General features: G+C 39.4%; 2 protein-coding genes and 2 non-coding genes across 6 annotated transcripts; 2 read left to right on the forward strand and 2 right to left on the reverse strand.

Annotated features, from left to right (window-relative positions):
- The first annotated feature begins 1,881 nt into the window (after nt 1-1,881).
- On the forward strand, nt 1,882-1,988 carry LOC137225646 (U6 spliceosomal RNA). Its single transcript, XR_010943952.1, has one exon. It is a non-coding gene; the product is annotated as a U6 spliceosomal RNA (small nuclear RNA).
- A 45,419-nt stretch (nt 1,989-47,407) lies between these two features.
- LOC137225621 (small nucleolar RNA U3) lies at nt 47,408-47,618 on the reverse strand. Its single transcript, XR_010943931.1, has one exon. It is a non-coding gene; the product is annotated as a small nucleolar RNA U3 (small nucleolar RNA).
- An 8,212-nt stretch (nt 47,619-55,830) lies between these two features.
- COL6A6 (collagen type VI alpha 6 chain) lies at nt 55,831-165,648 on the forward strand. The gene is made up of 36 exons (XM_067737430.1): nt 55,831-55,891; nt 58,203-58,790; nt 60,045-60,665; nt 61,741-62,301; nt 63,468-64,025; nt 67,012-67,587; nt 69,426-69,995; nt 77,265-77,608; nt 77,692-77,770; nt 82,534-82,688; nt 85,396-85,488; nt 86,925-86,978; nt 88,724-88,795; nt 88,882-88,908; nt 89,238-89,282; nt 89,373-89,426; nt 90,505-90,567; nt 96,527-96,592; nt 98,181-98,234; nt 106,169-106,204; nt 108,086-108,148; nt 110,172-110,234; nt 117,858-117,920; nt 122,015-122,077; nt 122,857-122,907; nt 124,563-124,598; nt 125,309-125,371; nt 130,145-130,207; nt 131,269-131,304; nt 131,414-131,450; nt 133,719-133,730; nt 137,209-137,702; nt 144,617-144,713; nt 147,457-148,128; nt 150,767-150,860; nt 165,156-165,648. The coding sequence occupies exons 1-36, from the start codon at nt 55,831-55,833 to the stop codon at nt 165,370-165,372; spliced, it is 6,801 nt and encodes a 2,266-aa protein (XP_067593531.1). The 3' UTR covers nt 165,373-165,648.
- Nucleotides 165,649-168,668: 3,020 nt separating this feature from the next.
- On the reverse strand, nt 168,669-242,616 carry PIK3R4 (phosphoinositide-3-kinase regulatory subunit 4). Of its 3 annotated transcripts, XM_067737431.1 has the most exons (21): nt 242,482-242,616; nt 242,093-242,219; nt 240,603-241,373; nt 233,060-233,193; nt 231,351-231,933; nt 226,544-226,678; nt 224,736-224,957; nt 219,666-219,839; nt 211,198-211,343; nt 209,045-209,248; nt 202,146-202,347; nt 200,212-200,399; nt 199,224-199,434; nt 196,752-196,917; nt 178,911-179,075; nt 175,954-176,165; nt 174,184-174,315; nt 171,220-171,320; nt 170,509-170,597; nt 170,095-170,203; nt 168,669-169,241 (listed from the first exon to the last, which is right to left on the reverse strand). In XM_067737431.1, exons 3-21 carry the CDS (start codon nt 241,333-241,335, stop codon nt 169,071-169,073), a joined length of 4,077 nt encoding a protein of 1,358 aa, XP_067593532.1. In that variant the 5' UTR covers nt 241,336-241,373; nt 242,093-242,219; nt 242,482-242,616; the 3' UTR covers nt 168,669-169,070. The 3 variants fall into 3 exon arrangements, with proteins under 3 accessions (XP_067593532.1, XP_067593533.1, XP_067593534.1); XM_067737432.1 differs by lacking the exon at nt 242,093-242,219; XM_067737433.1 differs by lacking the exons at nt 200,212-200,399; nt 202,146-202,347.
- Between the last annotated feature and the right edge of the window lie 6,969 nt (nt 242,617-249,585).

Below are 249,585 nucleotides of genomic sequence, written 5' to 3' on the forward strand. Positions count from 1 at the left end.
GCAGTTCCCACCACCGAGGACTCTCGGGGTCCCTTGCACGAAGATTCTAGAACACAGACAAAGCCACCAAGAGACTGCAGTTCCAACAGTCGGAGCACAGCTTGATCTTCGCTATGCCTCAGAGCGCGCACAACGCTGCCCGTCTGTTGGGCGCAGAGAAGGCGCGCACCTCGAACGCCCCAATTTCCCCGCCCTCAGTTTTACTCCCTAGTCCGCAGCCGTAGGCACGGGTTCCATGTAGGGAAGAAGCTGGCAGGGCAGTGACAGCCCCAAGAACCCCACATACCGCTTCCCGGGGGACGTGCGCAGAGAGGGGGGGTCGCCGGGGCGGGGAAGGGTCGGCGCGGGGCGGGAAGAAACGTTTATATAGCGGCGAGGAGGGTTGGGAGTTGCCGCCCGCCTGCAGGACACCAGGAAGCCAGAGGCTGCCCTCGCTGCCTCACGTCCCTCCCACGGTCCCCTTTGGCCCCACGGTCTCCCCGGTCGGCGGCACTCGGCGCTGCGCTCCCAGCGGTGCGCTGCGCTCTGATCCGTGCTTTGCGAGGAGACCCGCCGGGGGCTTCGGAAGTGCGGGCCCGGGAGCCGCATGGACTTTTCCCCGAGGTAAGTGCAAGAACCGCTGTTGGCTGGGCCGGCCAGAGCCAGAACGAGGTTTGCAAGTGGTGAGTGACTGCCCGGGAAGGACGCGCCGGATGGACGGGGCTGCTTGAGGATCCCGGTAAAGGGAAGAAGGGATGTCAGAATCTCAAAACAGCCTCGTTCTGTTTTTCAACTCCTCCAGGCAGGGTTAGCCGACCTCACTGCGTCTTTCTGTGAGTTCCCCGCATTCTCCTCTTGGAGAGCCCAGAGTACACTCTGGTCACTCTCTGCTCCGGGCTCCGTGTCCCCCACCGCACTCCTGAGAGCTTCGAAGGCTGAGAGGTGCCTCACTCAACACCGTGTCCCCATGCCCAGCACAGGGCCTGGAGTGTGGCAGGAACCCAGGATGGCATTGGGAGTGGATGAATGAGGTTAACCAGCCGGGGTCAGGAAAAGTCCCTGCCAGGCTGGTCCAGACCCAGCCTGTACTTTTGCAACTGCAATCACCCAAATTTATTAAAGATGGTTGGAATTTTATTGTTAGCTGAAGGGAGAGGAGAAGGCAGAAAAAATCCACTCTTTTATGAATGCCCAGTAACATTCTGCAATGAGTAGAACCCCAGCTACCTGGCTCAGTGTCAACTGTGCAAATAATTTCGATGAGCCGGGGAGGCCGGTGGGAAGAGGAAAAAAAACGGGCACTAGGAAGTGATTTCTTCTCTTCTGTGTCCTTTAGTGATAAAGATTTCTCATTTCTCTTTTTAGAAGTCTACTCTATGGAGATTTTAAAGATGATCTTTGCGAGTTGGGGGGAAATTCTCCATAGGGGAAAAGAGTGGTGATGTTGATTGGGAATAACTGAGATGTCTAAGAAAATCATAAGACTTAAGATAGGAAGGATATTAGAAGTCTTTTGTTAAGAATTTCTACAGTTACAGAATCTGCAATCACGCTGCTTTTTAAAAGAAGGATCTATTTGATGAGTACTATTTTTAATATAAAACTTTGCAGTATGGCCTTATCTAAATAAAGTGTTTTAAAATACATGGATGGCCTTAAAGGTTTTTCCTTTATAAAAGAAGTTATCAGCTTTCTTCCTCCACCCTCCCTCATTTTATTCCAAAATATTAGAAGTGCAGAGGGAAACCTGAAAAGAAAGCTTACCTTCCACTCAAAAGTCCATGTGTTTTGGACATTGTGCCATATGAAATCAAATTTTATGATGTACATAAAAGACTTTATGGGAACCACTCCTTGGAGAATCATCTTTAGCCTTTTTTTAGTAATAAAAACCATCTACCTGTGCTCGCTTCGGCAGCACATATACTAAAATTGGAACGATACAGAGAAGATTAGCATGGCCCCTGTGCAAGGATGACACACAAATTCGTGAAGCGTTCCGTATTTTTTATGTATAGCTGATTCACTTTGTTATACAGCAGAAACTAACACACCATTGTAAAGCAATTATAGTCCAGTAAAGATGTTAAAAAAATCTACCTTTACTAAATCTTTTTGTGAAACAATTCTCAAAAAACACTGTTGTTAAATATAATATACTTGCAACTTCCACTTTTCACATCCCCTTCAGATAGTCCAAAATTCAGGAAAGTTTGAGTACTTGGAATGTTTATCAAGAAAGAATTTCTTTATTTACCTATTTGCATGGACAGTGCCAAGAGCAGCTAATTAAGTCACCAAACGAAGGTCAGATTATAGCATTGTGAATAAAAGTTGGTGCATTATTTATTCATCTATATACACAGTATACTATGTAGTCCTGCTAATATAATGGTATTAAAAATGATTGAAAGTATCTTCCCTGTCAGTAAATACCTACTGTCTCTGGAATTTCTCAAAAATATCTGATTGCCAGATATACCACCTGCAAATAAAGAAAAGTGGTCACGACTAATGATGGTGTATTTGTAACCAAAAATCACTCACTCTTACAGTCCCAAGAAATAAGTACGAAGATTAGATTTTCTACACTTCTACTTTTATAAGTGTCATGAATATGACTTCTCCAGAGTGATCAAAAGTTGGCCAAAATCTCCTGTCCTGATCTTTTTGTAGTTGTTTGTTGTCACTGTTATTTAAAGTAGGCAGTCCGGTAGCTTTGCTCTGAAATGGGTCTAGGTTCAGATTACACAGGAGCTTGGACTTTTGCTTAACCTGTCTTGAGTCTTTTCTCACCTGTCACAGGGAGCAGTGGTACCTACCTACCTCACAGGGATGTGGGAGAAAAAATAAGATCCTTATAAAATGGCAGGTATACGTGCTCAATAAGCGAGGGTGATAGTCATGGTGGTGGTAATTCTTAAGGGTCAAGGCACATAGAAGTGTTCCCTAAAATTCATTTAGCGTAGAGTCCAATTTTTTTTTTAAACATCTTTATTGGAGTATAATTGCTTTACAATGGCGTGGTAGTTTCTGCTCTATAACAAAGTGAATATACATATACATATATCCCCATATCTCCTCCCTCTTGCATCTGCCTCCCACGTGCCCCATTCCACCCCTTTAGCTGATCACAAAGCACCCAGCTGATCTCCCTGTGCTATGCGGCTGCTTCCCAATAGCTATCTATTTTATATTTGGTAGTATATATTAGTCTATGCCACTTTCTCACTTCGTCCCAGCTTACCCTTCCCCCTCCCCGTGTCCTCAAGCCCATTCTCTACATCTGTGACTTTATTCCTGTCCTGCCCGTAGGTTCTTCATAAACTTTTTTTTTAAATTCCGTATATATGTGTTAGCATACGATATTTGTTTATCTCGTTCTGACTTACTTCACTCTGTGTGACAGTATCTAGGTCCATCCACCTCACTACAAATAACTCAGTTTCGTTTCTTTTTATGGCTGAGTAATATTCCATTGTATATATCTGCCACATATTCTTTATCCATTCATCTATCGATGGACACTTAGGTTGCTTCCATGTCCTGGCTATTGTAAATAGAGCTGCAATGAACATTGTGGTACATGACTCTTTTTGAATTATGGTTTTCTCAGGGTATATGCCAGTAGTGGGATTGCTGGGTCGTATGGTAGTTCTATTTTTAATTTTTTGAGGAACCTCCATAGTGTTCTCCATAGTGGCTGTATCAATTTACATTCCCACGAGCAATGCAAGAGGGTTCACTTATCTCCACACCCTCTCCAGCATTTATTGTTTGTAGATTTTTTGATGATGGCCATTCTGTCTGGTGTGAGATGATGCCTCATTGTAGTTGTGATGCGCATTTCTCTAAAGATTAGTGATGTTGAGCATCCTTTCATGTGTTTGTTGTCAATCTGTATATCTTCTTTGGAGAAATGTCTATTTAGGTCTTCTGCCCATTTTGGGTTTGGGTTGTTTGTTTCTTTGATATTGAGCTGCATGAGCTGCTTGTAAATTTTGGAGATTAATCCTTTGTCAGTTGCTTCATTGGCAAATATTCTCTCCCATTCTGAGGGTTGTATTTTCATCTTGTTTATGGTTTCCTTTGCTGTGAAAAAGCTTTTAACTTACATTAGGTCCCATTTGTTTATTTTTGTTTTTATTTCCATTTCTCTAGGAGGTGGGTCAAAAAAGCTCTTGCTGTGATTTATGTCATAGAGTGTTCTGCCTATGTTTTCCTCTAAGAGTTTGATAGTGTCTGGCCTTACATTTAGGTCTTTAATCAATTTTGAGTTTATTTTTATGAATGGTGTTAGGGAGGTTCTAATTTCTTTCTTTTCCATGTAGCTGTCCAGTTTTCCCAGCACCACTTATTGAAGAGGCTATCTTTTCTCCATTGTATATTCTTGCCTCCTTTATCAAAGATAAGGTGACCATATGTGCATGGGTTTATCTCTGGAATTTCTATCCTGTTTCATTGACCTATATTTCTGTTTTTATGCCAATCCCATACTGTCTTGATTACTGTAGCTTTGTAGTGTAATCTGAAGTCAGGGAGCCTGATTCCTCCAGCTCTGTTTTTCTTTCTCAAGATTGCTTTGGCTATTTGTGGTCTTTTGTGTTTCCATACAAATTGTGAAATTTTTTACTCTAGTTCTGTGAAAAATGCCAGTGGTAGTTTGATAGGGATTGCATTGAATCTGTAGATTGCTTTGGGTAGTAGAGTCATTTTCACAATGTTGATTCTTCCAATCCAAGAACATGGTATATCTCTCCATCTATTTGTATCATCTTTAATTTCTTTCATCAGTGTCTTATAATTTTCTGCATACAGGTCTTTTGTCTCCTTAGGTAGGTTTATTCCTAGATATTTTATTCTTTTTGTTGCAATGGTAAATGGGAGTATTTCCTTAATTTCTCTTTCAGATTTTTCATCATTAATGTATAGGAATGCAAGAGATTTCTGTGCATTAATTTTATATCCTGCTACTTTACCAGATTCATTGACTAGCTCTAGTAGTTTTCTGGTAGTGTCTTTATGATTCTCTATGTACAGTATCATGTCATCTGCAAACAGTGACAGCTTTACTTCTTCTTTTCCAATTCAGCTTCCTTTATTTCTTTTTCTTCTCTGATTGCTGTGGCTAAAACTTCCAAAACTATGTTGAATGATTGTGGTGAGAGTGGGCAACCTTGTCCTGTTCCTGATCTTAATGGAAATGGTTTCAGTTTTTCACCATTGAGAAGTATGTTGGCTGTAGGTTTGTCATATATGGTGTTTATTATGTTGAGGTAAGTTCCCTCTATGCCTACTTTCTGGAGGGTTTTTATCATAAATGGGTGTTGAATTTTGTCAAAAGCTTTCTCTGCATCTATTGAGATGATCATATGGTATTTATCCTTCAGTTTGTTAATATGGTATATCACATTGATTGATTTGCATACATTGAAGAATCCTTACCTTCCTGGGATAAATCCCACTTGATCATGATGTATGATCCTTTTAATATGCTGTTGGATTCTGTTTGCTAGTACTTTGTTGAGGATTTTTGCATCTATGTTCATCAGTGATATTGGCCTATAGTATTCTTTCTTGGTGACATTTTTGTCTCATTTTGGTATCATGGTGATGGTAGCCTCGTAGAATGAGTTTGGGAGTGTTCCTTCCTCTGCTCTATTTTGGAAGAGTTTGAGAAGGGTAGGTGTTAGCTCTTATCTAAAGTTTGATAGAATTTGCCTGTGAAGCCATCTGGTCCTGGGCTTTTGTTTGTTGGAAGATTTTTAATAACAGTCTCAATTTCAGTGCTTGTGATTGGTCTGTTTATATTTTCTATTTCTTCCTGGTTCAGTCTTGGAAGGTTGTATTTTTCTAAGAATGTGTCCATTTCTTCCAGGTTTTCCATTTTATTGGCATATAGTTGCTTGTAGTAATGTCTCATGATCCTTTGTATTTCTGCAGTGTTAGTTGTTACTTCTCCTTTTTGATTTCTAATTCTATTGATTTGAGTCTTCTCCCTTTTTTCTTGATGAGTTTGGCTAATGGTTTATCAATTTTGTTTATCTTCTCAAAGAGCCAGATTTTAGCTTTGTTTATCTTTGCTATTGTTTCCTTCATTTCTTTTTCTCATTTATTTCTGATCTGATCTTTATGATTTCTTTCCTTCTGCTAACTTTGGGGGTTTTTTTGTTCTTTTTTCCCTAATTGATTTAGGTATAAGGTGTGGTTGTTTATTTGAGATGTTTCTTGTTTCTTGAGGTAGGATTTTTTTGCTATAAACTTCCCTTTAGAACTGCTTTTGCTGCTTCCCATAGGTTTTGGGTCATTGTGTTTTCACTCTCATTTGTTTTGAGGTATTTTTTGATTTCCTCTCTGATTTCTTCAGTGATCACCTGGTTATTTAGTAGCATATTGTTTAGTCACCAAGTGTTTGTATTTTTTACAGATTTTTTTCCTGTAATTGATATCTAGTCTCATAGTGTTGTGGTTGGAAAAGATACTTGATGTGATTTCAATTTTCTTAAATTTACCAAGGCGTGATTTTTGACCCAAGATATATCTATCCTGGAGAATGTTCCATGAGCACTTGAGAAGAAAGTGTATTTTGTTGTTTTGGGATGGAATGTCCTATAAATATCAATTAAGTCCATCTTGTGTAATGTATCATTTAAAGCTTGTGTTTCCTTATTTATTTTCATTTTGGATGATCTGTCCATTGGTGAAAGTGGGGTGTTAAAGTCTCCTGCTATGATTGTGTTACTGTTGATTTCCCTTTTATGGCTGTTAGCATTTGCCTTATGTATTGAGGTGCTCCTATGTTGGGTGCAAGAGTATTTACAATTGTTAGTTATTCTTCTTGGATTGATCCCTTGATCATTATATACTGTCCTTCTTTGTCTTGTAATAGTCTTTATTTTAAAGCCTATTTTGTATGATATGAGAATTGCTACTCCAGGTTTCTTTTGATTTCCATTGCATTGCATATCTTTTTCCATCCCCTCATTTTCAGTCTGTACGTGTCCCTAGGTCTGAAGTGGGTCTCTTGTAGACATATACGGGTCTTGTTTTTGTATCCATTCAGCCAGTCTGTGTCTTTTAGTGGGAGCATTTAATCCATTTACATTTAAGGTAATTATCAATATGTATGTTCCTATAGCCATTTTCTTAATTGTTTGGGGCTTGTTATTGTAGGTCTTTTCCTTCTCTTGTGTTTCTTGCCTAGAGAAGATCCTTTAGCATTTGTTGTAAAGCTGATTTGTTGGTGTGAACTCTCTCAGCTTTTGCTTGTCTGTAAAGTTTTTAATTTCTCCATCAAATCTGAATGAGATCCTTGCTGGGTAGAGTAATCTTGGTTGTAGGTTTTTCTCCTTCATCACTTTAAATATGTCCTTCCAGTCCCTTCTGGCTTGTAGAGTTTCTGCTGAAAGATCAGCTGTTAACTTTATGGGGATTCCCTTGTGTGTTATTTGTTGTTTTTCCTTTGCTGCTTTTAATATGCTTCCTTTGTATTTAATTTTTGATAGTTTGATTAATATGTGTGTTGGCATGTTTCTCCTTGGATTTATCCTGTATGGGACTCCCTGTACTTCCTGCACTTGATTAACTATTTCCTTTCCCATATTAGGGACGTTTTCAACTATAGTCTCTTCAAATATTTTCTCAGTCCCTTTCTTTTTCTCTTCTTCTTCTGGAACCCCTATAATTCGAATGTTTGTGCATTTAGTGTTGTCCCAGAGGTCTCTGAGACTGTCCTCAGTTCTTTTCATTCTTTTTTCTTTATTCTGCTCTGCAGTAGTTATTTCCACTATTTTATCTTCCAGGTCACTTATCCGTTCTTCTGCCTCAGTTATTCTGCTATTGATCCCATCTAGAGTATTTTTAATTTCATTTATTGTGTTGTTCTTCATTGCTTGTTTCATCTTTAGTTCTTCTACGTCCTTGTTAAATGTTTCTTTCATTTTCTCTATTCTATTTCCAAGATTTTGGATCATCTTTACTATCATTATTCTAAATTCTTTTTCAGGTTGACTGCCTATTTCCTCTTCATTTGTTAGGTCTGGTGGGTTTTTATCTTGCTCCTTCATCTGCTGTGTGTTTTTCTGTCTTCTCATTTTGCTTATCTTACTGTGTTTGGGGTCTCCTTTTTGCAGGCTGCAGGTTCGTAGTTCCCGTTGTTTTTGGTGTCTGTCCCCAGTGGCTAAAGTTGGTTCAGTGGGTTGTGTAGGCTTCCTGGTAGAGGGGACTAGTGCCTGTGTTCTGGTGGATGAGGCTGGATCTTGTCTTTCTGTTGGGCAGTTCCACGTCTGGTGGTGTTTTTTGGGGTGTCTGTGGCCTTTTTATGATTTTAGGCAGCCTCTCTGCTAATGGGTGGTGTTGTTTTCCTGTCTTGCTAGTTGTTTGGCCTAGGGTGTCCAGCACTGTAGCTTGCTGGTTGTTGAATGGAGCTGGGTCCTAGTGTTGAGATGGAGATCTCTGGGAGAGCTTTTGCCATTTGATATTACATGGAGCTGGGAGGTCTCTGGTGGACCAATGTCCTGAACTTGGCTCTCCCACCTCAGAGGGACAGTCCTGGCACCTGGCCAGAGCACCAAGATCCTGTCAGCCACACAGCTCAGAAGAAAGGGAGACAAAAGAAAGAAAGAAAACAATAAAATAAAGTTATTAAAATAATAAATAATTATTAAAATAAAACAATTAAAAAGTAATTTACAAAAGGAAGAAAGAAGAGAGCAACCACACCAAAAAACAAATCCACCAATCATAACAAACACTAAAAACTATACAAAAAAGAAAGAAAGAAAGAAAAATAGACAGAACCGTAGGACAAATGGTAAAAGCAAAGCTATACAGACAAATCACACAAAGAAGCATACACATACACACTCACAAAAAGAGAAAAAGGAAAAATATATATATATCGTTGCTCCCGAAGTCCACCGCATCCATTTTGGGATGATTCATTGTCTGTTCAGGTATTCCACAGATGCAAGGTACATCAAGTTGATTGTGGAGATTTAATCTGCTGCTGCTGAGGCTGCTGAGAGAGATTTCCCTTTCTCTTCTTTGTTCGCACAGCTCCCGGGGTTCAGCTTTGGATATGGCCCCTCCTCTGTGTGTAGGGCGCCTGAGGGCGTCTGTTCTTCGCTCAGACAGGACGGGGTTAAAGGAGAAGCTGATTAGGGGGCTCTGGCTCACTCAGGCCAGGAGGAGGGAGGGGTCTGGTTGCTGGGCGAGCCTGCGGCAGCAGAGGCCAGCATGACGTTGCACCAGCCTGAGGCATGCCGTGTGTTCTCCCGGGGAAGTTGTCCCTGGATCCCGGGACCCTGGCAGCGGTGGGCTCCACAGGCTCCCGGAAGGGGAGGTGTGGATAGTGACCTGTGCTTGCACACAAGCTTCTTGGTGGCTGCAGCAGCAGCCTTAGCATTTCATGCCTGTCTCTGGTGTCCGTGCTGATAGCTGCAGCTCGCGCCCATCTCTAGAGCTCGTTTAGGCGGTGCTCTGAATCCCCTCTCCTTGCGCACCCCGAAACAATGGTCTCTTGCCTCTTAGGCAGGTCCAGACTTTTTCCTGGACTCCCTCCCAGCTAGCCGTGGTGCACTAGCCCCCTTCAGGCTGTGTTCACGCAGCCAACCCCAGTCCTCTCCCTGGGGTCTGACCACCGAAGCCCGAGCCTCAGCTCCCAGACCCCACCTGCCCTGGCGGTGAGCAGACAAGCCTCTCAGGCTGGTGAGTGACGGTTGGCACCGATCCTCTGTGCGGGAATCTCTCTGCTTTGCCCTCCCCACCCCTGTTGCTGTGCTCTCCTCTGTGGCTCCGAAGCTTCCCCCCTCCGCCACCCTCAGTCTCTGCCCGTGAAGGGCCTTCCTAGTGTGTGGAAACCTTTCCTCCTTCACGGCTCCCTCCCACTGGTGCAGGTCCCATCCCTATTCTTTTGTCTCTGTTTTTTCTTTTTTCTTTTGCCCTACCCAGGTATGTGGGGAGTTTCTTGTCTTTTGGGAGGTCTGAGGTCTTCTGCCAGCATTCAGTAGGTGTTCTGTAGGAGTTGTTCCACGTGTAGATTATTTATGATGTATTTTGGGGGAGGACGGCTATCTCCAGGTCTCACTCCTTTGCCATCTTGAAGGTCTCCATCATAGAGTCCAATTTTAGTCCATGTTTTGACCTCACTGAAATACCTTGTCTCCATGGAGTAGAACATGATTCCAAGAAATGTATAACTCGCCCAACGTTGTAATCTCCCTTTTCCCCTGGAAGTGTTCCAGTTCCTGGAGGGCATTTAAGGAAAGACCCATCACTCAGGCATGCTGCCATCCTGGAAGAGATGTTTGAGAGTTATGGCTATTCTGATTTCACTCTGTGTCTCTTCATATATTTTGTTTTACAGTTTGGGGAGAATATTTTGTACATGTGCTGTCCATTATGATCACGATGATCACAATACGTACCTACTGAGTTTTTGTACTGGTGCTAATGTGCTTCTCATTCTAGAGAAGTCAAATGGTTACTTCAGGTCAAAAGCTTTGAAAAGTGCACTCAGGGTTTTAGTGTCTTTGTATAATGGTTTTGTGGTAACAATAATATCTTTCTGCCTTCAGCAGAAAGGTAATAGATTTATATTTTCAGAATTTTAAAATAAAGGCCCGCAAAGCAAACTTCAGTTCTTCAAGGGAATGGAGAATTTAGAAGGCATAGAGAATACTTTACAGAACAGTAAAGGCCAAACTTTTTAAATGAAGAAATAGTAGTAGTTAGAGACTTGGTGTCACTTGCTCTCCAGATTCCTCACCCTCCTTCCAAACTTGTCTTTTCTTGGGGTGACCCCAAGGCAATGAGAGGAAAATTTGGACAAGGTTACCATGAATAAAAATGGATACTGTTTGGCTAACATAAACCATGTGCAGAAGAAAAGACCTCCTGTGGCTCTTGCATCCCTAGTGTTTCCCATAGTACCTGGCACTTAGTAGGTACTCAATAAATATTTGATAAATGAATGACTTAAAATTGCAAAATTCTGGCTGAAGTATGCTTTTCATGTAAATCTGGAGCAGTTGTACTCAGAAAATCCAGACAAGATAAAAGAGGTGATATCACCTCTTGCTTGCTTTTGCTAAAGGAAGAAATAGACTCTAAATCTTACCATTATGATTCATCTTGATTGACTGAGATAACCCTAAAAACTAGCACTTTTTATGATTCTAAATAACAAGCCCCAGGAAATTTGCTGATTTAATTTTGCCAGGAAGAGAAAGTTTTCCCCCAAATGTTCAAAAGGTGGAGTGAAGGGAAGAAAAATAAAGCATACAACTCCATCTTAAGCCTCAGCATTCCCCTCAAGGTACAAAGAGATAATAAATATACATTTAACCATTCCTTAACCATTTATAATTAAGGATGGGGTATCGATTTGACTTGAACATGTTTTTGTAATGCTTTAAGTACTGTATCCTAAACTTTAGAGGATAAAGATTTTGCCAGAGTTAGTTGGCAAAGGCATTTGTGTTGGCTTGAAAACCCATAAATTAATCACGTATCGAGTCCTTTAAAAACAACATGATTAACATCTGGCAAGACATTGTGACTGAAATTCTCCATTGCATGAGTCCAAATACAATAGAACTCTGAAGATCATGAGCGAGTCAGAGTCACATTTGGCTATTTTTGTTTGGTGGAAAAAATTTCTGCAATGTATCAAATGGCCCATATACCATCTTTTGGTACCCTTAACTCACCATAAGCCAGCAGGTGTGGATAATGCTATAATCAATCACATTTACTTACATATTTCTCTGGGACTATAATACAGGGCAGATGGTGTTATATGTTGTAACAGATTTCCCTAATGCCCAGGCTTTTCTCTTCTCTGCTGGCTACCAGAGGATATCAGAGCCCTGTCTGCGTCCCTTCTGCATTCAGTTCCAGTTCTCACTGCAGGCTTCTTACTTCAAGCACCAGTGGAGGCCTGAGGGCTTTCTCTGGCCTTGGGAGCATGGCAGACTCAAGTGGAGTAGGCCAGAGGGCCCTGGGAGTTAACACCACTGTGAGCAACCCCTCGTCCAATAACAGATGAAAGCTGGTGAATAAGTATCCTCAGACTTCTCACACCTTGGGGAAGGCCACTCTTGAGGTCTGATCTTTACATTCTTCCAGAGGTGCCCAAGGGGATGAGCTCCAGCTGCCCAGAATGCTAACCCACTTGCTCATTAACAATTCTACCTGGTTCCCTGTCTCACTTCCCTGACGCTCTACTAGTGCTTCCAGGGATCCTCTCCTCAGTAATCTGATTGCACAAATTCTTGTCTAGAGTCTGCTTTGGGGGAACCCAATCTACCGTAAGCTTGTTAACTATTTTAGTTAAGGCAGTGTTTTAGCTCTAAGTATCCTGTAGATTCCATTCTGGCCAAAAAGTGAATCAAGAATGGAATTCTTGCTTTCCACACTGGAGAACAGAATTTTGTCCCCAGCCAGTGCTGTTTCACTTGTGTCTGGGTCAGTTGGCTTGTTGGTTGTGACCTGATCCTGAATTCCCATCAGCTCTCTGACAATGTATCAAGAGCACGGGGAGGGAGGTATCGGGGAGGGCTCAGTTATGACTCCATCGTTAGAGAAATAGCACCTTCCGCAGGTTATGAGAAGTGGCTCAAACACATGCTCCGTAAGGATGGAACCAGTCTCACAATATTTCTGGTGGGTGTTCCTATCCCCCCACTGCTTTGGTCACAATTTCTTTTACTGTAGTAGTGTTCTCCAATAGGCTATAGAGAGATATGTATAAGAGGATATTATTATAGGAACTGGCTTACATGATTATGGGGGCTGAGATGTCCTCTGATCTGCCGCTTGCAAAGCCAGGGGACCAGGAAAGCCAGTGGTGTCATCAATCTGAGTCTGAAGGCCTGACAATCAAGAACCCCAGTGTCAAAGGGCAGAAGTAAACGGACTTTCCAGCTTAAGCAGAGAAAGCAGATTCACCTTTCCTTTGCCTTTGTGCTCTAATCAGGCCATCAATGGATTGGATGATGCCTACTTGCCTTGGTGAAGTCATCTTCTTTATTCATTCTGTCAATTCAAACAGGCACCCTCACAGGCACACCCAGAAATAATGTTTTACCACCCCTTAGCTCAGTCAATTTGACACATAAAATTTACCATCACATTTACCAATTACTTCCTAATCCACCCCTCACCCCAAACCAGACCTCTCCTCGGAACTCAGACCCAGACATCTAACTGCCCACAAGGCACCGGAACATCTTCCACCAACGTAGCCTTGAAGCCCTGTCCTCCCCAGCCCTTATCAAGAATGCTATCTAATTGGTCTCCACATCCTATGATTATATTTCCTACTGATTTCTACAAACTCCTCTCCATCATCTCTGCTCCTGGTCCCCAAACACCATTCTCTTTTTCACCCAGACGACAGCTGCAACCTAGACCACCTCTCTGCTCTAGTCTTGCTCCTCTTCTAGCATTTTCCATAGTTCAGCTTTGAGTGAGTTCCCTAAAACTGTCTGCTCATACTTTCCTCTGCTTAAAATTCTCCAATGCTGGGACTTCCCAGGTGGCATAGTGGTTAAGAATCTGCCTGCCAATGCAGGGGACACGGGTTCGAGCCCTGGTCTGGGAAGATCCCACATGCCACTGAGCAACGAAGCCCATGCGCCGCAACTACTGAGCCTGCACTCTAGAGCCTGTGAGCCACAACTACTGAGCCCGTGTGCCACAAATACTGAAGCCCGCATGCCTAGAGCTCTGCAACAAGAGAAGCCACCACAATGAGAAGCCCATGCACTGCAATGAAGAGTAGCCCCCACTCACCGCAACTAGAGAAAGCCTGAGCACAGCAACAAAGACCCAACACAGCCATAAGTTAATTAATTAATTAATTAATTAATTAATTAATAAAATATTCTCCAATGCCTTTGGGTAAAATCCAAAATCCTTATCATGGTTGAAAATCCTCCCACCATCCAATCTTTATCCACCTCTCCTGCTTTTCTATTTCTTTGCCACCACTGCCAATCCTTTGGGTCTTTAAGCAGACTTTGCTCTCTCCCTCCTGCCATTTGCATTTGGAATTTCCTCTACCTAGAACAGTATTCTCTGGACTCTCAATCTGGCTGACTCTTTCTCTCCCTTTAGGGCTCAGCTAACATGTCCATTCCTTGGGAAATTATTACTGAGCCCTGTCTACTAGGTAAGGTACTTTGCCCTGAGTCCCCACTGTACTCTGGGCTCCCACAGTTCCCACTGAAGCGTGGTTGCTTTGTCTTTCATGTTCACCAGGCATCTTCAGTGCTAACCACTTAGTAGATGATCAATAAATATCTGCTGTAGAATAAATGAACTGAAATCAGCTTCCTTACTAACTGATGACCAAGGGCAAGTCACATAAGCTCTCTGAACTTTCATTTTCACATCTGAAGTAGAAATCATATCCAAACACAGAGATTGAGAGGTTTTGGTTAGTTGGTGCTGAATAAATGATTTTTCTTTTAGAGTCATCAAGATGAGTATTATGCTTGACTTGACCCTGTGATATTATGAGATAGTAAAGCCCACATTCCAGGGTGTCTAAGTTTAAAGGGCACTCTAATAGAGGGACTTTGGGCGGAACCAAGAGGGAGGAAAGTGCCATGTAGCTAGAAGTATCCTGCTTTCAAACCTTGCATGGAGTGTGTGTTTGGAAATGTAAGTGATATAATAACATATAATTGTGTCTAATTCTCTCACACAGTTTCTTCCAAATAATCCTCCAGCTTCAACATCTGCATTTCCTGGGTTAATGCCATGAATCCAGTTTCTAAACTGAGGAGCTTTTTCCAAGAGTTTTGCCTTAAATTATTCTCAACTGTAATTCCTCCTCAGTTTCCCGCCTTCTCCAGGATTGCTGTCATCTTTCTGAAACACACCATTAAGCACCTCATTCTTGGGCTTCCAGGAACTTGTCGTGAAAATGCTGACAGACCCAGGGGCACATTTGCAGGTGATTTAACTGGGTGGAGGCAAGCACTAAACAAATTAACAGACCTGTACTGGTCAATGATTAAGGCAAAAAACTTTTTAGATTTTAGTAATGGGGAGAATGTTAAGCACATAATTTGGGTGGAAATTAGGATAATAGCACCTCCAAGAACTGTCTGCACATGTTCAAGATTTTTATTATTTTTAATTTTTTAAATTTTCATTGAAATATAGTTGATTTACAATGTTGTGTTAGTTTCAGGTGTACAGCAAAATGATTCAGTCATACATGCCTCTATATAGATATTTTTAGATTCTTTTCCATTATAGGTTACTACAGGATATGGAGTATAGTTCCCTGTGCTATACAGTAGGTCCTTGTTGTTTATCTATTTAAAAATATAGTTTGTATATTTTAATCCCAAACTCCTAATTTATCCCTCCCCCACCAACTTTTCCCTTTGGTAACCATACATTTGTTTTCTATGTCTATTTCTGTTTTGTAAATAAGTTCATTTGTATCATTGTTTTAGATTCCACATATAAGCAATATCATACGATATTTGTCTTTGGCTGGCTTACTTCACTTAGTATGATAATCTCTAGGTCCATCCATGTAGCTGCAAATGGCATTATTTCATTCTTTTTATGGCTGCATAGTATTCCATTGTATATATGTACCACATCTTCTTTATCCATTCATCTATCGATTAACATTTATGTTGCTTCCATGTCTTGGCTATTGTAAATAGTGCGCTATGAACATAGGGGTACATGTATCTTTTCAAATTATAGTTTTCTCCAAATATATGCCCAGGAGTGGGATCCTATAGTCCCACTCCTGGGCATATATTTGGAGAAAACTATAATTGGAACTATATATATATATATTATGGTACCTATATTTTTAGTTTTTTAGGAAAGACGTTTAGGTATTATTTGGTAACTTACTGCTTTGGCACACCTACCTAAGTCTATGGCAATCCAGTTTTCAAGTTCACTGGGCCAGGGATGCCCACCCCACTCTGATACACAAAGTTTGTTGCCCTTTGTTTCTACATATCCCCCAAATTTGGGCACACTTAGTCATTTGTAATTAGCAATCATTTTACTAATATAAATAGGTAAATTGGTAGTTGACAGCATTGTCTATGTTTGAGACCCACCTCATAAATCCATAGTTATGTAGCCCTAGATGCAAAATACTTTAGATAGCTGACTTTTTTCTCCCCAAAGCTTGAGGGTTTTCATTTATCTCTTCATTTATTTTATTTGTTTATTGCTCCATCAGTTCTTTCAATTTCTTCATGGAGAAAGTTGCAATTAGGAATAGATATTCCATTGTCATCTCAATCAGCAGCTATCAAAGGGATTGAGTAGGGTAGCACAGTGGACACCAAAGGAGAGGTTGTGATTCCATATTTGCAGATCTGTAACTCCCCACTGAGAAAGGAGATTGTGCCCTGTGTGCAGAGCGGTAGCCATGCCACCAGCTTCAGCCAGGAGCAATAGGTGACTGAGCTAGAACCACCCAGGTAGAAAGAGATGGTTGACTCCAGATGTTTTTCAAACAGTGGATCTTTGAATACTCCAATACTCTATGTCAATTACCTCATCACTTATTAAGCACTTTATATATATCATCACATTTAATCCACAACAACCCAGTGAGGAAAGTGGTACTATCATTATCCCCTTTTCACAGATGAGGGTCTGAGGTTTCAATATGCATCAAGTGCTCAAAATCACCGCTGGCCCGTGGGGGATTTGAATTCATGATGTGGTAAAACCCAGGCCTTGACACTGCTACCTCTCTATTCTGCTTGGGTCAGCTAGAAAGTATGTGCTTCTAAAGCCTAGAAGCTTCTAATGCTGACGCTCAACTTAGATCCCTGCATGGTCAGAATAATTGTACAGAAGTCAGGTTTCTCAGAGTACAAGGAAATTTTGACTCACTATTATTTGGGGGAGGGAAGAAAGAGAGAGTGCTAAACTCAACATGAACATAAAGTCTCAAAGTAGTGATGTGGAGTCGCTACAAAGCTCAAGGGACTGAATCTCTGTCACTGAAATTGATTTTGATTAATATTTTCAAAATTTCATTCTCATTTTGCTGTTTGACTTTTTGTAGGGTTCAAGAATTTCAGAGCAAAAATGGGTCTTACGAATCATTTCAAGTATGTTTTATAAACAAAAGTGATTGATTCTTTCCCCCATCTTTCTCCACAATTAAAATCTTTTAATGACTTCCCACTAGTCTTGGAATAAAGACAGAAATCATTAATAGATCCTGCAAAGCCATGCATGGCCTGGCTACTTCTTTTCCAGCCTAAACAAGTGCCATGCTCCCCTTCGCTCTGTGTTCTAGTCATACTGGGCTTCCTTTGCTTCCAGGACCACTCTGCTCTCCTTCCTGCCACAGGACCTTGACAAGAGCTCTCCTCCCTCCTACTCCACACTCCTTTTGGCCTGGTTAACTCTCACCATTCCTCCAAATATCACCTTAAATAACAGTCCCATAAGGGAACCTTTCCTGACCTCTGAGTTAATCAATTCTCTGTATTACATGTCATCCCAATATATAATAATTCAACAAATAGTTATTGAGTATCTTTTTATGTGTAAGCCTTATTTTAGGTGCTGGGAAACAAGATGGGAAAAGTTCCCACCTCCAGGGAGGACATAAATAATAAAGTCAACAAATGTGTTTTAAATGCTAGGGAAAAATACAGAGGTATTTAATGGGGTAGTGGCTGACAGTAAGGAAGTGGGAAGTTATTTTGGATGGAGTGGTCAGGAAGGCATCTCTGAGGAGCTGACATTTGAGCAGAAACCTGAGTGAACTTGGGAGCAAAACGAGGCTGCTTGGGGGAAAAGGACATTTCCAGGCAGGAGCAATGTTGGCATGAGAAAAGCAAGGAGGCCAGTATGGCTGGAGTTGGGGAGTGAGAGGGAGTGTAAAGAAGATGAGATCAGATCATGGGGCACAGCTGGTGGCCTAGAGAGGCTTGTGGGCCATGCACACGATATTGGAATTTAATCTAAGCCTGATGGAAAGTCACTGGAGGTTTTGAACGTGGTGATATTGATCTAATGTATGGTCTTCAAAGATCAGTCTGACTAATGCCTGAAGAATATATTAAGGGCAAGAGTCAAAACGTGGAGATCTGTTAGCGGCATAAACCAGGCAAGAGGCAGTGGTGGCATGGACGGGGGTGGGAAGTGGTGAGAAGAGGTTAGATTAGCAGGTACTGTTGCCCAGACTCACTGATGGATGTCCTGGGGAGCCTTAGAGAAACCTCTTCTTTACAGCCTGTGACACTGCTTATTGTCACACTTATTGATGTCATTCTTTCGAAAATATGTTGCTCCCTCAGTGGATTGGAAGATCCATAAGGACAAAGACCACATCTGGTTTTACTCTTCATCACCCACCTGCTGCCTACACAGGGCCTCAGATAAATATATGAGTGGATAAATACGTATTTTAAAACCACCTAGTTTACGGGTGAGGAAAATGAGTCTCTGAGAGTTTAAGTTAAAAGATTGACCTAAGGCCTCTCAGTCTGGACTAGAACCCTTGTCTCCACACTCTTCATACAAGCTACTTTCCCTTTTGCAGTGGAGCCTCGTCTATTTGAGAGAGGAGGGGGTTACCAAAATGTACGTCAAATACTCCTAATGGGAGACTCAACACAAACAGCAGCCAGCATTGTTCTAATTCCCTTGGTGTGGCTCTGTTGAGGTAATCTGAGTCTGTGACATTTCTTCTTTCTTTCTTTGAGCTTGTTTTCTTCTCCAGAAAAAAACATTGATCTTATCTCACTATTTTTAGTTTTTATTTATTTTATTTTCATTGAAGTATAGTTGATTTACAATGTTGTGTTAGTTTCAGGTGTACTGCAAAGTGATTCAGATATATGTATGCATATTCATTTTCAGATTCTTTTCCCTTATAGGTTATTACAAAATATTGAGTATAATTCCCTGGGCTATACAGTAGGTCCTTGTTGATTATCTATTTTATATGTAGTGGTGTGTGTATGTTCATCCCAACTTCCTAATTTACCCCTCCCCCTTCCCCTTTGGTAACCACAAATCTGTTTTCTATGTCTGCGAGTCTATTTCTGTTCTGTAAATAAGTTCATTTGTATCTTTTTATCTCACTGTTGTGAGTGTTATGCCTAGGACCCGAAGGAGGTCAGCCTAAGCCATCTGATTTATGCTCTGTTTTAAAAGACGCTACAGCTTCAGACAAGAGCAGCTGGTGTGCTTAATCTTCATACAAGAAGTTTGCCATTCAAAAATGTTCACTCCCCAAGGGCATTTTGGAAAAAAAAATCAGTTGAGGCAAGCTGTGATTAAGAGGGAAAAAAAGAATAAAATGCAATTAAGCGTTTCCTTGGTTCACTTGGAAGGGAGAAGCTGCCTGAAATGTGACTTTCTCAAGCAATGATGACATGCTTGGACCTCTGCCTTTCTAATTAAATTCCTGAGATTATATATATATATATATATATATATATATATATATATATATATATATATGTGTGTGTGTGATTTAATGAACAGCTGGTAAAATTGGATCCTTACTCTGCAGAGCTTTACCAAAGCACTTCAGTGTTTCTGTGTGATTGAATACTAATATTTAACCCTGGAATACAAAAAGAGGAAATTAGATCCTACCTAACTGCTCATCAACTGAGAGCTTCTACACTGCACCCTTCCTGATCTGCATAGTGATTGGTTCTGTTTCCATGCTGACTGGAAAAAACACACATACACACAACACACAAACACATACACACACACACAGTAAGAACTGAGAGTTGGGTTTTATTCAGTGTCTTACTGAGGACTGTAGCCTGGGAGGTAGCCTCTCAGTAGCTCTGAGGAACTGCTTTGAAGAGGTGAGTGTTGAGGTGGAGGCCAGTATATGTGTGATATTGGCTAAAGAATATGTACGATCCAGCGTGCACTTTGGTAGAAGGTCACTGCTAGTCACAAGGAACAGATATTTCAGTTAATGATCTTAGTGCTTTTCGAAGCATGGGAAGATGCAAGGATCTGGGTTCATAAAAATTCCTCCTGAAATATACCTAATATCTAAGGGCCTGTTTGGCCTGTTTTCCCAAAGCACAGAGTGCCTCATTCTATTCTTTGTTCTTGAACTCCTTTCAGAGTGTACTGTAGGTAAGCGACTGCAGTGGCTAACGGCTTAACCCTTATAGAACCAGATGGTGAGCGACGTTCCTCTGGTTTACACCCACCAGGTCACTTCCAACGTTGTCTGCATTCCTCTTTCCACTGCCACCACCCAGAGTGATTTGTACCTTTCTGAGCTCTTTCTCATGCCCTGAGACCCAGCCTCCACCCTTGGGAAGCTTCTAGTCTAGCAGTGGGATAGACATTAATGAGATAAACACTCAAACGAAGGTTTAATCACAGACTTGTGACATGCTATGAAGAAAAATAATAAGGTGCCATGGGAGAAAAATCAAATTTATGAGGACAGGAGAGGACCTCCCTGAGAAAAGAGCATTGCAGTAAAGACCTGGAGGATGAGGACTGAGCAGCAGGAAGGGTAGAGGGCAAAAAAGTGGCCAGAGAGGGCTTCCCTGGTGGCGCAGTGGTTGAGAGTCCGCCTGCCGATGCAGGGGACGCAGGTTTGTGCCCCGGTCTGGGAGGATCCCACAGGCCGTGGAGCGGCTGGGCCCGTGAGCCATGGCCGCTGAGCCTGCGCGTCCGGAGCCTGTGCTCCGCAACAGGAGAGGCCACAACAGTGAGAGGCCCGCGTACCGCAAAAAAAAAAAAAAAAAAAAGAAAGTGGCCAGAGAGAATAGCAGTGGTCAGAGGGCACCGGGCAGGGCTTCTCAAACTTTGATGTGCACACACACCGCCTAGAAATCTTGTCACAGGCTGATTCACTAAGGCTGAGGATTCTGCATTTCCAGCAGGCTTTGATGGTGCTCTGCTGGTGCTGCAGGTGCTGAGCTGAGAACCACACTGAGTAGCAACAGTAACTGACAAAGTTTGGCATGGTTTTTCTGTAGAGTCAGACGATGAAATTGTTAGACTTTGTGGGTCCTACTGTCTCTGCTGCAACTACTCCACTGTACCATTGTGATGAAAGAGCAGCCATAGATAGTCTGTAGAGGTATGGGTGTGGCTGTGTTTCAGTAAAACCTTATCTAGCAAAATAGCGTCAGATTTGGCTCACAGGTGGTAGAGTTCTGCCCCCTGCTGCAGGATCAGGTGGTATCAGTTGTCAACCTTGGCTGTGCAGTAGAATCACCTGGGTTTCCAAAAAAATCCCACCAGGTTCCTCCTCCAGATCAATGACATCAGAATCTCTGGGGACGGAGCCAAGGAACTGATAGAGTTGAAAAGCTGCCAAGGTGATGCTGAGAGCCAGTATGGGCCTTAATCTTATTTGATAGTTCCATATTCTTGTGACCCTAGGAGAAAGGTAAGGCAAAAATGATTTCAATGTCCTTAATTCTGGAACGCCATCAGTTGCCCAATAGCTTTCAAGGAAGAGAAAAAAAAGCAGCAGAAAAAGTAAAAATCTATAGTAACACCCATCCTGATTATACGAATGTTAAAATGGGGGGAGGGGGTAAGTGCAGTTTGAATCCAGGAAATACGGTATTTTCATTCCTGTTATTCAGACAAGGAAGATGAGGCCCCTGAAGATGTATTGTGCAGATGGTGTGATGATGTGCCAAGGAGCTACAGGCAAAATACTGTGACAGCTTCTGAACTGCCTTCAGTTCCCCAAATGTGAAGCTTCTCCTTCCCCTCTGGGCCCTTGCAGGTACCTGGTAGTCTCCCTGCCCTGGACATGCTTCCTCTCCTCCTTAGAATCCTCTGTCTAATTCCTGCTTCTCCCTCAGGTCCCAGTTTAGCCCTCTGCCTCTTCTGGGGTGTCTTCCCTGGCCCATGCCCAGGGGAGGGGCCCCTGCTGGGAGCATCTACCATCCCTAGTGGTTCCCCATCACAGAATGGTCTCTTTCTTTTTAACAGACTTATTCTCCATGCCCTGGAGAATTCATGAGGACAGGACCATGACTGCCTGGTCATCATTTTATCTCTATCACCTGGTGCGATACTATGATTTATAATGGATATATATTTTGGTCCATGGTTCCTGGCTCACAGCTACCAAAACTCTGGGAATTTCCTGAGAAATAAGATCAATGGGAGAATCTTTTTTTACAATATTTGGTATCTGGTCCTCAGTTCCTGAAATGACTTCGGAGCCATCAATGTGAGATGGGTGTCTTGTTATTCATAATAAGCCCCTTTTCATCACAAATGGGTTTACATTAATGAGGTGACTTTTGGAAAACACCTAAAGATGAGGGCTGGTTGCCAGGGGAACCAACTGCAAATAGAGAGCTGGAAATTTCAGTCCCACTCCCTGATTTCCTGGGAGGGGAAAGGGGGTTGGAGGTTGAATCAATCAGCCCTGGCTAATGACTTAATCCATCATGCCTGTATAATGAAGCCTCCATAAAAACCCCCAGGGTTTGGAGAGCTTCCGGGTTGGTGACCAGGTGGAGATGCTGGGAGAGTGGTGTGCACATGCTTGGGGAAGACGTGGAAGCTCCACACCCTTTCTCTACACCTTGCCCTGTGCATCTCTTCCATCTGGCTGTTCCTGAGTTATATACTTTTATAATAGGCCAGTCATCTAATAAGTAAAATGTTTCTCTGAACTCTGCCACTCTAGAAAATTCATCAAGCCTGAGGAGAGAGTAGTGAGAACCTCTGATTTGTAGCTGTTCGGTCACAAGCACAGGTGACAACCTGGAATTGTGATTGGGCTTTGAAGTAGGAGTGGGGGGTTGAGGGACTGAGCCCTTAACCTGTGGGACCTGACACGTCTACAGTGAGATGCTGGTAAAACTGAGTTGGATTGTAGGCCACCCAGTGGTGTTAGATCATTGTTTAGAGATGTAGAACCCCTGACACACCAGAATCGGTGACTAGAACCACTACACCTGATTTATTGAAGGGGCTCAGGAATATCTGCACTTGGCATGTATGCACTTTGGGCCAGTCCTGCTCATGGATACTTGAAGCAGAGAGCAGCACAGTGGTTTAGAGCATGGATTCTCAAAATGTGGCCCCCAGGCCTGTCACATTAGCATCACCTGGGAGATTGTTAGAAATGCAAATCCTTGGACCCATCCCCAGCTTACCAGATGGGGCCCAGCAATTGGTTTCAGTTAGCCCTCCTGATGATTCTGTGTGAGGACCACAGGTTAGCGTATGGGCTCTGAGGCAGCCTGCCTGGCTTCAAATTCTGGCTCTGTTGCTTAAAAATTGTTTGGCTCTGGGATATTTACAATACCTTTCTGTGTCTCAGTGCTCTCATCTATAAAATGGAGATAATAAAAATAATGTTAGCTGCCTCAATTGGATTAACAACATAGAGCTGTTAACACAGCATCTGCTCACAGTAAGTGCTCCAAATAAGTTAACTGTTAGTAGTGTTAACTGTGCAACCATGGGAAAATTCATTAACTTCTCTGAATTTTACTTCCATTATCTTTGAAGTAAGAATAAAATCTTTGCCTCTCATGGTTTTGAAAGTTAAATGTCTGTCATGATGAATTGTATGTGTCAACTTGGCTGATCTATGGTGTCCTTTATTTGGACAACCAACAAATCAAGATGTTGCTGGGAAGGGATTTTTAAATAAGTGACTAGAATTTAAATCAGTAGACGTTGAGTAAAGCAGATCACCCTCCATGATGTGCGGGGCCTCATCCAGCCACTTAAAGACTATAATGTAACAGGGAAGAACAAAATATGACTCTGTGTTCGATCTGTTTCTTTTACTTTAACCTTTGCTTTCCATTGCTTTTGTTCTGTCTATAGCTATAGGCATACATAATGGTCTGCCTTGGGTAACTCTGCCCCTCTGCCTGAATGTTAATCTAAAGTGCCTTTGCTCAGCTCACAGGGAAACACCTTGCCCCTGCCCACAGGTGAATGGCTACAGAAAAGAAATTAACACATCCCTCCCTGAGGCTGGCCAAAACGAGGAGATATTTTGAAAAACTTATGGGCTTTTTGCTTTACTTCCTCACCTCCTCCCCCTCTCTGTTCTGTAAAAGAAACTGGCATCCAGACCCCGATAAGATGGGACTCTACCATGCTAGTCCACCATCTTCTCGGGTGCCCCGCGTCCTGAATAAAATCACTATTCCTTGCCTCAACACCTATCTCCCAATTATTGGCCTGTCATGCGGCGAGCAGACAGAGCTTGGATTTGGTAAATATAAGACAGGACTGAGGTCTCCCAAGTCTCCAGAGAAGACTGCCTTCAGTCTCAAAACTGCAACCAGAATCTCCAGCCTGTCTCACAATCAAAAGAGCCTGTTCTTTACATCTCTCAATCTCTCCTTCTCCTTCTCTCTCTCTCTCTCTCTCTCTCTCGATATACAGATACACACACACACACCCTATTTGTTGTATTTCTTTTGAAAGTTCTAATACAATGTGTTATATATGTGTAGGTCAGGAATTCTCAACCTATATCGTTTCTCAACTATTGACATTTGAGCCAGATGATTCTTCGTTGTGGAGGACCATCCTGTGTATTGTAGGATGTTTAGCAGTATCCCCAGCCTCTACCCACTAGATGCCAGAAGCACTGCCCCCTCTCCTATCAGTAAAAAGAAAAAATCTCTCTAGACATGGCTAAATGTCCCCTGGGAACAAAATCTCCTTCAGCTGAGAACCACTGCTATAAATAACTGTGAAATGCAGGCACCATTGCTCCAACTAAACCAGGGCTGCACTGTTGCCCATGTAGCCGCCATCAAAACAAGTTAATCACTTTCCACAAAATCAGGCTCAAAACCCACTGCACCAAAGGTGGCCCTAATGTCCTCCCTCCTCCTGCAGATCCCACTTCTGTGCCTGTCTTTCCCTTGTGCACATTTCACTTGATCACACTTTTTTCCAGTGGTCTTTCCGTAGCCTCATATATGTGTACTTTGCCCACTTCCACCAAACCTCCTCGAAGGAAGGTGCAGCCCTGGTAAGAGGAGTAAATAATTGTATCCAAGTCCAAATCCTGCTGTTTCTTACCTTATGACCTTGGGATAGCTACTCATTCTTCCTGAGTTTCAGTATTAGTATCTATAAAACTGGAAGAGTTGAGTGTCTTCATAGAGTAGTTATAAAGTACAAGCACTTTTGAACTATAAAAATATAGGCTTTTCCATCAAAAAAGCAAAACCATGGCTTTTATATTTTTTTGTAAGAAAACAGCCAGTTCAGGGGGGTTTAGGATGAAATATGACCTTGAAAAATGCTAAATGAACAAATAAATACATGAATTTGCATGTCATATTTTGCTTTTGTTTTACTTTCTTCTTCTGATAGCTTTTAAAGTAATGTAGGCAGGGTCCTTTCTGTGTCCTTCTGAGATTAATACATAAATTACCTAATTGGACAGTTGCCAAGGCAATGCAATTTGCCTAGTTATTGACCTCAAGTCCCTGGAAATGATGGCGTTCATCCATAATTCTACCTACCCCCATTGTCTATGTCTTTATTTCCTTAGGGAGCACCCATACTTGAGACCAAATATTTGTCCGTCAGAATGACTGAAGCAGTCCTCTTCCAGAAAAATCATCTCTGCACCCTTCAGCCTTCTCCCCTGCCAAGGCATCCAGATGACGCTTTTCTGACTTCCCACAGCCTTCGGGGCTTGCCCACCTGCATCATAGCACAGATCTGCCTCCCTGCTTCCCCTATCAGGCTATGAGCTCACAAGGTGGAAGGCTGCGCTTACTGGATTATGCATTCCCAGGGGCTGGTGCACTGTGTGCCAAAGCAGGTGACCACACTCATGTGTATGACGATGACTCATTAGGCTCCAATACCATGTGCCCACTGCCTGCAGGATGTCTCCACGTCCACGATTTGTGGACAACGGCAGCTCAGCTTCTCAAAAAAGCTAAGCCTAGATCTTCCTTCCTAAACCAGTTATTTAATTTTGCAAAACAAACCATTCCAAAACACTGTGGCCTAAAAACAACAATTTATCTTTCATGGTTCTGTGGGTTGACTGGGCTCTCCTGGGCAGTTCTTGCTCAGGGTCTCAGTCAGGTGGTTGTTGGGGCTAGAGCCATCAGAAAGCTTTTTCAATCACACATCTGACACCTGGGCTGGGGTAGCTGGATCATCTGAGGGCTGGCCAGGTGTCTCTTCCCCCCCCCCCCCCACTTAACACCTCCATGGGGCAAGCTTTGGCTTCCTCATAACATGGTGGTCCCAGATTAGCAGAACTTTTTTTTTTTTTTTTGCGGTACACGGGCCTCTTACTGTTGTGGCCTCTCCCGTTGCGGAGCACAGGCTCCGGACGCGCAGGCTCAGCGGCCATGGCTCACGGGCCCAGCCGCTCCGCTGCATGTGGGATCTTCCCGGACCGGGGCGTGAACCCGTGTTCCCTGCATTGGCAGGCGGACTCTCAACCACTGCACCACCAGGGAAGCCCAGCAGAACTTCTTACATGGTGATTGGTGGCTGCTTCTCCAAGAGCTCCATGAGCCTGGATGGAAGCTGCAGCCTTCGTAGACACGATACTGAAAGTCTCAAGACATCACTTCTGCCACATTCTACTGATCAAATAAGTCATAAGGCCAACCCAGGTTCAAGGGGAGGGAAATTAGAACCCTCTGTCAGTGGGAGCAGTAGCAAAGAATTCTACCATGTTTCTAACAAGTGCAGTTTCTTGTCCCTGGCAATGATTTCTTTTGTAGTGGAATGAAAATAGAAATTCATTTATTCGCTATTTTGGGATACTAAATTTTCTTACCAGATTGGTTTTCATAAGACATGAGCAGTCCCTTTTCAAGAGCCTGCTGGTTCCTTCTTAATTCCTGCATTCCATTGTTAAGCATTCTTTTTTCCTTTCTTATTGGTGATTTCTTTGAAATATACAGAAAAGAATAATGTAATAAATATTCCTGACCCAGATTTAATACTAACACCATGCAATGTTTGTTTCAGCTGGATTGGTGTGGGGAGAGGGGGTAAGAAGGAGTTGGGGTCAAAGGATTTATAGGACTCAGACACTGTAGGACCTTGATGGACATGGTAAGGATTTTGAGTAGATGTACGATGTGATCTCATTTTTTAGTTTAAAATAAATCACTCTAGAAGAATCTGTAGTTGGGCAAAAGTGGAAGCAGGGAATCCAATTAGGAGGCTTTTGCTATAATCCAGGTGAGACAATGGGACCTTAGATTAGGGTAGAAGTAAAAACGGTGTTGAAACATGGCTGGATCTGAGATCTACTTTTTAAAATAAAAACACTCTTGCTTATGGGTGTGAAAGAGAGGAATCAATGATAACTCCCATGGTTCTAGCCTGGGCAACTTTGTGGAAGTCGTGCCCTTTACAGAGATGGCAGCTATAGTCAATGTGCATCATTTAACAGTTAATTGTTCTTTAATTATTGTACTTGTTAGAGCTCAGCAATCAGATTGTAGGCCTGTGTCCCTCAACATAGGCAAATACTGTATTCACATTTGATAGATTAGTTGATAGCAGTGTGACTTTTGGCAAGCTTCGTAATCCTCTGACTCAATCTCATCTGTAAAATGAGTGTAGTATTTATTGATGCTCATTGGGTTATTGAGAGAGTTAAGTGTAGCCCTTAGAACAATGCCTGGCACATAGTAAGTGCTCAGTAAATACTAGCTCTTCTTATTCATTTTGGGAATCCTCTCACCAACTACAGTCAGTCAAACCAGGATCTTAGGAGTTACTCTTTACTGTATTTGCTCAATGCAAGATCAGAATATTTTTCAAAGGTACCTAATATTTTGCAGAGCTGATAGAGAAAATCCATGCCAACTTTAGAATGTTACTGTGTCTGAATCTCTTTGGTTACCTCTTGATTTTCAAAACCTCAAACTTAGGAGGCCAAAAATGTATAGATATTTAACTGCTAGGATATATATATATTTTATTCATTTATTTTTGGCTGCGTTGGGTCTTTGTTGCTGCGTGTGGGCTTTTTCTAGTTGTGGCGGGCGGGGACTACTCTTTGTTGCGGTGCACAGGCTTCTCATTGCGGTGGCTTCTCTTGTGGAGCACAGGCTCTAGGCGCGCGGGCTTCAGTAGTTGCGGCATGCAAGCTCAGTAGTTGTGGCTCATGGGCTCTAGAGCACAGGCTCAGTAGTTGTGGCACACGGGCTTAGTTGCTCCACGGCATGTGGGATCTTCCCGGACCAGGGCTTAAACCTGTGTCCCCTGCATTGACAGGCGGTTTCTTAACCACTGTGCCACCAGGGAAGTCCAAACTGCTAGGATATTAAGAGGAGCAGTTAGGCCTAATTCCTACTTCCTGCCATCCTAAGCCATGTATGCTTTTGATTTAGCTGCAATGAATAAAAATATTTTATCAGTGACCCAATATATTTCATTGCCTCTCTGGTCCTTCTGGGTATTGCTGGACAGATCTCCGACTAGCTGATGTCATTGTTGGCTTTTGTGAATTGTGTCAGTGTGGCTGCCCTTTTGCAGCTTTAGCCAAAGAGAAAAACAGCAACTTGGAGATGAAGAGCCCTTATTCAGAGTTAATGGGATCAGCTGTAAACAGCAGAAATTCACAGCAGTTGATATTCATTGAGAAAGAAGATAATTTAAAGAAATTTGTAAAAAAATAATTACAAACAGATGATCTGGTACATTCTAACACACGAGATAAAATTCCTCCATCCTTAGAGAACTGGATAGCATGCAAGGCTTTGCCTCAAGGAAAGCACTGTGAGGTAGTGGAAATAGTCCTGGACTGAGAACACAGGGACTGGCTGGCACCTGGTGATGTTTCCTTTGTAAAGTGGGAATATAATTCCTATCAACCTCATGGGGTTGTTATCAAGATTCATGGAGATAATGGCTATGACAGGACTTGAAAAGGTGCAGAATATTATTCCTCAGCAATTGTTACACCTATACAAGCCTATACAAGTGTTAAGATTTGAAAATACGTGGGGGAGAAGGGAGAGGAAGTAAATACATTTCCCTTCCAGGGTATTCCTTAGCCAGTGTCTTTTCTAGATTGCTCTACTTACAAGCCATTGTAAAGATGGCAATAACAAGAGTAAAAATAATGACAACAGCTAACATTTATTTAATATCAACAGCAAAGCAGTGCTACGCCAACTCCTTTGCACGTTATCAGTTCATTTAAGGGCAACAACAGTTCCTTGAAGTGGGTGTGGCTACAAACACCGTTTTATGGATGAGAAACGGGTTCACAGGGATTTATTACCTGCCTGTCGTGCAGTTAGTGGGTCACACGAGCAGGATTTTAATCGAGCAGCCTGTGCAGTTAGTGGGTCACACGAGCAGGATTTTAATCAAGCAGGCTGTTGCCAGAACCTGCAAGTGTAACTACTAGGCTACACATTCTATAGCTGAGTCGTGGTGTAACTGGACTGTGACCTCAGTGTTGGGGGTGCTGAGTCATCTTTAGTGGCATGAGTCCCTCTGTGCCTCAGGAATTTGTTCTCGTCCTCCTATGCCCTGGTCACAGCCTCTCCTGTCCCTGCTTTTTCCTGCACACAGGAAATAGGTGTTGGGGGCTGCATTGGTTTGGGTGATACTACCTGCTGTAGCAAATACACCCCAAAAATGTATACTGGAAAACACAATGATAAGTTACACTATTACTGATGTAACAAAAGCAAGTGAATACACACAATCATGGGGCAGCCCCTCTGCACACAGTCATTCCGTCCCCGGGCTGAGCATAGCTCTGCCATCTTCAACATTTGGCTTTGAGGTCGACTCCATTCCTGGAGGGGGAATGGAAGGGGAAAAGGGGCGGAGGGCCACCCTGTGGGAGGCATAAGGCCAGCTGGAAGTTGGTGACGTCACTTCTGCTCGCATTCCACCGGCCAGGACTCCGTCGCTCGCTACTGCAAATGGGTCTGGGACACACAGATCCCAGCAGGCAGCCATAGCTCGGTGACATCTCTGCAATGCAGAGCGGGCAGCACAGATTCTTGGTGAACAGCTAGAGGTGTCTGCTACCAGAATCATGATGATGCTAGATGGTTTATCATGGGTGAAAGTTTATTGATTTCAGTTCCTTTAATTGGGTCCTGCAGGATGCCAGGGGGAGTTACGAATTTGGGGAAAGTTTTTTGGTCAAAACATGTTCTTGTTTCCCTGTTTCTCATACCACTTATCACAGATGACAGTCTCAGGGGGAGAAGTTTCTTCCTGCAACTGTTCCATATCTGCCCTCAACATGTCACTGGGCTCTTGGCTTAATTGCCTGAATTTTTTCTTTCCTCTAACTGTGTTTATTTTTTAAAATTGGCTATTCTTTTTCTATACATTTATTGGACCTCAGATACACAGAATTAGATTAATTCTAAACTGTAGTTCATTACACACATTTATGCATGGTTCCTTGTAAGACTTTCTCTTTATTTTCTTGCTTACTGATAATACAACAAACCCATGAAACTCTACGCATATGAACACTGGAATATTAACAATAACTTATATCTATAATAAGTTCCCTGTCAATCCCATTACTCTTCCTCCCATATCCTATGTAACCACTATCCTGGATCTTATGTTTATTATTCCTTTGCTTTTTCTTTTAATAGACTATTTTTTTAGAGCAGTTTTAGATTCATAGCAAAATTGAGCAGAAGGTACAGAGATTTCTCATATGCTCCCTGCTGCCCCTGCCACACACGCATACAGAGGCTCTCCCATTATCAACATCCCCTACCAGAGTGGTACATTGGTTACAACTGATGAATCTACATTGACACCTTATTACCACCCAAAGTCTATAGTTTACGTTATGGTTCACTCTGATGTTGAACATTCTATGGATTTGGATAAATTTATAATGACAGGTATCCCCCATTATCGTATCATAGAGAGTATTTTCACTGCCCTAAAAATCATCTGTACTCTGCCAATTCATCCCTTCTTCCCCCCTACCCCTTGGCAACCACTGATCTTTTTACTGTCTTCATAGTTTTGCCTTTTCCAGAATGTTATATAGTTGGAATCATAAAGTATGTAGCCATTTCAGATTGGCTTCATTCACTTAATAATATGTATCTAAGTTTTCTCCATGGCTTTTCGTGGCTTGATAGCTCATTCTTTTTAGTGCTGAATATTCCATTGTCTGGATGTCCCACAGTTTACTTATTCATTCACCTGCTGATGGACATCTTGGTTGCTTCCAGGTTATAGTAATTATAAATAAAGCTGCTATAAACATCCATTTGCAGGTTTTTGTATGGACATAACTTTTCAATTCCTTTGGGTAAACACCAAGGAACAGGAGTGCTGGATTATTTGGTAAGGGTATGTTTAGTTTTGTCAGAAACCACCAAACCGTCTTCCGAAGAGACTGTGCCATTTTGCACTCCCACTACAGTTTGTGAGATTTCCTGCTGCTCCACATCCTTATCAGCATTTGGTGTTGTCACTGTTTTGGATTTTGGCTATTTTAATAAACAGCTAGTAGTATCTAGCTATTTTCATTTGCAATTCCCTAATGATAGGTGATGGGGAACATCTTTTCATATGCTTATTTGTCATCTGTAAATCTTCTTTGAGGTGTCTGTTAAGGTCTTTGTACTACTTTTTAATCAAGTTGTTTGTTTCCTTACTGTTGAGTTTTAAGAGTTCTTTGTATACTTTGGATGACAGTCCTTTATCAAATATTTTCTATCAGTCTTCAGCTTGTCTTATTCTCTTGATATTGTCTTTCACAGATCAGTTTTTATTCTAAGAATGTCCAGCCTCTCCATTATTTCTTTCATGGGTCATACTTTTGGTGTTGTATCTAATAAGTCATTGCCAAATCCAAGGTCATCTCAGTTTTATTCTATGTTGTCTTCTAGTGTTTTATAGTTTTGCATTTACATTTAAATTTGTGATTCACAAAACTACAATGCCGTATCACCTCACACCAGTCAGAATGGCCATCATCAAAAAATCCACAAAGAATAAATGCTCTAGAGGGCATGGAGAAAAGGGAACCCTCTTGCACTGCTGGTGGGAATGTAAATTGATACAGCAACTATGGAGAACACTATGGAGGTTCCTTAAAAAACTAAAACTAGAACTACCATACAACCCAGCAATCCTACTACTGGGCATATACCCTGAGAAAACCATAATTCAAAAAGAGTCATGTACCACGATATTCATTGAAGCTCTATTTGCCAGGACATGGAAGCAACCTAAGTGTCCATCAACAGATGAATGGATAAAGATGTGGCACTTATATACAATGGAATATTACTCAGCCATAAAAGGAAACGAAATTGAGTTATTTGTAGTGAGGTGGATAGACCTAGAGTCTGTCACAGAGAGTGAAGTAAGTCAGAAAGAGAAAAACAAATACTGTATGCTAACACATACATATGGAATCTAAAAGGAAAAAAAATGGTTCTGATGAACCTAGGGGCAGAACAGGAATAAAGACGCAGACATAGAGAATGGACTTGAGGACACAGGGAAGGGGAAGGGTAAGATGGGATGAAATGAGAGAGTAACATTGACATATATACACTACCAAATGTATAATAGATAGCTAGTGGGAAGCAGCTGCATAGCATAGGGAGATCAGCTAGGTGCTTTGCAACCACCTAGAGGGGTGGGATAAGGAGGGTGGGAGGGATATGCAAGAGGGTGGGGTTATGAGGATATATGTATGCATATAGCTGATTCACTTTGTTATATAGCAGAAACTAACACAACATTGTAAAGCAATTATTCTCCAATAAAGATGTTAAAAAATGAATAAGTAAATTTGTGATTCATTTTGAGTTACTTTTTAGTGAAGGGTAAAAAGTCTATGTCTAGATTTTTTTTAACTTTTTTTTTGTGTGTGAATGTCCAGTTGTTCCAGCACCATTTGTTAAAAAGATTATCTTTTCTCCATTGTATTGCTTTTGATCCTTTGCTAAAGATCAGTTGACAATATTTATGTGGGTCTATTTCTGAGCTCTGTACTCTGTGCCATAGATCTGTTTATCTTTTCACCAGTATAGGCAAACCTCATTTTGTTGCACTTCACTTTATTTCACGTCACAGATACTAAGTTTTTCACAAATTTTGAAAGTCTGTGGCAACCCTGCATCAAGCAAGCCCATCAGCTATTTTTCTAGGAGCATTTGCTCACGTCATTTCTCTGTGTCACATTGTGATAATTCTCACAATATTTCAAGTCCTCCAGCAGCAAAAAGATTATGACTCCCTGAAGGTTCAGATGATGGTTAGCATTTTTCAGCAATAAAATGGTTTTTATTAAGGTACTTACATTGTTTTTTTAGACATATTGCACACTTTACAGACTACAGTACAGTGTAAATACAACATTTATATGCACTGGGAAACCAGAAAATTTACGTGACTTTCTTTATTGTGGTATTCGCTTTATTGTGGTGGTCTGGAATTGAACACACAATATCTCTGAGGTATACCTGTACCATGTTTTCTGATTATTGTAGTTTATAGTAAGTCTTGAAGTCAGATGGTGTCAGTCATGTAACTCTGTTCTTCTCCTTCAGTATTGTATTGGCTGTTCTGGATCTTTTGCCTTTCCATATAAACTTTAGAATCAGTTTGTCAATATCCACAAAATAACTTGCTGGGGTTTTGATTGTGGCTGTGTTGAATTTATGAATCAAGTTAGGAAGAACTGATGTCTTGACAATATTGAATCTTCCTATCCCTGAACATGAAACATCTCTCCATTTATTTAGTTCTTCTGAGATTTCTTTCATCAGAATTTTGACATTTTCCTCATATAGATCTTGTACATATTTTGTTAGACTTATTACTAAGTATTTAATTTTTAGGATGTGCTAATGTAAATGGTATCATGTTTTTAATTTCAAAGTTCACTTATTCATTGCTGGTTATGTAGGAAAGTGACTTTTGTATATTAACCTTGTATCCTGCAACCTTGCTATAATTGCTTATTAGTTTCAGAAGTGTTTTGTTGATTCTTTTAGATTTCCTACATAGATGATTATGTCATGTATGAACAAAGACCGTTGATTTCTTCCTTCACAATATTTATATTTTAAATTTTCTTTTCTTATCTTTGATTAGCTTTTAAAATTCTTAAAAGATAATACCCATTTCTCTAAACCCCCACCCCCAAACTCTGGCAACCACCAATCTTTCTCTGTATGAGGTTGGTTATTTTTTGTTTGGGTTTTTTTTGTTTGTTTGGCTGGTTGTTTTTTGTTTGTTTTTTTAGATACCTCATATAGGAGAGATCATACAGTATTTGTCTGTCTGTATATGACTTCTTTCACTTAGTATAATGCCCTCAAGTTTCATCCATATTATTGCTGCAAATGACAAGGTTTTACTCTTTTTTATGACTGAATAATATTCCATTGTGTGTGTGTGTGTGTGTACTCCAAAATTTATCATTCATTCATCCATCAGTGGACACTTAGGTTGTTTCCATATCTTGGCTATTGTGAATAGTGCTGCAATGAACATGGGAGTGCGTATATCTTTTCAAGTTAGTGTTTTCATTGTCTTCAGTTAAATACCCAAAAGTGGAATTGCTGGATTGTATGGTAGTTCTATGTTTAATGTTTTGAGGAACCTCCATACTGTTTTCCATAGTGGCTACACCAATTTATATTCCCACCAACAGTGCACAAGAGTTCCCTTTTCCCCACATCAACAATTTGTCATTGCTTGTCTTTTTGATAATAGCCGTTCTGACAGGAGTGAGGTGATCTCATTGTGGTTTTGATTTTCATTTCCCTGATAATTAATAATATTGAACACCTTTTCACATGCCTGTTGGCTATCTGTATGTCTTCTTTGGAAAAATGTCCATTCAGCTCTTCTGACCATTTTTAATCTGAATTGTTTGGATTTTGGGTGTTGCATGAGTTCTTTATATATTTTGGATATTAACCCCTTATTAGATACATGATTCACAGATATTTTCTCCCATTGGGTAAGTTGCCTTTTCATTTTGTTGATGGTTTCTAAATACATCACCTCACACATATGTGCAAGAGCTTCCCCAAGAGTAGAATTGCAAGGTTACAGGGCTTGAGAATGTTCAGTTTTATAAGATAATGCCAAACTGTTTTCCAAAGTGGTAGTACCAATTTGCACTTCCACCAACAGTGTAAACTGAGGACCTGCTCATCCACATCCTCTTTGGTACTAGATTTTGTCAGACTTTTTCATTTTTGCTGATTGTAAAATTATATCTCAATGTGATCCTGATTTGTATTTCCCTGAGCACAAATGAATTTTAATATTTCTTCATATGGTTAGTGCCCATATGTTTTTGAGTTCTATGTTTTTCATTCATGTTTTTTGCCCATTTTCTTTTTGATTATTTATTCCTAGAAATTCTAGGAATATTATATATTTTTGATGCCAATTCTCTGTCAGTATTGTGAAAATCTTTTTCCAATATGTAAACTATCTTTCCCTTTTCTTTCAGATATCTTTGATCAGAAGTTCTCATAATAATGTAATAAAATTTATTCTTTTTTTTTTTTTGGTACTTTCTGTGTCTTGTTTAAGAAATGCTTCCCTAACCCTATCTGAGGTTGGAAATATATCCACCTATGGTTTTTACTTAATATTTTAAAGTTTTGCTTTTAACATTTAAGAACTTTAGCCCTCTGTAGTTGACTTTTGTGTACAGTGTTAAAGAGAGATCCAATTTTACCTATTTCCACGTGAATAACCATTCCCCTCCCACCCACTTGTCTACCATAACAACTATGCATGGGCATTTCTGGGCTGTCTGTTCCATTCCCTTGACGTATTGTGCTTCAGTAAAGTTTTATAAACTTTGGTATCAGTCTTTTACATATTTTAATGTTTATTTTTTGGTATTTGACATGTTGATGCTATGTTAATGTGACTCTTCTAAGAAGATGGTCAAGTTTTCTAGTTGTTTATTGTGTATGTATGGAAATGCAACTGACTTTTTTGCCATACGTGGGCCTCTCACCGCTGTGGCCTCTCCCGCTGCGGAGCACAGGCTCTGGATGCACAGGCCCAGAGGCCTCGGCCCACGGGCCAGCCGCCCCGTGGCACGCAGGATCCCCCCGGACCGGGGCATGAAACCGCACCCCCCTACACCGGCAGGCGGACCCCCAACCACTGCGCCACCAGGGAAGCCCGCAACTGACTTTTTTTAAACATCTTTATTGGACTATAATTGCTTTACAATGGTGTGTTAGTTTCTGCTTTATAACAAAGTGAATCAGTTATACATATACATATATCCCCATATCTCTTCCCTCTTGCGTCTCCCTCCCTCCCACCCTCCCTATCTCACCCCTCTAGGTGGTCAAAAAGCACCAAGTGGATCTACCTGTGCTATGTGGCTGCTTCCCACTAGCTATCTATTTTACATTTGGTAGTGTACATATGTCCATGCCACTCTCTTACTTTGTCCCAGCTTACTCTTCCCCCTCCCCGTATCCTCAAGCCCATTCTCTACATCTGTGACTTTATTACTGTCCTGCTGCTAGGTTCTTCATAACCTTTTTTTTTTTTTTTGATTCCATATATATGTGTTAGCATACGGTATTTGTTTTTCTCTTTCTCACTTACTTCACTCTGTATGACATATTCTAGGCCCATCCACCTCACTACAAATAACTCAATTTCGTTTCTTTTTATGGCTGAGTAATAATATGTGCCACATCTTCTTTATCCATTGATCTGTTGATGGATACTTAGATTTCTTCCATAACCTGGCTATGGTAAATAGAGCTGTAATGAACATTGTGCTACATGACTCTTTTTGGATTATGGTTTTCTCAGAGTATATGCCCAGTAGTGGGATTGCTGGGTCATCTGGTAGTTCTAATTTTAGTTTTTTAAGACATCTCCATAGTGTTCTCCATAGTGGCTGTATCTATTTACATGCCCACCAACAGTGCAAGAGGATTCCCTTTTCTCCACACCCTCTCCAGCATTTATTGTTTGTAGATTTTTGGATGATGGCCATTTTGACCAGTGTGAAGTGATACCTCATTGTAGTTGTGCTTTGCATTTCTCTAAAGATCAGTGATGTTGAGCATCCTTTCATGTGTTTGTTGGCAGTCTGTATATCTTCTTTGGAGAAATGTCTATTTAGGTCTTCTGCCCATTTTTGGATTGGGTTGCTTGTGTTTTTGATATTGAGCTAAATGGAACTGCTTGTAAATTTTGGAGATTAATCCTTTGTCAGTTGCTTCATTTGCAAATATTTTCTCCCATTTTGAGGATTGTCTTTTTGTCTTGTTTATGGTTTCCTTTGCTGTGCAAAACGTTTTAAGTTTCATTAGGTCCCATTTGTTTATTTTTGTTTTTATTTCCATTTCTCTAGGAGGTGGGTCAAAAAGGCTCTTTCTGTGATTTATGTGATGGAGTGTTCTGCCTATGTTTTCCTCTAAGAGTTTGATAGTGTCTGGCCTTACATTTAGGTCTTTAATCCATTTTGAGTTTATTTTTCTGTATGGTGTTAGGGAGTGTTCTAATTTCATTCTTTTACATGTAGCTGTCCAGTTTTCCCAGCACCACTTATTGAAGAGGCTGTCTTTTCTCCATTGTATATTCTTGCCTCCTTTATCGAAGATAAGGTGACCATATGTGTGTGGGTTTATCTCTGGGCTTTCTATCCTGTTCCATTGATCTATATTTCTGTTTTTGTGCCAGTACTATACAGTCTTGATTACTTATAGTCTGAAGTCAGGGAACCTGATTCCTCCAGCTCCGTTTTTCGTTCTCAAGATTGCTTTGGCTTTTTGGGGTCTTTTGTGTTTCCATACAAATTGTGAAATTATTTGTTCTAGTTCAGTGAAAAATGCCATTGGTAGTTTGATAGGGATTGCACTGAATCTGTAGATTGCTTTGGATAGTATAGTCATTTTCATAATGTTGATTCTTCGAATCCAAGAACATGGTATATCTCTCCATCTATTTGTATCATCTTTAATTTCTTTCATCAGTGTCTTATAATTTTCTGCATACAGTTCTTTTTTTCTCCTTAGGTAGGTTTATTCCTAGATATTTTTTTTTAACATCTTTATTGGGGTATAATTGCTTTACAATGGTGTGTTAGTTTCTGCTTTATAACAAAGTGAATCAGTTATACATATACATATGTTCCCATATCTCTTCCCTCTTGCGTCTCCCTCCCTCCCACCCTCCCTATCCCACCCCTCCAGGCTGTTACAAAGCACCGAGCCAATATCCCTGTGCCATGCGGCTGCTTCTAACTAGCTATCTACCTTACTACGTTTGTTAGTGTGTATATGTCCATGACTCTCTCTCGCCCCGTCACAGCTCACCCCTCCCCCTCCCCATAACCTCAAGTCCGTTCTCTAGGAGGTCTGCGTCTTTATTCCTGCCTTACCCCTAGGTTCTTCATGACATTTTTTTTTCTTAAATTCCATATATATGTGTTAGCATACGGTATTTGTCTTTTTCTTTCTGACTTACTTCACTGTGTATGACAGACTCTAGGTCTATCCACCTCATTACAAATAGCTCAATTTCATTTCTTTTTATGGCTGAGTAATATTCCATTGTATATATGTGCCACATCGTCTTTATCCATTCATCCGATGATGGGCACTTAGGTTGTTTCCATCTCCGGGCTATTGTAAATAGAGCTGCAATGAACATTTTGGTACATGACTCTTTTTGAATTTCGGTTTTCTCAGGGTATATGCCCAGTAGTGGGATTGCTGGGTTATATGGTAGTTCTATTTGTAGTTTTTTAAGGAACCTCCATACTGTTCTCCATAGTGGCTGAACCAATTCACATTCCCACCAGCAGTGCAAGAGGGTTCCCTTTTCTCCACACCCTCTCCAGCATTTATTGTTTCTAGATTTTTTGATGATGGCCATTCTGACTGGTGTGAGATGATATCTCATTGTAGTTTTGATTTGCATTTCTCTAATGATTAATGATGTTGAGCATTCTTTCATGTGTTTGTTGGCAGTCTGTATATCTTCTTTGGAGAAATGTCTATTTAGGTCTTCTGCCCACTTTTGGATTGGGTTGTTTGTTTTTTTGTTATTGAGCTGCATGAGCTGCTTGTAAATTTTGGAGATTAATCCTTTGTCGGTTGCTTCATTTGCAAATATTTTCTCCCATTCTGAGGGTTGTCTTTTGTGCTTGTTTATGGTTTCCTTTGCTGTGCAAAAGCTTTGAAGTTTCATTGGTCCCATTTGTTTATTTTTGTTTTTATTTCCATTACTCTAGGAGGTGGGTCAGAAAGAATCTTGCTGTGATTTATGTCATAGAGTGTTCTGCCTATGTTTTCCTCTAAGAGTTTGATAGTTTCTGGCCTTATATTTAGGTCTTTAATCCATTTTGAGCTTATTTTTGTGTATGGTGTTAGGAAGTGATCTAATCTCATACTTTTACATGTACCTGTCCAGTTTTCCCAGCACCACTTATTGAAGAGGCTGTCCTTTCTCCACTGTACATTCCTGCCACCTTTATCAAAGATAAGGTGTCCATATGTGCATGGGTTTATCTCTGGGCTTTCTATCCTGTTCCATTGATCTATCTTTCTGTTTTTGTGCCAGTACCATACCGTCTTGATAACTGTAGCTTTGTAGTATAGTCTGAAGTCAGGGAGCCTGATTCCTCCAGTTCCTTTTTTTGTTCTCAAGATTGCTTTGGCTATTCGGGGTCTTTTGTGTTTCCATACAAATTGTGAAATTTTTTTGTTCTAGTTCTGTGAAAAATGCCAGTGGTAGTTTGATAGGGACTGCATTGAATCTATAGATTGCTTTGGGTAGTAGAGTCATTTTCACAATGTTGATTCTTCCAATCCAAGAACATGGTATATGTCTCCATCTGTTTGTATCATCTTTAATTTCTTTCATCAGTGTCTTATAATTTTCTGCATACAGGTCTTTTGTCTCCTTAGGTAGGTTTATTCCTAGGTATTTTATTCTTTTTTTTTTGCAATGGTAAATGGGAGTGTTTTCTTAATTCCACTTTCAGATTTTTCATCATTAGTGTATAGGAATGCAAGAGACTTCTGTGCATAAATTTTGTAGGCTGCTACTTTACCAAATTCATTGATTAGCTCTAGTAGTTTTCTGGTAGCATCTTTAGGATTCTCTATGTATAGTATCATGTCATCTGCAAACAGTGACAGCTTTACTTCTTCTTTTCGGATTTGGTTTCTTTTTATTTCTTTTTCTTCTCTAATTGCTGTGGATAAAACTTCCAAAACTATGTTGAATAATAGTGGTGAGAGTGGGCAACCTTGTCCTGTTCCTGATCTTAATGGAAATGGTTTCAGTTTTTCACCATTAAGGATGATGTTGGCTGTGGGTTTGTCATATATGGCCTTTACTATGTTGAGGTAGGTTCCCTCTATACCTGCTTTCTGGAGGGTTTTTATCATAAATAGGTGTTGAATTTTGTCAAAAGCTTTCTCTGCATCTATTGAGATGATCATATGGTTTTTCTCCCTCAATTTGTTAATATGGTGTATCACATTGATTGATTTGCCTATATTGAAGAATCCTTGCATTCCTGGAATAAACTCCACTTGATCATGGTGTATGATCCTTTGAAGGTGCTGTTGGATTCTGTTTGCTAGTATTTTGTTGAGGATTTTTGCATCTATGTTCATCAGTGATATTGGCCTGTAGTTTTCTTTCTTCATGACATCTTTGGTTTTGGTATCAGGGTGATGGTGGCCTTGTAGAAAGAGTTTGGGAGTGTTCCTCCCTCTGCTATATTTTGGAAAAGTTTGAGAAGGATAGGTGTTAGCTCTTTTCTAAATGTTTGATAGAATTCACCTGTGAAGTCATCTGGTCCTGGGCTTTGGTTTGTTGGAATATTTTTAATCACGATTTTAATTTCACTGCTTGTGATTGGTCTGTTCATATTTTCTATTTCCTCCTGGTTCAGTTTCCGAAGGTTGTACGTTGTACATTTCTAAGAATTTTTCCATTTCTTCCAGGTTGTCCATTTTATTGGCATAGAATTGCTTGTAGTAATCTCTCATGATCCTTTGTATTTCTGCAGTGTCAGTTGTTACTTCTCCTTTTTCATTTCTAATTCTATTGATTTGAGTATTCCCCTTTTTTTCTTGATGTGCCTGACTAATGGTTTATCAATTTTGTTTATCTTCTCAAAGAACCAGCTTTTAGTTTTATTTATCTTTGCTATTGTTTCCTTCGTTTCTTTTCCATTTATTTCTGATCTGATCTTTATTATTTCTTTCTTTCTGCTAACTTTTGGGTTTTCTGTTCTTTCTCTAATTGCTTTAGGTGTAAGGTTAGGTTGTTTATTTGACATGTTTCTTGTTTCTTAAGGTAGGATGGTATTGCTATAAACTTCCCTGTTAGAACTGCTTTTGCTCCATCCCATAGGTTTTGGGTCATCGTATTTTCATTGTCATTTGTTTCTAGGTATTTTTTGATTTCCTCTTTGATTTATTCACTGATCTCTTGGTTATTAAGTAGTGTATTGTTTAGGCTCCATGTGTTTGTATTTTTTACAGATTTTTTTCCTGTAATTGATATCTAGTCTCATAGCGTTGTAGTTCGAAAAGATACTTGATATGATTTCAATTTTCTTAAATTTACCAAGGCTTGATTTGTGACCCAAGATATGATCTATCCTGGAGAATGTTCCATGAGCAGTTGAGAAGAAAGTGTATTCTGTTGTTTTTGGTTGGAATGTCCTATAAATATCAATTAAGACCATCTTCTTTAATGTATCAATTAAAGCTTGTGTTTCCTTATTTGTTTTCATTTTGGATGATCTGTCCATTGGTGAAAGTGGGGTGTTAAAGTCCCCTACTATGACTGTGTTACTGTTGATTTCCCCTTTTATGGCTGTTAGTGTTTGCCTTATGTATTGAGGTGCTCCTATGTTGGGTGCATAGATATTTACAATTGTTAGATCTTCTTTTTGGATTGATCCCTTGACCATTAGGTAATGTCCTTCTTTGTCTCTTGTAATAGTCTTTGTTTTAAAGTCTATTTTGTCTGATATGAGAATTGCTACTCCAGCTTTCTTTTGATTTCCATTTGCATGGAAGGCCTTTTTCCATCCCCGCACTTTGTGTCTGTATGTGTTGCTAGGTCTGAAGTGGTCTCCTATAGACAGCATATATACGGGTCTTGTTTTTGTATCCATTCAGCCAGTCTATGTCTTTTGGTTGGATCATTTAATTCATTTATATTTGAAGTAATTATTGATATGTATGTCCCTATTCCCATTTTCTTAATTGTTTTGGGTTTGTTATTGTAGGTCTTTTCCTTCTCTTGTATTTCCTGCCTAGAGAAGTTCCTTTAGCATTTGTTGTAAAGCTGGTTTGGTGGTGCTGAATTCTTTTAGCATTTCCTTGCCTGTAAAGCTTTTAATTTCTCCAAGATCCTTGCTGGGTACAGTAATTTTGGTTGTAGGTTTTTCCCCTTCATCATTTTAAATATATCCTGCCACTCCCTTCTGGTTTGAAGAGTTTCTGCTGAAAAATCAGCTGTTACCCTTATGGGGATTCCCTTGTATGTTATTTGTTGTTTTTCCCTCGCTGCTTTTAATATTTTTTCTTTGTATTTAACTTTTGATAGTTCGATTAATATGTATCTTGGCATGTTTCTCCTTGGATTTATCCTGCATGGGACTCTCTGTGCTTCCTGGACTTGATTAACTACTTCCTTTCCCATATTAGGGAAGTTTTCAACTATAATCTCTTCAAATACTTTCTCAGTCCCTTTCTTTTTCCCTTCTTCTTCTGGGACCCCTATAATTAGAATGTTGGTGTGTTCAATGTTGTCCCAGAGGTCTCTGAGACTGTCCTCAGTTCTTTTTTCTTTATTCTGCTCTGCAGTAGTTTTTTCCACTGTCTTTTCTTCCAGGTCACTTACCCGTTCTTCTGCCTCAGTTATTCTGCTATTGATCCCTTCTAGAGAATTTTTATTTTCATTTACTGTGTTGTTCATCACTGTTTGTTTGCTCTTATTTCTTCTAGATCTTTTTTAAATGTTTCTTGTATTTTCTCCATTCTATTTCCAAGATTTTGGATCATCCTTACTATCATTATTTTGAATTTTTTTTCAGGTAGACTGCCTATATCCTTTTCATTTGTTAGGTCTGGTGCGTTTTTACCTTGCTCCTTCATCTTCTGTGTGTCTTTCTGTCTTCTCATTTTGCTTATCTTACTGTGTTTGGGGTCTCCTTTTTGCAGGCTGCAGGTTCATAGTTCCCGTTGTTTTGGTGTCTGTCCCCAGAGGCTAAGGTTCGTTCAGTGGGTTGTGTAGGCTTCCTGGTGGAGGGGACTAGTGCCTGTGTTCTGGTGGATGAGGCTGGATCTTGTCTTTCTTGTGGGAAGGTCCACATCTGGTGGTGTGTTTTGGGCTGTTTTTGGACTTATTATGATTTTAGGCAGCCTCTCTGCTAATGGGTGGGGTTGTGTTCCTGTCTTGCTAGTTGTTTGGCATAGGATGTCCAGCACTGTAGCTTGCTGGTCGTTGAGTGAAGCTGGGTGCTGGTGTTGAGATGGAGATCTCTGGGAGATTTTTGCCATTTGATATTATGTGGAGCTTGGAGGTCTCTTGTGCACCAGTGTCCTGAAGTTGGCTCTCCCACCTCAGAGGCACAGCACTGACTCCTGACTGCAGCACCAAGAGCCTTTCATCCACATGGCTCAGAATAAAAGGGAGAAAAAAATAGAAAGAAAGAATTAGTAGCAGTCGTAAGAAAGAAAGAAAGGAGGAAGAGAGGGAAGGAGGGAGGGAGGGAGGAAGGAAGGAAGGAAGGAGGGAAGGAAGGGAAAAAGTAAGAAAGAAGATAAAGTAAAATAAAGTAAGATAAAATATAATAAAATTATTAAAATAAAAAAATCATTAAGAAAAAAAAAACACAAAAAATGGACGGATAGACCCCTAGGAGAAATGGTGGAAGCAAAGCTGTACAGACATAATCTCACACAGAAGCATACACATACACACTCACAAAAAGAGGAAAAGGGGAAAAAAATCATAAATGTTGCTCTCAAAGTCCACCTCCTCAATTTGGGATGATTCATTGTCTAAAGGAGGGAAGGAAGGAAGGAAGGGAGGGAGGGAGGGAGGGAGGGAGGGAGGGAGGGAGGAAAGAAAGAAAGAAAGAAAGAAAGAAAGAAAGAAAGAAAGAAAGAAAGAAAGAAAGAAAGAAAGAAAGAAGATAAAGTAAAATAAAGTTATTAAAATAAAAAATAATTATTAAGGAAAAAATATTAAAAAAAAAAAAAAAGGAAGGAAGGATAGAACCCTAGGACAAATGGTGGACACAAAGGTATACAGACAAAATCCCACACAGAAGCATACACATACACACTCACAAAAAGAGGATAAGGGGAAAAAATCATAAATCTTGCTCTCAAAGTCCACCCCCTCAATTTGGGATGATTCGTTGTCTATTCATGTATTCCACAGATGCAGGGTACTTCAAGTTGATTGTGGAGCTTTCATCTGCTGCTTCTGAGGCTGCTGGGAGAGATTTCCCTTTCTCTTCTTTGGTCTCACAGCTCCCAGGGGCTCAGCTTTGGATTTGGCCCTGCCTCTGCATGTAGGTCGCCGGAAGGCGTCTGTTCTTCGCTCGACAGGACGGGGTTAAAGGAGCCGCTGTTTCGGGGGCTCTGGCTCACTCAGGCCGGGGGAAGGGAGGGGCACGGAGTGCGTGGTGAGCTGCGGCGGGAGAGGTCAGCGTGACGTTGCAGCAGCCTGAGGCGCGCCGTGCGTTCTCCCGGGGGAGTTGTACCTGGATCCCGGGATCCTGGCCGTGGCAGGCTGCACAGGCTCCCCAGAAAGGGGGTGTGGTTAGTAACCTGTCTCGCACACAGGCTTCTCGTGCCCGTCTCTGGGGTCCGCGCTGTTAGCCGCTGCTCGCGCCTGTCTCTGGAGCTCCTTTAAGCAGCGCTCTTAATCCTCTCTCCTCGCGCACCAGGAAACAAAGAGGGAAGAAAAAGTCTCTTGCCTCTTCGGCAGCTCCAGACCTTTTCCCGGACTCCCTCCCAGCTAGCCGTGGTGCACTAACCCCCTGCAGGCTGTGTTCACGTCACCAACCCCAGTCCTCTCCCTGCGCTCTGACCCAAGTCCAAGCCTCAGCTCCCACCCCCGCTCGCCCCGGCGGGTGAGGAGACAAGCCTCTCGGGCTGGTGAGTGCTGGTCGGCCCTGATCCTCTGTGCGGGAATCTCTCTGCTTTGCCCTCCGCACCCCTGTTGCTGTGCTCTCTGCCGCGGCTCCGAAGCTTTCCCCCTGCGCCACCCACAGTCTCCGCCCACAAAGGGGCTTCCTAGTGTGTGGAAACCTTTCCTCCTTCACAGCTTCCTCCCACTGGTGCAGGTCCCGTCCCTATCCTTTTGTCTCTGCTTATTCTTGCCTTTTGGGAGGTCTGAGGTCTTCTGCCAGCGTTCAGTAGGTGTTCTGTAGGAGTTGTTCCATGTGTAGATGTATTTCTGGTGTATCTGTGGGGAGGAAGGTGATCTCCGCGTCTTACTCTTCCGCCATCTTGTTATTCTTTTTTTTATCCTTGTGGCTTTAATTTTTCAAGAACCTTGGAGTGAAAGAGGACCACCTTTCTGATTCTTCATTTTAAAGAACACTTCTAATATTTTCCTATTAGGATGGTATATATTTCAGATTTAAAAAATATATCCTTTATCAAGTTAAGTTTCCTTCTACTCCTAGTTTGCTAATTCTTTTTTTTTAATTATGGATTAATGGAATGGTTTTCCTTTCATATTTATAGTATATCTCTTTTAGTGTGTTGATGTGGTAATATTTATGTATTTTCTAATTTTTCTGACCATATTTATTTTTTAAAATCTTTAAATTTATTTTCCTTCAATACTGTATTTTTTATACAATTTTAAAAGTTACTTTCATTTACAGTCATTACAAAATATTGACTCTATTCCCGTGTTGTATAACACATCCTTGAGCCTGTCTTACACCCAATAGCTTGTGCCTCCCACTCCCCCATCCATATATTGCCCCCCCCACCACTGGTAACCACTAGTTTATTCTGTGAGTCTGCAACTTTTTTTGTTATATTCACTAGTTTGTTGTATTTTTTAGATTCCACATACAAGTGATATCATACAGTACTTATCTTTCTCTGTCTGACTTATTTCACTTATCATAATGCCCTCCAAGTCCATCCATGTTGCTACAAATGGCAAAATTTCATTCTTTCTTATGGCTGAGTAGTATTCCATTGTACATATACACCACATCTTCCTTATCCATTCATCTGTTGATGGACACTTAGGTTGCTTCCATGTCTTGGCAATTGTAAATAATTCTGCCATGAACATTGGGGTGTATCTTTTTGAATTAGTGTTTTTTGGGGGTTTTTGTTTTTGCTTTTTGGATATATATCCAGGACTGGAATTGCTGAGTCATATGGTAGCTCTATTTATAGTGCTTTGAGAATCCTCCATACTGTTTTCCATAGTGGCTGAACCAATTTACCTTCCTACTAACAGTGTACAAGGGTTCCCTTTTCTCCACATCCTCACCAATGTTTGTTATTTGTGTTCTCTTTGATGATAGCTGTTCTAAACAAGTGTGAGTTGATATATCATTGTAATTTTGATTTGCATTTCCTTAATGATTAGCAATGTTGAGCATCCTTTCATATGCCTGGTGGCCATCTGCATTTCTTCTTTGGAAAAATATATTTTCTAATTTTAAAACATCCTTGCATATCTGAGATAAACCCAACTTGATAATGGTGTATTATCTTTTTTATACACTAAAGGAGTTGAGTTGCTAATGTTTTATTTAGGATTTTTTTGTATTTATATTCATGAGTAAAATGGGCCTTTAATTTCCCTTTCTCATACAGTCCTTAACTGGTTTGCCTATCAAGATTTTACTGGCTCCATATAAATGAAAAGGCTAATATTCATCTTTTTCTAGTCTCTGAAATAATTTGTAAAAGATTCAGAGGATCTGTTCCTTAAAAGTTTGGTGGAACTTGCCAATAAATCCATTTTGTCCTGGGGTTTTCTTCCTGTGAATATTTTAAACTAATGCTTCAATTTTTTAAAAAGTCTTTGCCTTATGTATAGTTATGTCTTCTTTTATACAGTTACAAACTTATGTCTTCTCTCTTTTTTTTTTGATCAGTCTATTGTGAGGTTGATGTTTTCAATACTTAATTTTCTTTATCTTTCTTTTTTTAATTGAAGTATAGTTGATTTACAATGTTGTATTTTTTTCAGGTGTACAGCAAAGTGATTCAGATATGTATATATTTCTTTTTCAGATTCTTTCCCATTATACGTTATTTCAAGATATTGAGTAGAGTTCCCTGTGCTATACAGTTGGTGCTTGTTGTTTATTTTATATATAGTAGTGTGTTTATGTTAATCCCAAACTCGTAATTTATCCCTCCCTCTTTATCTTTGTTTTTTTTTGATTGTTTTCTCATACAAAACCACTCAGACAGCATTCTCTCCCTCTTACTCTCCCAAAGGAAGAGAAGAAGGATTATCACTGGCTAATGGCAGTTGCAGAAGCAACACCTAGAGCTGGCTTCACGCTCAGGAGAGAATGCTGTACCTCTTCCTTGTGGTTTTGGGTGCTCTACACATTCAGAGAAACTTGTCTAATAACGAAATATACAAATGATCCCAAAATTATTTTACCTTTGTTTTTTAATTTGCTGATTTCTGCTCAAAGTTTTAGTACTTCAGTATCCCTAAAGTACTTTTAGATTTATTCTGTATTTTTTCTAATTTCTAAGTTGGGCACTTCATTCCTAGTGGATTTGCCTTGTTGGAATTTTAGTTCTCTTAAGTTTATGTCATGGGGTCTGGGAGGATTCCAGCAGTTTGAGACATGGAAAGGATCAATAGTCAAGACAGGCTCCTGCTGTGGCTGGTGTGGGACCCTCCCACAAAGGACCGGCAGGGACTCTATCTGGGGGTTGTTTCAAAATGTGAGTTCAGTATTTCAGTGTGCTCTTGGCTTAATTATTCTTTTTTTTTTTCTTCTAGTACTATTTGTTAGATCACAGAACTGTTAACTGTGTGGAGCTGCTAGAATTTAGAGAGAATGTAGCCCTTGTGCTTCAGATGAGAATCATACAGAAGTGAAGTGGTGTTACCTAAAGTCACACAACAGTTTAGGAACCACGTGTAGGCCAGGTCATGAGACTGTATAGCCTGTGCTCTTCCTGCTGAGCCAAGCACCCCTCAACACAGAAGAGTGTGCATTTTACAGTGTCAAGGTCACCTGCATGACCTTGTTCAAATATGATCCCCATACAGCCTCTTTTTGTGGTTCCAGAAAATGCATTTGGGGGAAAGTGTGACATGAACAGTAAAATTATGAAACTGGCTTGGCTGGCGAGTGCTTGCTCATTTGTTTTGTTTTGCTCACCATCATTGACCCAATCTTTATTTGTTACCATTGTGTGCCAAGGATTTATCCTGCAGCATTTCAATATGAAATGAAGTCTCACTTTGAACATTTTTCTTTTTACCTTTTGACTTCCGAGAAGGGAGGAAGGGAAACAGTAAAGAGATGAGGGATTTACTAAGCAAACAACCATTTATCTTGAACTTTGTGGCACAGATCCCGTGTTGTTTCTTACAATACAAAAGCTGACAATATTCATGTTTCTGAAGCAACGTAAAATCGGTGCTTAGAAATGATGTTTCCTACATGCTCATTTTAAAGGAAAGAAATAGTGTTTATCTTAATTCTGCTGAGGTCTTTTTTGTATCCCTTCTGGGCTTTTAATATTTTTTCAAAGACATGTCCTAGATTATGAATTGGCTCACAGGGGCAGAGGTCTCCCCGAAGCCCCTGGTTGTTAATAGCCTTAAGAGAGGTGTTGCACAAGTTCTAAACATTCTGGGTTTGAAGCCAAGTATTGGGTGGCTGTATTGCTTTTGCAGCTGTAGCTTAAATTAGAAACATTCTTCCTTCTTGACAGAAAGTTTACAGAGATCCAGATATTTTTCACTTTCCTTTTTTAATTGAATTATTATTAACATACAATATTATGTTAGCTTCAGGTGTACAACATAGTGATTTGATATTTTTATACATTATGAAATGATCATCACTGTACCAAAGTTGTTACACTATTATTGACTATATATCCTATGTGTGTGTACATTATACCCCTGGAAGTTTGTATCACTTAATCTACTTCACCTGTGTCATCCATTCCCCATCCCCCAGATCCCCTCTGGCGATAACCAGTTTGCTCTCTGTACCTATGAGTCTGTTTCAATTTTGTTTTGTTTGTTCATTAGATTCCACATATAAGTGAAATCAGACAGTATTTGTTTTTCTCTGTCTTATTGCATCCATAGAAGATTGGATAAACAAGATGTATATACACAATGAAATATTACTAAGCCATAAAAATATAATGAAATCTTGACATTTGCAACAACATGGATGGACCTTGAGGGTATTATGCTAAGAGATGCAAATATTTTTAAAGGCTTTTTATAGCGTATAACTTCTGGGAAAAGTGTATTAGCCTCAGATTGCTTGAATCAGAATGAATGGAGTACTAAAAATTCTGATTAAAGAGATCTGTACCATTGAGAGTGAGAGTGTTTCTATAAAAAGAAGCAATCAATCTGACTGTTGCTATATTAAGCTGGGGTGTACCATGAATTTAAGTTTTATGTTGTTACTTTATATATCTCCTTCATTCTCCCCTAATGTCTCTGAGTATTTACAATTTTTATTTCAAATATTTAGATATTTTAAAATTTGGGGTATGTAAATCCATAGGCAATCCATCCATGTTTTGATGTGGTAAAAATGAACCAAAGCCTCCCTAGCATTAACTAAGAGATTTAGTGCCCCCTTTTTCCATACTAGTCCTTTGTGTGGTTTGGCACACACACAAAGCAAGGCACATAAGCACTTCAAGAGCCCCTTCCACTGGGCTTCCACATTGTATAGCCATACAGCACACCAGATTTTGCATTCCATTTAAAGGCTTCAATAAAATTGTTTTACAAAGTTAGCAGAAGGAAAGAAATTATAAAGATCAGATCAGAAATAAGTAAATGAAAAAGAAATGAAGGAAATAATAGCTAGGACCAATAAAACTAAAATCTTGTTCTTTGAGAAGATAAACAAAATTGATAAACCATTAGCCAGACTCATCCAGAATAAAAGGGAGAACACTCAAATCAATAGAATTAGAAATGAAAAAGAAGTAACAGCTGAAACTGCATATTACTATATGCCAATAAAATGGACAACCTGGAAAAAATGGACAAATTCTTAGAAAAGCACAGCCTTCTAAGACTGAACCAGGAAGAAACAGAAAATATAAACAGACCAATCACAAGCACTGAAATTGAAACTGTGATTTAAAATCTTCCAACAAACAAAAGCCCAGGACCAGATGGCTTCACAGGTGAAGACTATCAAACATTTAGAGAAAAGCTAACACCTATCCTTCTCAAACTCTTCCAAAATATAGCAGAGGGAGGAACACTCCCAAACTCATTCTATGAGGCCACCATCACCCTAATACCAAAACCAGACAAAGATGCCACAAAAAAAGAAAACTACAGGCCGATATCACTGCTGAACATAGATGCAAAAATCATCAACAAAATACTAGGAAACAGAATCCAACAGCACATTAAAAGATTCATACAAAATGATCAAGTGGGATTTATCCCAGGAATGCAAGGATTCTTCAATATATGCAAATAAATCAATGTGATATACCATATTAACAAACTGAAGGAGAAAAACCATATGGTCATCTCAATAGATGCAGAAAAAGCTTTTAACAAAATTCAATGCCCATTTATGATAAAAACCCTCCAGAAAGTAGGCATAACGGGAACTTACCTCAACATAATAAAGACCATATATGACAAATCCACAGCCAACATCGTTCTCAGTGGTGAGAAACTGAAACCATTTCCATTAAGATCAGGAACAAGACAAGGTTGCCCACTCTTACCACTGTTACTCAACATATTTTTGGAAGTTTTAGCCACAGCAATCAGAGAAGAAATAAAAGAAATCCAAATTTGAATAGAAGAAGTAAAGCTGTCACTGTTTGCAGATGACATGATACTATACATAGAGAATCCTAAAGATGCTACCAGAAAACTACTAGAGCTAATCAATGAATTTGGTAAAGTAGCAGGATACAAAATTAATGCACAGAAATCTCTTGCATGCCTATACACTAATGATGAAAAACCTGAAAGAGAAACTAAGGAAACACTTCCACTAACCATTACAACAAAAAGAATAAAATGCCTAGGAATAAACCTACCTAAGGAGTCAAAAGACCTTTATGTAGAAAACTATAAGACACTGATGAAAGAAATTAAAGATGATACAAACAGATGGAGAGATATACCATGTTCTTGGATTATCAACATTGTGAAAATGACTGTACTACCCAAAGCAATCTACAGATTCAATGCAATCCCTATCAAACTACCACTGGCATTTTTCACAGAACTAGAGTAAAAAATTTCACAATTTGTATGGAAGCACAAGGGACCCTGAATAGCCAAAGCAATCCTGAGAAAGAAAAACGGAGCTGGAGGAATCAAGCTCCTGGACTTCAGACTATACTACAAAGCTACAGTAATCAAGGCAGTATGTTACTGGCACAAAAACAGAAAAATAGATCAATGGAAGAGGATAGAAAGCCCAGAGATAAACCCACGCACATATGGTCACCTTATCTTTGATAAAGGAGGCAGGAATGTACAGTGGAGAAAAGACAACCTCTTCAATAAGTGGTGCTGGGAAAACTGGACAGCTACATGTAAAAGAATGAAATTAGAACACTCCCTAACACCATACAGAAAAATAAACTCAAAATGGATTAAAGACCTAAATGTAAGGCCAGACACTATCAAACTCTTAGAGGAAAACATAGGCAGAACACTCCATCACATAAATCACAGAAAGAGCCTTTTTGACCCACCCCCTAGAGAAATGGAAATATAAACAAATGGGACGTAATAAAACTTAAAACGTTTTATACAGCAAAGGAAACCATAAAGAAGACGAAAAGGCAACCCTCAGAATGGGAAAAAAATATTAGCAAATGAAGCAACTAACAAAGGATTAATCTCCAAAATTTACAAGCAGCTCAATATCAAAACCACAAACAACCCAATCCAAAAATGGGCAGAAGACCTAAATAGACATTTCTCCAAAGAAGATGTACAGACTGCCAACAAACACATGAAAGGATGCTGAACATCACTAATCTTTAGAGAAATGCACATCACAACTACAATGAGGTATCACCTCACACTGGTCAAAATGGCCATTATCCAAAAATCTACAAACAATAAATGCTGGAGAGGGTGTGGAGAAAAGGGAACCCTCTTGCACTGTTGGTGAAAATGTAAATTGATACAGGCACTATGGAGAACACTATGGAGGTGTCTCAAAAAACTAAAAATATAACTACCATATGACCCAGCAATCCCACTACTGGGCATATACCCTAAGAAAACCATAATTCAAAAAAAGTCATGTACCACATTTTTCATTGTAGCTCTATTTACAGTAGCCAGGACATGGAAGCAACCTAAGTGTCCATCAACAGATGAATGGATAAGGAAGATGTGGCACATATATACAATGGAATACTACTCAGCCATAATAAAAAACGAAATTGAGTTATTTGTAGTGAGGTGGATGGACCTAGAATCTGTCATACAGAGTGAAGTAAGTCAGAAAGAGAAAAACAAATACCGTATGCTAACACAAATATGTGGAATCTAAAAAAAAAAAATGGTTCTGAAGAACATAGGGGCAGGACAGGAATAAAGACGCAGACGTAGAGAATGGACTTGAGGACACGGGGAGGGGGAAGAGTAAGCTGGGACGAATTGAGAGAGTGGCATGGACATATATACACTACCAAATATAAAATAGATAGCTAGTGGGAAGCAGCCGCATAGCACAGGGAGATCAGCTCGGTGCTTTGTGACCACCTAGAGGGGTGGGTTAGGGAAGGTGGGAGGGAGACGCAAGAGGGAGGAGATATGGGTATATATGTATATGTATAGCTGATTCACTTTGTTATAAGGCAGAAACTAACACACTATTTTAAAGCAATTATACTCCAATAAAGATGTTAAAAAAAAGAACTACATAGGATTTGATAAGTAATTAAATACAGAAAGTATTATTAAAAAGAAAAAGAAGATGTGGCACATATATACAATGGAATATTACTCAGCCATAAAAAGAAATGAAATTGAGTTTTTTGTAGTGGGTGGACCTAGAGACTGTCATACAGAGTGAAGTAAGTCAGAAAGCGCAAAACAAATGCCGTACGCTAACACGTATATACGGAATCTAAAAAAAAAAGTTCTGAAGAACCTAGAGGTAGGACAGGAATTAAGACGCAGACATAGAGGATGGACTTGAGGCACGGGGAGGGGGAAGAGGGAGCTGGGACGAAGTGAGAGAGTAGCATGGACATATATACACTACCATATATAAAATAGATAGCTAGTGGGAAGCAGCCGCATAGCACAGGGAGATCAGCTCGGTGCGTTTTGACCAACTAGAGGGGTGGGATAGGGAGGGTGGGAGGGAGACGCAAGAGGGAGGGGATATGAGGATGTATGTATATGTATAGCTGATTCACTTTGTTATAGAGCAGAAACTAACGCCCCATTGTATAGCAATTATACTCCAGTAAAGATGTTAAAAAAAGAAAATTGTTTTTTTCAAAATGCTATCCCAAGGAACTCAACTCTTAATGTATCAGTAGTATTGACCACCTGCATGGCGAAATTTCCGGATGCTGCATACTGTTTGAGACTATTGTGGCCTTAGGTAACCCTCACTTTTCTCTCCAGGTTTTAACTTCCATTCAGTACTATTTTCTTCCAGTCTTTGGCATTTATCCTATGGAGTAACCTAAAGTCTCTTATCTCTCATAACTCCTAAAGATAGCACTCATTTATAAAGTTCATAATATAGACAGAAAAGAAGTGAAGAGGGTAAAGCCCTGGTTTGAAAAGCAAAAATAAAAAGGCATGAAAACAAGTACCAATAACCCCTAATACTTTGAAAAAGAGACATAGAACCAAAAAACTTGGAGACACTTTTTGTGTTCATAATGTTGAGTTTGGTATTGTGTATAGAATGGATAAACAACAAGGTCCTACTGTATAGCACAGGGAAATATATTCAATATCCTGTAGTAACCTATAATGGAAAAGAATAAGAAAAAGAATATATATGTATAACTGAATCACTTTGCTATATAGCAGAAATTAACACAACATTGTAAATCAGCTCTACTTCAATAAAATAAATTTTAAAAATAATACTGAGTTTGGGATGCAGAGGAACTAAGTTTGAGAGTCCAGATTTTAAAATTGGATAGATGTGGGCTGTAGTCTGAACTGTGGCCCATTTTATCTGTGTGGCCTTGAATCACATTCCCCTTTATGAATCTGTTTCCTTATCTGCAAAATAGGAACAATAATATGACCTGCTTCTAGGTTTCCTATCGATATGAAACAGGAGAACAAGTATAAAGCTGCTAGCACAGGACACGGAACATGGTCAAGGCTGACCAAATGTTAGACTTTGTTATTATTGTTATACACATTAGTAGAAAATTTGTACACATAGTATGACTTGGTTTTCACTTTGGACAATCCACTTTGGGACCAAAGTTCCTCTAAAATGAAAGGTTGGACTAAAAACAACCTCTTAAAGGCCCCTTCCAGCTTACTGATTTCCTCTGAAATACCATGGATAAATTGACTCACAGCCTGAAAAGTTTAAATCATCTAGTCTTCCTATGAAGGAACAGAACAGAGTCCCAAATTCCAGAATGTCAGAGGGACGATGGAGTAGATGAGGAAGTGGGGATGGAATTTTTCATGGCAAAGGTCCCTTTTCTGAAAGGGTGAAATATTAAACAATAGGAGCCTGCCTGACAAGGAATGAGACAGCCATTTGTATCAAATACACATTTGGGTACGAATTAAGCAAGAAACAGAAATACTAGTTTATTAACACGGATCAATTCATTTTTTATTCAGTGGATGAATGAGTGAATGAATGAGCCCAATCTGTTTAATTGAAATATTTATTGTCAATATCTTCAATATCCTATTTTATCCCATGAAACGAATAATTCAAGGTGGCTGAAAATGCTTTAGGCCAAACAAGTATTGGAAAACTTTGCTTCATGTGGTTCTAGGTTGTTGGAAAAAAATGGTACCAATTGCATCATTCTGAGGACCAAGACATCGTATGCAATATGGAGGGTCACTACTTATTTCTTTACGTCTTCTCTCAAATTTAAGAATAAAGGGACATAGTTACCTTTCTAATCATGTAGGAAAAGGAGAAAAGAGAATTTTGACCACATCTAGAAATACTTCTCAAGTATGAAACACACCTACATGTTCATGATGGAAAAATTGCAAATCAGCTCTTAGACTGTGTCCCAACTGTGAACTCTGAATTGTCTTGGCAATGAGTGGACAGAGGGTGACATGAGGCTATAGGAAAATTGATTAGTAGGGACACATAATATTGGTGGAACTAGAATGCATCTGGCTGCCTCCATTGACAATCTAAAATCTCATGTTTCTACAGGGTCTGGGGACCAGGAGAAGCTTTTGTGATTCTGTAAATGCTGACGGTTCATTTTTCTCCAAGGCACTTCACAGAGCCAAAGGTCAGGGAACCTCAGAAATTCCTTGTCTTCACCCAATTTATTATATAATTTTGTGTGCTCATATGTGTTTGAGTCTTGATTTCCAAATAATATACACAACAATTTTAGATGTTTATATTTTTGCCTTTTCAGATTTCAAGTTGGTGATTTTTCAGGTTATAATATGAAAATGCTGCTCACTTTGCTCCTTATGATAATTTGTTCCCATGTTTCTGTCAACCAACATTCTGGTAAGGAAAAAAATGAAAAGAATTCTTTTCCTTAATTTTCATTATGGAAAATAATATATGAGTTTGACTTGCTTAAAAGTTAAGTGTTTTGTTTTCCTTTGTTTTGATTTTGATGATAGTAAGGGTGGGAGTGGCAGCTCAGTTTCTTTTGATGTCACCCTGTGTTCCTTTGAAGATCATTTGTTTCTGGATCTTATTCCTTGTTCACAATAGGAAGATATGAGAACTATTTTCTTGTCCTCAGTTTCAACTACTTCTAGGTCTTCTGGGAGGTTGCATGAAAATTCTCTTTTAACATTAAGTTCAGGCCTGGAAAATTTGAAATGTCTCTTCCTAATTCGTTTGTGCCAAAACATTTGTCTTGGTTAAGCATCCAGATTTTGCTCCAATTTAAACTGAGTGTCTGATTATTGTAAAGAAAGTGCTTTTACCCTGAAGAGAGAGCTCCAGAGCCATCCACTGTCAGCAATCTATGTCCAGTGGACTTGAAGTCAAAATACTGGCCAAGCCTTCACAGCCTCTACCACCTCCTAAATAATCCGTTCTTATACTGGTCGCTTCATGTCCAGGGCCACCTAGATTGGCTTTTACAGTTTTCTCAAGGACTCTGACCTTGGAAGCAAGTTTTCTGGAGAGACAGATTAGACTTTGCCCTGCAAACATCTTCCTTTGATGTCTCACTAGGCCTATTATTAAGCTTTTTAAAGAAAGACAGTGTTTTTTCCCCAGTTGTTCTGTGGTTCACATACAGTGATGGGCCTGGTTAGAACCTAAATATGCCTCCTGTGCCAGTGGCTACATTTCTTTTCTCCATACAAAATATGGGGATTTGTCCATGAATAGAAAGGTCACTTTTGGTCACAAGTCAAGCCATCCTACGCAGTACTCACCTGACAGTCCTCAGAGGGGTTCCAGACTTCTCTTGGAGGAAGATGTTGATCCCCTCAATTAGTTTTTCCCCTGAGATTCTGCTGGCTATATGATCATCAAAGCAATCTCAAACTGGTTGAAATCATGTTGCTTAGAAGAAAAGAAAGAATGATTTTATCCACTATGCCTTGATCAGACTGCTCTAAAGAGAATGAAGTAACATGCTGGGGTGCCAAAGCTGATTTCCTCACAGTTGTAGACAAGAAAAGATTGAAGTTCTTTTAATTTGATTAGAATTTATCTTGTGACTATTTCAGATAATCAGAAACTCAGAGTGAGGAGAGACCTTAGATATTTTCTAGTTGAATCTACTCATTTAAAATATGAAGAAACTGAGGCCCAAGTATATTGAATGGCTTGACAGAGCTGGAAGAATTAGCTGATAGCAAAGTCAGGACTCACATTGCTTGTTCAATTACACTGTATTTTCTTAAACATACACCATCCAGACACACACAAATATTTCCCTCCCTTCCCTGGACCAGAAATGGAGCTTATAGAACAGTTGTAAGAGCTCTGAATTCAAACCAGCAGACAGACCATGAGCAAATGATATTTTGTGCTTGAACCAAATAACTCTCTATCACATAAAAATATAATTTTACATACCTAGCATTGAATCTGGCATCAAATGAAGCCTTAAAAGCTCAGCAAAGTATTGTATTCCTCTATAAAAATTATATTCTTAATAGAAATTAAAAGTATAATCCTATTCCTAGCTTAAGGTAGGAATGCTAATGTTTCTATCACATTTTACATTTGTGAGAATAAATTTACCAATTATAATGCCCACTCATCAAAAAATATTGTAAATAACTTTAAGATAGATTAATGCAATCTCATATTTATGGTTTTTAGGATTCTTTTTAAACTTCACCAATTTGACACTTTGAATACAAAACTAATATGTTTATAAGTTAATCAGATCACTTGTTGCTTTGCTTAAGTGGAAATCACAATGAAAGGCTATTTTTTAGATTTCTCCATTCAAATTTGATTTGATTAGATTCTCAATGAAAATGTTTATCGTGTTGATATAAAGTGAGGTCAAATTCTGAAAGAAAAAAAAGACATGGGGAGATTATCCACTAAACATATAAAAACCCATGATTTTTAACTTGTTTATATTTACCTATTTCTACTTAATCCCTTGCAAAAGTGATGCTTAATTTCATGATCAGTTCAAATGAGAGGGTGTATAAAGAATCAGCCCAAGAAACAATATTTTTCTTGAGAGAATGTGTATTATTTTCAGCGCATTGGAAAGATATTACAAATACAAACAAAAGAGGGAAGTAATGTTTTTCCCATATGGTTGGCATTAAACTTGGTAGTAAATTTTTGAAGTTTGCTTTGTTTGTGTTTGTCTATGGGTTTGTAGGCCCTGAGTATGCCGATGTGGTGTTTCTGGTGGACAGCTCTGACCACATGGGAATTAAATCCTTCCCGTTTGTAAAGACATTCATCAACAAAATGATCACCAGCCTCCCCATAGAGGCCCACAAGTACCGTGTGGGCCTGGCCCAGTACAGCGATGGGCTCCACAGAGAATTCCAGCTCAGCACCTTCAAGAGCAGAGGGCCCATGTTGAACCACCTCAAGAAGAACTTCAGGTTCCTGGGTGGCTCCCTGAGGATTGGTAACACTCTCCAGGAGGTACACACAACCTACTTCTCAAACGGGAGGGACAGGAGACAGTTTCCCCCGATCCTGGTGGTCCTGGCTTCAGCCGAGTCTGAGGATGCCGTGGAAGAGGCCTCCAAGGCGCTGCGCAACGACGGGGTGAGGATCATCTCCGTGGGTATGCAGGGGGTGTCCGAGGAGACCCTGAAGGCCATGGCTACAGGCCAGTTCCACTACAGCCTCCGGACGGTCCGAGACCTCAGCACGTTCTCCCAAAACATGACGCAGATTCTCAAGGATGCGGCTCAGTACAAGGAAGGAGCAGTCAATGACATTCTTGTGGAAGGTGGGTTCAGGGCGCGTGTGTAGGGATGATGATAAAATGCTTTTGGAAGATCAACAAGAGGAGAGGATGGAGACTCTATGAACATCCCCTTCCCCAAAAGCTGGGCTGCATTTTCAGATGTTAAATTCTGCATAAATCATTCTGGAATGATTGTGGCCTTTTTAAATCCAGTGAACTTGGTGAGCCTTGGTTTTCCATGCTTCACTTATTGCTCATCATTCACAGGCTTCCTCCACCCTGCTCCCAGCTGCCTGAGCTTTCTTCCTGGGCTTCAGTTGCTATGTAGTTTTATTCCTGGTTCATTTAAAAGGTAGATTTGCTCCTAAAAAAATCCTTGACTCCAGAAGCCGTATAATGTCATCACAGGATGTTAGAGCTTGAAACAACTTCAGGAAGTCCAAAACCTCTGTTCCACAGAGAGGTACTTGCGGGCCCTCTTAGAGATGATGTGACCTGGCCCTGCAGTCTGGAGTCAGAGCTACGCCTGTGTGGTTTCAGTCCCATGCTGCCCCTTCCTGCAGCTCTGTTCTAAATTAGCTTCCCCGTGTTCTGCTCCAACTCCAACCTGCTGTCCTGGTCTGTCCCCTTGTGCTCTCCCATTAGCAAGAATGGCCAAGAGTTTATGAACATCATCCAAGAGAGGGGCAGGAGAGAGCCAGTAAAAAAACAATTTGCTCAAAGTGTACAAGTGCAAACAAGTGATGTAAGAAACTCACATTATGTCTGGTTAAGTCAGTTTGAGTGAGATGACATATAAAACTGTCTATTGATACTGGAGAATGCTGCTTTTCTTGTAGCAATCTATGAAAATATGGGAATCCTATTACTAGCATCTTTCCCGAATAAAATATTGGAATGTCAATTGCTATTCCATTACCATCCTTTAAGAATGTTTGGACTATAAATACTGATTTTATTAGTGATTTTAATACAATAGCAGTAGCTTCTGTTCACTGAGTGACTTTTATGTGCCAGGTCCCATACTAAACACATGATCTCATTTAATCCCCATAACAACTCTATGAGATCATTATTAAGGTTACTTATATTTTACAGATGTGGAAATTGGAGCTGGGAGGTTAGCTAAACTCCCACCTTTGAACCCAGGACTCTCTGATCTCGGCTTCATAATCATTTTGTACACCTCCTTCCATCTTTAAGGGCATAACTAAGTTCTGGTTGAGTTCTCCGTGTCTTTTAATGCTGAGCAGAGATGCTGAATTGAAACTCTGCCTGTTCATTCCTTGCCCACAGTTTGCCAAGGCCCTTCTGTGGCAGATGTTGTGTTCCTGTTGGATATGTCCATCAACGGCAGCTGGGAGGACTTTGACTATCTTAAAGAATTCCTGGAAGAAAGTGTATCTGCTCTGGACATCAAGGAAAACTGCATGAGGGTTGGCCTTGTGGCCTATAGCAATGAGACGAAGGTGATTAACCCACTGAGCAGTGGCATAAACAAGTCGGAGGTTCTCCAGGATATACAGAGCCTCTCTCCCCAGGCCGGGAAGGCCTACACTGGAGCTGCCTTGAGAAAGATCAGGAAGGAGGTTTTCAGCGTGCAGCATGGCAGTCGGAAGAATCAGGGGGTGCCACAGATAACTGTGCTGGTGACCCATAGCCCGTCTGAGGACAACGTGACCAAGGCTGCTCTGAACCTCCGGCGCCAGGGGGTGACCATCTTCACCATGGGCATAGAGGGGGCCAGCGACGCCCAGCTGGAGAAGATCGCATCTCACCCTGCCAAGCAGTACGTCTCCAAACTGAAAACCTTCTCCGACCTGGCCGCCCACAACCAGACGTTTCTAAAGAAACTGCGGAACCAGATCACACACACAGTCTCTGTCGTTTCCGAAAGGACTGAAACCCTCAAATCTGGTAAAGCCTTTTGCTGAGAGAAGGATTATTCCCATCGTTTTGCTTTTTTCTTGTCTTGCAGGTGTTCTGTGTACAAAAGGGCTTGGCAGGCATGATGTAGGGAGGGAGAGTGAGTTCCTGACTTTTTAATTTAACTTGATAATAGGAAACGTAAATTGGGGGAGAATAAAATCTCTTGAGGTGTTGGAATGGGAAGACGGGATTTCTTTTTTTATTTGCTCTTTTGCACAGCTTTACTTGGATTCTTTGTTACTTCTCAACACTCCAGAATACCTTCCTTTGTTATTTCCCGCTCTGCACTTTTTCCTTTCTCACCTTTGCCTCTCATGTTTCCTTGCCTTTCCTTTCTTTTTTTTTGTGTGTGAGTACTTTTCTCTCCCTCCTCTTCTTCCCTCAGCCTCAAATTCCAATTTAGAGAATAAAGAGGAAGCATGATTTGGATTGAGGACAGAGTAATGAATTTATTGGGAGGTACTATTCTAGTATCAGTGAGTTTAGAGAGAGACAGAGAGCAATGTATTTCATATATTTCATACATACACATGTATTTTTCATAAATTATGTGTGTGCATGCAATACATATATATATCTGCATCCTTCAACAAATATTTACAGCATGTCGACTGCAGAAGTGTCACTGCCTGGCATAAATAAGGCCACTGACAATACCCCTGGTTGTGTTAACTGACCAGGAGTAGATGAAGGGTAAATACTTTGTTCAAGATTTCAAGAAAGACGGCACTTTGTCCACCATGTCCAGTTAAATGCTACCTTCTCTAGCTCGCAAATCACCACTTAACATTTTGCTAAACAGTTACTCCCTGCTAAGAGAAGTGACTTGTAAAAAGCATCTTCATGTTTTCTTTCTAATCTTTTACTACATCCAGATTGACTCTGATCCTTGATACAAATCATCTCAAACTGTCACAGATAATTCATTTGGGTCTTTAACATGGAGAAACTGTTTCCCATTTTTCTGTCTGACAAGGCTGGTGTTTGCCCTTCCTCCCACCTGCCCCTGTGTCTCTGTCCCACTTGCCCCAATGCCACACTCAGTTTTCGTGTTGCATTTTAGGTTGTGTGGACACTGAGGAAGCAGACATCTATCTGCTCATCGATGGCTCTGGGAGCACCCAGGCCACGGACTTCCAGGAAATGAAGACCTTCCTGTCGGAGGTTGTAGGGATGTTCAACATCGCTCCCCAGAAGGTGCGAGTTGGGGCTGTCCAGTATGCTGACCGCTGGGACTTGGAATTTGAGATCAATAAATACACCAACAAGCATGATGTGGGAAAGGCCATCGAGAACATCAGGCAGCTGGGCGGGAACACAAACACAGGTGCAGCCTTGAACTTCACCCTGGGGCTGCTGCAGAAAGCGAAGAGGCAGCGGGAAAACAGAGTGCCAAGCCACCTTGTTGTCCTGACCAACAGTGTGTCCCAGGACAGCATCTTGGGGCCCGCAAACAGACTGAGAGAGGAGCTCATCCACGTCTATGCCATTGGGGTCAAGGAGGCCAATGAGACACAGCTGCGAGAAATCGCAGGCGAGGAGAAGCGGGTGTACTATGTGCATGACTTTGATGCCTTGAAAGACATAAGAAACCAGGTTGTTCAAGAAATCTGTGCCAAAGAAGGTAGGACTCCTTGCCTTTGGACTTCAGCTCCCAAATTGCTTTCCTGCAGTATTTATTTTTTGTTTTTTTGATTGAAATATAGTTGATTTACAATGCTGTGTTAACTTCTGCTGTACGGTTATACATATATACACATTCTTTTTCATATTCTTTTCCATTATGGTTTATCACAGGATATTGAATATAGTTTCCTGTGCTGTACAATAGGACCTTTTTGTTTACCCATCCTATACATAACAATTTACATCTACTTTCTGCAGTGTTTGATGCTGCAGGTGTGCAGAAACAGCATAAATGACCAAGCTGAGATTCATTGACTCGTGGAGCTGTTTATTATCCAGAACAAAATGAAGGGCCCATTATAGTGTTGCTCTAATTATTATTATCTGAAGCATAAAAAGAATATTTCAGGTTTATTTCGGTTGCTTTTTAATAAAATGTGTATGAAATCTTCTAGAGCTAGATAAGTAATTTTCAACTAGGGGTGATTTTTTCCCCCTCAGGGGATGGTTGGCAATGTCTAGAGACAATTTTGGTGGTGATAACTAGGGGAGTGCTAATTAATTAGCTTCTAATAAGTATTAATTAGCTTCTCCCCACAAATCCCTGTGAGGATAGATCTATGATTAGACACTGCCTGTGTAATATGATCAAATGATTTCTGATTTTAAGGAGTACTACAGGTTTATTTAAATTGCTTTTTGATAAAACATGTATGAAATCTTCTAGAGTTAGATCAATAGTTTTCAACCAGGGGTGATTTTGCCCCCTTAGGGAACAGTTGGCAATGTCTAGAGACATTTTTGGTGGTCATAATTGGGGCAGCACTACTGGCATCTAACAGGTAGAGGGCAGGGATACTGCTAAACATCCTACAGTATCCTACAGTGCATGGATTGCCCTCCACAATACAAATTTTCCAGCCCACAATGTCAGTAGTGCTGAGGCTGAGAAACCCTGAGTTACATATTAAAGCAAATTACTAAATAACAAAGAGAATAGGCTCCCTCTCATTGCCTTCAATGCATTATTTACCTGATAACAGCCCTTACCAAGTACATGCTTAACTTACATATAGAATTATTTGTGTTTTGGGTTTTTCTGTTCACTCTTAATCTTTTTACACGAAGCCAACTTGAATAACCCATCTCCTTTCTCTTGTGTAGCCTGCAAAGAGATGAAGGCCGACATCATGTTTCTGGTGGACAGTTCTGGCAGTATAGGACCTGAAAACTTCATCAAAATGAAAACATTTATGAAAAACCTGGTGAGCAAATCTCAGATTGGGGGAGATAGGGTGCAAATCGGTGTAGTCCAGTTCAGTGACATCAATAAGGAGGAGTTTCAGCTCAACAGATATATGTCCCAGGGGGAAATTTCAGATGCAATAGACCGAATGGCTCACATTGGAGAAACTACCTTGACCGGTAGCGCCCTGACCTTCGTGTCTCAGTACTTCAGCCCTGCCAAGGGGGCCCGACCCAACGTCAGGAAGTTCCTCATTCTCATCACGGACGGTGAGGCTCAGGACACAGTCAAGGACCCAGCAGTGGCACTTCGGCAAGAAGGCATAATTATCTACTCCGTGGGGGTGTTTGGCTCCAATGTCACCCAGCTTGAGGAGATCAGTGGGAGGCCGGAGATGGTTTTTTATGTTGAGAATTTTGACATTCTGCAACACATTGAAGACGACCTTGTTTTTGGAATATGCAGCCCCCATGAAGGTAGGTGTGGGCATATTCACTATAGGGGGATTATCCAAATGCCACAAATACATGTTAGTCGTTTCTTGAACTAAGCAGACTACTATTTGAACATTGTATCCTAGTGGCTTTTGACTTGCTTATAGAAATGAAAGTTTCCTCAACAGAACTGTTAAATTAGACAGTAAGGAACAATTCTGATCCACCTAGATGCTTTCCCTTTTGTAGACAAAGCACTAGGGTGATGAATCCTCCATTTAAGGAAAATAGTATCGTACCGGATTTTAGGTCTGGTTCCCTAGAAGCAGAAGCTGAGTCGGGGGTTCTTGTGGAAGTGATTTATTTATTTATTTATCTATTGCTTTTCCTTTTTTAAAAATTTTATTGGAGTATAGTTGATTTACAATGTCGTGTTAGTTTCAGGTGTACAGCAAAGTGATTCAGTTATACATACATACATATATATGTTCTTTTTCAGTTTCTTTTCCCATATAGGTTACTATAAAATATTGAGTAGAGTTCCCTGTCCTATACCGTAGGTCCTTGTTGGTTATCTATTTTATATATAGTAGTGTATATATGTTAATCCCAACCTCCTAATTTATCCCTTCCCCCCCTCCTCCCCTTTGGTGACCATAAGTTTGTTTTCTGTCTCTGAGTTTGTTTTGTAAATAAGTTCATTTGTATCTTTTTCTTTTTAGATTCCACAGTATAAGTGATATCATATGATATTTGTCTTTCTCTATCTGGCTTACTTCACTTAGTATGATAATCTCTAGGCCCATGCATGTTGCTGCAAATGGTATTATTTCATTCTTTTTATGGCTGAGTAATATTCCATTATATATATGGACATTTAGGTTGTTCCTTGCCTCAGCTATTGTAAACAGTGCTGCTATGAACATTGGGGTGCATGTATGTTTTCGAATTATGGTTACCTCTGGATTTAGGCCCAGGAGTGGGATTGCAGCATCATACAGTAGCTCTATTTTTAGTTTTTTAAGGAATCTCTATACTGTTCTCCATAGTGGCTTCACCAATTTACATTCCCACCAACAATGTAGGAGGGTTCCCTTTTCTCCACACCTCTCCAGCATTCATTATTTGTAGACTTTTGATTTATTGAGGAGGTGTTTTCAGAAGAGAAGTAAGGAGGGCAGGACAGGGCATGGGTAAGAGTTAAGCAAGGAGGTGGTCTCAGCTAGAGTCTGGCTTCAGCCTCATCCCACGGGGAGCACTGGAGCATGAATTACATCACAGAGTCGGTTTCACCTTGAGGCAGGGGCCCAGCCTTGTATAATCTGAGTTTGGGGGCTATGTGTGGTCCACTGAGACAGGCGATAGAGGGGTATAACCTCCTGGGCAAGGTGTCTCCCCTTTGACCTAACATCCACTATACATGTTTGTTCATTTTACAATTTTTAAAAATCAATACTTACATAAAATGAGATAATCTTTGTAAAAACATGTTGATATTTATTAAATCCTATAAAGGAGGAATATAATATAGGAACTTGAGCAATGGATGCTTCCAAGGAAATAAATAGTATAGTCACCCACATGTTCCTAGGAGACTGCAGAGTAAGGGAAGTGATAAAACTTAGGTTCAGCAGAAATAAGGGGCTGATTTATACTGCGACCCATGGGACTTGATGACAGAGGCATTCTGAAAAACCTCTATGGAGGAGATGGATCTTAATGGAATTTTGAAGGAAAAGAGGGACATTGTTCTGTTGTTCAAATAACAGTTCTTGTCAACCCCCACTAGAAGTCTTGGTGACTGTGGTCTATGTTTTGTGGCAAGAGGAATACACCTGGATTACATGTCCTGGTAACTCCACCCAGAATAAATCTGACCTTTTTGAAGGGTGCCAGCACTGAGCAGTCTACCCCCCAGCCCCCTGGGTAATCCAAGCAGGTCCCCTGGGCAGCCGAAGGCCAGAGGGACATAGTTTCTCTTTGTGAGGACCCAGACTTTCTGGAGAATTTGGTTACGGCTCTGTACACATGGCCTCTAGTTAGGGGGGGAAGTGCATTGGCTTTAGGATTTGCAACAGCCCAACCACGGAGCAATAAAGTGGCTGTCAAGGAAGGGAATGTGGTGAGCCTTGGAGGGGGCAGCGGGAATCTTCTCACAGTTCCATTTCTCCAGAATGGATGAGTTAACATTTGGAACACACCTTCCTAAGGCCTGTAGAGGGATGGTGCTACATAGAGACTAAATCATTCACCATCTTACAATTCCACTTCTCCAGAATGAGTGAGTTGGAGTTTGGAACTCTGTACCTTGAGTTAGAATGTGATACACACATGGACTAATTGGGTCTTTCCTGCTTTACTTTTCCATGGCATTGACCCTACATTTAAAAAGTTAACAAGAAGTCATGCTAGGACCACTTGGTTGGGCCAGGTATGAAATGGGTTTATTTTTATGACGAGGCCCAATCATGAAAACAGATAATGTCTTAAGAAAGTCAAAAAGGGAGAAAATGTAACCTTGAAAAGTTAAACATGAAAAAATATACAGTGTTGCCAAATTCATTTTCATCTGGTCATTTCCCCAGGGTTCATTTTAAGAATAAAATCTCATGGTCCCTGTGGCTTAAAAAAAATAAACAAATTAGTGTAAATGAAAGCACATGTTGAAGGTACCACTTAAACACAGGAAAATTTCCTCAGAATTTTGAATTTTTTTTTTTTTGGTCCAAAAGCACTTGACATGTTTATCCCTGATGATCCTGTGACCCACCTTCCCACCCCCTTCCCAACCCCTGCAGTAAGCTTCACGTCACATCTGCCTTGTCCTAAAAGCCACCTAAATGAGCATTACTATGTACTGGCAGCACAAATGCATGTGTGTTGTGTCTGTTGTCCAGGGAGCGGACATTCCAATGTACAGCTTGATCCTATGGAGAGGAGACACTGGCATTTAAAAAACAGGTGGGGGAGGGGAGTCCTGCATGATGTGCAAGCTAATCTCATCCAGTTTTCCTTTCTCCTCCTTCAGAATGCAAGCGCATTGAAGTTTTAGATGTCGTGTTTGTAATTGACAGCTCTGGCAGCATTGACCATGATGAGTATAATATCATGAAGGACTTCATGATTGGCTTGGTGAAAAAAGCTGATGTGGGCAAGAATCACGTCCGGTTTGGGGCTCTGAAGTATGCAGATGACCCAGAGGTGCTGTTTTATCTGGATAACCTTGGCACAAAACGGGAGGTGATCTCGGTGCTCCAAAATGACCAGCCCATGGGGGGCAACACTTACACCGCCAAGGCCCTGGACTTCTCAGACCACATGTTCACTGAAGCCTGGGGCAGCCGCCTGCACAAGGGGGTCCCCCAGGTCCTCATCGTAATCACTGATGGGGAATCCCATGATGCCGATAAGCTCAATGCCACAGCCAAGGCCTTACGGGACAAGGGCATCCTTGTCCTGGCCGTTGGGATCGCTGGTGCCAACCCCGTGGAGCTGCTGGCCATGGCAGGATCAAGTGACAAGTACTTCTTTGTGGAAACTTTTGGAGGCCTGAAGGGGATATTTTCAGATGTGTCCGCCAGTGTGTGTAACTCTTCAAAAGTAGGTAAGATTCATCCATTAAGTTTTTAATTATCAGCAGAGGTCCAAATAAGGGAGAAACCAAAGAGAAGGGGCACTGAGAGTTCTGCAGAAGTTCCCACATTGTGGAATCTCAAATTGGAAAGACCTCAAGGTTGTTTCATTTGGCCTTCCACAACATTCCCACTCACTTCTGCCTAAACTCTTCCAATGATGGGAAATTCACCATTTCAAACAGGCTTTATTTATTGGAACGCAACTGTGTTTACATGCCACTTTCACCCTCTAGTTCTCCTTCCTGTTCTTTACACAAGAAATCAAATCCCTCTCTTCCTAAGAACCAGCGACCACTGCTTGAAGCCCTCTCTCCTCCATTCTGGAAGTCCCCTGTGCCTTCACCCGTTTCTGTTATGGCACAAGTTCATTTGCAATATGGAGCCCAATGTTAAGCCCTCAGTTTTAGCCTCAGATGTTTCCAGAGAAGATTGTGAGTAGGACTTCTTTTGCCCTGGATGCTGTGTTTCTATTCTGGCAGCTAGAAATTGCATTGCTGTATGTATGTATGTATGTATGTATTCATTCATTCATTCATTCAGCTGCCACTTTACACTTTTGTTTCAAAGGGAGATTGTGGATTATTAAAATTCCTTAGTATTTCTATTAGGATGTGTTTTACCAAAAATACCAAGTATTTTTAATTAGATGAATTAATATTAATCAAGGATTTCAAAATCTTGGTGCAGTTCCTTTTAAAACTTATTTAACTTTCCTGTTTTTCATATGCCTTGCCTCCTGAGAATGCAGCTACTGTCTTTTTCTTTCACAAAACTAAAAAAATCGATCTGGATCTCACTGAAAACCAGAAAGAATCTCTTACTTTCTGTTGGCCAATGTCTAAAAATCAATCTGCCCCTTTCAAGTCCATTGTAGAAGTTGAAATTGAACGTTTATACTGGAAGTTTTCCCTTGGGCACTGAAACAAAGGAATTTAATGAACTAAACAATTCCCGAAGGATCTGTTTACCCTATATTTTATCTCTTCCTTGCTTATCTCGGCTACAGGAATCTCAGACACCTTTAACATTTTCTGAGGTTAAAATGAGAATTAATAAAGTTAGTTCAATGGTGAGCTCTCTGGGGAATTCAAGGAAATGATAATGCTTTCCAGAAGGCTAAGGAACACACATGAGCTCGTGCCAAGCATAACTCATTCACTGGCAACGGCCTTTCACATTCTTTTTGTTAATTTGCTGTGTTAAGACAAGGGAAGCATCTCTAAGCCATAGTGCGTTGTTCAAAAACATTTTTCTCAAGTAGACATTTTTGCCTGTATACACCAGAAAATGGGCTGATTAAGAAACAAACTGACTAGATATAGGCTGGAAGTCATGATTCTCAAAGCTCAATTTGCCCTAAGAAACTAGAATAGCACTTATTGGCTCAACTGGCCAGCAAGGCCAAGCCAATAATACAGACCATCTGTCTCTTGTTTGCATCCCTAAATGGAGGTGTGTTTTTTCTTGCTATGCTGCTACTGTCACTGAGCTTTCTGGAAGAGTTAAAGCTAGATTGCAGGTGAGAACAATATTTCTGTGGCACCACACCCATTTCTTTGACATCTCGGTGTGAGACCAAACAGAAAAGCCAAGAGAAGCCTAAAAGGACGTGGGAATTGTATATGCCTCATGCTGCCTTTATGCCCAATTGTTTGTTTTTGTTTCCTCTCCAGTTAATGGGACCACAGGGTGGCTTAAGCTAAGAAACCAGCTTCAGAAATAGCATTTCTCTGTAGCTGGAAACATTTGACTTCTGCTGGGTTAGAGAAAGAATAAAAATCTGATTTTGTTGCTGTGTACTTTGTAGATTGTGAAATTGAAAAAGTAGACCTCGTGTTCCTCATGGATGGTTCGAATAGCATTCATCCAGATGACTTCAAGAAGATGAAGAAATTCTTGGCATCTGTCGTTCAAGACTTCGATGTCAGTGTCAACAGAGTGCGTATAGGAGCTGCCCAGTTCAGCCACACCTACCGGCCGGAGTTTCCACTGGGAACTTTCATCGGCAAAAAGGAGATCTCCTTTCAGATTGAAAACATCCAGCAGATCTTTGGATACACGCACATTGGCTCTGCTCTCCGGCAGGTAGGGCACTACTTCCAGCCGGACATGGGCAGCCGGATCAACACAGGTACCCCGCAGGTGCTGCTGGTCCTCACAGATGGCCAGTCCCAAGACGAAGTGGCTCAGGCCGCGGAAGAGCTGAGACACAGAGGGATCAACATTTACTCCGTGGGCATCGGGGATGTGGATGACCAGCAGCTCGTTCAGATCACCGGGACTGCCGATAAAAAACTGACAGTTCACAACTTTGACGAACTGAAAAAGGTCAAGAAGAGGATCGTTCGCAACATCTGTACCTCGGGGGCTGAGAGCAGTGAGTATTGAAAGTGTCCTTCGTGTTTGTTCCTTCCCTGGGGCTGGTGGGAAAACGTAGCTTTGTGCCTCCGGATTTCAAATTAAGCTTTTCACAGTTATCAAGTATTTTTTGTGACTTGTGGATTAAGAAACAGGATATTGGAGAGACTCTGTCCTTTTCTCTCCCCTTCTCCTGGGAGTACATGCCCCCTCTGTGAATGGGAATGCCTCAGCTTCAGAAGGTGTGAGGAGAAGGCCGTTGTTTACACTCTGGTTGGTTTCAGAGGCTGAGGAATGTGTCCCAAAGAAATGAACTATTTGACAGACTTGGGTTGCCTGGCAACGGGGCTGCCAAGTGCTGCCACAGGTAGGGAGGCAACATCTGTAGAGGTTTAGAGCTTTGTTATGAAACTTCACTGCAGAAGTTGGTAAATATCTTCTTAAAAATTAGCACATTTTGACATTTTTCCAATAGATTGAAAGAAAGGTCTTCAAGGATAAATAGCTTTTTCTATTTTTCTAAAAGTTCTGACTGGGTTAGCTGTGATTCTGTATAACTACCTGTGGATTATAACTAACCCTGGATTTCCACTTGGGAGAGGAAGGCTACAGGGTTGCTAAGAGGCAGCTCTGGAAATGGACAGTTAACTGGGCTGCAAATCCCCACTCCATGGCTATTTTTTCTTGGACAAGTGGCTTAACTTTTCTAAGTTTAAAATTTTCTCCTCTGTAAAATGTGAATGACAGAACACCTAGTTCAGAAGGTCACTGTGAAGATGAAATGAGAAAATGCATATGTAACGTTACTTTGAATAAACATGACACCTGGGATGCCATTATAAAGTCACTTCACTTTTGTCTACCATTGACCCATTCAGTTTATTCATGGGGGTCAGCTCTTCCCTTGCCCTCAGTCACTTTCAGGAAATAAGTGAACCTCTTCTTGGTGATGAATATGTCCATCCCCGTGGAACTATTCAAACTTCACGTGAAGGTTACTGCGAGAAGGTTACTGTGCTTTCCCTGCCACAGGCCACTCACCATGACAGAAGCGACTGCACACGGTTGGCATTCTATCCATTGTTCCCAACCTCCCACTTCTGCCTCCTTCTCCCAGGCCCTGCCCTCTTCTTACTGACCATGGTTTCTGGCCTCTCCAGAATGGGCTGGGGAAGGGAGAGGAGCCAAAGAGATTCAGGAAAGTTCCTACTTGATGGCATTTTTCAGGACTTCGTTTTCTCAGTAGCCCATGTCTAAAGCTGGGCCCATTCATGAATGTTTCAAAGACTTCCCCTCCTGCCCCCACCCCCTCCACCCCTACCAAAGCACATTTGTCAGAGCATCACTGTCTCTCCACCATAGCTCCCCTGAGGATGGTGAGCATCTCTCAATTCCAGATGTTCCCTTATGCCTTTCTCAGCCACCGGGCATCTAGTGATGCCTCCAGCTTTATCTGCTGCCAGCTCTTTGCCCCTCCAGGTGGCCTTCTTGGATGGGAGATCAGAGGAGCCCAACAGAGCTCTTTCTTACTTGCAGCTGTATCACCTCCATGGGAAACAATTACATGTCAATTTCCCCAGTAAATACTGGAAGTTCCAGCCCCCTGGTGTGGGTGCCTCTCCTTTGCAGAGAGCAGCGTGCCATCCTGTCTCATTCTTTAGAATTTCTAGGCTGTGTCATCTCCAAGTCACCTCTCAAATCTCCTCTCTCTTGACTTAAAGAGGACGTTACCTCCTCTCCTTGTGTGTGTGTGTGCTTGCGGGGAGAGACCTCATGGCACACCAACCATCGTCTCCAAAAGTGCTCCTCTAAACTCCAAGCTCAAACCTTTTATAAGACCCAGTGTGTGAGCCAAAGGTTAAGAGTCCTGTCATTGGTCAGGAATTATCACCTTTGTAAATCCCACTCTACTTTCCCCCCATACTTTGGAATGTGCCTGGTGACCTCAGCCAAACCTTCCACATGACTTTCCTTTTTCACATGAAATACCCATTTCCAATTATTAGGCAGAAAATGATCCCAGAACCATCTAGTCTGTCCTAGAGAGGATGAAAGAAGACCATGTGGAAAGTCAAAACAGTAGTCATGAATGTATAAATAAATAAATAAATAAATAAATAAATAAATAAACAAATAAGGAAAGTACCCTATAAAGGTAAACTTGAAGTGATTACTATAGCAAACAAGAATGTATGAGGCCTTTGTAGCCAAGCCTGGGCTGAGGAATAATGAGGCTAGAATGATAAAGCTGATAAAGCTTCAAAAGCCTGTGCAAACATAGCGGAGGATACTAGCTCCTCTTAAATGATAAACCCCCAAATCAAGGAAATCAGACAGTAGCTTGGTGTGTCTCAGAGCAAACCAGATTCAGAGCCTGAACATCCAGCTTTGCTTCTTATTAAAATATGCACCACTTTGGAGAGGTCACTCGCCTTTCTTTTCACATTTGTGCAGTTACATCATCTCTGTTTCTCTGATTGTACTTAGGCTTCAATTTATGGGAAAGGATGGTCAGCTGCATGGAGATATGAGGGAAGAATCAGTATTTCTTGTGCATCTGTGTAGGGTCAAGCATTTTAAAGTGTTTTAAATGCATTATCTCATTAAACTCCCAAACCCTCTGTGGTTTGGTTTCATTCCCATTTATAAATGAGAAACTGGGGCTCTAAGGAATATTGGTAACCTGACCCAGATCATACAGGAGGCAACAAAGTAAGCAAATTTTGAAACCTAGGTCTGTCTGATTCCAACCCATTTGTGGGTTGTTAAATAAGCTGCCAGTTCTCTTGATATAATCGCTGTCTAGGGTATCTGATGCTTACATTATAAGTGATGTGCTTCAACAATTAATAGCTGAAACTTATCAAGACATCATGGGTTTATAGCTCAAAGCTGCTGCTCCCTAAGGAAGCCACTCACTGCTAAGCTGTCACTTCTGACAGCACAATCTAACACTTGTAACCTGCATGATCTGGCATCACTGGACACCCTGGAGGTGGTGAAATAAGGTCGTTCAGCGTAGGAGCTCCAGACAGGCCTGGATCTGATTCCCACGTGCGAGATCCACCATAATAACTATGAGACCTCAGGCCAGCTTCTCTAAGTCACAGCTTCCCCTTCTGCAAAATGAGAATTAGAAGCATTTCTACTTATTCTGTGTTTCATAAGGACACGTGAGGAATGCATGGGAAGTGTGTATAAATGTTCAGCATGTCTTGGTAACTCTCACAGCGTATTACAGAGGGTATCTTGAAGTGATCTCATTAACACAGGTACATGGAGTGATGCAGTAGTTTAGTTCACAGAAGGACAATGTACCAAGAATTCCTTGGTTCAGGAACTTTAGTAGTTTAGCAACATTTCAGAGCCATATTCCAATTTAATGCCTCAACATGCATCACATTCCCCTAAACAACTCCAAAGTCTGTTTTCTTATCTTCATTCATGCTTATTCTCCTGATTTTTTTGGAGTCTACCTATTCTGACCACCCAAAGGAGACCCCAGGCAGTTTTCAGGGTATGGACTTGCTGCCTTTTCTGGTGTGGAGCCGTGACTGGGTAGCAAAAGAATCGAGAGTACCTCTCATCTTTTTCATCATCATGGAAGATGAGTCAAAAAGGAGATTCAGCAAAAGGCCAGTCTGATGAAGATGAAGTAGACACACCCTCAGGAATTGGCTCAAGGAATGTGGGAAATATAAGGAAAAAATAGACGGTCATTTCCAACTTTTCTTGACAAGAATCTCTTTATGTTCCTGTCTTAATAGCATTCTCTAGAAAGCAGAGCTTAAAGCACAGTTTATGTGCTAATACTCCAGTGGGAGTACAGTCCCAGGGAAGCAAGAGTGAGTGGAGGGAAGTGATACAGAAAAGAGAAAAGTACATACAAGATGTACATCACCAAGCTAGCTACAGCTTTTGAGAAAGCATCACTGGTACGTTGGTCCTGCAGAACATCACCCAGGGAAGCCTCAGAACCACTGCACAGACCAGCCTATCAGGGGGAATAAAGGCTGGTTATCTGCCGGTTCCTTCCTATCTACTGCCTCTCACTGGTCAGAGTTCACCCCATGGAGACTTACTCTCCCATCCTACTGCATCGTGCTATCAGCCCTTTGGAAAACCAGATACGGGGCCAGCAGTGCATTGTATCTGTGGCTGAAGTAGTGGAAGGGGCCAGAGATCCCGTGAGTTCAGCTGGGTTGGACGTGGGCACCAGAGTCATTGAGGAACTACCGCAGTGAGAATGATGGAGGCCGTGTCAAAGCCTGCCCATCCCCCATAGTGTGGGAGACCCAGCGATGGCGGCTGCCAAGGCTCTCCAGTGGACAAATGTCCAACTCCTGTGTGTGTGTGCGGCCGGGACTGAGGGAGGGGGAGGGCAGAAGCAATCTGGGAGGTATATAAACTAGGTCTTCACCTAACTATATTTGCTAGATCGTTCTTTCTCTTTTTTTCATCTAAGATATCCCCTTCTTTCAAATCTCCAAAGAAATTTTTCTCTTAACCCAGTTAATAACAGTCAACAGCCCGACTTTGCCCTTTGCTCAAAAACTTCTGAGAAAAGGGAAAATAATCTCAAAAATCTGTCTTCTAATCTTAAAAATATACCCTACCATCTTGACAGTATTTCTTTCTTTTCTTAAAAATTTTATTGAAGTACAGTTGCTTTACAATGTTGTGTTAATTTCTGCTATACAGCAAAGTGATTCAGTCATACATACATATATATATATATTCTTTTTCATATTCTTTTCCATTATGGCTTATTACAGGACATTAAATATAGTTCCGTGTGCTGTACAGTAGGTCCTTGTTGTTTATCTACTTTATATATAGTAGTTTGTATCTGCTAATCCAATTTATCCCTCCCCCATCCCGTTCCCCCTTTGGTAACCATAAGTTTGTTCTCTGTGTCTGTGAGTCTGTTTCATAAATATGTTCATTTGTTTGACAGTATTTCTTAATACTAAAAGTCTGCCATCATTAACTCCAATTAAGGACTTTCTTTATAAGTCAGATAATTAAAATCAGCTTTGGGGTTTAGCAGGAGACCATTACTGTCTAGTTCAATCCTTTTTTTTTTCTGTTCTTTTGTATTTTTATTTTGAAATATATAATCTTCTTATTTTTATAGACAAGAAAATTAATGCCCGGAGAGGTTAAGAGATTTGGCAGAAATTATTTGGTAGTAACACGGAAGTGACCTGTACAGGACTAAAACTAAACTCTGCCTCCCCAATCCAGGGTTCCACACTGCTATTTGGCAAATTCTCAGAGTACTAGTTTACTTGTGTTTATCACCCTCTGTAGCCAGTCCCATGGATTACCTTCTTAATTTCCCTTGCATTTATTACCCCCTTTTGATTCCCACTCCTGTTATCCTATTGATAACTACAATCCTTCATTATTTCTCTTTGGAAATCCACTTTTAGCCTTTTTCCTAGCCCACTTCCAAAATCATCCCTGCCTCTTCAAAGGCCTCTTGAGTTGAGGGCAGATGTCCTGCAGAGTCTGCAAGGCCATTCCATGATTTGCATGGCCCACTCTCTCTAATTGTATGTAATTGTAGACATATGACTGCCACCTCTGGACTTGTTCCCCAAATTCCGTTCCTTTGATCACATTATCATGGACTCATTTGTCAATTTGAATTAGTTAAACAAACACCAGGAACTTGTTTACTAGAGTTTATAATCTCAGTAATCTAGACAAAAAGTTAAAACGCTTTATTTTTAAAGGGGACAGTTCCCAGGAACACTCAATGACATTTTGGCATATTTGCCAATGTTTGTTTTTTCACAAGAGACTGTTTTCCTTGAAGGCAGTAAAGTGTTTTGGTGAATGGATGGTTTTCTGTTCAGGGATTAAAACAATGTTCATCCAAGAGTGAAACTTTCAATCTCAAAATAGAAATGAAAGGATATAGATTTAAGAGGAAGTTTGGAAGGGACATATTCGAGTGCTTCCTTCTGACTAGTTCCTTTCTTTTTATCTCACTTTCTGAGTATCGGAGAAGACATTTTCCAATTAAGTACAGTAAAATAAGAAAACTCACCTTTCAGATGTTTTGATGACTTTGATTTACCTTGAATGTCATGGTGAAAATTGATTATCAAATAAGGTTTCTTCTCCCTCACCCAACTCTTTTATCATTAAAAGTGAATCAAGTTCCTGTCCCTTGTTTTAAGAACTGAAACTGTTGTTTTGGTTTCAAAGACTTGCAAATGCCCAACTGACCGGTGTGTCTGGAAGGCGGGCGTTTGTCCACACAACAAATATCTGAAAAACTGCTTCTCTAAATAATGCAAATTAAAATTAAACATCCCTATGCCTTATTTTACCAAGCAAGCTGTGTGTGTGTGTAATTTGCTGGAAAAGGTTGAAGTTTCTAGTCAACCTAAAAGTTCTTGAAAAAAGAGTGTATATGTCATAGGATTTTACCCTTCTCATTATCTTCCTGTTAGGAGGGTCAGCTTAAAATTTCAAGCCCTTGTAGTTTCTCCAGTGCTTAAATGTCTCTAGAGTTAATAAGGATGAGAGCAAAGCACTTTAAACGCAATGCTTCTCTAAGTATTTCTTAAACTCCAAAATAGCAGTGGCTTTGGCTTCCTGAGTGGCTGAGCTCTGAGCACAAAGCCATCTTTGACACGGTTGAATATGGGTAATTCGGTACCCAGTTTCTTCACTTGAAGAACTCCAACCAAGCAAGATCTCAAAGGGTCTCACAGAGTCTCTATTTTTCTTTCTACTTTTTCTTTTCTGAGTGGATGTTAGGAGACAAAAAGAGGAATCAAAGATTCTTTTCAGAAAGATAAATCATCAAAATCATTCCTTTAGGAGTCTTTTGTGATTTATTTTTTCTAAATTACTTTCTGTATTCAAATGTTTTTTATATTTCCCTTATAATTATAATTTAATATTTGTTGAATGACCTCAGTTATAAATAGCATGATATGAATTTCCTATTTTAGACTGTTAACATTTCCACAACATATTTCAGCTATTTAAGGGACTACATAGCTTTCTCAATGGACACAATGAAATCTTTCAGAACTTCATTATAGAATCATCTAGATTTTATAGATGCTAAAAAAGTAACACTTTAACAGCTTGTGAAAGAGTGATTCTGAGCCTCTTCCATTATTCACTCATGCTCTTTCATTTTTTCCAACTTTATAACTGGGACAGAAACAAGAATTCCAAGTCCCGTGATTCAGATATGACATCCAAGTCAAATAAAGCTATTTGTTAGTCTAATAAGATATGATTTTCCCTTGAATCCTAGATTGCTTTGTGGACATTGTGGTGGGATTTGACATCTCAACTCAGCAGAATGGGCAGAATTTGCTTGAAGGTCAGTCTTGGATGGAAACTTACCTTCAAGACATCTTACGTGCCATCAGTTCCCTCAGTGGGGTAAGCTGTGAGGTGGGCACGGAGACTCAGGTTAGTGTGGCTTTTCAAGTGACCAATGCCATGGAAAAATATTCCCCCAAGTTTGAGATCTACAGTGAAAGCATACTGAACAGCTTGAAGGATGTAACAGTTAAAAGACCATCTCTTCTCAACGCAAACCTCTTGAGTTCTCTGTGGGGTGCATTTCAGAATAAATCAGCTGCTCGGGGAAAGGTAACTTGGTTTTATTTTATTTATTGGTCTTTGGTGCAATGACTTCCTTTTTACTCATTTTTCTTTTTTGAATACTTTCTTAGGTGGTTCTCTTATTTTCAGATGGATTGGATGATGATGTTGAAAAACTTGAACAAAAATCTGATGAACTTAGAAAAGAAGGTACCAAGCATGGGGAGGACTGGGAAAGGAGTGTTGATGAACTTTATAATCTCAAAACTCATTTCTAACTCTTACATTTCCAGACACTCAAATAGCACTGAATTTGCCAGCCTCTCCCCTCTGGATGCACTTGGCAGAGCAAATGAGCTCTCACAGCATTTTGGCACCTACTTTTTCCTCTCCCCATATGAAACAGCGCTGAATACGGTGTCCTATCCTTTCTCTCATATTACCTTATTTCTTCTTCCTAAACTTTCCTGGAGGATGTTCCTGTCTCCCTTGCCCCGCATTATCTAATATTGCTATGTCTTTAGTGTCAGCAGAAGTGAACCATGTATATTTCTCCTTGACTAAGGAATGGGAGAGTTGGATTATTTTCTTCTAACACTCTTAAAGTTTCCAGAGTTACAAGCAGTGTTGGACAAGTTTACTCATGTTTCGGGATTTCATAATCAGTTCCTTCCTTCAGATAACAGATGGACCAACTATGGTGTTTATGAGTTTGTAAAGTTCTGGCACCAGGCTTTCGACTTTAGAAACCAATGCCTATTCTGACTCATTGTCAGTTCATACTAAAATATGGATCAGTGGAAGAAAAATGCATTCACATGTTCCGGTTTGACTGAAAATAGAAATACTTATAAGTGGATGTAATTGGTACTCCACCCAGACCCCTTTACATACAGGTTCCCCCATCCTCCAGCTGCTAACACATTACCCACAGGTTCCCCTTTCTCTGAGGAACTGCCCTTTGCCAGTGGGAGCCACCTTACCTGGAATGTTACTCCCCATCCCACACCTGGGCAGCAGGTAGAGTTCAGAGACTTGGACCTTTGCCTCAAAGTGGCGCCAGTTTTGTAGTGTAACTCATGCTCCAGAGTTCCCAAGGGGTCAGGTTGACGCTAGATGTTAGCTGAAACACTGTCTTGCTCAGATCCTTCCCCAGTCCTACCCTGCTTACCTTTGTCCCCTTCTTTCAGAGAGTGCTTCCTCAATAAATTGTGTGTGTCCAAATTGCTATCTCAGGCTCTGCTTCTAGGGAATTTAGCCTAAGACATCTGTCTCCCAGGTTAACTATTAGAGGCTGATTAGATTTTGTCTTTTCTGTCTGGTTCTCTTTCCTCCATCTTAAAAAAATTGCTGAATTCACTGAATTCACAACTGAAGAGTAAGAATTTTTATTTTATTTACTAAATCTGCTTCCCTTTATTCTGTCAAGTCTTGGCTTTTTTCCTGATCTGAGGTGGAGATGTTAATGAAGACTGAGAACAGGACCCTAGAGTGGGTGGGTAGGGTTTTCTCAACTTCAGCTTTTCTTTTGTGGGGGAAAGATGTTTCTCTTACAGACAACGTCGGAGTTTTCTCCAGGAAGTTTCTCTCGGAACACCCAGATTTCTAAGACCAATCTTCTTTCTTCCAACTCCCAAGGAAAAACTAGTAAATGAGTTTCAACTTCAGAAGCTAGATTTTGAATATCCTCAGAAATTTAGAATCTTTTTTTCAATATTCAAAAATCAATTATATTTCCAAATGCTAACGAAAAACTGGAAAACAAAATTTAAAAAGCCATTTACAATGTACACACAACGTGAAATACTGAGGTATACATTTAACAAAATATAGTTGTTTGTTTGCTGAAATTACTAAACAATGATATAAAGACTCAATATGGTTAAATTTCAATTTTCTCCAAACAAATCTATAGATTCAGTTAAATCGCAGTCAAAATCATAGCAGGATATTTGTTGATCTAGAAAAGCTGGTTCAAAATGTATGTGGAAATGCAAAGGAGCCAAAATAGCCAAAACAACTTTGAAAAAGAGGCAAAAGTTGGAGGACTCACACTAGCTACAATCTTTGAATGGGAAAGATAAAGGGGTGTGGGCCATAATGTTCTTTGAAAAGTGTCGAATGTCTCTCAATAGGAACAAAGAGCACCTCTGGCTCTGGCTTCCCTTATCTAAATATAGACGATTTCAGTTGATGCTGGGCCCTATGATCTGTTAACCCAGGAGATCCTCTCTAACTTGAGGCCCAGAATCTATACATGTAAACTGTGCCATCACCGTGAAACAAGAGGAGACCAGGAGAAAAGTATTCTCGATGATGGATATCACTTTAATCCATGTGGATTGGGGTATGAATCAGTTTCTTCATTTTAAAAAATCCAGTACTCTAGAATCTTCTCAGTGATTCTTTATTCTTCCAATTTTTGAAATCTTTTCTTTCTTAATTCATTTTTTAGGAATTGAAGATACTATTTAAGATCATATGACTCATGTACTGGATGAGTCTGAAAGGATCAAGTCCTCCATCCTGAGAAAAGCAGTTACAGATTATAGTTATATGCATATTTTCTGCAAATAAACAATCCCATGGTTCTCATAACTCTTATTAAACTTTTACATTTCCTGGAACTTATAAGAAAAATCAGATGTGAGATCTTTTTCCCTTATAGATAGACCCACTGGCATGCCTTCTTTTCATCATTAAACGCCAGTTAATGAACTCAGCATTCTTCATTGCCTCTCCCAGCCCTCATCGCCCTTCTCCCCATCCTTCTCACTCTTGGAAGAGTGACAAGCTGTCTTTGTTTGCTTGAGACAAGTCAGAGACTGTCAGCACTAAAACCAGGAAAGTTCAGGCCAACCAGGACAAGTTGGTCATCTTACTCTTTGGTGATTCTTCCTTTATTCCACTTCAGCAACCACACTGTTTGCATCTCTTAGAACTTGAGCCTCCCACTCTGTCCCTGAAACTGTATTCTCTTCATTCTCCTCTTCCTCTCAGAGTCATAATTCTATCATATAAGAACGCACTCAACTCTGCCAAGTCCTTGAACATTCTTTATCTATTCTGAGCCATTGGTTTTTAGGTCCCATCCAAAGAATTCTTCACCTATCCCTAATAAAATGAGAAAAGTTATGCCAATATAGTCATGTTTTCATAAAACTAAATTTATTCAACTTTAGGACTGCTCTTTTTGATTATGTCCTTCGTACATTTTTGTTATTAAAATGCACTCTGAGTGTAGGCTTTGGAGTCAGGCTGTCTGGGGTAAACCTTTGCTTGTTTGTAAAATAGAGCTGTAATCGCACTTACCTATAATGTTGTGCTTGTATCTTACAAATAAGATAATGCATGTAAAGCACTTAGGCAACTTCCAGGCACATAGTAATTATTAATAAATGAGAGCACATTTGTTGCCATGGTTACCTCCACCCTAATGATTGCCAGGTTTATTACTATCATCATTTAATGTCCTTACTTTGCAAAATAAGTCAACCTTTTGTTAGTCTCTAAAAGTTTTATTTGAAGTATTCTATAAACTTCCAAGCCTATGAGCCACAGCTCTGGTTGCTTATATGACATTTGTTCCTGATTGCCTGACAAGGGGTCCTTTACTGTCTCTTGTACCTATAATTCCAACTGGATTGTCATTTAGAGCTGTGCTTCTCAAACTTTAATGTGCATATGAATCACCTGGGGATTTTATTAAAATACAGATTCTGATTCTGTGGGTCTAGAGTGGGGCCTGAGATTCTGCACTTCTGATGAGCTTCCGGGTGAAGGCACTGCTGCTGCTCCAAGGATCTCCCCTTCAAGTGGCAAAAATTTAGAACACTCCCTTTCTTGACATATGAATTCCTCTGTGCTTTAGCATGCTCTATGGACTCTTCATTATTATTTTATTATTATTGAAATATAGTTGATTTACAATGTGTTAGTCTCTGGTGTACAGCAAAGTGATTTAGATATATATAGATATATTCTTTTTCAGATTCTTTTCCATCATGGTTTATTACAGGATATTGGATATAATTCCCTGTGCTATACAGTAGGACCTTGATGTTTATCTATTTTATATATAGAAGTTTTTAATCTGTTAATCCCAAACTCCTAATTTATCCCTCCCCCACCCCCTTTCCCTTTTGGTAACCATAAATTTGTTTTCTATGTCTGCGAGTCTGTTTCTGTTTTGTAAATAAGTTCATTTATATCATATTTTAGATTCCACATATAAGTGATAGCATATGGTATTTGTCTTTCTCTTTCTGACTTCACTTATTATGATAATCTCTAGGTCCATCCATGTTGCTGCAAATGGCATTACTTCATTCTTTTTATGGCTGAATAATATTCCATTGTGTGTGTGTGTGTATATATATATATATATATATATATATATATATGTACCACATCTTCTTTATATCCATTCATCTGTTGATGGACATTTACTTCCATGCTTCCATGTCTTGGCTATTGTGAATAGTGCTGCTATGAATATTGGGGTGCATGTATATTTTTGAATTAGAGTTTTCTCCAGATATATACCCAGGAGTGGGATTGTTGGATCATATGTTATCTCTATTTTTAGTTTTTTGAGGAACCTCCATACTGTTTTCCATAGTGGCTGCATCAATGTACATTCCAACCAACAGTGTAGGAGGATTCCCTTTTCTCTGTGGACTCTTTTAAACTCACTATCTTACTTCATATCATAGAGAACTCAAGGATCTGTTATAATTTATTATATAAATTATTCTCCAATTTAGTTTATTTTGAAAAATGGAATTCCTTTTGTTCTCTGATGATGGTCTTGTCACTTGACAGTTTTACAGTGTGTGGTTGGGGGAAGTGGACAGTAAAATGAGTGTTCCTCTTGCAACTGGTTTCCTGGAATAACAACTTAGATACATATGCAAAAAGATTAAAGTAACCAAAGTCCCCTCACCTGGAGAATTGTCAACTGTGTTGGCTAGGCCTGAATGCCCTCATCACAGTTGCTCTGGATGGAGCCACCAATTCCAATGACCTGGCTGACCTTCTCTACATTGAATTTGGGAAAGGATTTGAGTACAGGACACAGCTCACTCTTGAGATGAGGGATCTTGGGAGCCGACTGTCAAAGCACCTGGTAAGTTATTCAGAAAAAGCTGGTGAGTTTAAACTTTCTATTTGTTTTGTATATAGGCTTCATATTTAGGCTTACGAATTTGAACTAATTTTGTTCATTTGGGAGTGAAGTCAGGCTTTTCTGATTTCGTGCAAAGCCCAAATAAGAGGGTGTTTTGAAAGAAATGTAATATAGTAGACAGATGTCAAAGCGTGTTTCTTTTTGTTGTTGTTATTTATTTATTTATTGAAATATAGTTTATTTACAATGTCGTATTAATTTCAGGTTACAGCAAAGTGATTCAGTTTTATATATATATATATATATATATATATATATATTCTTTTCAGATTCTTTTCCCTTATAGGTTATTACAAAGTATTGAGTATAGTTCCCTGTGCTATACAGTAGGTCCTTGTTGGTTATCTATTTTATATATAGTATGTATATGTTAATCTCAAACTCATAATTTATCCTTCCCCCCCCACTTTCCCCTTTGGTAACCATAAGTTGGTTTCCTATGTCTGAAAGCATGTTTAATTTATATGCTTGGCAAAAAAAAAAAAAAAAAAAAAAGAAGAAGAAACTAAATAGCACCTACAATCCTGCCCAAATTACAGTCAATAAACATAAGTGCCCAAGAGTGTCTGACCAGTAGGGGTGACTCGGCTGCTCCCTCAGCCAGCCAGTTTTCACGTCCCTTGCAGATCCTAAGTGCCATGACTCACCACACTGAATATCATTCTTCTGTTTAAGATGTGTGTTTTCTATATAAAATAGATACCTAATAAGAGCCTGCTGTATAGCGCAGGGAACGCTACTCTGAAGATTCTTTTCTATGGGAAAAGAATCTTAAAAGGAATGGATATATGTGTATGTATAACTGATTCACTTTGCTGTATACCCGAAACTAACACAACATTGTAAATCAACTATACTCCAATAAAAATTAAAAAAAAAAAAAAGATGTGTGTTTTCTCTGCAACATGACCTGTGAACGAGAGCCAAATCCATTGAGAGTTCAACTAAGAAAAGAGCATCTCATCCAATCTGGAAGAAAAACTAGTGATATGATGATAGACCTCCTATGATGTACTTTAGAATGAAAAGTTTTTTAAAGGTTGTCTTGACTGACAGAGATTTTTGCTTTATGATCTATTTTTAGAACCTAACACCTAGATAAGATGCATCGCAATCCTATTTCTTTCAGAAACATACAAGAATTCAACTATTGGTGAAATATTACCAAGATATCTAGCACTACTTTCACCTTTAATGAATGGCTGATAATTTGTAATTTGCTTATAATTTATAAAATCTGTAATCAGCATATCAAGATACTTTCCAATAAGGTTCTAGCTCCTGCTACTTTCTGCCTATAGAGTTTGTATATAGATATGTGACAGTGTGTTCAGTGTAGTAATTATATAAAAATAATTACTTAGAGAATATGGAATTTTTGTTGTAATTCCTTTCTACATGGGAAGACGGTGTCTACTTTACAAAAAAAAATTTTGTGTCTACTGCTCTTTGAAATGTGTAATTTCAAATTGGTAATCCATAGAGGGAGGAAGTTATTCTTCAAACAAGCCTATTACTTTTTAGATATCACATAAATGCAACACTGTATAAGAAAATTTTAATTTTAGAAATAGCCAGTTTTAATGTTAATAGTAAAAGAGTTGATGCTGTAGGATTTTAGTGATGCAAAGAAAATTGATATCATCTAACATGAAATCACAGAATCCATTTTGTTGTTGTTATTTGGTTTCACACATTTCAAGTTTTATTGGGTTTTCAGGGGAAAAAAACAGAGAGTTTTCTAATGTCAGAAAAGAAACATTATATAATAAGAAACAATTAAAGAGGGGAAGTTGCTAAGTGATTATAACAAAACATTTTCATTTTTTAATCACACTAGAATTTTGATAGGAAACTTCTCAACACAAAGATTGATTCTACCCCACTAAGGCAAAGCATAGTATTTATTGCAAGCAGAATTTTCGTAAAAATAAATCTTGTGGGTTAATTGTAAAAATGCAGTGGAATATGTACATTTTTTAGGGGATGACTAACTAGGTGCAGGATGAAATTCACTCAAATTTTTTTGCCAAAAAAACATTTTATTTTGGCCAGACTATAAAATGTGACCAGAGTATAAAATCTCTTCACGTGCCCACCCTCTACAGCAAGTGCTTCTGAAATGTTGGACATGTAATTGGTGTCTTTGAAATCCTGTCCCACACAAACTGTTCTGGAAGTGTCGATCATTGAACTCCACGCCAAGCAGTGTGACATTGAACACTGTCTATATCCTCCGGCATACAAAGATTTCATAAAACAGGAAAAGGAGAAAACAGCATGTATTCATTTTATTGAACAAAATATTAGGGGCAGAATTATATAGGGTAATTAACAATACAATGGTCAGTGCTGGGATGGTGTGGGCACAGGAGATCTCATTAATAAATCAGTGTGCAATGAATTGGCCATGGCTAAACTGATGCCTTTTTGAGAACACAAAACGTCTTTGAGTTGATTCTGAATTCCTTGTATGGTGCAGATCACAGAAGGAAAGATGGAAGGTAAAGAATGTCTCCTGCATCCTCTCCAGAGCACTGTCACTTGAGTGGTGAACAGGCTTCTCAAATCACATCCCTGAGCTTGTGTGGTGTGTGATTTTGGGAAGCGATGCCACCAAATGTAATGTATTCCTACCCTCCCCAAGGTCAGTGTTGCAGAAAGGACATGCTGCTGTTTATTCTGCAAGTGCATTGGAGGAGATGGCACAGTGGGAGACCCTGGACCAGCAGGGAAAAAGGTGATTTTAGTTACAATCATGGCTTACTTTATTTGAATACAATATGTTTTTCAGACCCAAGTTTAGGTAGAAATAAGGGATGTTTTTAGCTTCTAGGTAGAAGCTCCTCTTCTTATATGTCATACTCCTCTTCTTATATGTCAAATTAGATAGCTTTTTCTTGGCTTTCTAAATTGGATACTTTAAAAAACCTTTCTATGCAAGTATCAAGAGAAAAACTGCAGAGATCATTGCTTATCCCATGTTCTGGCAGTGATGACCATGATGCAGAAAAATAAACTGTGGTCTCTCATGTTGAATAATGAAAACCTCCTGAATACTGACGAGTTATTTCAATTTCCACTTTTAATGGAAGCAGAGGAATTTAAGTAAAGTAGGGAATAGGTTGTACAGTCTGCTGAAAAGCTAGATCAGATCACCCTGTCATAGCAAGAGACACTAAGATGTTTCATTCAGCTCTAGCCAGACCAAAATGTTGCCAAGTAAAACAGGCCAAGCATAAAAACAATAACTAACAACAGATTTGTGTATGTAAAAATATGATTTTGGGCTTGAGGAAATGTTCAAATATGTATAAAAATACTATGGGTATGTTTAACAATTTCAATACTGCTTATTTACATGTGTGTTTGATTATTGAATAATTTATAGATAGCACTATAAGTTTCAAATCACCATGGATGTCTCTCTGAAGAAAGTTTTTGGGCTAATTATTTCCTGAATGCTTTGATTTCATGTAAAGAGAATGACAGAATTTTAAAATTATTTATTTATTTAATATTTATTTATTTATTTGGTTGCACCGGGTCTTATTTGCAGCAGGTGGGCCCCTTAGCTGTGGCATGTGGACTCTTAGTTGCGACATGCATGTGGGATCTAGTTCCCTGACCAGGGATCAAACCCGGGTCCCCCTGCATTGGGAGCACGCCATCTTACCCATTGCACCAACAGGGAAGTCCCAAGAATGGTAGAATTTTTTTAAAACAGGTCTCAGAAAAAAACAATGGAAAGAAATGTGTGTGGTCTATTTTATGTGTAGCATAAATCCTCAAAAAGAACTTTTTAATGAAAAGAGGATAATTCTAGTTTGTCAGAAGCAACTATAGCTGTATTCATTTGAATGCTTGTCTAGAAAAAAAAACTCCAGCTCTATATATAACACCTGAGAGAGTTATGGAAAATATTATGATTCACACACACACACACACACACACACACACACACACACACACCCGTGAGTTATCTGGATACTTGTCTCAAAATTCCATTTATTTTTATGTGTATAAATGCAGCTTAGGTTATGGAGGGGGAACCGTTTTTTTCAAAATCATACTATTCTACATAAAGTAAAACTGTAAAGTTGAAGAATTTTGCTTGATTACCTCTGGGTTTTGGTCTATGGAGTGCTAATGTATCCTTCCTTTCCTTATTTCCAGGGACCCCCAGGTTTTAAAGGCAGTAAAGGCTACCTGGGAGAGGAAGGCATTGCTGTAAGTCAAGGTTTTTTCCAGCTCCATTTATTCCTAAGAACATATCTATAATATGAAATCTTTGTGTCAATTCAGAAGGAAGCAAGAAAAGTCAAGTTCTAAGGATTCGTAGGCAAAGTCTGAGGTCTTTCCTAATCTTCATCAGGCTTCTGGTGGTCACAAGTGTTTTATTAACCTACTGTCTCCTCTTTGACTATCCACCAACATTGTATAATAAACTCAATGCAAAAGTTATCTTTTTCACTGAGGGAGTCAAATCACTGCCATTTCCCCCTTTCTGATCCATTTTGCTTGAGTAAACCAACTCACCACACTGCTTGTCAAAGACTTCACCCTTTCTTGCATCTGTTCATCCATCTATCTTTCCTTCTTTCCTTCCTTCCTTCCTTCCATCCATCCATGCATTTAACAAGTGTATATTAAGTATCTTACAATTTACCACATTATTTATCAAAGACCTCACTCATAAATGCACTCATCATTCATTTAACAAATATATATTAAGATGCCTTACCATGTGCCAGGCACAGTGCCAGGCCCTAGAAATAAAAGTAAAGAAAGAGAAGAAAAACTATGGCTCCTATCTCAGGTAATTTCCAGAGTAGTGGAAAGGCAAATGAGACAACAGTAGTTCCAGTCCTTATACACAAGGACTCTGCTAGAGGTATAAAGTGGTGCAATGTGATAGAGTGTGGCCGTGCAAATACCTAACAGAGTCAGGTAACAGCCCTGGTGACAGTTAGGGCTTGGGAGAGGAAGACTGTAGACAGGGGTTGATGGTTAGGCAGGCATCTGAATCACAGATAGAACTTTCTCTAGGCAAAGTTTGTGGGAAGAACATTCTACTACAGGGAGAATAGTGTGATCAAGTGTGTGTAACTGAGAACTGTGTATTTGCAGAATAACATATGGTCAACATGGCCAGAACCCAGGACCATGAGAGGAGGTTGTATGGCAAGCAAGACCCAGAGTACTGGGTGTCTTGAATACCCTGTGGAAGACTTAGAAGGTGTCTTCCAATTGATGGGCATAATTCAATGATGTTAAGCACAGGACTAAAAATGGTTAGGGTATGGGTTTAGAAAGCATGATCAGGCAACATCACGGAGGATGATAAGGTAAGGATTGCAGGTAGAAGTCTTGCAGTAGTAGGTGCAAGACAAAGAGGTCCCAATCTTAGTTTAGGGCAGTATGAATAGATATGTTAAGGAGGTTGAGTGGACGTAACTTGGTGACGACTTGGAGAGAGAGATGCTGAGGATGACATCTTTGTTTCCAGCTCACAAGACTGCACAGACTGGTGGGGTTACCAAGACAAGGATTGCAGGAGCAGTTCTTGGTTTAAGAGAGAAAGAGAGAAGGGAGATGGAATTTGGTCTAAAAATCTGCCTCTTGCTTAGACCATACCTAGAGCATCCTGCTCTGATGTCTCACCAATTATTCATTATCTGTTCCTGGAATATCTCCTGAAACCTTGAGAATGCATTTTAGCAGCCAGTTGTTTGCATGTCTGTTTTATTTAGATACTACCCCACCCTGGGAAGTATCCAGGTGGGATCCAACACAAACAGCTGTCATCAGAGTGGCTCTGATTCACTTGCATTCTCAGTTTTTATAAGCATGAATTCTGGGTTGTAAACCATGAGTAGTTGCAAATTTTTTTCCAACACAAAAACTGTCAAACCTCCAAGACAGATTCCAGATGACAATAGAAAAAGCTTACCTGAATATGTGCTCTTTCTCAGGGGGAAAGAGGAGCAACCGGACCAATGGGAGAGCAAGGTACTAAAGGATGCTATGGTGCCAAAGGTCCTAAGGTAAGGGTCACGTAAGACACTGTGAAGTCTTCCCAACATTAATTTCTTCTTCCTACGCTAACCCCTACTGTCATTTCTATTTTCAGGGAAACAGGGGACTAAATGGACAGGAGGTATCGTACCAAATATCATTTATCTTCCCATCTGTTATCTAGAAATGTTTTTATTTTTGAGATGATTGACCAGTAGATTGCACAAATGAAGTTTCTGTTGACCTTCCTTTTTTATTGCTAACCATTTCATTTTGTTTACTCTTGCCTTTTGTTGCAGGCAATGTATATTATTTGTTGAGTTTCTGTGACTCAGTAATCTTTGATAGAACCCAGGGCCAGCCTAGCAAAGAGCCTGTATATGGAACACAAAGTTAGACTTTTTGTTTGGTGTCTGGCTTCTTTCCACATAAATGCAATGCACTCTATTCTGATCGCATCTGTCTTTTCAGGGAGAAGTTGGGGAAAGTGGAATTGATGGGTTAAATGGAGAACAGGTAGAGCCTTCTCTTTGTACCATGAAAACCGTTCTGAGCTATTTCTCACTAAGAAAATGGGAATTTGAGTTTATTCTTCTCCGTCTTTAGGGTGAAAATGGTCTTCCAGGAGCAAAAGGAGAAAAAGGAGATGAAGGAGCCCAGGTAGGTATTCAATAAAGGGACAACGTGAAAACTGTGCTGGGAATTAAAGGTGTGATTAACAGTAAAACAGCTACCCCAGGTATATCAGTCAGCTAGGGCCACAAAATTGCTTTGTAATGATCACAAGACCTCAATCACATGCAACAATAAACATTTATTTATTTTGTGTCTGAGAAGTTCAGCTGATCAAGGCTGAGCATGGCTGACCTTCGCTCATGTGTCTCTAGGTTGGCTGGGGGCTTTGTTTCACTTGTCTCTTATCCTCCTTCTGGGACTGGAGAGCTGCCTGGCCATGTTGACCATGACCTTTTCATGGCTTTGGCAGAAGAACAAGGGAGCAAGTAGAAACACACAAGCTCTCTCAAGGCTTCTTGGGGCCTAGGCTTGGAGCTCTCATGGCGACATTTGCATCTCTTTTTGTTGGCCAGATCAAGTCACAGCCAAACTCAGGGGTAGGGAATCTTACCCCACCACAGTTGGAAGGCACTGTAGAGTTTCATGGCAAAGGGGATAGATACAGAGAAAAGTGAAGAACTGGGGGTAATCTTGAAAAGAAGCTATGATACTAAGAACAGTCACAGGGTATTGGTGAGAGCCTTGGGGTCGGCAGCACTCTGAAGGTGTCTGTCATCCCTTCCCATCTGGAACAAATTCCAGCAGCAGCCATACTTCCACCGTCCACTTTATCTGTCTTGAGAGTGTGAACAGCTGAGTCAAGAACCCACTTTCTAGCTGATGCAACCCCTTTGGGGAAAATGGATAATCTCTCTGAATCTCAGCTGCCTCATCAAAAGAAAAATAAAAAACAATACCTGCCACATAAAGTAGTTGTAAAAACTGAACAAGACAACAAATGTGTCTGGAACAGAGTGTTCACCACTGTGGCAAATACTTGAGGTCACTTTTAAAGTATTTGTACGATGCCTGAAACTATTAGTTGTTCCTCTTTCTAGTTTCAAAGTAACTTTAGCAGGAAAATATTTAATAATTCAAATCAGGGAGAAGATAAGTTCTTTGTTTTTATTAATGTTATTTAAAATTCTTATCTTGTCCTTCTTCTGATTTGTGTTAACTTTAGGGAATCCCAGGAGAGAGAGGGATTCCTGGTGACCATGGAGCAAAGGGCCTGTGTGGAGACCCTGTAAGTGCTGGGACTGGGGGGCTGCAAACTAACGTCACGTCAGGGCTTGTTTCCCATCAGCACTTCTGATAGGGAAAGAGAGCCCACTTGAAGGTACTACAATAGCAGTCCTGAAATGAAATCATCATGGGCACAACTGTTTAGAATTTTAAAAGTAGGTCTCTTGTGCCTGATCCTATTTATATATAGTATGAGTATGGATAGTGAGAAGACCTTGCACATTGTTTGCACATGTATTTTTTGAGACTACATATTCAGAACTGTCCTTGTGCTTCAGAGCTATGAAGGAATTCTCCATTCCATTATCTTCCTCTGGGTATCTTGAAATATGGACAGAATGAAAGAAACAAAGACATCTCTTTTTTCTATTCCCCAAGAGTCTTTCTCAATTAAAAATATTAGCTTCATTTCCTTGAATCTAAGCCAACTAAAAGTACATTAAGCAAAACTTATGACCCACAAACACCTGCTGTCATGGGGATGCAACCCAGTTGAGTAGGCATGACCTACACCAAAAGAAGCAGGACCCACGCCAACCTAGGGGATATGCCGAGTCCAATTAGACCTCAGTACTACAGGACTTTGATCACTATGCCCACACATCAGTCTCCAAAACCTCAATGAATTAGGACTTAGCATTTTTTAAAACATTTATTAAAGTTTTAGAAATTGAGATATATTTGCATGTACAATGTTATATACATATAACATTGTGTAAGTTTAAGTATATGACAGGTTGGTTTGATACATTTATATATTATGATTATCACCATAGTGTTAGCTAAGTCCTCTAGCTTGTAATATAATTATCATTTCTTTTTTCTGGTGAGAACATGCCAGATCTAGTCTTTTTTTTTTTTTTAACATCTTTATTGGAGTATAATTGCTTTACAATGGTGTTATTTTCTGCTTTATAACAAAGTGAATCAGTTATACATATACATATGTTCCCATATCTCTTCCCTCTTGCATCTCCCTCCCTCCCACCCTCCCTATCCCACCCCTCTAGGTGGTCACAAAGCACCGAGCTGATCTCCCTGTGCTATGTGGCTGCTAGCTATCTATTTTATGTTTGGTAGTGTATATATGTCCATGCCACTCTCTCACTTTGTCACATCTTACCCTGCCATAAAGACACAGACCTACTAGAGAATGGACTTGAGGATATGGGCAGATCTAGTCTTTTAGCAGCTTTGAAGTATATGATACAGTATTGCTGTCTATAATCACCATGCTATTTGTTAAATCTCTCAAACTTATTGTTAAGCTGTAACATGCATCAGAAAAGTACACAAATTATAAATGCATAGCTTGATGAATATAAATACACCTGTGCACTCACCACTCAGGTAAAGAAATGGAACATTAGACAACAGTAGAGCATCCCAGAAACCCTCTCAGGTCTACTCCAATCACTACCAGCCCTCCCTAAGGTAATCACTATCCCAGGACCATAAATTAGTTTTGCCTGCTATTGAACTTTTCAGTGGAATCATATAGAATACACTCTTCAGTTTCTGGCTTCTTTTGCTCAAGTATATGCTTGTGAGATGAATCCATGTTGTGAATATCAGTAGTTTATTCAATCTCATTGCTGTATAATATTCCATTGTGTGAATATATTGTGATCTATTTCTCCATTATGCTATTGATAGATATTTGAGTTGTTCCCAGATATAACTTTTATAAATAGTGCTGCTATGAACAGTCTTGTACAGGTCTTTTGTACACATTTCTGTTGGGTCTATACTTTAAGAGTAGAACGTCTGGATGATAACTTGTACGCCTATGTTCAGCTTCTTTACAGCCAAACAGTTTTCCAAAATTTTTATACTAATTTACACTCTCGCCATCAATGTACCAGAGCAGTGTACCACACTCATTAGAAAGCCTAAAATTTATAAAACTGACAATACCAAGTGCTGATAAGTATGAAAGGCAACTGGGAATGTCACAGGACTTTGTCTTTAATGACTCCTCCTCCAGTATACAGTGGGTTGATCAGAGAAAGAATTTGGTACAAAATATATTGACAAATATAAATGTTATGTATACATTGAAGATAACTTTGTTTAAAAAGCAGAAGAATTTTCACTTGAAGACAACATTGTTTACTAAGTGACATCTGATAATAATCTGGTGACCTGAGAGTTTCAAACAACCTCAAAGTGTCTAATCAGAAACAAAAATCTATCCACAAATAAGTATAATTAAGAAATAGTAGTTCAAACATAAAGACATTTCAGTCATTGGTATATGATGGCTAAAAATTCACTTGGGGTATTGCCATAAAATTGTACTTCACTTCAATCAGAATTCCCCCTAGTTGTCTGGATGATTGTGTAACACCTTTAAAAGAATCTGAATAATGTAAAAGCATTTTTATCTAAAGAGAATTGTTCTATGACTTTGAGATGGCTGAAAATTCAACCCACTGTATCTTCCCTGTGATGTGTTGTCACTATATACTTACTTCAGGTGGTTTTTCAATGCATAATAACTCTTCCCAGACACTTGGGAATATATATCTCAAATCAAAGGCAAATCTGCTTTTTTCTGTGTGTTTTTTAGTGGGTTACCATTGTGGAAAAAAACTGGGGACAACAAGGCTGATAGAATCAATAGAACACGCACAAATGGCACAAATTCCTGAAAATCTGTGCTTATTCAGAGAGAATTTTTGATCACGTAAAAGCTAGTTTGTTTGTTTGAAATTTCCCATTTTGACCTAAATTTTTAAATGTATTTTAAATGTATGTTATTGAATTATAGTTGATTTATAATGTGTTACTTTCTGCTGTACAGAAAAGTGATTTATATATATATATTATTACATTATTATATATATTTACACACACACACACACATTCTTTTTCATATTGTTTTCCATTATGGTTTGTCACAGGATATTGAATATAGTTCCCTGTGCTAGACAGTAGAATCCTGTTGTTTATCCATTCTGTATATAATAGTTTGCATCTGCTAATCCCAAACTCCCACTCCATCCCCCCCACCAGCACCACCACCCCACCCCCCGCCACTTGGCAAGCACAAGTCTGTTCTCTATGTCTGTGAGTCTGTTTCTGTTTCATAGATAAGTTCATTTGTATCATATTTTAGATTCCACATATAGGTGGTATCACATGATATTTCTCTTTTTCTTTCTGACTTACTTTACTTAGTATGATAACCTCTAGGTCTATCCATGTTGGTGCAAATGGCATTATTTCATTCTCTTTTATGACTGAGTGGTTATTCCATTGTGTGTATATATACTACATCTTCTTTATCCATTCATCTGTGGATAGACATTTAGGTTACTTCCACGTCTTTGCTATTAAAAAGTGTGCCACAATGAACATTAGGGTGCATGTATCTTTTTGAATTATGCCTGATTTATGCCCAGGAGTGGGATTTCAGGATCATATGGCAACTGTATTTTTAGTTTCTGTGGAGCCTCCACACTGTTCTCCATAGTGGCTGCACCAGTTTACATGTCCACCAACAGTGTAGGAGGGTTCCCTTTTCTCCACACCCTCTCCAGCATTTGTTATTTGTAGACATTTTAATGATGGTCATTCTGACCAGTGTCAGGTGATACCTTATTGTAGTTTTGATTTGCATTTCTCTAATAATTAGCAATGTTGAACATCTTTTCATGTGCCTGTTGGCCATCTGTATGTCTTCTTTGGAGAAATGTCTATTTAGGTCTTCTGCCCATTTCCTGATTGGGTTGTTTGTTTCTTTGTTATTGAGTTGTATGAGCTGTTGATATATTTTGGAAATTAAGCCCTTGTCAGTCACATCATTTGCAAATATTTTCTCCCAGTCTGTAGGTTTTCTTCTCATTTTGTCAATAGTTTCCTTTGCTGTGCAAAAGCTTATAAGTTTGATTAGGTCCCATTTGTTTACTTTTGCTTTTATTTCTATCGCCTTGGGAGCTGACCTAAGAAAGCACTGGTATGGTTAAATCTCATGTAATCTTGGGGGGAAACTGAGCTAGCTCATTTGTCTGAGCTACAGAGCTTAGTAATGTTCATAATTCTAAAGCATATTATTATTAGAAGCCCGTGTTTAATCAAAAATTTGTATTAGATGATGCTCTTTTGTCCAATTTCATAAAATTGGCCAGATCATATTCAGACTGACCACACAGCTGGTCCATATAGAAAGTGAAACATTCTGTTCTGTACAATGTGCTGCTATATGATTTTTTTATGTCATCTCTTCAATTAAATAGTGCAGAGTTGGACTATGGTAAGAAGTGTATACACCCAGTGAAAGAAAATTTTAGACTTTACCTTCCTTTTCCTTCCTCACTTTTCTCATGAAAATACAATTCTTTAATATTGTAATTTAGGTATACCTGCCTGGAAAACTTAACAAATATTTAAATCTAAGGGTAAAACAGAAGACATAAGAAAATAATCTTTGGCTTTGGTATGTGGGGGAGAGAAATATTTATTCATGTAAGTTTTAGTGCTATCAGTTATAAAGTAAATTCTAAGCCCATCTTTTTCACTCTGTTAGCCTATAAGCTCTGTGAGTGTAGGAACTGCTTGTTTAAAAAGCTTCTGATGTATCTGTAATGATGCTGTGTCCCTGTTGGTGATCTCAAATTACTTATTGATTGATGAAGGTCATCTAATCTGCTATCAGCCAAACAGCCAGGCAGCTGGCTCTCATCAGGACTGGATAATTGCCATTCTCTCTCCATTTACTAGAGCTTTGACGAGTTGACTGCCTCAATTGATCGTCCAGGCATCATGGCTGCTCTGTTTGTGGTCCTAACTACCCAAGATAGAAAGCTTTCAGTTTGGCCTGCCAAGGATAACATCCCATAATGTGTGCCTGTTTTCAATGAGTTCCTGCTGGAACATTTGTATAAATATTGAGAAAAACTCAAGATTACAGGATTTTCTGAAAACCAGAAAAGTAGGAATGAGCAAATGAGGTTAGAAGGCGGCCAAGGACCCAGGAGGAGAAAGAGAGGGTGGGCGGCAGGTACAGTCCTCAGTGCTGTTCAGGGTCCTCTTGTTCTTGTGGTGGAACCCGTTACAGACCTTTGCCTTCAGTATTACTCAGCCACAAAAAAGAATAAAATAATGCCATTTGCAGCAACATGGATGGACCTAGAGATTTTCATACTAAGTGAAGTACGTCAGAAAGAGAAGACAAATATCATATGATATCACTTATATGTGGAATCTTAAAAAAAATGATATAAATGAATTTAGTTACATTTGACCCACAGATATAGAAAAAAAACTTATGGCTACCAAAGGAGAAAGGTGGGGGATGGACAAATTAAGAGTTTGGGATTAACATACACACACTATTATATATAGAATAGATAACCAACAAAGACCTACTGTATAGCACAAAGAACTCTACTCAATATTTTGTAATAATCTATAAGGGAAAAGAATCTGAAAAACAATAGATATATATGTATATATAACTGAATAACTTTGCTGTACACCTGAAACTAACACACCATTGTAAATCAACTATACTTCAATAAAAACAAACAAAACAAAAATTCTTTGCCTTCTCCCAAGGGCTGGGGAGAGTAAAATCTACCAACCCTCGAGTACAAACTTGCCGAGGCCTCAAGAAAGAAGACCAGAAGTTAAGAGAAAGATGGTAGTAGCAAGAAAGAAATACCTAAACACAAGTCATGTCACCCTTGCTTCCCTGGGCTCTGCCTTCCATCATGAGCTCTCACTTCAACCCCACACACTCATCTTAGGTCTTCTCTCTCCTCTGATAATGCAAAGCATGGGAGGAAAAGAAAACATTTGTAAACCATTTATAATTTAGCCTATTTCTGCTTTCAAATGAGTTGACCTTCTCGTCACCTTTTTGGGGGGTGACCTGGTGTATTACACACAAATTACATTTTTAAGGAAAAAATTTCAAAGCCTATCAATTTTTCTCTTTATTCTCTATTTTTTAGGGAGTTCCTGGATTTGACAATAGCATAGAAGGACCCAATGGCTTGAAAGGGGAACACGGAAGACAGGTAACTGTGTGGGCTTTTGGAAGTAAACATGTGATGATGTGACAACTGTGGGGCTCAGAGTTTTAGTGGTAGAATACGAAAGGCATATAAGGAATTTGGAATCAGAGTGAATATACTTAATACAGAAAAACTATTTTTAGGAGCAGAATGATCTTTTATTCCTCTTTTTCTACTACCCTGGGATTTAAGACACATTCTCTTCTTCTGAATTTGGGGTGACTTTCTTCACCAAGCCATACCACTGAGGTCTCAATTTATGAATGCAAACATCTAAACTCAAACTGTAAGGTAGCTGATAGAAAGCACTAGCAAAAAAGTTTTTGGCCTTCCCAGGATCCAGAGGACACATAGCCTAAAAAGATGTCATGTTATACATAGCACATGATAAAAAAAGAACAAGATCAGGACTTCCCTGGTGGCACAATAGATAAGAATCCACCCGCCAATGCAGGGGACACAGGTTCGATCCCTGGCCTGGGAAGATCCCACATGCCGCAAAGCAACCAAGTTGTGTGCCACAACTACTGAGCCTGCACTCTAGACCCCACGAGCCACAAGTACTGAAGCCTGAAAGCCACAAGTACTGAAGCCCGTGTGCCTAGAGCCCATGCTCCACAACAAGAGAAGCCACCACAAGGAGAAGCCTGTGCACCGCAACAAAGAGTAGCCCCCCTTGCCACAACTAGAGAAAGCGCACGTGAAGCAACAAAGACCCAACACAGCCAAAAATAAATAAAATTAAATCTTTAAAAAAAAAAGAACAAGAACAAGGTCTGGTAGATCTATTAATCTCATGAAATATGAGATTTTTCAGAATTAAGAAAAATAATTATCTGGAAAATGTGTGTCTCTGGATCTTCTTGGTAAGGAAGTTCTTTGATGACTCCACCTGTGGGAGAGGTCTGATATGGTAGAAAGATCTTTGCTTTGGGAAAAGACCTAGGTCATATTTCATGCTCTGTTCCTTACCAGCTCTGTGACCTCAAGGTACTCTCTGTAAACCTCAATTTTCTCATCTTCAAAATAGGACAAATAGCTTACTTTTGAAGGGGATGGTGGGAATTCGATGACAGACCCTGCTACATCATAAACCTTCAGTAAATGTTACCTGCCATTTTTATTAAGGGATAAATGTAAGTCTTGTTATAGACTCATAGTCATTCCCCCCTTTTCTACCTTGGGAAGACTTGTGTGTATTGTGAGATTTTACTCATGTTAGGGTGTTAATCTACAAAGTTTAGCCAGACAGAGCAAGGAGTCCAAAGGTAGAAATCCAAACGAGTTGTAGCCATCCCTGACACACGGATGCTTCAATTATCCACTCTGTGGCAACACAGTAGGGACAGTTTGATTTGAATACTCTAACTTATAGCCCAAACACAAGTTAGACAGTGGTGATGAACAGATGAAGTCATACCCACAGAGAGATATGATTTGTGACCAGTGGATTAAGGCCACATCCCATAGGGAGGATAACTCTAATTGGTGTGTCCCCATCTACCCTCCCAGGAGCACAACAAGCCAATGTTGGAGCACACATGTCAATGTTGTGTCATTATTGTCATACATCTGTCTGTTCCTTTGACAGGGAAGAAGAGGCTGGCCAGGCCCCCCTGGAACCCCAGGCTCCAGAAGAAAGACAGTAAGAACCCCCATAGACAAGTCAGCCCACTGCAGAGGAGCCTGTATTGGGATGAAATGGCTGATGGTGGGAGTGGGCAGGATGGTTCCGCTGGGACTCACTACCTTAGGGAAATTGACTTGGGACAGAGCTGGCAAAGGACTCCGGAAGGGCCCTGAAGCTCAGGCAGGAAGGTGCTGGCTGCAGGGGAAGTTACCAATCAGAGGAAAGAGCTGGGCAAAGAGAACACAAGAGCAGTCGACTAGGGGAAGAGTGGTCAAAGTTTAGCCTATTCACTAGGCCAGCTGAGGCTTAAAGTCCAAGACTCCATTCCTCTGCCCAGTTTTATGACTGCTTAGAACAGTCAGTCCTGGTGTGAGTCCTCTGTTCTTACTTCCATTTTCTCTGACTCGCAAAGAAGAGTGTGTTCCAAGATATAAAAATAGTTTCTTGGGTGGACTACAATATATGGTTATGTGAGCTCCTGCTCAGAAAATAGAATGCATAATAAATGCAATATATTAAACTGGTTTTTATTTGTGCTAAATTTTAAAATATATATATTTTACTGAGATATAATTGGTAGATAATATTGTATTAGTTTCAGATGTACAACATAATGATTCCATATATGTATATATTAAAGATGACCACCATTCAGCTAGTAAGTCTAATTAACATCCATCACCACATGTTGTTATGAATGTTTTTTCTTGTGATGAAAACCTTTTAAGATCTACTCTCTTAGCAACTTTTAAATATACAATATAGTATTATTAACTATAGTTGCCATGCTGTATATTCCATCCCATGACCATTTATTTTATAACTGGAAGTTTATACTTTTTGACCCCTTCCACCCATTTCACCCCCACCCCCATCCCTCACCTCTGACAACCACTAATCTAGTCTCTGTATCTATGAGTTTGATTTTTGGGGGTTTTTGGGTTTTTTAAGATTCCACATATAAGTGAGCTCATAGGGTATTTGTCTTTCTCTGACTTATTTCACTTAGCATAATGCCTTCAAGGTCCATCTATGTTGTCACAAATGGCAAGATTTCCATCTTTTTAATGGCTGAATAATATTCCATTGTGTGTGTGTGTATCACATTTTCTTTATTCATTCATACATCAGTGGAGGCCTAGGTTGCTCCCATGTCTTGGCTATTGTAAATAATGCTGCAATGAACATGGGGATATATCTTTTTGAGTTAGTGTTTTTGTTTCTTTGGATAAATACCCAGAAATGGAATTTCTGGATGATATGGTAGTTCTGTGTTTAAATTTTTTGAGGAACCTCCATACTGCTAAAAAGATTATATGTAATGTATGCCTATAAAAATATATCTGAGAGCAAAATTAAGTCACTTGCTTATGAAACCTTTTGGGGTCTTTTTCATTTGTTGTTATTTTTTTCACTAAGTACTTTTTTTTTTAAGATGTTGGGGGTAGGAGTTTATTAATTAATTTATTTATTTTTGCTGTGTTGGGTCTTCGTTTCTGTGTGAGGGCTTTCTCTAGTTGTGGCAAGTGGGGGCCACTCTTCATCGCAGTGCGCGGGCCTCTCACTATCACGGCCTCTCTTGTTGTGGAGCACAGGCTCCAGATGCACAGGCTCAGCAGTTGTGGCTCATGGGCCTAGTTGCTCCGCGGCATGTGGGATCCTCCCAGACCAGGGCTCGAACCCGTGTCCCCTGCATTAGCAGGCAGATTCTCAACCACTGCGCCACCAGGGAAGCCCCCACTAAGTACTTTTTTAAAAAGATTCTGTGCTTGACTTCTTGGGAAAGTACTGACATTATAAAACAAAATCTTTATCCATTAAGAAGAGATAACTTTAATAAAATATACTTAAATGCCTGCATTGGGTTCTAAATTAGACCTGTCTCTTCTCATTGTGCAACATTTTCTTTCCATTCTTTATTTAGTTATCCAGCCTTTTCCAACTTCCTCCACCACTCCCAAAATATATATATATATATATAATGTTTTAAAATTGAGCACAAATAAAGAGTAGTTTAATACATTTCATTTATTATGCATTGTATTTTCAAAGCAGAAGTTCATACAACCAGCTATATTATACTCCATCGGGAAAATATTTTTATGTCTTGGAACACATTCTTCTTTGCAAGGCACAGAAAATGGAAATAAGAACAGGGATTATGTTTAAAATGTGTAGAATTTAATTGTTGGGAAAGCCCTTTTTAATGCATCTAAAGATTTTTAAAATACATTTGCTATTTATTTTACTTTCTGAAAGGGTGTAGCCAGTTTACATACCCCAGGAAAATATTTTGAACTTAAGGAATATCATCCAAAAAATCCTGGCATAGGAGATGTACTTTTCTTTTTTCATAGAGGCTATAATCTCTCTACAGGCTAAGGCAGTGACACCATGTATTATTTAAATCACACAACTCCTGAGAAATATGGCCCCTTCTTGGGTTATAGATTCAGCAGTGTCATTGAGTAAAAGTAAATTCCAGCTAAAGATGGCACAGTCAAGGGTTTTTTTTAATACTGTTCCCCTTCTGTGCAACTCACCAAAAACAACAAAAGAAATTTAAAATAAATTAACAAAGAATGACTACAGCTTCAAGCCACACATGGTGACGGTATTGGCCAACTATTTTATTTTATTTTATTTTTTAGAGGTTTTATTTTACTTTATTTTACTGAAATATAGTTGACTTACAATGTTATGTTAATTTCTGCTGTACAGCAAAGTGATTCAGTTATACACATATGCACATTCTTTTTCATATTCTTTTCCATTATGGTTTATTACAGGATATTGGATATAGTCCCCTGTGCTATACATTAGCACCTTGTTGTTTACCCATTCTATATATAATAGTTTGCATCTGCTAACCCCAAACTCCCAATCCATTCCTTCCCCACCCACCCTCCCACTTAGCAATCACAAGTCTATTCTCTATGTCTGAGTCTGTTTCTGTTTCATAGATAAGTTCATTTATGTCCTATTTTAGATTCCACATATAAGTGATACCCTATGGTATTTTTCTCTTTCTGATTTACTTTACTTAATATGATAATCTCTAGGTCCATCCATGTAGCTGCAAATGGCATTACTTCATTCTTTTTTATGGCTGAGTAATATTCCATTGTACATATATACAACATCTTCTTTATCCATTCATCTGTCGATGGATGTTTAGGTTGCTTCCATGTCTTGGCTATTATGAATGGTGCTGCTATGAACATAGAGGTGCATGTGTCTTTTCTTTTGTCTGGATATATATGCCCAGGAGTGAGATTGCTGGATCATATATGGCAACTGTATTTCTAATTTTCTGAAGAACCTCCATACTGTTCTCCATAGTGGCTGCACCAACTTACATTCCCACCAACAGTGTAGGAGGGTTCCCTTTTCTCCACACCCTCTTTAGCATTAGTTATTTGTAGACTTTTTAATGATGGCCATTCTGACCTGTGTGAGGTGATACATCATTGTAGTTTTGATTTGACTTTCTCTAATGATTAGTGTTGTTGAACATCTTTTCATGTTTGGCCAACTGTTTTAAAATCTGGATCCTAATAAGGCAGGCTTTGGAAGCTGACGCATACCAACTCAAACCTGAATCAGGGATCAGATGTATCTAAAAATAGCTGCTCTAGTCCTGAAAAAGCTGATGAACAAAATCCAGGGGTACTGTAGATTTTGAGAAGATATGGGAATATACTGATACAAATACAGTTTAGCAGAGGAGGCAGAAATAATGAGAAACTGAAGACTGTTCCATTTTTAAAATTACAACTAGTAGCCTAGGCCAGGGAGGCTGCAAAGATAGAAGAAACAGTAACGGTTACAACTCAAAGAAACTATGACTTAAGGGGCTTTGTGTGAGTTCATGTCTCTTAAAGGCCAAAATTTGAAGGAAGAGGTAGCCATAAGTAAAAGAAATAATTCACAGTGACAAAGTGTTTGAAACAACATATCTGTATCAAGTTTACTGTCACAAGTCCGGCTACACCCCATACAGTTATTCAGTAAATGGGTAGCCCTATTCAAAAGTGATTAATAATCAGAAATATTAATAGGTTTTATTATGAATTAATTGGATGATTATTAATCAGGACCTATGCATAGAAATTGCAAGAGAAGAGGAGGAAAACTACATGAGCAAAGGACAGACAAACCCTCATTAGAAGAGGAAGTATTCAATGATAAAGAAGAATAACTCTGGCAAATAGTTCTCCAAAAAAATTAAGACAAATGATTGCTCTAAGAGTCTAAAGATCTGACAAGACAATAGAAAGTGAAGAAAGCAAACTGGTAGTGCTTGGGGAGCAATGGAAAAGGAAATACGTGTAGAACTATGATATATTAGAAGCAACAAAAAATTAGAACAAGGATGACTGAAAATATATCCAGGCATATGGTAATCAGGAAGCCACAAAAGCAGTGCTAGAGATGGAATACTGACAATGGAGAGCCAATAAATGTACAATTTGTGTTATTAAACACACCAAATGTAATGTAAAAAATTTCAAAAATGTAATAAAAGATAACTTCTTGAAACAAAGACTCAAATATGCAGAAAGAAAAGGCATACTCTGACTCAGCGAAAAACACTGATACAAAAATATCAACACTGAGCCACATTGCAGTGAAATTCCCAAACTTATTACGGAAAAGAAGAATCAAGAATTTCCAAGCAATAAAGGTAGAAAATTCAGTCTGTCTTCAGCCTTCTCAACATTCAGGGCCAATAGGGAGCAGTACAATGGCTACAGAGTTCTGATGGAAATAAAGTGGTCCAAGATCTTTATACCTACCTAAGATGTCCTTTAAGCATATAAGTAATCAATATGATCAAGCCTTCAAAAACTCAAGCAATATAACCCCCATGATCCTTTGTGTAGAAATAAGACTAAACCATAGAAATAATGATTACAGGAAAAAATGTAAATGTTATACATTTGACCATCTAAAAACCATCTGCAAATAGAAAAGTGGGAAAAGGTATGGGGAAAGTTCCAAAATACTATGTCCTCATCTTTCATTGCAGGGAGTCAATGTCTAAACATCATCATAAGCTAAAATATGTATCAAAAACATACCCTAACCTCCTAATTTTTAATTTTTTTTAATAATCATTCTTTCCTCTTTGAGAATTATATATCTCTTACTGTCAAGAAATATTACCACCTCACATTTCCAATTCTTTGTTTTGTTTTTTCTTTTATTAAATACAAGTGAAAGACACAGAGAACAAACGTTTATTGATAGTGTTTCAATAAACTGTGACAGTGAACCAGAGAAAGATTTTGGATGTAAAAACAAGTTCCACATCCCTTACTTTGCCTGAATATAGGGTTGCATTCGGTTTCTCCTAACACAACTGGATATATCCACCTAAAGCCCAAGTCTAAGCACATATACTTCCTGCTCCAAGAAGCCCTGTGGTTTCTGTTAAATGGAAGATGAACCCTTCAGCTTACTATTTTCAGCCTAGTAACCCTGTTACTCCCCTTTTCTCTCACCTTTGACCCAGACTATCAAACACTCTTCCTAGTTTCCAGACTCTGCTTCATTACTTAGGCTGTAGTCTCTGTTAGAAAGATTTCTTTCATTCTCTACCTGTAAAACTCCTACACATCCTGTGAAACCCATCTCAAAAATCTCTTTCTCTAGGAAGATTTTCCTGAAATGACCAAGTGGATATGATTGCTTTTTTTAAAACCCATATTTCTTTGTTTTTTAATTTATTTTATTGAAGTATAGTTGATTTACAATGTTATGTTAATTTCTGCTGTGCAGAAAAGTGATTCAGATATATATACATATATGTGTGTATATATATATATATATATATATATATATATATATACACACATATATATATGGTCTTTTTCCTTATGGTTTATAACAGGATATTGAATATAGTTCCCCATGCTATACAGTAGGACCTTGTTGTCTATCAATTTGATATATAATAGTTTGCATCTGCTAATCCCAAACTTCCAATCCATCCTTCCCCCACCTGCCCTCCCTCTTGGCAACCACAAGTCTGTTCTCTATGTCTGTGAGTCTGCTTGTTTCATAGATATGTTCATTTGTCTCCAATTTTAGATTCCACATGTGATATCATATGGTATTTGTCTTTCTCTTTCTGACTTACTTTACTTAATATGATAATATCTAGGTCCATCCATGTTGCTGAAAATGGCATTATTTCATTCTTTTTTATGGCTGAGTAATATTCCATCGTATATATGTGCCACAGCTTCTTTATCCATTCATCTGTTGATAGACATTTAGGTTGCTTCCATGTCTTCGCTATTATGAACATTACTGCTATGAACTTAGGGGTGCATGTATCTTTTTGAATTATAGTTTTGTCTGGATATATGCCCAGGAGTGTGATTGCTGGATCATATGACAACTCTATTTTTAGTTTTTTGAGAAACCTCTCCATAGGGGCTGCACCAACTTACATTCCCACCAACAGTGTAGGATGATACCCTTTTCTCCACACCCTCTCCAGCATTTGTTATTTGTAGATTTTTTAATGATGGCCTTTCTGACCAGTGTTAGGTGGTACCTCATTTTAATTTCGATTTGCTAATTATTTGAATTCTCTAATAATTAGCAATGTTGAGCATCTTTTCATGTGCCTGTTGGCCATCTGGATGTCTTCTTTAGAGAAATGTCTATTTCGATCTTCTGCTCATTTTTCGATTGGGAGAAACCCATAATTCTGTCTTCCCCTTTCTTATGCTGTTTGACATATTCTGCCTCATAAATATTTGTAATATTTATCTCCTACCCACTAACCCAGAGAGTGAGGGTCCTCTGAGGTCAAGAACTGTGTGTCATATTTATGCTCCTATGGTTCCCATCCTGTATGCTTTGTAGATAGTAGATCTTAGGTATATATTTCTCTGAATGAAACTGCAGTGAATTGAACTAGAAAAGATAAACCCTTGTGTAAAAAGAGTAGAGAGAGCTGCTCTTCATCTCTCTGATAGGGAGATTTAGACTTTCATCTCAAGATAACTCTTCAGGTTTTAAAGAAATAGGCCTCCAACCATTTCCCCAGACACATAGTCTATTTCCGAAATAACAATAGATTTTGACTGAAATATGATTAGAAGAATTTAAAGTCTGCAATACTGACCTCACATAGAAATTTGACCTGAATATCTCAAATTTCCATCAAGAAATTATTGTCTGATATTTATTGAATTTTGTAAATCCTGGATGTTATAACCTTATTGAGAGATCCTAAGTTAGACAATAAAATATCTTTGTCTCTTGATTCCCAGATTTATGAAATAGTGATCTAGAATATACTCAGACCTTAACCTTATATATGAGAGTAGTAGGAAAAATCCATTTTTTTGATTGAATATTTTATTAACATATTGAATTGAGTAACTCTTGATTGCTTAAGATGATTCTTTCATTTTTGACAGGTAAGCATATTTGGCTTCTTGAAGGGGAGGGGGATAAAATTAGTTTGGCTATCATTAGCTTCTGAAATTAATCTATAATAAAGTTCATAAAGTTAATTCTCGCAGTGTTTCCTCTGGCTTCCTGCCTTTTGACCACTTCTACTCCTGATTTCTGGCTTACTTGGTAGTACTTTGGAAAAATGAAAAGTACAATTCAAATCAGCCAATTTTGGTGCTTGTGACAAGTTCTAGTAGTAGTTTAGTGGAGGGTAAATTATTGACCACAGTCTATTCTCACAAGTATTTATAGATTTACATTATCTATAGTTTTAATTACCTATTGCCTGAGGATAGAAATTCAGAGTTGGCAACATTTTGCTTTCATGGTGAAGTGGATAATATAAAGCAGTATGTGGGAATTTTTCTTTTAATGTCAGTGACTTAAGGTGTCCATTACTAATTTAAATTAAACATAAAAAAGCATTTTTTCAGAGTTAAGGATATCTACCTTTTTTTTCCCCATTGTAGGCAGTTCATGGCCAGAGGGGACATACAGGCCCACAGGTACAGTGATTTTTTTTTTTCTTAACTGTAAATGATAAATATTCTGTGTCTAGTCAAGGAGCCTGAATAGACTCTGGAAAGTCTCTTCCAAGCCTAAATTTCTTTTGCTTTTTGATAATAATGGTTGTAGAATCAAATTTTGGAAAACTTTTAGGCTACAATTTAAAGAATTCAAACCTTAAAAGAAAATTAAAATTTGAGTACTTTAATTAAAAACTCTAAAAATTAAAGTTAAGAGACAACACTTGGCCCAATTATCATTAAATTTAACTTTGTCTGGATTTCAAGTATTGATACAAACTCTAGTAATTCAGTGAGTGATCTTTCTTTTAGATTTTTGTTCAGTTAACTCTGAACCTTACTTATAATTTGCACAAACCCCTTTTTAACTGAGAGTACAGTAAAACCTTAATACAAATTAGATAATCTGAAGGTTTTGTTCAAAATTTGACCATACCAACTGTCATATCATATCCCCTTTGTACATATTGGTGATAAATGTATCATGAATAAATAATTAATAAATAAATACATGAAACTGCAATATTTTTGAAAGAGCAGTGACTAAGATTTTACAAAATTGAGGAACCACACATCTTCAGCTTGAAAATACAATGAGGATAAATAACAAATTCACTCACAATCACATCATGGTAAAACTCCAGAATGTTAAGAAAACATCTTAAACACTACCAGAGAGAAAAGACACTTTTACCCGTGAGAGGAATAACCAATTAGATTGCAGCAGGCTTCTGTTCAACAATAAAACATACCAAAAACAACAAAGTAATGTTTTTCAGGTGCAGAAGAAAAATAACTGTTAACCTAGAATTTTATACCTAGTTAAACTATGAATGAATGTAAAACAGACATTTTCAGATAGACAAAGACTAAGAATTTACCATCCACAGATGTTACACACACACACACACACACACACACACACACATACACATACACACACACTTGCACACACTTTTTTCAAGGTTAGACTGCAACAAAATGGAGAGTGGATCCAGAAAAATGGCGTGAAATGAATGAAATGAGATTGGGAAGAGAAAGTGTTGAGAAATTTCCTCTTTATGATTTCTAGGAAAAGCATCAGTGAGGGACATTTAATCTCATCTAACTGTGTAACAACTGAGATGTAAACTTAAGCTATCCAATAGTCTAAATTAAACTTTTTAATCTTATTTGGAATTCTTATCTGTGGCAGAGTTCAAGGGCAATATGAAGGGAATGCTCAACTTTTGGTCCCTAGATATTCAATCTATTTGGATATAAATACAGTGTAAGATGCCTGGAGATTTTTTAAGAAAATATGGAGTAAATTGTGAGTTTTTTCAGGCCAACACCCAAGTTTGATACAGTATATAACAAGTATTATAGGAAAAGAAGGGATGTGTGTGTGTGTGTGTGTGCACATGCACACATGCGTGTGTATAAAGAATGAAAGCAAATACACCAATATATTAGCTGTGGTTATCTCAGCTTGATGAGATTATAGAAGTTTTTTTTTTTTTGTGGTACTCGGGCCTCTCACTGTTGTGGCCTCTCCCGTTGCGGAGCACAGGCTCCGGACATTCAGGCTCAGCAGCCATGGCTCACAGGCCCAGCCACTCCGCGGCATGTGGGATCTTCCCGGACCAGGGCACGAACCCATGTCCCCTGCATCGGCAGGCGGACACTCAACCACTGCACCACCAGGGAAGCCCCTAGAAGATTTTTATTTCCCTTGTTGTATTTACCTTTATTTTTCATATTTTTTGCAAAGATTCTGCACTTCCATTGTGACTGGAAAAATATTTAGAATCTTGCACATAAAGAAGACAAAATTTCTCAGGAAACAATGTTAACAGTTTGATTTCTCTCTCCCCACAGGGGAAAACAGGCAACCCAGGCCCAGATGGACTTGCAGGGTCACTGGGACTTAAGGGTCCTCAGGTACGTATCAAGACTAATCAGGCTTTGAAAAAATGGTTCTGAAGAACCTAGAGGCAAGACAGGAATAAAGACACAGACGTAGAGAATGGACTTGAGGACACGGGGAGGGGGAAGGGTAAGCTGCGTCAAAGTGAGAGAGTGGCATGGACATATATATACTACCAAATGTAAAATGGATAGCTAGTGGGAAGCAGCCGCATAGCACAGGGAGATCAACTCAGTGCTTTGTGACCATCTAGAGGCGTGGGATAGGGAGTGTGGGAGGGAGACACAAGAGGGAGGAGATATGGGGATATATATGTATGTACAGCTGATTCACTTTGTTATACAGCAGAAACTAACACACCATTGTAAAGCAATTATACTCCAATAACGATGTTCAAAAAAAAAAAAAAAAAGACTAGTCAGGCTTTGAGAATGGAAAGAAGAATCTGAAGCCTTGATAGAATACCTCCAACCGCCTTGCAGAAGCACAGATGTTTCAAGTGTTTTCGGGGTAGTAAAGTAAGGAAGCAACACAGTTTTGACTTGTACAGCATTTGGTCTCCTTTATCTGAGTTTTGTCCCAGTCAAGAGGTGGAAAGGGAATGAACACGCTGGGTAGTGGTCCCTGTGCTGGCTAGTCCAGGACAGGGTCCAGGCTGGCTAGTGTATCCTAGGGAGACAAACCAAGGAAAATACTGAGCCTCAAAACTGGAAATTTTGGTCAATTTAGCAAGTAAGAGCTCAGTGTTATATATCTGGATGCCTGTGATGTAGAAAAAGTGACTCTAGCCTAGGAAAGAATTGTTCCAAATAGAGCTGAGGTCTTCAGCGGGGTTATCTATAGTCATCTTTCTAGCTCACTTCTCCAGGGAGCTGCCTCAAGCACTTTTTCCTTTGCAAGGAACAAGCCATGGTTGGCTCTTACCCTGATTATATGAGGGGAAAAGAAGCATGTGGCAGAAAGAGCAAAATGTAGCCTAAAATAATCATGAGAAGGGAAGGGAAGTCCTCAAAAATGCTGAGGTGAAAGAAAGGTCAGATATAAGAAAGTTAGAACATTTTTTTTTCTCTCCAAACTTTTACTTTTGAAATCTGAGAAGTAAATTTGCTCTTTGGCAAATGCAGGATAAGCAATGGTCCTGCAATTTTTCAAAGTTTTAGTTCACGTAGATTAAAAAAATTGAAGTAACTATTATATGTTAACAGCCTGCTGCACTGAAGTTGGGCAAAATATCCTTAGACATCAGAGGAGAAACTTAATCCACATTTTACCAAGATTTCAGAGCAGTAAACAGTCTGCCCCTGGGACCTCTGTCTCTTTCTGACTCAATGGCTTTTCTTTGTCTTACTTGGCAGCTGAGGAATGTTCACTTTTCTTACCTTCAAGTGAGAAATATTTGCCACTGAGATCGTAGGGAAGCATTTCAATAGATTGGCTGGCTTTACTTCATACTAAACAAATAATACTACATCTCTTCTTCCATTTTATAGACTCTTACTTTTTTATGACATAATTTAAAAGGAGATGCAAAAACAAAGCACAGCATGAAGGTTCCTCCGCATAACATATGAAGCCAAAGTTAATAGTCAACATAATATTACAGAAGTAGAATTATCTAAATTTCATCTTACCATGTGCCATGTCTTAGTATTCAGTGTGGTCATTAAATAGAAAATCCACTTAACTATCCCAGTTTCAGATTTACATAAGTAAGGGTTATTTTTTTAACTTAAGAAATACATTTATTTTGAGTACAAAGATGCTTAGGATAATTAGAAAGCAATACCGGAAAATTCGGCTCTTCAGTATTTCTTCAATTTGACTACAAATGCCCAACCATTTAAGAGCTAGGTTGGACCCTGTATCCTTGCAGAGAGGGAGAGCTCGACCGACCAAGACAGAACCAAAACCATGAGTGAAGTTCTCTTTCTAATTTCTGTCCACGTTACTGACTTAGCTTTTCCATTTTTAATATTCAAGTTAATAATCTAGTATTCTCTTTTAGGGAGAGAATAATGCTTTAATTCTCTGTTGTAGGGCCCAAGAGGAGAGGCTGGTATGAAAGGAGAAAAAGGAGGTCTGGGAAGTAAAGGTCCCCAGGTATGTAATGAGAGACAGTGACTGCATCTGGCTTTGATCTTGGCTTGAATGTGGATGTCCTTATGGTTTCCTCCCTGCAGATGGAGTTATCTACTGCCTGTGAACCAGCAAAGTGTATGAAGTTTGACTTTGGGGGTCGATGTAGTGGCCACATCACATTCTGTTCCCTACCTTACGGAGTGGGTGTCGTTATGTCAGAATCAGACACAGAGGTAGAAGATGGCAGCTCAGCCATTACTATGAGGTTAAGAATTCCTCCTCTATGTAAATCAGGTCACATGACTTCCTTATCCCCGTCCTCAGGGGCTTCCTTTTGCACCCAGAATACAACCTACTTCAGTGGTCCTCAACTAACCACACATGAGAATCTCCCAGGATAACTGTAAAATACTCTACCACCTGGAACTCTCCCCAGACCACTTAAATCTTAATTCTCTCCAGGTGGTTCTAATATACACACCCAGCATTGGGAATGAACTGTCCAATATCAGCACGTCTCTACCTTCAAAGTGCATAATAATCACATAGAGAACTTGTTAAAATGCAGATTCTGGGGACTTCCCTGGTGGCGCAGTGGTTAAGAATCCGCCTGCCAATGCAGGGGGCATGGGTTCGAGCCCTGGTCTGGGAAGATCCCATATGCTGCGTAGCAACTAAGCCCGTGTGCCACAACTACTGAGCCTACGCTCTAGAGCCCATGAGCCACAACTACTGAAGCCCATGCACCTAGGGGGCCGTGCTCCCCAATAAGGGAAGACACCACAATGAAAAGCCCACACACCACAACGAAGACCCAACATGGTCATAAATAAATAAATAAAATTATTTTTTTTTTAATGCAGATTCTGATTGAGTAGTTGTGGGATGGGGCTTGAGATGCTACACTTCCATCAAGCTCCTAGGTGATGCTGATGCTGCTGGTCCCGAGACCACACTCTGAGTAGCAAGTCCCTGTACATGATCTGGTCCTTGACTACCTGCTATCATAGAATATACTTATTTGCTTAGCTGTGTGTCTTCCCTTCTAGACTGTAAGCTCTGTGATGGCTAGGACTTTGTCCCAGAGCCCAGAATAAGAGTGCTTCCACACACATTTGTATAATGAATTAATCAGTAAATGAATGAATGAGTCTCAGTTGGGACTTGTGCTCTGGGCTAACATGAAGGTAAAGGGAATCCATTACTCTGTGTCCATTAGTTAAACTGGGCAGTGGTCCAATGCTTAAGTGGATATGTTCATCATCAAAATTTTTTAGAAGCTATTTGCATGAACTTGTATCTCATGACCCAATATTTTAAAGCATATTAATTCCTGCTCATAATGATATTTGTTCCTAATTTTGATGAATGTGCCCCTTCAAAAAGCATGAAAACTTTAAAATTTCATGTAGGACTAAACTGATGAAATGTAGCTATTTTGGATTCACATCCTTGAATCATTGCTGGCACCACAAATCGGGATTTAAAAAAAAAAAAACAGTAAATGCCAAAGGAAACATATATGTGGTGATTATCTCATCTGTTTATATGAAATATTGAGATGTAAAAGGTTTGAAATCCAAAGAGCTTGGTAATTCCCTCACTCTAGAATCCAAAATTGTATCCAAGTGGCTATTACTCAAATAAGGTATTCCATTTGCCCTGTAGCATACTTCTATGAGAGGGTCCCCTTTAATCTCACCTTGGCAGGAATGGTCATAGTCATAAATCATCCAGCCTCTTGGCATCACCAGAGTTAGTCAAAAGGCACCACTTCCCTGTAGCCTAGCTCTTCCGTTTAACTGGCTGGAAAATGTGTTTCTTTCTTTGATTGCTTCTCTGGAAATATCCTTGTCAAAACAGTGAAAGTGCCATTTCAAAGATGTGTAGAATTTTCTGTGCTCAGGAGGTGATGAATTAGATCTCAACATTGTTGCTTTCAAAGGAAAACAATGGGAGACAAACACAATCAGATAGACAAGAGAGTATTATTTTTTATTGGCTCTATAAATTCACTGACATAGGCTTCATAATGTTTTACAGCACAAGGACCAGCCTCTTGAATGGAATTACATGAGTGTTTTCTAACTGCAGGCTCTAAAGTGTTTCTTAGGATGTACATTTAGAAAAAAGGGATGTGAGTTCTGTTGACAGTGTTCTGAAGACTTATTAATTTATGCACTGTTGGGGAATTCGGCTTAGATCAAACGTGCTAATCCAGCCAAGTATATAGCTATGAGATAAAAGAAGTACAGTCCATGGTACAATGAGAAAGAAGAAAGAACTTTGAAAGGAATGGCATATTCTTTTGTACCTTCCTTTGTTCCTTTCTTGTTTGGTTTACCTTCAAGTCCTACACTAATATAACCAATGCTTAGAAAAGAAATGGAAAATAAGATGTAAAATACTAATTCCAGTTAGAGCTGGAATTATTCTTTAAATACTTAGAAATATCATATGAAATATCAAGTATCACATGAAATATCAAGAAAGGTTGAAATTATTCAGTGCAAATTTGGGATACAAAGTATAGTTTCTGTTGTTATTTTTCTAAAGCATAGCATAGTAGTCAAGGGCACAGAGTCTGGAGCCAGCCTGCCTGGGTTAGATTGCCAGGTTTGTATCTTCCTAGCCGTGTGGCCTTGGGCAAATTATTTAGCCTCTCTGTGCCTCAGTTTTCCCTGCTGTAAACTGAGAATAGTAATAATAGCTACCACATTGAATTGTTGTGAAAATTAAATGGTTTAATATATATAAGAGCTTAGAACAGTGCCTGCAATATAATATGCATCATATAAATGTTTTTACTACTATATTGCATCAACTTTACCTAAGTTAACAGGCTCATTTTATGCCCAAAGCATGCTAATGCCAATCCAAAGAAGGCCATAATAATAGTAACACTATAACAATATATAATCTATATTGCAGTCATTGAATTTCATCATTCTGCATAATCCAGATTGGATGATCCATCAACCATTTATTTTACTCACTTGACAAACATGTACTGAACACTTCCTGTGTGTCAGGCCCTGTAGTAAAATAAAAGGGTGAATGAATGAAACATAGACCTAGCCTCAAGTGCTCCCAGTCTCATAAAGGAAACTCATGCAAACAAATAATTGAGATGTGACGTACTGAATGTTAAAATAGAATTATACCCAAGGTAGAGTGGTGGGAGAATGGATGAAGTTAAAGGAGGAAGAGAGTGGCTTAGCTTTTGCAGGATAAGGAGGTGTTTTCCAGGTGACCAAGGGAGAGGCAGGCACAGGAAAGGAACCAGGTTGTCTGAAAAAAGATCAAGGTGAGTTTGGGAAACCATAAATGGTTCAATGTGGATGGAGTGTAGGGTGCATGCAAAAGGATCAGAAGTTGAGGTTGGGGGCCATCTCCTACACTAGCACCATCCAGGGCAGCATCTTCTCAGGTGTCTTGGGGTTTGCTCTTGCATTAGCTCACCCCTTGCTGGTCTCTTGATTTTTATTTCTCAGACTTAGCTCATATCTGACTCTTACAGAAGCTGAGCATTTAATCTCCTTGAGTTGTTCCATCCCAGCATGATATTTGCTGGTTGTGAGTGTAGAAAAGATTTTACCCCTATAAAACTGATCCAGATTCCTTTTAAGTATGGGAAGAACCCACACCTCTTGCCCCTGCCCTGCCATATCCCACCCAAAGTCAAAGTGTTCTTGGCAGTGCCCCGGCCATTTATCCCAAACTCCTAGTACAATCCCTTGTGATAAGATGCTACCTGAGGACATTTTTAAAACATTTACACCTCCTCTAAACACCTCCTTTCTATCCTCACTTAAGCAGTTGTGCTTGCCAAGGACTCTGTGTCAGAGTCTCAAAGGGAACGTGATCCCCAGCCCAAGTCCCCATGTTGGAGGTTAGATCTGGCCCCAGCCTCCTGCATCAAGCTTGGAGATTCACATTTTTAAAACTCCAGTCTCAGCTGGTGCACAGATGGTAAGAGTTTTGGAATCCTGTCCCAGACATGGGCCTCAGAACAGCAGACAGAGTGGTTGGGAGTTCAGTCTTTAGAGTCAGAATCAGGTTGCGTTCCCATCTCATCCTCTTATTAACTGATTGATTTGTGGTTAAATGCTTTGAGAATCTGTTTTTGAGTGGTAAAATGGTGTTAAGAATATGTATCTGAAGTACCAAATGTAAAATAGATAGCTAGTGGGAAGCAGCCTCGTGGCTCAGTGCTTTGTGTCCACCTAGAGGGGTGGGATAGAGAGGGTGGGAGGGAGATGCAAGGGGGAGGAGAAATAGGTATAAATGTATATGTATAGCTGATTCACTTTGTTATACAGCAGAAACTAACACACCATTGTGAAGCAGTTATACTCCAATAAAGATGTTAAAAAAAATATGTATCTCATTGTGTTGTTGTAAGGATTGAAGAAGCCTATATATAAATATATACCTCTTAGTACAGTGCCTTCCACAAAATAAATGCTCAATAAAAGGCTGTCATTACAACAAAGCCAATGGAGATTTGGCTAATGCTCTTTCCCTTTAGATGCCCTGAGCTCCTTTTTATACTCCACAGCTTCTCTTGATCTCGGATCCAGGCAAATTTTTGACTCTTGATATCTTAGGGGTGGCAGGGAATTTTCCTTCTTTCCTTTACAAACATAGTCCCTTTTACAACCAGCTGTATTTGAGGAGGTAATATATCTGGGTAACAATTCACTGAAGTTTAAGCCCCATTCAAGCAGTCACAAACCCTGGTTTGGTACTTTGTGTGATTCTGCACAGGAAACAGGATCAGGTTTTCTGATATTCTAATTACAAGACTGTCCATTTCTATCCATCCATCTAAGAAATCTTTTATTTTGAAGGACTTTCAAACAAGATTATCTCTCATTGTGCTTGTGTGTGCTTGTGGGGACTATACAGGAAGTAATCTCTGAGAAATCTCCTTCATCTCATAGAACTCATTATGTCTGAAGGAAGCACAAAAAGTGAGTTCTTAAGCAAGATTTCCAATATACCTCTTATTGTCAAGGACAATTAAAATCTCTCTACTTCAGAAGTATGTTTCATGTACATGTGAAGTACATGAAAATATCATATGGAAGACCAACAAGCTAAACACACTATTTCATCCCTCTTGGGGACCATTCCTGGATAGGTGGATGGATAGATAGAGAAATGGATGGGTGGATTGATTGGTTCTACATACAATACTAAGTTCCAGAGATATGAAGTCAATAAGATGTGCCCCTTGTTTCAAGGAGTGTACAGGCTGGCATCTAGTGGATGAGAGAAATAAATGAACAACTACCTACAGAGTAGAGGAATCTGTGGGACAATTATGTGGCCCAATTCAGCCAGGGAGTTCAGGTCTTCTTCTTGAAACAGTGATGCTAAAAGTAAGATTTTCAAGAAAGGGAGATTGTACCTCTCCCTAGATGGGAAAATGGAACAGCTAAGGGAACATCTTGTGTAAGTGTGGAGACATAAGACAATGGGAAGAATTTGGGGACTTCAGATGGTTTGACGAGCATGACCATAGAGTGATTGATGACTGCAGAGGCATGCAATACCCACATTTTGAGGGATTTTACATATCAATAAAGACCTTCAATTTTATTCTGAAATCTACTCAGAATTCAGAATTTCAGACAAAGCGATAGCATCGTCAGCCTGACATTTTAAATCAAAAGAGAAAAAGAAAGGAGAATGGATTAGAATGAGGCCAGGCTACATTCAGGGAAGCCTGGAATTTAGGCAAGAATGCAAGAAAGGCCTGAACGTAGGTGATGGCCATGGGAATGGAAGAGGGATGGATACAGAAAGGGGATAGAACCTGTAGGACTTGTAGCTGATTGATTTTGAGAGATGAACTAGAGGGAGGGGTCTAGGATGATTCTTAGGTTTCTGGATTGGGTTTCAAGAGAAGTAAAGTGTGGCACCATTCCTTATGAAAAGAATAGGACTGAGTGTGACTGGTGGCAAATATGATTTTCTTTGGTAACCAGTTCCTATGAAATACCCAATAGGCATTTTAATAGATGATTCTGCTGTTCAGTTGAGTGGTTTGGACCAGAGTCATATATTTAGGAATCATTTTGTGGAAGTGGTATGTGAAAATATATGCGGTGTGACTCAGGAAGAGGGGATGAAGTGAGAAAATAAGGTTAGAGGAGCCCTGGGGTACATGGAGATTTAAGAGGCAAATAGAAGACAGAGAATCTTCAAAGTTTACTGAGAAGAGACCAGAAAGGAGCCAGGAAGACCATGGTAACTTGGTGTTACAGAAGTTAATGGAAAAGTTTCAAAGAACACATGATCAAATTCAAGTAAGGTAAAAGCAGAAAAAAGTCAACTGGATTGAACATGCAGGTCATGGGAGCTCCATGCAGTGATGGAAGTAAAAGAAGGGAAAGGGTTAAGAGCTTTGGAGGATGAAGAAATTTAGACTTCTTTTTTAAGATGAAGAAGAGGGGAAAATGGAAGATTGTGGGAAGATCATTATTATCTTTCCTAGTAGCTAACTCATTGTTCAACAATCTTTCCTATTAGGAAATTTTTTATGTTCAACTTATTACATCTTTAATTCTTTAAAAGATGAAAAGGTTAATGTTAAATTTTTTCTCATAAAATTAATTTACTAAGTATCGTGCTTATTATACAGATTTGGTTTATTTATTTTTAAATTATAGTAACCATGGCAAAAAAAATGTGAAAATGATTTCAGTTCACTGGTGTTTGGACTATTTACAAGTACCTGTAAACAGTTTAACCAAAAGAGATATCTGTTGCCATATGTTTGGATATCCCAAAGAAAAAATCCAATCCCAAGTGTCAATAGCATAGGAAGGCAGTTGGGCTGCCTCTGAATTGGAATTTTTTAATGTTCAACTCTAAAGCTGTTCCAAGAAAGTATGCTTTCTAGAATATTAGAGACTTCTATTATATCAAATAGACTTTCTATATTGATGCATGGTATATTTATCCATTTGTTTGAATTTTGTTATTATGTTCTTCAGTAAAATCTTAAAACTTTCTTTATGTAGGTCTTTTATCTTTCTTGTTAAATTTATTCTGAGTATTTTACAGTTTTCTTCTCATATTGATAAATGGAAATTTATTTACATTTACTTTTCTAACTTTTCTAGGAAAGAGAAAATGATGTCAGAATATTTATCTTGTACCACCTGAACATATCTTATGAGTGCTAATTATCTTTAGTAAAGTTCCTTGAGTTTTCTATTGTATTAATCATATTATTTTCAAATAAAGATAAGCTGACCTTAACAACAACATGATTTTTCAAAACGAGGAAACAGGAATAATACAGTCCAAGGCAAACGTCATCTGAAATGCCTTCTTCAAATTTTAGACATTTTAGCAACATCTGCTATAAGAGCAAAACAGTGAGAAACTAAAATCTCTTTCGAAGAGAAGACTCACAGGGAAATACAATCATTTAGGCAACATCTGGCCTGAATTACTTTATTAATTTTCTTTTATTTACTAGTCTTCATTTGACAGCTGTGATACTTTTTTCCAAAGCCGTAACTCTTTTCCCATCTGTGGTTTATTTTCCTCTTAGAAGAGACACAGAATGTTTCAAGGAAAGCTGCTTTATGTTCAGCTATATTTGCACCCCTTGTTTTGTTCCAGGGGCTTCCAGGACCAGCAGGAGAGGCAGGGGGTCAAGGCCGTGTGGGAAGCCAAGGAAATAAAGTAAGTCACATTCTTTTATACACACCAAAGCTGAGGTTTTCTCCTCAAGGGAAGTGTGTCTGGTTATATTAGCCAGAGCCCTTTCAACACAAAAGAGAACATATCTCATTGCTCCTATACCCTGGCTTGGTTCTTAGAGAGCCAGCAGCATTTAAGGACGTGGGTGTGGACCCAGATGAGAATCCAGCTCAGCATCATCTCACAAGGGGCTACACCCAATCTCAGCTGAGGATCTCAGGGAAGGGGGACTGTTCTAGGGCAGGCCTTCCTTTCTTTCCCCCACCTTCCACCCTTCCTTCTCTTCATTTATTCTTCCTTTATTTCTTTCCTCCATTAATACAAACTCTCGCTGAATACCTTTAAAGACCAAGACACTACACTGCCATTCAGCTGGACTAAAGTCAGTTCCAGGAGAGCAGAGATCTTTGTCTGTTTTGCTGATGTATCCCTAGAGCTTTGAACAGTACCTGGCATGTCATAAGTGCTTAGAAAATATTTGTTTCATGAAAGAATTTCTGGGTTGTGTAATGATAAATATGACATAGAATCAACCCCACAGAATTGAGAATATTTTCAAGACAAGAGTCTATGACATAAAACACTAGTCAGGGATAGTGGACTGAAACAGAGGTTTAAGCATAGTGTTAATAGAAGTATTTCTGGGCTGGGAAAAGAGGCATCATGAGGATGCAGATTTTGAGTAGACTTTGGAAGGTAAGAAGTATTTGGCAAGCAGAGGGGGCATGAAGAATTTAAGTTGAAGAAATAATGTGAAGGAAAACACAGGATTGGAAAAAAAAACCATGAGCCGGTATTTGGGGGATGAAAAATGATCCTGTTTGGGGGACCATAAAGAACAAGAAAGTCTGTGGTGACTGACTTGACTAGGTAGCCAGCACAGTGTTATTTACAATTTGTGATTGGCGTGTACAAGCACAGCCAGACTTTGGAAGGTCTTAAATAGGCAACTCAATGTGGGAATATTTTGAAGGATGAGAGATTAGAAGCTAGGAGGCAGGTTGGTGTCCTCTCACAGTCTCCAAGACAAGCAGTGATTGGATGACTTAACAGGGTGAGGACAGGAGGGACCCATGATGACTCTGTAGGGCTCTCCCAAGAGGGAACTGAGGCAGAGAGAAGAGGGCTGGATGACTCTGGGCTTCCAGCATGAGCAGGAACCCCATCACAGAAGTGGGAAAGTCAGAGTGAGGAATAAGAGTGAGGAAGAATGCTTTGTTTGGGGAATAGAGGAGAGGGTCTAGGACTGGTTGGAGATGGAGGTTTCAGAATCATTTGGAGTTTAAAAGGACTCTTGGTGATGACCATTTGTAAGAAGGGTAAGTGGAGGATGGGAAAGAAGCAGAAAAGTACACTGGATGCTGAGAAGGAGAGTCCTAGAAAGGGAGGTCAGGAGTCTCAGCTGGCATCGAGCAGGTAAGAAAGAGAGGACTGGAGAAGCCACCACATCTGATGGCTAAATGAGCCAAAGAATAGATTCCAAAATGTAGCAATTGACTGGCTGCAGAGGACTGAACAATGTGTTCACGAGGAGGAAATGGATGCTGGGCAGTAAACTACTCTTTGGAGAAACTAGGCTTTGGGGGTGAGATGGGACATTAACTGCTAGTACTGGCAAGGTCTAGAACAGATTGGAGCAGGCTATTTATTTGTTTTCAATGATAGAAGAGGCTGTAGTTTACTTTTATAAACAGAGAAAAGAAAAACAGAGAGAAAGGAGGAAGTTGAAGATGTGAGAAAGTGTAGATAATTAATGGAGAAATTTCTTGAGGGCATAAGAAGAGGGGCGAGCATTGGAATGGAGAACTGCTAAGAAGGGCGGACATGATGGAGCCAGCAGCCGAGTGTTACAAAGACAGCTGACTGCAGGATGAAATGCGATCCATGGATGACAAGGATAATCAGCTCGAAAAGGAAGGGATTACTAGAGCATGTGGTGTAGAAATAATGGTCTGGAAAGGAAAGTTTGGAAGAGATACATTGCTGCCTTCTTGCCCTGGAGAGGGCTCGAGGGGAAGTGGTGTCACTGGTAAGAACACAGTTTATCTTACAGTGAGGATGTGTGTGTGCAGACATCATGGGTGTATAGTGAAGGTTTGCATGTGAAATGAAGGCACTCCATAGGGTGTGTTGGAAGGGACCAAGACAGGGATGGAGGGACCCTAGAGGGGGATGTAGCTGAGCATGTAGAAAGAAGTGTGGAAGGAGATAGACAGGAGCAGGGTAGTTGTGCCAAAGAATATCATTATTAATAAGAGGGACTTTTGAATGGGACAGGCAAGAATTTGGGGGGTAAGTACCCTCAAAGCAAACCCAAACCCTTTGGGCAGCCCCAAGGTGGACCAAGTCTTCTAGACTCATAATTAACTGAGATGAGTCCCAGACACTTACTCCTGCCTTACTCCATTAAGCTCAAGTTCCCAGGGAGGCAAGCAACCCAGCAATTAATACTGAGCTCAACATCTGGCTGTAACCAATAATAAAGTGGTTGACCCTGGACAAGCCTCATGGCTTCCCTTGTCTTCCTGCCTTAAAACAGATGTTCTCAAATTTCAGTGTGTGTAAGAATCCACGGAGAAGCTTATTTATAAAGGCATATCCTTGGGCTCTACCACCAGAGACTGATACTGATGGGGTCCTGGAATTTCCTTTTTCCCGTGGACCCCAGGTAATTTGGAGGCAGGTGGCCCCCAGAGCACACTGTGGGGGACACCGCCCTGAAAGAAAGGCTTCAGGGCAGGTGATCTTCTGCCTCTCTTCCATGGAACCTTATCTCTTCCCACCGCCCTCCCCCCGGGGTCAGTCAGTGCTGGTGGACATTTGTTCATTTGGACTCCTCACATGTACTGTGTTGTCATTCTGTCCTTAACAATGAGTAAACCACTCCCACTCCTTCAGCATGGGCTGGGCTTCTTCCAACACTCTTTCTCCCAGAGAGAGCTTTGTGGAAAGGGCAGGGGGAATAACTAGACAGTGGAGAAACTTAGCCAAGCCTCCCTCAGTCAGATGGTCAAGGTTACCATCAATAGTGCCAGCCATGTTGATAGGATATAATCTTGATACAATGTGATAAAAAGGGCAATTCACCTCTGTGGTCTTTTCTCCCCAAACTCATAAAACACAGCATAATCATGAGCACAACATCAATCAAACTCCAACTGAGGGACATTCTACAAAATATCTGATCAATGCTTCTCAAAACTGTCAAGGTCATCAGAAACCAGAAAACCAGATAAACTGTCCCCATCTAGAGGCCTACAGAGACATGGGGTCCTGGAACAGGAAAAGGAGATTAAGTGGTAAAAGCTAAGGAAATCTGAATAAAGTATGGGGTTTAGTTAATGAGTTAATATCCATGTATTTGCTGTGACAAATGTTCCTACTAATATAACTAATGTGATATTAACAATATAGGCAGCTAAATGTGGAATGTATAGGAACTCTCTGTACTGTCTTCACAACATTTTGTACATTTAAAATCTAAACTTTAAAAGCTTTTTTTTTTAAGAAGAGGAGTTAACCTTCTTTTGTAAACCTATGTTAACTTTCCCATGTAGCTGGATTTCCTCACCATAATACTGAGATTGATTTATAATCTACAGTAGGTGTTCTGTTAGTCAGAAGTCAGAAACTATTGCCAGGGATGTCGTGCTACCTTGGCTATCTTGATTAAAAGTAGATTAATAGGCCTCTTGTTTCTGCAGCAGCCAGAAGATTTGCATGGGTCATCATGGAAAACTGTTTTGTTAATTTTTTAAGACAGTACAGAGCCTCCTTTTTGACTCATGGTAAGACATTTCCAAGGGTGCGGCTCATAGCACTGAGCTGCTAAGATGGCAACTTGCGCTAAACAATACATCAGACTTGCTGGGGCTTCATTTATCAATGGAGGAGACTTCACTCACCAACAACAGCAGTTCCTCTTGTATTGCTTACAGGCACAGTCCTGGCCACAAACTCATTGTCACTGTGATACACATGGATGCAGTTGAAAATTCTTGTCTTAGTACCATCATTTCTAATTTCCTTTACAAAAACAACCTAATAAGGACACATTTCATTGTTCTGTTTGACAGGGAGGACCTGGCGATGTGGGAGAAAAGGGAGCCGTTGGCCTTTGGGGTCCTCGAGGCTTGCCGGTTTGCATTTTATTCCTACTTTTGATCTGGCTCTTGGGATCCTTTTAGTTCAATAGATATCGGGTGTGGCTCTCTGAAGAGCATGTTGAAGATAACATCCTAATCTAGCTGTAGAGCTTTCTAGTGATTGAGATTTCATCCTCATCTTGACCAGCTTTTCCAAGGTAGCAACTTCCCAGGTACCAAGCATCCTGGCTGGATGCTCTTGAAGCCAAATGATAAAATGGACAAAACTTGTGTTTAACAACCCCATAACCTTTCTTGCATTCTTTCCTCTCATCCAAACCCGTTCATGGGAAACTAAGCCCACATTTCCCCCAGTGCTCAGGGCTTCTCACTAAAACCTCTACAAGGATCCAACAGTAGCCAGTGCCCAGACATTTAGGAGATCTTACTTTTATCCAGAAAACTGAAAATGGTTTAGAGCTAAGGTATTAAAATACAAATGTTATCCAGGAGAGATAACACTTCTACCTTCTTTTATTAAGATTATTATACACCTGAAATTTTCTCATTTAATCCTCATAACATGATGAACAGGTATAATTATTATTCGTCTTTACAGATGAGACAAGTGAGATTAAGTGACAGTGCCTTGTCTGTGCCTGTTATTGAGAGTTTCCTTTAGTGCCACTATGTCAGTGGCCTGCCCCAGAGGGAGAATCCTGCTGCCTAATTTTTTCTAATCAAACCAAAAAACTGGCTGTCTAGTTCTCTTGTGAATAAGCCTGCCTCTGTCTGCAGTAGGGGATGTTTGTAAATAATTGCTTTGTTTACAGGGTGATGATGGTAACCCAGGTTATGGTAGTGTTGGAAGTAAAGGAGCAAAGGTAAGACACATCGACTGAAAGCTGGTCATTTTCCATTTATTTTTTGTTGCTCTTTATGGCCACATTTAAGAGAAAAAAGAAAGTAGTGAATAAGGTAGACTTGGACCTTCATAGATAGATTTTGATCATTTATTTGCTGATATCTTGTGGGGAATACGGTAGAAAAAAAGAAAACAACTTAAACCTAAGGGCCAGGCAACAAGTGAAACCTGAAATTAATTTTCTGTTCTTTGCAGAGATGCGCAGCCAGGGCCTGACTGGTTCCAGCCTGAACATTACATCTAATCTAAAGCCTTAGGGAGGCATTCCAAAATTTGTCCTCTGACTATGTTTACTCTAATCATTAGTGAGAAGTTTTACAGGGCCTTTCCAAATGCATTGGGCCAAGCAGTAACTTCAAAATTAAATCTTGTAACTTTATATCAGAATTATAACTTTATATTGTCACTGAATATTTAAGTGTCTGGAAGTAAGATAAATTTATCAAAAGCAGTGATTGCTATATACCAACAATAACCACTTAGAAATCATAATAACATCCACAAAAACATAATATAGTTAAGAACATCCTTTCTACAAAAATGTTCAAGACCTATGACCAAAATTACTGAGATATAAAATTTCAATAAATGGAGACATACCAAGTTCTGTTGGAAAGTCTAAAGCGTTATAAAGGATCAATGTAATTCTAAATGAAATCCCAATGGGAATGATGCAAGAGGCTGTCTGGAAGAATAAACAAACCCCAAACAGCTAAAATTTCTTTAAAATAAACCTAATGAATGAAGGATTTCCAGTGAAATTTTCATTAGAATAGAGAATAATTGAAAACAACCTTAATATTTGTTAAAAATGGAACTATTAAGTAGCTTATAACATTGAAATATTAGCCACTCTTTAAAATGAATGTAAATGTTTATACATAATTGTATAGAACTTCTGTGACAATGTCAAGTAAAAATCAGAATGTAATAAGAAAAAACATTTGTCCCAATTGTCTAAAATGCATTTTAGAAATGCATTTAGAAAGATTAAAGAAAATATGACAAAATATTTATAGTAACTGTTCTGGGAAGTGAGATTTAGGTGATTTTTCTTCTTTCTATCCTTTTATATTTTAAATATATTTGAGGAGATCTTACTTTTAATGATCAGAAAATAAACTTTATCTTAAATAAAATATGTTTTTCATCAAATGAGGATTATCATACCTCTTCAACTATAGTCTGTGGCCAAAGAAGTTAAACAGAGGACCAGAAAACCAATGATCAAATTTAGATGGCAGGCTTCCCCAATTTCTTCCCCAAAATTGAAATCCATTTAAGAAGACTGTTTCAGAAACACTTGGCCAGATGGCCAGCTATCCTGTCGAATGTCTACATTTGAAGGAGAGCTGATGTGTAATTCCTCAGATGTGTGCATTTACCCATTTGTCTTAGGTTGTCATGATATTTTGGTGAGACCAGTAAATAGTTTAATTTAGAAATTGGAGTTAGTTTCTCAAATCGTGCCATACAGTTTCATTTTCAATTGTTCTGGCCCTTCCTTGGTTCAGAGGCACTTAAACTAAATAAGGCAGCAGGCAAAATTAAAGTCAATATAAGCCTACCCTGGTGATATGTGCATATATTAATTTTCTCCACTGTCGATTATAGGGGCAAGAAGGATTCCCTGGAGAAATTGGACCTAAGGTACCGTGTACTTCATACTAACTAGGTATCAATCAGAGATACTCCTGGGCTTATGAAATGTATTACAGGATAATAGAAGGATAGTTAATTATAAATGAATAAAAAGAAAACTTTATGGGGAAAGGGGAGAAGGAGGAAGCAGACTTTTAAAAATAATATTTCATTTCTAGTTTTTAATTCATAAGTAAAGGAAGAAATCATCCTTATTTTTCTCCTCACGTGTACTCCTTCCCCTCTACCATATGTATTTTCCTCTTTGCTCAAAGGGAAGTAAAATGTAAGGAAAACCAAAATTACCTGATCTCACCTGCCTCAATTCTCCCAACGTGTTTATAAGGCACCTTCAGATAATAAGTTAGCGATGCTGTCCTCTACCTTAAGGCTTTCAGTTCTGCTGGAAAGATTCTGAGCTCAGTAAATGCTAGGTCCTGTGATTGGATCAGGGGACAAAATGAAAAGCACAGTTCATATCTCCAAGGAGGCAGTGTTCTGGCTGGAGAGACAGAGAAATAAAATAGTGAGGCTCCAGTGTACTGTGTTGAGAATTTAAAAGTGAGGGGTTATTGGGGGGAAGACACTTCAAAGAAGACTATTAAAAATAAAAATATATGTGAAAAATGTCTTCATGTTGGAATCAGTATAAAAATACAATGAGATATATCCCTTTGATTTTACTAACCATTTTATTTTATTTCTCTGAACTTATTTAGGGTGAGGTTGGGGACCCTGGTGGTCCAGGAGAAACTGGACCCAAGGGCACTAGAGGCAAGATGGTAAGTTTCTCAGGCTGCAAAGCCTTACAACCTCAGCTACTTTGGGAAGTCCTTTTTTGTTTATTTATTTATTTATTTTATTATTTTTGGCTGTGTTGGGTCTTCATTGCTGTGCACGGGCTTTCTCTAGTTGCGGTGAGCGGGGGTTACTCTTCGTTGCAGTGCTCAGGCTTCTCATTGTAGTGGCTTCTCTTGTTGCAGAGCACGGGCTCTAGGCATGCAGGCTTCAGTAGATGTGGCACGTGGGCTCAGTAGTTGTGGCACACGGGCTCTAGAGCGCAGGCTCAGTAGTTTTAGCGCATGGACTTAGTTGCTCCGTGGCATGTGGGATCTTCCCGGATCAGGGCTTGAACCCGTGTGCCCTGCATTGGCAGGCAGACTCTTAACCACTGCGCCACCAGGGAAGTCCTTTTTCATGCTTTTACAGTCATTTGAGTTGTCATTTGGTCCCAAAGACTTGTAAAACGTGTGGTTTTTGTTAAGGCAAACTTGGGGAAGGGAAATGATATTTTACTCATCCTTCATTGCCAGCAATAAGGTTCGTAGTGACAAAGTTCACCTGATCTGGTTGACAAGGTACCATTCTTAACACTGGAAATAAGTTGTGTGTTGTTTCTTAAAGAATCCTTGTGGTCAAAACTGTTTTTGCACCACAAAATATGGCCAGTTTAATCCCATCCCCCCCGCAGATCTCGTGTAATATAATGCCCACTGACATCTTGTCTCCCCTGTTAAGGTCTCGTTAAACTACTTTAATGAGGTGGTCCTCTCCCAATTTAGCTCAAGAAAGTATCTCTTGAGCTCTAGGAGAAAGTTTCCATTTATTATGTAAAATAATATACTGTAATGAATGCGTCCTTTTTATTCCCTGGAGGACCTAGACATTGCCTAATGCTTTGGACCACTCAGAATAAACACCCATCTCCGGCACCCTCAGAAGCATCAGCATCCCGAGGTTCCCTTGGGTTCTCGTGTGCTAAGAATGGATTTTGCCTTTGCTCACTCTTTATATATCATAAGCTGCAAAACTGAGATGGTGGCTTTATAAAAAACAAAATCTTATGACAATTATCTCCTGAGACCATCTTTATCTCTTTTCTTCAGAGCAGCACTGATCAGGTAAACTGATCTTGATACCATGTCAATTGCTGGACAAGAAAAACACAAAGTCTGATAAAACTATTATTTGAGGTGGTTTTTCAGTTTTGTCACCATAGTTAGTTTTACTCTGATCTGTTTTTTTCCTGGAAAGTATAACAAAAACTTTATGTGAAGAGATTATTTATGTGGGTTTTAGGGGTACAAAATAAAGAAATTTCTTTCCCTCCATCCTGCTTTTCCCAAGAGGACTGTTTCCTGGATATAATTCTTTTCTTCATACATGTTTTTGGATAACTATCCTTTAACATTTTTGTTCTCAAAAAAAAGAAGAAGAAGACCAATAAAAGAAAGATAATTTGAAAAGACTTTCAAATTAATCCAGATCTCTGGATCTTTTCCCTCTACTTGTTAATGAGGTAGTTTACCCTTGAACATTGGAGGCATGCAAATATGGTCAGCAGCTTCTTGGGTTCCCTTGCTGCCCAATGGCACGTTAATCATTTTTAAAAAGCAATAAACTAATGGGGAATAAATATATCATCTTTTCCTCTTGACCTTTGGTTACTTGAATTTTTTTCCCACATTGGACAATTCACCACTGGTTTTTTTTAATATAAATTTACTTTTTATTTTTATTTATTTTTGGCTGCGTTGGGTCTTTGTTGCTGTGTGCGGGCTTTCTCTAGTTGCGGCGAGTGGGAGCTACTCTTCATTGCGGTGTGCATGCTTCTCATTGCAGTGGCTTCTCTTGTTGCAGAGTACAGTCTCTAGGCATGCAGGCTCAGTAGTTTTGGCTCGTGGGCTCTAGAGCGCAGGCTCAGTAGTTGTGGCACACAGGCTTAGTTGCTCCACAGCATGTGGGATCATCCCGGACCAGGGCTTGAACCCGTGCCCCCTGCATTGGCAGGTGGATTCTTAACCACTATGCCACCAGGGAAGCCCTTCATCACTGTTTCTTAACTTGCTTATATTTCACCTGCCATGCTGCTTTCTCTACATCTCTGTATTTTTTGAATTTGAAGTTTAGACACTGAAAACTTCCAGGTTTTCCCTTTGAAAGATCAGAAGTTCCCATTGGAAGGTTTTAGTGATAAAGCTTTGAGTGTCTCTTTAGTTCTCTTGGAATGATTACATTCCTAGTTTCAGTTTTCTAAATCTTCACCTTTTTCCCCCAACTGAAGGATTTTTTAAAAATTTTGCCATGATTTTGAACCTATCTTATTTTGGGTATAGAGGTATGTTTGTATTTATTTATACTTTTTATCAACTTGACACACATGCACATACTTCAAGGCAGGGTTCCTCAGCCACAGCACTGCTGACATTTTGTGCTGGATAATTGCTGTGGGGCTGCTCCGTGCATTGCAGGATGTTTAGCAGCATCCCTGGCCTCTACACACTAGAGTCAGCATCGTCCACATTTACCCCACCATTATGACAGCCATCAATGTCTCCAGACATTACCAAATGTCCCCACAGGAGTCAGGGTTGAGGGACACAAAATCCACCCCCTCCCCCCCCGCCCCAGTTAAGGACCACTGGTTTAGAGAGTCAACTAATTTCACAAGGTTTGTTAGGAAAACCTGGCAATCCCTCTGCCACTTAGCTCCGATTTCTCTGAAAGTTGTCTTTTTGCTCTACTTTCTGGGAGGTTTCTTTGACTTTATCTTACAATGTTTCTCTCATAGTTTAATTTTCAAGCACTCATTTTTTTTTTGCTTCTTTATACTATCCTGCTCTTGTTTTATGGTTGAAACATTTCATCTCCCTGAGGATATAAATTAGTATTTTTGGAGTCTTCTTTGCCCAACATAGTCTGTTCCCTGCCATGTGTTTTTTTCTGTCCTGCTCTCTATTTCTCATGTTTCCAGGGAATGGGCTAACTCTCTGTATTGAAGAGTTGAGGACAAAAATTCCGATTGGAAACCCCGAGGAGATGGGTGGGGCTCGTCAACTACAAGTGTCACAGAGTGATCTGAGCTGTTACTTAGCAAACGTCTAACATCAGCATCTTTGGGTCTTTCTTCTCAAATCTAGTCAGATTCCCCTGAGAAGATTCTTTCAACCTCCTGCCTGAGGGTGAAGTTCTGGCTGCCAGCTTTCTGGGAACCCCAGCTTTCTAGGGGTCTCACATCTATTCCACACCTTCATTTGATCACCCTATTTTCTGGATGGTACCACTGGCCCTCAGCTCTGCCTGGGGTTTCCTAGTGCAGACACCTCGGTTTTACCTCTGTCACTGAGGAGAAGAAGAGACATTCACCCAACGGTAGAGAATGGGGAAGAGGCTTGGGGATTCCTAAAATGATCTTCAACCAATCTGCCTTATTAAGCCTCTCTCCTTTACCTCCACTTCTGGAGGTACCTTCTGAGAGTGTGTTATAAAACACACAGATTCTTGGCTTTCCCTGCTGCTGGCCTAGGCTTCAGCTTTTTCAGCTCTAAGTCATTTAACACTGGTACTTCTGCTTTCCAGCCTCCGAAGTTTGATGGCTGTTGAGATTCTCCTTTCTCATTCTCCCCATGCTTGTCATATTTTTGCCTTTTAAAAAAATCTGCTTACTATTACTTTAGTAAGACACTGGAGGGAGCAAAAGTAAATGCCAATGTTCAATCTGCTTTTTTTTTGCCCTGGAGGTTAATCTATATCTTCTAAATAAAATATGATCAGTAAGGTTGTTGTTTTGTTTTGTTTTTTTACTCAACCCAGCATGCTGTAAATATCATTGGAAGACCTAAAGGACATCAATAATTATTTTCTGTTCCATAGGCAATGCTTTTACAAATTAAGTTGATTTTAGACAAGTTTGTTTTTTATTCTTATAAAAAACATGACATTGTGAATGAGCAAAGGAATTTTTCCTAATTCTTAAACTAAATTCTAGCTTTCTTTATGATAAATTATACTGTTGAATGCACATGAATAAAGTAAATAGTCAACAAATGTTCTTTTTATTTACTGCTGTTATTCCCCATTTTACTACAAATATTTCCAGCCAACAGCTAAATATTTTTTTGTTGTAGTTACTTCAAAGGTTTTTATACTTAAATTTTTATTTTTCTGGGGTTTTGTTCATGTGTTTGTTTTTCAGTTTAGTCACCTACTAAATTTAGATAAGTTGAGATAAAAATTTATTTAGATAAAAATTTCTCCCTTGACCCAGCAATTCTAGTTCTAACAATGTTCCCTAAGGAAATAATCAGAATTGCACATATGACTTTATAGTGGCATGCTTATTACAACAACAGCAAACTTAAATGCCAACCATAATGGACTGATTAAATAAATTATGGTATATCCATGTAATCAAATACTATGGCAGCCATGAAAGGTGATTTTTGTGAAAGAATATTTAGTAACATGAAAATGCCCCAAGGTATATATTTAGTTTAAAAGGCAACAGGAAAAAGTATAAAAATATATTAAAATATGTATAGATTAATAACAAAAGGATAAACAAATAAAAGACCAGAGGAAAAGACACCAAAATGTCAACAAGGATTATTTGGGGGAGAAGAGGTTGCTGAGGATTTTTTTCCTTCTGTGTGCCTTTTGGAAATCTCTCAATTTTCTAAAATGAAAGTGTATTGCTTTTGAAATGTAAAACACCCCCACCCACAAACACACAAACATGTATGTATAATTCTAAAGTAAATAAATTCTGCTTTGAGGTGTCTGCTGGGCTTCCAGGAGAGCCGGGATCCCCTGGGGAGCTGGGACCTCCTGGACGCAAGGTAAATTGAAAACCCATAAAGCACATCAGCTCCTTTTCCAAATAAAAAGTCGGTGCCTGAAGTCTTCATTATCTAAATGTGTGTGCTTTCAGTCTTTGCAGTTTGGCAATGATTTTCACTATTTTTCCACCTTTAATGTGCTCAGAGAGAGGAGGGAATAAAATGCCGATTAAATATCAGTTGCCATTTCTTGGGTGGTGGGGGGAATTGAAGGAGGAGATGAAAAGAGATTTCTCGTTTCATCTAGAATGAGATTTCTCAATGATCAGTGAATTTTATTTATCTGGCCAATCCTTGCCCTTTTCTCACAGTCAGTAAGTCATCAGTGAATGAAAGAAAGTGAGAGGAAATTAATAAATAAGTTACTAACGCTGCATTCACATGGAACTTATTTTCTTTGGGAGTTTGGGAGGGGCGCCATCGCATTTTTCCCTGTCTCTGTGTGAGAGCAGCCAGACTCTTCCTGTTCCAAAGATGAGACTGAACACATGAAATTCAAACCAATTCCACTTCGTTCTTTCTATCCCCAACCCAGAGATATATCCATTCATTGTGGGAAGACAATGGGGATTACCTTTCCAGAAGTTCAGTTTAAGTCTGGTCCTTTTGTCATCCAACCAGTGGCGGGAATAGATTTAGGTTCTGCTTAGCGGCTGGCCAGTGGCCAAGGCCAAGCATTGGGGAACTCTATACCTCTGCCTTAAGGAGGGGCAGGCACAGGGGATGGTTCAGGCTTATTTATTTCTAGGCTGAGGACCTGCTCCAGAGTCTCCCTGCCAGTGTCTCATTGTCAGCTCCATCCTTAGCTTCTGGACAACCTTTATCATCCAGAGATGCAGCTAGAGGAAAGTGGCCATTGGACGCTCGCTGCTTACAGTTTCTTCCCCTTAGAATGTTATTGTTAATTAGGTGATGAGTATCCTACATGAATTCTTTTCTCCCTTGAACTTAGAATAAAAACGTTAAGAAGTTATTTTTTTCTTAGAGTAATGTTGATGCACATTCTGGTTCCTGATGTGTGTGTCCAAAGCCCTGAAACCACACTCTTTTTGTTTCCCTAGGGTGTGAAAGGGGCCAAAGGATCGCCGTCCTTCTCCGTACGTACTTGCTAACTCCAAAGGAACCTGAGCGCCCTGTGACATTTATTTCTCAACTCTAGGACCTGGAAGTCTGTTGGTTAATTCCTTCTGTTTTATTTTTGAGCAGACATGTGAGCTCATCCAGCATGTGCAGGACCACAGTCGTAAGTACCCCACTTAGAATGATCACCCGGGGTGTCAGCATTCATAGAGGACAAGCAGCAAATTCTGCACTCAAAATTGAGACAATTTACCAGCCAATTTCTTAAAATTAGAGATGTCACTGTGTATATTTTGAGGCAGCATACACTGGTGACTATTGACTCCCTCTCTGGTGGCCAGCATGTCTATTGAAATGCTTCCAAGCACTAAGTCAGGCTATATCTGGTGCTTTTAATCAGGGGGAAATGGAGACACAAGGTCAGAACTCCCCTGATGGTGAAATCAATCAGTGGGGAGTCACATTAAACTTTTTAAAATGATTAACCCCTGACAAAACCTAAGTGTTGAATTCAGCTGGTGTAAAAGAGCCAGCCATGCCAAGGGGGTGTCCTAGTGGGTGGGAGCCCTGACTTCTGTTTATCATTTGTTACTCCTTCCCTGAGAAGGTGTGCTTGACTACCTTGAGTTAGACTTATTTGCTTTTAAAATTACTCATTCTGCCTGTATTTTCTTTACTCTCAAAATTTTAAAAGCAAAAAGGCATTTTGATTTGGCAAATAAATGCTCTTTTGAATTTGCTTTGAGACCCTTATAGCAGCATCTTCTATCAAAATACCTGTTAGCAGCATCAAAAGAACGCCACGGACAAGATGAGGAGAGAGTCGGCTATTTAATGTTCACCTACAAATGCGTAACAACTTCCCAGATAAACACTAGGACTCAAAAGAATGTCACAGTTCCCTCCAGGCTTTTTGGAAATATCTCAATTTTCTAAAATGAAAGTGTATTTGAAGGGAGAAGATAGACAAATTAGAGCCCATTTCTGTAGAGAGCATCAGTCTCAAAGACACAGACTTTTCAAAGCTTTGAATGCAGTGCTGATCTTAACTCTGCCTTTTTGTAGCAGAACGGAGCCATCCGTATGTGGGAATCAAAATCTATGCATTGGGTCATGAAGACTGGTTGCTCTGGGGCTGGATTAGCAGAGTGGGCTTCTGACATGGGAGCCGTGTGAACTATGATGACTCAAGGATAAATCCAAGTATGATGAAACTTGATCTTTTAAAATTTGAGGTGTTCAATACAAAATCATAAATCCAAAAGTAAGTACAAAACTACTTCAAAAGTGTCCTTTAGGACAAGAAAGGAAATCACAACCACTGACTTCTATTATAAAATCACATGATCATGTGAACACGTGGCTAAGGCCCTTCTCAAGGCCTTGCAAGGGGCCCGTGGGTGAGAGGTCGAGAGCAGTGCTGTCCAGAACTCTCTGCAATGATGGAAGTATCCACTGCACTATTAAATATGTAGCCACTAGCCACGTGGGACTTTGAGCCTTGATAGATGGTTAGTGTAACTGAGAAGCTGAATTTATTTCTTTTTTTTTAATTTTTTTTTTTTTTAGATGCATCGTGTCTTAGTTGCAGGATGCAGGATCTCTTGTTGCTGTGCACGGGCTTCTCTCTAGTTGTAGCTCACAGGCTCTAGAGCATGTGGGCTCTGTAGTTGCAGCACGCAGCCTCTCTAGTTGTGGCTCACAGGCTCAGTAGTTGCGGTGCACAAGCTTAGTTGCCCCACAGCATGTGGGATCTTAGTTCCCCAAACAGTGATCGAACTGGCGTCCCCTGCATTGCAGGACAGATTCTTAACCACTGGACCACCAGGGAAGTCCCTCATTTAATTTTAATTGATTCAAATGTAAATAGTCACATGAGGCTAGTGGCTTTCATATTGGACAGTACGGTCCTAAAGTTTAAGCTTCATTTACTTATGACTAAATCCATCTCTGATGTTTTTATATATATATATATATATATATATATATATATGTATATATATACACACACATTACATATATGTACACATATATGTATACATATATGTAATTGATAGCTATAGATCTCTACATGGGGAAAATCTAGAGTAAAGAGTGGTTAGGACCTTTTTAACTTTCCAAACTCAGTGCACCTCTCTGCAACATAATGTTCCCTCCCAGGCAGAAATCCTTTCCCTCTGACAGCTGGCTATACGCCGCTGATTTATGGCCCTCCTATTTCTCCCATCCCATTCCCTATGGAAGGACCTGTGCTTTTCCCAACATGTTGGATCTGTCTGCATTTCTCCAAACCCTATTTGTTGCCTTGGTTTTTGAGTCATCTACAAAAAGCTCACAAGGCAGAACCTTGGCTGCCTTGATTTCTTACACAATACAGAACACTGTTACCCTACCAAATAATAACCCAACCTCCTTTGTTCTTCTTCCCCAGCTGGCAGACATGGTGAGTAATCTTTATTTATAGCATATTATAATCGAGCTCCAAAATGTGGTACATCTGGAAAGATGAGTTAGAACAATGTGTTGCCTGCCAAATGATAAAAACTTTATCTGGACTTCTTTGCTGCCTCATACTGGTAGCACATCTCTGCCTCCAATAAATCACTTGAGTTTAAGCTGTCTCATAGCTCTTTGCCAACGAAGTGGTTTGATTTTTTTAATTATTTATATTTTAATGACTAACATTGCCATTTACCTTACCAAGAGATTTTTTTGTAATTTCAAAAACATTTCTCCCTCCCTCCATTTTCTCTCTCCATTTGTTATCCTGTCTCTGTAGTCTTGTGGTTAGGGATTAAGATGCAAAGGGCAGAAGTGTGTGGAACAAAGGTAGGGATGATCAGATAACAAATTATCTGCATGTGCAGCTCAGATAGTGCTAAAATCTGTGGAGCACTTGGCTGATGTTAATTACCAAGTTGGCTTAGTATCTTTCTGGGCCATCTTTCAGGAATATTACAAAAGCTTATTACATGATGTTTCTGTATAAACCCATCATCACCCTCTTATACTTTTATACCTTTTGTATAAATCCATCGATCCATGCCTTCTGATTGCTTGTTCACTCATTCAACAAATGTGTTTTGAAAGCCTGTTATGTTCCAGTCTCTGTCCCAGACACTGGGGACAGAGGGATGAATAAGATGGACATAATTCCTGTCTTCAGAAGCTTCCATCTTAATGGAGGGATCCAGGTAGTAAGTAAACAAAGGAAAGAATTACAGAATATTTTAGTTGCTGTGAAAGAGATAAATAATGGGAGGTCCTGTCACAGAATGACACTAGGGGAGGGGAGAAATGCCTTTGAATGGAGGGCTCCTCTTTGAGACAATGACATTGAAGTTTGGATGAAGAATAAAAAGAAGCCAGCTTTGCAAGATCCAGGCAGGGAATCCTGCAAGTGCAAAGGCCATGATACAAAACAGACCCAGGTGTTTTCTAGCTGCTGACAGAAGCCCAGTGTGACTGAGACATGGTGAGGAGGGGCCATGGCATGTGCAAAAATGGAGAAGGAAGTGGGACCAGATTGCACTGAGTTTTGTAGGTTATAATCAGGAGGCCAGATTTTATTCAGATTGGAATGGAAGGGTATTAAAGAGCTTATTAAAAGTATTGAAGGTATAAACGTGAACTGATGAACAATTTTTTAAAGCTTATTTGGGCCATTGTGGGAGAGTGGATTGTAGGGAGGAGAAGCATAAAAGCCAGAGCGCTAGTGTTGGGGGGAGGGGGCCACATGGAGCTATTCCAGGCAAATATGGCGGTGACCTGGATGGGCCGCCACTGCTGGGTGGTAGTCACGTGGCGGGTGTTGTGTTTGCCTTCCTCAGTACTCATTGTCACCTGCTCCGGTCAGTAAGTTGGGTCTCCATGTGGGGATCCACGTCTGAGGGGGGCCTCCTCGGTGCCTCCACAGTCCAGCCCAGCCTTCCTCAAGATCCTCGGGGTCCTGGCAACAAGCTGAGTTAGCCCGTAGGTGTTTTTTTCCTGAAAACTTGATAACAGCCAGTGTTTATATCTTTTTTTCCCTTTACCTCTAAATTACAGCTGAAGCTGCATTGTTGTTATCACTGCTGTTGTTCCCATATGAAACAGCAGCCCAGACAAAGAGCTAGCAGACCACTGTCACGTTTGGTCATAATTTTACCCATTTTTTATTGTAAAATTGACGTGACCTTGATTTTTTAAATATCTGCTCAGCCCACTAAATTAGACTCAGAGGCTAATAAATCCTGTCCTGTCTCCACTAAGATACACAGTTTGATTGGGTTTGAACACTTATTCTTACTGGTCCTTTTGCCTGTGAGGGTCACAGAGTCTAGGACCAGAGGAGATGATAATCTAGCACTAAGGTGATGAAGCCCAGCTGAGAGGGGGACCCCTCCTGGGCCAGCCTGGCCAACCTAGCCAGTCCCGGTGGGTCTGAGTCCTGAGCTCGCCTGGAAAGAGCTGAGTTGCTGGCCTCTGAATGAGAGGAGACAGCCCCCTCCAAGGGGAGCACATCAGCCAGATTTCCTCTTACCAGCATGTATCTCAACACCAGGCATCTCACCTATCCAGAAAGTTCTGTTTTTCCTGTACCTGTTGCAAAGAACTGTCCTTTGTTTGGTTCTTTTTCACTCAACATTTATGAGATCCCAGCTTTATGGCAGGGACTAAGAATCTGCCATTCAAGAGAGAGATCATCCCTGTCTCCACACTTCATAAAGTAGTGGGAGAGGCAAACATTAATCAGATAATTAGACATAAATAAATCTCCGACTGTGATAAGTGCAGAATACTGGGATTAGAATGAGTGAATTGGGATCAATGAATAAATCTTAACACTTACATTCGTGTTTAACCATCCTAATTCAGAGTTTCTCTAAGTAATAAGGCATATTTATTGGTTAAACTTGCATTTCTAACTGTTAAATAAAAATTTATCAGTTGAGGTTTCCTCATTCTTTTAAGTAATATAGCTGTTCTTTTTCACAATGAGTAAGTCTGTAATAATAACAGTAATGGTGAACATTAGTTGAGCACCTGCTGTGTACCAGGTACTGTGGTCCTAAGTGCTTTCTTTACCTGTGTTGATTCACTTAATCCCCAGCACAGGCCTAGGCAGTGGGTGCGGTTAGGACTGTCATTTTACAGATGAGCAAACTGAGGCACAGAGAGGGTAAATCCCAATCTGTCTGAAATTATCAACAGAGCTTTCATCCCTTTTTAACCCCTGTTAAATTTCCTTATTAAGTAAAGAATGTATGTTTTAGTTTGTTTAACAAAATTTCAGGAACAAACATGATACCATCGATCTAATCTCTGTAGGTAAAAGGGCATGTCCATGAGCTCTTTATTATTTAGGAGTTTTAGTAATGAACTTACAAATTTCATTAAAACTCAAATTGAATTATAGACTTTTCTTGTATTTTTTAAATTGAAGTAGAGTTGATTTACAATGTTGTGTTAGTTTCTGGTGTACAGCAGAAATTAACACACACACCCCCACATACTCTTTTTCAGATTCTTTTCCGTTATGGTTTATTACAGGATATTGAATATAGTTCCCTGTGCTATACAGTAGGACCTTGTTTATCTATTCTATATATAATATCATATATCTGCTAATCCCAAACTCCTAATATATCTCCACCCCTATCCCCTTTGGTAACCGTAAGTTTGTTTTCTACGTCTATGAGTCTGTTTCTGTTTCATAAATAAGTTCATCTTTTGCTTTATTTAAAAGATCAAAGTCAGTTTTTAGAATACCATTTTAATTATTAAAGATTTAAGTGTTTGTTTTACTATTTAAGTTATTTATATTTAATGATTGTGTTTCCATATTTTAACATCTAAATTACTTCGCCTTCTATGTGCATATCTTTTTTTCATTTTTAAGCAAGTGTTCTTGTGGTAAGACACATGTTCTGGCCTTTTAGGAGCCCCGCGGTGCCCTGTGCATCCCACGGAGCTGGTGTTCGCGCTGGACCAGTCCCGGGGCGTCACAGAGCCAGAGTTCGCACGGATGAAGGAGATGATGACCTCCCTGTTGGGCGGTCTCCGGGTCCGGGAGAACCGCTGCCCTGCGGGTACGCGCGTGGCCGTGCTCACCTACGACTCCCACGCCAGGCTCCTCATCCGCTTCTCCGACGCCTACAGGAAGGACAGACTCCTCAGAGAGATCGAGGCCCTTCCTTACGAGCAGTCCACGTCCAGCAGGGACATTGGCAAGGCCATGAGGTTTGTCTCCAGGAATGTCTTCAAGCGGATGCTCCCAGGGGCTCACACCAGAAGAATCGCCACGTTCTTCAGTGGCGGCCCATCTGCGGATGCCCAGACCATCACGACGGCCGGCCTGGAGTTCAGCGCCCTGGACATCATCCCGGTGGTGATCGCCTTCGGCCAGGTGCCCGCCATCGAGCGCTCGCTTGTGGTAAGAAGGGCAAGCTGCCTCATAACTCTTCTCTCTCTTTTTTGCCTGTACTCAGGGGCATTTACAAGAAAGCATGGAGCTGTACTAAGTGTTTATTACTATGTACCAGGAACATGCCAAGCCCTTGATGGGCATCATCCTGTTTAGTTCCCACAAGCAGTGTGTATGAGATGGGAATCATTGTTATTCCCGTTGTACGGGTAAGAACACTGAGTCTGGAGGGGTGGACCCTATGCCCAGGTTCACACAGCTGACAAGTGGCAATGTCAGGGCTTGAATCCAGGCCTCTATTCTAGTGCTTCTCCAAGGGACTCTCTGAGTTGGCTCCGGATCTAAAGATACTAAATCTGGGTAGCCAGTAAATATTCGTGGATGTCACTGATGTGGTCATGGAATGGAAACCAAAGGACTGATTTTATAACTTCACCAATCATGTAACTATCCATACTTTATAAAGGAAAAGCCATTCCAGTTATAGCTTCTTAGGTTGAAGATTAAAATCTTACTGTGGGGACATCCTGGGTGGCACAGTGGTTAAGAATCCAACTGCCAACACAGGGGACATGGGTTCGAGCCCTGCTTCCGGAAGATCCCACATGCCACGGAGCAACTAAGCACATGCGCCACAACTACTGAAGCCTGCGCTCTAGAGCCCGTGCTCCACAACAAAGACAAGCCACAGCAACGAGAAGCCCATGCACCGCAGCAGAGTAGCCCCTGCTTGCTGCAACTAGAGAAAGACCACACACAGCAACAAAGACCCAACGCAATCAATAATTAATTAATTAATTTTAAAAAAAATCTTACTTTGTAGCATTTCTAAATAAACCACCTAGGATCACGGCGACCTTTAAAACACTCTATCAATAGAGCCTCAGTGGCAGGGGTTCCTTACAAAACACCTGCTGGACCTGGCAGAGTGTCCTTCTTGTCATCTGTGACCACCCAACATGCTGCTTTGTTCTCCATTCATGGGGAAGCCATGAGGAGAGACCCCATGCATCTGCAAAGGGTATTGGAAAATGCAACCTGAACCAGAAGGACAAGCGTTTAAAAATTAATTCACGTAGAGAAAGGAAAGTGAGAAGTGACCGAGTCACTGCCTTCAGGTGTGTGCAGGATTATTACTGGAGAAAACTAGCCAGCCAACTCCAAGTTAGCAAAATCTCTTATTAGAGAAACTGAGAATCATAGCAGTGGAAACTCCAGTTTAGATTTGAGTAAGAGCTTTCTGAAGGCAAGATTGACTTAACGTTGCCATGGGCCAGATGGCTAAATGTAGGTGGTCAAGACACCACCTTTCTCTGAAGGCCTTTTTTAGGGGCGGTCACTCACCTGGCAAGGGTGACTTCTGTCTTTCCTGGAGAACTAGGATTAAGTGGCTTTTTTGAGACCCTCTCCAGCTCCCTAATTTTCTGTGAAAGTGCTAAACTAAGCAGACCAGAATTGAAATATAGTACTCCTCTGTAGAATGCAGAAAGTGGTGCTTGTTTCCTAGCATTGGTGTGAAGAAGAAATGATGTAACTCCATGCACCAGTGCCTAGGACGTAGCAAACACTCAAGAATGGTAGCTCTTGCTTTAATTATTATTGTTATCAGTTTCTTGATGGTGAACTAAAATCTGTTTAACTGTATTAAAGTCTGGGTTGTAAAGAAGCTGAAAGTGCTATTAGCATCATTGAAACTAACTCAGAATTATGCAAACGAGCAGCCTGATCTATGAGGCTCAGAAAAGAAAATGCACATAAATTAGAAGACTGGGGCCCGCCTATGCTAATGAAGCTGCTTTGAGAGGCAGCGGCTCAAAGATTCTGTAAGTGGATTTGGTTACACACAGAGTCCTCCTAATTCCCTCTGTTTATTGGGAACAACCATTGTTCTTTGGCTTTATTTAGTCACAAAATAGGAGACAGCTTAATATCCTGACACAAATGATTGATGGTACTTGCGATACAAATTTAAACAGATGCAATTCCACCTACCCTCTCAAAGGTATGTGCATAGCGTATAACTTTAGAAAATATATTTTGTAGAGTTTTTCTTTTAAACTTTGGAGTGTTAACAGTCCCACTTAGAGATTCTACCCACATCACCTAGAGACTCCTTGTTCCTTTCTTGAAGGAATTGATCTCAAAAGAGCACCAATGAAGGTTCAGATTCTTGACAATGACCCTCACAGATTGGAGCAGTATTGGCCCCAATATCCCTTGGGTAGAAAAAGAGTTAGAGTTGCAGACAGAAGTCAGACTTGGTCCCAAGGTTCATTCATCCAACAGATGTTGAGTGAGCAGCTCATATATACCAGGTGCCATCCTAGGCTCTGAGGACACAAGAGTAAGTAGAAAACCAAAAGACCTCACCTATTAGAGGATGGAGCTATGCAGGGTTGTCTAGAAGGGCTCAAAACAAATTGATGAGAACCCAATATCTGACATTGCAGAAGAGAGATGATGTTACTACTTCTCCATTTCCCTTCTGTTTCTTTCTTCTATCCATCTCTTCGCTTGCTCTTAAACTGTCATTTATTAGTACTTTAAGAACAGAGCTCAAAGTTTTAATGACACAATAAATTTTTATTTGGAGGCCATATCACAAAACCCCTTGTTCGTTTCATAACCATTGTGACATTTCTATATCTTGATTCATCTGAGAGTTCAGTAGAATCCAACTGAAATTTGGAACCTGTGTAGACACATGTGGCAGGTCTCAGAAGCAGCTGCTCTGAAAACATGGGCTCATTTCCCTATGTTTCTGAGCAAACGTGTTGTGTGATCACCATCTTGGAAATTTTTCATGATGGTCTGAAGCCAAGTGATGAGCTGTTCATCTTTCTGGAATGGAAGACTATTTTTGATTGGAAAAAACTCAATCTCAGCTTTGTTTTGTCCGTAGGGTTTTTCCTTTAAATTTGTTGGGCAATTACCTCTTAATTCTGGTGAAATTTTATTTGCTGCCCGTGAAGAATTCTAATGTGGGCTGGGTCTCCCTTTCTAATATATGTATAAGAAATGTGTCCTTTATAGCTAGCCTTGTTTTTTTTCCTTTACTCTGCTGTTTAGCTTTGCAGGTGAGAGAAACATTAGGTGTAATAGTTGACATTACAGATTATTCTAGTGATGAAACAGAGCTGAAATTGGGGGGAGAGAGGGTTAATGGGAAACTTTATCACTCTGAGCACCCTGCCCTTTTATTTTTATATGGATTTCCTTTGTTAATAGAGAATTGTCTAAAGAATGTTAATGGTATCTTTTTCAAATGCACCAATTCATGGAGCCCCGTGATGTTGAGAAAGCAAAGAGCAGGGTATCATCCAGAACGATGTACTGAAGGCTCATTTTACCCATCTGTGGATCATCCAAGCTGGTGCATCTTTGAATCCACAGGAAAGTGAGCAATAAGAAAAGTGACCCATAGGACCCTTTATTTTAAATCCCCAACTCACATTCATCTTGGGGAATTTTTCTGTGATATGCTAATTACAGTTGCTCCGATGACGTGTGGTAGGATGAGTGATCTCTAAGACCACATCTGCCGAACTTTATTGATTAGGAAATTACTTGGGGGAAGGGAAGTGGAGAGCACAGACCCCCTGAGGTCTCTCCCAGTAAAAAAAAAAAAAAAAAAAAAAAAAAAGACGCACTAGAATCAATGAGTGGAAAGTATGGCTTTAGGTTGACACCAACATGTTGATACATGGTTAAATGTGAAGCCTAAGTTATCAGCTAGTGCCACTGCCAGAAGGATGGAAGTTGCCACATGGTAGACACACAGAACACAAGCTAGTGAACAAAGGGCAGCAATCTCTGGGTGACATGGTGAGAACACTGTTCCAAATCAAGTTAGAACCCCCTGATACAAAACTATAGTCGAAGTAGCTCAGGCAGAGGGTGGAAGGTAGGTCTTATGTGGGGAGAGCAAAGTTTTTGTTTTGTTTTGTTTTGTTTTTTAATACACCTTTATTGGAGTATAATTGCTTCACAGTACTGTATTAGTTTCTCTTTACAACAAAGTGAATCAGCTATATGTGTGCATATATCCCCATATCTCCTCCCTCTTGCGTCTCCCTCCCACCCTCCCTTTCCCACCCCTCTAGGTCATCGCAAAGCATGGAGCTGATCTCCCTGTGCTATGTTGCTGCTTCCCACCATCTATCTATTTTACATTTGGTAGTGTATATATGTCGATGCTACTCTCACTTCACCCAAGCTTCCCCTTCCAACCCTTGTGTCCTCAAGTCCATTCTCTACATCTGTGCCTTTATTCCTGCCCTGCCACTCGGTTCATTAGCAGCATTTTTTTTTTGATTCCATATATATGTGTTAGCATACGGTATTTGTTTTTCTCTTTCTGACTTACTTCACTCTGTATGGCAGACTCTAGATCCATCCACCTCACTACAAATAACTCAATTTCATTTCTTTTTATGGCTGAGTAATATTCCATTCTATATATGTGCCACATCTTCTTTATCCATTCATCTGTCGATGGACACTTAGGTTGTTTCCATGTCCTAGCTATTGTAAATAGAGCTGCAATGAACATTGTGGTACATGACTCTTTTTGAATTATGGTTTTCTCAGGGTATATGCCCAGTAGTGGGATTGTGGGGTCATATGGTAGTTCTGTTTTTAGTTTTTTAAGGAACCTCCATACTGTTCTCCATAGTGGCTGTATCAATTTACCTTCCCACCAACAGTGCAGAAGGCAAAGTTTAAACTGGAGGCATCTGTATTCCTCCCCACTCTGGGCTAACTTTCCTCATCTATGAAATGGTGAGATTGGCTTCTAAAATTTCTTCTAGCTCAAGCCTTCTGTGACCTTTTTTTCCCAGACCCTGATAGTTGGCAATAAGAAATTACTTTGCCCCTATCAGATGGACTGATCCATGCTCTCTGGATTTGGTTTCCTGGTCCCTCATCACAGTCCAGATGAAGCAATGGCATGATTCACTGGAAATATTGCCCAGACACCTATTAAAAGCCGTTAATAATGCAGGCTAATTGTGTCTTCTGGTGGACAAGAATCAAGAGGCAAGACTGTGTTTACAGGTCCCCATTCACAAAATGTCCCCATTTATGTCCCCACCACCTGTCCCTTTTCTGCCACCCGACTATCACAGGGTCTTTTCTTTTTTTAATTAATTTTTATTGGAGTATCGTTGCTTTACAATGTTGTTAGTTTCAGGTGTACAGCAAAGTGAATCAGTTATACATATACATATATCCACTCTTTTTTAGATTCTTTTCCCATATAGGTCATTACAGAGTATTGAGTAGAGTTCCCTGTGCAATACAGTAGGTTCTTATTAGTTATCTATTTTATATACAGTGATGTGTATATGTACATCCCAATCTCCCAGTTTATCCCTCCTACCCCTTGGTAATTATGTTTGTTTTCCACATCTGTAACTCTACTTCTGTTTTGTAAATAAGTTCATTTGTACCATTTTTTAAAACTTGCTTATATGTGGAATTTCATCACAGGGTATTTTCTTTTTCTCTCTTCTCTTAAACCACACGATGCTCACTCTCACTCTGTTTCTTCCCTCTCAGTCTTTGTCAGACACCATACCTTCCTTTCTCTATGCATTTGTGCCTAGAAATTTAGCTAAAAGCTTCAGTTACCGCTTATTCCCTCCGAGCCTCCCCCTCTCACCCAGATGGCTTAGGAAGGCAAACACAGTGGTCTCCCAGGGAGGAATTCAGGGGAGTGCTGATTTCTCCATCTCTTACACACGGGAGAATAAAAGATGGGAAGAAACAGAGATAACTCTCAGGAAAGCCCCCACCCCCCTTCCCATGTCCCTTGCTCCTCAGTGAACAACATAGAAGATGACCAGCCTGCAGCCCTGTCCGTGCTCAGCACTAAGACGGGGAGACGCACTGCCCTCAGGACCCCAGTTCTGTGTTTCTGATCGGCTCAGGTGTCCATCCCTGATGCAATCCGCTCTGCTGAGAGATGGGGTCACCCCACACCAACACAGCTGCCTGAGTCGCACCTCTGTGGATCAAGTATGGGAAGGAAGCTTCCCTGAGAAGGAGGGGAGGGGGTTAGCCAGATGGGTTCACAGGAGAGACTAAATGTTGTGTGACACATCTCTGAGGCATTGGGTAGGATCACACCCACAATACGTTTTCGACTGTCAGTGATCTCTGAGTCAATTAACTGACAAGCTAATTATTCTTCATTATTAGGAGCCTCCATATTGTCTGCCTCTCTCCAGCCTCAAATTCCTCGGGGAGGTTACTAATAATAGGGCCAAATTGGAAAGGGTGGGAAGTTGTTCAGAGGAGAGCTGCCTGGACGTGAATCTGGGTCTGCACTTCAAAGCCAGGGTCAATGCCTTGTTCGTGGTGGGAACTCAAAGCCAGTTCTAAAGCACATCTGTGATTTCACACACTTGTCTGGACTTGGGAAGAGGGGTGTCTCTGGTCCTTTTCCTTAAATGGTTTCCATGGCCAGTGTCTTTTGATCAGTCCTTTAACCTTTCTCTGAGCTTCAGTTTCCTCGTCTGTAAAATGGGAATGATGAACTTAAGAACGAACTCACTGGGCTGTGAGTGGAAGTGCTTTGCTGTCTCTGATGACCCACGTGGCACCTACCTGGTGCCAGTAAGTGCTTTTCAATTATGAATTCATTTAGTGCCCACAGTAGCCCTCTTAGGGAGTAGTATGACTATTCTGTTCACAGATGTGGAAACAGAGGCAAATCCACTTGTCATCCAGCTAAAGAGAAAGTCGTGGGTTAAACCCAGACAGTACTCTTGCCCCTCTGCCCTTCAGCCTCCCTGGGACCCTTTTAGAGGGAGGGCCCCCCACTTCCCTCTGCAGATCTCAGCTCTCTGGACCATCCTGGGAGGTTCCTGCAGCCCCACCCATGAAGCTATTCTTCCTCTTGCTTCTGCTTCTTGCAGATTGACGACACTGGCAGATTCCAAGTCACCATGGTTCCACACAGGATTGACTCTTCACCAGCACTAGAGGGACTCCAGCGGTGCACTTTCTGCTACGGTGAGACCCACAGGGAGAACATAACTTGATCAGGCCCGTTAAGCAGTGCAGTGAGTCACCATTGGCAGGAGCGGCTGGAACTTGGCAGCAGAGATGCTAGTGGCCTTGAGAGGATCTCTCTGGGGCTCCGGCCTCATCTCGCCACACAGCCTCATCCACAGATGGAGCCTCTCAGCTCATGCAGCTTCTAGGAAACAGGAATCATTTTTAGAAAAACTTAGCCTGTCCCATTGCCAACTTTTTCATGCTGTATATTTATGAGTTTTCTAAATCTCAAATGTTCACAACCCCAAAGAAATGCTTTACAGTGGGAGTGGAAATTAGCAGAAATTCATGCATTTCTCATTGGAAAGAGGTTTTCTCAGACTCCCAAAGGTTAAGCATCAGAAAGATGTGCAATGCTGGTTTGTCTGTGGTTGTGTTTTATACACAATCTATAGGTCTAGCTGGAGAACCGGACAGACCTGTATTTGAGTATTCTAATAATTTGGATGTTCTAATAATTACAAAGAGAGTGGGACCCACTGAGGTTACTGGTGGGTGTGATAACTTCCAGTTATCAGACATTCATTATTAGACACACACTGTTCTAATTGCTTTATATAACACTGATGGTGATGATGATGATACTTAATGCTTAGGCTATTGGGTTTATTGTGTTCTAAGCACTCTTCTCATTGTTTCATTTGATCCTTATAATCACCCTAAAATGTTTGAAAGGTTATTAGCTCCATTTTACAGATGAGATGAAATAGTTTGCTCACAGCCAGATCAAACCCGAGAAAGCTGGCGTTAAGACACCTGCAATTTATGAGAAACACAGATCTTATTATGCTGTTCCCTGAAACTCTGTATTTGGCCTTGAAGAAAATGCTTAATTCCTCTCCTTCTGCATGTGTGTCAATGAGATGCTCATTCTGGTCATGTGAGTGACTTCATAGGGAGGTGGCGACTCCAAGGGAGAAGTGGGATTTCTCCTAATAACCCTCACTTCCTTCTGTCTTCCCCTCTGCTGCCCTCTGATCATTTCCTCCCCCCGCCTCCCGAAGAGCTCACCACACCATGGGCAAATACATCCACCTAGAGTTCTCAGCTGTGCGTAGACACATCAGTGATGCATTGTGCTGGTCTGATGCATGGTCAGAAGTTGCCAGTGTGTGTCTGGGGATATATTTTGGCTCCATTTCTTGGCTTAAATCCTTGTTTTGTCTCTGAGGCATATAATGGAAGGTATTTTGGCTGTTGTTTCCTGCAATTAAGAAACCCCACAAAATTGAATAAATGGGCAGGCTACTGTCCCTGATTTTAGAAACTGCCTTGCACACAAGTGACTGTGCTGTCATCTGCCTGTTAAACAGCGTCATCAAATTTTATTGAATTTTAAGAAGGGAATCATAACTTGTTCAGAGCTTATATCTCTATTGAGTCCATGAGTAAGTCTGAAGTTCTGAAGTCTGCTCCATCCCCTAAGGATCTGCACTCTGGTTATTAACCTTTCATCTGACAGCTTTTGTTCATGGCCAGGCCCATATCTAAGTACTGGCTGTCCACACGTGTGTTTTTCCATTTCTCTTTAGTTTTTAAAGAGAAAATTCTCTTTAATTCTCATCCTTAGCCATCAACTGTTATTGGAAATCTAGGATTGCAGAATATCAACCCTGAAAGGGCTCTCTGGGTGAATCTAATCCAAGCACCTAGTTGTGCAGAATTAAGGCCCAGTCTTGGCTTGGATGGGGGTGCACAGCATGTTTGTTACTGGGGACAGCTAGACCAGAACCCAGGCATCCTGGCTCTCAGGCCAAGGGGCCTCCCCTCTGCTGTGCTATGTGGCCTTGCCTCAAACAGTACCACACTGACTTCATACGCAGACCCTTCTAGAAATGCTGGTGTCTCCTCTGGCAAAATAACTCTATTCTCCCGCCCTCAGACTCTTCAGTAAAATTAGAAGATTAGGTGACCTCTAAGATCCTTTCATTTCCAAGTTAATTTTATTTCTCTGAATATTCATTGTGGTCAGGTTCAATAAATTAATGCACTGTTTTTATTACTATACCTTTTTTAAATGAGATATGCATAATTATTAAAATGACCTCATATTTTATGAAAGTCCGTTAACATGTAGTATTTATATTCGTTTATTTAACAAACACATACTGAGCTTTCAACTAATAGGTACTTTGAACATAAGACATGAGCGGTAGTTTTGTCCTTAATGTCTCTACATGGATAGAGTTATAAACCTTTATTTAAATTGAAATAAAAGATGCATTGCTTTTTTCACTCTTACTTTTTAAGTAGATTACTTTTCATAGTAAAGCAGTGTGCGTGGGATGATAGGGGCCATTGGTTTAACCTGTATATTGTCAGTTAGAGAGATCATTAGTTTCTATGTCATGATACAGTATATCATGTACAATCATGAGATGAATTGTCCACTTCAATCTTTATAAACTTAAAGCAGAGCCAAGATGAAACCTCTGTTGAAAGCAACCTAATTTTAAAAAGTCAGATAATATTAGTGAATGGAACTCAAGACACAGGCTGTGTATAAAAATCTGTATTTTGGGGATCAAAATGCAAACCACGTACTAGGAAATCTTCCTGTTGCTGACCTCAAAATCATTTAGTTACTACTTTAACATCAAAGATTATGCAGCTTCCAAATGTCAAAATGTTTGAGATGCTATCTCTTCCTTTTCTGTCCGTTTCTGTTTAGTAACCGTAAGTGACTTTTGGTCTGCAGATGTCTGCAAGCCGGATGCTTCTTGCAACCAAGCCAGACCACCAGCTGTGCAATCTTACATGGACGCTGCTTTCCTTCTGGATGGCTCCCGGCACGTGGGAAGTGCAGAATTTGAAGACATAAGAGGCTTCCTGGGAGCACTGTTAGATCACTTTGACATCACCCCAGAGCCTGAGACCTCTGTCACTGGAGACCGGGTGGCCCTATTAAGCCATGCTCCCCCCCACTTCCTACCCAACACTCAGAGGAGTCCCGTTAGAAGTGAATTCAACCTTACCACCTACAAGAGTAAACGCCTCATGAAGAGGCACGTGGAAGAATCAGTTCAGCAGCTCAATGGAGATGCTTTTATTGGTCATGCCTTACAGTGGACTCTCAACAATGTCTTCTTGAGTACACCCAATCTGAGAAGAAATAAAGTCATTTTTGTGATATCTGCTGGGGAAACCAATCACTTGGATAGGGAAACCTTAAAGAAAGAATCCTTGAGAGCCAAGTGTCAAGGTTATGCCTTATTTGTGTTTTCCCTTGGCCCTTCTTGGAACGACCAGGAACTGGAAGATCTAGCCAGCTACCCGTTGGATCACCACTTGGTCCAGCTTGGCCGCATTCATAAGCCTGACCACAGATATGGTGTGAAGTTTGTGAAGGCCTTTATAAGCTCAGTCAGGCGTAAGTCATAAAATCTGTTCTTTCTTGCACATTAAGAGTATTCTTGGTACTCCCCAAAGAAGGGTTGATGAGTTGACATGGATTCTTGGAAACCTCTGTCTTCAAGGGCACTGCAGGCTCAGCAAGGAAAATATGTAATTATGGATGTGGAGGGAGGAAGCCTCTGATTTCTAAGCATTGAATTTTCTGGCTCCTTTTTTATGCTTCTGGTTCCTATGGAGAAACAATCATAACAAGCAGTTGCTCGCAGTCTATATGGAGCAGCACAGTCTGGGGGTGTGAAGTCACAGCCTGGACTGTTAGCTACAAAGTAGAAACCCTTGGCATGTAACATTATCACGCTGCCCTTTGATGGAAAGTTTGACTGGTTAACACCCCAAAAGAGAGAGCCAGAGAAAAATTCAACAATCCTTGGCTTTGCTTTTACAAGTTCCAAAGGCAGAGTTTGAAGTATTAGGAGATACCATTTTACCTGTCAGAATAAAAAATACAGCCCTGCAAAACTTTCTTAGCTTTGTTAATGAGTTTTTATGATGCCAGTATTAGTGTAACTGGTGCCCATGGAAAAGAAACGTGGGCTGTATTTCTTGGAGTGAGCTTGCCTTGAAAGTATGCAATTCATTTTGAATGCAACAGGATGGATTAAGAGAAGCTATGTCCTGATATGACTCTGGAGGTTGAAGAAAAGCACTGTCAGATTTCTGATCATTTTTGTGGTGAATTTACTTTTGGAGTACAGATAAAGGAAAGTGAACACACAGGCTAAAGGGCACCCAGTGTAGCTTAAGGAAAATTCTGACTGTGTCTCAAACTTGTCACTGACATTCATGGTGAGACCAGTGAAGGCTGCAAAGACACTGACTAGTCAGGGTCAGTGAGGTCTGAGGAGCCTTGGGAAATGGTCGGCAGGGCTAATGTCATGTCCTCTGGTCCTCTGCTACTCTAGGTGTGAGTCTAGGACCAACATCCCAGCATCACCTGGGAGCTTGTGAAAAATGCAGAATCACAGGCCCTGCCCCAGACATTTTGTTCCAGAATCTGCATTTTATCAAGATCCCCATGTGATTCATATGTACATTATAGTTTGAGAGACACTGGTATAGGAGCAGTTGCTCCCAGAATGAAATTTGTGTGGATGGGTTCTGGAATAGGATCCAGAAAGAGGAGCTGGAAAAAAATAAGGGAAAAAATAAATGAAGGCCAGGGGTCATTCTGAGAAAAGAAATCACAAGGCATTTGTAAGGGTGAAACAAAAGAACACCTTGAAAGACTCTCAGCAACTTGTAAAGAAACACTCCTTATGAGGCAGAAAGTTGAAAGGAAGTTAAGATGGAATTTCCTTCCCCAGCTCAGCAAAATTCTTAATGGTGTTTCATGGTAACTAGTCAAACTGTATGATTAGATAAATGACACCGACCCCCATCACCCAGGGAAAGGGGAAGAGATGTTTTAAGAAGAATTACTTGGGGTTTAAAGTTTTCTAAAACTTTAAGTATCTAGAAATCTCCAATCTTTAAACGAAAGCTGTGAAAGTACAAAAAGTTGAAAAGATTTTAACATAATCATGTTCAATCCTACATGCTCCATTCAATAGCAGGCCCCCAGACCCACACTCACCCCTCAACATTAACATGTATGTATTAGGTACCTACTCTGAGCCACTCACTGTTGATTTATGGGGTATCAAGGAGGGACCAAAACAGATGTGGTCCTCACCCTCCTAGGCATCCCAGTCCAGCTCCCTCTCTAAGTGACTCTTTTTTATCACACTGCTGTGACAGAATTGGCTATCAGACACAGTTCACATCAGAATCGACAAATTTTCTATGCAAAACTACTGACTGACAAACTTAGAGTTAAGACAGATAATTAAAAATCAGATATACATAAAGGAAACATCACAGTCTTGGCCATTCAGTCTAGAAACGCACAGCCCAGTCTACAATAGCAGCTCAGAAGGTAGTGCTGGATCACAGCCCAGGACCAACTTGCTACTTAGATGACCTGAGACCATCAGGAAGAGATTTAATTGTGTTTAACACACAATTAAATTAAGTGTTTCATGGAAATAATAATGCATTTTTTAAAGTTTCTCATCAAAAAATGTTTTTTTTTAATGTTTAAATGGTGTGGGAAGAGGCATGCTTTCATATTATAAAAAATTAATATACTTCAGATGAAATGAATTATAATGAATTAAACCCAAGATGGCACTGTGGTTACTGTTGTTGTTATTGATATGGAGACCATAAAGGAAATATCCTTTTCCCTTTGCATTTTAATATTCCAAAGGAGCAAGTAAAAAGTAACTATTCTGATTAGTTCATGTCAGAGACCAGACTGTTAGGATGGGCTTGTGATTTCTCCTCTAATGTTTGATGGACTTTAGCAGCTAAGGGCACCTTATTGAAAAGTAAGTTGACTTTTCCACTTATAAATTTGACAGTCATGCATTTTCTAAACCCAATTTTAGAGACCACCCTGAGAAATCTGCTTTCATCTCATATGGCCACCTTAGTTGGTGTCTTCCTTTGATGGATGTTGAAAACAGTGAAGGGACACTTTGCATGCAGAGCAGATTGCTGTAATGTTAATTGCTGTGAATAAGAGTCCCCTCACAGATTTCTTTTCTTCCTAGGTGCAATCAACAACTATCCACCAATAAACATCAAAGCAAAGTGCTACAGACTCAGCTCTGCAGATCTGCAGCAGCCCACGCGCCAGTTGCGAAGGTATTACCTGCTTGGTATTACTTGATAAATGAATGTGTCCCCTTCCTCCTCCTCCTTTTCTCCTTCTTTATCCTATTTGGACAAAATCTACCACTACATGATAATAAAATATAATTTGAGGGAACGAGAGATAATAAAGAAATGACCAGGTTGATCTGAAAACAATCAAATAAGAGTTTTTTAAAATAGAAAAATCTAATTGTTGAACTAAAACAACCAATGGGACACCCCAGTGGCAATGAGCAGACCTGATAACCAGATCTTGGTTTCTAAGTATCATTCCCCACTAAAAGGAACCAGGTTTCTTGGAGAAATAACTAATCCTAACCTAACTGGGAAAGTACAATGTGAGCCTGGAACATTTGTTATGCCAGAAAGAAAGAAAGTAGCAAAAACTGTCATGTCAAAAGGACAAAGGAGTTGTCTTGAAAGGGTTCCCACTGGCCCAATTTTGAACAATTTGAACATCAGAAAGACTAATGATGGTAATGGATTACAACACTGAATTTTAAAAATCCACAAGTCTGGGCTTCCCTGGTGGTGCAGTGGTTGAGAGTCCGCCTGCCAATGCAGGGGACACGGGTTCGTGCCCCAGTCCAGGAAGATCCCACATGCCACGGAGCGGCTGGGCCCATGAGCCATGGCCACTGAGCCTGAGCGTCCGGAGCCTGTGCTCTGCAATGGGAGAGGCCACAACAGTGAGAGGACCGCGTACCACACACACACAAAAAAAATCCACAAGTCTATCTAGAGACCCAAAAAGAGAGAAGGGGAGGAAAATTTCTTTTTTATAGAAGTATGCTAGCTAATAAATATAGAAAAAGTGGTAGAATTAGAAAATTATCAATTTGTAATCCCTATTGTAATAACTGAGTCAGGCAAGGATCAAGGAATGCTAAAACCAGTGGGTGACAAGTTGGGGGGCAGGCTATTTACAGTCCCACAGAACCCCTCACATATTTATTAATGACAGAGGGGAAATGTGCCTTTACATGGTGAGGTCTGGCCCTACCCACTGTAACCAGGATCTGACACTATGTGTCTCATGAGTGAGGCAGGGGGAGATACAGTATCACCCATGTGGGACTCTGGCTGGAGATGTTTGACCCAAGTCTAATAATGAGGAAACCATTGGACAATTCCAGAATATGGGATGTTCTTCAGAACAGCCGGCCTATATTCTCCCTAGGTTTCAATGTCTTGAACAGCAGAGGGACGTGAGGTAGTGTCCTAGAATTGGAGAAACTACAGAGACATAACAGCCAAATGTAGCGGTGTGAACCTTGACTGGATCCTAGATTAGAAAAAAAAGCTTATATTAATGACATTTGGGGGATAATTAGGGAAATTTGAGTATGAACAATATGTTGGGTAATATTATTGATTCGTGTGAATTTCCTTATGTGTGGTAATAGTATCATGTTTGTGTAATAGAATGTCTTTTTTCTTGAGAGAGGTATGCTGAAGTATTTAAGAGTAACATGCATGGTGGCTGCAACCTACTTTCAGATGGTTTCCTAAAAGGAAGTAAAGTGTGTGTATATGCATATATAAGTATATATGTGTATATGCATATATATGTATATATGTGTGTATATAGATATATATATGTATATATGTGTACACTCACACAGAGTAGCAAGATGGTAACAGGTGAAGAACCATCTATATCAGGGGTCCCTAACCCCTGGGCCAAGGACCAGCACCTGTTAGGAACAGGGCTGCACAGCAGGAGGTGAGCAGCGGGAGAGCCAGCAAAGCTTCATCTGCTGCTCCCCATTGCTTGCATTACCACCTGAACCATTCTCCCACACACGCCGTCCATGGAAAAATTGTCTTCCACAAAACCAGTCCCTGGTGAAAGGCTGGGGACCACTGATCTAGATGAAAGATATACCAGTATTTATTCATGGTTCTCTGATCTTTATAATATTCTGTGTATTTGACAATTTTCAAAGTAAAAAGATAACTTGTAAAACTCAGTGGATGGATTAAACAGAGCAATAGACACATCTGAAGAGAAACATAATGAACTGGAAAAATAAAGCTGAAGAAATTACTCAGAATGCAAAGAAGATAAATAAATATAAGAAGTTTAGAGACAGAACAGATTGGAAAGATCTAACCTATAGCTAAGTGGAATTCTAGAAAGATGAAATAGAAATAACAAATCAGAGACAGTATTCAAAGACATAAAGGGAAGATCATTTTCAAGAACTTATTAGAGACATGAATTAAAAGATGAAGAAAAGACAAGGTATAACAGTCAGGATAAATAGAAAGAAACAGCAGTTGGAATGGTGTAGGGGAATGCAGAACACCAGGATGAAGAAAACTTAAAAGCAGCCAGAAATAAAGAGTAGGACATCTGCAGAGAAACTATAATTAGGCTGGCAGCTGAATAATCAGTAGCAGTAGTAGAAGCCACAAAACTATTGAGAACATTTTAAATAGTGGGGAAAAAAATTTGCCAACTTACAAAAACTGTCTTTCAAAAATAATGAGGGTTTCCCTGGTGGTGCAGTGGTTAAGAATCTGCCTACCAATGCAGGGGACACAGGTTCGAGCCCTGGTCCAGGAAGATCCCACATGCCGTGGAGAAACTAAGCCCACACACCACTACTGAGCCCATGCACCACAACTACTGAAGCCCTCGCACCCAGAGCCCGTGCGCTGCAATAAGAGAAGCCACCGCAATGAGAAGGCTGCACACCACAACGAAGAGTAGCCCCAGCTCACTGCAATTAAAGAAAGCCTGCGTGCAGCAACAAAGACCCAATGCAGCCAAAAATAAATAAATAAATTTATAAAAAATAAAAATGGTGAAACAAAGACAATTTAGAAAGACAAAAACAATAGTTCATCACAAAAAGACCTTTGCTAAAGGAACTTCTAAAGTATGTACTTCAGGGACTTCCCTGGTGGTCTAGTGGTTAAGAATTGCCTTCCAATGCAGAGGACATGGGTTAGATCCCTGGTAGGGGAACTAATATCCCACAGGCCACGGGGCAACTAAGCCCACACACTGCAACTACTGAGCCCACGCACTCTGGAGCCAGTGCACCACAACTAGAGAGAAGCCCAGGCGCCACAGTGAAGGTCCCACATGCCGCATCTAAGACCCAACGCAGCCTAATTAATTAATTGATTTTTAAAAAGACTCTGCACTCCTAATGCAGGGGGCCTGGGTTAAAAAAAAAAAAAAGTACTTTAAGGAAAATAAAGACCACAGAAGGAAGGACTGTGATGCAAGAATAGTAGATGATAAAAAAGTTGTCAATATTTAGGTAAATCTAAATAAGTGTTGTACTTTTAAATTATAGTCATATCAAATTTGTAGGGTTACCAAAAAGCTGTACTTGTTTAAAAAGCTATGAATATAAAACATTTGGCCCTTGGTGGCTTTAACAGAAAAAACAAGTTGTACTAAGACTATAAATATAAGTATTAATAAATATTAATTATTTAAACATGAGAAAAGACAGTGAACAATAAAATTAACTTTTGTTATTAAAAAATGAAGCCTTGAGTTTTAAAGGGAAAAAAGACAGCATTGAAAAAAGGGGCAATAATATGTCATGGGAAATGAATGGACTTAAAGTGTTCTAGGAATTTGTGTTGTTTGGGCTGGTGGTTAGGCTGTTGAAGACTCTTTTAAAAATACATTAAGAACATACATATCGATAACTACCTTAAATGTAAATGGATTAAATGATCTAACCAAAAGACACAGACTGGCTGAATGGATACAAAAACAAGACCTGTATACATGCTGTCTACAAGAGATGCACTTCAGACCTAGGGACACATACAGACTGAAAGTGAAGGGATGGAAAAGATATTCATGAAAATGGAAATCAAAAGAAAGCTGGAGTGGCAATTTTCATGAGACAAAATAGACTTTAAAATAAAAACTATTAAAAGAGACAAAGAAGGACACTACATAATGATCAAGGGATCGATCCAAGAAGAATATATAACAATTGTAAATATTTATGCACCCAACATAAGAGCACCTCAACACATAAGGCAAATGCAAACAGCCATAAAAGGGGAAATCGACAGTAACACAATCATACTAGGGGACATTAACACCCCATTTTCACCAATGGACAGATCCTCCAAAATGAAATATATAAGGAAACACAAGCTTTAAATGACACATTAAACAAGTGGACTTAATTGACATTTACAGGACATTCCATCCAAAAACAATAGAATACACTTTCTTCTCAAGTGCTCATGGAACATTGACCAGGATAGATCATATCTTGGGTCACAAGTCAAGCCTTGGTAAATTTAAGAAAATTGAAATCGTATCAAGTATCTTTTTCGACCACAATTCTATGAGACTAGATATCAGTTACAGGAAAAATTCTGTAAAAAATACAAACACATGGAGGCTAAACAGTACACTACTAAATAACCAAGAGATCACTGAAGAAATGAAAGAGGAAATCAAAAAATACCAGAAACAAATGACAATGAAAACACAGCAACAGAAAACCTACGGGATGCAGCAAAAGCAGTTCTAAGAGGGAAGTACAGCAATACAAGCCTACCCAAGAAACAAGAAACATATCAAATAAACAACCTAACCTTACACCTAAAACAATTAGAGAAAGAAGGACAAAAAAACCCCAAACTTAGCAGAAGGAAAGAAATCATAAAGATCAGATCAGAAATAACTGAAAAAGAAATGAAGGAAACAATAGCAAAGATTAATAAAACTAAAAGCTGGTTCTTTGAGAAGATAAATAAAATTGATAAACCATTAGCCAGACTGATCAAAAAAAAAAAAGAGAGAAGACTCAAACCAATAGAATTAGAAATAACAAAGGAGAAGTAACAACTGATACTGCAGAAATACAAAGGGGCATGAGAGATTACTATAAGCAACTATATGCCAATAAAATGGACAATTTGGAAGAAATGGAAAAATTCTTAGAAAAGCACAACCTTCCGGGACTGAACCAGGAAGAAATAGAAAATATAAACAGACCAATCACAAGCAGTGAAATTAAAACTGTGATTAAAAATCTTCCAACAAACAAAAGCCCAGGACCAAATGACTTCACAGGCGAATTCTATCAAACATTTAGAGAAGAGCTAACACCTATCCTTCTCAAACTCTTCCAAAATATAGCAGAGGGAGGAATTCTCCCAAACTCATTCTAGGAGGCCACCATCACCCTGATACCAAAACCAGACCAAGATGCCACAAAGAAAGAAAACTAAACGCCAATATCACTGATGAACATAGATGCAAAAATCCTCAACAAAATACTGGCAAACAGAATCCAACAGCACATTAAAAGGATCATACACCATGATCAAGTGGGGTTTATCTCAGGAATGAAAGAATTCTTCAATATATGCAAATCAATCAATGTGATACACCATATTAACAAACTGAAGGTGAAAAAACATATGATCATCTCAATAGATGCAGAAAAAGCTTTTGACAAAATTCAACATCCATTTATGATAAAAAACTCTCCAGAAAGCAGGCATAGAGGGAAGCTACCTCAACATAATAAAGGCCATATATGACAAACCCACAGCCAACACCATTCTCAATGGTGGAAACCAAAACCAATTCCTCTAATATCAGGAACAAGACAAGGTTGCCCACTCTCACCACTCTTATTCAACATAGTTTTGGAAGTTTTAGCCACAGCAATCAGAGAAGAAAAAGAAACAAAAGGAATCCAAATCCGAAAAGAAGAAGTAAAGCTGTCACTGTTTGCAGATGACATGATACTATACATAGAGAATCCTAAAGATGCCACCAGAAAACTACTAGAGCTAATCAATGAATTTGGTAAAATAGCAGGATACAAAATTAATGCACAGAAATCTCTTGCATTCCTATACACTAATGATGAACAATCTGAAAGAGAAATTAAGGAAACACTCCCATTTACCACTGCAACAAAAAGAATAAAATACCTAGGAATAAACCTACCTAAGGACACAAAAGACCTGTATGGAGAAAACTATAAGACACTGATGAAAGAAATTAAAGATGATACAAACAGATGGAGAGATATACCATGTTCTTGGATTGGAAGAATCAATATTGTGAAAATGACTATACTACCCCGAGCAACCTACAGATTCAATGCAATCCCTATCGAAGTACCAATGGCATTTTCCACAGAACTAAAACAAAAAATTTCACAAGTTGTATGGAAACACAAAAGACCCCAAATAGAAAAAGCAATCTTGAGAAAGAAAAACGGAGCTGGAGGAATCAGGTTCCCAGACTTCAGACTATTATACAGAGCTAGAGTAATCAAGACAGCATGGTACGGGCACAAAAACAGAAATATAGATCAATGGAACAGGATAAAAGCACAGATATAAACCCATGCACATATGGTCACCTTATCTTTGATAAAGGAGGCAAGGATATACAATGGAGAAAAGACAGCCTCTTCAATAAGTTGTGCTGGGAAAACTGGACAGCTACTTGTAAAAGAATGAAGTTTGAACACTCCCTAACACCATAACAAAAATAAACTCAAAATGGATTAAAGACCTAAATGTAAGGCCAGACACTATAAAACTCTTAAAGGAAAACATAGGCAGAACACTCTATGACATAAATCACAGCAAGATCCTTTTTGACCCATCTCCTAGAGTAACTGAAATAAAAACAAAAATAAACAAATGGGACCTAATGAAACTTAAAAGCTTTTGCACAGCAAAGAAAAACATAAACAAGGTGAAAAGACAACCCTCAGAATGGGAGAAAACATTTGCAAATGAAGCAACTGACAAAGGACTAATCTCCAAAATTTACAAGCAGCTCATGCAGCTCAATATCAGAAAAACAAAAAACCCAAACCCAAAATGGGCAGAAGACCTAAATAGACATTTCTCCAAAGAAGATATACAGATTGACAACAAACACATGAAAGGATGCTCAACATCACTAATCTTTAGAGACATGCAAATCAAAACTACAATGAGGTGTCACCTCACACCAGACAGAATGGCCATCATCAAAAAGTCTACAAACAATAAATGCTGGAGAGGGTGTGGAGAAAAGGGAACCCTCTTGCACTGTTGGTGGGAATGTAAATTGATACAGCCACTATGGAGAACATTATGGAGGTTCCTCAAAAAACTAAAACTAGAACTACCATATGACCTAGCAATACCACTACTGGGCAAATACCCTGAGAAAACCATAATTCAAAAAGAGTCATGCACCACAATGTTCATTGCAGCTCTACTTAGAATAGCCAGACATGGAAGCAACCTAAGTGTCCATCAACAGATGAATGGATAAAGAAGATGAGGCACAGATATACAATGGAATATTACACAGCCATAAAAAGAAACAAAATTAAGTTATTTGTAGTGAGGTGGATGGACCTAGAGTCTGTCATACAGAGTGAAGTAAGTCAGAAAGGGAAAAACAAATACCGTATGCTAACACATATATATGGAATCTAAGAAAAAAAAAAAAAAGGTCATGAAGAACCTAGGGGTAAGACAGGAATAAAGACACAGAGCTACTAGAGAATGGACTTGAGGATATGGGGAGGGGGAAGAGTAAGCTGGGACAAAGTGAGAGAGTGGCATAGACATATATACACTACCAAACGTAAAATAGATAGCTAGTGGGAAGCAGCTGCGTAGCACAGGGAGATCAGCTCGGTGCTTTGTGACCACCCAGAGGGGTGGGTTAGGGAGGGTTGAAGGGAGACGTAAGAGGGAAGAGATGTGGCGATATATGTATATGTATGACTGATTCTCTTTGTTATAAAGCAGAAACGAACACACCATTGTAAAGCAATTATACTCCAATATAGATGTTAAAAAAATACATTAAAATTTGGGGGGCACACATGAAAAAAATAAAAAGTAGCTAACTACCCGAAATGTAGTAAGGGAAAATGGAATAAAAGCAAACAACAACGTAATATTTTTTAAATAAAAAAGCAAGAAAGAAAAAAAAGGACACGTGATAGGCACAAAGTAAGACAGCAGAATCCAATCCACTTCTATATATCAGTAATTATAACAAAAATGTACAGACTAAGCGTGCCAGTTCCAGTTAGAGAGTGACGGATTTAAGAAAACAAAATAAAATCCAGGTATAACTGTTTTCAAGAGACACAGCTACAAAATGAGGACATGGAAAAGTTGAAAGTAAAATCATGGGAAAAAAGTATAACAGGCAAATATTTTAAAAAGAAAACTGGAAAGCTATATTAATATCAGATAAAATATACCTAAATTTTTTTTATTTTATTGAAGTATAGTTGATTTACAATGTTGTATTAGTTTCTAAGTGAAGTGAGTCCTATAAAATATGCTCTTAAACAAAACCATTTTGTAGAGATAAAGCGGTCAGCACATGATGATAAGTGTCTAATTCATGAAGAAGATACAACAATTCTAAATTTATAAGAGGGTCATAAAATAATTTTGAAATATACAATGTGGAAATTGAAAAGGGAGAAATTGGCATTAAAATATCATCAGAGGGCTTCCCTGGTGGCGCAGTGGTTGAGAGTCTGCCTGCCGATGTGGGGGACACAGGTTCGTGCCCCTGTCTGGGAAGATCCCCTATGCCGCGGAGCGGCTGGGCCCGTGAGCCATGGCCGCTGAGCCTGCGCGTCCGGACCCTGTGCTCCGCAACGGGAGAGGCCACAACAGTGAGAGGCCCGCGTACTGCCAAAAAAAAAAAAAAAAAAAATCATCAGAGTTGGAGATTTCGCTACATCAGTTTGAATACTGTTAGGTCAAGCAGACAAAAATTAAAGATATAAAGATTTAATCATAAGTAACAAGCTTGATTTAATAGACTCATATAGAATCCTACACAGAAGAATGAGACATTCTTCTGAACACACGGAACATTAACAACTGTTGCATCAGCGTGGAGGGTGTACAGGGGTTCATTGTGCAGTTTTTAGCTTATAAATCAAGTGTCAACAAATTTCTAAGAACTGGCTTCATACAGTCCAATTGATCACAGTGCAATTAATTTAGAAATTAATACAAACAATATTTTTAAGCCCATATGTTTTTTAATCAAAATCACATTTCTAAATAACTAATGAGACAAAAATCATAGTGAAAACTTAAAAATACTTAGAACTGTATAATAATCAAAATATTACATGCCAAAACTTGTGGGATGCTTCAGAATTCATAGTTTAGGAAAGTTTATAGTTTTCTTATGTTAGGGAATTTTTTTTAATTGGCATACAATGTTATATTAGTTTCAAGTGTACAACATAGTGAGTCAACATTTATATACATTACTAGATGATCACCATAAGTCTAGTTACCATCTGTCCCCATTTAAAATTGTTACACTGTTACTGACTATATTCCCTATTCTATATATTTCATCCCCGTGACTTATTTATTTTATAACTGGAAGTGTGTGCCTCTTAATCCCCTTCACCTGTTTCCCCCATCCTCCCTTCCCTTCCTCTCTAGCAACCACCAGTTTGTTCTCTGTATCAAGGAATCTGTTTCTGCAGGTTTTGTTTGTTATTTTAGATTCCACGTATAAGTGAAATCATACAGTGTTTGTCTGACATATTTCACTTAGCATAATACCCTCTAGGTCCATCCATATTATAAATAGCATTATTTCATTCTTTTTTGTGGCTGAGTAGTATTCCATTGTGTCTATATACACCACATCTTCTTTATCCATTCATCTGTCGATGGATACATAGTTTGCTTCTATATCTTGGTTATTGTGAATTTTGCTGCAATGAACATAGGGGTGCTTATATCTTTTCAAATTAGTGTTTTCATTTTCTTCAGGCAAATACCGAGAAGTGGAATTGCTGGATCATATAGCTGTTCTATTTTTAATTTTTTGAGGAACCTCCATAGTGTTTTCCATAGTACGTTAGGGAAATTTTTTAAAATCTAAAAGCTAATGAGCTAAACATTGCTCTTAAGGTGTAATAGAAAAAATATATATACTAAATTTTTTTAAATACTTCAATAAAAAAATACAATTAAAAAAACAGAAATTAACACAATATTGTAAATTAACTATACTTCAATTTTTTTAAAGATGTAAAAACTGCTTTTTAATTTAAATAAATAAATATTTTAAAGCAATGTTATAGAAAAAAATAGCATATACCCAAAGAATGGAATAAGAGTAGAATTTACTTTTTAAAATATCTTAATTAAAAAAAATTTATCAGCAACAAAGGCAGAAGTTATTTTAAAATAATAATATACATATATATCATAGCCTTTGCATGTATGAATATTACTTATTTTTTAATTAAAAATAATTGAAATCAGTTAGGAGAGTGGGGTTTTTTGGTGGTTGTTTGTTTCAGCGTAAATCATGCTAACACGTACATACGTGCCCCACATCTGACTGAAATCAGAGTCCCCCAGCCCCTGAGAATCACACTTAAACAGATGCTTCTGACAGTGTGGCTCCTCCTACTGTGCAGTGTGTGCATTCCTGTGTGGTGATGGGGCCCAAGGCCCTCCCCCCGGCCCGGAAGCCCCAGCTTCAGAAGCTCCGAGAAGCCTCTCACCTTGCTGGGAAGCAGGGGAACTGTCCAGCAGCAAATGCTTCTGAAGTCAGGTCTAAACCGGCCTGTGCGGTCAGTCCAGGAGGAGCAGGGCTCCCCCTGCTGCAGGTGTCTGGTAGCGTGGAAAGAGGCTTCGAATTTGCACGTGGATCAGGCTCCACATATTATAGATAATTGCAAGGGCAGTTGCGGGAGCCAGCCTATACAAATTAAAGACTTTTTTGGAAACCATTCCCACCCTGTGTTTCTTGCCGCTTCTGCACATTGCCCTAAGATACACTGGAGGCTCAGATTCTCCCACATACCTGGAATGGTGAAATGTCAGGAAATGCTGGGGCATAAGGAATTGAGTCATGAAATCCACACTGCCATCAATGACTCCCTGACCATGTGTTAGGCTGGGACTCCCCAGGCCTTCTCTAAGTAACCAAAGACTATAATAAAAGGTAACAAGCACACAGCTTCTTCTGAAACTGCCTGCCTGAGCTCTTCAACAGAAGGGATGCAGAGGCAAGAGGCCTGGACATAGGATGACTTGCCACGTAAGAATTAGATCATTCCGCTGTCAGATTCTGAGATATACAGGTAAAAGCTTGTTCTTCTCTGGTAAAAGACACTGAACCAAACCACAAGCAAGAGACATGCCCACGAAGGAGAGATTGCAGGGCAGCCTCTATGTAAGCACTTAGATCCACTCAGAGACAATGAAAGACTGAAAGCCACCTGCCTATTCATCCAGGCAGATAAGCACTCGTGCCAGACTTGAAAGCGATGACAGGCCAGAACCGGAACAATTGAATTGTAAAAATGGACACAGTTGCCAGTGCCATATGAATATACATCTGTTGTAATTCTGCTTTCCAAAGTGTGTTTTCTAGACACACAAAAATGTATATTAAGATAAAAAGAATTCTCGAAATAAAAGTAATCTTGTCTGCATTTTCCACTCCAGTGCATCCAGTCAACTAATAAATGCAGCTGGGCTGACTCCTGGTTGTCTGCATGGTTGAAGGAATCTGTGATCACAGAGGATTGAAATCTACAATTAGTTCCACCCACCACATTTTACCGAGTTGCCACATCTTTCTTTCTAGAAGCTTTACTGGTGCTGGGCACACGTTGCAAAATGAATGGAGGGTATTTCACTTCTGTTTCTTTATCTTGATTACGTGTTGTCGAAGTTACCCATCAGCAAAGAAGTATCTGAACAATATAGAATGGGAGAAAGAAAAGCAGAAAGTCTGTATGATTCCCAGAGTAATCAAATGATTCTTATCAAATACTTCTCCAATACCAACTCCACGTATGACACAGTGGAAAAGGTGAAAATTCAGAGATGTGGTGTTTATCATGTTCAACCCTTTTAAGAATAAAAATATTTGAGGGGAAAAAATAGCAACGCAATGCTATAGAAGCAATTACCAATTTAACAACTTCTTCTTAACAAAGAGGGAGGAAGACAACAAAGTTAACTAAATTTACTATAAAAAGGAGCCAATGCAAAGGGAAAGAGAATGAGGGTGGAGGGGAGAGACCAGTATAGACAAGATAAACTCAAGCCATGGAAACAGTATGTTCCAGACCTGAAAGAATGTCCCCTCACGATCTGTGGGGCCGTAGCTTGTGCATACAGTTATAACTTTGGAGGATTTGAGTTCATAATATTTAGTCTGGAAATTAACAAGAAAATATAGAGAAGAGCAAAATGGGGGAAGGTGTAAGGAAATTGTATTTCCACTGGAATTTAGCCGTGGCCGCTGTTCTTGGTGATTGGGAGGAGTTTGTTGATCAATGTAGTGCATCTCTGGTAGCACTGACAGAAGCCCAGACATACAGTATATAAGGTGTGGAGTCCTCAGGGTCTGTGTGACATGAATGCTAGGCTTCTCAGTTGGTTTGATGTCTCCCTCACCCTCAGCTCTCATTACACACGAAAGAAGAATATGCAGTGAGTGTTTGTGAGACAGAGACAAAGACAGAGAGAGAAAGGGGAAAGCAGAGTAACTTTAAATTCTTTTTACATCCTCTACTTACTCGTTTTCTAAATAGTGATGTTTTTGTGAGACAGATGATTTATAGCTGGATAAAGCAGAAAAATCCAAATGCAAAGGAATGGATCATGGTGAATATGGTGAATATGGTGAATGTTGCCACTGTCCTCCTGGTCTCAACATTTTGGAGTTCTCATGACTCTTCCCGTGATCACAATTCAGTTAGTTTCTCTTATGCCACCAGGCTCTCACTTATTCTAAAAATTTTATGAAGAGCTTATGTGCCAGGCTCCACATAGCTTCTTAACCTCTGCCCCAGGCCGCCTGCCCTCCTGTGGTTCTGCACCCATACCCAGGTGCTTCTGACAGCATGACATTTATCATTTCACTTTCTTATTCCAAATATCTTGATAGGTCTCTATAGTGTCCTGGATAAAAACCTAGTTGAGTGGAAGTCACACGGGACTCTATCAGAAGAGTTGATTGTAGCCTCAGCTCTGCCTCTCCTGCAGCCTCACACTCAGTCTCCTCATCTGTAACCAGCAGACACCATGGGACTTCGATTGTCGCTCACAGCAACATTGGTGGTTTTCATCCTCATTTTACACCTGAAGAAACAAGGTTCCCTCTAGTTAAGTGATCCGCTCAGAGCTGCTCAGCTAGTAATAGAGGACCTAGAATGTAAGAATGTTCCAGGACCCAAGGCTCTTTCCACTGCCTCCCTGTGAGATGAGGTCAGAAATGGCTCCCTTTCCGTGCTGTCCACTACAGTAGCCACTAGCTTTCAGCTAAATGAAACTAAAAATTCAGCTTCTTGGTCACACTAACCACGTTTCAAGTGCTCGTCAGCCGCGTGTGACCAGTGGCTGCCATACTGGCCAGTGCAGATCATAGGACATTTTCATCAGTACAGAAAGTTTGATTGGACAGGCTAGGACTTCTGGTCAGCACTTGGCTTCTGATTCCCTGTCATCAGTCTGGCATTCAAGGCCTCCCAGAGTCTGACCCCAGCTTCCCTTTATTGTTGGGTTACTCTCGACTCCCATCCAAACGCCTTGTGTGCCTAACTGGGCACTATTTCTGCGTCCCCCACTGTACCTAACACAGTGCCTTCCATAAAGCATGAACATTTGGATGGACAGATGGATGGATGGATGGATGGATGGGAGGAAGGGAGGGAAGAAGGGGCATTCATTGATGCTTTCACTAAACAAATACTTGTATCTACCATGTGCTAAGCACTCCTCTAGGTTCCTGGGGTTACTATGGTGACAAGACATGGTCTCATGACACTTTCTGTCTGGGATGGTGGAAGAGGGGGAACAAATCACAAAGTTTACAAGTAAATAAAAATCAGATAGTGGTAAGTGTTAGGAAAAATGTAAGAGCATGTTGTGCCGCATGACTGGGACTGGGAAAACTATACATCTGGTGGTCTCTAAGGAGGTACCATTTGAACCAACATCTGAATAAACAGGAGCCAACCATATGAAGTTCTGAGTGAAATATACTCCATGAAGAAGAAACTTCCCTATTAAAATTATACTTTTGCATATTTTGACAAGGTATCTTATTCATCAGCTTCTAATATACCTGTTCAGTGTAAATCCCCAATTGAATCATCTCAATAAACTTACCCTGAAGGAAGGATGCAACAAGGAATGGGTGCACAATTATTTAGGAAGACGGGTTAACATAGAATCTGTTACAGTTGAAATGGTATTTATCTTCTATGGGGTTTCTTTTCTTTCATTGTATAGCTTCCTTCCTGGACCACATAAAGCTACCCTCAAAGAAGATGTATTACAGAAGGCAAAATTCTTTCAACGTAAAAAATATCTGTCAAGAATAGCAAGAGGCAGCAGAGATGATACTGTTCAAAATTTTACGAGAAACACATCCCATACCTTTAAAAGTGGGAAGGGAGTGATAAAAACGGCTCCCAAACAACATGATAAAGGTGCTCGAAGAGTTTAGCCTCAGGAAGCATGGTAAGACTCTGGGCTTAAATAACAAAATTCATGAACACAACGTTGGACGACTTTTACTTGGATTTCTGTCTGCATCCGAGGTCCACTTTGGAGGACCTTGTGGCCACAGGTGGTGGGTCATCAGAGAACTTGACCCCTTGCACTCTCTGGTATTAAGATATATCTTGTCCATTTATTTGACCATTCCTGATAATTCCGAGACTGGTATGTTCAAGAACTGTTATCATTAAAAGATGGAAGAATAAAAGGAGTCTTTTGAAAAGTCTAATGGCGATGTAATTTGAAGCTAAATGTTATAACGTGTATACGTGTGTATACATGGGCCAACACTCATGAGTTTTAAATTGTAGGTCTCCGTCCAGTCCACTTTCTATAAACCAAGCCTTCTTTCTCAGCTTAGGACTGATTAATGCTCATCTATTTAACCAAAGGTTAATGTTTTGGGAGATCCTAACATTAACCCTAGAAATTGATGCCGTTTGTATGTCGTAACTTTGAAAATTTGACCTTCCTCGACGACTCCATTTCAACACACCCCGGTCTCTGTCTGGACTGACTGGATCGCCAATGGGCTTGTGCGGGAAGCTTTCCTCCACCTTGTGCAGTTGTTTGTTTGCTTGGACAGGTGAGAAACAGAGGGTAATTTTTCCCAGCTCCAAAGCCTCCTTAACTCACTGAGAAACTCATATTTCCCCAGAACATAAATTGTGTAGAGCCTCCTGCCTGGCCATTTTGATAGACTTTTATTCTTTCTTTCCCATTATTATTATTATTATTATTTTTACTAATCCATGTATTCTTTAGACAAGAATAGTAAAGACACAACATGTCATGGGTGAAGCTATGAGTTACCCATCAGGTAGCTCTTTAGTAAATAGTGAGCAGCAGCAAAGAGGACGGGCAGAGCTCTAAAAAGAGCTTAAATGCACAGCGAGTTTGGAAAAGATAAAGGTGTCCATGTCTTAATCTACAAATCCTTATTGGTGGGGGGGCGGGGGCGCCAGAGATGCGAAAAGAGATCAGAGTGAAACCTGGAAAGGTCTTCAAAGTGCATCTCTGGTGGCTCTTTCTCCTCACTCCCATCCAGATCACATAACTGATTTTTAATCTTATGATAGGGCTAATGTTTTCAACAACTAGACACCAAAGAAGCAATACTTAATTTAGACATAATGGCAAATTTTAAGAGCTGGCTCCACAGTTGGTGGTAGTGGCCTGGCTGCACAGATGGCCATACTCTCCAGAAAGGGAGGGAGGCCCTGCGCGGATGCATGGGGCACAGGGTTACGGACACCAAATACCAGCAGGTATCATCTGACTTTCTTTTCTACACCTCTCTTCATAAAACCTGGGAAAGAAGAGCCATCTGCAGTGTTTTTACAAATCACTTCTGCTATCCTTACCCAGGCAACTCCATAGAAATAGCTCCCAATGTCTCCAAACAGCAAGGAGTTAAAAGGTTGTATCCATACTCAGGTAACACAGAAGAATAAAGCACATCAGCTTTCTTCATGTATCCTAAATGGTGCTTAGGAGTTCAGGAAAAATTTGTTTCAAGTACAGGAAATTGATGAGCAATATTTAAGAGGTATTTTAATAAAAGGGATTTTTCTGGTTAACTCTGGATTAAGCAAAAATTCCTTTCTTCTGTTTATTGTTGGAAATACTTTTAAAATGTTATTTGTCTATCTTTTCAGCATTGGTAAGTAAAGTACACCAAACAAATATTTCCTTGGTGATTGAGATTATTTTAGCATTTTGGGTCATCGTTTTAGTCATTAGTAGGTGAGGGGTCTGAAGCATAGTGTAAATAGTAAGTTCCTTTTAAAAATATTAATCCCTAATATTAGCATTTTCCATGATTTACCTCTTCCTCTTAAAGGGGAAAGTACCATAAATTGAGTGTAAATTAAACAAAACCCTATTTAAACCAAGAATCACACAAATAAGCAGTGATGTTCTTGATATAGAATTATAAATTAATTGACTATAAAGGACAATTTATTCTATTATCTCTGCACTGAACTATGAATCAAACGTGTTAAAGAAAACCCCTAGAATTCAAAAAGAAATGCAAACTCAGTGTGGCGTCAGATTGTAATACTCAGTAACAATTCAACCAAATGACCTTTATAAAGCTGGGGGGGGAGGATTTTTAAGTGGGGAGAATGAGTGGTAGGAAGATAAGGGGAAAAGGATTACAGCTCCATCAGCATACTCCATCTCTTCCCTCAGCATTCCCCACGTTTATCAGTCTGTGGCTTATCTAATGGCTCCAGGCTTGGGGCCCATTTTCAGAACAAGTTTATGTCTCAAAAAACTTCCCCCAACCTCTGCAGACTCTAAATCTGACCTAGTAGCTAGAACCTCTATAAATATGGTCTTAGCACACATTAAGGGAAACAGAGGCACTACAACATGAAAACGCCAATGTCAAATTTGCATATTCTATGGATCCACTGAGCTCCCCGGCCCATCAGAGTCCCATCACTCCTGACCTGGACCTCTCTGAATGATGGGGTTTTCTGATAGTTTTATTGTTTACTTGTCTAAACACTAAGTGTGTTGAATCCTATGCACTGCAACTGTCATGTCTCATACTAAGTTATGTAATTATACAAATTAAATTTTTGGAGTATTTCTTAAACAAGTATTTTCCCTAGACTCAGATTATCTGTTCAACTTCTTGGTTTTACAGACTCCTGTAGCTAATTTCAAACTAAAATATTTTGAACACCATAAACCCTTCTGCAAGCGGATGACAATTAAATGTGGATGAGAAGTTGCTGTGTGAACAATAATCGATAATTTTGAAGGGTTTATTTTAGTGGGAAAGACCAAATTTTGGTCTTTTAAAAATATAAATTTGGGGCATGTTTTTAACAGCTTAATCTTTTTATTTTTCTCTTTTCATGCATTTAATAAATAATATACACTGGATAAAAGCAAGGTGATGGGCCAAGTTTCAGAATTTATAGTAGAGCCTATAAAAAACAGTAATGATGACCAAGAAGAGACACACTACTCTGGAAATGACACACAGGGGATCAAGTCTACAGGGTTAAACATCTAACAAGGCCAGCTCTAAAACTGGAAGAAAGATAGATGGGCTAGAGCAGGAAGCATGATACTGAGAATCCAGAGACCTGGACATAAGGCCTAGTTCTTTCACTGAGTCCCTGCAACACCGGGTCCATGTCTTCAGAACACGTGCTGCTGGAGAGGTTATTCTTCTGCTAATGTTTACTGTTAAAAACACCAACAAAAACAAACAAAAACCCCTTAAGATGCTTGAATACAGTTTATTGGCTAGTTTGAATAGCATTTTTAATAACAAAAAATGTGTTTACATTATAATAGCTTACAACCAACTTTCAGTCATCTTTTTTAATACAAAGTAAACTGAGATCACCTAAGTCTTAGCATTTTAAATTCCTCACCTCTGTGATATATACAATAAGAAAGTCCCAGATACTATTGTCTGGCTAATTCCAGCTGAGATATACACAAGTATGCCAGCAACTTCCTTAACCACCTTGCATGGGATTTGTTTAATCATGAAACAGACATGATTCTGAAAATTAAGCAAATGAATCTGTGTTCACTCTGTTCTCTAAAAATACTTTTTCTCTTGAGTTATAGTATATTTATATATTTTTACACATTATACAAATCACTCAGTTTTCATTTCCAAACCTTAACAATCCCATCTCTAGAAGCAGTCACAATGAAGCCCTGTGTCGTCTGGAACGTGGCGACATCTGTGATGATGTCGTGGTGGCCCACAGGCAGAGACTCTGGGCCCTTCCGAGGGGCATCATCACTCGGTCCCACCTTCTGCTTATTCTGAATTTCCTGTTTGGTGGTTAAAAGTCAAGGAGAAAGCCAGAAGTTAAAGGCTGTAGCACATTCTACCGCCTGTCTGTCCTCCTGCTTCTGAGGAATACTGTTCTTGTTTAAGGCTAGCCCTCCCATGAAGGAGTCACACTTTCACAAAGACACTGAGCAGAGTGTTCAAAGTGATGTCCTACGTTTCCAGTCACTGGACTCCACAAGTAGCCACTTACAAATATGGAAAACTTACAAATAGGCCAATAATCTGTGCATATTACCTCTGTCAACATCAAAGAACAAAAGGAAAGAACAGAGAGGCAGAGACAACCGGGATATGGATGTAAACACCTGTCAGACACTCAAGCCCTTCTGAAGCTCACTGTTATTTGGGACAAAGGAAGCCCCTCATTTACTGACCACGTACCAGGCCCAGCACTGGCAAGTATGTCATCTCCTCTGCAGCCTCTGCCTGACTCAAGAACACAAGCTCTTGAGCCCCACCAGCCAGGTGTGAGTCCCAGCGCTGCTGCTTGCTAGCTGGGTGACCTTAGACGTGTTCAATTTCGCTGTGCTTAACTTTCTCATTTGCAGAAGGAAAATAATAAAGGCACTTCCTTATAAAGTTGTTTTAAGGACTTGGCAAGTGTTTGAAGTGCTTATTTTGAGCAGTGTACTTACACATGCACTTTCTATGTTCATTCTACTTTAATAAAAGTTAATTTAAAAAATACAGAAAAGTCAAGAGAAAATAAAACATATTTTTTAAATTCAAAGAAATAGTGCCACTCTTGGCCAAGCCATTTATTTGAATCAACATGATATTTATGAAAGCCGTTTTTGTTCCTACAAAAGTTGAAAGAAAGACTGCTTATACCTGGACGACTTCGGTGCCTTCAATGATTTTCCTGTAGTAGGACACAGATGAAGAACTAGTGCTTCCTGCAATGACATAGGACCTCTCTGGGTAAGCCAGGTCCCAAAACCTGGGGTAAAGGAAACAACTGGTGATAATCTCAAAGGAGGAGGGGAGGGACTAATGATTACTGGCTGACACTCATCAATGCTAGCTTGTTCTCTTCTGCATTAGGAAAAGACAATCTTCTAGAAGAGCCTAAAATTAGTTACAAATGAAGTATTAACAGCTGTCCCTGAAAGAAGCAGATGACGTTAAACGTCACACTACTGCTGGTATCTATAATAAGCAACGCCTAGTGGTAACCGCAGTATTCATCCACATTTTGCTACCTTTCTCCTTTCAAGTGCTGGATATCAAGTGTCTTTACTGTACCTTATTTTCATGTCTGAGCCAGCTGTTAGCAGGATGGGGTTCCCATCTGCAGGACTACAGTAGAGACCGTGGACACTGTGAGGAGAAGGCTTAAAGGAAATAAAGAAATAAAGAGTCAAATAACAGACACCAGTGTAGCCCATAAAGGATGTAGCCGTTTCTAGAGACAAGTCAGCTGTCTGTGGTTAACTGAAGAGACTAGAGACAGATCACGTATGTCTTAGATCTTCTTTCTTTGGGAATTTAAAATGCATTTGCTCTATATCATCCTGAATGAAGCAGCAGAGCCTGTTCAGCTTCCCAAAATTCTCTATTTGGGATGAGAAGGACCCCAACTAAAGGAGAAAAAAATTTTTCCTACCTTCTGCCCCAACAAAGCACCCTTAAAAAAGTGTGTATGAGGGGTCATGTTCCATTTTTTTAATGATCTAAGCTTTAATCTGTGCTTTTCCTAATTAACCCATATTTTACTGGGGTTCCAAAGAGACATCACAAACCTTATGGAGCTGGCAACCAAAACACCCACAGAAGCAGACACCAGTAAGTGGGAACTGGAAAGCACATGGTAGCAATGCCCACCTAATACTTAGTAAAAACCCAAATTTAAAACATAACCCAAAGGCCCAACAAATATCATGTTTGGCAAAATGCCTGAAAGTGCTTGGGATGTGGGAGATTATGTTGGCCTTTATAATAAAAACTGGAGCAAACCTGTAATTCAGACAGTGGTGGTGCACCACTGGCCCAGAGCGTGAACCTTCTGTCACCCGTCTCCATGTCCCACATGGATACTTCATTGTTGCCCTGGACAGCTGAGGGAAACAGGCCAGAACGTTACTCAGACAAGGTCTCCACTCTTAGGGATTCATGTCTTGGTAGAGGTAGTCAGCCTACAGCCATTTCCATTTTCTCCCATCCTGCAAGAAACACTCAAGAATACTTTTAAATAATACTGTGACCCTGCCACCACACTGGAGTGCAAAAAAGAAATGTTTTTTATAGCCTACTAGTCAATATTTACTGGTGTCCAGCCAAGTGGAAAGAAGTGTAGGGTGGAAAGGCAAAGCATAAACAGACTCTGCCCTCAAGAAACCTACAGTCTAGGACTTCCCTGGTGGTGTAATGGTTAAGAATCCGCCTGCCAATGCAGGAGACACAGGTTCGAGCCCTGGTCCACGAAGATCCCACATGCCACGGAGCAACTAAGCCCACGTGCCACAACCACTGAGTCTGTGCTCTAGAACCCACAAACCACAACTACTGAGCCCACGTGCCACAACTACTGAAGCCCGTGTGCCTAGAGCCCATGCTCTGCAACAAGAGAAGCCACTGCAATGAGAAGCTCACGCACCGCAACGAAGAGTAGCCCTTGCTCGCCACAACTAGAGAGAGCCCGTGTGCAGCTACGAAGACCCAACACAGCCAAAAATAAATAAATAAAATAAATAAATTTATTTAAAAAAAAAAGAAAAGAAACCTACATCTAGAAGGAAAGAAAAAAATATAAAGTATAAGACAATGAGCACAAAAAGAGAGAATGCAGAGTTCCACCTACACTCAGGAAGGCAAAGGTCACATCCAGTGGGTGAGAATCAAGGCCACCTCGTGGAGGTGTCATCACTGGGACGGAAAGAGCAAGTGAGGCTGGAGACACAGGTGGCACATGGATCACTTCAGGCAGAAAGGATGGAAGGAGTAAAGCACACACACCCATGTCTGGGTGCTGTGGTCAGATCGGAGCACATCTGACAGGAAGAGTGGAAGGAAGATTCTAGGGAATGGAAGCTGCAGGCCTGAGAGAGGCTATCTCGAAAGTAATTTTGAGCAGGATAGTGACAATACCCCAGGCTTCAGTCCTTCATTAACATTTATTGAACCAACAATGTTTACTATGAACCAGTCACTGTCCTAGGCACTGAGGAAAAGAAGGCAAATAATGCAAAAAAAATCCCTTTTTCACAGAACTTACATCCTAGTGGTGACAACAACCCCCCAAAAATGCAGAGGCCCCAAAGCAGGAATGTGATTAGTTCAAGGAAAAGGCCAGGAAGCCCCTGTGGCTGGAGCCCTATTTTATTGCACTGTGTTTTACGATGTCTCACACCCACACCTTTGTAAATAGTTCCTCTGACAATAAGTCCTCCTCAAATTATCCTACCTTGGGTATGCCATGTGTTTCCTGTTGGAACCCTGACTGATCAAGAGTGTCAGTGAGGTAGCAGGGACAGATCCCATAAAGTCTCTGGGCCATGGTGAGGAGTTTGGCTGTTATTTGAGAGCCACTGGAAGGTACTGAGCAGAAGAAAGAACAGTCTTTGGTAAGAATAAAAGCAGGGAGTTACAAGGATGTTGCACTAATAGGGACATGAGATTATGGCTGTTTGGACTAGGGGGACAGTGATGGAAATAGTAAAAGGTGCTCAATTCTGGACATATTTTAAGACAGAACATGTACAACTGGCTGATGGACTGGAAGTGGGATGAGAGATAAAGAAGAACAAAGGACGACGCCAGGCTTCCTCCTAAGCTTTGAGCCTGAATGCTGCCATTTCCTGGGAAAACACTGCAGGGAGAGCAGGCTGGTCTCAGGTCCTCAAGGAGGTGGTACGGGGCGGGCAGCTGGTGGAGAGGAGCCAAGCGTTCAGCATGGACAGGTCAGGTTTCAGTCGGCTATCAGACATTTTAGGGAGAACTTTACATAGGCACATATAAAAATCTGAATAAATTTGGTACTATTTTGCGGGGGACTGGATGTGCTCACACAGGGAGCCAGTGCAGAAGGAGAAGAGGTTCAGACCAAGATTGAGCCCTGAGGCCGGCTACAGCTTAGAAGCAGGAAGAGGAGGAAGAATCAGCAAATCAATCAACAGAAGAACCAAGAGAGTGATGTCCTCAAAGTCAGGTGAGGAAAGTGTTTCAGACAGAGGAAGTGATCAACCAACCAAGTGACAAATCACATAAGACGCAGGCTGAGTCACGGCCATTGAACCTGGCAGCACGATGACCTTGACAGGAGCAGCGCATGAGGGACACTGTGTGGATGAGAAGGGACCAGGAAGAGCCCAGAGGCACGGGGACCAGCGAGGAAACGTAAGAGTAACGAGAGCTACCACTTAACAAGCACTCCTTGCATGCCAGGCTATGTGCATTACATGTGTTTTCTGAAATTCTTACAACCTCTGCTAGCTAAGTATTTTTAACCACGTTTTACCGTTGAGGAAAATGAGTTTCAAAGACTTGCCCAAGTGTCTTGCCAGAGAATCCATACAAGAAAATTTGAATGCCCAACAAGAGAAAGGGAGGGAAGCTTGCAAGAAACTCAACAGAAATGGCAGCTGAGAAGGATGACTCAAGGCTTCTAACTTAAGAGTTCCAGGAAGACGGTGAGAACTTTAGCAAAAATAGGGGACACAAGAGAAAGAAGATAAATGGAAAGGAAATGATGGTAGGAATGGAAGGTGGTAGTGTGATTGATGAGATCATTCTGAAACATGATAAATAAGCAATGACAATGAGATATCAGTGGTGGGAACTTCTTCCATAATCAGAACTGAACAAAAGCAAGCATTTGGCTCATATGTAAAATAAAACTCTAAGAACATGAGTCTAAGCAGCAGGGGGTTCTGCACTTTCCAAGAAAGGCCCCCAACCCCGAAAGCCAGCCCTCCCTCTTACCTGCGATCACCCAGGACTGGTACAGCGGGTGCATGGAGAGGCGCCGGATGCGGGCCCTGGAAGGGTGGCAGTGACTGGAAATGGGCAGCTGGAACCGCATGTCCCAACAAGCCATGGTGCCACTGCTTGTCCCTGAGGGGAAGAGAAGTCCAGAAGGTGACCACCCATGGTAAAGCACAGCAGGCTACAGTCATCAAGTGGTAATTTGCGAGCTCTGTACGGATGCGCGTTCAACCTGGCTTAGCCACTTGGAGACAAGGCTTTGTTTTCACTAAGCTGCCCTCCCCAACCCCAGTGTCAAACAGTGCCTTACGCCAAAGATACAAAGCACTGGCACGAAGCTACTACAAAACGGCCTAACAGATGTGAAGTGAAAACGAGTGATTCATTAATTACTGACACTTACTAACTGCCAAAAGTGCCCACAAAAAACCCAGAAGGCCTAGAGAAGACATAAAGTGAATCTTTATGTCTTCTCAAAATGTTCAGGCTGCCTTAAATAACCAGAGGTGGTTTACTGGCATTCAGTGATCACTTTACCAATCCCAAAGTGGTAGCAGCTTTGCAGCTATCATCAGTTTCAATCATTTCCATGTGCCCTTTTCTCCGAAACGTTCTGGAGACAGGCACGGGTGTCCAATCACAGTAGAAACTGGGGTGAATGCGTGCATATCTGCCCATGGCACCTTAAACCCCATAGAGAAAAGGCACCCCATCCCAAAGAATAATGTCCACCCTAACACCGAGACTGGTCTCCAGTTCCAGTGGAGAGATGGGGGTGGGAAAAGACAAAAGGGGCAGCGGGTCCCTCTGTCGCCCTGCCCCTCTCCAGGACAATGGCTCAAATAGCCACAGCAGTACTGGCTGCCGCCCTGAGAGCCACCAGTGCCATTTGCTAATTTGCTACGTGTGTAATAGCGCTACTCTTCTAGGCCTGGCATTACATATTCCTAAACCAGTACAGTTTAGTCACACAAAAGGCAAAAAAAAATACATTTCATAAAAACTACATAAAAATAAAGATACTTAATGTCACAAATGCAAGTTAGGGAATCCAGAAACCAATATTCAAGTGCAGCAGATTATAATTCTTCTGAAAAAGAGTGCCAAGTGGGAATGAATAAACTCTAGTACCTTCTAAAGGGGCAGGTTCAAAGCCCTAGGAGAGAAAAAGGTGAAACTAAAACAGAGGAAAGCAGCAAGCAAGAGCACAGGGTACATCTTCAGCATTTGAGGAAAGGCAGGTGGGGAGGAATCACAAGGCAAGAAACCACTGTTTAGCTCTTCTCCTGTGCTGGATGCTTTTACCTCACTGACTCCTCTAAGCAGCCCTTGAAAGGATGAGCCCCATTTGAAGATGAGGATACTATGACCCAAAAGAGTTAATAAGCAGCTTGCCAGTGGTTAATGGAATTTAAAACCAAGTGTGCCCAAATTCAAATGCTTTCATCCATAAACTAAGCCTGCTGCTTCCCTGGCAGAATAAGAAAATGCCAGCAAACCTGATCACTATAATGATTATAAAGAGGCTCATTTAAGAATGAAGAGAAAGAGGAAATTGTTTTATGTGTTGGAATATTGATTTCACTTTTTCAAATCTGTTTTTTAATGAAAAAAATAAAATGCAAGTGATTATAACATAATAATTATGGGGGAAAAAAAAGGACACGGGGGAAAATTACCAATGAAGAAAAAGGAAAGAGCTTTCCTAAGAAGGCCACTCCAGACAGTAGCATCCAGACCCAGTCAAGGACTTGAAAGGCAGCTCACCGATGCAGAGCCAGCACTGGTGGATGTCCACAGCAAAGGAAGTGATGAGACCTGACTTAAGATCGTGCCTCAGCGTCCAGGCATTGCTGGAAGACCTGAGGTCCCAGCCCACCAGAGCGCCGTTCACAGTGGCGTAGGCCAGCACAGACTGCGCCCCGGAGTTGAAGTGATGCATGTCCACCACACAGCCGTCCTCCTTTTGGTCTAGGACTCTAAGGAGACACACATCAAAAGGCAAAGACTTTTCCAGTCACTAAAAACACAGTACCCTTCTCCACTGAAGATGAATCTATATTCTAACCATGGTCAAGAAATAAAAACTCTGTGACCCATAAGACAATGATAGCTGACCATTTTTAAAAAATTATTTTAGAACTACAGAAGAGTTGCAAAAATAGTACAGACTTCCGTATATCCTTCGCTCACCTTCCCCTCACGCTAACACTTTACATAAACATAGACCATTTATCAAAACTAAGAAATTGACCTTGGTACAGTACCCATAAGGTACAAAACATGGTTGGATTTCACCAGTTTTCCCACTGATGACCTAACCGCTCCAGACCAAGACACCGCCTGGCATCTAGCTGCCGCGTTTCCTTCATCTCCTCCACCTATGACAGCGCCTCAGTCTGTCCTTTCACGACCTTGACATTTCTGAATGTCATGTCATGTGTTCTCACAAACAGAGCTGGTGCCTTACTGGGAGGGAGACCACATGTGTGACGTGCCTGTCTCAGTGCACAGATGGGAGCACCTGACGTCAGCACGTGATGCCAGTGATGTCCACCTGGATCATGGCGCCTGGCAGGACCCTCCACTGTAAACTTATTATTTTTTATTTTTCCATTTATAACTACTCTATACTTAGGGGAAATTCTTTTCAGACTATGCAAAAACCTGTTTCTGTGTAAACTTTTTTCCACTAATTTTAGGACCTGTGGACAAATCATGCCTGTGGTGTTCTATTTCCCTTGGTCCTTCTACGCTTATTAGAATTCTTCTGTACGGAAAAGCTGCCATTTCTCTTGTCAGCTCGTCTCTGTCAGTATGGACTTGTGGACCACTTTATTTTATCCTCTGAGTTATGACCTAACACAGTCGTTGCCTCTTGTTGCTCAGCTTGCTCCAAGTCTGGCCATGGGACACTCTGTCAGGCTAGCTCAAACGCCCTTGCAATGTGCTCTTACTGACCACTTCCTAACCTTCTGGCATCACAGGATGCTCCAGATGCATCTTGTGTTTTCCCTGCCCAGGCTCTGGAATCAACCAGTTTTTCAAGGAGTCCTGGTCCCTTTTATTGGCATTTAAAACCAAGGTCTATGAGCTAAGTGCTCATCGCTATGGGGATGCCCCTGTGTCTAGTACCTCTCAACGGCCAGAGCTAGGAAGTATATTCTGTATACTACCCTCATGCACACAGACCCAACTCTATTTCTGTATCTATTTGTGTGTGTCTACATGTATGTGTGTGTACATATACATGTGTGTATACACATACACAAAGATGTATGTCATGAGTCATACTGATATCGAGTCCATACTGATATCTATCCAGCACCAGGCTTCATTCTAGCCAGCCCCCTTTCCTTGTCTGTAATTTCTTTCCTCCAGTGAGAAACCTGGCTCTCATTATCTATAATACGTTTACTCATTTATTCAACCTTAGTGTACAAATAAAGTCATTTTGGAATTATTAAACCATAACCATGTGAAAAACAACCAACTAGAATACAACGTTTGAGCTCAGCTCCTTTTGTCATTAGCCTGCAGTTTTCCCAAGTTGTTCAGCTGCCTCCTTTATTCCCCTTACTCTTCCACATGACTATGTGATTCATCTGTACAACAGTTAGACTGACTGCCATAGGCTGCACTCTACCTCTCCCCCAATATCCTGGTTGCTTCGGGTTTTTTTAATTTAATCTTATATACAGTAATATTCATTTTGTGGTATACAGTTCTATGCATTATGACAAATCCATTTCATGTATCTTCTACCACAGAACCATACAGTACAACTCCACACCCCAAAATGTATCTTGTGCAGCCCCTTTGTAGTCACCCCCTACCCCTATCCCCAAGCTGTGGTAACCATGGATCTGTTTTCCTCCCTATAACTTCATGTTTTCCAGAACAGCATATATGTCTGACTTATCTGCCCCACCCTACTCAACTACTCTGCTTTGGCTACATCTGGTGTCACCCCCTCCAGGCCTTCTTATCCACCTGCAAGCTGGCCCCCCATCCCTGTCACAGGGCACACTGTCTCACTGCACTGAAATCATCTGTTCACTGGTCTGTCTCTCCCACTAGACTGTGGTTTCTTAGAGAGTACAACACATCTTATTCGTTTCTGGAATTTTCATTGTGCAGCACATACTAGTCAGTTGAAAAATTATTCTGCTTGATCTTAAATATCTTACCTTGCATGTGTTTAATCTACAGGCAACTACAATTTATAAGAAATGGAGGAAATTCTCAGGTAAAACCAGCCAGGACCTTGTTTTTAAAATGATAAGCAAATCATCTGACTAAAACCTCTGCTCTGTGTTCCCATCACCTCCAGAGGTTTTAATGCCAAGTAACAAAATGCTGACAACACTTGAATTTTCTTTAATGAAGAACACTCACATTTTCAAATCAGCCAGCCAGAGTTGAGACAGAAGCTGTAACTGATAATTAGGTTATTCAGACAGATTCCAGACTGGGATGGGCCACAAGTTCAAAGCTGCCCTTCTGACCTTTTAGCAAATTGGCAGAAAGTAATAGGCAGACATAGTTTCCTGAAACTATGTGTGATAGATTTGAGTTGGAAACACAATTTTATTTATTTCACGTGCTTAAAAAAAGAAGTAAATTCTCAAAGGTCCTCAGTTGATCCAAACTGTATTAGAGAGGGAGGGTTAAATTATAGTACACTAAATGCAGTTTACAAAACACAAAAGATAGACAGATACCTGCTTTGTAGAGGATGAATTTTAGGAGACTTGGGCAGCTTAGAGGCCTCAATTCCAAGAAGTTGGACAGCACCATTATCAGACGCTATGGCTAAGTACTGGGAACCCTGGCAGAATGTGAGTGTCTTGACACGTCCCCCAATTCGGCTATACGTAAGAATAGACCTGCACAAAAGAAAAGTAAGACTGCGTTTCTGAAAAGCCACAAGAGTATTATTATTGCTGATATTAAATAGCCACATGACTGTTAACAAACAAAAAGTACTACTCTGAGGTCTGTTTCACTCCTTGACCTCATAACAAAAACAATAATCCCCCTCAAAAGCACTGGTACAAAATCACCTTTTCTTCTGATATTTTTTAATGGCCACCTTCACACACTTCTCTCCAATCACAGAAAGACTGTCCATCCTCCTTTGCAGCTGGAACTCCCATACTTGTGGCCCTGACCCAGTTCTCCTTCCTCTCTGCAATTCCTAAGTCCTACTCTTACCCCTGCAGTTATTCTATAATCCCTCAGATGCAGCCTGGCACAGCAGGAAAGGCACTGGCTTTGGAATCAAAGGGCTGAGTTCCACTTCTGACGACCCATATGATCTAGGTCAAGCCATTAACCTGTTCTGCATCTCAGTTTACTCATTTACAAAACAAAGACTGCCCAATTTATGCAACTGGGACAAAGTGTAAATAACATATAAGTCATAAAACATTCATTAATGCACAATATTATTATAATATTCAGTCTCTCTCACACACGTTGACCTCTCAAGCTGCCTATCCTCCTTAAGTTTCACTGCCAAACTTCTTGACCCTGACCTACACAGGGTGCCTGCCTCCCATCACCACAAAGTCCCTCCTTCACTGCCCCCCCGCAAGGGCTGCATACTCAGCCTTCTAAGGGGCCATTCCCCTAAAAGGTCACAAGCCCCTAATCACCAAATTTATTCATCTCCATCTTTTGTAATTTATTTAATTTTATTATTATATATACAAATTAATATACAAATTAACACATATTAAATATACAAAAATTATTGAAATACATAAAATACAGAAAAGTAAAACCATACTTCTACCACACAGAGGAACACTATTGACATTTTCTTATATATCCTTCCAAAGAGTTTTCTATGCATATTACACTATATTCATATTTGCTTTTCAAATTAATATGGAATCATATTTTATATATTTTTAATTAATCATGCCTCTCTAGTTCACTTTTTGTTAATAGCAGCTTTGCTGAAATACAATTTGTAGACCATAAAGTACAACATTTTAAAGTGTATAATTCAGTGACTGGTGTAGCATTCATCAGTATTTCATCCCTTTTTGTGCCAAAATAATATTCCAGTGTATGGATACACCACATTTGTTTATCTGTTCAATGGCTGATAGACATTCTGGTTTCCACTTTTTGGCTTTTATGAACAATGCTACTATGAACACTCGTTTATAGATTTTCATGTGAACAAATGTTTTCAACTCTCTTGGGTTTATAGCTAGAATACCCAGAATAAATGAAACTGCAGGGTCATAAGGTAAATCTATGTTTAGCATTTGAGAAACTGCCAACTTTTTTCCAAAGTTGCTGCATCATTTTACATTCCTACCAGCAATGTACAAAGGTGCCAATTTCTCCACATCCTCTCCAGCACTGTTATTGTTTTTTTGATTATAGCATTCTAGTGGGTGTGACGTGGTAACTTGCTGTGGTTTTGATTTACATTTCCCTAATGACGTGGAATATCTTTTTTGTGTACATATTGGTCCTATTTGGAGAGAAATCTGCAATTACCCCTTCATATTCTTGGGGGAGTGGTTCCAGGACCCCCAGTGGATTCCAAAATCAGTGAATGCTCTAGTCCCTTACAGTCAGCCCTCTGTATCCAAGGGTTCCATATCCAGAGAAAATATTCTATCCATGGCTGACTGAATCTACAGAACCCACAAGTATGAAGGACCGACACTATCTGAATCCTCTGCTTTTCAATTGAGTTGTTTTTTTATTGTTAAGAGTTCTTTATACTCAGGGTACTTAAACATACAATTTTAAAATATTTATCTCATTCTGTGGGTTTTCCTTTCGTTTTCTTGACAGTGTCCTTTGAAGCACAAATGTTTATAATTTTGATGAAGTCACATCTATTTTTTGTCACTTGTGCTTTTTGATGGTATATTTCAGAAACTCCTGCCTAATCCAAGGTCACGAAGAACTACATGCTTATGTTTTCTTCAGTTTTATAGTTTAGCTCTTACATTTAGGTCTATGATCCATTTTGAAAACTTCTCTGCAAACTCATTCTTCTGCATGTGGCTGCCCAGTAATCCCTGCACCATCTTTTCAGGTTATTCTATCCCCCATTCAACTGTCCTGGCACCCTTCTCAGAAAACAGTGACCATAAATGCACTTCTGCATGTCAGTTCTAGCCCACTGATTAATATATTTATCCTTATGCCAGTAATAGTGTCCTGACTGCTGTAGCTTCGTAGTAAATCTGGGAAGTGTGAGTTCTCAAACTTTGTTCTTTCCTAAATTTTAAGACTGTTTTGGCTATTTAAGTCCTTTGCATTTCTTTATGAATTGTAGGATCAGAATGTCAATTTCTGCAGAAAGAGGCAGCTGGAAATTTCATACAGATTTCATAGAATCTGAAGATCAACTGGGATGTCTTTCCACTTATTTAGATCTTCTATAATTTTTTTTTATATCACTTCTTTCAATGATGTTTTGCAGCTTTCACTATTCAAGTCTTGTGCTATTTTGTTAAATTGATTCCTCAGTACTTTATTCTTTCTGATGCTAGAGTAAATGGACTTGTTTCCTTTATTTCATCTTTGGATTGTTCACTGTTAGCAAACAGAAATCCAACTAAGTTTTGTACACATAAATACAACATAATCTTCTATTCTGCAACTTTGTGGAACTCATGTTAGTTCAAATAGGTTTTTCTTTTTTTTAACATCTTTATTGGAGTGTAATTGCTTTACAACGTTGTGTTAGTTTCTGCTGTATAACAAAGTGAATCAGCTATATGTATACATATGTCCCCATATCCTCTCCCTCTTGCGTCTCCCTCCCACCCTCCATATCCCACCCCTGTAGGTGGTCACAAAGCACGGAGTTCATTTCCCTGTGCTATGCAGCTTCTTCCCACTAGCTATCTATTTTACATTTGGTAGTGTATATATGTCAATGCTATTCTCTCATTTCGTCCCAGCTTACCCTTCACCCTCCCCATGTCCTCAAGACCATTCTCCACATCTGTGTCTTTATTCCTGTCCTGACCCTAGGTTCGTCAGAACCACTTTTTTTATATATATTTCATATATATGTGTTAGCATACGGTGTTTTTCTCTTTCTGACTTACTTCACTCTGTATGACAGACTCTAGGTCCATCCACCTCACTACAAATACCGCAATTTCATTTCTTTTTATGGCTGAGTAATATTCCACTGTATATATGTGCCACATCTTCTTTATCCATCCATTGGTGGACACTTAGGTTGCTTCCATGTCCTGTCTATTGTAAATAGTGCTGCAACGAACACTGTGGTTTTGGATTATGGTTTTCTCAGGGTATATGCCCAGTAGAGGCATTGCTGGGTCATATGGTAATTCTACTTTTAGTTTTTTAAGGAACCTCCATACTGTTCTCCATAGTGGCTGTATCAATTTACATTCCCACCAACAGTGCAATATGGTTCCCTTTTCTCCACACTCTCTCCAGCATTTATTGTTTGCAGATTTTTTTCATGATGGCCATTCTGACTGGTGTGAGGTAATATCTCACTGTAGTTTTGATTTTCATTTCTCTAATGATTAGTGATGCTGAGCATCGTTTCATGTGTTTGTTGGCAATCTGTATATCTTCTTTGGAAAAATGTCTATTTAGGTCTTCTGCCCATTTTTGGATTGGGTTGTTTCTTTTTTTGATATTGAGCTGCATGAGCTGCTTGTACATCTTGGAGATTAATCCTTTGTCAGTTGCTTCATTTGCAAATATTTTCTCCCATTCTCAGGGCTGTCTTTTCATCTTCTTTATGGTTTCCTTTGCTGTGCGAAAGCTTTTAACTTTCATTAGGTCCCATTTGTTTATTTTTGGTTTTATTTCCATTTCTCTAGGAGATGGGTCAGAAAGGATCTTGCTGTGATTTATGTCATAGGGTGTTCTGCCTATGTTTTCCTCTAAGAGTCTGATAGTGTCTGGCCTTACATTTAGATCTTTAATCCATTTTGAGTTTTTTTCTATACGATGTTAGGGAGTATTCAAACTTCATTCTTTTACATGTAGCTGTCCAGTTTTCCCAGCACAACTTATTGAAGAGGCTGCCTTTTCTCGACTGTACATTCTTGCCTCCTTCATCAAAGATAAGGTGACCAAGTGCATGGGTTTATCTCTGGGCTTCCTATCCTCTTCCATTGATCTATATTTCTATTTTGTACAGTACCATGTTGCCTTGATTACTCTGGCTTTGTACTATAGTCTGAAGTCAGGCAGCCTGATTCCTCCAGCTCCATTTTTCTTTCTCAGGATTGCTTTGACTATTCAGCATCCTTTGTGTTTCCATACAAATTGTGAAATTTCTTGTTCTAGTTCTGTGAAAAATGCCATTGGTAGTTTGATAGGGATTGCACTGAATCTGTAGATTGCTTTGGGTAGTAGAGTCATTTTCACAATGTTGATTCTTCCAATCCAAGAACATGGTATATCCCTCCATCTGTTTGTATCGTCTTTAATTTCTTTCATCAGTGTCTATTTTTCTGCATACGGGTCTTTTGTGTCCTTAGGTAGGTTTATTCCTAGGTATTTTATTCTTTTTGTTGCAGTGGTAAATGGGAGTGTTTCCTTAGTTTCTCTTTCAGATTTTTCATCATTAGTGTATAGGAATGCAAGAGATTTCTGTGCATTAACTTTGTATCCTGCTACTTTACCAAATTCATTGATTAGCTCTAGTAGTTTTCTGGTGGCATCTTTAGGATTCTCTATGTTTAGTATCATGTCATCTGCAAACACTGACAGTTTTACTTCTTCTATTCCAATTTGGATTCCTTTTATTTCTTTTTCTTCTCTGATTTCTGTGGCTAAAACTTCCAAAACTATGTTGAATAATAGTGGTGAGAGAGGGCAACCTTGTCTTGTTCCTGATATTAGAGGAAATGGTTTCAGTTTTTCATCATTGAGAACAATGTTGGCTGTGGGTTTGTCATATACGGCCTTTATTATGTAGAGGTACGTTCCCTTTATGCCTACTTTCTGGAGAGTTTTTATCATAAATGGGTGTTGAATTTTGTCAAACGCTTTTTCTTCACCTATTGAGATTATCATATAGTTTTGCTCGTTCAATTTGTTAATATAGTTTATCACATTGATTTTCATATATTGAAGAATCCTTATATTCCTGGGATGATAAACCAGACCTGATCATAGTGTATGATCCTTTTAATGTGCTGTTGGATTCTGTTTGCCAGTATTTTGTTGAGGATTTTTGCGTCTATGTTCATCAGTGATGTCGGCCTGTAGTTTTCTTTTTTTGTGGCATCTTTGGTTTTGGTATCAGGGTGATGGTGGCCTCCTAGAATGAGTTTGGGAGTGCTCCTCCCTCTGCTATATTTTGGAAGAGTTTGAGAAGGATAGGTGTTAGCTCTTCTCTAAATATTTGATAGAATTCGCCTGTGAAGTCATCTGGTCCTGGGCTTTTGTTTGTTGGAAGATTTTTAATCACAGTCTCAATTTCAGTGCTTGTGACTGGTCTGTTGATATTTTCTATTTCTTTCTGGTTCAGTCTCGGAAGGTTGTGCTTTTCTAAGAATTTGTCCATTTCTTCCAGGTTATCCATTTTATTGGCATATAGTTGCTTATAGTAATCTCTCATGCCCCTTTGTATTTCTGCAGTGTCAGCTGTTACTTCTCCTTTTTCGTTTCTAATTCTGTTGATTTGAGTCCTCTCCCTTCTTTTTCTTGATGAGTCTGGCTAATGGTATATCAGTTTTGTTTATCTTCTCAAAGCACCAGCGTTTAGTTTTACTGATCTTTGCTACTGTTTCCTTCATTTCTTTTTCATTTATTTCTGAACTGATCTTTATGATTTCTTTCCTTCTGCTAACTTTGGGTTTTTTTTGTTCTTCTTTCTCTAGTTTCTTTAGGTGTAAGGTTAGGTTGTTTATTTGAGATGTTTCTTGTTTCTTGAGGTAGGATTGTATTGCTATAAACGTCTCTCTTAGAACTGCTTTTGTTGCATCCCATAGGTTTTTGGGTGGTCGTGTTTTCATTGTAATTTGTTTCTAGGTGTTTTTTGATTTCCTCTTTGAGTTCTTCAGTGATCTCTTGGTTATTTAGTAGTGTATTTTTTAGCCTCTATGTGTTTGTATTTTTTACAATTTTTTCCTGTAACTGATATCTAGTCTCATAGCATTGTGGTCAGACAAGGTACTTGATATGATTTCAATTTTCTTAAATTTACCAAGGCTTGATTTGTGACCCAATATATGATCTATCCTGGAGAATGTTCCATAAGCACTTGAGAAGAAAGTGTATTCTGTTGTTTTTCGATGGAATGTCCTATAAATTATCAACTGAGTCCACCTTGTTTAATGTATCATTTAAAGCTTGTGTTTCCTTATTTATTTTCACTTTGGATGATCTGTCCATTGGTAAAAGTGGGGTGTTAAAGTCCACTACTATGATTGTGTTACTGTTTATTTCCCCTTTTATGGCTGTTAGCATTTGCCTTATATATTGAGGTGCTCCTAAGTTGCGTGCATAAATATTTACAATTGTTATATATTCTTCTTGGATTGATCCCTTGATCATTATGTAGTGTCCTCTTTGTGTTTTGTAATAGTCTTTATTTTAAAGTCCGTTTTGTCTGATATGAGAATTGCTACTCCAGCTTTCTTTTGATTTCCATTTGCATGGAATATCTTTTTCAATCCCCTCACTTTCAGTCTGTATGTGTTCATAGGTCTGAAGTGGGTCTCTTGCAGACAGCATATATATGGGTCATGTTTTTGTATCCATTCAGCCAGTCTATGTCTTTTGGTGGGAGCATTTACTCCATCTATATTTAAGGTAATTATCGATACGTATGTTCCTATTACCATTTTCATAATTGTTCTGGGTTTCTCTTTGTAGGTCTTTTCCTTCTCTTGTGTTCCCTCCCTAGAGAACTTCCTTTAACATTTGCTGTAAAGCTGGTTTGGTGGTGCTGTATTCTCTTAACGTTTGCTTGTCTGTAAAGCTTTTAATTTCTCCAACGAATCTGAATGAGATCCTTGCTGGGTAATCCTGGTTGTAGCTTTTTCCCCTTCATCATTTTAAATATGTCCTGCCCTTCTGGCTTGCAGAGTTTCGACTGACAGATCAGGTATTAACTTTACGGGGATTCCCCCTTGTATGTTATTTGTTGCTTTTCCCTTGCTGCTTTTAATATTTTTTCTTTGTATTTAATTTTTGATAGTTTGATTAATATGTCTTGGCATGTTTCTCCTTGGATTTATCCAAGGGGAAGTATGGGACTCCCTGTTCTTCCTGGACTTTACTATTTCCTTTCCCATGTTAGGGAAGTTTGCAACTATAATTTCTTCAAATATTTTCTCAGTCTCTTTCTTTACCTCTTCTTCTTCTGGGAACCCTAGTATTTGAATGTTGGTGCATTTAATGTTGTCCCAGAGGTCTCTGAGACTGTCCTCAATTATTTTCATTCTTTTTTTTCAGTAGTTATTTCCACTCTTTTATCTTCCAGGTCACTAATGCATTCTTCTGCCTCAGTTATTCTGCTATTGAGTCCTTCTAGAGAATTTTTAATTTCATGTACTGTGTTGTTCATCATTGTTTGTTTGCTCTTTAGTTCTTCTAGGTCCTTGTTAAACGTTTTTTTTATTTTCTCCATTCTCTTTCCAAGATTTTGGATCATCTTTACTATCATTACTCTGCATTCTTTGTCAGGTAGACTGCCTATTTCGTTTTCATTTGTTTGGTCTGGTGGGTTTTTACCTTGCTCCTTCATCTGCTGCATATTTGTCTGTCTTCTCATTTTGTCTAACTTACTGTGTTTGTGGTTAGCTTTTCGCAGGCTACAGGCTCATAGTTCCCATTGTTTTTGGTGTCTGCCCCCAGTGGGTGAGGTTGGTTCAGTGGCTTGTGTAGGCCTCCTGGTGGAGGGGACTGGTGTCTGTGTTCTGGTGGATGGGGCTGGATCTTGTCTTTCTGGTGGGCAGGGCCGCATCCAGTGGTGTGCTTTGAGGTGTCTGTGAACGTAGTATGATTTTAGGCAGCCTCTCTGCTAATGGGTGGAGTTGTGTTCCTGTCTTACTAGTTGTTTGACATGGGGCATCCAGCACTGGAGCTTGCTGGCCACTGGGCGGAGCTGGGTCTTAGCATTGAGATGGAGATCTCTGGGAGAGCTCTCGCTGATTGATATTACATGGGGCTGGGAGGTGTGTGGTGGTCCAATGTCCTGAACTCAGCTCTCCCACCTCAGAGGCTAAGGCCTGACACCAGGCTGTAGCACCAAAACACTGTCAGCCACATGGCTTAGAAGAAAAGGGAGAAAAAAAGGAAGAAAAGAAAATTTTAAAGTAATAAATTAAAAAAATTATTAAAATTATATTTTAAAAATACAAAAAATAGAACCAAACCAATAACCAAATCCACCCATGATAACAAGCGCTGAAGACTAAACTAAGATAAACGTTAAGAATCAGAAACACATCACTCACAGACAGCAAACCCCAAGCCTACAGTTGCTCACAAAGTCCACCAATTTGGGGATGATTTGTTGTCTATTCAGGTATTCCATGGATGTAGCGTACATCAAGTTGATTGTGGGCATTTAATCCACTGCTCCTGAGGCTTCACGGAGAAATTTCCCTTTCTCTTCTTTGTTTGCACAGCTCCTGGGGTTCAGCTTTGGTTTTGGCCCCAGCTCTGTGTGTAGGTCGCCCTCAGGCATGTGTTCCCACTCAGAGAGAAGGAGATTAAATCAGTGGCTGATTAGGGGACACTTGCTCATTCAGGCCAGAGGGAAGGAGGGGTACAGTAGTTATAATTGGAATGCAGGGCGAGCCTGTGGCAACAGAGACCAGCATGACGTTGCAACAGCCTGAGGCGCACCATGTGTTCTCCTGGGGAAGTTGTCCCTGGATCACGGGACCCTGGCAGTGGCGTGCTGTACAGGCTCCCCAGAGGGTGTGGATAGTGACCTGTGCTTGCACACAGGATTCTTGGTGGCTGCAGCAGCAGTGTTAGCATTTCATGCCTGTCTCTGGGGTCCCAGCTGATAGCTGTGGCTCATGCCCATCTCTGGAGCTCATTTAAGTGGTGCTCTCTGCCTTCTGTGGGCCAACAGGGAAGGAATCCCCTCTCCTCCCGCACCCCGAAACAATGGTCTCTTACCTCTTAGGCAGGTCTAGACTTTTTCCCGGACTCCCTCCTGGCTAGCTGTGGTACACAAGCTCCCTTCAGGCTGTCTTCACGCAGCCAACCCCAGTCCTCTCCCTGGTATCTGACCTCCAAAGCTGGAGCCTCAGCTCCCAGCCCCACCCGGCCCGGCGGGTGAGCAGACAAGCCTCTCAGGCTGGTGAGTGCTGGTCAGCACCAATCCTCTGTGCGGGAATCTCTCCGCTTTGACGTCTGCACCCCTACTGCTGCGCTCTTCTCCGTAGCTAAGAAGCTTCCCCTCCCCCCGGCCCAGCCCCCATCTCCACCAGTGAAGGGGCTTCCTAGTGTGTGGCAACTTTTCCTCCTTCACAGCTCCCTCCCAGTGGCACAGGTCCCGACCCTATTCTTTTGTCCTGTTTTTTCTTTTGCCCTATGCAGGTACATGGGGATTTTGTTGCCTTTTGGGAAGTCTGAGGTCTTCTGCCAGCATTCAGTAGGTGTTCTGTAGGAGTTGTTCCACATGTAGATGTATCTTTGATGTATTTGTGGAGAGGAAGGTGATCTCCACGTCTTACTCCTCCACCATCTTGAAGGTCCCTCCGTTTTTTTCTTTTTACTGCTTAAGACAGTCTATATACAGGATCATACTGTCAGCTAAGTTTTACTTCTTCCTTTTCAATCTGCATGCCTTATATTTCTTTTCCTTATCTAACTACCCCCACGGAGAACCTCCACTACAATGCTGAATGAAAGCAGTGAGAGTGGACATTCTTATCTGGCTCACCTTAGGGGAAAGCTTTCAGTCTTTCACCATCAAGTATGAAGTTAGCGGGCTTTTCATAGATGTCCTTATCAGTAGTTGTCTATAATAGTTTGTTGAATCGTTTCTACTCATAAAAGGGTGTTAGATTTTTATCAAATGTTTTATGAGAGTCTTTTGAGATCATATGTGGTCTTCATCCTTTACTCTATTAATATGGTATATTCATGGATTGATTTTCATATATTGAAAAGGGTTTGCATTCTTGGGATAAACTGCACTTGGTCATGGTATATAATCCTTTATTATGTTGAATTCAGTTTACTAGTATTTTGTTCAGGATTTTAATGCCCATATTAACTATGGGTCTTGGTCTGCTGTTTTCTTGTGATATATTTATCTGGTTGTGGTATCAGGGTAACACTGGCCTTATAGAATGAGTTAGGAAATGTTCCCTCATCTATTTTTTGTAAAATTTTTTGAAGGATGGGTGTTAATTCATGAAGCATTTGGTAGAATTCACCATGAAGCCATCTCAGCCTGGGTTTTTCTTTGTGGGAAGTTTTTCTTTTACTTACTAATTTAACCTTTTGTTTTAGGTCTATCCAGATTTTCTATTTGTTCTTGATTCACTTTTGACAGGTTGTATCTCTCTAGGAATCTAATCTGCCCATTTCATCTAGGTCATTTAATTTGTTGGTATACAGCTGTTCGTAGTATTCCTCGGTACTCCATAGTAGTGTACTCAACAGTAACAACCCCTCTTCCATTCCCAATTTTAATAATTTGAGTCCTCTCCCTTTTTTTAATTGGTTATTGTAGAAAAGCTTTGCCAATTTTGATCTTCCCAAAGAACTGACTTTTGCTTTTGTTGGTTTTTCACCTTTATTTTCTATTCCCTATTTCATTTGTTTCCTCTTTAGTCTTTATGATTTCCTTCCTTCTACTTGCTTTGGGTTTACTTTCTCTTTTTTCCCTAGATTTTTAAGGTTAAGGCTAAGTTACTGATTTATGATCTTTCTTCTCTTTAAATACAGATGTGTACAGATATAAATTTCTCTTTGAAAACTCCTTTAACTGCATCCCTAAGTTTTGGTATGCTGTGTTTTCATTTTCAATCATCTCAAAATATTCTCTAGTTTCCCTTTGAACCACTGCTTATTTTGCCATGTGTTGCTTAATCTCCACATACCTGTGAATTTTCCAAACTGCTTTCTGTTACTGATACCTAGTTTCATTACACTGTGGTTAAAGAACATATATGTTGATATGGCTCAGTGCCTTTAAATTTATTGAAGCTTGTTTTCTGTCCTAGATATGATTTAACCTGGAAGTGTTCCATGTGCCCCTGAGAAGAATGTGTATTCTGCTGTAGCTGGGTAGAGCGTTCTATAGTTGTATGTTAGAGCTGGTGGGTCTGCAGTGTTGTTCAAGTCTTCTACTGCCTTGTTGATCCATCTATAATGAAAGCAGAGTACTGAAGTCTCCAACTATTACTGTTGAATTGTCTATTTTCCCCTTCAATTCTGTCAGTTTTTTCTCCATTCGGGGGCTCTGCTGTTAGTGGCATTTGTTTGTAATTGCTATGTTTCCCTGACATGCTGATGCTTTTGTCATTATAAAATGTCCTTGTCTGTCTCTAGTGTCAATTTTTGTGTTAAACCTTATCCTGTCTGATATTAGCATAGCTGCTCCAGCTGTCTTTTAGGAACTGTCTGCATGAAGTATCTTTTTCTTCAGTCCTTTTACTCTCACGCTGTGTCTTTGAATCTAAAGTGTTGTCTCTTTGGACAACACATAGTCATATCATATTTTGTCATACTTTCTGCCAACTCTGCTTTTTTACTACATTTAATGGAATTACCAATAAGGTAGGACTTATGTGTGACATTTTGCTATTTGTTTTCTCTGTGTCTTACATGGTTTTTTTTTTTTTTTTTGGTTGTTGTTGCTCTTCTATTCCACCACTGCTGCCTTCTTTTGTGTTAAAAAGATATTTTCTAGTACACCATTTTAATTCCCTAGTTTCTTTTACTATGTGTTTTTGTGTTTTACTAAATGTTCTTAAGTGTTTCTTTCAGTGGTTTCCCTGGGAAATACAATTAACGTCTAAAAACAATCAGATTAATACCAACTTTGCTCCAATATATCTGTTCCCTCCTCCCCTGTCTGTACTATTAACGTAATACAAATTACACCTTTATATATTATAAGCCCATCAATACAGTTTTATAATTATTTCTTTATATAGTCTTCTCTCAAATCAGACAGCAGGTAAAAAGAATTACAGAAAAAAATAATTTGTACTGTCTTATATTCACTCATGTATCTACCTTTACCCCATGCTCTTTATTTCCTCATGTGGTTCAAGTTAGTCTCATATCCTTTCCTTTCAGCACAACAGATTCTTTTTAGTATTTCTTTTAGGGAAAATCTGCTAACAATAAATTCCCTATTTTTATTTAACTTGGAATGTCTTAATTTCTCCTTTGTTTCTGAAAGACAATTCTGCTAGATATAGAATTATTGATTGACACTCTTTTTCTTTCAAGACTCTGAATACATCATCCCACTGACTTCCAGGCTCCATCATTTTCTGATGAAACGTCAGCTGTTAACCTTACTGAAGATCCATTGTACGAGATGAGTCACATTTCTCTGCTGCTTCAAAATTTTCTCTGTGTCTTTCATCAATTTGCCTATAATGTCTCTAGTATGGCTCTCTTTGATCTTTATCCTACTTGGAGTTTGTTGGGCTTCTCAGATGTGCAGATTAATGTTTTTTGTCAAATCTGGGGGAGTTTCAAACACTTTTTCTTCAAATATTCTTTCTGCTCCTTTTTCTCTCTCCTTGCCTTCTGGGACTCCTATCATGTGTATGTTGGTTCCACAGGTCTCTGAGGCTCTGTTCAGTTTTCTTTATTCTTTTTTAGTTTTCATACCTCTGAATGGATGTCAAACTGATCTATCGTCAAGTCCCTGGTTTATTCTCTTGCCAGTTGAAATCTGCTGTTCAGCCCTAAATTTTTCATTTCAGTTACACTTTTCAACTCCAGGATTTCTGCTTATCATTTCTATCCCTTTGACATTATCTATTTGTTGAGACATTTTTCTCATACTTTCCTTTCAACCCTTTAGACATGGTTTCTTCTAATTCTTTGAACATATTTTTAGTCACTAATTTAAAGTCATTGTCTAGTAAGTCCAACGTCTGGGATCAGTGAGGTACTGTTTCTATTACCTGCATTTTTTCCTGTGTATAGGACACACTTTCTGATTTCTTTGCTTGACCTGCAATTTTTGTCCAAAACTGGACATTCTAATTGATATGTATCAACTTCGGAAATAATATACCAATGTTGTTGCTGTTTGTTTAATGATTTGCCTGGACTAATTCTACAAAGTCTGTATTCTCTCTCATGTGTGGCCACTGAACTCTTTGTTCAGTTAGATCAGTGGTCAGCTAATGACATTTCCTTACATCTCATGAACTGATAAGGGCTCCAGCCTTTGTTGAGGCTCTCTGTGCTCGCTGTGGCACACCTTCAGCAAAGCAGTTTACAACTTGGCCTTATCCTTCATTTCCTGCTTGCACAGAGTCTCGAGGTCAGCCAGAGGTGAGAACCTGGGGTCTCCTCAGTTCTTTCTTGGGCTTGTGCACAACTGTGCAGGTGCATGTGGTCTTACACATATCCATGAATACATCCAAACTTTTCAAAAGGCCCCTATTGATATCTTACTCTTCCTTTAAAGTTTTTTGTCAGCCTCTTATGAGCTACAACTGGGAATGCCACCTCAGAGAGCTGCAATGTTAAACAAATACCACCAATAATTTCAACAAATGCCCTATGGGTAGAGTTTTTCTCCAAGAACAAGGCAACGGTCAGGTGAAATAAAGATAGGCCCTGATTATGGAGCTTTTCAGCAAGCTGGTCAAATAGTGACAATTCTCTGGAGATGGGGTTTTGGGGGAGTTCCAAAGCCATTACAACCCTACCAGTGGCTACTTAGCTGTTGGTTTTCATAGTTATTGTAGTTGTGGGACTTAGTCTTCAAAGCCATCACAGAGCTTGGTAGTGGGGGATGAAACTGGGACCACATACATGGCTCACTGTTCTGAGAGTCAGCTGTTTTTCTTGAATAACAATTTTCAGATTGATGTAGGACTTTTATTTCTAGAATTCTGAAAAAGTTGATTTTGACAGTTTTTGCCAGTGTTCTCACTGTTTTTATAGAGGAACAGATTTTTTTAAAGTCCTTACTCTGTCATTCTAAAAACTGAAACCCTACCTGGGTTCTTAAACCTACTTCTCAAACCTATATTTCCACACACTGTATCAATATATTCCATATCAAAAAATGTATTTCCACAACAATCACTTATTTATCCATTTTCACCCCCTACTGTTGAACTTTTGGTCTGCTTCCAGTTTTTTACAATTAAAAAGAAAGCCAATCTGAACAGCCTTAAAACTAAATCTCTGAGTTTATTCTTAGTATCTCCTTAGGATATGTACATCATAAAGGCTTGTAATATATAATGTCCAAAAGTCCTCCAGGGATTATGGATGTATGAACTATACTTCACCAAAGGGCACTGTGTGAGAACACCCAAATGCTTTACTAGGCTTTCATGCCACTTGGTTTTTTTACTGCATTTGAGAGCTGTTTATAAGCCCCTTTCTTAAACCCTCTCTTCTGTTGCAGTATGACATAACTTAAATGGCTTCTTCTCCCTTCTTTTCTGACTACTCGCTTCCTGTCCCCAAAATTCAATTTTGTAAAATTCAGGCCTCAAGCCTCCTCAGGTCTTTATAGCCCTTTAGTTCAGCGTAGTGATAGCACTCAAAAATTTCAGCTTCCAACACCATCTATGACTCTAAAATATGTAATCTTAACACTGATAACTTTCTTGCACATGCTTCATATTGTTTCAACTCTTCATTGGGACAAAACTCCACTTAGATGTTTTACCATCAAATTCAGCAAGTATCAAATACATCAATCTTCCCTAAAACTGAGAAGCTAAATGAGCCAAAAATGGGGTTGCACAAAAAGTGTATATGGAAAAGACAGTTTAGAATACTACAAAGGATTAAATTGAAAAATATCTATGTAAAAGTGTAGAAAAACAGCAATTTTTCAAGAATTAGTCCACAGGGGACAAACTAAAAGTTTAAGTCAAATAAGAAAGAGGAAAATGGCAGAGCCAAGATCCAGATGGCCTAAATCACGAATCCAAATTCAATGAGAAAGTAAGAATTGGAAACTGGGTGGTCAGCCAACATAATGCATAAGGGAAAAGCCTCAGTAGTCAGAATGTACTAGTAGATTTCCTAAGAAAATATAATATCACTTCTGCTGCTCTTTCCCAGCCACCAGCTGCTCCCCACATGGTTCTAGCAATAATAATGGCCTCCTTCTCCCTCATCAGTTCACAAAGTCATGTGATGAAGGCAACACTTTCTATTCCCTTCCCCTCCTCCCCTCCCTGGACCTAGAATGAAGCACCTCCAAGCCAAGGCCTACTGCAGTCCACAAACAAGAGAGCAGGTATTACAGCAAAGCAAGAGAGCAGCTGTGGCCAGAGGGAACCCAATCTCCTAATCATCATACAAACTTCCCAAAGACTACAGTTACTGTCAGCTAAATTGCCGCATTTTCTGGTATACCACTGCCTAAAATATGACACTGGGATACAGAAGGCATGGCTCTGTGATGAAGATCATTTGGAATTAACAAGAGAGGTTTTTGCAAAGTTAAGTTTACTCCAGTCAATTAAACTCACCCTCCTAATAAAAGCAATAATGAATGCAACTAACGATGATAGTAACAAAGAACCATTTGGAAAATAATATTCAGAAGAGGTTTTTAAAATATTAATCAAAATGCTAATAATGGTGGGGGAAAATCAAAAGAATGGTTGTAGGCAGGGAAGAGGCAGGGATTTCATGCAAAGGAACATGAGGGTTCGTCCTGGTTACATCTGTATCTTGAGTGTGGTTTAAGCTGCACAGGTGTGTGTATTTGCTGGAACTCATGGAACGTTTAAGATCTGTGTACTTCACAGAGTATGAATTTTATACCAAAAAAGAAAATGAAAAATATAAACAAATATTAACAATATGCATGCTGAAGTTTTTAGGGGAAGTCTCCTCATGTCTACAACTCACTTTGAAACACATTTTTAAAAGACGAATTGATAAGAGGATGGATAATTATATGACATAGCAAATATAGTAAAATTATTAATTATTTAGAATCTAGCAGCAAGCATATGCTTGTTCACTGCAAAACTCAACTTTACTTGAGGTTTGAAAATTTCATAATAAAATATGGACAAAAAATTGCTACATGGAGCCAGGATTCTTTTACTGGTTTTCGATTTATGTTCTTACCAATGCAATGCCAAGACAGAATGAACATGAAAAAGAATTAAGCATGTTGTAAAAATATAGAGCTCTTTTTAAAAAATAAACAGAACAAAATCATATCAGGTTGATAAGGAGTAAACTTTTGAATTATTTTAGTTTATCAAAGATATTTTGTTGTTTGACCATTTTGTAGTTAACTCTGGTCAATGAACTGATAAGGAGAAAAGCACCAAAGGTTCCCCACATCTTTTCATGTACATAAGATTCAATTTTGATTTCTAGTAGCTTTCTTTTCAGACCCAGACCAAACTAGGCACAGAACAAATATGAATATCAAGTAGGGAGATAACTATAAAGTTGTACAAACCTAAAATAATTCTTATAATCCCACTTATCATAATCACATCATGCATATTTGAAGAGTCTTAAAGATTTCAATAATTACTTCTCTTTTGACTACTCCAGTGGGTCATGTTACAATATGTGTTGTCCTTACACAGCTGGACACTCCATCATTTTCTGACTCTTCCCATATGCTCATACTCCCTCTAACCCATTCAGCAAATATTGATGGCTCCACCATCAAAACATACCCAGAATCTGATCATTTCCCACTACTTCCCCCTCTCGCTCCATTACAGAAAAAGCCTCCTAATACTTCTGCCCTGCACCTCTTCAGTCTATTCTCAACACAAGAGCCAGAGTAATTCTGTGGAAGTTTAATTCAGATCATGTCTCTCCACCGCTCAGGACTGTCCAAAGGTTCCCATCTCACTCAAAGTCAAAGTCCAAGTCCTTCACAATAGCCTGCAAGGCCCTGTATAATTCAGGCCCTCTGACCCTCTTTCCCACTCACACAGACCTTTCTGCTCTTCCTCAAACATGCCAAACATCTTTCTGCCTCAGAACCTCTGAAGCCCCTGTGTCTGCTGCCTAGAATGCTCTTCCCCAAGACATCCACATGGCATTTTATCTCACCTTTGTCAGGTCTCTCCTTAAATGACATCTTCTCCATGAGGCAGCAGATGAGTTCTTTAAACTCTACTCTACCCAACCTACTGCATTCTCTCTCTCTTTTTTTGCCAAATTTTTCTCCATAATGTATTTTACCATCTAATACACTATATGTTTTACTTATTTACACTGTTTATTGTCTGTCACCTCCCACTAGAAGGAACGCTCCACAGAACATGTATTTGTGTCCATTTATCATTACTGTATCGCTGGTACCTAAAATAGCACCTGTCACGGAATGAGCACTCAATAAATACTTGCTGACTGAATGGATGGATGATTGGACTCTCCACCTATGCATAGGTTACCTGGTGGTGGTGGTCTTCCCCTCCATCTTCTGACTGTTCCAGATTTTCACTGTGCCATCATTTGAACATGTGGCAAAAAGTGAATGTTCGTCAGAGACTCTAATGCGGTTCACAGCAGATTTGTGTTCATGAAGATGTGCAACTAGTAGCCCCTTAGGCCGCCACCCTAAGGAAAAGCAAAGGAGTGTGTCTTAAGTTGCAGTTTACAAACACAATCTTTCCTTCACCCCCAGCTACAAGCACTAACAGCCAACAGGAGAACAATCATAAGAACTAAACAAAGGGTCCCAACAGCTAGCCAATTCAGAGTGCCCTACTGGACTATGACAGATACTATCGCCTATGGAGAAAGACACCCACGTTCACATAGCCTTAGAAAGACTGCACTGGGCCCTTCTCCAGTGTCTGAGAAGACACAATAGTCACCTGCTACCCGGAAAAACCCTGACTACTTGTTTAATAGCAAGAGGTAATGACTACCCTGACCTAGAGAAATCAGGCACTAGGGAGGCAGCCCAGTCCTGAAAGCCTCAAACACCCACCACACCCTCATGTGTGACCTTGGGGTACTTATTTAAACTCTGTGAGCTTCAATTTACTCAAACGTAAAATGAGGGGGAAATTACTTAACCCAAAGGATGACTGTATTGGTAAATGAGATATAAAGAGTCTAACACTGTCCCAGGGCCACAGTAAACACCCAAATGTTTATTTATTTCTTCCCTACCTGCAATCATTTATTCTGTGATATCAACAGGTTGGTATAAACAGTACTATAAATTATAGCCTCAGAATGCCCAAGGATTTTCTAGTACTTTCTTTATGACATCTATACACTTCTGTTTATGTATACTTTTTGTGTATAATTAATTTCCTCTAATAAATTATAAATTCCCTGAGGCCAGAGAACTGACTATGTCTTATTCATTCTGAATCATTCACAATAACTAGCATAGGTCTTTGCATATAACAATCTTCAATGTTTGATAAATAAACTTTTATATTAGGCATAACATTTAATAATATTTAATATTAATCAATTTTAAAATAAAACAAAACAGAAAGCTATGCTGAAGATTATACTGTATTGGGAGCAGCACTGTGCCTAATTAAGTAATAATAAAGTCATTTTAAAATCAACTTATTTCTTTTACTAAGAAACAAAAATGAAACCAAGACCATTGCCAAACCTGGCATACTCAATGATAGAAAAATGTTTCCCCTTGGATCTCTAGCTCAAATGTGTGGAAAGAACAGCTGAATGCGATTTCTAAGGAGGATATGCTGAATTTGAGAATAATCAAAAACACTTTGCCATGAAGTCTAGATAATCTAGCAGGCTAGGTTGAACATTTCCCCCTAGAGAAAATCAATTTCACACAACCACTCAAGTGTGGAAAGAAAAAATCAGAAGCCCAACAGTCACTGCACATTTCCTGAACCACAAAATCTGACACCTTTTCTGGGATTACTGAATAAAATGTATAGCTCCACTTTAAAATGCCACTTATAAAGACAGATTCTATCATAAAATAGTGTGTGGTCAACTTTTTTTGTTTTTAAAGCAGGGCTGGTAAATCATATTGAACTATATTACAGAAACAACTTAAACATTCCAGGATATTTATTTTTATAAAAAAAATTTATGTGACTAAAGATACCACTTACCACTTAATAATATTTCTAAAATCTTTAAACCATTGCTCTCCACCAGAATTTCCCCTGAGTTCACAATGGAAGCCCGTGGGGATTCACATGACTTTTCAGTCTCTACACATAAGCACACTATACATTTCTTCTCAGTTTTCAAGCTACATTTTTATTATTAAAATCTATACAGAAACTCATTAAAAATGTTTTTAAAAATCTGCCAATCCAATATCAAAGACTAGCTCTACCATATAACACTAGGCATGTCTGTTAACACAGTGAGATACAATTTTCATCTGAAATATCTCTAAGTTTCTTCTAAATCTTCTCAGAATACAGAAGTGCTTTCCCCAAAATCTTAATGTTGATGATTGCTGAGTGATGGTTATAGGTGACTTTGTTTTCTTTCTAAAGCACCCATTATTTTCTAAATGTTTTTACCTTTTTGTTTAAATAAAATTAATATTAAACCCTTCAGAAATATAAAGCCAGAATTTACTCTAAGAAGCCTGACATTCAATGAGAAAGTGGCATGACACTAAGCAGGTAGGTAAAACCTAGTACTCTAAATGGGGAACATGGACCACAGACAGGACAAAACAGTAGGTTACTGGCCTAAAAGGCACTGCCACAGCTAAGAAGATCCAAATTTCACAAATAATGACTTGGGATTTCTCACTTATTGGTTCTTCGTGTGGGCTTTCAAAGTGACAGTTTTGTTCCCACTTCCTTTGCCCTGTAACTGATTATCAGTTTCTTCCATCAGATTCCAGGCTCTGGCACCTGGGCTGGAATACAACTACCTATCAATGGCACATTTACCAGGTGGTGGCGGTTTACTCTCCCACTCAGCATTTTCCATCATCTGCTTAGCTATCCTCTCGGCATTACACTGCTCCCGTTTCTGTTGTATGAGTTGCTGAAGCTCAGTTTTACACGTTGTGATCCGAATCTGGTAGGTGGACGGTAAAATTGTACTACTTAAAACCTGTATTGTTGGTTTTCTATTTTGGACGTTTGTCACTTCTGGAACCTGCAAAACAAAAAGAATATACATATTTGTGTCACAAGCAAAGTGTATTTGATGATAAAAATGCACCCATGTTCTCTCTATTCATTACACCAGCCTTCTGTCCTTATTAATGTACCAATTTTTAAATCCATTTAAATACAAGGACATTTTTTTCAATGAAAGTCTAGTTTAAATGCAGTTTAACCACAAGTTCCAGGACTCTATATTTTAAAAAAATTATCAGTGTAGCAATAATGTTAAACAAAAATCCTCATTAATTTAACTGAAGAGAATTTTAATTTATCAGTTGGTTCAATTCATATTTTTCAATTAAAATATAATTGGCTAGGGAAGAGTTACCTCAAATTACAAACTTACTTCAAATATATCAAAATCATGATGACATTTTTCACACAGAGCAAACTTGGGCCTTTTCTTCCCAGAAGTATTTTTGCTATTTTACAGATATAATTATGTTATATTAGAAGAAGAAGAAGAAGATTTTAAAGGTTCACTGCAGCCTAATTAGAATAACAGTTTATAATGACATCTTCAACCCACAGTTTCAGACCACTTTATTGGTGAGTACTCTAAAACGAGACCTTTTTGGTGCTTTCAATACTAGACCTCCCCTTAGCTATAAAGTTAAAGATAAACCTCTCTTAGAAAGAAACAGATCCTCCCTAAAGGAGAAGTCACTGTATTGATTTTTCCAGTACAGTACACAGCCTTTAAACATCCAAAACAGTAGAATGGGATCCAAAGACAAAAGGTGCTCTACTGCCTGGATGATGATACCTGTGGAGAAGTCGACAAAGGGGCACAAATGCCAGCAGAGGACTCGGAACGAGGCGGCTTCCCAGCCTGAATCACCTCCTGGTCACTCCCTTTAGGTAGGGCCTGTGGGATGCTTGGTGGTTCCAGTGACCCAAACATGCTTTTCCACTCTTCATTTACATTTGAGTCTTGTTTTACATGTTTTCTAGCTATGAAAAAAGATTCAGAATAATCTACAACAAATATGTGCTTTTATTGCTCTTTGTGGGGGGAGGGGGACAGCAATGGACTTCATGTGCTATTTGTTCTTTATGACGGCCAATTTATTTATATTTACATATAAACTTGTTAGCTCTCATTTCATCTCTGGGGCAGATGGACAGATGCACTCTTTCAACAGTGTTAATAATTAGACCTAATTGCTTCCTAGTTTCCCAAGGCTAGCTCAATTTCAACTAACCACTTTATCTGAAGAACCAACAACAAAAACAACTTTTTCAAATGTCACTGACCACACTGCTAAATATGACCTCTCTATATCCAGTATCAGTTACATGGGGGGAAAAAAAGAATAAAAAGTCAATTGCAATACGGTCACCTCCTGACTACAGATAGATGAGAAACGCTTTTTTCAAAAACTCTGATTATAAAAAGTACACTAAGTAACAAAGTTTTGGCATTCCAATATGTAGCATGAATTGCTCCCATAACTTTGTAAACCTCATAAACTATAAAGTTGAATGATATATTACTATATTATTTTGCAAAAATTAAATAATACATACTGTTTCACAACTTGCTTTTTCTCCTAATTAATTAATACAGCTGAACATTTAACCATTCTCCTATTAATGGACATTTCAATTATTTCCTTTTTCACTGAGAACATTCTTATACATATTTCTTCACATGTCTGTCAGCGTTTCTATGAGAAATTTCCAATGGTGAGTCAAATAGTAAAAAAAAAAAGAATATGTTCAATTTATAATCTCACCAACAGTGAGTGAAAATGCCCATTTCCCTGCCCCCTTGCTAACACAGGCATCATCAGTCTTTGCTAATCACATAGGCGGAGAATGGCATCTCATTTCTATTTGCATTCATTTAATTGTTGACCTTTCAAACATGTGTATTTCTATTCTTCTATCACTTGTATGTTCAAATCCTTCCCTATTTTTCTTTCGGATGCTTGCAGTTTTTCTTATTAACCTGTATGAATACTTTACATTTTATGGCTGCAAACCATTAATAATTAAGTTGCAAATACTTTATTCCAAGTTCAGCAGTTAGAAGTTTTTTTAAATGTAATTGGTCAGCTGCCCTCAAAATCTGATACTGGAATAGAGGGATCTTAAAATAGAGGGATCCATGTGCTTGGAAGTGAGTGTATCTCCAAAAAGGGTTAAAGGAAGAATGCGTGAGATCTTAAAACCCTCACACAGAGTCAATGTCACTGTCACAAAAGCCGACAGTTTTAAATCTCAAGACTTCAAATGGTGAAGGTGTCTCTAGTCTCTCCTTTGCAAGACTATTCTTTTCAATTCACTGGGCGTTACCTACTAGCGACAAGCTAGGAAACTTTACCTCATTTCATATAGACTATTGGCCTTGGGTTGGTGTTTAAAGGACTAAAAAACAGAATTTCACCTTCAATCATATACTTCCACAGAAGCAAGAGGAGGGCTTTGGAGTCAGGCTTTGGTTTGAATTCTGACTCTGACACATACAGACCTGTGAATTTGGAAGGTTATTTAATTTCTTAACTGTTAGTCCACTTCTCCACTTTTCCTCCCCCAAATCTTCCTACTATGTAATAGAGTCACTCACTCACTATATTTGAAAGTTCTATATCTGGGAAATGTGACTTTTTAGTTTTACTACTAATCAGCTAAAACTAGCCTTATGAAATAACTAATAATAACAAGCTAAACATACACACACATAAATGTACTAACCTCGCTTGTCATCTGGTTCCTGTTTGGTTTTAACAAGATCAACTTGCCTCCCAGTTATGCCTAAGGCTGCCAGGTCAATTACACCTTTCTGACTACTATCATGGAGATGGCTCTGGTCCACTATATTGGCCTTTGCTTTGTTGGATTTCATCATGAAGTCTTTCAGTGCCAAGAGTTTGTCTTCCTCTTCCTCCGTCATTCCCTAAAACCAAATGAAACCATATGTCCTAGGGGTTTTTTTTTGCAAGTAATATCAGGCCTCAAAATGACTAACAGCTGAAGGGTCAAACCACTCAGTTTAAACTTTCAGAGTCAATGTAAAATGAAGCAAGCAAAGGCAAGAGAAACAGAAATTTATCAATAAAGAACAACATCTCATAACTCTGATCTCCCAGACACTCTCCCTCTATTGTGGCATCTTCTACCTTGTATCATGATTTATATCTTAACATTCTTTCTAAAAGGCGACATTCAAATATAATTCATCTTTGAAATCTCCAAAGAACTTAATACAGTGCCTGGTAACTAGCAGATCTTTAATATATAACTTTGAATAAAGAAACATTTAGTATCTAAACAAAAATTCTGGAAATATAATATGAAGCAAAAGAAAGCGTATGTACTTCAACTTGGTCCCTAGATGTGTTGAGAATACGCAGTGTGACACTGTTGTGAAGGCACTCTGATATATAAAGCATTCTGCACACCTCAGGGACTGACAGGCAAATGTAAGAAACACACCCACCAGCATTCCAGGGTAACAGAATGACTGGAGTCAGGTTACCTCGGTTCAAGTTCCAGCCCCATTACTTACAATCTGTATGACCCTGGGCAAGCTACCCACTTTCTCTGGACCTCTATTTATCTATAAAATGAGGATAATTACTAGCACCCATCTCATACGGTTATTATCAAATTTTAATAAGTTAATCCACCCAAGACACTTCAAATTGTCTGACAGCTAAAGAATACTAATTTAAATAACAAATTCAATGTGCAACTTAAATATTCTGGTACATGGACAGTTCTGCATTTTCTTAACTTTCCAACCATCCACAGACTCCTCTAGAATGTTTTTATTATGCAAACGAAAAAAAATAAAATGACAATTCCCTAAGGCCTCGATATAAAATCCCTCTAAAACTGGAGTTTAAGATAATAGTCACAATCTGCTGGCACAAGAGGACATAAACTCTAGAAAGTCAGAAAGCTAAGAAATTCCTTGTTTCTTAAAATAACATTAAAGTAGTGATACAATAATTATAAGGGATCCTTGACTATTTTCCAATATTAACCTGAAATTCATTTACTTACACTTCTCCTAAAATTTGCCTAGACAATCTTACAGCTGTGGTAAGAGTTCTACTCTTTTTTTTTAGTCTATGTTTCAGCTCACAAGGAGGCTCTGCTTTAGTCCACACAAGGGAAGGCCATCATAAGGCCATAATGAAGGCTGAAGCGGAGAGATACCCCAACCGTGGAGGAGCTCTGAACATATTTTGCAGAGCAAAAGCAGCCAGACACAAAAGTCACATATCGTACGATCCCATTTACATGAAATATCCAAAACAGGCAAATTCATAGAAACACAAAGTAGATTTACTGGTTGCCAGGGGGAGAAGCAAACGCAGAAATGGCAACTAACCGGAATGGGGTTTCTTTTTAGGCTGATGAAAATGCTCTGGAATTAGACAGTGGTGATGGTTTCACAACTTTGTGAATACACTAAAAACCAGTGAATTGTACACTTTCAAAGAGTGAATTTTATCGTGTGTGAATTATATCTCTATAAAAAATGTTAGAAGTGCACCATCAAAAAAAGAAAAAACCCTGACAAGTACAATTACAAGAAAGGAAAACTGAAGGACAAGTCATTCATGAGTCTAAATAAAAAAAATTAAAAAAAAATAAGTATCAGCAAACGAAATCGACTGCAAAAAAACATTTTGCATAATATTTATATTACTTTATATTATTGAGTTTATTATTTTTATGTATTTTACAATAAAAGTGTATTTAAATATAAATATAATATGCTTAAGTTGTGATTAGTCAAAAAATCTAGGTATAAAAGGTTGATATGACATAGGAAAATCAGTATAGTTAACCACATTAACAATATAAAAAAAAAACATGCAATGATCTCAATAAATACATTTGATAAAATTTAACATTCTTCCACAATAATCCTCTTAGCAAGCCAGAAATAGAAGAGAATTTCCTTAATCTAATAAAAAGATTGTACCAAAAAAACTATTAACAAACATCACACTAAATAGTATAATGTTGAGAATTTTCCCACTGAGATGAGAAATAAGACAAGAATGCCCACTATCACAAATTCCATTTACACTACACTGAAGATCCTCCTCATTTAAATAAGGCAAGGAAAACAAAAGGATTCACATAGGGGAAAAATGAGTAATATTGTTACTACTATTCACACATGGTAGGACTGTGAATGTACAAACTCAAAAGAAGCACATAAGCAAGTTATTAGAATTGCTAAGTCAGACAAGGTTGCTGGATACAAGATCAGTGAACAAATTTTTTCTATATACCAGCTGCAAAAACAATTTTTTAATATACCAATTATAATAGCATTAAAAGTCAAATACCCAAAATATTTATAATTAAAGATGCATAAAGCTCTACAAAGTAAACCATAAAACATTATTGTGATATATTAAAGATCTAATTAAATGAAGACACGTACCATGTTCATGGACTGGAAGACTCACTGTCAAGATCTGATTCTCTCCTATAGGTTCCAATGCAATCTCAATCAACATACCAACAATTTTTTTTTATTGAAGTGACAAGATGAAATATTTGGACACATCATTTGGAAAATGTATATGGAAATGCAAAGGACAAAGGACAGCCAAGACAATCTTGAAAAAGCAAAACAAGCTGGGAGATTCTGCTCTAACCAAAGGTCAAGCCCAGCAAAGTGCAATGCTAATGTGAGTCCATTAACATGCCCTCAGACTTCTGCTTCCGGCCATGATGTATAACAGGGACAAGATTTACCCTCCCATTTTAAACAACTTTAAAACCAGAGAAAAAAATATGAAACACTTTCAGACACTAGAAAACAGGAAGCACATGGCTGTGATTCCCCAAGTTAAAGGTGAGTCCTATGACTGTCCCAGCTTACTCTGTGAAGAGTTTCCAGGCCATGGAACTCAAATAGGATTCAATAGAGCCACGTTCAAGAGACAAATCAGAGTTCCAGGAAGCCAAAAGACTAAATGTGTGGGGCAGAGACCTGGAGAAGGGGGACGTGGCACAGAGCAAGAGCTATGGTCAGGGCTCCTCCAGCCTTCCACTGAGTGCTGAACTACATGTGTGTGCACAGGATCACCTGGGACCAGAGAAAGGCAACCAGAAAGCAGTAAGCCAAACAATCCCAGAGCTCACACAGGGCTGGAGATCACTCATGTTCCTACCAGCCAGAGATGAGAGACCTCACCAGACAGAGCATCATGTCCTCACAAGTCCTTAGCAGTCAAGCTAAATTGGCCACTGACCCAAGGTTGCTCTGGATCTGCCCTAACAAAGCTCAATAACAAGGCTTAACAGGATCAAACCAATTCCAAGTAACTTTAACTGTAGAACAAATCTAACACTATACAGCCATCCACAGGATCCCTGTAGATAACAAAATACACAGATGCTCAAGTCCCTTATACAAAATGGCAGCGTAGTATTTGCATGGAACCTACACACATCCTCCTATATACTTTAAATCATCTCTAGATAATTTACAATACCTAAAACAATGTAAATGCTATGTAAACAGTTGTAAATACAACTATGTAAATAGTTACCAGCATGAGGCAAATTCAAGTTTTGCTTTTTGGAACTTTCTGGAGTTGTTTTTTTTTTTTTTCATATTTTCGATCCACAGTTGGTTGAATTCATGGATGTGGAACACATGGATATAGAAGGCCAACTGTATAAAGGGATTCAGCACCCAACAGCATAAAAGTCACAATCAACAGAGAATGCAAAATGGATGGCCAGGAGTCAGAGGTTAGAGGAAAACTTACATTTTATTATACATTTTATTATACTTACATTTTATTATATATCTTCTTATATACCTTTTCAATTTTACACCTTGTATCTATACTACCCAGTCAAAAAAATTTTTAATTAAAAATATTTAAAAGTTTAAAATGTCAAGTATTTGTCATTTTTTAAAGTAAAGAGTGAAATCATTTTGTACTCTGTATTAGTGTCTGATTTAATAAATAAGAAAAAAAAACCAGGGAGCTCTCATAGATGAGATCAATCTAAAACAGCCCTGCCATTTGTCATCTCCAGATGGTAAGACCTATTGAAAATCTGGAGTATAGGCAGATTCCAACTCCCACATGTTCCAAAAGTGTTCTTTAAGTCTATTATCTGGTGCTCTGACCATACCACAGAAACAATGCTAGGCTGCTCTGGAAAGGCCTATTTTACTCACACTGTATCTCAAGTGTCCTCAAGTGGTCCTACACTAAAGAGCACTGCAGAAGCCCAAGTAAAAAAAAATTCTGCAGGAGGTTTCAGAATTCCCACTTGCGGAGGCTAAAAACATGTCTCTTCCCTCTGTATCCCTGACTTTAGGAAAAGGATTCAATTCCTACTTCCAAAGCGCCCCCTGGCTCCAAGCCTCTTCTAGTAATCCCAAGAAACTCGGTAGTGCAGGGACCAAAAACAAGGAAAGGCAGAGAAAGGGCTCGCAAAGGACTGGGAAGAGGTGAGCCGCCCAAGGACTTCTTCCTAAGTCCACATAAAACTCAAGCAAGCCTTCCAGCTTTAGCTCCCTGTCCTCTGTTTATTCTGAGAGGCAAGATGGCACAGTGGGGGACATGTGGAGTAAAGACAGGTTCAGGTTCCAATGTTAGCTTTGAAACTTACTGAACTGTGTGCACACAGGAAGTTAATTAACTAGGCTTGCTGAGCCTCAGTGTTCTTATCTAATAAAATGGTGCTAACTATTGTTCAAGCTTATTTCAAGGACAGTCACACAATATAGAAGGTATAGACTCACTGTATGTCCTCAAACAACGGAAGCCAGTGTTGCGCTGTTACTTCTGAGGACCTCAGATACTCTGGCCTGCTGTTCCTTCCACCAGCAGCAACTACACCTTAATAAAGAGTATTCCTGCCCCTGAGGAGTCTCCTAAGATTATTATTCACAGAAACAACATAAAACAGGGAATTCCATATTCCCCTTTTCCACTCATACAAATGAGAGATGAATGAATACATCAAGCACTGACACGTAGAGGAATACAAGTCAGTGGGTTTAGTGATTTCATCATGGCACCAGTGATGGGGGCTGGCACCAAGGCAGCAGCAATGGTGGGAGGGTTTGAGAGAAGAGCAGTAGGAAGCAGGAAGTAGAAAGGCTATAGAAATTGTCCTGTCCCTCTCCCTCCTTTTACCCATGGCAATGGAAAACTGACACCTGCAGCAAGGTGAAAAGCAAGTATTAGGAACTGCAGTGGCTCCCTGAAGTAACTAATGACTTACAAAGAAGAGAAAACTTCAGTATAGAAGCTTTCAACTTAATATATAGGATTTGCAGGAGAGAATAATACAAAGAATCGCACCACCCAAGCTCAAAGAAACATCTAAATTGGAGTGGTTTTTACTGCATGCTGAAATCTTGTTAAGGATTACTTACTCAGGAGAAACAACTGAAAAATGTGATTCAATACCCAATTTTCCATAAACTGGAAAATACATCTAATGTACAAGCCAATGTCAAAAGAAAACTCAAAGAAAAAGCTCTCTGGCAATTCAAGTCACATCAAAGGGAAGTCTTCTGAAATACAGGAAATAGAACCACTGGCCTAGAAGGGACATTCAGAGGCAGCTCTAGTTTCCAGATAAACTTAGACCTAAAAGAACCAAGACGGTTATTGACCAGCCTCCCACAGAAGCCTATTCCAACATTCAATCACCCAAACCAATGTCTGGGCATCAAACAGCACTGTACATTCAGTGACAAGTACAATACATGAAAGGATTTACAGCCCAAAGCTGACCAATTCTCTCTCTGCGATGGAAGTATTTTCTCATCTTCTTTTCTCTTAGACAAGACAATGACTGATACTCATTCTCTTAAGCAAGACGTCCTGCAGACTTAAGGACGGTCAGGTGTCCCTCAGTATTCACTTTAAGTCTCAAAGAACATTTATTCAGAAACCATAGCCTTTATTTCTAACCAGTTTCACTCCTACCTTGTTTTCTCCAGGATCCACACATCCCTCCTAAAACAGGATGCTGAATCTAGATTTAATATTTCTAAAGAGGACTTACTAATGCCAAGCATAATAAAAAGATTATTTCCTAATTCTAACGAGATTTGTTAAAAGGATCCAAATTCACAGACTTTTAAGATACAGCAGTAAACTGCTGGTTTATTCAATCTAAGACGCATTACAAACCCCAGTTATTTTAGCTGTTTGCACATAGTGAAGACTCTCTAAATTCGAATTGAAATAAACCAGGATTTTTCTGCATTGCATCTGTGTTTTGTAATGTTCCTTTTAACTGAATTTCATTATATTTTTGATGAAATATGAAATGCAATCAAGAATATTACTTAAATCTAAGGTTATACCTACTCTTTCCCTCATTTACATAGCCAGTAATCACAAAAAAACTTACTAGGTCTCTCATGATTCCTTTATTTAGCTCAATCCAATGCCTTATCATCATTATAATATGTCTTAGATACCAAAGCAAATGCATATTTGCCAGATTTATTTACTCATTTGTTATGATACAACTTAATCAAAATATTTTTAAATATTTTTAAGAGTGACATGTATACCTCAATGTTTTTATAAATTTTGCATTTAAATGTTAAGATTTCAGAAAGATGATACAACCTGTGAGAGCAATTTCTTCAGAAGCTGTGCTATGGCAGGGTCCTCAGGTGGAGGGCAGTCAGGAAGAGACCCATTTCGTTTCTTCTGACGCATGTGAAGATGTCTGAACAAGCTAGTAATATCTTTAGACCTCAAAGCATAATCAAATATAGAACGACTTACTGGCTCTTTTAAAACACTGAGTAGAACAAGTTTTCTTTCAATCTATATTAGAAAAATAAAAAGAATCAGCCAAAGATACAACATAGAGTACATCTGTTTTCAAACTCAATAAATACATAACCTGTGTAAAGTTAACATAGATATTCATTTTCTAAGAAAATGGGAGATATCAATATCTGCAATTTTTGCTTAGAAGAAAAAAGAATACCAGTGACCTTTAGAGAGCTAGGGTATTTCTTCATTCATTGTTAGCATCTGAGTAGACATCTGTGTCTATCATACTTGAATACTACTAATAAATACTCAGACTAGAAAAGTTTAGATCCCAAGTTTTCTAGATCCCAAAATGTCAGATGACTTCCCAGATCTAAAAAGTACCTGCAGTTCACAGGTCAAGTAGCCAAAAGTACTGATCCAGAGAAGATGCTCAACAGCCACAGGGCCACCCTTCAGTCATCAGGTTTTCCCAAGAGCTTCAACCACTTCTAAAAAACATTACTCTCTCCACAGAGTTCATAAAATCCCTCCTTTTTTAATCCCCAAGAATATTCTCCTTGCCAATGCACTTACAATAAAAAGGATGAGCATTACTAAACAGTAACCAAGAGGACTTTCTTTAGATATATTTAACTACCTGGTAAGTTGGCCAGTAGAAACCAGCATAAAAAGGTATCTTTTGTCTAATCCAAACTGCAGAAAGGTAAAAATTATGAAGCATATAATCAGTCTCTCAACTCCTGAGCCTGGCCTTTCAAAATATAAAACAATGATAAAGCAAAAAGTAATAATAATAATAATTTCTGAGAAAACAAAGAGAATGGTGATTTCTAACAAACCACTTATATATCAGATTTATTTTAGTAAGCCACAACTAAAAGTTATTACAAACACATGCAATTTTCAATCCCCGAAACACTTTCTCTTTCTTTCATTATGAGTTTAAGAGCCAAACTTCTAAATACAATATGTAGTCAAAGTAGTAGGAATCTCTAGACCTGATTTCCAAGGAAGCCTTAATAAACTTCAAAAAGTGGGGACATATTTTCTAGCAATATTATCCATCTTTCACGGATATATAAATTTTTCTTGGGATAAAAATTTTAAAATCTACAAACTCTATGAAATAGAGAATGATGATTTCACAAATTGGATTAATCTATTATGAAAAGTAAGGATTGAAGGCAGTCAAAGCCACTTGTTTGCAGAGGATATCCATGGCCATTTTCTCCAACCACAGGGAAGGCACACTGGGCCTTATACAAGTAAGAGAAAGTTAGAGAGGAATGGGAATTTGCAAAAGCAAAATTAGAGTTTTAGTAAAAAAAATAGGACATTTTAGGATGTTTTAACAGCCAGAATCATCTCTCAACAGTCCATTCAATTTAAATATCTATTTTGATAGTTGGCTGTCCAGCAAAATGAAGGGTATAAACACTGACAAACTGGTAAATAACTGCCTTGTACAAACCAAAGACCCAAAGTTTATCATCAAGTGCTACACTGCTTGGTAAGCGGGGGGAGGGAGGGAGCAAGAGGGGTGGGGTAGTCATTAGATTTAAAAAAAAAAAACAAAAAACAGAACCAGTTAGTGCTCCAAAAACAAACTTCTGAAAAATCCTTTTTCAAATTTATTATAAATGTGGAGTTGGACTGAAATCAGTTGTACTTTTATGACAAAAGCAGGTCCATTAATATACGTTTCTGCTATATTTCACTTAATACCAGATGCTTTACAACACTGCACAAAAGGAAAAAGGATGAACTACCGAGTGCTGCGTTACATACAACATGATGTACACGTAAGTCTCTTGAACTTCTCTCACCTTCCAAAGTGTTTGTTCCATTAACATTAACTAACTTGAAAGGAATGTGAAAATGCTGTAGCCCAATTTAAATCTTTAAAATTTTAAATAAAAATAGGACTCTCTAAACCTTTCTTTAAAGGGGCACAGTTTGGAGGGAAGATTGATTCTAAGTTGGAACATGCATACCTGTATTATTGGTTGAGTAATATATGGGTCAAGGTAAGGCATCAGTTTGCAGTAGACATCAGCTGTGCTTATTTGGTGAGCTACCACTGTGATAAATCCCACAGCACCATAGCGTATCCACAGATTGGGATGACACAGAAAGGGGGCTAAGAGGGAAAAAAAGGTATGGATTAAACGATGTTCATAAACAGTCTCACACTATCAAGATAAACAAATTTTCACCTTATAACACAATTGATAAAGAGATTATACCAAATGTTACTATCAGGTTTCCTTCATATACTCAATTATCCTGGGACTTAAACTGAACCAAGTGAACATACTGCTATTATAATATTTCCTACCATAAATATCAGCAATACCATAGAAGAGTAAAAATAGCTACCTCTTTTCTTAGGATTTAAATTGTTATATTTTTAGTCAGGGCTGAAGATCAGTGGGCATATATACTCATTTACAAGACTAGGTTAAAAACTATTGGAGAGAGACATAAAAAGTCCCAACAGCCCAACAGCATATAGCAAACTATTACTCCCCCACCCAATACCTCCACAAAGTCCAAGGACATACCATTTACAACATAAAGGACAAAGAAACTGAGTTGTTTCTCCTCCAAGCCACAGCTTAAATTAAGGGAATGATTTCGCCTGACTGACATTCTTTTTAATGCAAAGATTTGATGACATCAAATACAGTACTCATAAATTCATTCACAAGGCGTTATGAATGGAAACTAAAAGCCACAAAACATATGATGCTCATTCTTAAAGAGTTTAAGATATAAGAAAATTAAATGAATATCTTTTCACAGCTTTTATTTTAACTATTTTCTGTACTACACCTAAAGTCAATGATTCAACTAACGGAAGTAAGATTCAGAATAAAATTCAAACATCCAAACTAACCTGATTTAGAATAAAATTCAAATTTCTAAAAGCAAAAAAAAAGTACTTGTTCTGAGGATGTAAAAGCATCGGCATTTAGAGTATACAAATTTCAAAAGAAATTCAGGCTAACAGAGAAATAAGAATATTATCACAGTGATGTCAACATCATGGTGGAGTGAGATGCTCCCTTTGTGTCTCCCCTTTAATATACAACCAGTAAAACATCCACAACTCAACAAAGGTGCCTCTGCCCAACACACCAGATGCAGGAGAATTCCACTTATCTGTACATCTAGAGGTGGGTGGACTGGAACAAACAGAGGAGGTAGAACCAGGAGAACAGTACAGGTGGTGACTGTAGTCCTGGACCTCTGACCATGGCAGCTAAGCCTGCAGCCCCAGAGAACATGGTAGCAGCAGGGGAGGTGTACACATGACTCTGCCCTTCCCCCACAGCAGCAATCACAGGTAACTGGGCAGGAACAGCAGTGGGGCCTGAGACCCCATCCCTCCAGCCACAGAGGCACCCACAACTCTGGCCCCCCACACCTCCACCCACAGCAGTAAAGCCCTCGAACCTTACAATTCCAGACACGGCAGAGATGCCCATGCAATCCCAGCTCCACCCCATCCTCCCCCTCACCCTGTGACAGTGGAGCCTGAGACTCAGAGGATCCTGGACGTGGCAGGAGAGCTCACTATCCTGGTGCCCCAGGCAATGACGCCAGCAACACTGGCAGCAGCAAAGCACCAACAACACCAGAGGCACAAGAAGCAATAATGAGGTCACAGAGCGACACCTCTAACAGAGGCAGTGGAGGGTGGAAACTGTAGACTCTCAAATATAACCAGAGGCAGCTCAGGTAAAAGAAATTAAAAACCTGTGCTGTCGGGCCACTTACTGGAAAACAAAGAGAAAGACCTCTAACTTCCAACCTGTTGAGTCATTACAATCAAGTAGAAAGGTTTTTACTACTTCAAAGACACAGGAAGAGGAATAACTCATCAAGCACCATGAAGAACCACAGTAACACTGTACCACAAAAAGGAAATGAAAATTCTCCAGAAACTAAAGTCAAAGAATACTGAGATCTGACAGAGAATTCCAAATAGCTGTCATGAAGAAACTCAACGAGCTACAAGAAAACTCACAGAGACAGTTCAATGAGCTCAGGAATAAAACTAATGAACAGAAGGTACACTTTACCAAAGAGACTAAAACTCAAAAAAAGAACCAAACAGAAATCTGAAGCTGAAGAACTCAATAAACGAGTTGGAGAATGCAATTAGAAAGCACTGGAAATAGAGCAGACCATATGGAAGAGAGAATTAGTGAGCTCAAAGATAGAAAACTAGAAATCTAAAAGTAGAAGAAGAAAGAGAAATAAGATATTTAAAAACTGAGGAAATTCTACAAGATCTATCAGACTCCTTTAGGAAGGACAACATTAGGCTAATAGGTATCCCAGGAGAAGAGAAGGAGAAGGAAACAAAGAGTTTATTTAAAGAAATAATAGCTGAGAACTTCCCAAGTCTGGGGAAGGAACCAGATATACAAGTCCATGAAGCTAAGAGAATACCTAATTACCTCAATGCAAAAAGACCTTCTCCGGGCTTCCCTGGTGGCGCAGTGGTTGAGAGTCCACCTGCTGATGCAGGGGACACGGGTTCGTGCCCCGGTCCAGGAAGATCCCACATGCCGCGGAACAGCTGCGCCCGTGAGCTATGGCTGCTGAGCCTGCGCGTCCGGAGCCTGTTGCCCCGCAACAGGAGAGGCCACAACAGTGAGAGGCCCGAGTACCGCAAAAAAAAAAAAAAAAAAAAAAAAAAGACCTTCTCCAAGACATATTATACTAAAATTGTCAAAAATCAATGACAAAGAAAGAATTTTAAAGGTAACCTACAAAGGAACCCCACTCAGGCTACCAGCAGATTTCTCAGCAGAAACTCTACAGGCAGGAAGGAATGGAATAACATTCTCAAAACACTGAAAGATAAAAACTGTGACCCAAGAATACTCTAGCCAGCAAAGTTATCACTCACATATGAAGGAGAAATAAAGAGTTTCCCAGACAAACAAAAGCTGAGGGAGTTCATCAACACTAGACCTGCCATCTACCAGAAACAAAAAGGCAGAAGTAAATAGAACTTTGAGTAAGGTGATAAATAGACAGACTCAGAAAATAACAACTCTTTATAAGAACAGGTTTTTAAACACTTTATTATAGCATAATAAAGGAGGTTAAAGGGGGGAGGAAAGAAGAAAAACTAACTATAGCTACTTCAATTTGGTAACAAACTCACAACATAAAAGGGATCGTTTAAGACAACAAAATGACAAAGAGGGAAGCGGAAAAGGACAGAACCCACAGAGGTAAATGAAGATGCCATCAGTAGAAAAAGGATTATTTTACCTATGCGATGTTTTATACAAACCTCATGGTAACCACAAACGTAAATCTAGAGCACAGACAGGAAACATTAAAAAAATGAGGGGGCTTCCCTAGTGGCGCAGTGGTTGCGAGTCTGCCTGCCGATGCAGGCGACACGGGTTCGTGTCCCAGTCTGGGAAGATCCCACATGCCGCAGAGCAGCTAGGCCCGTGAGCCATGGCCGCTGAGCCTGCGCGTCCGGAGCCTGTGCTCCGCAACGGGAGAGGCCACAACAATGAGAGGCCCGCGTACCGCCAAAAAAAAAAAAAAATTAGGAAACTGAGAAAAATATCACAGAAAACCACCAAACCAAAATGGCAAACAGAAACACAAGGAAAAAGAAACAATGAAGATATAGAGCAACCAGAAAACAAAAGATTAAATGGCAGTACTAAGTCCTCATCTATCAATAATCACCGTAAATTTAAATTGGTTGACTTCACCAATCAAAAGACACAGAGTGGCCAGATGGATTAAAAACAAGACCCAGCTATATGCTGCCTCCAGGAGACTCACCTCAGCTCTGCAGACAGACACAGGATCAAAGTGAAGGGATGGAAGATGACACTCCAAATTACAGCCTAAAGAGAGGGAATGTAGCCAAACTCATATCAAGTAAAATAGACTTCAAGCCAAAAAAAGGTAACAAAAGACAAAGATGGACAGTATATAACGATAAACAGGACGATTCATCGAAAAGACATAACAGTGATTAATACACATATATACACCTAACATAGGAGCACCAAAGTATACAAAACAATTATTAACAGACCTAAAGGGAGAAACTGACAGCAACACAGTAACAGAAAGGGCTTTAACACCCCACTTACATCAACAGGTAAATCATCATCCAGACAGAAATAAACCCACACATGTGGACAACAAAAGAGCACAGAACATACAATGGAGAAAGGACAGTCTCTTAAATGGTGTTGGGAAAACTGGACAACTACATGCAAAAAAGTGAAACTAGACCACTATCTCTCACCATACACAAAAATTAACTCAAAATGAATTAAAGACCTGAAAGCACACAACCACTAAAAGAAAACATAAGCAGCATGCTCTCTGACATCAGTCTTAGCAAAAATCTTTCTAGCTATGTCTCCTCGGGCAAGAGAAACAAAAGCAAAAATAAATAAATGGGACTACACCAAACTAAAAAGCTTCTGCACAGCAAAAGGAACCATCAACAAAACAAACAGACAATCTACTGAGTGGGAGAAGATATATGCAAGTCATATATCTGATAAGGGGTTAATGTCCAATATATATAAAGAACTCATACAACTCAACAACAAAAAAACAAACAACCTAAACAAAAAGTGGGCAGAGGAGCTGAACAAACATCTTTCCAAAGAAGACATACAGTTGGCTGGCAGACATATGAAAAGATGTTCACCATCACTAATTATAAGGGAAATGCAAATCAAAACTACAATGAGCCATCACCTCTCATCCGTCAGAATGGCTATTATCAAAAAGATGAGAAATAGTAAGTGTTGGAAAGGATGTGTAGAAAAGGAAACCTCATATACTGTGGGAATGTAAACTGGTGCAGCCACTGTGGAAAACAGAGTGGAAATTTCTCGACATTTAGAACTACCATAAGATCCAGCTATTTTGGGGTATTTATCCAAAGAATAAGAAAATACAAATTCAAAAAGATATATGCACCCCTATGTTCACCATAGCTTTATTTACAATAGCCAAGATATAGGAGCAACCTAAGTGCCCATCAATGGATGAAGATGTGGTATAAATATGCAATGGAATATTACTCAGCCATTAAAAAAAGGTGAAATCTTGCCATTTGCAACAACGTGGATGGACCCTGAGTGTATTATGCTAAGTTAAATGTCAGACTGAGAAAGAAAAATACCATGATTTCACTCATATGTGGAATATAAAAAACAAACAAACAAAAAAAGTAAAATAAATGAACTAAACCAAACCAAAGCAAGCATATAGATACAGAGGACAGAGTAATAGTTACCAGATGGGGAGGGGCAGAGAGGAGGGCAAAATGGGTAAAGGGGATCAACTGAATGATGATGGACAGAAACTAAATTTTTGGTGGTAAGCACACTGTAGTGTGTACAGAAGTAGAAATATAATGTTGCACACATGAAACTTAAATGATATAAACCAATGTTACCTCAATAAAAAGTAAATTTAAAAAATAAGAAATGATTAAAAAAATACTATTTCATGCTAATATTACATATAAATAGGGGAAGAGAAGAAAATTGTTCAAGATATCTGTCTCCAAAGTTCTCCCATTTCCAATTCTTCTAACTACACATGGAGGTGGTTTTGATTATTTCATAAACACCCTGCAGCCTCTGAGATGGCCAACAAGGGAGGGCTGGTAGTTTCCCTCTCACAACAGAGAAAATGAGGACTGGAAAAACCATTGAAAAACCTCCAAAAAAGAAATAAACTCAAGATGACCTGGCGGAGTTAGGCACTAGATGAGGCTGAATTAGTGGTCCCAATTCTTTGTGTTATCTCTGTTATACAGTCACTCTTGCCTGGTGCTCACGGTGTACAAAGGGTACTTCTCTTGTCCCTCCCTCTTGTCTCAGACACAGTACCTGCTCTAGCCAATGGAATGTCAACAGATGTAACACAAACAGAGGCTTGAAATGTATGGCAGAGCTAGGCTTCTGCCATCACCCAGAACATAACCTGGGTGGTTGCTGCCCCTCCAACCTGGGCCCCAGAATGAGACAGATAAACCACAATCACCACAGGCGTCTGGGAGATGCAAGGCCTAAAGCAGAGCCACCCACTGAGCTCACAGATGCATGCTGAGAACTTGACCGAAGGATTTACTGGGATTTTGTGGTTGATTGTTGTACAGCATTATTATATCAGTCAGTAGCTAACTGATACAAAGAACCTGCAAGACTCCAAATACAAGAAACCAGAATCGAGGATTTCCTATAAAACATCCAATACATTTCCAATTATCTGGGGACAAGCAGATGGAAAGGTGAGTTTTCACAATGTCTAAGTGGGAAGAGTGTAGTTTTTAATCATGATAATCACCACCACCACAATTCCCTTTAAGAATCACTACAACAGGCTAACCACGCATAAAGACAGAACAGAGAGATGCATACAGTTTATCACTTGTTTTAAGTAAGTAGGTGTTTCTAAGTTATTAAAAACTTTCTTCTTTTAAATAGTTCAAAATGCCAACAAATGACTATTTGCTTGATTTTTCTCAGCAAGGGTTTTTTTCCTCCCCACAGCTAGTACCAAATTCAGTTCCAGTTCTAAGAGAGCATCACACCCAAGAAGTTGTACCACATTAGGTTTATTCTATATCTAAAGATAATAATTTATTTTGATACTAAACTTAAGATACATGAGGACCCCATATGTTCATCCTATGACCAAGGACTAAAACCCATAGGACTCAGAAAAATTTCTGCAAAATTTGACAGGAGGAGTAAAAAACTATCTTTTATGATAATTTTTGCTTAAAAATGGATGGACATCCATTTTGCAGATAAATAAAATGCTAGTTATATGCCATATTAAATCTCAAAAATAATTTCCAAATAATTAGGCAACAGAAGGAATGTATTATGTGAAATTAGAATATACAAGCACATATTTATATACAAAGGATTTTCATTAGAATGAAGAAAATCAAAGTCGAAAGCAAGAAAAACTCGACCCTTAGGAGGTAATGCCACTTTCACAGGAGAAAAAAAGAAAACACTGATGTGAGAATTCACACAATGAGAATGACCAGGAAAATATTCCAGGCAGCAAGATATGTGTGTTAAGATGATACATTTTCTCTTTAATATTATTATGAAAAGGGGTGCTTTCTACATCTGCCTTACACTACACAGGATAAGAAATTCAAAAAACATTCTAACATCTTTCATTATATTAATAATTTTTGTTTCCCAAGCTATTAGCTCTTTTAAAAATTAAGAAGAAAACAGAGATGACTCCCTCAAGGTTTAGCACTCTGCAGCTTACACAAAAAATCAAAATCATTTCTGTGTAATAGAGATTTTTATCATGATTATGTTGCCAATACTCAAAACTTTTCTATTAAATTTGTCATTTTTTTAACATAATCATCAAAAAATTCAAACCAAATTAGTGTTACAAACTAAAAGAATGATTATAAATATTAAGAGTACAAAATAAGAAACCTACATATACTCAGATTTCCACAAAATTTTTCTTTTAAAAAGCTACATTCATGCCTAAAAACTTCCAGACATTTTATACCTCTCTACTATCTAACCATCTAATTTCAACTATCAAAATAAAAACTCCTTTGTCTTTTTTCTCTGAGGATTGCCTCAAGAAAAACCTATTAACCAAATCTAACTAATTCTGGCTTTCTATAAATTTTCTTGGCAAAGCATTCAGCAGCAATAAAGTATTTTATCTAAAAATGCAATTTCCTAAGATTTCATGTCTTCTCAGTACAAAGCCAACTTGCAATCTTATCAATACATTGGTTACTTTCTTAAAATGAAGTGTTAAGAAGACTAAGAGCTTCTAATATTTTTAATTTTACAATGTGTCACATGTACCTGTTTGCTCTTATTCTGAATTTTAAGTTGATGGACCTAGATAACTGTTATAAAGGTCAAGGAATTAATTCCTTTCATTGTTTAATAAAATTACTAACAGTAGTAATGTCAATACTACGAATGCTTAACTGGAGATCAGTGCAATGACAGAAGTCACAGACAATCCTCCACATCCAGTTTCAACTTGATTAATGGTCAAGTGTCCAAAAACATAAGCTGACTCTTCAGAGCAGTTAAATACTTAATGCACATTGCGTTTCAAAAGAAAAAAAAATCTTCATTTTTCAAGGATCATCAAGACTTAACTACAGATTGAAACAAAGGTGTATTTCCCAACCTGGGCTGGAGGGCCAGTGCTCCTGTGTGTGTGCCTACGTGTCGCTCACATACATACAAGCATGCAGGCATAAGCATGCACATGGGTGTGCACACACAGACACACACACAACAGGGACAATGAAGCTGAAAATCTCACTCTAGATTGCCTAGAAACTTTACAATGCCCTATCAGTTGTTATTTCTCTTACCACTCCCTAATTTTCCCATCCTAATTTTGAGAAACAAAAACTTACCAATATCACTGGCAAATTCATAGACATGGGGTTTTTGCAGCAGCCCTAACTGGCACATACAGGTAAGGGCATTAAGAGCTTTCACAATAACAAATTCCTCAGCATCACTAAGACCTTGTTGCAACAGGGGTTTGAGAATTGAGGAGCTTTGCCAGCCAACATAGGCGGCAACACCTGAAAAAGAGAAGCAATATTACATGACTGTTTTATACCTGAAAGTACAAATGCCATTAAGTAAAACAATAAAATTAATCAAAAGTCAAATATATCGAGCAACAATCCAGGCAGGGACGCTGCATTTCCTACCCAGCAAAATAGATGAAAAAGACCCACACCAATGCAAATCTGCAAGAAATTCTGTGGCACCAAGGGAAAAAAAGATCCTATGAGCTTACAGAAAGAAAAATACAGATTCCCTAAAAAGGAAGTAGAATCAGACTGGCATCAGATGATCTTCAGCAGCAATGTAGGCTAGAAGACAACAGGGCAAGACCTTCAAGGTTATGGGAGAAATTTTATACCCAAACTGTCAATAAAATAAGAAAACAAAAATAAGTCATTTTGAGACATGCCAGGACTATGTGTGTTTACCTCCCATGCAAACATTTCTAAGAAAGTACTTAGGGATGTACTCCAGAAAAATAAAGAAAATGTAGAATGTACAAAATGGTAAATATAACCCAGGAATTCAATGGGGAAAAAAGGATAATAGCTAGTAAAGAGCTAGAAATTAATCAGCCCAAATTAGACCTAAAGGTCAATAAACTTCGAAAATGTTATCAAGAAGAAAAATGGAACAGACTACAAGCAATAGATAAAACTGGTAAGAAAGAAGCTAGATAATATAAAGTGAGGAAGGTATATTACTTTTCTCTCTAAAAGGAAAACAAAAAACTCTGAAACTCCATGACAAACAAAAAAGTTGTTCAAGAAAGTCATAGTGTAAAAATGATATAAATTAAAATGTGCATTTAGTAGTTTGCAGACGATAGAAAAAAGAATCCTTGATGCTATAAACATTCTCATCAAGTGATAAAGGAGTTATGGCATTAGAATTGTGGTGAAGCAGTTATAAATATAGTGCACTACTTGGCTCTAAAGTCAATAAAAGTTACACATTCTTAATCATGTAAATTGTTTTGAATTGTCAGAATCAGTCTATACAAGCACAAAAGACTTTATTACAATTACATAACAGAATGTAAATATTATCAACTATGAAAATGCAATTGTTGAACTGTCAATTAACAATTAGTTGAATTATTAACCAACAAAAGAATTAGAATGGAAGAAAAACGAAAAGAAGGAAGGGAGGAAGGGAGGCACTAAATTTCTTGTAGTCCAAGTCAGAAGTAGACCAATAAGAAACAGGTTGAATTATTTAAAGTTATAAAAACAACAAACTAAAGATCTACATCTCAAAACAGAGGCGAAGGGGGATTGGGGTATGATATGAGTGAGTTAAATCTTCATGTGGCATACGAAAAAGTCAAGAGATAAAGTGTAAAGTTGATAACCCTAAAAAGAGTAATATGAAAATACTATTTAGAGACAGGGCAATAATCACCTGAAGATATCAAACCAAAACCACAAACCAGAGTAGGTGCCTCTGGAAAGTGCAACTATTGCCTTCCATACTTACTTCATATATTTTGAGTGATCTGCAAAAGCATATTTCCACTGTATTGAGAAATAATTTTAGAATTTTTTTTCTGTAATAAAAGAAAAAACGCTGTCTAAAATTCCAGTGGATTATATTTAAAAACTTTACAAACTGAAATGTATAATGAGCTAAAATAGCTCAAAATATTTTGGAAAAGAAGATTGACATCTGGGAGCTTATTCTACCAGATACTAAAGTTGCTTATAAATATATAATAATTAAAATATAATATAGCTATAAAAGGAGTATAATATTGAGTACAGAAGTAAAAAAAATCGATGGAATAGGATATTTAGAAAAGTAACCCTAAAACATATATGCATGCAACAGGTGATAACAGAAGCTTCACAAATCAATGGAAAATAAATGAAATGTTTAGTAAATAGTGTTAGGAAAATTGGTTATATTTCTGAGAAAAATTTAGATTTCACCTCATACCACAGCCCAAAATAAAGATCAATTAAACAGTTCATATTTTTATGTGAAAAAATAAAGCATTAAAACAAAGCAAAACAAAACAGACATGCGCCCAACAAATTATTAACCTAATTCTGAAATGGGAAAATATTTAAGCACAAAAGTAAAAAAAAAAAATCACAAAGGAAAAGATCAAATAGACAACACTAAAATTATTTTAAAAGACATAAAAAATAACAGTCAAGTTATTTGAGAAAAGTGCCATAGAAAAGATAAAAAGTTATTGTTTTTAATGTATATATAAAAGGCTCAGAAAAAAATCAATAAGAAAAGCATAATACCATCAAAAAAGGGGCCAAAATAATAAACTAAAAATTCAAAGAGTAAGAAACATGAATGAGTAATCAACATGAGAAATTTTTTTCACCTTCACTGATAAGCAAATAAATATACACTAAAACAAGTCATTGCTTTAAGCTACCAACAGGCAAAGGTTGACTGAAGCCTATTCCACACTGGAAGGCTGTGCAGTACTATCAAACAATGCTGATCAGAGTAGTAAATGATATAATCTTTTTGAAAAGCTTATAAAATGTGTCAAGTTTTAAAAACATGTTCATATTATTTAACTCAGTAATTAAAATTTCAGACTTCTAGCCTAAGAAAATAATCAGGCAAATATTTATGTAAATAATTATGTGTATAATATATGGTTGACGAAAGTTAAAACAATTTAAATATTCAAAAGAAGAGTTAAATAAATTTTGATAAAACTGTATAATGAAATATTTCTATTAAATTATGGTTTCAAAGAATTTTTAATGACATGAGAAAATGCTTAGAATATACATATGTTCCTAGAAAAAGGTTTAAAAAATAACAAGACTAAGAAGTAATATAATACATACATAGCACTTATGTGCCAGGCACTATTACATATGTTAATTCATCTTATCTTCGCAACAACCAGTGATTTAGGTAATATTATTATTCCCATTTTACAGATAGGGAAACTAAGACACACAAAAGATTAAATGATTTCCCCTAGAACCACAACCAGTAGGTGACAAAGCCAGAACTTGAACCCAGAAGTCTGTCGCCAAGAGTGCCTGCTCTTAGCCAGCACACGACAGTGCCTCACAGATGGCAGAACGGGACGATGGGTGGAAGGAGAAGGCAAGGATGACCCATAGGAAGAAAAAAACAAAACATTAACAGAGGCTGTACGTGGGCTAGAGGATTGGAGGGGATTTGTCTTCTTCAAGAATTTTCCAATTTTTCTACAGGAAGTACGTTACTTTTATAAACAAACAAAAAATCAATGAAAATTATTTTAAAATGAAAAAAGAACTAACATAAAGGCCATTTTTCGGGCTTCCCTGGTGGCGCAGTGGTTGAGAGTCCTCCTGCCGATGCAGGGGACACGGGTTTGTGCCCCGGTCTGGGAAGATCCCACATGCCACGGAGCGGCTGGGCCTGTGAGCCATGGCCGCTAAGCCTGCGTGTCCGGAGCCTGTGCTCCGCAACGGGGGAGACCACAACAGTGAGAGGCCTGCATACCGCAAAAAAAAAAAGAAAAAAAGGCCATTTTTCAAAATACACATGAATTAACCAATAGATGAAGTTCCAAGAACCACCTTTTCCCAAGAAAAGAAATAAAAATAAGATGATTTGAAAGAAGAGAGCATGAAAGACAGAAAGGTGTGAGAAGCATACTGTATTTAGAAACTGAGTTAGATGGAGTCCAAGATGGAGGGCTGACATGAATCAATAAACTAATGTAAAAATTAAAAACAAACTAGAGATGTCTGAAAAGAGGAGGTACAGTAATCTCCAGTTATAACAAAGCAAGAACAGCAATTTCAAGGCTTTTCAAAAGTAGAAAGTAACCTTTTCTCCAAAACATTACACAATAATATTCATAAAAATAGGAATACTGTTGCTATATGAGTTTCTTTCCTTTTCTAATTTTTTAGGAAAAACATCCAACAGCAAACCTTTTAGCAGTTACTTTCCCAGATTATTGGAAATCAATATCTAAACTCTATTACAGCCTTCTGCTACTACACAAGAAAACTTGGATACCTGCAAAGCTTTCCAGTGTGCAGAACAGTCTTTAAATCTTTTGAGTTAATAGACAAGCTTTATAATCATGTGTAAAATGATATAAAAAGGGTTAGTGGGTAATTTTAATAATATGGCTTTAGCATATAACATTTCATAAATGACCCAAACTAAAACTGAAAAGGTCAGTACAATCAGGTGGAAAATGATCACTTATTACTCCAAAAAGAAAAATATTAAATATTGTGTCAAACATGACAATCTACCAAAATAAAGTCTATTTCTTTCTAATTTTGAATCTAAATGCAAGAGGAGTCATATGCATATAAAATACAAGATGTCTCTCTTCTTTAGATAAATCTGAAAATTAAGAATTGCAACATTTTGAAAAAGTAGGAAAAAAGCTGATTAATTTTTCACAAATTTTCAGTTTACAAAAAGCAAAGCCTATAAGCTTTAATTCTTTCTAATTAGATTGATTTTCAATCATAATTATACTTTGTTATTCTCCGATTGTAAAAGTGATGCATGTTTACTATAGAAAATTTGACAAACATGAGATAATAATCACTGTTCACATCTTAGTATATTCAGACTTGTTATTGTTACCTTTACACAACTGGGTTCAGTCATTTTAATAATATTTCATGGTACTTTCCCAGGTCATTAAATTTTCTTTTAAAACATACTTTTTAATGACCACATGGTATCCCTTTATAAGGGTATATCAGTTTTATTAACCAATCCCTTTATCAACTAAGATACTTCCATCAACCAAAAGCAGCATGAAGACAGAAATACCAGGAACTCATTTCATTACTAATAAAATTTGGTAGTACTGTCACCTTTCAGACTGCATGAAAGTATCTGTTTGAGAAGATAATTCAAATCTTAAAGATAAATTTAAAAACAAGCAAAAAACATACCAACTATACTATCAAAAAAAGCTCCACGCAGATGCCAATCATTTTTATCATTCAGGAAAGTGATCATGTGGGACAATAAAACATCATTGGCTTTCTGACGTCCAAAGAATACACACAGCCGTGTTATTCCATTTTCCATTAAGGTTTGTTTCACGATATTTTCAGGGTCACTTAGCAAAGTGACAACTTTCTGCTGGACCATTTCATGTAAGGCTTGGAGCTCTAAAAGAAAGGAAAAATATGATCAATTTTCTTTTCTCCAAACATATAGACCCAGTCTTTCTCACTCCTTGGAGAAAAGAGAATGATTACAGAAGCCACCAGAGAAAGTCTATAATTACTAAGTTTTTCCACTACTCAAAGCTCTGAAGGATAGTTGGGAAAATGAAATATAGATTGAAAAACATCCTAATAAGCAGATGCCACAGGCATGGTTACTATCTCACTAGTTAATTTATAAGGCTCAAAGAAAACCTATGGGGAAGCACCAGAGGGAGATCATACTGCTCCAATAAGATCAACTTAATCAAGGACTTGAAATTACTGGACTGGTTCAGGATATAATCTGATGGTACAGGGCAATCCTTTGAGAAAGCATTTTTAAAGGTTGGTTAATTATATTTTAGAAAGCCAGAAAATACATTGCAAGTTCTGACAAGGCTTTACATGATCTAGCCACTGCCTTCTTCTCTGACCTTATCACCTACCTACCCTCCCCTTTTCATTTATTTATTTACTTAGCTGTTTGTCTTTTCCTTACTGAAACAATCTCAAGAGCAGGGATCTTTTCTGTCTTATTTACCACTATATCCCTAGTGCTTACAGCAAGCACACGAATTGCCTGATGCAAAGCTTATGTTTAACAATTATCTGCCAACTAAATGAATGAGGGCAGCCACTGTCAAGGGAAAAGGCAGTCTGAAAGGCACAATTCTATGTTCACATTAAGAAAAACTTCAGATTAACTCCCCAAAAGTTTTAATGCCTAGCTTCATTATTTAAAAGGTCCAATTACATGGTTATAGGATGTAGGACAGTATTATTTTCTAAGTAATTCCGTGAAAAAAAGTGAGGATTTCCTTTGTGATACATCCTTCTATAAGTTTAAAATTATTCCAGTGTCTTCAACTCCAAATAATATTTGCTGCATAAAATGATCCATTCTAACAAGTAACTGAGACACTACAGTTGTCTATAGCATAAAAATCTGAAAAGTAGACTTCTCTAGTTTTTCTGAACTAGAAACATCTTGAAATAGATCTAAGTACATTATTTGACTTCTAAATCTTTAACATAATAAACATTCATTAAAAGCCTGTTAAAAGCTGTGTGGATGTAGAGAAACTTGAGGCAGGGACTCTGACCTCACAGAATTTACCATCACATTGCTCCTTTACAGTAAAAGGTGTGGGTTCTGATACATAAATCATAGGTAGTATGAAAGAAACACAGTTTATGACTAAGGACACTCAAAATAAACTCACATAAGGAGAAAAGGTTTAGATTCTTTGGCTATGGTGTTTCCAATGTTTTTTCCTTTTATTCTGTAAGAATTATATAATTCAGCTAGCTTTGCTTTTGACACAAACCAATTCTGGCTGAAAAACTACTGAGCTTAGAATCTGTGGTGACAAGTTGGTCATTTTCTGGCTAGATAACAATGTATAAGAGTGAAAGAGAACAGTCAGACAGCAGAATCCTTCCCTCTATAAATCTGGTATTCTTTCATTTTACATTAAAATTGTAAGTGAGAGTTTGTTGCAAGTTCACATCAGCAATTCATTCTAAATAACAGAAAATCATACTACCTGTGTCATAATTTCCACTGGGATGTGTAACTTCATCTATTTCTTCACTATTTGGGTCATTTTCCATACTGAGATTTTTCAACTGTACTAATTCCAGGAATCTCAAAGCTGTTTCTGCCAGCAGAGCTATGTTTTCTATAAAAGGAAGAAAATTCATAATAATTATAATCATAAATGTGTGTAATACTTATAACTTTTCTTCCCTAAGTCTTAATACATATAAATAATAATCATTAAGACTAAAGAAAAGCAGGACTTTTCAATTTAGCACTTAAACTAATCAGACTTTTAGTAACTAATCTCATAATCGACAACTATACCCAAACTACCTGTTTTAATAATAAATCATAAGCTTCTTTAAAAAATACAGAAATGTACAACATGATAACTATAGTTAACGTTGCTGTATGGTATATATGAAAGTTATTGGAGTAAATCCTAAGAGTTCTCATCACAAGGAAAAAAATTTTTTTTTCTTTTTTTTTTCTTTTTATTATATCTACATGAGATGATGGACGCTAACTAAACTCACTGCAGTAATCATTGCACAATATATTTAAGTCAAACCATTATGCTTATACCTTAAAATTATACAGTGATGTATGTCTATTATATCTCAATAAAACTGGGAAAAAATACCAAATAGCCCAAAATATAGCACTCAAAACATCTGAGGCAAAAAAAGCTGAATACTTCCACAAAGACCTACCTTTTAAACAGTTTATCAGGTAAGAGATATGCAGTAGGCTAACAGAGAAACACATTTTCACATTAAAATCACAGATCAAGCTGGCCTTTGGAATCACACAGACCCTGGCTCAAACCTTGACCCTGGGGGCTTCCCTGGTGGCACAGTGGTTAAGAATCCTCCTGCCAATGCAGGGGACACGGGTTCAAGCCCTGGTCTGGGAAGATCCCATATGCCGCGGAGCAACTAAGCCCGTGTGCCACAACCACTGAGCCTGCTCTAGAGCCCTCGAGCCACAGCTACTGAGCCCACGTGCCACAACTACTGAAGCCCGTGCGCCTAGAGGCCGTGCTCCGCAACAAGAGAAGCCACCACAATAAGAAGCCCGTGTACCGCAACGAAGAGTAGTCCCCACTCGCCGCAACTAGAGAAAGCCCGCGCGCAGCAACAAAGACCCAACGCAGCCAAAAATTAATTTTTTTTTTTTTAAACCTTGACCTTGGCACTTACTAGCTGGCTGCTTAACCAATCTGAGTCTCAGTTTCCTCATACGTAACTGAGTCACATCCACCTCAAAGAACCATTACCAAAGTGCATCAACCCTTATTGGACTGCTTTACAAGTGATACTCTGAGGTTCTTAGTGAACCAAAGCACCAGACTGTCACACTCCTGCAGTGATCTGTATCTTTTCCTTTCTCTCTGATCATCTATTAAGACTATTTATACTCCTCACCACTGTGAAAGTATCTACTTCTAAGTTCTGCTGTCACACTTGCTGTTAGTTATATCTGCTCTTTGCTTATACTTTCCTCTTCCTTCCATTTTTATTTATTCCTGTGCCTCTATCCTTCTTCTCCTCCCACTTCCAGGCTTCCTAATATACGACTATACCCGCAAAGACTGCACTCTTTTCCTTCTCAGCAGTGAGTAGCACTGAACATAAACTACCTTATTTTACTGATTCTAAGACTCACTTTTTCTTCACTTTTTAACATCTCCGAAATTGAGATGCATCCCACAATAACTGACATTTTTGAGTCTACTGAATACAGTGATTCCCTTCATCCTGGAGTCCCACATCCCACTGCTGCCAGGTTCAACACTGTTCTGAGTAGAACAAAAATTTACCTCTAAATAAGCAAGTTATTAATACCCTGCAATGCCTGCTCACCCTAAAGATGGGAGAATTCTACACCATCCCCTGATGGTTCTAGATGAATATCCCCACTTTAGTGAAAATATCTTTATTAGGAAAAATCTCTTACTTTCCGGGGCACCTCTCAAGTCTGAGCAGATCTATGTTTATCTCCCCATTTAAGTTCATAAACTACAACACACTTGTCAGTTCACTTTACACAAGAAACAAATCTAGACCACCATCTCTGAGTTTAAAAACAATGCTATAAAAGAAATTTTTAATTGATTTTTAAACTTTTATAATTACTGACATGTGTGGTTTAATTACACTTAACCATACAAGTTCAAAGAGACTTTAGATTCTATCTAAAAAGGCAGCTTTGGGGTTTCCCTGGTGGCGCAGTGGTTAAGAATCCGCCTGCCAACGCAGGAGACACGGGTTCGAGCCCTGGTCCGGGAAGATCCCACATGCCTTGGAGCAACTAAGCCCATGCGCCACAACTACTGAGCCTGCGCTCTAGAGCCCGCGAACCACAACTACTGAAGCACACGTGCCTAGAACCCATGCTCCGCAACAAGAGAAGCCACTGCAACGAGAAGCCCACACACCGCAATGAAAAGTAGTCCCAGCTCGCGGCAATGAGAGAAAGCCCGAGCACAGCAACGAAGACCCAAAAATAAAATAAATTAATTAAAAAAAAAATTTAAAAAATAAAAAAATAAAAAGGCAGCTTTATCATGCACTAAGCCATGGTTCACCACGGCTGGGTGGCATGGGGCACTGCAAGGTCCTGGCACTGACCCTGGGATACCATGGACTTTTACCACTAAGACCCAGCACACTTGGGTAAAATAAAAGCAGGTTGCTTCAAAATCAAGGTCTAGACCAGCAGCTCTGAGAACTGAGAAAGAACTAGTCCAGATACACTTTGGTCGTGTCCCTTAGCCTCTCCCATCCCCAATTCCTCAGCTGGGAAACAAAGGCCCTATAACATCTACTGCTCAAGGTTGTTCCAAGTGTCAGTTTCAAGAGATACACAGATCTTAAAATCTTAGAATCTAGAACCTATTTTAGAATCTCTATATCTTTTGCAACTAACCCTTGCAACCCTGAGCAGTATGTACAAAGCAGATTTTTCAATAAACAGTAGCTATTGTTTTTATGCTGTGACTGCTAGAAATTGAATATAAGTATGTTAATATGGTACCTACACATCAGAACCTTACCTACTTACCACAATTGAGAAAAGACCAAGATATACTGGGACAAAAGTAGGTCATAATAGTCTAAACATACAGCTTGTTTTTTAAAAATCATAAGCTTTTCTTTCATTTAATTTTATCCAGTTCAATTACAGTTGATCCTTGAACAACACTCGAATTTTTTTTCAAGAGTACATACTACAGTATAACACAATCCATGGTTGGTTGAATCCACAGATGTGGAACCATGGATAGAGGGCTAACTATAAATTATATGGGGATTTTCAACTGTGTGGGGGGTCAGCGTCCTTAACGTCCACGTTGTTCAAGGGTCAACTGTATTTCTATTTATCAAGTGAATTGTAAACATGCTTTGTTCCAAATGATAAACTTGGATATGTCTTAAAGAAATCCTGAATTTTCTAAGCCTAAAATTTACACCTATAAAGCTATGGAAATCAGAAACCATAAATAAAGAGGCAAATGAATAAATATTTTTAAAAATACGTATTTTTTAAAAAGCCAACAACCACCAATCACTTTGTGGATGTGCCTAGCCATAAAGACAGAGTCCAAAGACCACTTTTCACATTCTGTTAAAATAATGACAAGTAAATCATAAAATAATGAACTAATAAGCAAGTATCTTTCAAAGAAAGAGACAATATCATCACCACACGTTATGTACTACTTACAAAGACTTCAGAATTCCTGATTTCCATCAGATTACATTTTAAAAATAAATGATGAAATTATGTAAATGTTTCAATGACATTTTCCATGCAGAAATAAGCATTCGAAATTAATTTGGGGAGCTAAAAATACAAATCTGTATCACTTATTTTATGAGAATTACAAATAAAACAGGTAAGTTTGTTATATAACACACTCACCTCATCACAAAGAAGCCACACTTCTTAAGCATCATAGTAACTGAAAGGACCTTAAAATTCAGTAACTTAACAAATGGGCTAGGTCCTTTCAACACCAAATTACCCAGCAAAATTAATCTTTTTCAACAGCAATAGACTGTTATATCCTAATACTGATATTCAAACAAACGGATTTGTTCAGAGAAACTTTATAAAGGCCTAAAGACACTAGACCTGAAGCACATACTTGTGAACATTAGTCTTACTCCAAATTAAATATAATACTCCCAGGGCTTCCCTGGTGGCACAGTCGTTGAGAATCTGCCTGCCACTGCAGGGGACACGGGTTCGAGCCCTGGTCAGGGAAGATACCACATGCCATGGAGCAACTAGGCCCCATGAGCCACAACTACTGAGACTGCGCGTCTGGAGCCTGTGCTCCGCAACAAGAGAGGCCACGATAGTGAGAGGCCCGTGCACCGCGATGAAGAGTGGCCTCCACTTGCCGCAACTGGAGAAAGCCCTCACACAGAAACAAAGACCCAACACAGTCATAAATAAATAAATAAAATTTAAAAAAAAACAAAAAAAACAAAAAAAACTGCTGCTCTGCTTCCCAAGCTTTGGACTAAAAATAATAATAATAATAATACTCCCAGTAAAATCATAAGATTCTGGTATTATATATTTTTCACTTAATAATTCTGATAACCTCAAAAATAAGGATACACACAAAGCTTGAGTTCCAGGAACAGATCGGCTATAAATATTATTAAAATGTACACAAATAGTTCAAGGACCAAAGTTCACTCTTGGAATTCCCAAAGATGTCAGAGAAACAAGAGGTATTATAGTCACTAACTTCAAAAATATGAGTGGTTATTACTTCGACAATAAGCTCTTACCAGCATAGGCTAGTCTAACAATAGTAGCATCATCCTGGGCTAAGTGGGCTATGCCTGGCAGAATATATTCCGGGTAGATGTTAACATCATTGCGAGGAACCTCTTTGACAAGAGCAAGAACTTTGGTCAACGTCCTCAAGGCTTCAGCCCTCACTCTAGGAACAGAGTCACTGCTGAAATGCAAAAGATATGGAGTAATACGATCCAAAAGAATTTCTACACTTAGTCTTGGGGCCAAATGAAGAATAAGTTCCAGAGCAGCAAGCTTGGAATCACAATATTTAAGGGTCTGTAGGCAGGACGTTATAACTGACACCAAGATAACCAGCCCATTTTCCTTAGGCTCTCCTTCTGCTTTCTCTGGCAGATCATGTCCACAGAGATTGTGGATAATGTTGCCCAAATCCTTCCTTATAACCAGAATACGCTCATCTGCAGAAAGAAATGTTTCCTTGGCAAACTGGGCCATGTAGGGCTGAAGGAAAGTGTAAAATATTTCAGGAAAGGCATTGCCACGCTGCTGCTTTAAGTAATCTTCTGCCTCTAAACGTTTATCTGGTTCCCGGTGAATCATCTGAGTTACCTATACCAAGGCAAGAAAGGGAGTAAAAAATAGATTTGAGAACAGAAAATTAAATCAAATGAAAGCTACAACTGCAACTTAACATATGATTTAAAGGATATTTGAGGTAATTCTGACTGTTTCTAATCTTTATCTTTCAAACTACTTTCAGAACCTGACTACTGAGTAATATATGAATCTACTATCATCCTATGAAGCAACAAGGAATCATGTATTAACATACTCCAGATGGGCCAGACACATAAAGAGGATTAGCCTTAAAAATTAGTCAGATTCACTCCTTTCACAGTTAAGAAAAGGAGGCCCAAATTCATAAAGTTAATTAGCCAACACAACATGATAATGAGTGCCACACCTAGAACAGCCAGGTATGCCAACTCCTAATCCAGTGTACTGTTCACTGAACGTGAACTAAATTGGCTTCCTCTGGAGCATCTTATTTCTTAATATTTGCCATTCGTAATAGAAATCAAAATGCATGTTTCCCTACCTTACTAAAGAATATTTTAAATATACATAACCTTTCCGTGGCTCAGAGTCATCATCATATGCATCACTTACTGTATTGATTGACTTAGAAAAGATCCCCTCAAACAGTACTGTGGATATACGGCTTACATGACCTCCCAAAGAATTCCTCACATCTGTTCTGCTAAACTAATGTGTGATTCTACAGCTCCCCTTCCAGACCTGCCCTCAGGGTCAAGGGAGGTACACAAAGCTAGTTGCTTTTATATGAAATGCCCCTATACTGCTGTATTACATTCAAGTTGCTGTTTCCTGTCTCCTCATTTTAGATATTTATCCTCTTCATTTCTTACTAGCAAGCTCTACCCTGGACAATCTCTAACCCCCAAGCACCTCCTTACTTCCTTCCAAATCTGTCCAAAGCAGAGCTAAATATTATAATGGAAAGATGCGTGCGTGCGTGCGTGTGTGTGTGTGTAATATAAAGTCAAATGAGCTCTGTGCCTAAGAAGGGGGAAAAAATTGTACACTTCTGCCTAACAAAGTAAAAACAATAGGCTGGTATATGAGTCCATGGGGTTTTACTGCTTGTCCCAAATTCAGAACATTCCAGAGAACTGACTAATGCAAAAGTGAGAAATATTTGTAGCATAGTTACCAATTCTCTGATACTGCAATCTTCAATTTTATTCAGCACCTGTTCAGGGAAAAACTGTCCATTTCTGTAAGCCAAAAGTTGAGAGAGATCAAACAGTGGCACACCTTCTGTAAAAAGCTCAGCTATCACGCAACCTGGAAAATAGCAGATATAATTCCATTAAAAATGAAATGCAAGATATTAACACAGATCAAGAATTCAGAGAATTCATAAAACTCAAGATGCAAAACTCAAAGTAAACCGAATTAAAATGTTTAATGCAACATACAACTACAATCCAGCAAGACGAGAAAAATGTCTATTGCCTAATCATCAGTTTCTAAAAGTATGAAGTCAAAAAAGCCCTATTTAATTTTTCTCCTTTTAAAAAAAATTAAATCAAATAAAATTACTTCCTGGTTCTATAAATGAAAACAATTACACATGTTATATACACACATACATTCAGAGATACAAAGATAGATTAAAAGCCATAAGAAAGTATTCTTTCAAAATATGAATTTATAAAATATTAAGTTTATAAGAAACTACTGAGAAGTAACATCTGACAACTCATTTATTCATCATTAAACAAAAAGTTATCAGGTGTTTACCACACACTAGACTCAGTGCATAAAACAGATAAAAACTCTGCCCTCATGAAGCTTTAATTCTAGGAAGAAAGAAATAAAGTAAACCAGTGAACAGACACACTTATAAAATGAGAAGTGCTAAGAAGTGTGGCTGTAAGATTAGAGAAGGAAAGAGAGATACCTTTCACTTTGCACTTACATAATCTTCAAACAAGGAATAAATAAAGCAACTACATTCCCAAAAAGACAAAGCAGTTTCACTGATCAGTATATGACATGCATTTTAAAAATCTTAAGGAGATCCTTAAACAACCTTAGTCACAGCCTTTGCATGTGTTGGTCCCTCTGCCTGGAATACTGTACCCCCAAGCACCCTCATGGCTTACACCTAAACTTCCTTTAGACCTTGAATCAAATGTCATCTTAGCAGTAAGGCATTTCTTGAATGCCCAGTTTAAAATTCCAAGCCCCCCCACTACAACTACCCCACACTCGTTACCTAACACATTCCCCTTCCCCTTTCCCTGCTGTTTTTCCCCACATCACCAAATGCCACATTACATATTGTATGTATTTATTTCTTTATTGTCCATATACCCACTAGAATGCAGACTCCATAAAGGATTTTTGTCTATTTTGTTCACTGAAAAAACTCCAGCAACTAAGACAGCTCCTGATACATAATAAACACTCAATAAATTTCTTAATTTCTATCCATACAGTGTCAAGTTTTAGAATAAAAAACTAAAATAGCTATTAAGAACACCTTAAGCAAGAAGGAAATAGAAGAACTGAACAATATTATAAACCAGATCTAACAGACATCAAAGGAACACGCCATCTAACAACAGAATACAAAACTCTTCTCAAGTACATGTGGAACACTCTCCAGATGAAATCATATGCTAGACCATAAAACAAGCTTCAATGAATTTAAAAGGACTGAAATCATACAAATTACATCCTTCAAACCACAATGGAATGAAAAAAATCAGTAACAGAAGAAAATCTGAAAAATTAACAAATATGTAGAAATTAAACAACACACTCAAATAACCAATGATCAAAGGAAAATTAGAAAATACTTTGAGATGAATGAAAACAAAAGCAACATACAAAAATGTATGGGATGCAAGTAAAGCAGCATTTAGAGAAAATGTATAACTATAAACACCTATTTTATAAGAGCTCAAAACAATAACTTAGGGTTTCCCTGGTGGCGCAGTGGTTGAGAATCTGCCTGCCAATGCAGGGGACACAGGTTCGAACCCTGGCCTGGGAAGATCCCACATGCCACGGAGCAACAAAGCCTGTGCGCCACAACTACTGAGTCTGTGCTCTAGAGCCCACAAGCCACAACTAGAGCCCGTGTGCTGCAACTACTGAAGCCCACACGCCTCGAGCCCGTGCTCCACAACAAGAGAAGCCACCACAATGAGAAGCCCGCACACCACAACAAAGAGTAGCCCCTGGTCGCCGCAATTAGAGAAAGCCCGTGCGCAGCAACAAAGACCCAACGCAGCCAAAAATAAATACATAAAATAAATTAATTTTTTAAAAAAACCAACAATAACCTTAAGAAGCAAACTAAAACCAAAGCAAAAAGAAAGGAACAATAGATATTGGGGTGAAAATTTATGAAACAGAGAATAAAATACAATAGAGAACATCAACAAAACCAAAAGTTGGTGCTTTGAAAAGCTCAACAGAATTGACAAGCTTTTCTAAGAAGAGAGATGACTCAAACTATGAAAATCAGGTACGAAAAAGGGGACATTACTACCAACCTCACAGAAATGAAAAGAATTATAAGGGAATACTTTAAACAAATGTATGCCAAAAAACAGATAAACTATATGAAATGGAAAGATTCCTAGAAAGATAAAGATCACCAAAGGTGACTTAAAAAGAAAGAAAATCTGAATAGACCTTTTAAAGAGACTGAATTAGTAATGAAAAACTTTGCACAAAGAAAAACCTAAGCCAACATGGCTTAACAGGTGAATTCTGTCAAACATTAAAATAATTAACACCAATCCTTGGCAAATTCCAAAAACAGAAGAGGAGGAACACTTCCCAAGTCATTCTATGAGGCCAGTATTACCCTAGTAGCAAACCAAAGTCATCACAAGTAAAGCAAACTACAGACCAATCCCTGATGAATATAGATAAAAATCCTCCAAAAAATATTAGCAAACTTCATACAGGAATTAAAGAGTCCATACCAATAATAATAAATAAATGAGGGGAAAGACAGGACACTTGAGCACACAAGAATGCTGAGGGCCTACTGGTAAATGTGGAGGTAGTGCTGGAGTTGGAAGATCATCATTTTGCAACCATCATAGTAAAGACTGGATCAGGCAAGAATGATCAACAGACACCAAATCAAAGAGGAAACTGTGATGACTGGCAGGATATTTGCATGGTCTTAAAGTTTCTTCCCACAGGTTGCTTATTAGTTGCAAGGGATTAAGAAAACAAAAAGTAACTACAGGGGAGAAATTGGGCAAGAACTTGACCATGTGATCAAAATTAACATCACCAACAGACACCATTTGCCTCCAGATACGATACTGTGAAGACATCATCACCTACACAGTATTCCTACTTAGAATGAATAACCTGAATCTAATCACAAGGAAACAGGATACATACAAAATGAGGACCATTCTATTGAAAAAGAAAGAGGTGAGGCCGAGTGCGTACACACAGTGCAGGTAAAAGCTGGTGAAAACTAAATAAGGTGTAAGTCTAGTTAACAGTAATGTACCAATGTCAACTCCTGATTCTGATATGGTACTACAGTCATATAAGATGTCACTGGGGGTAGCTGTGTGAAGGGTTCTTCATTATTTTTGCGACTTACTATGAGTCTATTATTTTAAATAAAGAGTATAAAAATAATTTTTAAAAATTTAAGGGGAGAGGTATTCTTCAAAAAATGTCAATGTCATAATGACAAAGAAAGACTGTGAAAATGTTCCAGATTAAAGGAAGCTAAAGAGACATGACAACTAAATGCAATACCTGACCCTAGACTGGGTCGTGTCCTGGAGGAGGAAAAATGCTATAAAGGACGTTACTCGGTCAAATACAAAATTAGAATAAAAAGTGTAAATAATTCTATCAATGTTAAATTCACTGCAGTTGGTAACTGCAACATACAGTTACATAAGCTTTATGTAAGAGAATACTGGGGTCTTAGGAAATACTAAAGTATTTGGGGCAAAGGGCCATGGAGGGGTGGGGAGGAAGGGTGGGGAGTGTGGGGTACAGAGTGCAGAGAAAAGGTATAAGTGATAAAGCAATTGGAACAAGACGTTAACAACAGGTGAATTTGGGTAAACGATTTATGTAGGATCTATGTACTATTTTTATTTTTGCAAGTTTTTAAGTTTGAAATTATTTCCAAATACTGTAAAAATAAAGAACATTTATTTACAACTAAATGGAGATTGTTTACAGACTGAACTACATCCCTCACCACCCCCCTAAATTCCTATGTTGAAGCCCTAACACCTTAGAATGTGACTATTTGGAGACAGAGCCTTTAAAGAGGTAATTAAGGTTAAATGAGGTCATAAAGGTGGGGCCCTAATCCATTATGACTGGTGTCCTTATAAGAGGAAGGAACACCAGGGGAAAAGTGGCCACCTGGAACTCAAAGAGCGAGGGCTCAAGAGAAATCAACCCTGCTGGCACCTTGATCTTGGACTTCCAGGCTCTGAGGGAACTTTCCAGAACTGAGGGAAAATAAATTTTTGTTTAAGCTACCCAGCCTGGAGTATTTTGTCATGTCATCCCTAGTAAACTAATACAGAGGTAAATACAGGATTTTTTTTCTTGCAACTTTTTTTTTTTTTTTTAATTTTTTGGATGCATCACGCACCACACAGGATCTTATTTCCCTGACCAGGGATGGAACCCATGCTCCCTGCAGTGGAAGCTCAGAGTCTTAACCACTGGACCGCCGGGGAAGTCCCCTTTCTTGCAACTTTTAAAATGGTATTCTGGAAGAGGTGTTATGGGTTGGTATTTCTCTATAGAACAATTTGTTCAAGTTGCCTTTATCATCACTGAGTCCTTCTTTATCATTCAGATCTCATATCAATGTCACCTTCAGGGGAGGCCTTCATTTCATCTACCAGCCCTTGTCATCCACTTAGAAATCACAGCACTTCATCACAGCACTTATCACTAATCAAAATTGACTTTCTAACTTATTGACCTTTTTATTCTCTCTCCCTGCCCACACTTAGAATGCAAGCTCCATGAGTGCAGAAACTCTATCAGTATTGTTCACAGGTGTGTTCCCAACACCTACACAACAGTGCCTTACACCTAATAGGCACTCAAATACTTGTCAAGTGAATGAATGAAAGATCTCCAGCAAACAAGGCTCTGCCCATATATATGACCAGAGACAGGGAATATATACACTTCTCCCAAACTAGCAGCCAGGAACCATGGATAGGCCTTAGGATGGGGAAAAGTAACATTCAAACCCAGAGAGCCTAACATTCAAACCCAAAGGGCCTAAATCAAATCTTAGGAGCAGTGGGAGGTGAAGAGATCCCATCCACCTCTTTCAAAGAAATGAAAGAAATGAAATCTTCAGCCAAAACAATGTAGAGCTCTTTAGTCTGGAAAAACAAATGCTAAGTAAGAATTCTGTTGAACTTCACAAAACTATAATGACTATAATGCACACAGAAAAGATAAATATAAACTCTTCATCAATCCCTGAAATTTTAAAACTATAACAAACTTCCAGTTATAAAATAAATAAGTCATGGAGATGGAATGCAGGGCAAGGTGACTATAGTTGCTAAGAGGGTAGATTTCAAAAGTTCTCACCCACAAGAAAAAAAAAAATTTGTAACTACATATGGTGACAGATGTTAACTACACTTGTAGTGATCATTTCCCAACACATACAAATATCAAATCATTATGTTGTACACTGAAACTAATGTTATATGTCAATTATACCTCAATTTTACTTTTAAAAAAAGCTAAAATGATCCGCTGAAGCTAGAAAGTGATCACATTTCTAAGCTGGAGGAGTCCTATTTACATAACAGTAAGTTTAAAAGGTAAAAATAGTTCAAGAAAAATTTAGATAAATTCACTGATCAGGTTGGGACTGATGGATTACATTTCTAATCTTGTTGTATTTACAGTGTGGAAGCTACCCCACCTCATCAAAAATACCCTCCCTCAGTATTACCTTGGGACATAGACTAGTGAGCTGAACAGACCAACAGAGAGAGGTACAATCCTGTGTAACAAAGCTCATTTGTTCCCCTAGATGAAATACATTTCTTCATTAATTATATCACTTTTCCTAAATAATCTAAAATACAATTCAATTTATGTTTTCTTTGTAGGAAACCTACAGGTGAGAAAAAGATTAAAGCCAACCTTTGCAAAATTTACAAAAAATGGCAGTGATGCTAGAATTCATATGGTACTCCTCAGGATACCATCCTCAGCCCACTTCTCCTCCAGAAGTTCATAGATAGCCTACAATCCATGACCAAGCTTCATGTGGTCTGTGTATGTAATGTATATGAATGTACGGTACTTTTTTCCAAAGAAGGAGGTCCCTGGTTTCATCAAAGTCTTTAAGGGGAGCCAAAAACACTTAAGAATCACTTCTGGACATATATACACTACCAAACGTAAAATAGATAGCTAGTGGGAAGCAGCCGCATAGCACAGGGAGATCAGCTAGGTGCTTTGTGACCACCTAGAGGGGTGGGATAGGGAGGGTGGAAAGCAGAAACTAACACACCAGTTTCTCCACAAACTCCCCAACTAGAAACGCATTCCCTTGGCTACAGTAACTACTACCTATTTCCTGATAACTACCAAATCTCCATCTCCACCCCACATCTCCATGTACCAAACCTTTGTAACAACTGCCTGTCACACATCTTCCCCTGCATATCCCCTGACACCTTCAACTCAACATCTAATACAGACCTCAGCATCTTCCCACCCCCTATCTGTTCCTCCTCGTGTGTCTCCTAGCTCAGTGACTGGTATCACCATCCCCCTGGTTTCCCAAGCCGGGGGAACAGGAGTGTTCTTGATCCTCCAATCAAATCCTAACAATTCTACCCACTAATTATCTCTTAAGCATTACTTTTCTCCACTCCTTCTCCAACTGTCACAACTTGAAACCAGTCAGCATCATGTCTTACCTGAATTGTGGCAGCTGACCACTAACTGGTTTTCCTATCTCCTGCTACAGTCAGTGTTTTGTCTAAAACACATATCTGATAATGTCCCTATAGACTAGCATGGGCATACCAGACCCCTTCTGATCTGGGCCTTGCTTACCTCACACCCTACGTTCCAGATGTACTAAAGTACTTAAAGTCCCCTAATAAATCAATGCATCATGCTCTGGTCTTCAAGTCTTCATATAAGCAACACCCTCTGCCTGAAACAAACTACCCTTCCCATAGCTAGCTCCCAATCACCTTTCAGGTCTCAGTTTAAATACCTTCCTTCCAATAGAGATGCCTTTCCTGATCCTGCCACTCTACCCATCACCACCACAGAGATTCATTTAAGTATCCATACGTTCCTGTAACAGCAGCCTAAGCTTATCACCACCACAGCAAACCACAGTGCACTGAAATGTCTTTTTTCAATATCATATCTATCTCTCCATTAAAGTGTAAGCACCCTGAAAAGAGAAACGTAATTACCCATCTACGTCTCTAGCACTTAAGACAGTGCCTGACATATACAGAAGAGAGAATTCAAATATTCCTTAAACATCTGAATGAGTAGACCACTCTTTGGATTTTCTAGGTACTGAAACACGTCCAGTGAAAGAATACTGCAACTATCTGAAAAGTGCAGGAGGATTTACCAAAAAAATTAATTTTCTATGTTCAAGAGTTAAAATAAATGCACACTCCCACCCTAGCAAATTTGACCAACTCACATACCTGCTGAAAAGATATCCATTGCTCGCTTCAACTCTCCTCTTGTTCTCTGATTGCTATTTAAGTCTACAAGTGGAGTTGAAGGATCTCTCATATATTCTAACTCAGTGGCAAACAATCCACCATCAACAAAACGTTCAGGAGCAATATAACAAGTTCTCCTCCGTGAAGTGTCAAAAAAATAGTTGAAATCTGCTGGGTTGTCCTCTGGAAGATAAGTGGGTTTAAAACTGGCAAAATCAGTTAGAAGGACCCAATTCCAACTGGTGACCATCACATTCTCAGTCTTGATGTCCCCATGACGGACTCCAGATTTGTGTGCTTGGTCCACGGCTGTGAGGATCTGGAAAGCGATCCAGCGCTTCTCAATGTTATTTAAGAACGGACGGGTGCTGATGCGATCATAGAGGTTGTCTCGCACATACTGCCTGAAGAGCATGGCTGCCTTCTCAGATGCTTTTTCTGCTGCTTTCTGGAATGGCAGGCAGTTCTGTGCAGAATGAAGCCTGATTTTCAGTTCCTCAAGCTCTTGTTTGTAGCTGGTTAGAGGCAACGTGGGATCCTGAATTGCAAAGACCTTCACAACCACCAGGCCTTCTCGGTGTTTCGCTCGAGCAACTTTAAAGAACCGAGTACTCCCCAGACTCTTATCATATTCAAAGTCATGGATGTCTGAGAAATAACTCTCCACAGAAAGGATCTGGGAGGGAGCAATGCCGGCGAGCTGGTTTCCCATAATGGCAGCAAGCACCTCAGTAAGTTAGGATACAACACCTATTTAAAAAAAAAAAAAAAAAAAAAGGAAGGAAAGAGAAAAAGAAAAGAAACAAGCAATGAAACACCATTATTTGTGTGGCCTCTTCCTATAAGATAGATATACCATATTTCTCTTCCACCGAGAGCACTGTACTTAGCCTTCTGGGCAGCTTCTAAATTTCAGACATATTTATCTTAAAAGACCTTGTTATTTTACATTGTCCTTTCCAGGAGCTGACTTATATGTAAATAGGCCCCATCTCTATTAAGTTGAAAATGTTAGAATGTGTATTTTATGATATTTAAATTTAAAACTTAATGAGCCTTTACTAATGTGTTCAGTATTATGCTGGGGGTATAAGAGTTACAAAAGTACTATATGACACAGTCTTTGTCCAAGAAGAACCTTTAGTGTTGAATAGAAAACCCAAACACATAAAAAACTTAAATCTAACTAAGAATCGCCTGATACAAACAGGTCGGGCTAAAAAAATCCAAACCATCAGCATATCCTGAGCCCGCCCAGCCTAATTCCAGTGTGCCTTCCCACTCAGCTAACAGAAGGCACAGAGTCGTTTGGTTTGCCATAACAAGGAAGAACCCCTGGTAGAGATGCTAAAGAAAAGTAAACCAAAATACCGACTTGCCAAACACAGCCCAGGGTCCTCCTAGCTCAGATTTTGCAGGAAATGAAAACACACATGTACACACGGCCGTGCACACGTGCAAACATTTACCCTGGGGGACTCTGGGAAGTGTCACAAGCCGATCGCTCGCTCACACGGAGGTCATGGCAGGTCACTTCAGGGTCTGGGCGGGGAAGGGAGTCAGCAGTCCGGCGAGTCTTCTCTACGAGGGGTCCTCCTTTAAAGAAGGGAGAAGGGAATCCTGCAGGAGGTTCGCAGAGGAGTCCCAGTCTCCCAGACCGCGGCGGTCCGCGGGGGAGAGGCGGGAAGCTCTCGGGGCCGCGGCAGACACCGAGCCACGCTGAGGTGATCCCAGACCCCAGGGAGTCGCCCCGCCAGCCCCCTCCTCCGCCCCGCCTGCCACGCGTTCCCGGGCCTCGCCTTCCTCTCGCGCGGGCCTGGACCGTCGAGACCCTCTAACTCCTTGAGGACCTCCTCACCCGCGGGAGGTGGAACCCGGGAGACAGGCAGACAGCGAGGTACAGGGAAACTCCGCTATTCCAGCGGCTGCAGACGTTGCGAACGCTGAACTCCCGGGAAAACTGCCGGCTCTGACCCTACTTCCTGTCGCGGAGCGGAAGTGACGGCCTGAGGAGGAGCGCGGGTCCGGAGCTGGTTGCTAGGAAACGAGGGAGGGGCGTGGCCGAGCGCCCTGAGCCTGGGCGAAGAAAACGAGATTCCCTGACAGCATCCAGGTCTTCTACCCAATCCCTAAACTCTGAAGCTTTCTGACATCTCCCAGGACCTGTTCAGATGCCCTTCACCCAAGTACACCAGAGCAGAGTCCTTTAAGAGGATTCACAGGCTTAGGAAAGTTAATATATCCCAAGTTGAATTTTTTAAGAGATTTATAGAGATATTATTTACATACTATAAAGTTCACCTGTTTGAAATACACAAATTAATGGATTTATATATATATATATATTTTTTACAGAATTGTGCAATCATACCTATAATCTAACTTTAGAACATCTTCCTCCTGACCCCCAAAATGAAACCCTGTAACTATTAGCAGTCACTCCCCATTCTGCCCATTGTTTCTCCCTATCCCAGCCCTAGGCAACCACTAATCTACTTCCTGTTTCTTGCCTATTCTGGACATCTTGTGTATATGGTATACAACATGTGGGTCTTTATGACTGACTTCTTTCACTTCATGTGTTTTTGAGGATTATCCCTGTTGTAGCTTGTATTTCATTCCCTTTTATTGCCAAATATTCTATTGCATGAATATTTCACATTTTGTTTACCATTCACTATTTGATAGACATTTGGGTTGTTTCCACTTTTTTGGTTATTACAAATAATGCTGCTATGGACATTCGTGCATAAGGCTTTTTGTGATCATATGTTTTCACTTCTCTTGAGTAAACACCTAGGAGTGGAAGTGAAACGGAGCAGGACCCTATGGTCCTTCCCAGCCGTGTCCTCTGCCTGCCTTTTGTCTGTGCAAAAGCTTTAGCCAAAGAATAAGTTTAATCAGAGAAGTGAGAAAATGCAGAAACAAAGGGAAACAGTTCAACAAGACTAAATAATAATAGTTTAGTCATTAAGCATAGTCAAGGACCTTTAGCTCCTCCTCAAGCACTGTAGATAATATTCTGAGCCATATCCTATGAGCTGTCTTGTAGATGCTGAGACCCCCACCAGGTGGAAGAAGTTAACTACATGATGACCAGACTGTAGCCATGACTTAAGCTACCACAATTCCAAGAACTGGCCTCAAGGAACTGGGAACAAACCAACCCTAGAACTGAAGATTAATTGTACTTAAAGCAATCAAGATGACGCTGGTCAGACCACCACATGACTCGTTTCAAGGTGACTGTCAGAGCTGACAATGCTGTTTCTGCATGTACCCCCCTCCTTCTGTCTATAAAAGCTCTTGCTCCCTGATTGTCATGGCGGGAGTCAGCCTTTGGACAGAAGTCCACCCTCCCCCCCCAGTTGCTGGCATCCAAAATAAAGCAAACTTTCCTTTCCACCAATATTGGCTTTTGAGTGGCGAGCAGCCAGACCCCACTTTCAGTTACAGAAGTGTGGAGTCACATGGTAACCCTATGTTTAACGTATTGACAAACTGCCAAACTATTTGTCAAAGTTGCTGCATCGTTTTACATTTCTACCAGCAATGTATAAGGGTTTCAATTTCTCTACATCTTCACTGACACATGTTATTATTTATCTTTTTTATTATGGCCATCCTATTAGGTGTAAAGTAGTATCTCATGTGGGTTTTACTTGCATTTTCTTAATAACTAATGATGTTAAGTATCTTTTCACGTGCTTACTGGCCATTCTTATATCTTCTTTGGAGTAACGTCTATTCAAACCCTTTGCCCATTTTTTTTAATCTGGTTGTCTTTTTATTATTGAGTTTTAAGATTTCTTTATATATTATGAATACAAACCCCTTATCAGATTTGCAAATAGTTTTCCTCTATGCTGCCTTTTTCTTTTATATTGGTGTCCTTTAAAGCACAAAATGTTTTAATCCAGAGCTGAATTTTTTTTTATTATCCCAGCAACTTCCTCTCCTCCATTCTTCCCCATTTCAGTAGGCAGCACTACTACCCACTGGGTTCCTCAAACTACAGATTTGGAAGTCCTTAGATCATCCTTGACATTTTTCTACTCTTTCCCTCTTTCACCCACCCATCACCTGCTCTTGTTGATTCCACCTCCAAAGTATGCTTTGAAGCCACCCACTGCCATCTCTCCAGGGCCTAAGCCAAACCACCATTATTCTTATGATGTCTGGATTTTGAAATCTACTACTCAGAAAAGGCATTCTGCACCCACAATATTATTTTTTATATTCCTGCCAGGATTTCTTCTGGGTCTTTTCGTATTTTTAAATTTCTGAAGTATGGATCCAACTTTATTTTTCCTCTAGAGGGATACTGTAATATCAAAACATGTTAACAAGTAATCCATTTTTCCTGCAGTTATTTGAAATGACATTTACCATATACAAATCTCCTATATATAGTGAGTCTTCTGATGAACTCTCTCTTCTGTCCATTGAGTTGCCATTTAATTCATCTGGGAGTACTGTTTTAATCACTACAAAATTGTTTCAACATCTAACATGGCTACTATTCCAGTAATCTTTTTTAGAATACAGCTACAGTTATAAGACATGTATGTTTACATCCTTCCAGATTCTCCCCCTTGTTTTTAGACTAAAGTTAGAAATCCTTAGTTTGGCCTACAAGACTCTGCATGATCTGACCCCTGCCCACCCTGACAAAATCTGCTCATCTTTCAAGTTCCAGATTAAGTGCCAACACTTCAGGAAAGCCTTCCCTGAAACCGCCCCCTGCCCATTATATAATAATCTCATGGACCCTAAACTTTTTCTTCATAGCACTTATCATTGAAATCATTTCATTTTAGGGGGTAACTATGTGCTTAATGTCTGTTTTCCCACGAGACCATAAACTCCATGAGGACAGTAATTTTGTAATTCTTATTCACCAGGATATTTTCAACACCTAGGACAGTATCTGACACATGGTAGGCATTCAGTAAATACTTGTTGAATAAATAGATGTGGCCTTGTCAGAAATGTTACCATTAAAGACAAGATCATGAGTCCCAGGATGAGGAAGTTCTAAAATACGTATGAGAATTAGTACAAATATTACTCAGCCATTAAAAAAAAATGAAATAATGCCATTTGCAGCGAGATGGATGGACCTAGAGAATATTATACTAAGTGAAGTAAGCCAGACAGAGAAAGACAAATATCATATGATATCACTTATATGTGGAATCTAAAAAAATGATACAAATGAACTTATTTACAAAACAGAAACAGGCTCAAAGACATAGAAAACAAACTTATGGTTACCAAAGGGGAAAGGGGGGAGGGATAAATTAAGAGTTTGGGATTAACAGATACACACTAGTATATATAAAATAAACAACAAGGACCTACTGTATAGCATAGGGAACTATACTTAATATCTTGTAATAACCTATAATGGAAAATAATATATATGTATACATATACACATATATATGTCTGAATCACTTTGCTGTACACCTGAAACTAACATTGTAAATCAACTATTCTGCAATAAAAAAACAAATAAATAAAAGAATTAGCACACACATGCAGTTATTTAGCAGTTAGTATTTTAAGATTATGTTTACATTTCAGACTCTGATTACCATGTAAGTGCTTTAAACATCTCTCCAATAGAGAAGTCATGGTGTAAAAATGTGATAAATCTGTCTCAGTTTAGAGTACTACTGCATTTTCTCCACATCTATTTTTTCCCCACCACTACATTTTGTGAAATAACTCATGAAATATTTTTTAATGCTTTCTGTACTCGCCTCTTGGTTTTCTTTCCTTTCCTTTCTTTTCTTCTGTTTATAAATAGCAATCATGTCTACCTGTGGAGATTTTTTTTAATGTTCTTTTTTTTTTTTTTTTTTTTTTTTTTTTGCGGTACGCGGGCCTCTCACTGTTGTGGCCCCTCCCGTTGTGGAGCACAGGCTCCGGACGCGCAGGCTCAGCGGCCATGGCTCACAGGCCCAGCCGCTCCGGGGCATGTGGGATCTTCCTGGACCGGGGCTCGAACCCATGTCCTCTGCATCGTCAGGCGGACTCTCAAACACTGCGCCACAAGGGAAGCCCAGTGGAGATTTTTTAAAAAGAATCTCACCTAGTGTTTTTCAGAGTAAATTAAAAAATAAAATTTCCTTGCCACTGGCAGAGTAAAAAGAAGAAACAGCCAGCAAACACTCCTCTATTCTCTGGCCAGCAGCCTCTCAGCTGCATTGTGGCAGTGACAGAAAAAATAAATGTTTCTGGAAAGTAGCTGTACCATAGAAACTATACTTTCCACCCCATTCTACCCCTTGAATATAAGTGGGGCCATTTGACTAGCTCTCACTATGAAGTACAAGTGGAAATTACGTGTTTCACTTCTAGGTCAAGGCAGTTAAGAGGGGAATGAACTTCACTCTTTCCTTCCCTTCAGCCTAGATGCAGGGGATTTCAAGGCCGTGGGTAATGCCAGAGCCACAAAATGGTAGAAGCCTGTGTCCCTGAATTACTGTCTGAAGAAAGGCCACCTGTTAAACACCAACACCCATATAAGAACTTTACATAAGCAAAAGCAAACATCCATGAGTTAAGCCAGTGAAATGCTGATGTTTATTTGTTACGGACATTAGCCTTACCTTAACACACACTTCATCGTCGTCCTGACCTCTCCTCATTCCTCCCTCCCCCAGGCTGCTTTTGCCTCACTTCCAATCCCGGGAGGTGTCCACGTGGACTCTCTGCAAGCCTTGCATCCTAAGGAAAAGGAGTAAAGAGAATCCCTAATGTAAACAACACCCTGCAGTTAATAGTATATCTTTTCTTTTTCTTTTGTAGATGATTGCAGGATGATAGATGTAAAAGGAATTGGAAATTACCAATTTGTAACCTGCAGTATAACAACTGGTTCCCACAAGGATCATCGATGGATTCTAAAATCATTGGGTGAAAGGCTGTGGGGCAACAAGATAGACTAGACTCATGGTGCCCAAAGAATACCTACAGGTTACTTTCTACATTAGAAAGGGGGAGAAATAAATCTTTTATAGTGGAAAACTCTGGCAGTAAACCCTTTATCTACATGTTCAAATGTAACATGACTATCAGTACACAGTATCACCCAATAAAGCATTCTTACCAAGAATCTTTAACCTGAATCTAATCAAGCCCCTAGACCTCACTGTCCAATATGGTAGACACTAGCCACATCCGACACATTTGAAATGTGACTACTCCAAATTGAGATGAAAACACACAGCATTTAAAGAACTTAATACCAAAAAAATTTTTAAAGTCTCATTGATACCTTTTCAATATTTATTATACATTGAAATCATATTTTAGAAATAATAGGTTAAATAAATATCTTGTATATCTTATTAAAATTAATTTATTTTTTTACTTTTTTAAATGTGTCTACCAGATAATTTTAAATTACATATGTTGGCTCAGGCTATATTTTTATTAGCAAGCCTTGCTCTAGCCCTAACTTCCAGACCATAAAAAAATAAAATAGAGGAATAATTTAAGCCATATCATCAGGAAACAATCTTATGGACCTAGAAAATTGAACGTTAGCCTGGATTCTTCAAAAAAAATGTGGAGAAACTTTTCTAGACTAAAAGACTCTAAACATACATAAAACTCAAATGCAATGTGTAAACCTCAACCTGATTCAGGGTTAGAAACAGCCATAAAAGGCATTTTGTGCAAAGTTGGGGAAATCTGAATATGGACTGAATATTTCAGGTAGAAAGAAGTGACCAAAATGTTTCAAACCACTAATTATTTCATTTTGCTATCACTTTCTGGGTCTTATTTAAAAACACCTAAGCTGTCTGACCTAGAGCTGCATCCCTTCATGCACTGAGGGACTGGCAGACAGAGTCCAGAAAGCTGGACTCCTTTGAATATGGAATTGGGTGAAACTTTGTTCTTGAATAGATGGGAATGCAAGAGCGAAAGAAAGTTTTTAAAAGAAGATGAGAGGGCTTCCCTGGTGGCGCAGTGGTTGAGAGTTCGCTTGCCGATGCAGGGGACACGGGTTCGTGCCCCCGTCCGGGAAGATCCCACAGGCCGCGGAGCAGCTGCGCCCGTGAGCCATGGCCGCTGAGCCTGCGCGTCCAGAGCCTGTTGCTCTGCGACGGGAGAGGCCACAACAGTAAGAGGCCTGCGTACCGCAAAAAAAAAAAAAAAAAAAAAAAAGAAGATGAGAGTTGTCAAAAAAAATAAAATGATTTTAATGATAATAAGTGCTATGAAGAAAATGTACAAGGGTCTGTTGAGGATATATAGCAGGGGGAGGGTAGCATTCAGGGAAGACATTCCTGAAGGGTTGGCACTTCATCTGGGAATTGGAAGATGAGCAGCTGGCTACGTAAAGAGTAGGGGAAAGTGTTGTAGGCAGAGGAAAGAGTAAAAGTGAAGCCTGGTGATGGGAGAATTTTGAACCAAGGAACCAAGAGAAGTCTGGTGTAAGGGGTGGGGAGGGACAGTGAGTGGACCCAGCTCCAGTGCAAGGCAGGCACACAGAATCCACTCATCAGAGCCATCCCTCTACTCCAGCACTGTTCTTCCACTTCTGCTCCTCCACCAACTCTCTTCCACAAAGGATCAGGAGTGACTCTACAAAGTTAAATCAGACAATGAGAACAGAAGCAATATATATTCATTTAAAAGAACAAAGAAGGGTTTCTCTGGTGGCATAGTGGTTAGGAATCCACCTGCCAATGCAGGGGACACGGGTTCAAGCCCTGGTCCGGGAAGATCCCACATGCCGCAGATCAACTAAGCTCGTGTGCCACAGCTGCTGAGCCTGTGCTCTAGAGCCCGCAAGCCACAACTACTGAGCCTACGTGCCACAACTACTGAAGCCCGCATGCCTAGAGCCCGTGCTCCAAAACAAGAGAAGCCACCACAATGAGAAGCCTGCGCACCGCAACAAAGTGTGGCCCCCACTCGCGGCAGCTAGAGAAAGCTC

Source organism: Pseudorca crassidens, chromosome 5, assembly GCF_039906515.1.
Source record: "Pseudorca crassidens isolate mPseCra1 chromosome 5, mPseCra1.hap1, whole genome shotgun sequence".
Classification (NCBI taxonomy): domain Eukaryota; kingdom Metazoa; phylum Chordata; class Mammalia; order Artiodactyla; family Delphinidae; genus Pseudorca; species Pseudorca crassidens.

What these genes read in the sequence shown, in the direction of transcription:
- COL6A6 (XM_067737430.1), top strand. Translation starts at nt 55,831, where the DNA reads ATGCTGCTCACTTTGCTCCTTATGATAATTTGTTCCCATGTTTCTGTC. An exon ending in TTGGAAGTAAAGGAGCAAAG is followed by an intron (nt 122,908 to 124,562) that starts GTAAGACACATC and finishes TGTCGATTATAG; the next exon opens with GGGCAAGAAGGATTCCCTGG. An exon ending in CCATCGAGCGCTCGCTTGTG is followed by an intron (nt 137,703 to 144,616) that starts GTAAGAAGGGCA and finishes TGCTTCTTGCAG; the next exon opens with ATTGACGACACTGGCAGATT.
- PIK3R4 (XM_067737432.1), bottom strand. Translation starts at nt 241,335, where the DNA reads ATGGGAAACCAGCTCGCCGGCATTGCTCCCTCCCAGATCCTTTCTGTG. An exon ending in ATTGCAGTATCAGAGAATTG is followed by an intron (nt 231,934 to 233,059) that starts GTAACTATGCTA and finishes GCCTTGGTATAG; the next exon opens with GTAACTCAGATGATTCACCG. An exon ending in TGAATTTGCCAGTGATATTG is followed by an intron (nt 211,344 to 219,665) that starts GTAAGTTTTTGT and finishes TTTCCCTCTTAG; the next exon opens with CCCCCTTTCTGTGTCATCCC.